Source organism: Ammospiza nelsoni, chromosome 19 (genome assembly GCF_027579445.1).
Source record: "Ammospiza nelsoni isolate bAmmNel1 chromosome 19, bAmmNel1.pri, whole genome shotgun sequence".
NCBI lineage: Eukaryota > Metazoa > Chordata > Aves > Passeriformes > Passerellidae > Ammospiza > Ammospiza nelsoni.
Genome location: NC_080651.1, coordinates 1,231,341 through 1,437,653, shown reverse-complemented (window position 1 = coordinate 1,437,653; position 206,313 = coordinate 1,231,341). Strand labels below are relative to the sequence as shown.

General features: G+C 41.1%; 2 protein-coding genes across 2 annotated transcripts; both read left to right on the top strand.

Annotated features, from left to right (window-relative positions):
- Positions 1-14,605: 14,605 nt before the first annotated feature.
- Positions 14,606-23,065, top strand: APOH (apolipoprotein H). The gene is made up of 8 exons (XM_059485761.1): positions 14,606-14,757; positions 16,131-16,307; positions 17,435-17,531; positions 18,851-18,927; positions 19,529-19,717; positions 20,324-20,503; positions 21,606-21,803; positions 22,638-23,065. Exons 1-8 carry the CDS (start codon positions 14,694-14,696, stop codon positions 22,706-22,708), a joined length of 1,053 nt encoding a protein of 350 aa, XP_059341744.1. The 5' UTR covers positions 14,606-14,693; the 3' UTR covers positions 22,709-23,065.
- A 4,311-nt stretch (positions 23,066-27,376) lies between these two features.
- On the top strand, positions 27,377-193,206 carry CEP112 (centrosomal protein 112). The gene is made up of 27 exons (XM_059485706.1): positions 27,377-27,452; positions 28,115-28,235; positions 29,144-29,334; positions 30,046-30,194; positions 35,532-35,622; positions 38,669-38,743; positions 47,000-47,047; positions 47,186-47,263; positions 58,930-59,016; positions 60,798-60,897; positions 62,049-62,167; positions 63,152-63,295; positions 65,890-66,044; positions 66,368-66,485; positions 67,440-67,532; positions 68,313-68,372; positions 71,423-71,502; positions 86,332-86,467; positions 89,600-89,707; positions 100,628-100,810; positions 129,513-129,743; positions 145,557-145,619; positions 150,010-150,159; positions 176,001-176,090; positions 189,466-189,567; positions 191,823-191,883; positions 192,805-193,206. Exons 2-27 carry the CDS (start codon positions 28,136-28,138, stop codon positions 192,810-192,812), a joined length of 2,820 nt encoding a protein of 939 aa, XP_059341689.1. The 5' UTR covers positions 27,377-27,452; positions 28,115-28,135; the 3' UTR covers positions 192,813-193,206.
- Positions 193,207-206,313: the final 13,107 nt, after the last annotated feature.

Sequence of the window (206,313 nt, the reverse complement as noted above, 5' to 3'; positions counted from 1 at the left end):
TCCCATCTCAGTTTCTCTCTCTCACACACACAGAGGTTCCCCTCACACCTCCGCACACAGACCGGCTCCTCTCACCCCCCAGCTCCCTCCATGCCCACACAGACACAGCAGCCGGTGCTCTCTCCCCCCCGCACACAGCCCCGGGCAGGTCACACACACACAGTTTGCCCCGCGTCAGCCATGGAAACCCACACACACAGTTTGCCCCGCGTCAGCCATGGAAACCCACACCTCCCCTCCCTGCAGGCAGCAGCAGGACCGTGACCTCCATCCCTGTTTCCATCCCTGCTCCCTTCGCCCGGCCCGGCACAGCCACCTCCGTGTCACAAAGCACGGGGAACCTGCCCCTCTCTGCTCCTGGCCGCCTTCACCACACGCTCTTCCTGCACCCGCCCGAGAATCGTTATTCCTGCACCACAACAAACGAAGTGCAGCCCTGTGCTCTCCCCCGCACACCTTTCCCCTTCCTGCCGCTCTCAAAGGCAGCCGCAGACATGTGAGCGCTGAACCGCCTGCATCTCTCAGCACCACAGGATGTCCTGCCGCTGTGCCATGGATCTTTATGTATCAATGTAAATATATGCAGTAGTTCTTATTTCAATAGAAAATCCTCAACAAAAAGTGTAGGAGACATCCACAAAGTCTCTTTCTCTCATTAGGGCATTCAGCACACACACAACGGACTTTTACCTTGGTTTTATGTCATCAAGTATTCCATAAAATAATAGACCCGTCCATCTTCCCTTACTCAAATTACACACAAAATATTCACAACTCCCTGGATACAGAAACATCTGCCCATGGCATCCTCTCACATTAATACACTCAGAAAAATCATGACTATACCAACATAAAACCACAATATATACATAAAGAAACCAAGTATTAACAGTATTGTTTATTCAATGTTGTTCCCGTTGTTACAAATTTACACATATGGGACATAAATGCGTGTTAAAAGTTCTACCCAGTATATCTACACACTCATCTGTGTAAGCATTTGCAAGATGTTTTATTTCACAAGAATGAAAGCCAGCTAATTAACTCAAATTAAGTGCTGATGGGAAAAGTGTGCATGGACACTTAGCACAGAACAGAAATAACTCGCTACATACTATCTTAATTTAAAAGCCTCAGTTTCTGGGTGCAACTTGGCAGAACTGGAATGTCCATGGCATTTCACCAAATAACCAATGACAGGGATGGCCCTGCTTTTCTCTAAACTTAGAGAATCACACCAGATGCCCTAGAAACTGCTGCCATATGCCCTTGCTTCATGGATTTTATTTTGTGAGCAACTACTTCCAAATTTGATCTGAAATCCAATGAAATATAAAGATTTTTAATTTGGTCTCCACCTATTCTGCACATGTTGCAAATCTCTTCTTCCTCTTCAGAGGGAATAGATTTTTCTTGCCTTAATCAATTTATGCCAAAGCATGAGGAGCACCAAGAAACATTTTGTACTCTTGTTAAGGGCTCTATCAAGAAACATGAAATGTGTTTATTTCCATTCCTTTTGTGCTGTATCACAAAAACAGCCACCAAAACTGGAGGACCTGAAGGGGTCACAACTTGGATTACATCAGGTTGGGGAAATCTGCGTATTTTGCTGTTCCTTAAAATCTCACAGACCTGCTGAATCATTTTGGATTCCAGTTTCTTTCCTGCCACTGACTCTGGACCAGATTCATTCACTGAAACACTGATGAGTGTGCCAGGCTCGTGTCAGGACCCAGGGAAGAGCCAAATGGCACCAGCCACAGCACTACAGGATCACAGTAGGATTGCTTTACTGATTCTCTCTGTGAAGCATCTATTTCACCTCAAACCTAGCAATTATTTGTACATCATGACTAGACACACTAGGCAAACAAAAGCTCCATTATATGTGCTCAGACAACCAGGTAAACCCTTAAAACATCCTTGTCCTACTGTATGTAACACACAACTGCTTTTACTGCTGCAGTTTGGACACACAGCACTTAAACAGTGCTTTTATTATATTCACCTTCAATATCAAGCTTTGTCACCCTGGCCAGGCCACTCTTACAGTGATACCACAGGGGCATGGTGTGTTCCACGCCCAGACACCTTTGGCATGAGCTGTTGTGACACCAGCTCCTCTTGCTGGGAGGTTTTTCATTGCCTGAACACTCATTTTTTCTACTCTGGGTTAAGCTCCTGTGGGTGATACAGGAACCCATCCCTCCTTTGTAAATAACTGGAGGAAAGACGTCTGCCACCTCTTCCTGAGTGAGCACATTCCCCCAGCAGCTCATGGCTTGCTCTTCTGCCCAGGGGAGTGTTTGCAATTTGCTTCTGGTTCAGGCCATCTGGACAGGGAGTCAGCATTTTCACTGTTTGTGTTCAGGCATATACATGGCCATTAAATCAGAGCACCAGCTTTTCCAATCTCCTGGCCAGCAGCTTCAGAACTCCTGACTCCAAAGTGCCATTTATGGGGTCTTCTCATAGCAAATTTACTCCTGTATGGCTGTTTGGATGATATGCTAGAGACTGTCCCTGATAGAAGTTCCTATTGGATGATTTAAGAGTTTTTTTTTCTCTATATAATTTGATTATTGCTGTAACAAGCACAACTTCTGAAGTTCTCTCTATATTTCCATCAATACCACCCTAGGTCTGTAAGTGCATCTGGGTTCGTTTTGAAAAAGGTTTCTCCTGAAATGTCTTTGCTTTTACTCATCTGCTGGAACAGCAATCCACAGTCCTCATCACTTTTTAATCAAAAAGCAATAAAAAAGGAAACATGTATCAGGCTCTGTTCTGCCTCACATCCATTCAGAGGGAGCCAAGGAGAACACCTCCATCAACTGTTTTGGCAACTGTGGCTGTTTTATTATTTCCTGCTTCTGAGAAATACTCAGCCAACAGGAATCACTTCCTGCTGGAGGCCTATAAGGAAGTTCACAAGCCAATTCCTCCTCACATTTCAAAGCAAATCACAACTGAGTCCCTCTCCAGAGAGTCAGGGGGACAAGTGTCCATTCTCCAAAGCCCTTTTAGCAAGGATGATCTGATCATTGCAACACTGCTGCCTACAAATAATCTGCTTCACCCAATCTCATCTTCCAAAGGAATTTCCACAGGGCCAGCTCATGAGACATCTCCATCAGCAGCTGTTGTGGGATAATTACTTGTCATAATTAGGTCAGAATCAGTTACCAGTTTCCATCAATTCATAGACTTCTTACTATATCCTAAAGAGCCAGGTTTTCCTAATTTATTTTTTCCATGCAGTATAAACTTTCTTTCTGTCTTTATCTGAAATCACCCATCAAGTTTAATGTTGAAACTCCCATTCTTAAGTTTGTCATGTTTTAACCAATCCTGGTTTTCTACTACAAATTCATTCACAAAAAAAAAACAAAAAACAAAAAACCCCAAACCCAAAAACCAACAACAACAACAAAAAAAGCCTGTTTATTGTTCTTACCCCTGTTTTGGCAACAATATACCTTAAATGCTTCCAAAAAAATTGAAAAAGGTAGGCTGTGGTAACATAAACAGATATATTTCTCTAAGAAGCTGTCTGTCTTTTATCCCAGTGGGGAGGAGATTGAAATAATTTTCTCTAAGCGTGGGTTTCTGCATCTTTCTGTGTCTTTTAGCATTTGTGTTTAGAGACCCCACAAGTTTATCCCTGTCTCTGCAGGTACACTGGTCCTCCTCGCTGCCCCTTTCCCCTCAGAGTTCCTCAGAGTGCAGGTTGGGAAGCCCTGGGTCACAAGACAGGTTTTATTATTAAATTATTCCATGTGACAGACAGCTTGTTTACACAGGCTGGTACTGCATTAAAACACAGTCAAAAAGAACACCAAGTACAGGGAGAAAAAAAGTCCTGTGAGAGATGAAATGTCACAGAAAGAATATTTCTGAAAAAATTCTGGGGAAAAGAAAAAGGGTATCTTATAATAATTAATAATTTCCCAGGGATGAAACTGCAGTCCATCGATATGTCCTAATCAGGAAAATCCTCCTTCCATTGTGACAGATAAATGATGCCATTATTTCAACTTGAGTTTCCTTGAAAGCCTTGCAAAACCCATTCCTCATGCAAATAGCTTGTGCATTATCCTCATAGCAGCTCTCCATAGAATTGGAAATAAATGGCTGATCATATACAGAACATTGAGTGTAAAATAGTTTTTTTTTATATCAGACTTATCAGAATACTGAGTGACAACTCATTGCTTTCTTTTCCCATATCTCAGGAGTATGAGGAGCATGGTAAAATCTTTCCTAGTTATAGAGCTTGATGCTGTTGCACACTGAAGAGTGATGGGGGTCCTTTGGGATGTTTCCTGGATTTTGCTGCTTTCCAGATTGTACAACCAAAAATTTCTGCCTCAGCTGGAGTATTTGCTGTCTTTGTTGTTTTGCTGATTTTGTCCTTCCCACCGGCAGTCACTCTGGAAAAATGTTAAATATCTCTTCCAAAAAGGAATTCACACCCTTTTGAGTGCATCAGAACAATTCTCTGGTGTAGGCAAACTTTCAGTCTTCAACTGTACACACAAAAAAGGCAGAAAGACTGAGACTCTGAAATACAAACAAAGCGCTCAAACCATGTGGAAAAAACAAACTGCTCTTGTACCAGCTAAACAAGGGAGCCTCTGTGATTGATTTAGAGAAACATGGGCACAGGTTTGTGAGGAACAGAGTAGGTAGGTTTGGCCAGGGCCAGCTGACCCTGGAATTCAATATCAAGCTTTGTCACCCTGGCCAGGCCACTCTTACAGTGATACCACTGATACCCAGAAGAACCAAACCCACGGAACCAGCGCTGGTGCAGGGTGTGAGCAGTGGGGTGGCCTGGGACACACAGAAATTCAATGTCACAGGCCAAACACAGCCCATGGCTGGCTCAGAAAGTCCCCTGAATGGAAAATGCTCAGAAAGTGAGAGATTCTCTGGAGAATGGATCAAGCTTTCCTCACTTAGGTGAGCACCTGGCAGAGACAAAGCAGTGGTGGGCCCTGACTGAGCCACCACCCCCATCACCATCTCTAGGGCCTTCTTTTTTTCTTTATTAAAAAAAAAATACTCGATCACTGCCAGCTGACCAAAATTACCCTCAAAACCCTATTCCCCCCCCCCATTTTTTGCATTAGAGTGTAATTTTGCAGATCAAGGCCCTCTGTAGGTATGTCATAGCATGAGGCCTTGACAAGCAGAATGTGTCCTGAAACCTCCTTGTAACACTCTGTTGGAATCTCTAAGGGGCTTTTCAGATGTTAAACTGCTACAAATAGTAAGTAACTTTGTACTGCTGCGTTGATGGGAAATACCAGCTCCAGAATATCAGCCTGTGGAGCAGCAGAGAGCTCCGGGCAGAGCAGGACAATGCTGTTCCTTTATGGGGTGAACACAGCATCAGGGGATCCCAGAGTCACTGAGGCTGGAAAAGCTCTCCAAGACCTCAAAGTCCAACCTGTGACCGATCCTCACCTTGCCCCCAGCACTGAGTGACACATTCAGGCCTTCCTTGGACATCTCCAAACCTCCCTTTGCAGCCCCCTCCAATTCCTAGCCACCCTCTCCATGAAGAATTGTTTCCCGATGTCCAACCTGAACTTCTCCTGCTTGAGGCTGTGCTTTGTCTTCACTGGCACTGAAGCCAAAGTGGAAATTCTCACCATTTCAATGTGAGCAGAAAGGTGTGGGCCATCTTATTTACCATATTCTCACAAATCTTCAATTGAAGGAGATGATTATTTTGCAAGAGTAGAATTTTGCCTTGTGAAGATGAATTGTAAATAGTTATTATGTGTATCATACTGCAACTCATTATTTCTGACAGGTCAATGGCATTTATCAGAGACACAAGAAATAGTAACTTTCATGTTGCATTTTGTTTATTCCAGAGAATAAATGTAAGAGAAAAACAAAATTGTATCAGCTGGAATATCCAAGATATTCTCTTTTTTTCCTGTGCTACCACTCTATTATGACATGTTGATGCAGGGAAAGCAGAATGCCATTTTCAATGGTAAGATTTCCAATTATACCATGTCCGTCTGTGCTCTGCACAAGTGTTTACACTCCTGGAAACACTAATAATTGAAATGACAAGAGTTTGGCTGGACAAACACAGCTTTGAAACATTTGTTTAATTTAGAAAGACTGAGAAGTGACAACACTGACGCACAAAACAAGCTAACATTAATTTAAAAAAAAACATTTCCAAAGCCCAGAGTGGTGAAAAATGAAGTGTGGAAAACCTCTGTGCCACAAAGAAGGAAGGAGAGGAAGGATTCTCTTTGTCAGCACTGAACATTCATTCAACTCCCCACTAGAATTTAGATTAAAAAAAAAAAAAAAAGAAGCACAAACAGTCCTTTAATGACAGTAGAGACTATTTTTGGTCTTTTAATACAGTATTGTGGATTAAAGACTGGGAAGATTAGCAGACTAATACATATCATAACAAGGAACACCTCCTCAGGTGGCTCTAAGTCAGTCTCATGTTGCCATTCAGGTTCACAAGCTATTGTGACCTCAACAGCCCAAAATTTCTACCTGGAGGTAAATAAAATTATAGACTATTTACAGATTATTTAGAGATTTCAGCATGAATTGCATTTAAGATAGTTTTCTTCCAGAAGATGTAATTTTAAAAATCAAACATCTCACCCACCATGCTTTTAAGAAAAAAGAAAGACAACTCGTGTCATTCCATGTGAAAGTGCCATCACTTTTATTCCAGATATGTTGTGCCTGTGAGACAGGAGCTGGGCATCTTGGTTTAAAAAGGTTTTGAACATATGCTATATGCTATATGGTTGAACAAACTTGTACAAAAGAATAATATTATTTAACTTGACTATAGCCTGATAACCATGAAAAAAAAATATCCTTATCATTAATGACCACATAATTAGATGACATGAGGGAGAAAAATGAGATTATTTTTTAAAAAGAAACAAAATATGCAGCGAACATACTTGTGCTTTCTGTGCATTTTCAACCTCTGTAATAAACACTTTTCACTTTGTAAAGTGCTCATGATCTGTTCTTTCCAAAACATCTGGACATCTTCTCCTTTCAAGACTTGAATTTATGAGAATGTCACTGATATCAGTCCTGGCAATGCTGGAACGATTGCAATTTTATTTCAGTCCTGTTGCCAGAATGCTGGCAGCATCATTCTGTCTTCCTGGGCAATGAAAAAAATCTCCATGTGCAATGAATAAAAGAAAAATTACCTCTGATATTTATTTTTGTTATTTTTACAGAAGATTACAAAATAAATGCAAAACTCCAAGAAGAGCCTGGCTTGCTGATGGTGCAGATTACAGCACCAGAATCAGAATTTTTAGAGATTCACACACATGTGGAAATTGTCAAAGCAGCTGAGTCAAAGATTTCCAGATTGTCAAAACCTTCTGGAAACCACAAGACAGAGATGCATCTTCTGAAGAAACCAACACACCAAAAATGTACTTTAATAAAGTGAGCACTTTTAAAAGCTCACTTTATGGCCTTCATTTCTTTGTCCAAATAGGATTTGAGCCCTTCAGAAAATCTGATTCCAGTTATTGATACCGGCCCCTCCAAAATCTGCTTCCTCTTAGGAAAGCTTCCCTTTGGATTTATTGCTGCAGATTAGAGGCTGGAACAGAGGGAAATTAGTTTATTGAGATCTTCCTAATGGTTCCCAGCACAAAAGAATCATCCCTGTGGTACAGCACAAACCTGTAACAGGATCCAGACCCAGAATTATGCCACGAGCATCGGGCACAGCCTCACCCCAGAGGTGGAGGAGCAGCTCCAACAGCAGCACAACGTTTCTAGAAAAATTCTTAGCTCACCACAAACCTTCAGCATTAGGTCTAAACTCATCCACTTGTGTTTAAATATTCAAGAGCACTCTCAAATACCAGCTCATAAAATCTATGGTCTTCCTTCTGGATCCAACATTACGTGGAGTTTGCAGTTCTGAGTGTTTTTAGATTTTTCAGGCTTGTCAGTCAGCAGTGAAATAAGGAATCTCCCCCTCCAGAGTAAGTTGCTAAGAATACAAGCGCATATATATTTTTTTAAAAAGGAACCAGATACAAATGTATAAAAATATAGAAAATACCTTCTTTCTATTTCTTTCTTTATTTAGTATATCGATATAGATATTATATATAAATATAAATATATAGATATATAATTATTAATAAATATATATGTTATATGTTTATTTTATCTGTTTATATGCTATATTTTTATATGTTGTATAAAACATACAATATGGGTTATATATTATAATATACATTAGATATTATAAAATATATTTTTAAAAAAACTCAGCCAACTGTTTGTGTAGATTAATAAAGATCTGGGGGAAAAAAACCCCTACCCTTGTAATTTTGTTAATTGTATATAATATGTATTTATATATTTATATATATATACATATATAATGTGTGTTTATAATTTGTGTTTATATATATAGAAACACACATATATATGTGTTTATATACATAAACACACACACACATATATATATATATATATATATATATATATAAACACATATATAATATGTGTTTATATATAATATGTGATTCAAATCACTGATAAAATTCCATTTTTTGAAATCCTCAAATGAAGCCAATGACAAGCCTTGGACCAGCGTGGGAAGGGTTTGGATCACCAGAAGGGAGATCAGTATCCACTTCTCATTGCAGTGCACAGGAACTGAGTCACAGAGAGGTAGATTTAATCATCCAGAGCGCTCTGGGCTCGGGCCCAGGCAGAATTTCCCAGCTGATATCTGTGCTTCACACAGATCCCAGGGTGTCTCTGGATTGATTAGAAGCCTCTGATAAGGCATTGATGCCAGACACGCCCTGTTCAGTGGGGTTTTAACGTGGATGAATATCCCAAACAGCTCCTCTGTGGCTGATCCTCTTATCCTCACTTGGGAAAGCCACAGAGCAGCAGGAAATAAATCTGGTGGTGGCCGGGCTCTGGGACAGCACCGTGGCACCGAGCCAGGGCAGGGCTGGACAGAAATCCTCCCCTGGGTCACGCCAGGGTGAGCCTGGACAGGATTCCCTGCTGGAACACGGGGTGGGAAAATGCTAATGACAGTGTGATGTACTCAGTGTAAAGTGCTTTCTGCAGCACTGAGTGCTCCTTGGAGAACCTGCAGCAGATCCTGACCACGCCTGACCTCTCTCCAGCTTGTAAACAAGATGACAACCACAGGCAATACACACATATATACATAAAATAATAATAAAAAAAATAGGTCAGATGCTGCTGATACAGAAATCTGTGGCATTTGGGGTAATAGAAAGTGGAAGAATAATGATGAAGAGAGTCTTGAAAGCTTTGTTGCCAGCTTGCTGGGAGAAGAGAAGCAGTTTGGCTTGAGTGTGGCAAGCACCCTGGCTCTGAGGATTCTCTTTTCACTCCTCCTTTTCTTTTCTCTCTGGTAGCTTCTCCCTGGAATGCACTGAGGGGAAGGCAAAAAGGTGGGACCAGCCAAAAAAAAGGAGAGCAAGTCTGTTCCTCCATGCTGTGCTTTTACACTGACATGTCAAAGTTGTCCCTTGCAGATCTGCTCCCTGCAGATTCAAACTCTCACAGAGAAAAAATTGCCCCTGAGGCTTCATAATTAGACATTCCTGAGGAAGAAATTTAACACAAGATTTTTTTAGACAGCATTTAGATAAATTTATCAGAGGAACAGACTGTTTCACAATATTTGGGTCACAGCAGAACTGTGAGAGAGATTCTCCGGTATTTCTGTGCAGGAAATGAGAAGGCGGAGAGGAGGAAGGAGCTGTAAAATGCTCTCTGGTTTTGTACACTGTGAGTTTAATGTATGTGAAAACTGGAACACCTTCCTGCCTCTGCAGGGGAACACAGGCCTGCTGTCACCTGGAGCACTTGTTAGTGCCGGCCCTCTGACACCTCAGATTCAATGGGGATTTTAATACCCACAGTGGGTGCTTAAAGTGATTTCAGATCCAGGACTAAAATCATAATTATTTTGCTAACTTCAGAAAAAAAAATTTCAGAAACATCAGTGAAAACTAGGAATGCAATTTACCCCTAAATTTTGCTACTGAGTGAAAATAGCATTTTTAAGAATTATATACGCACTGTTTACTTTTTCTGTGCCAAAAACATTCTGTTAGGTCTGTATCTGTTACTACATGTTTACCTCCAACATCAGAGAATCATAGAATGGTTTGGGTTGGAAGACACCTCAAAGATCATCCTGTTCCAACCATGGAACAACATAGGCAGGGACACCTTTCACTAGACCAGGCAATATAAAAATAGAAATAAATTTATTTATATATATATAATATATCACCAGAAAATAATACACTGCAAGTGGATCCTGGTTTCTGGCTGGCTGAACATGGAAACCCAGTCACCAACAGGTGGAACAAGAGAAACAGTGGGAAAAAAGCTGGAATGTGAGTATCTGATCCTTTTGGGAGAAGGATGAGATTGCTGGTCCCATTGCAGCCCCAAAGGCAGCTCTCCTGCCTGGCAGAAATCTGCAGCAAGCAGGGGTTGGCACAAGGGACAGCTGCACTTATCAGAGACACAAGAAATAGTAACTTTCATGTTGCAATTTATTTATTCCAGAGAATAAATGTAAGAGAAAAACAGAATTGTATCAGCTGGAATATCCAAGATATTCACTTCTTTTCCTGTGCCACCCCTCTATTATGACATGTTGATGCAGGGAAAGCAGAATGCCATTTCCAATGGTAAAATTTCCAATGATACCATGTCTGTCTGTGCTGTGCACAAGTCTTGGAAACACTAATAATTGAAATGACAAGAGTTTGGCTGTACAAACACAGCTTTGAAACATTTGTTTAATTGTAAATGCACTCAGGCCTCTCCTTAATTTTCACAGAACTCACAGAATGACCAGGTTGGAAGATACTTTCAAGCCCATCGAGCCCAGCCCAGCCCCAGCCCCTCACCCAAGCCCTGGCCCCCAGTGCCCATCCAGGCTTTGTCAAACACACCCAGGGATGGGGACTGCACCACCTCCCCGGGCAGAACATTCCAGAACTTTATCCCCCTTTCTGTCAAACACTTTTCCCTGCTCTCCAGCCTGTATTTCCCTTGGTGCAGCTGGAGCTGTGTGCTCTGGCTGTGTCAGTGCTGCTGCAGACAGAGCCCAGCCCCAGGTGAGCACGGGCACCTTGCAGGAGCTGTGAGAGTGATGGGGGCACCCCTGAGCCTCCTTTTCTCCAGGATTAACCCCCACAGCTCCCTCAGGGCTTCCTCACAGGGGTTTTGTGTTTTCCCAGCCCCTCTCCAGCCTCTCATTGCCTCCTCTGGATGGGTTTGAGCATCTCAGTGTCCTTCCCAAACCGAGAGACCAGAGCTGGACACAGCACTCCAGGTGTGCCCTCACCAGTGTCCCCAGTCAGCACATTCCTGTTGATTTGAGAAACTCCTGCATGGCTGTGTGATGCATTTGTGGTTGAAGAGAAGCCATAAAATCTCGAGAGCAGAGGGCAGTGCAGACCCAGCCCTCGCTGACCTGCAGGACAGACCCCCAGCAAGTCCATGCCAGGAGCAGAGTGCCACATCCCACAGCGCCAGGAAATGACAGCATCAACCAGAGCAGTGGAACAGCAGGTCAGAGGGAGGACACAAGGTCATTAGCTGGGAACTGTCACCTCACTGCCCCTCGGCCTGCCTGGTCCTTGAAAACTTCCTGCATAATAACTCCAGGGGAGGCCAATTCCAGTCAAAAGCCTTTGCTTATCTTATTATCTTGTGTCCCAATTATTATAATGTCTTTTCCTACTGTCCTGACAGGTCCAGTTGATCCTGCTGTCAGTGGACAATGCTGCTGCACAGATTGCTCTCATCATCAGTTTTCTTTTATTTTTCTCTATTTTTTCCTCTTTCTTTTTCATTTTCACCTTCACTTTCAAGGCCTTTTCTGGCTTATCCTCTTCCTCTGTCCTGTTCCTTGCAGAAACCCTTTTGATCACCCAGCAATGCCAGTCTCCATCATTTAATTGCTGTCTTTTCAAACATTCACTCTGGATCTCTGCTTTGCTGCCCTTCACATTTTAGCAGGGCAGCACCACTTCTGCAAAGGGAGTTTGTTCACATCCTCCTGCGTGTTCTCCCTTCAGGCTGTGTTAGCACAACCCCAGGTAACCATGAGACTGCTGGGACACTGATCTGGCTCCCACCACGCTGGCTGATATCCCCTCAGAGTGTTCCTGCACTGCTTTCTCTGCTTGCAGCTGCCATTTCTTTCCTTAGGATATTTTTTTTATTATCTGGTCAGAGACCACCACACTGCTCTGTGTTTATGAGGACTCTGATAAAACCAAATTCTGCTTCATTCTTTGGTTTGCAGGAGCTGTGATATTAAATAGCTGACATGTGAAAGGAGTGGGCTGGATTTGATGGAAGATCACCTGATGTATATAATTGCACACAAGCACAATCACAGCAAGAACTGGGTCGGTTTTGCTCAAGCTGTGCCAAGGTGAACCCGTATGATAATTGTCACATTTTCATAGAATCATAGAACCAAAAAATCATAGAATCACGGGATGGTATGGGTTGGAAGGACCTTGAGGATCATCTCATCCACCTTCCACTGTCCTGGGCTGCTCCACCCTGGCCTTGGGCACTGCCAGGGATCCAGGGGCAGTCACAACTGCTCTGGGCACCTGTGCCAGGGCCTGCCCATCCTCACAGCCAGGAATTCCTTCCCAGTCTCCCATCCAGCCCTGCCCTCTGGCAGTGGGAGCCATTCCCTGTGTCCTGTCCCTCCATCCCTGTCTCCAGTCCCTCTCCAGCTCTCCTGCAGCTCCTTAAGGCCCTGCAAGGAGCTCTGAGGTTTCTCTGGATCCTTCTCCTCTCCAGGTGAGCACCCCCAGCTCTGCCAGCCTGGCTTAGAGCAGAGGAGCTCCAGCCTCGTGATTAACTCAGCGTCCTTCTCCAATTCTGGAACACACGCAGTTATTTGTAGCATACTTTCAGATGTTTCTCATGGCAGAGAAATAAGTTTTCAACAAGAATCACAACATTGGCAGTTACTATGCACTTCTACACATAAATATTCATTCCTCTGTCCCTTTCACATGCAGTTTTAAATCTCAGTGTTGAAAGAGGTAAAGTTTTCACGCAGGAAATGGATGAGAAATGAATGTGCAGGTAATTTAACTCTTTTTTCTCTGGTTTTTAGTACAGAAAACTTTGGAATGCCCGGTCCAAGGCAGAGCGCGCTGCGCCCCCTGCTGCTCATAGCCGGAACTGCGTGGGAGCGACGCCGAAATGCCCCAAATTGTTCCCGTCCGTTCCCGGTGTTCAAACACAGAAAAGGACAAAATCCAAATATCGGGCAGATCTACAGAAGGATTTAAACCAGAGGAAATAAAGGTTATTAAAGCAGAGTGCCTTGAAGGGAAATGCTCCTTGTGAAAGAGAGGAGGAAAAAGCAGGCTGTGACAAATGGAAAAATTATCTGATGTAAATACAGAAAATGAAGTCAATCTTTTTCTGTTGGTTTAGCAGTGGTACTTTGCCCTTCGGCACTGTGTATTTGGTAAATAGTCTGAGCAGGACATTCACAGCGTTTTCTTTCTGAGAAGAATAGCATGTTCCCAATTGTTTAATGTTGTGGCTAAAATTCATGTTTCAAATGCAAACAAAGAAATTTCATAAAACATAAATAAACAAACTATTAGAGATCCCAGCAGTAAGAGCTTGACATAACCCAACTTCTCTCAGAGCTTCAAATGTCCCTCACTCCCCCTCGCAGGCTGTGAGTCAGCAGGGGAGGAGGATACTTAGATTAGAAACACCAAACTGTGGAACAATCATTACACAAATGTTATTTTGGTTGCTCTTCAGATGCTCCTGCAGTTAAAATCTGCTAAATTAGGAGAACTGCAGTGATCAGAACCTCAGCTGATACCTGTCAAGTTCTGACTTGATGCCCCAAACTTGCAGTGCCACAACAAGGCTTTATGCCACCCAGAAATCTGATTTATGACCCCCTTGTCACAAATAAGAAGAGGAATATCATTTCAGCCTTCCTGCAGAGCTGGCACTGAGCGCTGTCTCTGCTGCCTTTGGTTAACTGGTAATTGGAAGACAACAGGAATCAGATCAAAAGGGACCCTGAAGTCCCAAGTTTCAGGCCAGATCATCATCTGTGCAAACTGGCGTGAGGTTGGTACCTCACTGGGGGCACATTCCAATACCAATGCCACTCCAAAATGGATCATTTTGCCTTGGAATGATTTTGCTATAACTGTCAGGAGTCTTTGGTGCACAGAAATGTCCACGCTCCAGTGACAAACACGAGCCTCGGAGTGACAGTTCTATTATTCAACCCAATTTTGCATTCCGAATATCCTCATCCTCTACAGATGCTGAGAATACTGTTTTCCCCATCACCATGGGTCCCAGCAGGAGATGCTCTGCAGAAACAGCCAGAGAGGAGCAGAAATTGCCATCTGAATCCCTGCATTATGCCCCCGGAGCAACATGTGACGCTTGTTTCAGCCTTTATTAGCAGAGACACAAGGAAGCTTTTATCTTCTGTTTACTGGGACGGGAATAAACACAAGGAGTTAATATGTAACCATCCTTTTGTGGGTTTTTAAGGGCAGAGCCGCGGCCTGGGGGCACTCGGGACGTCGGGGACTGGCAGGATGCATCCCCTGGCACTGCTCGGGTGCCTGGTGGCTCTGAGCCACTGCGCCCTGGCGACCAAAGGTGAGTGCCTTCCACCTCCTGGACAGCCCATCCTGGGGTGGGAATGGGGGAAACTGGAGAAAACAACGGGATTTTAAAGCCTCTGATAATCCTGGTCAAGTGTTTAGAACAGGGCTTTTCCCTGAGAGGTTTTCATCTCTTTTCGCTTTCTGTTCTTCCCTCTGTCTCTTCCTGTGGTGAGTGGCTGTGTGCAAAAGCATCAAATGAAAGACAGCACAAGAAATGCAGACAGATGTTGTGGGACCCAGCTGCCTGGGTGCCAGGGGGGAACTGTGTGTGCCAGGAATTAACCTGCTCCATCCCTGCTCACCCCTCCATGCCCGCACAGCTCCTGCTTTGCTTTTCTCCTCCTATCCCCCACACCCAGAGCTCTGAGCACTGTCTCCTCTCCCTTCCCTGTGTTTGCCATTTATTTCTCCACGCTGAGCTCCCTGTCCCTCTGGCTGTCCCCTGGATGGCAGCAGGAGCCTCTGTCCATGTCCTCAGCAGGAGCTCAGGCTGCACCCTCCGTTCCTCCCTCGCTGTTCCCTCCTGTTCTCACCCTCTGGCTGATGAGCTGCTCCTGCTGTCACGGTGCTAGAGCTGTTTGCAAAGCAGAGCTGGCTCATGGAACAGAGGGTCTACCCCAGTGAACAGAAAAGTTGGGGGAAAAAAGGAATTTAATTGTAAGAAGAAATACCTGATTTCAGGCTGACTCCCTCCAAACGGATTTGGATTAAAAATGAAAGGCATTTCTTTGCTTCTAAGTTATTCTCACCCTGTTTTGTCCAAGGCAATTTACTGTAATTAAATCCACAGAATCACAGAATCCCCAGGTTGTCAGAGACCTTCAAGGTCATCGAGTCCAACCCAGCCCCAGCCCCTCACCCAAGCCCTGGCCCCCAGTGCCCATCCAGGCTTTGTCAAACACACCCAGGGATGGGGACTGCACCACCTCCCCGGGCAGAACATTCCAGAACTTTATTACTCTTTCTGTAAAAACCTTTTTCCTGATATCTAACCTGTATTTCCCTTGGTGCAGCTTGACTCAATTTGTGCACCACCTTCATAAATAAATATTTTGGAGGAAAAGTAAATTTTAGTTTAAACAGTGATACCAAATCTAACTGGGACCATTGGTAGGGCTGCTGAGGAGAAGAAGAACACCACATTTTTTTCTGGCTAATACTTATGGCAGCCATCAGCTGCCTCAGGAAGAAAAAAGCTCAGGGCAGGGAGATTCTATAACTCATAACAATAGAGAATCCTCTGCCTCAAAGTGGGAAATCAAAACAACTCCAGTTTGCTAACTGGAGAACCTGCAGCAGGTCCTGACCACGCCTGACCTCTCTCCAACTTGTAAACAAAACCTCTTGTGAATTCCTTTCCTCCAGTGTGTCCTAGGCCACCAGAAGTGTTGTTTGCCACCCTCAATGTAGACAAAAAGGTGTATGAAGTGGGTGAGGAAGTGGAGTACACCTGCCGGCCGGGGTTCATGCCCAACAGCGGGCAGAGGAAGTACACGTGCCTGCCGACGGGCAAGTGGGCCTTCAACACCCTGCTCTGCCTCCGTGAGTACCAGCACCTCCTGCCCCTGTGGGCACGGACCTGAAAGGGCATTTCACCATCCACAGGACGAATTGGATGGATTTCAGCAGGTCTCTCTCCACTGGTTCTTCCCTCTCTTGTTGGAGGACAGCAGCGTGTGGAAGAGGGGAGGTGATGGAAAGGATCTTCCCATCTGTGTCCCACCCCTGCCCTTCAGCCCCAGCTCTCAGTGTAACAGAAATTACACTAGGGCTGTGTCGCAGACATCCTTTCACTAAAAATCCTTGCTTAGGGTTTTTTTTTCTTTCTGAGGAACTGAGGCCTCAGAAACAAAATGTAAACAATGGTTATCTGCTGCTGTGGGATGCAACAAGTGGATCTGTGATCGGTCTCATGTGGATATTTGGATTTAGTGACCTGTCATGGCAGAGCTGGCTCTCACTCTCTGTCCGAGCCAGCTGCCTTTGTTATCATTCTTTTCCATTCTATTCTTAGCTTGCCTGCTGAGAGGAAACCTTTCTTTCTATTCTTTTTAGTATAGTTATAATGTAATATGTACATATCATAACATAATAAATCAAGCCTTCTGAAATATGGAGTCAAATCCACGTCTCTTCCCTCATCCAAGAACCCCTGTGACCACTATCACAGGGCTGGATTTTCACTGGAAACTTTTGACCCAACGCTTCAGGGTCTGAGTTTCTTCAGCATTTTAATACCAGCAGAAGTTCTGTCCATATGTAGGACACATTTTTCATTCCCAAATGTCACATACACAGATGGGGATGGAGACTGGAGCAGGACAGGAGGAACCTTCATCCACCCCACCCCTGCAGTGCTCATTCTCTAACAACATGTGCTGCTTCATAGCCCCTGCATTTATTGCATCCTCAGATGCATTCCCATCATTTCATTGCAGACAACTTACATTCCTCAGGCAATCGAGTGTTAAAAATATTTAATCCCAAAAACTTGTATTTTGATAGAAATGTAGAACAGCCAGACTTGTGGAATGTAATACATGGGAGTGGAGAAATGTGAAAGACACCAGGATGAACTTTTATGATCTACCTATTCCCACTATAATGAAATTATTATTATGTCATGCCTCATGAAATAACATGATCTGTTTTTAATATTTAATAAACAGCAAAGAGATGCCCCCCTCCTCCACCCCTGCAGAATGGGAAAATGGATTTTGAAGAGTTTCAGTACCAGAGCACTGTAACTTTTTCATGCGATCCAGGGTAAGTGTTCCCTTCCTCATGCTGCTAAATAAACAGCATAAATCACATTGTAGTATCACCCACTGCCATACTGTAAGACAGAGAACATTAAAAACTGCACATAAATCTCATCTACATTTCAGAAATCATTAAAAAAAAAGCTTGTCTGGTGATCTACCTCTGCTCAGTCTTGGCTATAACATTATGGAGCTTTGCTACTCCAAAGAAAAGTCTTACAAATACAGAAACCACCAAAATAGCAGAGATTTTATGCAAAAAATTTATTCTGGACTGCTTTCCCCTGCTTTTCAAATCCTCTTATTGCATCATGAGATGGAATCCTACAGCAGAGAGTAGATAATCTCCATCAAAGTTATGCTGTTGGGCTCTGAGGACTGGAAATTGTGTTTCTATGCCTTTCCAAGCTCAGTAAATGAAAACAAGAGGTAATCTTATCTTACCTTCAGTAAATTCACTTTTTCTCAGGGATATTCATTAGCTTTAGGAAAAAGAATGAATTTAAAAAGTAGTTATGGCAAATGTAGGGAAGCATTTGATAGCAGCATGTATTTAATTGTACTTGGGCAATTAATGGCAAATCAGGGCTTACCTGGAAGGGCACAGGTGAGACACAGCCTAAAGCTCACTGAAAAGTGTCAACAGCCTCAACAACCTCCTTCTGTAAAAAAGCAGCAAGATAAGGAATAAATAAATTCAACTGTGGCACCAAGTGTAGTAATGGGACTTGATTTGGTTTTGTTAATTCTAATTTACTGGTTTTCAGCTGTGTGATATTGAAATGCCAGACTCATTATGAGTATTTCTTTAAAACTCAGAGTAGATGCTATTTGTGTGAATACAGAGGACAGGAGAAAAGTGTGTAATGTGCATATGGAAATTGAAATGTCTAGGATTAAAATATAACAATGCACCTCAATGACTTTAGTTCTTAAGAGCACCGAATTCTTTCCAATATTTGGTCCTAATTGCCATAATTAACTGGGAACTGCTCCCAGGAAACCATACCATTTGCATGAGCAATCACAGATCAATATTTGCTGTTTACATCCATCCATAGCATTAATCAGTTGTAGAAATTAATATGTAAAACAATATAAAGTTGAAACAACAAAACATCTTGTTGTACCAAGCTTTCTGCCTGGGTCTTTGCAATATTTGGATATTGTCAGTTTTTCAGATCTGATTCTAAACTTCCTTTGAGATCAGGAACTGTTGAACTAGAGAAGGATTTCAGAGCTGGATTCTTCATTCTGTTTATGAGAAATGGCAGATCTTTGATTGATCCCCCTGCTCTGATAACCTGGTCTGTTTGTTTCCAGCTACAACCTTGTTGGGTCAAGAACGAGCCAGTGCATGGCAGATGGAAAGTGGACTGGAACTTTTCCCCAGTGTCAACGTATGTGTTTCAATAAAAAATAAATATCCTTATTCTTATTCCAGAAATATTCCTTTGCATTGCTCAGAATTATATATACTCTTATTCAGAAGTCTTCTCTAGTGCTGTGCAAAAGCTGGTTGGGAAAAATCAAGCAGAATGCTGCATATTTGGTTTTCTATGTGTGGGTTTTAGAGAAATACAGTTGAAAGGTCTGAACAAAAGGTCGGGATCAGGGATGCTATTTACAGCTGGAGGTAAGATGCTTATCCACTCAAATTCCTCCTCCCTGTGTATAAAAAGAGGATATTGTCACGCCTTTGTACTTATGCAGGGTTTTGCCATAACCTATCCTGCAAAAACACTTGACTGAAAAGCAGTAATATTAGCTGAAAAATCCAGCAAAAATCATGAATTCCATACTCTGAGGCCCCTCTGACACTTTTAACTTAAATTATATTTTGCCAGCTGTTATTCCACGTGGGTTCATTTAGTCATAAGAATGTTGCTCCTCTGATTCCACAATTATTTGATCGTTAAGATTTAATTTTCTGAATGATTTTTTTTCTTTTTGAATGCTTTAAACCTTTTTCTGAATTTTCTGAATTTTGTTCTTTTGTAGCTGTGACTTGTGCACCTCCCTCGCTCTCAGAATTTGGGGTCATCTCTTTCCGTCGCCTACATCCTGGAAATGTCTCTCATTTCCTGGACACAATCCAGTTTGAATGTGTCCCTCCTCTTGCCCTGATTGGGAATGAGACAGCCACCTGCATGGCCAATGGCACCTGGAGCAGCATTCCAGTGTGCAAGGGTGAGTAACTCACTTTTATCCATATTCCTGAGAATTGCAGATACAAAACTAAATGAACAACAAAATTGTAATTTATTTTTTTTTATAACTGTAATTACAAACATACAGCACAATTCCTCTGCAGCTGAATTCTGCAATCATTGAGGCTTGTGGATCAAGGAGATTGCTAACCCATGGCACGTAACATGGGATTGACAAAACATTTGGTGCAGGTGTAAAGGTTATATAAACAAACCCTGCTAAACATGGTGCAAAGTGGGCAACCTGAGCCTGGCCTCCAGTGTGCAGCCAACACTGGATTCTAAGTGCTCAGATTCACCTAAGAAACAGCCAACCTTACCCTCAGTCCTAAAGACTTCCCTGCTTTTATTTAAATTACACCACGTTTAAGTCATGTTATAACCGCAGATTGCAACGGATGTGTATTTAAAACAAGTAATGTTTATTTATTTGTTGTGGTTTTGAAGCTGTCTTTCCCCTGGCTGCGTTTCCTGTGAAAGACACTGCAATGACCCTCTGTGAAACTTTTTGTCCATTTTTCAGGTTTGTAGTTGTATTTTTGACCTGTGACACTGCTAAAGCTTTGTGTTTGGTTTTGTCCCCCAGCTGTCACCTGCCCCACTCCGATAGGAATAGAGAATGGGTTTATAGAGTTTGCAGTGCGCAGAACCTACCACTACAACGAGAGCGTCAGCTTCGGCTGCCAGCCCGGCTTCGTCATGGAGGGACCCAAACGCTCCCGCTGCGAGAGCACTGGGAACTGGTCCACAAAGCCAGTCTGCAGAGGTGAGCACCCCCGTGCCCAGAAACAGGGAACAAACTGAGCTCCTCCGCCTGACCCCTGCTCTGCCTGTGGAGCTGTCACTTCGCGGGACTTCTGCTGGTCACAGTGACCCCGAGAGGGGTTGGAAAGTCTCTTTTTCCAGCCCGGCAGTCGAAGAAGGAGAACTCTTCTATTCTCAGAACTCTTCGGTTCTCATTCTCAAGGTTGTTTATTGTTTCTTATCTATAAAATTCTTCCTCTGGCCTGCTGAGGTCTGTTCAGTAGGTCAGACAGAGGCACACTGTGTGTTATCTTTCTATACTAAAAACTACGTATATTATATATATGTATATTATTTACCATAACTTCCCAATACCTATCACCTATGTTAGAAAGTGAGCTTCTACTCTGAACCAATCCAAAAGTGCCACCATCACAGCAGGAGATGGAGGCCAAGAAGAAGAAGGAGAAAGGCTGGACACGCCCAGATCCCTCCATCTTGACTCCTGAACCCCCATTCTAAAAACCCCAAAAAATCTATTTTTCACCCCGTGACAAACTAACTATTAGTCTACTTAGACTTTTGTGGCTTGCAGATCCTCATATAAGGTTGTATTTTTTTTCATGGGTCATAATCAAAGTCACAGCAGTCTCGGGCTCTGTGCCAGGGTCTCTGAGCCCCCTGACAGGGGTTTGGGCAATCCAGGACAGCCAGAGGGATGTCCTGAATTCCAACAGTCACTCCTTTGTGCAAGAGCACGAAAGGAAGCCAAAAAAAGGAATTGCAAGGGCCTGATAATATCTCTCCCAACACTGAATGTTGTATGACATTGATGTATCTGGATTGATTTCAATAATCAGCCATGTAACTTTATTCTGTCTGAGCATTTCCTCTCCTCTTCCTATTTCATGTCATTAGAAATTACACTGAGGCTGGATTTTCACTGGAAACTTTTGACCCTATGCTTCAGGGTCTGAATTTCTTCAGCATTTTCATACCAGCAGAAGTTCTGTCCATATGTGAGACACATTTTTCATTCCCAAATGTCACATACACAGAATTCTGCTGGCATCTGATCTACCCCCTTTCCAAACCTGCTCCTTATAACTGGATTTTTTTTCCAGCACCATGTAAAATACCAGTTAAGAAAGCTGTAGTATTGTACAATGGAGAGAAGAAGAGAGTTCAGAACGACCTGAAGGATGGCATTCTGCACGGGGAAACTGTCTCCTTCTTCTGCAAGAACAAGGAAAAATCCTGTGCCTACACTGTGGATGTGGCATGTGTGGATGGCAACTTCACCCTCCCTGCCTGCTTTAAAGGTATGAGCCAGGCTGCCCACAAACCAGCTCCTGGTGGGGGAATTACAACTGCTTCATGTGGGGGACAATGTCATAATTCATCCTCAAGCCCTACTTGAGTGGCTATTTGAATTCCTGGGTGTTTGAGTTATTGGGCATTCTGGAAGAAAATGGCCTGAGGAGAGAATGCTCAGCAAGGATTTTCCTTTGGTTGTGTCAGAGACCTGCTTTCATTCCTGTCCTGTTCTAGAAAATGTTACTTGAAGATGTTACTAGCCCAAAGAAAAGGCCATATGTGAAGTATTCTGGGATTTCCCAAATCCTTGGATCAGCACCTTCTTTAGTGACAAATAGCCTCAACACTACTGCAGGTTTGAGAACCTGACATATTCCCTCTTATTCTGGTGGATTATTCCCCACCTTGTGCTGATCAGGAAAGCACTTTGCACCAAGAGTGTTGAAAAGCAGCTGAGAGCTGTGGGGAGGAGTTGATGCTGGAGGAAAAGCTTCACAGGCACTCAGGCTTTTAGAATAAATAAACAGACATTACCAACTTTGCTAGCCAGAGGAAATGTTTCACACTTGTTTTGTCAATATTCCTTGCATAGGATTTTCCTTGTAAGTTTTAGTTTCATTTCTAAGCAAAGGAAAAGCACAGCCTGTCCATGATGAAAACATCTCTCCTCACATTTGGCTTCTGATGTACGAAGCTCAGCTTTATTAAGATAGAAAATAAAAGTGCATTTCTTCCAACAGTTTCACTATGATGCAAAGATTGACTGCTCACCTCGCTGTTGTATTCAGCTGTCACATGTTGTAAGAAATTAACCCAAGTTCTTCACTTGTCTCCAACAGAACGTGGCTTTTTCTCAGCTCTGGTGAAGAAAGACCCTTCAGAGATGAAAGCCTGTGAAGATGAAGCCTGAAGCAGAGAAATAACCCAGTACTAAATTTCTGCCTTACTGAGACAGAACATTCCATATACAAGAGGAAAACTTAGGTCCTGTGAGTGTAATTTGGGTCATGTAAATGTAACTCAGGTCCTGTAAGTGTAAATTTCCAGGTGAACTCTGGAACCTGTGAATGCTTACTTCCCTCCCACCATCCCCTCCAGTCTCTTCCACAAGCTACAACACATCATTTCAGCCATTAACTTCCACTCTCCTGTCTCTGCCTTCTTCCAAATCCCTGCACTAGTGCTTCTCTCCATATTTCCAACATTTATGCAGCTGTAAATGACCTCCTCAATAGCAGTTGCTTTACAATAAAGTGATTTTCAGCCACTAGTGTGTTCTTATTTAATATTACCTAATCATCAATCAGATCCTTTAGCTCTAGACTGATTTATAGCAAGAGCCCTTAATCATTAGTAATTACTGGGTTCTGATTCCATTACCACTCCCCTGTGACAGGGAGTGGACCTTTAATTATAAACAGACAGAGGCCATGAGCCTGGGATTTTCCAGAATTTACGTAAGTAGAAAGACTGAGATTTCTAAATGAGTTTAGAAGCCAAGAATCCAACCATCATTTAAACATCAACAGCATCAGATAAAGTGTTTTTTAATATTGCTTAAAAAAAATTGCTTCAGTTAGTAAGACTATTTACGTTTTAGAGAATCTAACTTCACCTGCAACTGTTTTAAACCACTGTTAATTTTTACCTCTGTTTCAATATTACACAACATAATTGCTTCAGTTTTGGGTTTTTTTGTTGTTGTTTTTTTTTAAAGAGAACTGTACACGATTGAGCAACAGTTCTGATCTCTGATCATTAAGTAGCTCTGAAGTAAACTGTATTTTTAATTTGATTTATGATACATGCAGCTTACTGGTATGATCCAGTCTGGCAAGTTTTGTGCTTATGTCTGTATTTTCATTCAGAAAAAGTAATTATAATTTCAACATACTAGAAAGTGATACAGAAATATTTGTGGTACACTTACAATAAATTGTCATGAGTCATACAGGGTTCCCTCTGCAGTTTAAAAGCCTTTTCTTTGACAAAAAGCATGAGCTCCACAGTAAGTAATAATCCACTGCAGAACATTTAAAATGACCATTTAACATTAAGATCAAGCTACTTGTAAGATGGTAGAGCTACCATTAAAGAATTCTAAACATATTCTAATTATAATTTTTCTTTTTTTTTTTTTTTTTTTGTAAGGCTGCATATGAATATTTTAATAGCATGACTGATGTAATTCATCCTTATGCTTCCTATTTTTAAGGAGAGATTGAAGCAGCTATTATTAAGTATTTAGTACTTTGTACTCAGCAATAATTTATTTTTTTATGCAGAGACAGACAAATTCATGCTGGCAACTGAATATTGGTGCAGTGTGTGCCATATTTTGGTTGAACACATTTAGGTGGGATCCTCAAATGAAGTTTGCAGGCCAAGGTACCCATAAGTCCTTCTAACACATGCACAGCTCAGCTGGAAGGAGCCAATGAATTTGGAAATCCAGTGTAAATGTGGTGTGGATCCATCTCTGGGATCAGGATGTTCAGGACAGTTGCTGAGATACCAAACACAGTTTAATATTAACTCGTGTGTCACAGCAAACCCTGTGAAGTTGGCATGAGCAAACTGCCACCCAAATGCAGCTTGCCCCTGGAATGCCTTGTGTTTTGCACAAAAAACAGCTGCCCCAGGAAAAATGAGGTTTTTCTCAGGAAATTTTCCCAGTTCTACTTACCCATACAGCAGAATAATGACTGAACAAATCAGCTGGCCCTGCTTCCTCACTGGATGTGAAGCACTGGAATACTTGAAAGGATCACCCTTAGGAGCCGATGTTCATATGCTGAATTTATTATCTACTCTCCTGAAGCAAGAAGAGGGAGAAAAAAAGTAATCTGTGACCTGTTAACTCTTTGAAGTAGTGAGGTGTTTGTGAATCACAACTTTCCAGACATGAAAGATTTGCTCAGAAGGGCTGAAAAATAATGTCTTGCAACTCGAAGTGTTCCAGAAGCTGGTATGAGGCAGTGAGACCTGCCTTCTTTTTTTTTTTTCTGTATTTTTGAGATGTTTGAAAAAATGCCTTAAGCTGTGTTCATGTTACTTGTGGCAACCTGCTGAGACAGTTAAAGAGATAAGAGAACATGCTAAAATGTGAGGGGAAAAAAAGTATTGAATATGTTTTGCTTAAATGACCGTATTTTTACAATTCAAACTGGGAATTTGTTCTGTATTCTGGTTGAGATATCTTTGTGTTCTGTATCAGTGTGTCTACAGTGATTTCCTCAGGAGGGTCAGGGCAAATCAGTGCTCCTCATGTCCAGGCTGCAGCTTTGGATGGAGATAAGACCTCAGTAATTTCCTCAATCTTGTGATTTTCTTCCTGTTTCTCTGGACAGAAGTTTTGCAATTGTCAAATCACTTCAGGTAGGCTCCAACCTCTGTGGCCACCCTGCTCTGCCTCGGGAAGCAGACCCAGAAACTGGATCTACTCCCTCAGGAAACTTCTCTTGGAGTAGTGGTTCCAGTCATTGATTTATGATCATGTTCCAGCAAATTCAGTTTTTCAAAGTACTTTGTGATGAGTTTGACAGATACACTCAAATCTGAAGGCAATGTGCAGAAACACAGCAGCCCTGCTCTGCTGCAAGGATCTACCATGGATTTAACACAGATGAGAAGCGTCCCATGTTCCAATATACATCAAATGACAACTATTTTAAATATGAAATTCCAAGATAATAAATCATCCTTGTAATGTACTCTTGAGATTGTACCATGGTTGAAATACTCTTTGCACTGCTTCTGTGCAAATGTGGGTTTAAGGCATTCTGAGCAGGCCCCAGTGTAGCTGTCACATCTCTCACCCAATGAGCCCTAACACAGAATCATTCCTGCTGAAGATTAGCTCAGAAATCAAAGAAAACAGCCAATTTCCTCCTGTACATGTAAGGGTTTCTTGTTTGATCTCTGTGTGCATCTGAATCAAACTCAGAAGTGTTGAAGAGTTTGTTTGTTCGAGATAAAAGCGCTTTAGATGCTACAACAGAGCAAAGCCCATGACAGATTTTGGGGAAAGAGAAATGCACAAATCAAAGAGGTCAGAGGGTTTATTTGGGATTGTACATACACACAATCACTTCATTCTCTCAGGAAGAGACTGAACAGCTGAAAGATTTCTCTAATTCTTTTGGATTAATTGATGGTTTTCTAATTTTCTAACAAAACAAGTACAACTTATGTTTTTTGTGCAGAAGTGTCAGGCATGTGCTTTGAAATTCTTCTATTCCACAACACCCCCTCATGTTCTCCGTCCTTGGGACAGGACAACCCAGAAACCATCAGCAATATGGAGCATATTTAATGTTTTAAAGTGAGCTCAAAATCGCTCTATTATCTACAAGAATATACTTGAACAGATTTTACTCAGAAACTGTGAATAAAATTGGCTCTGCAATTATTGAACCTTCTCCTGAAATTTCATTCTCATTTTATCCACTCATATTTCTGGCACCCACCCCACTGATCAGAGGCTCAAAAGCTACTTCTGATTTATTGACCTTTAACTTCAGGGTGGCAAATATTTCTCACTAAGCTCTAAATAGAAACATTTTTTTCCCCCAAATGTTGATCATAATGAAGATACAAGAATAGAAACAGCCCATATCCAGCTAGCGGGAATAAAATACCACACCACAAAGAACCTGGTCATTGAGCTGGGAGCGGCCAAACCCAGGTGCAGAACTGCACTCAGCATTTTTTTCATGGAAAGATGATAAAGTTCTGGAATGGCCGCCCAGGGAGGCGGTGGAGTCACCATCCCTGGATGTGTTTAAGGAAAGCTTGATGTGGCACTCGTTGCAGTGGTTTAGTTGAGGTGTTGGGGCTGGGTGTCTTGAAGGTCTCTTCCAACCTTGTGTGATTCTGGGATTCTGCGATCTCCCGTTTCTGCCCCGCGGCTCCCCGAGGCTCTCCTGGGGACTCCTGAGGCGTTTTCCGTGCGTGTCTCAGCGGATCCGTAACTACCCACGAAGGGAATCTGGGGGAAAGCACTGGGTGTAGCCGTGACCGCACTGCTGGGCTGCGGGGACATTCATCACTTGGGGCAGGAATCACAGAATGAAATAAACACAGAATATCCTGAGCGGGAAAGACCGAGTCCATCTCCTGTCCCTGCACAAGCACCGCAACAACCCCACCCTGGGCATCCCTGGCAGCGCTGTCCAAACGCTCCTGGAGCTCCGGCAGCCTCGGGGCCGTGCCCATATCCATTCCCTGGGGAGCCTGGGCAGTGCCAGCACCCTCTGGGGGAAGAACCATTTAAAATCCAACCTAACCCTCCCTTGGCACAGCTCCAGCCGTGCCCTGGCTGCTGTCCCCGGTCACCAGAGGAGAGCCCAGCGCCTCTCAGAGCCGTGATTGCCTTTCCGCGGAGCCCCACCAGCACCTTCCTCGCACTCCTCAGTCCCGAGAGCTTTCCCCGTTCCTGGGGACGAACAACTCCCCAGCCCCCGCGGGCTGTGCCCGCCGCCTCCATCCCCCGCCCGAGGCCGCCCGGGCCGGGCCGGGCCAGCCCCGGTCACCGCGGAAACGGAAACGCGCGGGGCCGGGGCCGGGGCCGCCGGGAGCGGGGCCGGTTTGAACGTTCGGCCGCCGCCGCCGCCGCCTCCCCCCGCCGTGGCCGCGACCCGCAGCCCCCCGAGGTAACGGGGCAGGGCCCGCGGGGCCCGGCGGGGCAGGGAGGGCAGCCGGGGACACTGGAGAGCGCCCCGGGCCGGGGCACGGCCGGCGGCCGGGGCTGAGCGCCGGGAAGGGCCCCGGGGCGGGCCCGGTGTGCGGCTCCGCCGGCACGGAACGCGTTCGGTGCTGGACGTGCCAGGAAAGGCCCCGCTCCGCCGGGGAACGAGCGGCGCGGGAGCGGAGAGTTCCCGAAGAACTGTCCCGACAGCTTCTTGCTTCTGCTACTTGTAACTATCGCTCTACTTGATGGTTCCCCTCCTTCCTCCCCGCTCTTCTTAAAAAAAAAAAAAAAAAAATCCAAACCTCTAATTCTAAGGAATACCAAGTTAGGAACGCGGTATCACACAAACGCCTTGAGGCGTTTTATACAAATTGGGTGTAATGAACATATTTATTGTGTGGTTGGCTATTCAGTTTCAAATCTAAACAAGCACATTCTTGTAGATTACACTGAGAACCTGTTATTTACAAAGAATCTGTCTTAGGTTTGTGTTTGTTTGAACATAACACATCTAGTTTCACTTTCTGTATTGTTCCGAGCGCATCTTTGTGTGGCCTAAGAGGAAGAGAGACTGATGTAAAACAGAATTTGATCTTTTCTACATCAATGACATTAATTTTGCAGGTTAATTTGTGTGCATTCAACATGAGCAGTGAAGATGAAATAAAGGAAAGACTGGATGCGGAATTAGATCGCTGTATTGTGGCCATGAAACCCTATGTCCTTAACCTGCAGAATAGTTCAGGTACAGATGGTAAAATGTGCTTTTAAACACTAATAACAAAGCCCTTCGGACTGAAAATTATTATGTGTAATTAATTTAATCAGGCACTTCATCTCTGACATTTCAAGGTACAGTTTTGATGAGGGTTTGCAAAACTTTTAAAGTCGGATGTTTTAGGTACCTACTGGAATTGTTTGACCTTATCTGTCTTGTCTTCATGATGTAAATGTGCTTTTGCATAAATACATTAACATCTATCTTTAAAAACCGAGTTCAGTAGAAACTAAAAGCTTTTAAAGGGCATTGTTTCTGAGATAGCAAATATTTTAAATTATAAAGTTGTGAACATTTGTTCAGGAATGTGTACTAATAGGAACATCAATTAATAAATTATGTTGCATAAATCTAATTTTTACAACAAGCTGGTTATTATTAAAGGCACACACCCTCCAAATTGAGAGCTTTATGTATAAACGTTTAACCAAATGAATAATTTCCTTATCTGAGAGCAATCTTGTGAAAATAGAGATTTATTTTTTAAATGGATGAGGATTTATTGTGTATTTAAAGCATTAATGCTCATGCAAGCTGTAAGTTGTAGTTTATGGCAGTTCTTGCAGTGAGTGCAGAATTCCTGGGGTTTCCAATTCCATGTTGATTAAAAAATGATGTAAATTTCTGGTAAACATGAATTTATAGAAAATGTTTGTGCAATATGTAAATTTGAACCATTGTTAAAGACTTGTTTTTATTCTAAGTCTTTAACCATTTATTTTATTTAGTTTGGTCATTTGGGAGTTTGTTTTGTTTAAAACTTTGGTGTACAAGAGAGAAACATACAAAATTTGTGACACTGATGACTTCTGCTTTCTGCATGTGTTTGATTTGCTCTGAAACTGTATAGTGACCCCACAAATCTATATTTTCAGAAAGAAAAAGATGCTCACTATGGATTAAAAAACTCTGCAAACCTTCAGCAGCAGGCATAGGAATAGTGGGAAGGGAGAATCGAAACTTGTATGCAAAACTGCTGCTCCACATGCTGCAGAGAGGAGTTCTGAACGGTCCCTTCACCCAAAAACCAGAGGAAGGAATCCTGAAAACTTTGCCTGCCTACATGGTGAGTGTCACTACTTCATGACACAAACTTGTTAAAATGTATCCTGGAGTTGCTTTTCCAAATGTGACAAACGATTTCTGAATGGGTTGAGTGGAACTCTGTGATAAATAAGGGCATTTCTTGTAATTGATGCTGGGAAAACCTTTCAATGGGCAAAACTTCTTGTTTCTTCAAAATTCTGGTTAGATGGCGTATGAAAATACGTGTTTGAAGGAACAGAAAGGTAATTGCTTTCTAGTTCTTTGGAAAAATGTAATGAAAGGCCCTTGGGGCTTTCTTTAGTCCTAATCAGTAGATAGCTCTTGTGAAAGGAAAATTGTTCTTAAAGGTGGTGATTTTAGCAGCCTAAGAAGACTATAGAATTCAAATAGACATCATTAAAGTTGCAGTTTGCTTTCTGAAGAACTTAGCATGCTGTGTATTCTCTGGATGTGTACTCAATGGATGTGTACTCTTGGCATCAACTCCAGTGACACAACAATGCCAATTTTTGCTAGAATTACCCATCCTGTAAGAAGTCTTGGAAAATATTTACACTGTTACCATGAATTCCCATGGGTTGGGAGAGTGGCATTTGCACACCTGGCTGACCTCAGAGGAAAAGGAATGATTGTACAGCAGATACTCCTGCAAGAGATGACATTAAGGGTGTAAAGAATGCCTCTGTGTAAATATATTCTCCTGTTGATTTTGCATTTGTTCTCGTTCTAGTCCGTTTATTTTGATGAACCAAGTTCACCAAGAGCTCGGAGCAGGCAGGCTGGCTGCTTATCTGAGTGGGTGGTGGGAGACCTGGGCAACCAGGACAGTAATCTGTCCTCTGTGGAAGACTCATCTTCAACAACAGTTCCTGCATCTGGGTAAGGTTTCTGTCCTTGCTTCAGCAGTGTTTGATTGTATTTAATAGCTGTAAGCTGTTAAATGATGAGTTTGGATGAGTTTATGGCACTCCCTCATGGACTCGCCATCAGTGTTTGTGCTTTATAGACAGAAACTCTGGTAACAGCTTCAATGTAATAATTTCTAGACTGCTCTGTTCTTGCTTTTCTCCATTATGTTTTCTTCTCTGACTTTACATCTCCTTCCATGTCCCATCCCTCTATCCTCTTCCTCTTCTTCTCCTCCTTTCAGTTCCAAACACTTAACGTGGAAAATCAAAGCTTACATCTGTAGTCTAAGGCCATGATGCTGAAAGCAGCTGTTTTATCAAATAGTTTTAAATGTCTTTTTTCCCCTGTAGATTAGAAATATAAACAAGCACACAGATAGTAGATGTAGAGGTTGTTCTGTGACTGTTGCTCACAGGTTTTTTAGAGGAAATGGAATAGTGGCTCCATTCAGATAAGCCAGTTTTGCTGAGTGAGATTCAGGTTTTTGATTTGCAGCAGCCACTGAGCTTAAACTGCATCCTCAGTCCCAGTCAGCTGAGAATAGAGCTGTTTACAGCAGGGAAAAAGGGTGAAATGTGTTGTTGTTATTAAGGCTTGTTTTCCTGTTGGCTTAGAAAGATGTCCCTGCAGTATTGAAGGAGTGACAAGCTGGTCATTTGGACACTTGGAAAACTTCAGCTCTATTCTGTCCTAATTTGTGGGAATCTTAGGTAAATTCCAGTTTAATCTACTGTTCTTAAGTATTTATTTTCTGGATTATTTTACACAGTACAGCTTTGTGCTGATTATCAGGATCTGTGTTCCTTTTTTTTCTTTATGTATCTTCATTTCAGTCATGGATGGAATTTCCTCTTGTTTGCCCATTTTAAAGCCTCATTAATGTTTAACCTCTCTGAAATCCTTGGTGAAGGAAGCACTCTTAGACATGGAGTGAATATCAGTCAAAGCTCAGTGGGTGCTGTACAAGAGGAAGTGAGCGTTTGCTCAACTTCTGCTTTCATTTCATTGTGTTAGAAATACATTTTCAAGTTTAGTTTCAGAAGTCCAATGCTTTTTACATGTCTTCATTTACATCTTTCATAAGTGGCCACCATTAGCTGTTCTCTTGTAGGCACACTGATGTTTATGCTGTTTATCATCATTTCTCAATCGTGTTTTTATTTTTCCAGCAGTGATTTGGATAAGTGGCAGATGGAGACTTGCAAGTTAAATCACATTAATATTGAGTATCATGAAATTCTTCTGTATCCATTAACTGTGTGTAATTCTAACAATCATTTAAAAAGTTACTGTTATGTCTGAGGTCTCTGTACCTCCTTTTCTTGAGGATTAGGGGCTCTTCTGGTTGCTTGCATTCAGGCTCTGATAAGAACTTGTGGTTTTGATAACAGACTTGTGGTTTAAGAACCAGAGGCAGACAATGGAGACTTTCCAGTTGAGTTATGATGTTACTGATTTGGGCTTGGTGATACAGAGAATTCACTGGGAAAGGAATGATTCTGGTTTCGTTTAATTGTGTTAGAGACACATTTTCAAGTTTAATTTCAGACAGATACAGAAAATTGTTAGGAGGAGCTGGACAGATACCCTTAATTAAAAAAAAGAAATAGATTTGACATTATGAAAACAAGGAATGTATCATATTTTAGAAATGTTTTTTGAGACCTTGGAAGAGTTTTTGTTACTATTGTGCCATGTCAGGATCCCTGGCCTGGGTCTGACCAGGTTCTGTCAGTCCCTGGGAGCAGCATCAAGTCAAAGCATCACTCTGGGTGTGAGAAGCAATTAAACGATATCAGCACAACTCTCCCCTGTTAGGACAATTTTAGCACACTGAAATCTCTACAAGGCCCTATTTGTGGTGTAGAAATACACCTAATTAATCTGAATTCCTGACTTGTGCTGTCAGCTGGGGGGGGAATTGCATATTCCTCCCTCTTCATCCTGACGTGCAGTTCCACCTATTCCCTCCCTTCTTTGCCACAGTTTTTCTCTCTTTTCTACCTGGTTTGTAGTAGAATACTGGAATTTGATGTCTTTTCCCACTTTGTGTCTGAACCCAAGATTCAGCTTGGCCTGGCAAAGTTCCCAAAGTTATTTTAGGTGTAGTGAAACTTAATTTCACTTTCCCCTTCTATCCTGTGGGAATGAAGCAATGCCTACATTGGTGATCAGAGTGGTTCCCAAGGCTCTGCTGAATTCTCATGAGAGCTGCATTGCAAATTATTCCCTGGATTGCAAATTTTTCCATGCCAGGAGAAGCAAGTAAATGTAATTGAATGATGTTACTGGCTTAAAGGAATTAAAAATCAGGTGTATATGCACAGCTCTCCCAGTGGATGCTTGGACCAAGAGTTGGGCTGTGTCTAAGGAAATCTAAATTTGTATTGGAAAATTTTGATAGTTCTGTAGATTACATAAATTAATCTTCACTGCAATAAGAAACTTAATTTTCCTGCAAGTTTTGCAGAAAAATACTGAAGGTAAATATTTCAGCTGTTGTGTTTTGAAAAAATACAAATATTTACATATTTAATATTTTCTTAAATGTGACCATGTTAAGATATTACCTATATCCAACATATAGATCCTGGTTTTCTTTATATTTACAATTTTGGATGATCAATCAGTGCAGGTAGAACTGTAATATATTAAATATTTCTGGATGTGCAGTTTGTAGGGCGGGCCAGCAGATGGTGACCGAGTTCCACTGTATTTGTCTCTCTCCTCTGAATGTGCCCTGGGAAACTGCATCTATGAGCATGGAATTTGTGCAGTTGGATGAAAATTTTGCATTCCAGCCATGACTCAGTTCCTACAACATTTTCTCAGGGCAAAATAGATAATGTCAGTGAGACATGTTTGAGTAACTGCTTGATGTCCTTTATCTCAAGATTCTCTCCTTTCAAAGACCCAAACAAACAGAAATTCTTTTCATAGTGATTTTTATCTTGCAATACAGATAATTCTGTGTTGGACAATTTTGACTTTTCCATATGAAGTTGTTTTTCAGCCTAAATAAAAGCCTTAGATATACAAACCTTACTTGCAAACTGAGGTGTTGATGAATAAATCCAACCTGCTGGGACTGGAAAGGTGCAGCTTTATTTTGAAATGTGAGAGGGTTGGTTTGAGAAATGTTTAGGTTGGTTTGAACAGAAACCTGGGCTTTCTGACCCTGTAGGAAAATTCTACTCTATGTTTATAGAGTGTGCCTTAAAACATTGTTAAAGGTTAGTGTGTAGTCATGCTGCACCAGGAAGAATCGGTGAATTTCCCTCACTTTGTTCCTAGAAGGAATATTTACTAATCTCCTTTATTAGCAGCAAATTGCTGCCTCCTCCCATGCCCAGCTCCCTGCTTGGGCTGCAGCAGGAGGTCACAGGTTGATGTCAAAACTCTGTTCATCCTTCACTACCTGCAGTGGGAGGAAAGAGAATTAATCTTGTGCTTTTTGGAGCCTGACTTGTATTAGCAGGAGGCTGGAAAAGGTAGTGGACAGGTGGTACATACTTGATATGAGCAAAATTGTGTTCATCCTTAACATTCTTTTCAAATTCCGGTTGTACAATCAAGTAAAGGAGCTTCCTTTTCAGTTCCTCTTCAAAAGGGCAAATAAAGAACTAAGAATGCATCTAGGCTGTTGTCTTCCCTTTGGTGAATTTACAAATATTACAGGTAGCTTGGGTTGGCTTGTGTATTTGTTATTCCTGAATGATGAGGGTATGAATTCTGTTTTCTCTCGTTTTAACAATTGGAACTTCATTGCATTGTTAGGTAACCTGAGTTTACTCAGAAAGGAAATCTGATGAAAGGGCAGATTTACTCACAGGCAAAGATTTATCTCCCTTTAATTAAAGGTAATTTTGTGTCAAATGAAATCTTGGTAAGAAATGCAAGAGGCAGTCATTGTGTTATGATATTCCTTTTGATCTTTTTTACCCCTAAGACTTTGCTTATCTAAACTATTTACTGCTTTGTAATTGTTATTGTGCATCCATACATGCTGTTTATATGGGATTTATTGGTGCTGGAAGGGAAGGTAGGCTCCCAGTTGTTGTATTTCTCTGTTCCCTGCTGTTCTGATGAAAGCTGGGGCCCTGTGCTTTGTGAAAACTTTGTGTTTGTCTCCCTAGAAGTTACTGGTTTATATTGTACATCCAACAGTTGTTGTTCTGTTCATAAACACTTCATTCATCTCAGTGTCTTTTTGGCATAGCAGCCATCTCATTTGCTGCCAGATGGAAAGGCAGGGAGGTATTGAATGCTCTGATTTGACTTTAATATAATATGGCCAGTCCTAGGAAGGTGGAGGGACCAACAGCAGTTTTTGATTATCTTAATACCTGTGGATCTGACAGTGCTGAAGGGTGTTTCACTACTGTTTTGGATCTTTTGCTGTATCAATCAATCTAATAAATGCTTAGAACTTCTACTTTATTTTGTTCTTTTTCCTCCTGCTCTGTGGCTGAGAAATGTCAGTGACCAGGTGCATCAGGGACAATTCTCCTCACCTGTCTGCTGATCTGCATTTCCCTTTCTCAAGTGTTTTATTTACAACAAAAGCTTTTCCAGAAAATCCCTCTGCTGGACAGAGCACTCGGTCATGCTGTGCTTGTGTCCTGTCTTGATTTCTTTACCATCCCCCATAAATTCCACTTTAGTCCATAAAACAGAAATGAAATCAAGCCAGGACAATCTTTGGGACTTGTTCCTTTCCACCTTGGCCTTTCAAGCCACTGCCTTTGTACAGAGCTGTGTGTGTCATTCCTGCCCTCTGTGTGTTATAGGATCATTTACCTTGTTCTAACCTATGTTTTTGATCTTAAATATCTCCCCTATGGTACAACCAACTATCACCTTAAATTCTCTTTCTTCTCTGAGTCACTGGACTCCATTTTATGTTGTTTCATATTCTTAGCAATATTGCTTCAAAAAGGTTCTCTTAGATCAGCCCTCTCCTTAGCCTAGATTTATCCTAAAATCCTTTGGGAGATGTTGGGTCATGTAGCAAAGGAAAACAAAGAACACTTTTTAATGTACTGTCATGTACACAATATTTCTAGTGGGTTTTTTGGTGTGGGGTTTTATGGTGGTGTTTTTTTAATGGAGCACTCAAGGCTTTTGTTTGCCTTTAAGATGAAATTTTTCTCTTTTTTCTCCTTTTTATTTTTTCGACCTTTCCATCTCGACAGTTATTTTGTATATATTTTACCCAATTCTATTCTGTGATTAACATCCTTTGTGTGCCACAAATTGCTGAAAATGAATTCCTCTCTTTCTGCTTCCTCCTGTCATTACTAACAGGGAAAGACTCAGTGAGAAGCCATCAGTAATATCCCGGTGTCTGAGCTCTCCTCACCGCACGGATGAAGATGACCTAGGCACGTCACTGTCTGTAAGATGCTTCTCCTTTTTGTCCTAAAGCTCTGCTTTCCCTGAGTTTTATATATCCCTGTAAAGCTGTTATTTCCAGCTGTGTGGGTCATGATCCCTGTGTAAAGGTGCAGACATTTGGGAGGGAGTGATAGGGAGTGTCGAGCTTTTTTCTGATTTTTGCCAGGGTCAGGATTAAATGTGCTGGAGGGTATTTCTTGTTGGGACTCAGATGTTTATTAATTCTTATCTATGTCACAGTCTTACAAACCCTAAGTTCTACAGCACTTCACTCTAACAAAGTAGAAATGGAGCCCTGTCTCTCTTTCTATAAGGATAGACTGTCCAATTAAGAAATGACACAAATTATTTTTACTTTTAATCCAATAACCAACCACCCATGCCCTGTAATGTAGACTTTTTTATCCAATTACACAAAACCACCCAAACCCATGGAGAAGAAGGTGAAGAAGGAGCAGCCTCTGCCCTAAAACCTCCATCTTGCTTTATATATATATTACTGTATTTTAAAACCCTAAACTTTTCCACCCTGTGATATCACACACTTGTATTCAAACTGCACAGCCACAATCCCAGTTCTGCCATTCCATTTTGGAAGCATCTCCACAGCCTCAGGTCAGTGCAGTTTTCTCTTGGGGGTCAGTGCCTGGCAGCACAGAAATTCTCAAATTCTCAGTAACCAGGGTTCTAACCCAAACCCATGGAGAGGAAGGTGGAGAAGAAGGAGCAGCCTCCACCCTAAAACCTCCACCTTTCTTTATATATATTACTGTATTCTAAACCCTTTAACTCTGAGTTTCCCACCCTGTGATATCACACACTTCTATCAAACTCCACACCCACAATCCCAGTCCTGTCATTCCATTCTGGAAGCTTCTCCACAGCCTCAGGTCAGTGCAGTGTTCTCCTGGGGGTCAGTGCCTGGCAGCACAGAAAATCTCAAATTCTCAGTAACCAGGGTTCCAACAAGGGAGGACTAAAGCTCATCAAAATCTGTCCTCTGCAGTGCAGGGGAAAAGAATTTCTTGTAGGATGCTGAGTTCATCCTGATGCTTGACCTCTGTTTAGTGTTGTGTGTTCAGTGTCTGCTGCATTGTTTTCCCCAGGCTTGGCAACGTGCCTGCATTGACATCATCTTGTATTTTGCAATACCAGATTAAAGAAAGCTGCAGAGATGCCTCTGGCTCTGTTCAGTGATGGTTGACCTCTGAAAGAGTGAATTTTGGACAGTTTGTTTCATCAGACTTTCCACAAGGAGCATTTTGACTGATGAAAGGGCATTGAACAGCCTTTGTCTGAAACCCTTTTAGTCCAGCATATTCAATGATGTTGTTTATATAATTGCAAGCTTTGCACTGACAATTACTCCTGATAAATGTGTGATACCAAGAAATGTGCTGTTTACCTTCTAAAATGTGCTCTGTGGCCTTGCAGTGTCCTTCACCACACCTAGAGCAACCCTCACCCCTCTGAACACTGAATTTCCTGTTTGTTCCTCCAGCTCTGCCCACGCTTCATTTTTGATTCTATCACAGGAACAGTTTAGAAAGATTGCAGCTGGGCACAGTTGAGGATTTATGAGGACATGAAGTGCAAATAGGATAAACTGGAAGCTCCTTTCTGAGGAAATTTGTGTTCTGCTGTGCATCTGGAAGAGAGGATTAGCAAGGGGATGGTTTATCAGGGCAGGTTACAGGTGCTCAGTGGGCAGAAATCAGTGTCTGTGCTCTAGGCTCTGATTGCTGGCAATGTATTTATGTGTGTGTTGATTGTATGTATACAAATGGAATTTAAATACAGAAATGCCATCATTAAAAATAAAACCACATGCTGGCTTTACTACATGTCTCCTTATTGGTTTCCTGTTTATTTTACTTCATGAAGTATTTCTTATGGAAGAGTTATTGTAAAAAAAATTATATTCCTCAGCTTAAACCTGGTTTTGGAGCTTTAAAGTTTTTTAGGGGAGTTTTGCTGCTTTGGTTTGTTTATTTTTAATATTTTTTTTGCCGTTATTGCTGGCTCTGCTGCAGCTTCCAGGTCAGCGTTGGACAAATCCCTGCACTTCATTGATCTTCAGCTCCATATTCTGGATTCTCCTGTGATTGCAGCTCTAAAAGGGCCTTTAAGTGAACCAGTCCCCTCTTGCTTTGCCAGTTTGATAATGTTTGGCTGGTTGGAACAAACAATACCTTGTCCCATTGTCAGGGATGTTCTGGGGTTTCGCAGATGTTGTGGCATGGTTCAGGCCCAGGTAGAGGAGCAGGGAGACTTTTAAGAAACATTTAAGAAACATTAAGAGCTGCCTCAGCCTAGTGTTGATTACCAGCAGCCCAAGCTCTGCTCACTGGCTGCTTGTGACAAATGAGATTTAAAGAAAAGGCGCTGGCAGGCCCATACACAAATGAGACAAAGTAATTCAGGCTTCAGTGTTGTTTTTTAAATACCTGGGCCAAGGAAAATGTTCTGTACCAGCTTTCCCTGTTACATCCATTGAATGTTGGTAGTTGTTGTTAATCCAGAGGAAAAATTTTTCTTCTGAGGGGCAATTCCCTGGTAATTCCTGCAGCAGCAGTAACCCAGCCCTGGCTGGGTGCTGGAAATCAGAGAAGAGCCTTGAGCTGCTCTGTCCTCTGCTTTGACAACCATCCCTGCCTTGGTTTCCATCCATTTTAAATCTGCTTTTTTATTTGGAGGCCGGTCAGGTGATCCGTGAATTCTGCATTAGCCCCAGAAGGCATTTTGGAGATGAATAGATGCCTGAAAAAGGAGTATTTTGGGTCTTTTAGTAAATTCACCCTCTACAAAGGAGACTATTGCTTTGGAAACAAATAAAGAAGAACATTAAAGTGGAGAGCCAGGCTAATTTATCCTCTGAGCTGCTTGCTCAGCCCAGTATCCTCTGGAAACTGAGCTGTCAGAAGTACTGTGACACTGTTAGGAAGTGCAGTGTAGCTATGGCCAAGTCAATGAGAAGTTTAATTTTAAATTTAAAAAATTCATTGCCAACAACTCTGATATTTTCCTTGACTTTTTTTATTTTACAGGATGATCAACACAAAAGAAAGTTTTCATTTGATGATGATGACCTGGAAGCACGGCTCAATAGTTGGAATCTTGGGGTAAAATAAACTGAGTACTTTACTTATTTATTAACTTACAATGGGAACTTGTCAGTAGTGTAGTTTGCTTTCTGAGCATAGCCAGCAAAACTTTGTGGGAATCTTTTAGAAATGAGTTGCTAAGGCTTGGAAAGGCTATTTATGAATGTATGAGAAGAAAACATTGAAATTTTAAGTAATAATAATCTTTACACATTTAATATGGTTACTCATAAATCAGGCCAAATAATGGCTGCTGGTCAAAACCAAGAGTCTTACTCTGGTAGAAATTCAGAATAATTCTTGATGACTCTGCAATATTACTTTTTAATTATACTTGTATAAATGAAAGAAGAGTTTGGCTTTCTGTGCTTATTTTTTTTTAACCAAAGCAGAATTTTTAAGTCATTAGTACAATTCAGGTTTTTTTTGGTCAGTGTGCCTCCTTTTTAAAGTATTCAGGAGGCTTTTCTGTGTATTCACCTCTTTCTTTCCCTTTTAATGATTTAAATTTATTACTCTTATAAGTCTTTATTCCCTTGGTTGTATTTTCTGTGGTGTTAGTCCATGATAGTTCTAAGGAGACAATGAAGCACCTCTTCTCTATAGTTGTATTTTAATGTATTTTTTCTGTTGAGTTGTTTTGTCTTTTTTGTAACCCTTTCGCTTGTACCACCAAATCTTTAACCTATTTCATTGGAATTAATATCCATACAGCAATTTAGTTTTATTAAGATCACTTTGATTTTAAGAGGGAGGTTTCTTCTTTCTCTTCTTCCTTATTTTGGCTTATTCTCATAGGTTGAAAGCTCACAGAGTTGCAGCCAAAGTTAGGAGTGATGAGAGAGAGTTTAATGAAATAGTTCAGCCTTGTTTTTTGAAAAATAATCACATATTTTCATGTTGTCATTTTAATCACTGCCAAATCTTATTCTTCCTGCACTATTGTCAGTCTGGAGGGATATGACAGCATTTAAAAATCTTGCCTATTACACTCCAGGTTTTTCATGGATGGCCAAGTTCTCCTCAGTGCAATCAGAAATAATAACAGAGAATATTAATGGTTTTCTGTCTTTCTTGGTGTTTCTCTGGCTTTTTCCAAGCTGAGGGTGGAGATGGATGAAAGTGTCAGCATTGTGCAGGTGCCTGAAACAAAGATGCCATCACTTGCAGATTTGGAATATTTGGGCTGTATTTATCCATTGAAAATAGGAGCAGAAAGCTGTAATACCTTGAGCTTTCAAAGCTGCTTTGAGGGGGAAAACTTGCTCATGGCCATTTACAAATTACACCAACTGATGCTGACAAAGGATCTCTTTATATCCTGCATTTTTCTATCAGTGTCAATCTGCCTGCCTGCTTATCTCTTATCTCTGTCATTTTATTTGTATTTTATTTCTTTCCCTAATTGAAATTCCAGTTTGCAATCGTGTTGTGCTGATAATGGCTGGTTATTAACGTGTGATGATCCTCTGCTGATACAGGAGCTCCCTTGGATAACAAATTGGCTACCGTGGCACATAAATCAGTTTTTCAAGTCTCCTCTCCAGGGATGGTAATTAAAGAAGTCACTCATGAGAGACTTTGATTGCCTGATAAGACTTGTTGGGAGTTACCTGACAAAGGGGATTGGAGGTTGTAAAGGAGAGGTCTGTGAGGGCTTGTGCTGAGCAGCATTTCCCCGCTGTGGATCACGGCCTCCAGTGGCTTCTGAAAGGGTCAGGAAGTTTTAAGTGCAGTGTCACACTTCAAGAACATGTCAGTGCTAAAAGTAAAAAGCCCCACTAAATGATCCCTTGGAATCTGTAAGGTTTGAGTGTCAGATGTGGCTGCTGTTATTTGCAAGCATTTAAATTGCCACGGGAGCATCTTGCTGTCCTTTAATTGCTACTCCCAGCTGCAAAACGTTTGGGAAACTTAATTTACAGTGATCCCACCTGAGATACAGGAGACCCTTGACCCAAAAAATACTTCAGTAGTGGGGGAAGATGGGAAGGGAGATACAGAATGGCTTTCACTTTGAGCTGTCTGGCTAAAGAGGAGTTGTTTTGAAAAGCTTTTGAAATTTTCTTTGGGTTTCTTTGGTTATCTATTACCGCGCCTGAGTGGGCGCAGCTGGTGAGAGAGAGACGGTGAATCTTGTTTCTTGAATCAGAAGGCTTGATTTATTAATATATGATATAATACATTATAGTTATACTAAAAAGAATAAGGAGAGAGGTTTGCAGAGCAGCTAGGCTAGCTAGACATAGATAGAAAAGAATCCACAACAAAGCTGTGGCCAAGGACTCAGTCCCCTGGCTTGCACTGGTGATTGGCCCTTAATTATAAACATAAAACATGAACCAATCACCAATCAAAATAGGTGCCCCTGTTGCATTCCCCAGCAGCTGATAATAATTGTTTACCTTGTCTTCGGAGGCCTCTGGCCTCCCAAAGACACAGAAATCCGAAAGAAAGGATTTCTGTGGGGAAATGTCTGCGACAGTTATCCAAGGATTTTTGACAGTAAGAATCTGTGTCATTTTAGGAAGCTTGTGAGTATTTCAGGCAAGTTTATATAGAGACCATGCTTTTATCCAAGAATCTGCAAATAGCCAGCTAGGTGAGACAATCCTGGTGTCTTCCAGCTGTGAGGTATTGCTGAGCATTCACTGCTCCAGCTTGGGGTTGAAATGACCAGTTATAAATTGGTATAATTTATTTTTTACTGTTATCTTTCAGCCTCCTTCTTCTTTAATATATTTTAAATTTCCTCTTCTTCAAAGCTCTTGTATTTTTAACACATTCTGGATGTGTTTTCAGTTTTTATGATATACCCACATCAGTGATTGAGATTTTATTTTTTTTAATATTAAAAACACTGTGGAAAGTTTTGGGAAATGCTTTTATGACTTTTCTACTAAGCTGAGAGGTCAAATCTGGAGGCTTCAGATATTTGTTCTTAATAATAACATTTTCTACAGGAGAAGTAAATCTGTTGTGTTACTGTGCTGATATTGGTACTTTTTGTGAGTAATAAAAGAATTTTCCCCTTTTCCTTGCAGCATTCCTGATTATCCCTATCAAACATTTTATGATACAAGTTCTTTAGATTCTAATCAGGCATGAGTAAATGGTTGAAAAATATAAGTTGAGTTTTGATTGTGATAAGTTTGCCTTCCATACATGGAATACTAATTTGCACTCATTTTACATACATTATAAAATTGACTCTTATCTAAACTGGTGTGGGGACTGTTCTTTATCAGGTGCTCATGCCTTGAAGGTGCATTTGCAATGGGGAAAAGCAGAAATTCTTTTGTGTGGCTGTTTGAAGGGAAAAGTTTCAGGAGCAGGAGCTGAGACAAATAAATACCAATAATCTTTGGCCATGTTGTTACTTTGAATTTTTTGTCATTCTTCAGTCATCCTGAAATATAAAAAAGTAACCTGGGCTAAGGGAATGAGAAAAACTTTAAGGTCCTTTCCAGCCCAGACTTTTCTGTGATTCTGTGGTCTTGTTTTATCAACAGCTGTCATAATATTGCAGCTCTAGGGCACTTCATAACTGAAGGGAAGGTGACTATCTCCTGTTTATGTCTCAGAAATAATTAAATATCGTGAGAGATGTGTAGTGTCAGGGGAAAAACCTCGTTGGATAATGGAATTAAACTTCCTTTTTTCCTTTTCTTTTTTTTTCCTCTTTAGGCTGAGCTTTTTAGATTGTAGACAAACATAATTATTAGATAAAAAAAAATTAACTTACATAAAGAAATAGCAATGAATTAAACCCCTGCAAATTCTTGCCTCACCTTTCTCTCTCTTTCATGATGCCTATGGTACAGTTTCATTTGTCACCAAATTGTAGCCAGTTTTAGGGGTGACAAAGCATCTCTTTCAAACATCCCAGGAAATTCAGCACATCATTTTAGGTGGAAAGCACACAAAGAGATTGCACCCTGGGGAAACAGCAAAGGGCTTTTTAATCAGGGAGAACACAATTTTTCATCACTGGAATTCAGCCAGGACAGGAATTAATTCTGTGATGATTCACAGGGGTCTGAGGATGAGGGAAGAGACGAGGATCTGACTCCACGTTTCAGAAGGCTTGATTGATTATTTTATGATATATATTATATTAAAGCTCTACTAAAAGAATAGAAGAAAGGATTTCATCAGAAGGCCAGCTAAGAATAGAAAAAGAATTATAACAAAGGCTTGTGTCTTGGACAGAGAGTCTGAGCCAGCTGACTGTGATTGGCCATTAATTAGAAACAACCACATGAGACCAATCCCAGATGCACCTGTTGCATTCCACAGCAGCAGATAATCATTGTTTGCATTTTGTTCCTGAGGCCTCTCAGCTTCTCAGGAGGAAAAATCCTAAGGAAAGGATTTTTCATAAAATATCACGGCTACATTAACTCTTTAGCTTTTCCCAGAAGTGATGTGGGGCTGGCTGGACACTCAATCTTGCCCAGAAGAACTTGTCCTGGGAAATGTGATTGCTTAGGAAAGGTTTGAGAAGACAGACCAAAGAAAGTCTGTGGTTGGTGGCTGTGTTCTGTTCTCCTTCCTTGGAGCAAAGTGTTGTAACGCTGGGTTAAGTGATGGAGTGCAGGGAATTCCTGGGAGGCTGCAGCAGCACTGGGTGCTGTGCCTGCTCTGTGTGCTTGGCTCACATCTGCCTGGCTCTTTCCAGTCTAGTTAAGCTCAACCATTTCTGCACAAGGCATTTGATTATCTTTTGTTTGGTTTCTCAGTGTGGCTGCTTACTATAAACATGCCTACTGTATATGTTGTGGCCTTGGAGGGCAGCAGTGCTGGGAAAACTTTCCCACAGTGAGCTCCAAGTGATGTTGAGACTTCAAAAAATAAATTCGACTTCCATGCTGACAAACAGCCTTCATGTGCTTTAATGTCCTTCCACTAAGACTGCAACAGCAGCATTAAAGTGAACTTCCCTACAAATTATGATGTTAGATAAGAATGTCCTTACTCAAATTTCCTGAAGCTACTCAGCAGTTATTTCTGTAGGGAACATGCTGGCTGGCTGGGTTTGGTAGATTAAAGTAAGAATTTAGGGCAAGGTTCAGTTTAGTTGTTTACCATTTCAAAGTCTTAAGTGTTCTTAACTCTTTCATGTGTGTTTTTGCCATCCTTGTTTTGAAAACAATCCCATTTTGTCTTTGATGAAGCTTAGGGGGGAATGTGCAATGAGCCTGCAGATGCAAGTGTGGGGATTTTATTCCCTGAATATTAAAATTGACAATATTCTGTGAGTGGCTGAAGTTGGACATTATTGGAGATAGATATCCATGCCTGGAGAAACATCTTGCAAAGAGTGGAACAGGACTTTAAGGGGTAGTTTGGGACCATGACTTGAGTGTTGTCATTGTTGTGAAATATTTACTGAGCAAAAGAGCAAAGCTTTGGTGGGAATTTCTGGACTGGACCATATTTTCAGCCTGAGGGATGGAATGTAATTGATGAGGATGAGACTTGTGGAAGTAGTTAAGGCTCAAAATCATGCTTTTCCTGCACTTTCCTTGCTTTTGGGGGAAAGCATTCCAACTTTTGTCAATGCTTTGAGTGAAGGGTTTCAACTTCACTCATTACTTGCATTGATAGCTTTAAAATTGTATAACTCATAAATATTTAATTTTGACTACTTTAGGTGTTGTGAAAAAAATGGAAATTGAGAATACTGAACTTTAAAATTATGGCTAATTTTGCTGAAATGCAGTTTTGGAATTTTATTTTTATGTACGTTTCTGCAATACTTTTTTTCAATATTGAATTTAAATAAGAAAAAATTTTAAACATATTTTAATGAAGTAGATTATCTCTGTTAAGTGATGGGGATTTCTTCATGGGGATTTGATTACCCAACACCTTCACAGCTCTGGTTTAGGAGAAAGAGAAGGTGACCATTGCACTCCTCACAAATTGAAACATGATTTCTTGTCAGACTGCCTAATAGAGCAGGGGAATCCAGAATCTTTTCTACAAAGACATTCAAAATACTATTTCTGTTAAGAAGTGGTATTTACAAATTAGAGTTCAGTTCTAGTTCAAATAAAGATGTCTTTCATGATGACATTTATTTGGTTCATACTCTTAAAAAAGCATGTGATTTACTGCTCTTCTCATGGCAGTCCTTCAGTTTCATACATATGTATTTTGGCTTGTCTTTGACCTTTTGCTTATTATTTTTAAATTTGCATGTTTCTCATAAATACAGACTTTTTTTTTCTTTTTGGGGGCATTCTTTATTGTGATATTCCCTCTTTAATGTGGTTTAATTTGGAGAACAAGAAGTTTTGCAGAAGACCAGCATGAAAAGAATGAATGTTGAGGCATTAAATGTTTACAGATCAGTTTAAGTGGATATAATCCACAACAAGTAACAAAGTAGGAACATTTAACTTCAAAGCACATATGGCTGCTGTTACAAAATCAAAAAATGCAAGACTTGGGCCCTACAAAGTATTAGAGACACATTTTCCTTCTTTCCCATAAACAAGTAGGATGTACCTTAGCTTTTCAGATGGTTTTGAAGTGAAGGCTGCAAACAGCTGAATGCCATGGGCAGATAAAGGATTTTAATTAATTGTAAATATTTAAAACATTTTTTATATTACTTTGGCTTAAAAAAGCCAAAGTAAAGGGTGATTCTGCTTGAGAGACAGAGCTTTGGGAAATCATGAGGGCTTTGAAATGTGGCCCTGCAGCCTTGTCCGGGTTCCACCAGATTTTGGTCAAGGCTTCTGCTGCTGCCACTGATCCCAAACTGGGGAGTGCCTTGAGCTTCTGGTGAACACCTTCATCATTGGGCATGATCAGGAGCGTGAGCTGGATGGGGAAGTGGCCAAATTGAGGTGGGAGGAGGAATAGAATACCAGTGAAATGTAGGTAGAAAATCCTATTGCAGGTACAATTGTGTGGGACAAAGGAAATCAAGAATTCTTCCAGTTTGGAATTTCTGTACCTTTTATTTCCCTCTGTCTTGATTGGCTTTTCCTTCCCCTCCACTGGATCTCCTGTGGTTGGTGCTCCAGGCTGATCCCACTCCTGTATTCCTCTCCTCACAGTCTTTTCTGTGTCCAAAATTCCTCTTTTTTGTGGCAGTGGGTGCATCCAGGATTCTTCATTCCCTGGTGGCTGCCCATGGATTTAACTGCCAAAACAGTTGTGTGAAGGAAAATTGAGTGTAACTGTTTTAGTTACTCCCTGATAATACATAGATGATTGTTAAATTATTGGTTTCCTGATGCTTTCAGCTAATGTATTAAAATTAAAATTTTGGATAACACCATTCATTGAAATTGAATGTATGTGTTAAGTGTGAGTACCTGCAGCGACTTCTGGGTAAAGTGTGACAACTCAACGCCACACTGAAATCCTGCATCACCTTTTGGGACAGGAAATGAATAATACTGTATCAAATTGAAATTTCAGAGGGATTAAGCCTCTTTGCCACTGATAAATTCAACACACAAATTTATTTCATGCTACTGCAGAAAGTGCAAGCATTTGATATGTTTTCCATGCCTCGTAGATCAACCTAATCCTACAACTTTTTTTTTTTTTTAATGTGTATTGCAATCTCATTCATATTCCAGATCTCACTGCCACATTTTACAAGATTATACCCTTGAAAGCTTTTTTTGGGCATTCTGCTTTCTCTGTGATGTGATGTTTGAGCCTCCTTGTCTGAGAAAATGAGAAAGATAGAGTTGTCTGATAGAGGAAGTGGGTTGGGAACAATGCTTTGTCTCCAGTTCTTAAAAACAGTGATTAAGAGAGCTGTTTTAATTATATAGCCATGTTAATGAATTATTTCCTTATGTTTTGTCTCTATAACTTACATATGTGGCTATAGTTTCAATGCACCCAACTGTAATTTTTCAAAAGCACTACATTTTAATCAGTACAATCTGTAAATGTATTATAGCTTTATACTGATCTCAATGAGAATTTAGCCAACAAAGTTGGAAATCTTTTGCATAAGCCTATGTATGAAGCTGCCAAATATTTTTTATGATATGCATTGATGGAATTTTTGCAACCACAAGAGGTGGGAGGAAAAAAAGTGCAATTTTTTGATCCAAAATTGCTGAGTAGATTTCCAACCAAATGATCTCTTAGGAAGATTTCCTATTCCTATAAGATTTAAGAAATCTCATCTGCAGTTCTTTGAGTGATGCAGTTCCTGTGCTAAATATAGTTTAGTTATGATGTCTTAAATCAGACATTGTTGACCTGCTGATTTTTCTCTGCCTTGTTTTTCAGTTAGAAAACCCCAGATACCTGCGAGAAAAACGGGTGCCAATGACTGTGGTAGGTATTTATATTCCCTTGGTGTTTCAGAAGGGCAAACAAACCTTTTATGTTATTTTTAATCATTGGTCAGGATTGATTGTACTTGGATTTACTGGTTTTGACTTCATTGGTTGTTTTGATTTTTTTCTTCAATAGATGACACCAAAAATTGACTGTGGACAGTGCAGCCCCTCTCGGTACCACCAGACACTGCTTCAAATGCAGGAGAAAGAGGTAGGATGGTTTTCCTTGGAAATTGGGCATTAACAAGGAAGTTGTTGTGGCAGAAAATCTCATGGAAGAGAAATTTGCTGAAGTGACAGGGCTTGTCATTAAATACTTCATGGATTTCCCAAATATTTCAGGAGTAAAAAAGACTTTCTGAGCATATTTACTGGTCCTTTGAAAGAATTTTTAGTGGAGAGTTTGAATTCTAGGAATTTTCCAAATTACCTTTTAATAGAGGCAGTGAAACCTTTGATTTAGTGGGGACTTTTGTTTGCTTTATATATCCCTTTCAAGTTGAGGAGATTTTGACCTTATTTCTGATAGGATCTACATTATTTCTGTATTTGCTTCATTGAGCTCCAATCCTCTTTTGGTCATATGGGGTTTTATTTTACTTCTTTGTAACTTTGTGAATTCCTGAGATTGCTGCCCAAGCTTGGCTGCCTAATTCTCTCACCCCATGGTTTTTTGCTTTGAATATGTGTAAAAGTAAAATTTTGTGGTCATTTTTACCTTTTTCATGCTTTAAGGAAGTTGACTGCCTGAGATATTTTGTCACAAGCTGCTCATTTTATTTAAGACATTTCTTTTTTTGAAAGACAGTGAATTAATGGGCAGAAAAGGAAATTCAAGGTGCATTAGGAAAACAATTAATAGAATCCCAAACCCAACCAACCAATCATAAAAAAAAAACCACAATAAATAACCAAATCCAGCACTCTGCTCTGTTTGTCTTCAAAATTTCTGATTTCAGCCATATGCTTTTGGAAAATTGAGACAATGTACATAGTTCCTTACTATCCAGAAGGACCTAAACACACAAAGTACCCCAAATATATCTGAGTTGGGAGGAAAGGGCATCATCGGCAAAGCAGGAAAACATTCTTTCATTTCCTTGGTGTCTTGTAAGGAAACATGGATTGGAACTGTCCTAAAGTTACTTCCATGACGATTCAGAAAACATCTTTAGCAGAGGTACAGCGGAGGCTAAAATTGGTTGGCAGATGCTTCAGTTGTTAATAAAAGGATGTGTATGAAATGTTTTCTCGTGCTACCTGGCTGCTTCACTCAGTGCTCAAACAAGCAGCTGCACAATCCATGTGCCTTTCACTTTCTCTGCTCTGCTGTTGACTGTTCTTCTGGATTGACAATGTTCAAACCACCAGTGCCTTGGGATGAGGCAAGGTTTCATAAGATGTAAAAATAGCCCAAGAAATAAATAAATTGAAAGCACAGTGTTGTCATTTAAACAATATTTTCAAATTAAATAAACAGGAATCCATGCCAAGGAGCTACATAAAATACCCAGTTAATACTTTGCTAGTTCAGTGGAAAAATCCTCTAAGCCACACAGTAAAAAATCCAGGACTTTTTGCTAATGGTGCTCGACTGTGGGCTGGTTTGAACTGGAAAGGTTACAGACAGTGTTTCACAATCACCATGTGTGTACTATTAACGAGAAAACTTAAATGTGTTTTCATCTTATTTTGTTTGTGAAGCTCAATTAGGAATAAAGTCCTTTTCATTTATAGAATGTGAATGTATTAACAGAGAAATGGTGCTGTACAAAGGGGTCCGGGGGAACCATTAACTGTTCCCAACCCCTTTGTAGTACAAGGGGAGAACATAAAATAGGATAACTGTGGGGTTTTTTGCTTTTAACCTTTAGACCTTTGTTCATAAAGCATTCCTGCACCTGTTTAGAGTCTGTAATGCTGAACACATGGCCATGAGCAGTGATAACCACATCACAGCCCTGCGAGAACGCCGATGTCATCGGGCAGCGGCTTTTAGTCAGCTCTTCCCCAAACTCTTCTGACCTGGATTAAAACATTTGGGAAATGGTCATTACTGAAAAATTGTGGGTTTAAGCAAGGGAGATGCAACCCAACAGGAATAAATCCCTGTTCAGCAGGACAGCAAAGCACGACAGATGGGGTGGTTGGCCTGTCTTGATAGAAAGGGAAAATGTCCCTTTGAACTTCACCTCTGGCCATCCTGTGTCACCCAGAGCTCCACGGGGCAGGGGAGGGGGAAAGGAAAAGGCTGATTTGTGATTTTTTCAGAAAAACAGACTCAGTGCCATTGCTAAGATACAGGTTTGGAATTCTTCTGGAATGAGAAAATAAAATCAGCTATGTTAATAAACTGATTTCTTTTAACCTTTCTCAAACAGCTAGTTTATCTGATCTATCACTTTGAGACATTCTGGTGTTTCTTTAAAGAAGTTCTCTTTCTTAATTTTTCGTTTTGTCAGTCGTATTTATTCTTAGCATTTTTTCTCAATTTCCTTTTGTTTCATTATTTTGTAAGCAAAGATATTTATTTATCTTATCTCAACAAAGGAAGTCTAAACAAATCAGAGGCATATTGGAAATAATTTTCACTTTTCAGTTGAAGGTTATACCTGGAATAGATTTGTACTGAGTTGTATACCAGCTCTTTATTTATTTTTCAGGCAAACTGGCAAGCTCAGTGCTTTATGCAATAAATTGTGAAGCTTCGTCTGTCTGGGTTAACTGAGAACATTGAGTGTTTCCAATGTTTTTGTTGACTTTATCAGTCCTGTCACTCCTCTGTTTTGATTTTTGGGAATGCAGTGATAAAGATTTTGGACACTGGAGCCACTTTTCCAGCCTCTTGTGAACTAAAGCAGCCCAGATGAAATGATCGTGCAGCTGGGGGCAGGATTTTTGTGGGGAAGGCAGTGGCTGGGTTTGCAGGAGAAAATCCCAGTTTGTCACATGGGATAGGTGCTGTAAGATAACAGAGAACATAGAGAATGGGAAAAAAAGAGGTTTGGGGTTTTTTTTTTTCCCTGAAAATGCATCTTCAAGGATGCATTGGATGTTTGGAATTGTGGGGAAGGCAGTGGCTGGGTTTTCAGGATAACACCTGTGGGACAGCTTCCATCATTTTGTCATGTGGGCAATGAGGAAAAGGAGAGATGAGATAGGTGCTGTAAGACAACAGAGAACATAGAGAATAGGAAAAAGAAGTTTGTTTTTTTTTTCCCTGAAAATGCATCTTCATGGATCAAGGACCAGAAGTAAGATGAAAAACTAAGAGTGTTTTATGGGTTTATGATTCAAGAAGTCTTATCTTGAGGATGCAGCCTTTTTAAAAAGCTGTTTAGGACCTTCATCTTTGTAATCTTTATTTCTGTTTTTCTCCTTTTATTTTGGGAATGAGCACTCCCTTTTACTGCGTGACACAAATTTTGTTTATAAAGATCATCAAGCCATTTATATGGTTTTACTGCAGCAGAAGTGTTGGGATCTAGTGCTATATTTACATGGAGATAAAATCTGCAGTGCTGATACAGTTAAATCGTGGTCTGGCTAAAAGGGCTCTGGATTGAAGGTGTTGAAAGCAGCAGATTTACTGTGCTTCTCACTTATCTGGCAGGAGATTATAACTTGAAACAGAGCAAATTGCACGAGGGCTGTGATATGGATTTCCCCCAAGAGGGACCATACAGAGAATGTAGGGAAAGGAATGCAGGGAGGAAAGAAAGTTGTAAAACTCGGGAGGGAGAGTGAATAACACTGGCTGGTGTTAGCATGGAAAAGAGAAGGGAAAGAGCATTTGAAGATAAGAGTCCCTGCAATTAGGAGATGGTGATCAGTGGGCATTGTCCTGCTGGGTTTGACTTCTTCCTTTTAATTGTCCTGTTCCATAGTGAAGTATTTAAATACATGAAATTCATGCCAAATACGAGCAATAAATGAACCCAATATGGAGACAGTATCCTAAAAAAGAACTCTTGTAATTAAACCACTGTAAAATTAACATTATTGTGTCTTTAGCTACATCATGGATTTTATATTTTTTCCTCATTAAAAAGAAATATTTTTGTTCATATTTTCCGAGGATGGTAAAAAAAATATATCAGTACTGTTCTTTTGTGTCATATATTGAATTAAAAGTGTGTGCTCATGTCTGTGTGTGTCTCTAGAGTTTAAATCTTGGTGGGTGGATATAGAAACATCTGTGAATGGAATCAGGAGAGCTGGATGCAGCTCAAGGAACCTCCTTAGATGTGCTGGGGCTGTTTGTGCTTTTTAATAACAGGAGGAGAGAGGTTTTGATGAACTTTCTGAAAGCAGTTGAGTGGGCCCAAAAACTGAGTCTTACAATAACTGGAGCTTCGTGTGTTGGAATTTTTTTTTCTTTTTATCCCTCTGTTCTTCCTGTTCTCTTCCTTTGCTGTTCCCCTTCTTTTGTCATCCTGTTCACTGGGGACTGCCCAAGCCATACTCCTGCTGGCAAATGTCATGCTGATTTCCAAGGGTAAAGATTGTTAAGGTTTTTAATTCTGGTTTTTAATTGTCGTGAAGATGTAAGAACGTGTGTTCCTTACTGTTCACACAAGTGTGACCCTATGAGGGGGCAAGAAAAGGCAGATATGACATAATTATGCCTTTCATTGTGATTTTCACTTTTCTGTAACTTTTTTTTCTTGTGACAACTTGCTTCTGAGAACACTGTTTTATTTCTCCTTGAAAATATTCCAGGCAGTGACAGCAACTATTTTCTGGTTCATTTGAATTTTCTCCTTTTCTCCGCAACCCCTGTGTCTGCTTTGAATGCAGGGTGTGATTTATCTGGAGAATCCAGTTGTAAAGTGATTCTCACCACTGAGCAATTGTCCTGAGCAGGAATCTGCTCGTTCTTATTTAAAATCACAGCAATCCTGACTACTGCTAACATAATTCCTGCCTGATTAATGTCCTGCTCCCAAAAACATGTGCAAGTTGTCCGTTGCGTTCCTGGTGAGGAAGTCACATCCTGCCTTGCTTTGATAACTCTTCAGAATGTAATGTAATAAACCCCAAACCTTATTTTATTGCTAGACTGGTGTGAGACACACAGTGGATGTCAAGATGAGGCATGTTTTCATAAACTGGCTGCTGATTTATAATTCCTGATACCAGTCAGGCTGCTTGTGGAGATCTAGATGTACATGTACAGTTATTTATTTATTTTTTTTTTGCAATAGTTTGTGAACTATGTCTTTAATTATTGCACATATGGGCTGGAGACATTGAGAAAGATCAAAGGGGTAGGTTAGCAATTCAAACTAGTGTTTTAACCAGTAGAATGTCCAGATGGTTGCCAAGCAGCTGGGAATTAATCTTTTGCTGCATGATTAATCTCTGCCTCAAAGTGTGTCTGTCTTTAAAAAAAAAAAGGAAGAAAGTTTGATTTCTTTTCTTTTATGTATAGATTCTGATTTTTGATGGAGAAAAGACATTGATTAGAAAAAGTAGGTGCTGTGCACTGTTATTTCTACTGGTGAAAAGAAGGTGGGAGTACAGTTTGGTGACTGCTTTAGGAGATCTTGAAATGAGTATAAAAAGTTCAGTAGCTGCTAAAATGCAGCATAAAAAAGAGAGGAATAACACTGAGGAGAAGTAGTCAGTGTTGGTGACTCTGTATTCAGACTCGCTCACTGGGCTGAGCCCTGTGCAGAATTCCATGAAATTCTCATGTGCTGCCTTTCATTATATTCATATTTCCCTAAATCCCTCTGAAACCTCTGTGATTTCTGCATGCTCACAGATTCAGCTGGGTTCAGATCTCACTGCTGGCAACTGAAGATACAGCTTCTTGCATTTTTGTGCTGCCTTTTATAAAATTGCATTTTATACTGCTGTGGCTGAGCTGTCTTAATTTCCAAATATATACTGAACTGTCGTCTTAATTCCTAAACATATACTGAACTGTTTTTGGTCCTTGCTGATGTCAGTGTCTCCCACTGGTGGCAGACATTTGTTCCATGTGGAAGTGGGACCCTGCAAATAAAGCTGTTAAATAACAGGATATGTTGTAGTGCTAATATCCATGTTATGTTCATTGGCCAGAGAAAACATCCTTGAGAGCACAAATACCATTTCCACTTATTACAGTTGTTGGGATACAGAGCTGGGTGCATTTCTCCTTCTCTCTTCTTCTTCCCACCACCCCCAGCATGGAATTCCATGAAAAATACATTGTTCTCTCTTGAAAGAGCCTAATGACATTTACATATGAATAAGAACAATTGGCCATTCAATTATTTCTCTGTATCAAGCAAGTGTTTATTAATTTCAGTGTCATTTCAAAAGTCAGATTTTCCTTGATGGGGGAAGCTGGTAACATTTGATTTAGCACAAAACCTTAAATTTTAGTAGCTATAAGAATGGGGCAATGTCATATTAATTTTTTAATTAAGTGAATATCTAGTTTCCTATTAAAGAGTAATATGTAAAAATATTGCAACTGGAAATAGCAATTGTATTGTTTTTGAAGAGTAAAGATACAAAGAAGAGTGGATATGTGGTGGGAATTACAAATGTTTGTTAGGTCAAATAATGCAGTCCAGATCATAAACATGGACTTTTGTGGAGGGACCTTTGAATCTGGGCAAAATGCCATGTTTATAAAGGGCCTTTTACATTCTAATTTCTGGCTGTTCCACTTGTTTAATGCTGTTTTTATTTCAGTCCATCTCTGGTTTCCTGAGCTCTTTGCAGCAGAGACTTTCCAAGACATTTATTTCACCTCAGTCATTGCATTGGACAAAAACATTGATGATATTCAATGCTGTAACTGGAGTGGTTAATGATGTATTGTTTCAAAATGTAGCTATAAGTTTGTTTATTTTCTGAAATGGGAAGTGAACAGTATTTTTTTCACATCTTGTAAACTGAATGCAGAGTTTTCAGCTATTCTATTTAAAAATGGAAGATTAGTTCCAATATGATTAATGTTTACTATTGAAACTTCCCTTCAAATACATTGTTATGAAATATAATTTTTTTCCTGTTTTTCACACCAGTGATTTTCTTTTAAATACTCTGAGTCTTTTTTGTAAAATGTGGAAAGTATTAATATACCTAATCTTAAAAATTTTTGAGGGTACAGTGTGATACAGAAACGACACAATGAGATCAGACAGTTTGCTAATGATCAAGTGAAATACACTGTTCCAAATTACCTTAGTCTGAAGTCAGTGTGTATTTATAATAAATCTTGACTGTTTTGCAAGTCCAGTCTCTTCTGTCTTGGCCTTCCTGTATGGTTTAAAACACTGTATAAATTATCAATATTTATTATTTTAACCCCGCATGAGAATATTGAGTAAGCACAATTTGGTAGAAAGTTTGACTTGTTTGTTGATATTTTTGAAGAAACCTTTTTCTTCTGTGGAAATATCAAAGCTTTGTGTGCTGTGCACTGATTCCTTTTAGCAGCTGCAGAACACCAAGACAAATAACTTTTGTCGTGTACTGTAAGATATACAAGTCATTGTTCTGCATTGTTAGTTCTTACTTTGAAGTTCTCATTTATTGTTTACATCCTTCTCCCCCTTCCTCGCTTCCTCCCTCCCTCCCCCATTTATTCATAGGCTTGGAAAAAAAAAAAAAAAACCTGGCAAGCAACAAGTTCTGTTTTGTCAAATAGCCAAAACCCCCAATCTGATGGATGTTAAAGCTCTGAGATGTCCCGCTGGCCTGAGGGTGAGCCCTGGAATGGAGACAAGTGGGCAGCAGTTCAGTGATTCATATTGTTAGCCCACTCATTGATTTGCTTTTAAATCAGGTATTTCAATATTTCGACAAATTTCTGTAAATGGGAACAAGATAAATGTTTGTCCTCTGTCATGAAAAAAGGAGAGATCGCTTTTCCCCCATCCCCTGGAGATTTATGACAGATGAGATTGTGTCAGTTCAAGCCTGACAGTTATTAAATGTTCCTAACACCTGAGCTGTGCCGTGAGATCAGGACAGTGAAATCCCAAAACCCCATTTTCAGGTAACTATTTGCTGGTTTTGGTGGTGTTTTGTTGTTTTAAATGAGGAAGAAAGTGTGACTAGGCACATAAAAGCAGCTCTGTTGCTACCACCCTTCATGGCTTTAAATAACAGGGACAGCACAGATGTTTGACATCAGTATTGTTTACATGGCCTTAGGGTTTAATTGCCTCATTCTCTTTGTGAGGAGGATAAACAATGACAGAAATCCAAAGGAATGGTGTTCAGCCAACAGCAATGGCTGCATTTCATACATAGTTGCAAACTTCCCAACTATAGCTAAATATCTACACTTTTTTTTGTCCTTGTCTGAATGGTAACATGCCATAAATTTCATATTCTCTGCTGCCTCCTAACTGGTGATAAAAGATATTAAAACCAACGAGCACGAGCGCCGTAAATTGCGTTTAACAAAGTGAACGACTTAGAAAAGTTGGTTTTGTCTGATTCCTCCAAAACTTGTGAAGTTCTTTGGTGCTGCTGTAGGTTATTTTGTTTCTTAATACGTGTTTAATAGATAAAGCCAAGCTGAAGTGCGTGGAAGAGCAGCACATGCAGTTACCTAGAGCTGTTCCACAGGAAATTAGGACAAGCTGAGATTTGACATTTGGGATCTGCGGACAGGCTCCACCTCAGTTTGGTGTGGCTTTAATTTGAAAGATATTCCTTGACTGAAATTAGTATTTAATGATGTGCTTCAGCTTTCAAATGGAAGAGGAGGCATTTCACTCCCAGCTGGGGAGAGCTGAGCCCTTTTGCTTCCACCCCAGCCTTCATGAGATCACTGCACAAAACGTGTTTACATGACTCAATTTTTATCGACGTATGCACTGAGACTGGGAGTCTGCCTCAGAGAAAGGGTGGGTCAAAAAGCAGATTTGGAAATGAAGCCAGGCTTTGCTATAGGACACTGTGGTGTTGTCCTCATGTTTTCTGGCTTCTCCAGCAGTTTTCCGCTCAAGAAATTGAGTGTTGGATTTTTAAACCAATATATCACTGTTTTTACATCAAATGCTCAAATTAACGCTTCCAGAAGTTGTGATGAAGATACACGTGGGGTTGGAACTATGGACCATTACAAAATTTAAATGCTGTTGGAGAGTTTTAATTTTTTTTTTTACCAGTTAGTCAGTACAAACACAGCTTTTCTCTTAACACTAGCTGAGAACTTCATGTGCACATCAACTGCTGAATTTCAGACACTTTAATATGGGACTTCTCACATATCTTTATATGTAGAGATAAAATTAGAGAATTTTATCTCAGACTGTGGAGCTGAAGATGTGTGAGCAAAGCAATGATTCCCAAAAATAAGGAAAGTTTTGGATGAAGCACATGGAGCAGAAAAGTGCCTGTGGTGCTGAAACTTCATTAAGGTTATGCAAGTTGAGGAGCTTGAGTACTTTTCAAGGTGACTCCAGTTTAGCCCTCACCTGATGAGGAGTTTGACTTTGTGATTTTTCACCTATTTTTTTATTATTTTATTTCTAATATTCAGAGGAAAAGCAACTTACTTGTGTTATTGCAGTGGTTGCATTCGTTAAGGGCTGATTTCTGTATCTTGGACACATTTTTCCAGTTGTTTGGTTGCAATTAGCTCTCCTCTTTGGAAAGCAGTCCCAGAACTGTGACATTTTAAGAGATGGTTGTTCTGGTGGAAGGGGTGTAATGAATTAATGAGCTAAAATTGATGGGAACTGGTGCAAGTGTGAGGGTGGTGCTAGGGGGAGGATTAATGAGAAGTGGGAACCAGCTTCAAGTACAGGGAGTTCTGTGTCATCCTGTGGCTGAGAACAATCAGGAGCACTTGAAAATATGTATGTCCATCTTTAATCTGAGTGAAATTCTCAATTTTGATTTATTTTTCGTATTATTTCAGTGTACAGAATAATAAAACCTAGACCAGCTCTTGGCTGATAAAACCACCAAGGATTCATCTCCATAGCCAAGACATTCTGGTGTTATTAATGAGTTTTAAATGTAATTTGGGTGGATTTAGTAGCTGTGTGAGAGCAGTAGCTGTACCTCAGTCATTCATAAGCTTTTAATGTAATTCAAGTAGATTGGAGTCTCTTTCATATTTAGTTTCTGGTATTTGTGTTGTTATGAGACCTTCATATTTATTTATGGCATGTTCACAAGCTGTCTGTCTGGAAGTGGATTACTGTGCTCTTTTTATTAAATCAACACTTATTCATCACCTGGTACTAAGATTTTCTTCTGTAATGTCACTTTGTTGCAGTGATATATGCATATATTTCTTTTCATATATACATATGTGTAGATTTCATGGTTAGAAGACACACTTTTATCATAATGCTTATTTTGGGAAGATGAAAGTGTTGGCTGACAGCTGGGAATATGATTTATTTTCTTTGGGTTAATTGTCAACCTAATTTTTTTTTTCCTCCTCCATTAATTTGCATAAGTCTGTGTGCAAACAGTTGGGAGGTGGATTTCTTTATCTGTGGTGTAATAAGGGGTTGTTGGATACAACTCATCAGTTGGTGAGTTCAGAAAATTAAACAATTTTCTTCTCTTCCTTTTTCTCTTCTTGGGGAGCCTTCTGTGTTTCCTGCAGAGGGTTTTTGAGTTGAGTTGGGTTTTTTTAGCTCACGTTTTCAATTCATGATAACCTTGTGATGTTTTCAAGTCCCAACAAACCTGTAAGACAAATGAGTCATACAAAAAATGAATAATTTGTGCTGTGTTCAGTGTTGGTCTGTGTGAGATAAAGACTCATGCTTGGGTGGCAACTTTTGATTAGTCAAGGGCATGGAAAATAAAGGCAGAATGAATAATGCTGTTAATTCCTGTGGAGTTTGTGAGCTGGGATATTACAAGTCAGTCATGTTCTGAGTTGAGCTAAATAAAAATGTGAGAGCTGGAAGTGGCTGGATGGTGATGGGAGCGCAGTGTCAAGGTGGGGGGACTTCAGCACCTTTCAGAACACCCAAAAGTCAAACACAAAGTTTTCTGTTGGCCAAAGACCACTTGGAGTAATCTCCTGGAGGGCATTTGATGTTCCCTTTCTAACGTGAGGGGGACCAGAATTTGTCTTCTGGAAAAACTTTCAAGTCCACTTGGCTTTCTGAACAGTGACTGTTAATAAATGTAGGAGTGGAACAGCCTGAGTCTGAACTCAAGGTGTCACTTTTGGTTTCTAGAAAAGCCTGAGAGATTGAAATTCCTCTCATAGCTGTCCTGAAGAGCGCCTTTAACATGCAAGAGATTCAAAAATACTTGAAAGATGGAAACTTAGACTCTGAGTAAGAATTGGCAGTGTATTTTTGTATTGGAGGGGTTCAAGTACAGCTTTGAACAAACACAGGCAGAACAGGAAATGTATTTCAGTGATCCAATCCTTAATCCCATCATAAGTCACCTTTGAAAGGAAATGTGTTTATAATGTGAACTCCGTGAATAATAGAAAACAAACAAAAATAAATGTGCATCTGGGCTAAAGGACATTCTTTGTGTAAATGTAACACCTGCCTGAAGAAATGAAAATGAGTTTACCAAACTTGGTATATTAACAGAAATATTAAAGTTTTATTCCTAAGTGTTTATTTAAATTAAGGATGATAACTTGTTCTGGGCAGTAGCAGTTGTGCTTGTTGCCAACTAAAACATCCTACAGATCCATTTTTCTGAAGAAATGTTGTAGGATGACATCTTTAGTAACAATTGTATCAAATAAATATGAGAATATTGAGAAACTGAGTATAGATTTTTTTTCATAAGATTTCTTTGTTGGTGACTTCCCATTGCCTTCTGAAAGACATAAATGAATTATTAAAAAGTTGTGAAAAGGTCATTGGTGTAATTTATTCTTTATTTAAATCATGTATCTATTCTGTTTTGCTTTCAAAGCTGGAAATGAAAATGAAAATAGCAGAAGGTAAATTTCATGAAGAAAAACTGAAATTACAACAGAAGCACGATGCTGATGTTCAAAAGGTAGGAAGTGTTTGTACTTTTTTCCAAAAGCAGTGTATTAAACAATAATAGAGACTATGATTATCATAAATATTTATCAGTTGTTTAGCTCCTTCACAATTGCAATTAATGTTCAGTTGAAGTCAAATTGTAGGTAACAGTTGGCATAAACTGAGAGGAATGCAGAATATTGTACTTAGGAAGGGGAAAGCACTTGCAGAAAGGAGATGAAAATACAAGGCAATTTGTTTGTTAGAACAAGACAACCTATTTTACGAGCATAACAACTTCTGTGGGAAATCATAAATTCGTGATTTTTCTGTTAGAGAGAAAACATTTGTGTTGGAGAAAAATGTGAACAAAATTAATTTTTCATGGACAAAATGCAAAATATAACAGTAGGAAAACCCAGGGATATATCACATGTATTCAGGCTCACCCAGCAGCAGTGCTTGCTGTCCTGTCTCTGTTTTGGACAGGATTTTGCTGAACTGGGGCAGCGGCAGGTCACCAATCACCCCTTGATTTACGTTACTGCATTTTAAAGTTTGCGCGCTGAATTCTCGCAGCGCTGACACGGCGCCAGCGCTCCGGGTTTGTCTTTACTGTGTCACACCACGCCCCTCGTGGGAGGATCACACCCACTCAGAGCATGCTGTGACCTTCAATCCCACGTTTTAGGGGTGGGGTGAAGTCCTGGGAGATGCCAGGTGCCCCTGGCAGGGCTCTGATCCCAATCCTGATCCTGCTCTAAGCTCGGCATCGCTCGGTGCCTCTGCTTTGTTTCCTAAAACTGAGTCACAGCCTTGGAGGAAGTTGGTTGACACAACTCTGTGACACATCAAAGCCTCCTGAGAGGATGTTAATATTTGGTCAGGTGCATATTTGGCTCATCTGTTCTCAAGGCCTTGGAGCAGAAGGAGTGAGCAAAGCTGGGAGTCTAAAGGAAACAGCTTTGTGAGAAGAAGAAATAGTTTAAATGCTTTCTCATCCCTTGAGTTGTCATCCCTTCCTAATTGATGTTAGAATTCTGTCTTTTGAAGTCGTTTAATAACGTTGGATATTTTAGAAAAGGTTAAATAGTGTCGTATTAATCTTTAAAGACACAAAACGTTTATTGCAGATGGAGTAATATTGTTTTAAGATGAAAGCTTCTGTTTGATAAGAGATTTGGGGCACTGTTATAAAATTTCTGTGACTTTAATCTTTATCTTAAACACAAAGTTTAAATTAAAATACTATCTCAAAGTGTGCAAATATTCAAGCTTTTTTATTTCCAAACTCAGCCTGTACAGAAATGTGGGTGTAGTTACCCTCCTATACTTGCTCTGTTCCAGTCCATTGTTCCTTAGGATCCATGTGAGGAATTTCAATTGGTGAAGCACAAAAGACTGTAATGAACTTCACCAACTTATTTAAATATTTCTTGAATCTAAAGAGAATTTTAGATGCTTTAAAATATTATTAGGCAACATAAGTATGGAAGTCTTTTCTATTTGCAGCACTAGCAGCATGAAACTTCCAAACTCAACAAAAGCAGCACTGGGTTTGCCCAGGTTTAAAGGAAAACCAAAAAAACTCACCTTAAAACATGAAACTCCTTTTTTAATCTGCTTTTTCCTACATTTGTCTAAACCAGTTCTTTGTTTATGGCTTGGCAATTGCAGCTGGAAAAATGATTTAGGTTCAATCACTTAATCCTGCATGACTTGAGGACTTCTTGCAGACCAGGTATCTTATGCGCTGGTTGTAGTTTGGAATGTTTTGGACTTACATTAAAATATTCTGAGTTTTCTCTGCAGATTTTGGATAGAAAGAATGATGAAATAGATGTGCTGAAGTCCAACTACCTAAAGAAACAAAAAGAGTCTGAGGATATGATAAGAAAGCTGGAGAAAAAAGGTGATTTTTATCCTCATGGTTGTCTTCTGTGTGGTGGTATTGTGCTACATTCTCTTGTGGCTGTGGGCTTGCGTGTTCGTTCTGCAGACATCCCTTTCTTCATCATTTGTAGCTCTTGATTTATTTTTTTCCTTTGGATTCTGAGATTCTTGTCCAGTTGTCTCTGCTGTTCCAACTCAAGTGTTCCAAGAGCCTGTGATCTATTACACTGAACGCAGGTTTTATGAGCGTCACCAAAAAAAGTTTCTTTGATGCCACTGAAATATTTTGGCCACTTCTTTCCATTTTTTTTGGAATCTCTGGCTCAAAGTTCATTTTTTTTATACATTCAGTACATTTTAATCAAACCACAGCGGGTTATTTTTAAGACTATTGCGGCAGGAGATTTCAAACATTAATATTCTTGAGCGTGTCACGAGTACAAAATTCACTCTCAGAGTGGCTTGTCAGCAGTTTTCAGTGTTAGTTTCTTTCAGAATTCCTTTGAGTCCATTTTCACTATGGACTAAACCACACTGGAAAATAATACAGGAGTTTGGTAATCTATGGACAAAAAGGAAGAGTGTTCCATGTGTTTTGTTTCCTGCTCTTTGGGAAAGTTAATTTGTCCAGCAAGGGATCAGGGGCTTCTCTCTGTGGGCCGGTGGTTGCTCTTGGCTGGAACAGATTGAATTGGAGTTGCCCACAATGTTCCAGCTAATGAAAATCCTCAAAACAAAGTGGAACTGTGAATATGGACCTGCTTTTCCCACTAATGGTGATGCCATAACTTGCAATTCAAGTTAGGTAATTTCATTTTCATGTATATCTTGGGCATGCAACCTTCACAAGGACCTTTTCTCTTTAAGATGCTCATAAAATCAGGTTAAAATAACTATTTTCTTGAGGTTATGCAGAGTTTTGCTGATGTATAATTACTCCTTCAGGAAGGAAAACTCTCTCTGAAATATTCTGTAAACAAAGTAGAAAAGAGAGAACACCTTGTAATGACACAGAATTTAAGTGCTACAGCTTAAAGCAGCACATCCTTTAAGTATTTAATAGCTAAAAACCAGTTGGAAAACTGACATAAACTGGTTGTATCTACTGCCAACACTGAAAAATCCCAAATTTCTTGAATGGTTGTTTAATTTTTTCCCCATTTTTAACAGTTCAGACCCTTGTTCGTGAGTCCCAAGTCGTGAGAGAAGCCAAAGAGCAGCAGATTGCAGAGCTGAGGAAGATGTGTGAGCAGAGCAATGATTGCCTGAACAATGAGTGGGAGAAAAGGGTAATGAACAATGCTTCCCTCCTTTGACAGACTCCTGCAGTGTTTATCTGGGATAATACATTTTGTCACTCAAAAAATAAATATACAGAATATGTTTTAGGGGTGTTTTTTCTGCTGATTTTATTTTTTCCTGAAGTAATCAAGACTCTTTTTGCTGATGCTTTTGCACCCAGCTGGTCACCCTGTTCCTGGGGTTCATCTGGCCTCCTGGCAAGTCTCTGGATCTCTTGGGGAAGTGTTTATTTCTGGTTGACCTGACATGGAATTTTAATCTGGGTAAACCTGCTGCTACCTGCTGTCACGGTGATTCCTTTGAACTCTTAGTCTTGCTATGGGTCATGAATTCTTCAATGTATTTTTATTTATTGTTCAACTCAAGACAGCAGCAGAGCAAAGGGAAGAGCATGTTTATTGTGACACAGTGTCACTTTTGTCCAGATTATTGTCAGCATTTGTCTTGCTTCCCCCTCTCAGGAGAGAGAGGGTCACAGAAAGGACAAACCCACCTCCATTCATGAAGTTTGCTGTACAATTTAATTTTTTTGGGGCCCTGCATGTAGAAATGGAGTTGGATTTAATTCTTGCCTTCTTAAAGGCAAGTCATAATCATAAATGATAAATTGTCCTTTGTGATGGCGATCTTGAGGCTCCAGTGTTGGGTGGTTTTTTTGTTTGGGTTTTTTTTTCATGGACTGATTTAGGTTGGAAGGGACTTCAAAGCTCATCGAGTGCCACCCCCTGCCATGGGCAGGGACACCTTCCAATATCCCAGGGTGTCCCAAGCCCTTCCAACCTGGCCTTGAACATTTCCAGGGATGGGCAATCACAATCTTTTTTATTTTAGAGAAACAATATTTTCAGAGAGGACAGAAGTGTGAATACCTGGGCTTTTCACTGATTCTACTCACATGCTATAATAATTTAACACTTCTCAATGCTAGCTGTAGCTGCCATTTGTCACTTTGTGCCTTGTTTGTGGTGCAGCTCCACGATGCTGTGGCTGAGATGGAGAAGGAGAAGTTCAACATCCGGAAGAAGCACACGGAGGACATGCAGGAGCTGCTGGAGGAGACCAACGCCCGGCTGGCCAAGATGGAGGAGGAGTATTTGCAGCAGACACAGTCAACTGTAGGTTGTGTTGTGAGCCTCTTACAGGTGTCTCTGAAAATGTTCAATTCCATTTTGTTTGTGTTCAGGTGGACTGGAAGGGCCCAAGGTCAGGTTGGGTGGTGTTGTATGTGCAGAGATCCCTGTGGCTGGGAGGAATGATGAATCTGACTCCATGTTCTCAGAAGGCTAATTTATTATTTTATAATACTATATTGTATTAAAGAATACTATGCTAACTAAAGAATACAGAAAAGATACTTACAGAAAAGATAATAATGAAAACTTGTGACTCTCTCCAGAGCCCTGACACAGCTTGGCCCTGATTGGCCAAAGAGTGAAAACAACTCACAGCAGACTCCAATGGAACAATCACCTGTGGGTAAACAATCTCCAAACACATTCCAAAGGAGCAAAACACAGGAGAAGCAAATGAGATAAGAATTGTTTTCCTTTTCCCTGAAGCTTCTCAGTTTCCCAGGAGAAAATCCTGGGTGAAGGGATTTTTCCAGAGAATGTGAATGCAACAGGATGGGGTTTGGAGCAACCTGGGATGGTGGAAGATGTCCCTGCCCATGGCAGGGCTGGAATCAGATGGTTTTTAAGGTTCCTCTCAGCCCAAACCATTCCATGATTCTGTTATTTGTGCATGTACATCCTTCCTTTCAATACTGCAATTGTTCTCTCCTTGGAGGGGCACTGTCCTGGCAGCCAGTCCAACCAAGGATTTTATTCCCCAGATAAAATTAATCAAGGTACAGCCCTTCAATCAATGTTACACTGATGTCTTAGAATCAGTCCCTAATTACAAATATTTGATTCAAGTTAGCAGAACTTCTGTCTTTGCAGGTTTATAGATCATGTATATATTACATCTATTTTCATAGAAACATGATTTTTTACTCACCCACCTCCTCTTTGAGCAAATACTTCTGTTAGATGAAAGATGACATTAAAAGGATTTTAAAATAAGTATTGATTATTCTAATTTATTGCATTTCTTTTTTAGAGTAATTATAAGCATGTAATTAGGTATAATCTGGATTTTGTGCCTGTTATAGAAATGATGCAAAAAGCAAAAAATTAACAAGTAACCTCAAAAAAGCATCCTGTACTTTTCATCAGGATGAAGTACGAGGAAAATTGAATAAGTGAAAAGACAATGTCAAACAAAATTTATTCCTTTATTAATGAATGTTGAATTTAAAAATTAACATTCAGATCATGTCATAGGTAACAGTAAATACAGAGAAAAATGGACACAGTCTGTCAGCAAGATTGAATTTAAGAACCATCAAAACTAGACAGATCTTGCCGAGCAGCTTCTGATTTAATAATTAAACAAGGTAGAGTTCAAGGCAGGGCTTAAGATGAAAGACTAGACTGTCACTGGAAATTAGTTTTCTTTTTTTCTCTCTCCTCTTTCTCTCTCCTGATTTTTAGTTTTTTTTTCTGTTGGTATTTCAGAGTTTCCCTGTTCAGAGTTTCATGTTGTCAGGAATGCCAGTGCTGTTAGCAAGTGGAATTGGCTGAATAATTTCATTAATGCCATAGAGCTGATAAGAAGGGGTTTGTACCCTGAACAAGGATGAACTTCCTTGAGGGACATGGGGCCAGCCAGGAATTATGTTCAGTGGTATATTAAAAATTACTCCTTTTTTAATTATTAAAAAAAAAAAAAAAAGAAACGTAAAACCCCAGAAAACCACAAAACTAACAAAAAACCCAAGCCTCCAAAGCAAACAACCCAGAAAACCAAACCCATACTGAGCAGCTTGGCACAGATGGAGAATTTTGCTGTGCTGTGGCTGTGAAATCTCTGTGGGCACTGGCCAGAGCTCAGGGGACCGTTCAGGTGATGTCCCCGTGGGAGGTTCTTGCACTGGCTCAGGTTCTGTCACCTCCAGTGACAAGGCAGGGGCTGCACAGGGCACATAGTTGGGGTTTTGTTTTATTTTATTTTATGAGTGGGTGAAATTTCTGTTCCACTTCCCTCATCTTCAGGCCTTTGTTAACATGTAAATAATTCTGATACCTACTCTGGGTCTGATTTTCTGACCCCGGCCTCCTGAGGAATTCTTCCCTCATTTCCCTGCATATTACCATACATTTATGGAAGAATGGGAAGGCCTAGAGCAGTCTCATGCTATCTGCCTGTCCTTATTCTGTTCATTTTTACATTTGTTTATATCATGAGATGATGTTCCAGGAAAAAGATACAACTTCTGAGAGATGCTTGTAATTTACTGAAAGTTATTGCAATGAGATTTCTGGAAAGTCTAAAAATGCTTTGTATATATTATCATCCATTGTGGTTTTCCATTGAAATATTGTTTTCTCTCCCATTTAAAAGGATTTGTAATTTAGAAATCAGTTGCATATGCTGTTCTGTGTAAGGGAGATGTCACTTTGAGGGGGAATAAACACCCACATTTTGAAGATATATTTATTCTTATATAATGTACAAAATTTACTGTCGTGATTGATGACAGCTTTGCCATTGTAACTCTTGTGTCTCTGCATCATCAGAGAACCTCGTTGCTCAAGGCTACTGACCAACAACTGGGGTATTCCCTCATTGATTCTGGGCTTTTCTCAATGATTCTCTATTTCAGAATGAGACAGTCCAAAAGCTGGGGGCCCGTGTGCAGCAGTTGACTGTTGAGGCTGAAAATAGCAATTTACAACGTCAGAAATTATCTCAGGAGAAGACTGAGACAGAACTGCGCTACCAGGAGGTCTGCTCCCAACTTCAGGAGCTGACAGAAAGGTAATTCAATCACAATTAGCAGTTAAACTTGTAAAAATATGGAATTTCCAGAAGCAAACATTATTAATTTTGTTCCAGGAACACACTGAATGGCATTTGACATTAGAAAACTCTCATGAAAATATATTAATTGGTGTCAAACTCATTTAAAGTGACCCAAACGACCACCTTGAGGAGTGTTTTACCTTTCCATTATTTATGAGCAGCTCATTCTGTGACAAGAGCACGTGGCAGACGTGCAGGCTCCGTGGAATTGATGCTGAGCAGGTAAAATGCCAAAATCTGAAAGCAATTTCCATATTCTGTTTGCTTGCTCCGTGTAGGTACAAGTTGCTTCAGAAAGACAAGGACCAGATTATGCAGGAATACAAGGAGAACCTTCAGCAACTACAAAGTAAATTTGAGGTTGATAGAGATTTTCTGAAGCAGGAACAAGCTCAGGTATGCTGCCAGGTGTAACAGGCAGGAAAATGGGGTTTATTTCTTAAGTCTTCTCCTCACTATCAGTGTGATGCTTATGAATAAATCCAAGGAATTGCTCAGTTCCCCAAGTTAGTCATGAGCGTAAGTTTAAATGAAATTGGGATTTAATTTTTTATTCCCAAATTTGACTGAAAAATCATCTGAGGTTGGTTGGTCATTCTGGTGTGTGTATTTCTACAGCTGATTCAGATAAGGAACAATTAATATGCTGATTTTGTTTGTGCTCCTCTAAAAATTCTGGATACACCCTTGAAGACTTAATGTTTTCATAAAGCCTCTTCCATGACAGAAAATATTTTTTCCAGAGAAACATAGTCCTGCAGGTCTCATAGTATTGAACATTGTGTTAAATAATTATGTGTTTAAGGAAATAATTTTATATTTTGCAAGTGTAGGTTTCACCCAAAATGTAATAACTCTGGTTTGGTTATGGAAAAGCATCTGTCAGGTTGATATCTACCAATATGCATAGGTAGAGATGGTACATATTTAAAGTGATTTTAAAGTTAAATAATTGTAGAAAAGACTCATTTTAAATACCATTTATTAATCCATAGAGCCATAGGACAAGTGGGGTGTTTATTTCCTGAAATATTTGGTGTTTATTTCCTGAAATGCTCTGAGCTTTGATGATACTTTACTCCATTTAATTTACAAAGTATTTTTCTTTCTACCAATTTTTAGTTGATTTTAGTAGGGATTTTTTTATTATTATTTTTGTGTTGTTGTTTCCATTTCTAAGCTCACCAGAGGGCCCAAACTGATACAGAGAGCCATAAACTCATACAGGTTTTTTCTCCCAAGCTGATAATTTTCCAGTTTTTTTAAACTTTAGAGAAATAAATTGAAAAATGCAAAAGAGCTAATGAGGAGTCCAAGACAAAAACTGCTTTTTCTGTTAAATCCAAGCAGACATGTGATGTGATTGCAGAATTACGCCGTGAAACGGCTCTGCTGAAACAACAATTGCAAGATGCTGAACATCAAAGGAAGCAACAGCTGAGGGTGAGCCCTGACTTTCTTTCTCAGAAATGACCAACTCTTTTTACTTTATTTCATGATTTAAATGTTTAGATATCATCTCTAAATATACTTCTGTATAATGTGCTTACTTGTTTCTGTTTTATGAATGGAAATACATGAAATTTCACATATGGTTAAAGGTTGATTTAAAACGTGTGGCTAAAAGAGAGGTAAGAGCAGAATTTTCACAGAATTTTTCTGTAGTTCAAATATTAAATAAGAGTTTAAATCTCTATTGGTGTATTACAAAGAAGCCTGACAAAAAATGATGAATATCTTTTTTTTTCTCATAAACTATAAACATTTTTAAAGTTTCAAAATAGTTTTTAATTTGCACTGTTTAATAGTTCAGTTCAATATTCTGTCTTCCTGTAGGCATTTAAATTAATCCTTCTATCTCGGGGTAATGAGTTCCACATCTGTATCATGTAGCAGTCCTGGTTGAGTTTTGGCCTCTACTTTTCTTCCAATGTCTTTCATTTCACAGTTGATATAGTACAGAATGGCATTTTAATAGCTCAGGAGAACAAGTTGCTGTTTCTCTTTAGCAAACATGAATCATGACTTTGGAGATAGTTGTGTTATTTGGTGTTGGTTAAATTCTCTTCTATGTCAGAGAATTTTTTCATGGTGATACAAAGTGGGTTTTTATTTTGTTATGAACTGTTCTATATGATAGCTAATGTCTGTGTTTGATGAATGCTCTGAAATGGAAGAAAAATGGGATCTTTTGATTTACAATACACATCTTTTCCTCTGCAGGAACAAGAATACAAGGTTCAGCAGGACAAGCTTCGCATGCAGCGTGTGTATGAGAAACAGGTAATATTTCTAGGAAAATCTCCCATCTTATGCACAAATTTGTTCTGTGCAGGACTTAAAGGTTGAAATTTTGAAACCTCCAAATAGTAAATTTGGAAATCCAAGCACTTCACAAGGTTTGGAAAAATAAAGGCAAAAAATCAAGTAAGATTTTAAGCACGACTGTTTAAGGACAGGGATATCACCTCTGATTTTAGGAACCAGGGGATGGAGGCTGGGATGGCATTCCCAAAAAAAGCACCCCTGGAATCCTGTCCTGTGTGTGTTCACTGCTCATGGTGGCAGCTGCTGTTATTGAAAGGAAAATGAGCTGAATGAAACCTGGCCTGACCTCTGCCAGTGCTCATGTGCTCTCCCACACTCCTTTTCCCCCAGGGTATCTCCATTCCATCCTTCCCCACGTGTTCTCTAGATATTGTCAACAGGCATCGTTTTTACAGCAGAAACTTCAAGTAAAAAATGTAATTTTCATCAGAAACACTTCATCTTAAAGCACTTTGCAAATCCTGCCTGCTCTTTTAGACTCAGAACATCAATAGGCTTCAAATTAAACTTCAATTTTAGTGACATTATATGTGCAACTCATGTGCAGCCAGAGGGTGCCTTAGATGCCTGTTTAATTGAAAGGATGTGTTACTCAAACATGTCATTGCCAAATGTGGCAAATTTATAACATAAAATAATGGATTGTGATCCCAGCTACTTGTCACTTGGTAATAGCACTTGTGACATGAATTGTAGAGAGGTTTTGGTTTGAGTTAGTTCCTTCTGCTGACTTGAAGTCAAAACATTCTTTGTTCCAGGATCTGCCTTGGTTTAAACCTAGCTTACATTTGTCTTTTTAGTCAAAATCTTGGGTTTTATAAATGTTGAACTCAAGAGAAATCCAGGATTTGAGTGATTTGCAGGCCAAAATAAAAATATATTGGCACAATTTGACTGAGGTTTGAGGATCTTTTAGGAGAAAGCTCCCAAGCATGGGCTGAGAGTGTCAGCAGTGGCTCCACCAGTGAGCCCAGGGAGGGAAATTGGAATTCTGCATCAGCAAACAAGGAAGCATTGCCTTTTTTTATAGATAACTTGACAGCAGTTGGTTCATAAATTCTGCTGTAACTGTTTTCAAACTCAAATCTTTGAGAAAGGATGAGAAGAAAAACACCAGTGAATAATCTATGGGTATAAATCCATAAACCAGGATGGATTGGCCCATAAAATACTAAAACAAGTAAAGGAATCATGAAGCCTCTGCTGCAATCTGTTCACTTAAAAACCTTCCCATTATCTAATAATCTTTATGAGTCTGCAGTGGCTGCTGCCTCTGAGGAGACTTAAACATCAAACAAATCATAGGTAGGAACCTTAAATGTCACTGTTTGATTAAATGTGCTTATCTGCTGGATCAGGAACCAGTCAGGCTAAATGGCTTTACAAGCCAAGGAAACACCTGCTTTTTATAAATAATCCACTGCTTGTTTTGCAAACATTCAGCTCAGCATCAGCAGAGTGACAGATTATTCCTGACAGCCATTCCCAAGCCACCTGTTGAATATACAGAATTTCACCAGGTTTGCAGTGGCTTCTTCATTCTCTCATAGACAACTCATGGATTTGGAGGCTCTTGGAACCCAACTAAGTGTCCCTGGAGTGAACACCTCCACAAAACTTCTCACAGCAGAGAATCTTTGGATTTGTTTTTTCACTGGCCTACACACTTAGTAAAACATGTTTTTCTTTATTTTTTAAAAATATTTTATTTTATTTTATTTTATTTTTCTTGTCCTTTCATTCCTTCTCCTTTTCTCCTTTTCTCCTTTTCTCCTTTTCTCCTTTTCTCCTTTTCTCCTTTTCTCCTTCTTTCCTTCTTTCCTTCTTTCCTTTTTTCCTTTTTTCCTTCTTTCCTTCTTTCCTTTTTTCCTTCTTTCCTTCTTTCCTTCTTTCCTTTTCCTTTTCTTTTTCCTTTTCCCCTTTTCCTCTTTTCCTTTTTTCCTTTTTCCTTTTCCTTTTCCTTTTCCTTTTCCTTTTCCTTTTCCTTTTCCTTTTCCTTTTCCTTTTCCTTTTCCTTTTCCTTTTCCTTTTCCTTTTCCTTTTCTCCTTTTCCTTTTCCTTTTCTCCTTTTCCTTTTCTCCTTCTTTCCTTTTTTCCTTTTTTCCTTTTTTCCTTCTTTCCTTCTTTCCTTCTTTCCTTCTTTCCTTTTTTCATTTTTTCCTTCTTTCCTTCTTTCCTTTTTTCCTTCTTTCCTTTTTTCCTTTTCCTTTTCTTTTTCCTTTCCCTCTTTTCCTTTTCCTCTTTTCCTTTTCCTTTTTTCCCTTTTTCCTCTTTTCCTTTTTCCTTTTTCCCTTTCCCTTTCCTTTTTTTTGTATTTCTTTTCATTACAAATGACTGTAGGTGGATAAAGGATTTCCTGTATGTCCCATCCCCACATTGTTCCTTAAGCAATTCTAAATCAATACAAGTCTTGGATTATGTACAAACTCTTGGACTTAACCTGTCCTTGGCAAAAAACCTTAGAAAAACTTGTGGTTTGGACCTCACCTGGGAAGTTGCCAAATTCAAGTGGTTTTGTAACTATTTTTAGGATTATTATTGCAAATTGTTCTATTATTATTATTATTCTTTAGTAGATTTATCTATTTATGTTTGATATTTTTTATTGTAAGAACTGATCAGAAGTGATTCACTTTGGGTGGCCACAAATTTGCACCTCAGAGAATACAGGTCACTATTTTAGGCCGTTTCCTATCTGCTTTTCTGTACTTACATAAAGAAAATCTAGTTCCTTTTTTATGGAATTACTGATATTTCTTTATTCTAGACAGTAATATTCACTTTGAGAAGGAAAATAGCTCATTGGCTACATTCCATATTTCATCTCTCTGTTAATCTCTGCTTTTGCATTTCACATGATTTTAGAAATCCCTGGATGTTTGTCTGGATCAGTGGAAAAGGAACATGCAAATAAATAGTTTTTAGAATTTAAAATAACATTGAATTATTTTAACTCAGACACTGTTTTGGCTAAAATATTTGGTGTTTTTTTCTTTAAATGGCAGATTAATGGCATTAAGAATGATCTCGATAAAGAAAAGGGGAATGCTCAAAAGAAAATTTGCCACTTGGAACAGGTTCTGAGGTAAGTGCATGTGCAATAATTCTTGAACCACCCATGGTATTTTTAAATATTTATTTATTTATATTTGTTTATTAAATAAACTTATGCTTTATCTCATCTAACTGCCCTCCTATAGTTTTTTCCTGTTTTAAAGCTGCACCTTCAGAGTTCTAATCAACCAGAAAAATTAAAAAACTAAAGTAAGAACCAATTCACCCAAATTTGTTGACTTTTAAGTGGCAGGAATAAAATAGAATTAATGAGAATTAATTAAAATAAATAGAGTTAATGATGTCAGCTGGTCTTGCCCTCTCAAATAAATGGGCCCAGGTTCAATTCAGAGTTTATTCATAGGAAGCAAATAATAAAAACTAAAGTCTTGTTGCTTTGGGCTCTTCTAGAAAATGGAATAAATTTGAAAGGTGTGTTAAAATATATTAAATATATATTTAAAATATACTTTAAATATATTTTAATTTAGTAGATGATGCTTCTGATTTTATATTTTATTTTTAATATCCACAAATTGCAAGTCTAATGCAGATTTTTTTCTCTTTGGTACAACTCTTCTTTGTGGGAGTGTTTGTTCTTCATGTGGATCTAAAGCTGGGAGAAATGCTCTGCAGCAAAACCAGTTTTCCTTAACTAACTTGGAACAGGTTTTTTTGCTGACTCTGTCCATGAACAATCAGGATGCACCAAGTTTGTTGTTTTTGAGCAAGGGAGTGGTTTATGTACAGCAGATGCACATAGGACAAGATCAACTCTTGCTTGCTCCTTCCATTTTTGATTATGTAAATTATTCTTTCCATGTGTTAATCCAGTTAAAAGTCAAAGCTGTGGAAGTAATTTCTAGGGGAAACAGATTATTCTGAAACAAGCCAGAAGTTATTTGTTGAAAGTATTCAGTTTAATATCACAATGTACCTTATCTAGGCTGGGAGAGGCAAGTAAAGATACTTTCATTCCATAAAAGTGACAGGGCTGAAGTCTGTATTTCTTTATTTCTATAATCTCTGAGGTATTTGGCATAAATAGAGACTATCTTAAATCACTGCAGACATTAATAAAAACTCCAGCTTTTAATCTTTGAATTCTTTACATTGGCTATTATTTATAATTTTGGGGAGGTTGAACTGTTATCCACTGCACTTAATCTTTCCGTATTTTACCATCTGATTTGTTGATAATGAAGCCGCATTAATTTTCTTCCACATCTTTCAAATAACGTGTCAGTTTGCACTTACTTATGTTAATAAAACCAGTCTGGCTTTGCAGGGTTGGTCCCCACGTGGGTGCAGAGGGAATTCTCTCCAGGCAGGATCTGGGAGCTGCTGGGGATTTGGAGCTGAGGAGCTGAGGACATCCTCAGTTATTTCAGATATTCCTTGGCTGTGTTTAAGCTTAGGTGTAGCTTGGAGTTGGAGTCAGGATTTGGAAGATTTAATTTTAAAGTGTTGGTGATGCTCCGAGGGCCATGAATTAAAGCAGTGTTGGTAGAGCTCAGTCCCAGCCTTGTATTTCCTGAGGGTCAATCTTTGGCCAAAACTGGGCTTGGGTCAGCTCCTGGGCTTGGAGAGCCCTGGGGGCTGTTCAAAGGCTAAAAATCATCAGTTTCCCCCACAGCAAGTGGGGCAGTTAATTATAGATTAATACCTGTATGGTTCTGTATGTACATACCTATATGTGCCCATATGGTTTTCTAAGTCTCTCCTAGTACAAGCTGCTGCTGTTCCTGTGGGTCCCCTCTAAATGAAAATATTCTTTGATATTGTATTTTTCCCAGGGTCACTTCAATATCTATGGCACTTGGTTTCTCTTGAGTTTTTTCTTTTCGGTTTTTTTTTTTTTTTGAGTCAGGGTGTTGAAAATAATGTAGAGATTTCTAATATATACCTCTCCCAATTGAAATGAGAAATGTTTAATTCCGGAGATGGTTTACTCTAATAAAACTGCTCTTTTGATTGTTTTATAGCAGGGGTTTGAGGCTAATTTTAAGATTAATAATGGAATTATTAATGCTAATAAGTAATTGAATAGAAATAAAAATTAGCTTTCTACTGTGGTTTTGGCTGGCTGGAGGCAGAAGTTGGCAGATCCATGGGGATGGATTTAGGATCCTAAAATGATGATATTTGCAGAAATGCAGTGCCCAGCTCACTTTCTGCTGGGTGGGATTTCAGCTCTGGCTCTGACTGCATTTCTGACCAGGGCTGGAGCAGACTCACATGCCCAGGACAGAGGAACTGCCAGTCCTGCTGGGCTTTCTGCAGTTCAGACCATTCATTTAGCTCCACTGTGTCTTGGCAATATTGAGATTTTTCATATATGTGCTTTTATATGATATACAAGTAGGAAATAGATAAGGAGCAGTGGTATTTATTGTGGCAGAAATGGATGGCTTCCTTATGGCTTTTTTTTTTTTTTCCATTTTGAAGATTTTTTAATTCTTTTGCGAGAATTATTCTTTTTAGCAATCCTTTCCTAATAATATGAGTCCATAAAATCCAATATCTTATGTAAAAATGCTTCGGTTTGCTGAATTTCTTTAAATAATTGCAGAATGAATTTATCTAACTCCAAGCTCAGGCAGAGCCAGTAAATCTTTAGAAAACAACCTTTTCTTGCATGAGGTGGGTGAAAATACAGTTCAGCATCTTCCACAGAAATGATGCCTTGTGGAATTGTAACTCAGAACCCAGTAGGTGCATCAGTGATTCCTCATAAACGACTTTGATCTGAGTGCACTTTGATTGTGAAATGGCCACAGGATTATATCTAGAGTAGCTGCTGAGCTGCAGGCACACAGAAAGGGAAGTGGCAGGCATTTTAGGGGATTTTTGTTATTATTATCATTATTTTCCCAGTGCTGTGACAGCAAACAGTGCTGCTGCTCTTTCAAACATTTCCACACTGATGCAGAATGAAAGTGATTTGAGGCATTGTTTGGAATAGTAAAATCCACATTTCTGAAAGTGTCTTTCACTTCAAAAATAAAAAAAACCCAGTATTGCCACAGTTTCAATACAGAATAGGGGTTTATGTAGTTTACAGGAGGTTTTTTTCTTCTTCTGAAGTTCATGGTAGAAATATCTGTCAAAAGCAAACCTTTTGCAAAAGAATTGCTCCAACACTCCTGACTCGTGGTGGTGACTTGTAGATATAAAATTTATATTTACTTCTGCAGTGCATGTCACAGGCGTTGCTTAATAGCAAAAGTCCCTCTGAGAAGTGCTGCAAGGGCTTTTCTAGAATGTCCTTTAAATGGCATTTCTATGAGAACAAAGTTTTCTTGAAAAGCTTCTCTGTAATTACTTGGGGGGAAAGGTTGTTCCTCTAATCCCTGTGGTTTGGTTGCAGAAAATGTGTCATGAGAGTGGGTTGCAAATAGGCTGAATCTCTGCTGTTCTTATCTCACACAGTAAGAAGAGGAGTAGGAAATGGAGGTATATAATTTGTCACAGTACAAACCGAGTAGAATGAAACAGAAAATAAATGAGGGGAAAAAAAATCTGTGCCCAGTTGCTGCTGAAGAAATTGCATGGAAGAGAAAGAAAAGCTTTGCCTGACTTTATAGAATATTGTTAAACAGCTCTCAGCACCATCTCTTGTGTCTTGTTCTCTGGATTTTGGATGTTTATTCATTCAATATATTTATTTCCCTCTGCTTATATTTTGGTAGCAGATTGTTCAATGCTTTTAGTTTACTGTGAGAAATATCTATTTACTGTAGGGAAATATTCCCCATTTTATTGAAGATTACAACCACAACACCAGCTCGGTTTTGAGGTGGTTTGGTTTTGACAGAGTCATGAAAGAGTCCCAGAATAGTTTGGGTTGGAAGGGACCTTAAAACCCATCCCACCCCACCCCTGCCATGGCAGGGACACCTTCCAGTGTCCCAGTGCTCCAGCCTGGCCTTGGGCACTGCCAGGGACAGGGATCTCACCTTTGGGGCTGCACAGACACATAAAATTGGTCATTCTTGAAATTGAGAGATTTTGGACTAAATTATAAACATCCTGAATAGTTTGAGGCTGTGATCCTCCATCACCCTCATGGGGAGTGCAGACCACGTTGATTTCTTCAGGATAAAGGTTGTGGCAGTTCTCGTGTACTGGAGAGATTTTTGGGATCTGATTTAATGCTTTTTGCTTTGCTTGCCTCATGCACAAATAACATTTTCATATTCTCCTGAAGTACAGATTTCCTCTTCAATTATGTAGTGTGTGAAGGAAACAAATTTTAAGAAGCGACATTAGGAGAAATGAAATGAAATGAAATGAAATGAAATGAAATGAAATGAAATGAAATGAAATGAAATGAGATTCAATTCCCCTGTACAGGTGCAGATGCTGTAGTTGCACACTGCAGCTTCAAGAAATGCCTGCACATCTCCACTCCAGTGCTCCACAACCTTCTCCCTCTCACTCTTTGCCTTTTTTATTTTTCAAGTCTGTCTGTGTCTGTCTGTGGAGCCAAATCTCAGCACTTTGCAAGTGGGGATGATACAGAGCAAATGCTGAGCAGCTGCTTCATTCTGACTCACTTAATAAAATTATTTGTTTACATAAGGAGCTCCCAACACCTCTTTTTTTTCCATGGCTTTCTACCCCTTGTCTGAACTTGTTTAAAATTCTGGGGAAGAAAGAGGGGCTAAACTTTCTAGAAACCAGTAAAGCCACTCCTGTCCATTAGCAGATTTTCCCAATAGTTTTCAGAGCAGTTTTTAAAGCACACACAGACAGCTCTCACAGCATTTTGGGGTTTGTTTTAGGTGGCTAGACCAAAGGTTTCCAATCATGACGTGGTGTGGATTTTTTGCAGAAAAATTAAAAGTATTCATTTTACTGAATACCTGCTGGTGCCTGCAGGTATTCAGTAAAATGCAGAAATGGAAATGATTTGCCTTTCTTTTCTCATATATACTTGTGTACATGCACATTCTTGTGTTCATGTGGTTTTTGACATGGCAGTCAAGGAGAAGAAGTTGATTTCTCACCTCATTGGAGATGGTGCCATGGAGTTTCCTCACTGCAGACTTAAAAAAGCTTTTCCCACTGCTTTTTGTTGTTCCAGTGTGAGAGCAATGCTCTTTGCTTCCCTATGCTGGGCTGCTATTTCTGGGGATTTTCTCAGGTGTTCAGTGGTACTCACTCATATTTTAAATTTCAGGTTTTGTGTGTAGCACAGTTATTTCTGCTACAAGGTTTTGCCTCACAGAAAATTTCTGATACAGATGTGTTAGCACTCATATTTCCTAAATCAAGGTGGAAAAAAATGCTCTTTAGGGAATGAAATACTTTTTTTGTTGGTACCAGTTACTCTTCTTGAAACTTCAGTCATTTCTTTATTCAAAAAGAAATTACTTTATTCAGTCATTTCTTTATTCACTTGTCATCTCCTGGTGTGCTTTGCAGTCATTTGGTTATTCTGGGTCATTCCTTACTGACACTGAGTCAGATCCACAGAGCTGGAGCTATTCTCAGGCTTCTCCTGTGGTTCTAAACTTGGTATTGATACCTGTAAAGCCTTCAGAGGGTGGCTTTGAGCTCAGCCTTGCTAAAAGCAGAAGTTGAAATGAAATTAGCACTGTCCTGGAGCCTCAGGCTGTGACAGGGAACGCCTGGATGGCAGCAACACCGAGGGTCAGGAAATTCCCATTTCTCTCATTCTGAATTCCACAAGGCCCCATCTGTTCTGAGCTCTGGTGCAGTGGGATGATCTGAGTTTATGACATTCTGTTTTCATCCTGAGCATTTTATTGGGGTTTTTTCATGCCCTGAGTATTTTATGAAGGTTTTGCTGTTCTGATCCTGCCTGGCTCCTCCAGCAGTGCTGGTTCTGCCTGGGCTTTCCCAGTTCACCTGCACTGGTGAAATGGGGACAAGGCAAAAATGGGCAGAGGGTGAGGTTGTCCTTTACAGAATCCTTTACAGAATCTTTTCCTACAGCTGTGGCTGAATAATGACTCATTTTTCATTGTAGGGTTCTCTTTGATGCACAAAGAGAAGACTTGAGCTTGTTTGATGTGAAAAGCTCTCCTTGCTTTATCCAGAAGTACCTAAAAATGCATCAAACTTTAGGAAGTTTTATGTAAGGGTCTTCTAGTCCTTAAGATTGCTTATATCTTGCAATATTCCCATGGTGTTTATTTAATTTTTCTTCTCTCTGTAATACCACAAAAGGAACAGTGTAAAGGTGAGGGGACATAGATTTGAGAGAAATAAGTGGTGAACAATCTGCTGCTGACCCAATAAAGAGGGAAACAGAAGGAGGCAAGGAAAAATAAACAATGTGAAGAGAGCTGGCAGAAGGAGGTAGAATAAATAGCAATGGAAATAAATTCGTTTGTTTCCAATTTACATTTGCATAATTGTTAGAGCTCAACATTTTGAAAAGGAGTAAAGTTTAGGCTTTTCAAAATATACAGAAGTTATAATTTGAAAAAAAAGCTGTGATTTACAGTGGATCTTGAGAATTTGATTCTACCAAGCCCTTTGAGAACTTTATATTTAAACAGCTGCTCCTTCAAATCCTCTTGTATTGGCTTCTTGGGGTGGTGTGTGTCAGAAATGCCACTGCACACAGCAAAGCACAACAGCCTGAGAATCATCAATGCAATGATAAATAAATAAATAAAGGGAGTGATAACTTTAACCACAATTTAATTTTTCATTTCTCTTTTCCTTCCTTGCTCCTCCAAGTTGAATCCAAATTCTGAGTAATTGCTTGTTGTTTTTGTTAATATTTTCAGGGTAATTGCCTAAGTGTAGCTGTTTTCCTGCAGTTAATTCCATTTTTCCTTGAAAATGAAGTATTTGTGTGTGGAGAGGATTCTTGTCAGAATGGAAAAGCCATTGCTATTTAGAGCCGGAAATAATTAAAGGAATACGAGCAGGCATTGTCTTTAATTCCAAGTGTTGCAATAAAAGAGCATTGTTAAGGGTTTATACTCATGTTCTTTGTGTTCATCATTTTCTTTTATTAAAATGTTGAGGCCTGTCTCGTTGCAGCCATTGGCAATATGATGAAAAAAGCCACGTCTGTGATTTAGAAACAGTGGGAATGTGATGGGGCTGAGGAGCTGGGATCTAGTTTTACTCTTTAAAACTGTGTGTGTTTTTTTGGTAGGCTGGGTTTTGGTTTGGGATTTTTTTTTTTTCCTTTTTTTTTTCTCCTTTAAGAATCAGTGGAAAACCAAGCAGCTGTTCTGCACTTGGTGCTGTGCTTGAGCATCTGAAACCTTTTAGAGCAAAGCCAGTCAAAGTTTCCAGCATATTGTAAACATTCCCTAACCCTCGCTCTAGGGGCTACAACGTGGAGCATGAACAGAGGGCTCCAAAATATGGTAGCTTTGTTTAATAGTCTCACTTAAAAGCAAAAATAAAGTGTTCTATTAACTATTTACAGCCTTTCATTTTCTTTCCCCCCGTTTCTCTGGAGACCTACTGGCAATAATGAAATATGTATTGAAAGGAAGGCTCCAGTTGTGCAAAAAAAAATGTAACAGTTGATTTTTAATCCTTGGCTCTGGGACTGTTATGTCCCTCAAGATGGTTATAGAGATATCACAAGACATCTTTTTGGTGATAACAACTGTGAAACTGGTTTGATATGGCACACAGCTTATGAAATTAAAAGTATTGCCTTGTCAGGTGAAGAGCATTGCTGTGTAATGCTGTAGCACTTCATTAATTGCTGTAAATTGCTATTCTAATAATTAATGTCGTTAAGGACTATCACAATCACATTGACTAAATGAAAATACAAATAATCAACACTAATGGCAGAATTGTTCCTTTGTTACTCCAAAGGCTTCCCTCTCACATCAGTGTATTTTTCAGATTTCTTATTTCTCTTCTCATTTCAAGATTATACAATGCCCAAAATGAGAAAAGCTTTCAGTTGGCTAAAGAAAGTTGTACAGATGATTGAATTCAATTAACTTGTTGTTAAAAAGCATGAAATGTTTCAGGCTGTCACCTCCTTTGAGTCACTTAGAAACCATCTACAAAACATCACAAGGAAAAACTTTGTTGCTTATTGTTGCTTGATAGTTGTGATCTCTCTACTTCAATTACATTTGATAATCTTAATTTTGCTTTTAGTTTTTATGTACTTTGTACAACTTTCCTTCAGCTTCATCTACAGTACAACCAACCTTCATGGAGGAGTTGAAGCTGATAATTCAAACAGTACTTTAAAGGAAAAGAAATTTTGATGATCCATGTCCTCTTGGAAAGAAGAAATCAATGAGCCAAGTAGACACTCATGGTTCCCCAGAATTAAATATCTTTATTATCTACTACAACATGAATATTATTACTCTGAATCCTGAACTAACCAATTATTTTAACCATAAAATGAGTTACCTTAAGTCAGTAGAATGACAGGATGAATTCTGAGCCCTTGTACCTCCTTAACAATCTCAATCCTGGCAGTTCATCCTCAGCATCTTTGGTTTGCCAACCACTGTTGGCTCTGTCACTCTTCACCCAGCCTGGGCTGTGCTTTGTTGGTGTGAAGTGATTCTCCTTGCCTGGCTCTGTCCTGTGCCTGCTGATTTCTCACATAGTTTGTCCTGGGATGGTTTATTTTATCCACCCCCAGCTCTCAGTGCCACAGTGCCGTTCTCTGATCTCCATCTTTGCCTTCCCTGCTCCTCTTCTTTGGGTACCTCATGAATCTCTTTGCTGTCTGTTCTGGCTTTCTGGGCCACCTTTTAATGACAGACTTGTCTGCCCTTTTCTAAGGCATTATCTACACCTGTCTCTCTGATTCTCCCCTCTGTGTTGTCCTTGCTGAGGTTTAGCTGTGCTCTCAGCATGGGAAAGCCGTGACTATTTAATCTCTGTTCTAATCCTCCTCCCCTGATAACTGAGCCTCTGTGCTCTCTCATATGTGTGGTGGATCTAAATCTTGGAGACACTTTCTGCAGTCTGGAGCAAAATTATCAAGTTTTCCTTTCCAGCCACATTTACAACGCTTGCCCAGCCTTTTAACCCACATCACATTCATCATTTGGCAGTTGCTGCTTTATTCTGTTTGCACAGCACCTAGCACAACAGAGCCCTCTCATTATTGTAATGAGAAATAGTTATAATAATTATTAGTGTGTTTAACCAATGTCTGGCCAATTTGCGAGCCATTAATTTTTAGTGTAATGCATTATTCTTATTTCAGTGTGATGCTGCGCACGTGGAGTATTATTTGCTCCAAATTCATTAATGGCTTTAAGGAGTGATTTAGTTTGTTAATGTTATCTCATGATTTATTTAAAACATAAGTATATAGTTTAAAACAATAATTGTATTGTAAATATATTCCATTGTTGGAGCTTACTTGAAGGAATGCAGACCAGCTTTTTGATGTTAACATCTCAAATTATGCAAACTGTAAACAATTTATAAGTGGATTTATGCTTTTTCTCATAAAGACAAGCTCATCTTATTCTTAAAATTGGGGAACACTTTATATTTATTTCTTGCCTTTATATTTTTGGCTTTATTTCTTTGAAAAGATAAAACAAGTTAGAATGCTTCCTAACAACTCCCAAATATTAACGTGCCCAGGGACAGGATAGGGATGATGTTTTGAAGGCAATAAATATTTCAGCTTCACATTTCAGTCTTTCTTCTTGGCTCCTTTGATCTGGCTTTGGTTTAGTTATCATTCCGCTTGGATGACTTCACACTGTCTCTCTTCCTCTCCACACCAAAAAGAAGAAGTGTTCTGCACAGATTCCATGTGTTTGGGGCTGCCATGGCAGGAGAGCCTTGGTTTTGTTGCTCCTTGGCTGTGGGAATCCCAGCCCTGCTCAGGGATGCTCCAGTCAGCCCAAAGCTGTTCCTGAGCTTTCACTGTGTGTTAAAACAAAGCAGGAAAAACAAAATTGATTTTTGTGTATTTCACAGATTTGGCATTACTACTGAAGCATTTTTGTGTAATTATTAACCCATTAACCCCTTCCTTTACAGATATGTGGCATTTTAGGCCTGAATACATTATTTATGTAGTGGCATGGCTGCATGCTATTAGCTCGGAGGGGCTGCGGCAGGGAGTGGTTTTTGCTGGTTGTAGCACTAAAAAGTGGTAGCATGGGTCTTGCATTTGGCTATAAATTTAATTAATTAATTAAACTGCTGCAGTTTTGTGGAGTCGTGGCAGTACTGGAGCATCTCCATGTGAGGGACTCTCTGAGAACAGGAGCAGGATCGTGGGTCTGCTTAAATTTCCCTTTATAAAGTCAAATGTATCTGTCTGTACACTGGATGGGTCCTCAGATCTGTAGACACTGAGGATACTAAGGTGAAATTCCTGAATTTTGGTTTGCAGGGGAAATTTGGGTATGTTTTGATGCAGTTTGTGTTTTCAGCTACACAGTTTGCTGTGTATTATATAAGAAACTGTGCTTTCCTTTGGAAATGTGTTTATATAGGGTTTTTTTCGGTTTGTTTTTTTTTTTAAATCTAAATGAATTACATGAGTGGTGATAACTGATCTTTTTTTTTTCAGCATATATTAGTGAGACTCAATTTTCTGTTTCTTGTGACACTAAATAAAAAGGAAGGCTGTGTAGAAATAGCAGTATCCTTCTTCAGCTGCGTTCCAGCAAGTGAACAGTTTGCAGTTTGGTGGGGAGCAAAGCAGTTTTCCCTCAAAAGCAGCAATATTTAGGATGGAGAGGGAGGAATGGGTGAAGACCTGTGTGAATACAGCAAATCTGAGTACACAGGATTAGAGTGTGTGTAATGTGGGAATGGCAGCACAGCCTGGCCTTGCCCAGCAGCAGCAGCAATGGGGCTGCAGGCTCAGCCATGACTCTGCTTTTCCCATACCTCAGCCTTCTCTCAGTCATTTGATTTGGTTTTAAGCAGCCTTGTGATGATTTGAGTTTTGGTGGTTTAGTTTTAAGTAGTCCTGTGAGAAGCGGGGAGTTGGACTCGAAACCAACTCGAAATATTCTGGGATTCCTGTTTGTCTCCAGGCATAAACCCAGAGTCATAACAACATCAGAGAGACTTAGACAAGGCATGGAGCCTCTCCCTCTTGTGGAGTCCATCAGAATTTAAATTTCAGAAGCTTATTCAGTGCCAAAACACATCCTTATGGAAATTCCTTACTCTGCTGCTGTTCTCCAGTACAGCTGGGATTCTATGGCTGTGCTGCCAGCAGGTTTTGAAAACCTAGAGAAGAATTTGCCTATTTGTGAATTAAAACCTGGTATAATTTTATAAGAAAACAGGAGGGATTTCACAGCCTATTACTATTTTCCCCTGAAAATCTCTCTGCATGACACACAGGGAGCTTGGGTGGATTTGCTGCTGGGATGTGAAACTCTGTCCCTGTGCAGCCTTTGGGGTACATTGCTCAGTGTGTGCTGGCATTTCGTGTCTGAAGGGTTTTCATTTCTTGATGAGGCTGAGACCCAGCCAGGTGCATCTCCTGCTCCCTGTGCTGTTGTTCAGGGAATTTTGGGAGCCCTCCAGGAAGGTGTTGGTTCATCCAACATTTGTGGGACATCCCAAACTTAATTAACCTTTCCCGTTGACCCCTGAATTTCCCTGTGTTTCCTTAGTGCAGTGCTGTAAAGTCTCACTGTGTTTAGTTGTTACATCTTGGAAGACATTTTACAGAGCAAGACAAATATTTATGATTAAGCACGAAGAGGAAGCACATAAAATATTTGTATTTCTCATCAGTGCACGTCAGGGTCCTGATTTCTGAAACTGAAATTCTGGACTTCACAGTCAACTTTCCCTGAGATGATTTGTGCTGTGTAAGACTCCTCATTCCATTGCCATGTCCTTTATACACTGAAACAAAAGGAAATTGCTGCTTTTTAAATTGGGGGCAAAGAGTAAATTCACCCTGTTTTTATATTCAGGCCGGCTCAGCTTTAGGGGATTTAAGTGATGTAATTGTATTGTACTGGGCCCCACAACTAGTCCAACTGAAAAAAAATAATCTTCAAAGTGAATATTTTAGTGCTTCATGCAAGGCACATTGCTCAGTATCTTGGGAAAAAAAGTGAAGCTTTTCTTATATTTGTGAACCGAGGGCCATTGTTGTACAGGTTTTCTAAGCTTCTGTACAAATCTGAACTGCACAAAAAATAGAGACTGCTGGCTCCCACATCCTTAAAAATGAAGTTTTTTTCCTGCTTATAATGAGATGTTGCATTTATTCATGGGATTAAGTCCTTAAAAGAAAGGAAGGTGCATAAAAACCACATTCCTGGAAGTTTACATCATAATATCTCAAAATAAAAATGTCTTCCTGAGGAAGAAGATGCATAAATTTGGAGCCTCACTATGAGCACAAGGCCTGATATCTTGCCCTTTTAAGTTTAGATTTGTTGTGTTTCCATCTGACTGGACTAAAGCTGCTGTCCCAGTGTCTTGTGACACTTGGCAGTGTGGGTGGGTTTGAATAAGCTTTGAGTTTTGGGTTTGATTCCAGTGTGGAGTGGAATTATTAGATGTGTTTTGCAGGGAGAGGGATTTGTTATCCAGGGCTCATTTTTGAATTATTGGATCTTTGGGAGGAGAAGGGGGACATTTTCCCCTCCCCATGGTCTCTCCAAGGTAACAAATGTGGGCAGAGCTCTTTATATTTTTCTTTCTGAGGTAGATTTTGTTCTGGGAGAGGGGACTAATGTGCTTAATGTAGTTCAGTGTCAAACAGCTGTAAAATTAAAAATATCTGTATTCAGCAGCTCCCTGGAATGTGGGATTTGGGGGATAACTGAGCCAAACAGCAGGAGCAGATGGAAAACTGATCCATCAGACAGCTCCTATCACTCTGAGCTCTGGAGGTGTCACTGGTGTGCCCATTCTGAGGAATGGCGAGGAGTTTTGTATGTGGGATTTGGATCCTTTGGATCCTCTGTGGGAGGAATTTAAACCCTAAATGGTATTTTGCCATCTGAGTTTAGATGGGGAAAGAAATGCTGATTTTGGTAGTGATGATTTTTGCTGAATAATTGTTATTGCCTCCTAAATGTATGGGGAATATGATGGCTTAGATTGACACAGATGTGCTTCCCCCTAAAAGGAGTGTGGGAAATGGAATCGGTGAGGCTGTGGAAATAAAATATATCTGGAGGGGTGGTGGATGCTCTCTAGCAAATTTGAGGTATGCAAATGCACAGGTATTCTAAGAACACAAAACCAAAACCCCAAAATAATCATCACCAAAACTGTGGTACAGAATTTTGTTCCATTTTCTCCAGTTTCTGCTGGGGAAAAAAGGCATTTTCCTTTTTCTGTAAGGAGAGGAGCAGTCTCCCTATTCCCAATTATTCCATCAGCTGTGAGTGAGAAGCCAAAATAAATTTTTTTTTTAAATTTTTTTTTTTTAATATACATCATGAAAAGAACCTCTAGAAGTAAACAGCAACGTACTGACTCAGGGCTTGTGGCATTTCTTTGATCTCTTTGCTAATGGAATTACCCTGCTCTCCTGCACTGCAAACAGCCTCTTTGTGAAGATGTAGGATTATGTTCTTTGTCCTATTGTCAAAGTCTGGCCTGCAAACCACAGAAGAGGATGTGAATACTGTAACTTTGGGCTTGGCAGCTTCCTGACCTTTCTGAAAGGCTCTCTCAGTGCTGCAGCAGCTCCTCCAGGGCTGGCAAGGTGACAGATGAGATGAATTAGCTGGGCTTTTCCGTCTCTTACGTGTCAGATTCTTTGTTTTATATGGAAATAATTCCTGTCAAAATGGGAAATTTATCGGGAGGTACTTCCTCTGCCTGCAAAATGAAAATGTCAGCCCCAGGTCTGTGTGAATGTGTCTTCTGTTACAAGCCATGGGTGGAGCCAGCTTTGTCCCTGGATGCCACCATCGTGTTCTCCAGTGTCTGAGCACAAAGTCAGGCAGCTCTGCTGACCTGTGGGAGTTGGAACACGTCACAAAAAGTTAATAACAAAACCAGTAACAAGTTAATAAAAGTTGGTAATATTTGAGTACTCACATCTGAAATATTTATAACTTACCTGAATTTTTCTCTGTGTTGTGTCAATATAGTGAATGTCTCCATCTTTTCATGTGTATCTTTTAATATATGTGAATGTACATAAAATATTACAGAAACATTACTATTGATGTACCATCCAGTCTGAGGAAACCCAGCCTGGTTTCTATAGATGTATCAGGTTTAATATGTCAAATAGTGTAGGCTGTTGATATGAAATATCTTTGCACAGAGATTTAACATCTGTCATTACTGTAAAGGCTGAATAACATCACAGCATTATGGCTTTCTAATAGATTAAGAAGGAGCCACCTGTCAGGCATTGCCCTGCTTTGCATTTTGATTTATGACAAGCAGGGAATAATCCTGCACCTTGTCTGAGCAAAGATGGCACTGGGATAATTTTCTTGGTTTTTGTTTTGTTTTTTTTAATCTGAAAAGGCAATCATGCTAAAAAGAGTTTTGTTTAAGCATTGGGGGGCATTTAATTTAATGAAATCTAATTTGTTAATATTTATTCATTGTTACTATTATTAAATTTATTAATTAGATGAGATTAATAAAAGGGGTTCTACAGTGGGTAGAGAGCCATTGAAGGGAAAAGAAGCTTTGAAAGGTGGAGGTTTTGTTGTGAGCTGTGGACACCGTGTTTGGGCGTGTGAAATTCAATTGGAGAAAGCGAAAATAACTCCGGCCTCGCATCGCCTTCTTCAAAGCCCTGCAAAGGGAAGTTGGGCAGAAGCTGGGACAGGAAATTGAAATCTGAATACTATTTTAAACTGATCGGGTTAAAGGCCTCTCTTTTACACCAGCACACTTGTTCTTTTATTTGATACTTGAACTCTGAAAATTTTCTGTGACTTTCTAGGGAGAAGGAGGAGCAGCTGAGGCGGGTGACGGAGGTACAGAGGCTGCAGGCCCAGCAGGCAGGCGCTGCCCTGGAGGAGTTTAAGCGGCAGGTGGAGCTGAACTCAGAGAAAGACTCTGCAGAAATGAAACAGCGGGTGAGGAGGTCACAATGCCAGCCTTTCTGAAACTCTGGCGCAGTGGGATAGCGGATTCTGATCTTATAATGCCAGAAACATGCTCCACTTGAGAGTGCTACATCAAAATCTTTCACAATGTAGTGTCTTTGCGGCGAGTCAGAAAGGGATGGTGGCGGGTGTTTCATCTTTCTGACAAAGCCAGAATTGTCATTGTTATAAAGATATCTGCAGTTATGATACTGATTAGGGATTTTTCAGGAGTGAGAGTATAAAGGGTTAGTTTATACACCCTATGGAACAACGCTTGTCGTTTCCCACTTAAATGTGGCTCTTCCTACTCTTTTCCCAGCGACTCTGTCTTCCATTAATGAGCTCCTGTAATCAGTTTGAGCCCAAACAGGGGCAGAGCCATGGTGGCTGCTGGCAGTCATGTGCAGAGGATGGAAAAATCCACTTTTTTGTCCCTGAAAATCAGGGAGTTTAGTGGCTTAAATTTCTTATGGAGCAAACAGTAGTTAAACCGCTCTCCGGGGAGTTCATAAAAGCAGCCCAAGGAGTGAAAGAAAGGAGGAACAAGCAATAGGTGATCAAAAAGAAGGAGAGAAAGGTGATATTTCCTAACTCCTCATGTGGTTGAGATTACCAGACAGAACTCCAGCTTGTAATTCTGGATTACAAGTTCCAACCTCACCTGCCTTGACCAAACCTCGCTGTTGGCAGGAGGGTGCTGCAGGCTGGGACTGGAATGGGTCGCTGGAATGGACTGGAAGTGCTGCCTTAGGACTGAGGAAATTCCCTTTTTGTTGTTCTCAAAGTTTTTTTGAAAATCACTTATAAAAGCAAGATGTGTTCAGCAAACCAGACCCACGAGGGCAATACAACAAATCCCACAATTTTAATCTGACATTTTCTGTACTGTGTGGCCCTCCTGCAATTACTTCATGATGACTTAAAATAATATCCTAGTTCTGATCTAAAAGGGATGTTGTCTAATTCTAGAAAGGCTAATAATAGATTCATTCACTTAAAAAAACTTTCAGCAAAGAAAACCAATCCAAAAGAATTTGGAAAACATAGTTAACTAATTTTAAAATGTCAGTAAATTTCCTTCAGAATATTGCTGCATTCTGGGAAATTTTGAAAGTCAATTTTGCTGTACTCCATGAATCAGCCAGAGATTTACTCTTTCCCAGCTGGGGTGTTAAAATCTAGAAATACTAAATGATATTGTGCAGTTGAGTGGCTCTGTTCTACAGGAATCAAGGAAATCCAAGGAAATACATCAAAGGGACACTGCTGAAGCTCTCTCTTCATGGCTTTGGCCTTTCTCATTCCTCTGCATCCACATACTCTGAGATAAATCCCCCAGTCCATTGGAACATACTGGAAAATTCTGTGTTTTGTGCTGAGGTGGGATGTATTACTTACAAAACAACTGCAGTAGCCATAGCAACACTGTCCTTTTATCTGCATTAGGAATAACTGGGCTTTAAACCCATTTTTGGTGTGAGATAAAGTTAATTTTGGAGATAAGTAGGATGGGGTCATTTTCAGTTGTTGCAATCAATATTTGATTCTTTAGTTTGGCTCTGTGATAATATCATTTATTTTGTCATCTGCTTCCTATTTTGTCGAGCTTGTGATTATTAAGAGTCACCTGATGTCCACTGGTGGGTGGGTGGCACGTGTTTAACTGCAAGATCTGCATTTTTTCCAGTGCTAATTAAAATAATACATAGGCTATGTCATGGTACTGTAGATCTGGGGCTTCCTGGGTTTGGCAAACAATGATCAAGATTCTTTGTCGGAAATAGATGAATGTGACCTAACGAATCAATCTGCAGAGGCCAGTAGATTTAAAGCATCTTTGCATGTGTTTTTACTATTTCATTTTTTTGAACATTTTCATTCTCTCTCAAAAAAAAAAAAAAACAAAAAAAACCAGCTCTCCTTTAGTGCAGTAACAAGATCTGTTATTTTTCTGTGTTTTATTAACCTGAGTAAAATATGGCCATGGACATGCAATTTGAGTAAGTTTGGAGCCGGAAGAAAATGATTCATAAAACATTGATTGCAGTCCCTTTTCTTAATGGCAGATGATAGCAGTGAGGTTCAGGAGCTGCTTCCTCACTGCTCTCTTTTTCCACTTTCTATGTGCCCAACTGCTCCTGCTCCAGTCCCTTCCTTTCCTGCTGGAGTACTCTGCAATAAAATGCTGTTCCCACTCCAAGTGCTGCCTTTTCTCCTCCTTCCTGGCTGGGGAGAAATGTCCAGGCCAATTGGCACAGACATCTGTTGAACACTGAGCACTCCCCCAGGCCAAGCAGGATTTTGGCTTGTGGTTCAGAAATTCATGGGTTTCTTCTTTTTGTGGAGCAGATGGGCTTGTGGTCCTTCAAACCCCTCCACTTCTTTTTCCTTTTTAGGGACACGGTTTATTCACTGCTTATGTTGGGATCTAGATCTGAAAGTCATTGATGAGTGTGCACTGCAGCAGAGTTGCATATATATATTTATATATATATATATATATATTCCCTTGGAAACATGCCTGATGTACAGCTAACAGTTGTGCTTTTGATACAAAAGCCTTTGTTAATTGAGTTGTGAAATTGCTTCCTTGATGCTGCGTGCTGGAATCTGTGGGACTCATTATTCATAGGCGATGACTATCTTCAGAGGACTTCACTTGCAGCCAAATAATTCTCTTTTAAGTTATTTAAAGTTATTTTCTGATTTAATGTAAACTTGCTTTAATTGTGCAGTTTATGCTCTGACTCGCACATGATTTCCCTTGAATTTCCACAGGCTGTGTATTTTTAAGTGAAATATATTTGAGTCTTAAATGTGTCTAGAGAAAATAGTCACTTAATTTCGATGGGATATTCAGCACTGTTGAGTGAAAAACTGAGCCAGTCCTTTGTAATTAGGGAGTGGCACAACAGTGATCACTGTGTCCTTGAGTAACTAATAATCCTGTAGAGGCTGAATATTCATTTCCACCACATACAAATGGTGTTTTTATTATTCCCAACAAGCGATATTCTCCTCTTTGATGGTTTACAAACAACTGTAGAAATGTCAGAACATTTCAAGCTATGCCTTTCTTTTTAAAAAAAAATTAAATATTCCCTTTCTTTTCCCATGTAGATGGCAGAGGTTGAAGCAGATCTAAGCAGATCAAAATTGCTCCGGGAAAAGCAAGCCAGAGAATTCTCCTGGCAGTTGGATGAGATCAAGAAAGGATATGAACAACAGGTCAGTTGCTTTGCTCCTCCAGGTGGAGGGGAGAAAACACCCTTCCTGCAGCTGTAGGTCACTGTGTGTAGCTGTCCTTCCTATAAAAACACCATTTATAGATATGCAGAGTTTTGTGGTGGGGTTGGAGGGGGATGTAGTATTTTCTACACAGAAAATACTTTTTGTTTCCTCTTCACAACCCTTTGTACCTCTGACTCTTTCAAATTGTTTCCCAGGCTTACAGGTGGCAACACCTATTTTCATAATCACCAGGTTCAATTATTTAACACATTATCTGTTTCTCTTCTTGTCAAGAAACAGCAGTTTATTCTTTTTATCATGTTTGACACGGGGAGTGTTCGTATGAATGCTTGTTTTGGCCCACTGAACGTGATTTTCTTCTTTGAAATGTAATTTCAGGGTTGGGAAATACTCAGGAAACGTTTGGGTGGAGACAAGAAAGTTTTGTTCAGTACTGCTGTGAAATGTAAAGGGGGGGAAAGCAGAAGGAGAGAAATTATTGAATGGCACAGATTTGGGAGCTGAGGAGCTGCACCGGACACGGTGTGAGCTGGTTCTTGGTCATGAAATTAAAGTGGCCTTTGTTGGTAACACCTGCTGAAGGACTGAAAAGGGATTTTTAGTACTTTGTAGGAATGAGGTGGTTAATCCATAAAAGTTCTCTCTTATCACTGTTGTTGTGTGGATCTAAGCTTGCATTTCCAGCAGGGAAATGTGGTTTCATTTCTGTTTATCTTCTGTGCCGTGAGAGGATGAAACGCTGCGGTTGGCTTTGGAGCCAGGCCTGCTCTGGCCCATCTGGAAGGGGCTTTTTCAGGGAATTTAGGAGCAAGATCACTTTGGTAGGTGTTGAGAGACCCCTGCTCTGGGCTGGGGAGGAACAATGGTGTGTTTTGTGTGTGGCTCTTGGAACAGAAGGGATTTTGTTGGGTCAGATCAAAGCAACGTCACCACTTGTGCTGCCACCTGACAGAGGTGACACGCTGGCCTCTGGAAGGGTGAGGGACATCCCACAGGTGTTCAGCTTAACTGGGAGATGTTATTTATGATGATTCCTGCATTTAGTAATTCAGAAATAGTCAGAGATACTGGGGATTTGTGCAGGAAAGGTGAGGAAGTTTGGTGTGTCAAGGACTTGCTGAAAGGAGCACGATGGGAGTGTCAGGGTCAGTTGGACAATTAAAGAATTTTTTATTTAGTCATGTTTTCACATCATTTTAGGGATATGGTTGGCTCACATTTTTTCTTTACAGTTCTCATAATTTGTAGTGCATCTTTAAAGTCCCAAGTAAGCATTTATTAAAATACTTCGTTCCCATTTTCCCATCCCAGATTTTAATCTGTAGAGATAAATGCTAACCTGTAGTGTATCGGGAGTTACAATATTCCTGTTTTACCTACAAATGGTAGTTTTTTTAATGTCCCTTGTAATATCCACCAAGCCATAGATAAAATTTTCTGCCAATATTCAGCTGACTTTGCACACTAAAGGCAAATGATAATATCTCATATTGTCATGGTTTGGTTTTATGTGTCTTCTTATATTTGACTGTGTCAAAAAAACCCACAAAGCAAGAAATTAATATGAGAGTTAAAATTTTTTTGGTGAATCTATTCTGTAGCAATGTTGGTGTTGTGGTAAACATCAGTGAAAGCTTTTTTCACTGAGATGTTTACTGCTTCCCATTTATTTTATCCAGGATAGCTGCTTTTACTGTAAGAAAGAACAGCTAAGCTTTATGAGACATCACTGGAACCCGAGGGTTTCAGCCCTAAACAGCTAAACAATGAGAGCCTAAGAAGAATTTTCAGTAGAATCCTGTTTATGCCCTTTTTAAAAATTTATTTTTCTTTGTCCTTCATCTGGAATGTTCTTTGAAAGTTGGTGAGCATGAAGAATACGTGGCCCTTCCTGCAGATTGCAGGGGTTTATCAGTGGGAATGAGGTTCTTTGGGAGGCACAAAGCCCCTCCAGCCCCACCGCGGAGCAGGATGAGCTCAGTTCTTCCACTCTTAAAATTTCCTTTCAGTCCTTCCAACTTCTGTTTCTCTGCACTGCTCTCTATTTATGCTTCAGAACTTCTAAACTACTTTTTAAAGCAGACTTTTCCTTGCCTTGTTTTACTGCATATTTCTTTGGTTGTTACTTGGCAAGGAGCACTCTGATTTAAAGTGTTTAAATAGAGCAGTGAATTCAAAGTGGGGATACATTTTGACAGGGCTCCAGCAGACTTCCAGTTGGAAATAGACACCCAACCAAAAACCTGGATATTTTAGCTACCTGAGAAATGTAGTGATTGCTTTGAGATGTTTTGCCTCAAGTGTCTGAATCTAATTGAAAAAATGAAGTTTAGACATCAAAAGGGAAGGGAAATTGCCCTACAGATTTATTTTTTGTTGGCTTTCATGGTGAGTGGCAAGGGTAGCGCTGATGGCAACCTGGACAATTCAGTTGTCCATAATTTTAATCAGATTGATAATAAAGAACCAAATTAACTGATGTGTTACCCAGTTCCCCAATCTGAAAGACATTTTGGGAATGGAGGCACTTGGAGCAGTGGTTTCACTTCTCTGCTTTATCTGAATGGTTGATGTCACAGGACTCTACTAGAATCCTGATTTCAAAACAAATATTGGTGTGAACATGGACTGTTCATTGTGGGGCTGAAAGATTGCTCTGCCTGCAGATTAGACATACATTGATATTTATCTGATATTTATTACAACAAATACCCCGATACATTGATACTTATTTACCTTTATCCTTTGCTTCAAAAATAATTTGGAGAAAACCGCAGCACTTAATATCTTATTAGCTTTTCAAATGCACTCAAATCCATTAATAAAGCAAAAAGGAACTTTTGGATCTTGCAGTATTTGGTTTCAGCTGTCACATGTCCCTCCTGGTCCCAGCTCCATCTGATTTGGTGCCACTTGCTTTTGAAGTATCCACTGAGAACACTCTCAGAGAGAGAAACTGGTGGCTTTTTTTTTTTTTTTCTTCTTTAAATATACTTTAGCTCAACTTTGTTCTACTTGCAGCTGTTAGATTTGAAAGTATATTTTGAAGGAAAAAAAAAAAAATAACTCCAGCAGCACCAGAGTTGCTATCTGCTGGGAGCAGCTGCTTGCGGCACTTCAAAGCCAGTGGACAGCACAGTGAAGGCCTCAGCCTTTCCTGCCTTTGAAATGGTTGCAGTATCTGTAGTTGGGCTTTATGGCACTGTCAGCACAGGAAGAAAGGTTGTTTGGTTTTTTGCACCCCCTCCCTTTTTTCTTTTTTTTCATTTTTCCCCCCTGCTTTCTAATTACGTCCTCAATCCAGCTCAAAATACCTGGGAAGTGTTTCTGACGAGTTCATCTTCTGTGAGCCCAAATGTTTGAAAGATCATGTGCCCAGACTTTCCAGTAATGGATTTTAGTCAAATTTGACAGAAAAGTTAAGGAACTTGCTGGTTTTTTTCCCATATCCTTGTCAGTTGAGCACTTTCTGAGAGCACATCTTTCGTGGGGAGTGGTGGTTCCATGGCAGAGATGGGACAGGGCTTCATGCAGGGACATTCCCCAGCACACTCAAGTACATACACACCTTTGTTTCAAGCAGATTTTCATAAATTGTTGAGAATGGAACACTTCCAGTGAACTCAATGTGATTCTAATGCTTAAATGACATTAGCTTGTCCTTTAAAAAATCCCCAAACTATTAATAATAACTGTGATCACTGTTACACCCATTGTTTGCTGTGAACAGTTGCTGAAGTGACTGAGTGAATGTGAAATAAATGAGATGCAAGATTAGTAAGAGAGCCAAAGCCTAGGAAATTTTATTTTCCATCAGTAGCAAACCATTTGAGTTATTGTGATAGCAGGATGAGGTTACCTGATGAATTATGGCCATACTCTCTGAGATTAAATGCCAGCCTAAATATATAAATAATCCTTTTGATTTGGTTCATCTTTAACTGTGTTTATTCCCTTTAAAAATAATTATTCATGCTTCCATAGGAAAGTGGAAAGTTGTTACATGATAGCTGAAGAATCACCCTGTATCTCAGGAAATCCTTTCTTGTGACATTTATTGTTGGGATCTGACTTCTGTAAAAGTTATGAAGAAATTAGAGTTGTCATCTTGTCCTATGAATCCAAATAGGGAAGAGACACCTTCAGAAATATTTTCCTGGATATTTAATGAAATCACTTTGAAATCATGCTAAAGACAAGCCAATAGACAATGCCTTTAAGTTGGCAGCAAGACAAAGGTGTGGTTAAGTTTAAATATGCCTTTTATAATAAAAGAAGTGAAGTAAAGAAGTGCAAAATAGCTGGTTAAAAGTGAAAAAAGCATGTTTTCCCACCTGCCAGCAGCAAGGACAACATCTGAGGTGCTGCTGGGACACTGTTCTTGTTTTAGCAGTGTGCTGGAGCAGAGAAAAGTGTTATTGAGAGGAGAGGAAGAATATTCTGTAGATCTTTTTGTCTTTTATAACTTTCTAGTGAGGTTAATTTAAAGAAAAGAGTGAGGTTCTCTCAGGCAAAGGCTTCACTTAGTAATTAACACTAATGGAGATAACAAGCTCCACCTCCAGCTCGCTTTGTCCCCATACCCTTGTGCTGTTAGGAGTTCCTCCCACTGCACCTCCATTCTGGCTTCTCTTCTGCCCTCATTCTTCATTTTCTGGATTTTTAGCTTCTCTTTTACCAATCTGTTACCCGCCCAAGTGAAGGAAACACTTGCAAAGCCCAGTTTGAAATCTGCTGTTCCTTGGACAGACCCATGTCCCAAGCATTTCTTAGCTGTGCATTAACCTGGCCATTTATTTTCAGAGATCCACAATCCAATTTTACTATGCTGGTTTAGTTGTGAGGAGAGAGTCTTTGTGGAAAGCTTTGTTCCTCTCCTCTTTGTCTGTACTCGAAGATAATTGAAATACAGTCTGTTCTTGCAAGGAGGCCAAATGAGCACGTTAGTAGAAGCTCTAAATTTTTCATGTCATCGGCAACAAGCTGCATAAATTTCATTTAATAAATTAATCTAGGATGCATAAACGTTTCCTTTGAACCATCCTAAGACACAGATGAATACCATTTGTGCAGAATATCTGAGGAATAGTTTCTTCAATCAACATCAACTTTTTGCTTTATAGCTAAAACTCACAAATGGGAAAAGGAGACGAATTTAACCTCCAAGTGAAGAGTGGGTGGAAATCTTCTCATGGTGCCATTGCTGTTTACAGAATTGTTAACCAGACAGATGGGTATTTGCACGGTCTCCTTCAGGCATCTGAGTCGTGTGTGATGCAGAGTTGAAAGCCTGAGCTCCCTGTGTAGTCAAAGAATCCACTTTGAGGGGAGGAGGGAGAGGGAGGCGATTCCAGAAACACAAACGGGTGCCTGCGGTAAACAGCCAGGCTGGGAAGGCAGCTCTGTGTTCAGAGGAGGCCCTTGGATAAACTGAATCCCTGAACAAAGACTGCACACAGCAAATTCTGCTGCAGACAGGCGTTTGCAGTGGCTCAAGGTCTGTTAGTTGGAAAGGAATATTTCTCTTTGCAGCCCGCGATGGGTTTGGTGGTGTGGGTGGGCTGGGGAGGGAAGGGAAGGGGAGGAACCTCCTGATGTTCATCGTGGCACCAAGTTGGATTTAATCATGGGATGCAACTCCATTTCCAGTATAATGTTACAAGAGGGCTGGAGAGGGATTTTTCACAAGGGCATGTAGTGATGGGACAAGGAGCAATGGGCATGAGCTGATGGAAGGCAGGTTTAGATTAGATATTAAGAAGAAATTCTCTGCTATAAGAGTAGTAAGGCCCTAGCGCAGGTTGCCCAGAGACATTGTGGACTCCTCATCCCTGAAGTGCCCAATGCCAGGTTGGACAGGGCTTGGAGCAAGCTGGGACAATGAAAGGTGTCCCTGCCCATGGCAGGGGCTTGGAATCAGAAGAGCTTTAAGGGTCCATTCCAACCCAAACAATTCTGTGGTTCTGTGATTTAAAACCAAATTTACTCATGCCAGAAGCTTGGGAAGATGGAATGATTGAGGTGGAGTTTGTGCTGCTCATACTTTAAAAATATTAAAATTCTAAAAAGCCTTTATGAGTAAAAATGTATAGATCGGGAATATAATTTTATGTAGTGAGAGTGAGACCATTCAGGTGCATTATTTTAGGGGAGGATAAATCAAACTGCAGTTTGGCCAAAGACTGGCTTGTTTCTTTTAAAGAATTTCTTGCAATTCTTAGTTTGCAGTTGAAAAAGAATTATTAGTGGTTGGTGAAAAGGTGTAAGTATTACAGAAAACACAGTCATACCAATTAAATTATTGCAGCCTGCACTGAAATAGAAAGTCATGTACAGTACCCCACGTGTGGTAATGTATTTTTCACTGTCCCATTTGCCCTTGGCTCATTGCACCCCTTATATCTTGGGAGACTTTATGTTTCAACTTACAGAAAAATCTCCCTCCAAAAAAGTGTAAATTAAAATCCATTTAATTTACCTGCTGCAACAATGCTCTGTTCTGGTTTTCTCCCTTAACTTGCAGTGAAAATGTTCCTTTTCTGCCCAAAGTTATGCTGAACCAGACCCCAACATGATTAGCACTCACTCCTCCAGGCTGCTAGATCAGATTGCTTTTAGCAGCAGCATTTGCAGGGATGGGTAATCCCCATATCCTCATGGAACATGCAGGTTTATTGATAGGCTTAGGAGACACAAAATGCTCCATTTTGCTGGAGTTGTTCTTTGGGGACAGATCATGTGCTGTGCCCTGCCTGGGCAGGGTAATCGTGTAAAAACCTGATTTTCAAACTCTTAAATTATTTTAGGATGGAAATGCTTAAAGCAGACGTGCTGTAGGTGTGCTGCAGAGTGAATTAGCTCAGTGACACGTGCAATACATTGGTGGCTTCTCCAGCCCTCAGTTCAGTCATGCCAAAACAGTGCTTGTAAAATCATCCTGCCTTGCAAAACCATATTTTATATAGGTGTTACTTAAAATATTTCTGGAATTGCGGACATAAATTTACATGAATTTTCATACTTTGGTGTCAAATATTTATTGTAGCAGTTACATTTTTCAAAGAGGTAGTGAGCTAACTAATTTCCTTTCCCTCCTTTGGGGACTCTAAAAAGAATTTCAAAGGCGTGCTTGTTCTTGAGAACAAGTTGAAATTGTTCTAAAATTGAAAAGCCTAAACTTAGCATGTGATGTAAAAGCAAAAACTGGGTAGTAGAAGGCCTTGTCTAAATTAGAGACTTTCAAAAGGTATTTGCTGGTGTTGATTAAATTACAAATCTTTGGCTTCTGAAAACATCTCCTGCCATCAGTGGGCTGTTTATTGTCAATCTTTGTTCTTCAGGCGTGCTAGCAGCAGCAGGATTTCACCTTGGCTCTGTATTAGACTGTGTCTTGTTTTAACAAATTGTCCTAAAGCACCTCCCCTTGTGAGTGCAGTTCCATCTGCCTGTGTTCACCAGCTGAGTTGTCACTGGCCTGGGCACAAACCACGCTGCCAGGTTTGTTTGGCATCTTTTTGTGTGAGTGAACAACTGAGAGACTGTCACCATTCTTGCATTAATCTTTTTTAGCTCTTTGTTAAAAGTTTTGTTTTCTTCTTAACATCCTTTTCTCTGCAAGAATAAGGAAGTTTAAATTTTGGTTAAAATCTAAATTTAGAAGAAATAGTGTCATTAAAAGCAGAGTTTAAAATAAATAGTGTAGTTCTGATGACAGTTTAGTAAATCACCTGTTGGCTGTTGCCTTGAATGGTGTTCTGTCACGCTGTGTGGAAACAAAAAATGAAGAATTCAGCTAAGAAGAGATCATAATTTTAAAATATTTGTGTTATAACAGCAGTGGTAAGATAGGCTCTCTCAGGTCAGACAGACATTCCTGCTTGATTTTGTGTCCAGGCCATAACTGGAGACAGGAGCAGATGCACAGGGAAGGGAATGAGAGATTTTCATCTTTGAGAGAACAAGATGAGGAAACATCCAAGGCACAATGAATGCCCTGTGATTATGGTAATAGGGCACACACGATTATTTAATGAATGTTTCCTTTCAGCCTCGCCCCTAATGCCCATTGTGAGCGTCGTGTTGCTTGTCTGGCTGAAATGTATAGCACCTAGCAGTGCCTGTCCCTGGACATTGAAGTGCTGGAGTGGAGCAGACACTTGAATGTGATCTGATGAAGTGCTCAGCATCAAGGGGTGGATGCAGCAAGATCTCCACATGACAGAATTTTTGAAGGAGGTGGTTTTGTTATATCATTCATAAAGGCTCTCTCTACCTCAAAGAGGAGACAGAATCTGTCTGGTTTGTGAAGAATTAATACAATTTTCATGCAGTTTCCTGTGATGAAGTCCTGTTGTTGCTGAAAAGCAGCATGGATTTTCTCTTTCTGTTTTTTGGTATATGTTAATTTTTTTTTTCCTTTAATAAAACAACCCAATAAAAGTACAAGAATGAGAGAGGTAGGAGTGGAAGGGAAGCCATAGTGCTTGGCAGCAGTTCTGAGGGGAGCAGGAGCTTCAGGGAGTGCTCACCAGGGCAGGGAATAGCTGCTCAGTCACTTTGTGCTCTTTATTTGTTGGTTGGGATTGTGGAATACCTGCTAATATTCATTAGGGAAGATGGGTGTGGAGGCCTCTGAGGGATGAAAATGCTCTGGTCCTCATCCTTTCTCTCCTCTCCTGTTTCTCCGCCTCCGCTCCCTTCCAGAAACATCTTAAAGTACCAAACCAAATCCATCATGTGGAATACGTAGCTTTAAATTAATAGGGGTTTAAAATTTTTCTTCAACAAATTTTCCTCTTGTAAAGCACCTCCCCTCATGCTACCACTCTTTCTCTTCCCATGGATGAGCTGAGGGAACACCCCTCCTACTGAAGGACCTTTAGCTCATTCCACCTATTCAATTAAAATCTTTGTGTCTGTAAATGCTGGAAGTGAAGAGATTACTAAACAAAACAATTTACTTTGGTTGGTATGATAGAGGTGTAGAGTTGGAGAAGCAGGATGTGTTCCCTGCTCCCTCTGGGTCACATTCCCTGCCTGCTGCCCTGTCTTCTGGCAAAAAAGTGACATCTCCAATAACTGAAGCTTTCCACAGCAAACTGCCTTAACCCAGACCTACATGGAACAACCAGCTGAAAACCCAATAATTAAGACAGCAAAATGTTTGAAGGGAAAGGCCTCTCCTGTTGACACGATTACTTTTTAGTCAGGTCTTATTTATGAAGGAACACTGAACATTTTTTCTCCTAAATCAGGCAAAGGCTCTACAGTTATTTTAGGGAGCAACAGCTTTTTCTCTTAGGCACAGGATGGACACCGTGAGCATCCAAGAGAAGCCAGGTTTGTACAGAAACCTTGGGCAAAAACCTGGCGTAAAGAACTTGGTGTGAGGATGCCAGGCCCAGCCTGGAAAGTGTGAGGGGTTAACCCCTGCAGGGACTTGAGGCACCTCCTAATGAGCTCTTTAGTGTTATTAAATAATGTAGATACGTTAAACCGTGCAGTGTTGCATCTGCTCTTCTCCTCGCTCCGTTTGTGGAAGGATGCTCCCAACCACAGCATGGACGGCACGTTTCCCTTTTAAGCTTGCAACACGCTGATCTGCACTTTGAGAAAATGCACTTTTTTAAAAAATTTATTTTAACTTAGCTTCAAATTTTCCCCGCGGAAGCCGAACAACCAGCTGATATGATTCCAGAATTGAATGCTACAGCTTTAAGATAAGGTGCCGGGCGCTCTCAGCGCTCACACAGCGGCTCCTCCCGTCCGCTCTTTTTTTCCTTTCTCATGCTGAAAATACCCCACCATGTTCACGATAAGAGATTTCTCCTTTTTTTTTCTTTTTTTTTTCTTTTTTTTTTTTTTTTGTTATTTTTCTTCCTTCCCCCCCTTCCTCCTTCTCCGAAATCCACCAAAACTGAAGAAAAATCCAAGTGACTGTTCTTAGCAGCTGTGTGGCCCGGAGTTCAGTGGGGAAGCGGCTTCCTGCCGTCCCTATTCATCACCTGCTTCAAAGGCGGCCTGGCCGCTCCAGTGTGCAGGCCAGGTAGGGTGCCTTTGTGCGCAGGCGGGAGGATTAATATCAAAGCTGCAGCAACCAGGCCCTTGGTCTCAGGCTGCCATTCAGGCAAGCAGGGAGAGGCTAAGAGTGGCCAAGGTCACAGCATCCAGTGTGGTGCGGACTGGGAACGGCTCCTGAGAATAGAGGGCTTCTTATGAAATCATGGTGCAAGCTTGCGGCACAGCAGGTGCCCTTCTGGAACACATACATCTGTTTATGTTGGGATAGCGTAGCTGACAACGGGATAATAGAGCTTTGTTTTTTTTATAATTTTCTTGCTCTTTTTTTTTTTTTATTTAAGGGGAAAAAAAAAAAAGACAACTCTATGCGCCAGCGTTGAGGAATATCGCAGGAAGAGCGTTTGCTTTGGAAATCATAAAGAATTCTTGCAAAGCTTTAATTGCTGGGGTGGGGGGTTGTGTGTGTGTATACTTAAGCGAAGGGGCGAGCAGGCTGCCTATTAACCATTTAGGATCCTCAGTCCTGCTGAGTGAGGAGCAGCAGCGGGATACGGGGGCACCCGCCACACAATGCGACAATGCCTCCCCTTTTCTTTTTTTTTTTTTTTTTTTTAATATTATTTTTTCGTACGCTTCCGACATTTGTACCAACAAATTGGGTAAGGATGCGCTGGATTTGCTCGGTTGTCTCCATTGTTGGGATTGTCTGGAGGAATTCTGTCACGCTAACGGTGGCTTTTTAAGAGGTGAGGTAATAGTGACGTAAAAATAAAATTGCCAACTTGATGAAATTAAGGGGGAAATTAAGCTGTAGACGAGTTGTCATGACGACAAGGATGTTCTATTGATGAACTGTACTCCTCCCTGTCCAATCAGATAGTGGAGCTGAAGCTGGAGCATGAACAGGAGAAGACGCACCTATTCCAGCAGCACAACACAGCGCACGAATGCCTGGTCCGAGACCATCAACGGGAGATGGAGAAACTGGAGAAGCAGCTTCGCGCTGCCATGGCAGAGCACGAGAGCCAAACTCAGGACTGCAGGAAGCGAGACGGCCAGGTAACGATCAATAATGCTTGAAAGGCGCCCGCTTATTAGAAATTGCTGATAATGAGTGTTTCCTGTTTGCCAGCATTGTTGGTGGTGCTCGCTGGGGGAGCATTTGCGAAACTGGCACATAAACGTGATTTCGATTTTCTTTTTTTTTCTTTTTTTCTTTTTCCGCTTTCCCCCCTCCCTTCCTACTGCTGAATAGGGCTTTAACTGCAAAAACCACAGGTAGCCAGATTAAAAATCCCATGGTGCGCTATAACTCGGCCTATTTATAATCTTGTCTCATTTTCTTTCATGATGGATTTGTTTAAGAAAAAAAGGTATCTGTTCTTTTTCCCCCCCAGCCCTCACACTCACCCCTCCTTTTCTTCTTCCTGGGCAAATCCATGTGAATTATATCTGCTTCGTTCGTGTGCTTTTTTTTGTTTTAAATCTCTGCAGGTAACTCACAAATGGCTTTATTTCCTTTTGTTCATGTCTTTTTTGTTTCAGTTTTTGTATTCTAGATTTGCATTGTGCGTTTGGTTCCGTGTGTCGGATGTTTGATAAGATGATGTGGGTTTGGGGTCGCTTACCATCAGGTTTATTTTCCTACACACACGTACCCCTCCCATCCTCCATCTCTGTGGTCACTGTTGGAAGCCATTTGGCAGAATAACCCCCAGCTGAGGTAGCATTTGACTCTTCAAACTTCTGGATGAAATGCACACTGTCAGCATGGAAAATGATCTTTATGAGTTTTCACTTCAAAAACCATCTTCCTGCCTTTTTTTCAATGTATTTTGTAAGGGCGGCGTGGTATATTTTCCTAAGACCCTTTATTACAAAGGCCTGCAATGGCAATATTCTAAAAACTAAGGTGATTTTCTAGTTTAAAGAGTTTACAGAAAATAATCTTTCCTGATCAGCGTTAGAATTGCTTATTACGCACGGATTATTTTATACCCAAACTGGACATTTTGGTAAAGCATCTTTAGTGACACGTTTTCCGCGCACCATCACCTTCCCGAGGAGATGTTAGGCTCAGACTAAGAGGCATTTTCACTCTACTTTCCTGTAGACTGGTAGGCTGTGGCTCTTACTAACACCTCCAATGGAGCTAAATGAAACTGAATTGTAAACTGACTTTTGAAATCAATTCATTTTTTACTTTGTACGGCTCAGACTATCGAAATCTGGCTTAAGGAAGTCCATTAGGAAGCAAACGGCTTATTGGGGGAGGTTGAGAGGCATATTGCAAAGCCAGGACTTATTTCTCCATTTCCACCATTGTGGCTTTCCAATGAAAACGGGATATACTTTGTGAGAACACTTGGGCAGGGGATACTCAGGTGGCCTCTGAAAAAAAAATTAAACCTCGCCTTTTATTTTCCGCTGCATTGTAAGAGCGAACAAAGCCTTAAATGGTTCAAGGGATTGGTTTTTATCTTTGCATTTTTTCTTTTTGGCCCAAGATAGATTCATCTCAGCTCTGGATCTGTATGCGAGTGTCTTTTCAGAACTGTAGCCTCCTCTCACCTGCATTTCTGCCGTTGTTATATTTTTTGCGGACAAAGGCAGAGCTGTAACTCCCATGTTAAAAGAAGGCAGTTTTGGAATGAACAAAAATATAGAATTATTCTGTCTACACACCACTGCCCATCCCAGTTCCCCTGTTGCTCTGTAACACTGGATAGAAAAAGAAAGGGACTCTCTTTAGCAAATCCTGAGAATTGGGAGACGTCTCTAAGTCCAGCTCTGGTTTGTGCTCTTGGGGGTCCTTTCTGGCAAAGGTTGGAGCCCAAAGTTTCATTGTGCTTTCTGTTTGCAGGGGGATCAACAATGCTACTACAGGTGCTCTGTGGAAAGCTGGGAATTTTCACAGCTATTGGGGGAATCTGAACAGGCTGAAAAGCAGAGTTTGGCCTTTTTACAGAGCTTTTCTTTGTAGTTTGAATATCCCTGTGCAGTCATTTGAACATTGCTGCCATGAGAATGACATGTAAATCAGGGAAGAAAAGGCAGTTGCTTTGACAAGAAGAGCTGTTGTTTGTTTAAATTCTAGTGAGACTCTCCCAGCTTTCAAGGACGCAGATTTTTCCATTTGGGAAAATAAATTGCTCTTCGTTCCTTCCTCTGGTCTTTGTATTCAAATCCACCTCTGTCTTTGCACTGAGCTCAACAGACAATACTGGTGTTTCTTATGGAATTATAGCCCAGATTTTTTATATATTTTTTTTAAATCTTCGAATATGTTTACTAAAAATGCGTGTTTTGGACATCTGATGTGACTAACGGCCAATATCCTTTATGAAACATTTATCAGGCTCTGAACAAAGGTAACCCACTCATTTAATGGCTGTTTAACAACACTGCATTTTAAAAACCTGTTAAATTGGAACTGTCTTTGACAGCAGTAATTTTTAGGAGTGCTTTGTGTTGCAGCGAAGGTGAGATGAAATAGGAGCGGAGGCCATTTTGCTTGGCGAAATGAAAAGTGGATTTACTGGGTTGGTTATTTGAAAAATTTAAATAATAATTAGTGTTAATCACATATGAGTAGCTTGGTTTGAAGGACCTATCTGCTCAGTGTTGGGTGAATGATGTGAAAGCACCATTATTAAAGGTATTCACCGGAAGTCTTTCTTAAATCCTTTTCCATATGAAAGAATAGCGGATACGTATTTCTTAATATATGTGGTTAAAATATGTATTTCTCACTATATTCTTGAAGACAGCTATGACTGAGTACTGCAGATCAATTTCTGTTAATACTGTAAAGATTAATTTATTTTTTTTATTGCATATCCAAAGTCTCTACTTTCACGTAGGTGTGAAAGACACTATACAAAACAATTAGATTTTATTCAAATATAAATAAATTTATTAAGGCTTTAATCTCAACTAGAATATAAAAATTAAGATTTGAGTGCCATGCCAGATATTAATTAAATATAAAACAATATTATTTCTTGGTGAAGCGTAAGTCTAATATATTTCCAAGAAAGGAATTTGATTGAGGCGTATCACCTTTTGTGTTGATGATAAATTTCTGGGTAACGGTTGCATTCCGCCTGGATTTCTCCATTTTTAGGAGTCTTGCTCTGATTTTTTCACCTGGGGTTGTAATGCTTGGGGAGGAGTAAATTGACTTGTAGGTCAATAAAAGTCAAAGCAGTACAAAGGCTTTTATGCCATGCTGTGTTCTCGTAGGCTTTTAAATCCTGTGTGTTTTCTATGAACTGCCATCATGTTGTTATTATTTAAACAGCAGCTAATCACACAGGATTATGTTTTTTTTTTAAATGGGAAGTTTTGAATCACTTCTTCTATTTAATTTAGATATCTGGATTTTCTTTAGGAGCATTGTTAAGTTTGCTCATACATTCCGCACTTCCCTAAGTAATTTTAGTTTATCTATCAGTTCACGAAACAGGGAGCTCCTTGCATGGTGGAGACTTTTCTTTGTTTTAATAGAAGCAGTCTTGCTATGGAATCAGTGATTTTCTGAAGCAAGACTTCAGGTCACAAAATATATATCCAGTTTGCTTGGTGGAATGAAATAACAAGGTTAGGAAATTTTAATAACTGAAGCGGAGGGGCCGAGTGTCTGCGGTGCCAGATGTGCCCTCATATTTCCCCTTTGTCCTTTGAATGTCCTTCTCTCCCCAGCATCTGCCACGTGCCCTCAACCAGCTCAAAGACTTCCATGTTCCAGCTGCTGTACAGAGTTGGATCATTTTCCTGCTCCTTCTTCCACCGTTGACCTTTGGGCAAGAAGAAGAAATAAAATGTACCCCTGTAACATCAAATACAGCGCTTGGCACTGAAGGAGAGGAAAGAAAGTTTCCATGAGGAAGCTGAATCCTCTTTCCAGGTTCTGTTCTGAGATAATTGGCCAGGCCACTGTGCTCATCCAGTCGTAATTGGGTCAAGAGCAGCTGGAGCGCTCAGGCACGTTCTGCCCGCGCGTGTCACTGATGTCACGGTGTTTAATTTTAACAGGCAATGGCTGTGCTCTCAAAAATGAGGCTACTCTAAGAGATCACTGCTCTTTTGGGGTGTCTTGGGGCTCTCAAGAAACCCTTATTGGTCGGGAAAGAAAAGCCTTGAGTAGTTCTGAAGCGGTGTGGACGCAAACATTGAGAGTGGAGCTTGTTACAAAAAACCCCGACAAACAGGCTGGAGGTGCTAAGAAGAGTTAATAAGCTGTTATCCCATGGCTGAAGGATCTGTTTCCTTTTTCCTCTCTTGCTTTGTGGACTTTCCATAATCCCCTTGGCCTTTACCATGCAGGTTTGCTTTCCCTTCTCAGAAATCAGCGGCTCCTCCCCTGGTGTCCCATGTACGGCACATCCCATTCTTTTCTGGCTCCTCTTTGGAAATTTCTTTCTTTGCACTTGGGATCAACAATCTTTCTGCAGCTAGTGCTTTGTCTGAATTAATTTGAGGCTGTGGAGTTAAAATAAAAAACCAGTAGCAATCACTATTTTCATTCCAGCAATGATAGTTATTCCATTCCAGCAGGCTCTTGGTATATGTTTGTGGTTCTGTGTAGATAATTAGTGTATCAACCAAGTGGTGGAAATAGAGGACATTGATCTTGGCTCCATGAATTGTGAAGTGTGGCTGTGCTGCTGTGTGTCTGCTGCAGAGCTCTGACAACTATTGACAAGAGAAAATACAGGAAAAAACCCAGTAGAGACATTACCTACTTGTTTAGTGATAGCTAAATCCCCAACTCATGCCCAGTTTCTGCCCCTATGCAAATACTGCTGCAACAATCACTTTGCAATACTGCACTAATTAATAAGAAGGTTTTGGGGAGCATTTTTCTCAGAATGGGAGACTCTCTTCAACTTTGATTTGAAAGAACCTATTGTTACCTACAGGTAAATCACTGATCAACTCTTCTGCTTCATGTAATTGTTTGAATATCTCCAGATGCCATTTCCCACATGATTATTCTCCCAGTATCAGTGGAAGCAATTTGCTTGAGGGGATCTGGAGGGTACAGATAGAGGTAGCCTGGGAAACATTCAGATGCTGACAGTGCTACTGAAGTCACTTCTGTTTACAATTTGGAGTAAATAAATTATATTGCTCTTTTTTTTCTTTTACTTCCTTTCCTTTTCTTAGCAGAAGATGTCTTTGGCATGAGAAGAAATGCACTGCTTGCAATGCAGGCTTTCTCTGCAGCCACTCTGAATCCTGGAGTTGCAATCTAAATATTTGTTTGTTGTATTTTACTTGGAGAGGGGCTCTTGGGCTGCCAGTCAGACTCCTGTAGACAGACAGCCGTTCCCTTTTAGCCTTTCCCAAACAAAAGCTTTTGGCTATATTGCAGCATGTTTAATTTACCACCACTCAGCTCAGGATCGTGAACATGACTGTTGATGTAAAGTATTTAAAGCACCAAATATTTGTTGCAGCACTTGTGTGGTTTTCCTTGGTTGTTGTTCACAGTCTGCTGACTCAGGGCTGCCGTGGATCCCATTGATGGGGAATATCTGCTGAAATCAGGGATCTGGTGCTGCGTCCCAGGGAGATGTTCACACTGGGCTTTCACTCACAGCATTGCTGTGAAATGGTCAAATTCAAGAGTTCCTTGTGGAAATACTCAAATACTGTGAACCCACAGGGCTAGTTTTCACTTGAGTGAATGCAGGGGAGCTGTGGGAAGGGTTTGGGCTGCAGCATTGGGATAATCTTTGAGATAAGAGTTAAAAATGAGCCTTTGCTCTGTACTGGAGCAGGCAGGGCAGGCTCAGTGTTCTCTCCATCAGGGGCTGGGTCTCCTGAGCACATCCCTGTCCCTGCTCAGGTGATCCCACCCTGGCACATTTGTGTTCCTGTGTCCCACTCTGATGGAGCTGCTGGGCTGGGACTCCTCTCCAACACCTGTTGGTCCAGCTGTGAACATCTGGCACTTCCTCACCTCGTGCACCCTTCAGAGTGTCCTTGTGCCATAGTGGGAGATCACCTCTGATGTCTCCACTGTTTTTCCTTGCCTCTCACTCTCCTCATTAGAACTGAAGTTGGATTGCGAGGAATTTGGGGCGGGAGGTGTGACTTGACTCTTTCCTTTTATACTTCAGTCAGCCCAGCACTTGAAATACTTAAAAGACATTTTTGGAAGGCATACATAATAGTGCACAAATTGTCATCTGCTGATTAAAAATGTTAAGTTAACTTAGGAGACAACAGACATTTTGTGCTGTCTACAGTGTATGTAAAAGAGAAAGCAGTTGCCATAGAAACTAGCTCATCACATAATATGAGCTCTGAGTCTGAGATGGAGTTCTTTTCAGCAAAATGGACTTTCTGTTTCTACAATATGCAATTGAATATATCTGGTAATTATTATAACATTGCAACCAGTGTTTTTATATTCTTTTTTGTTTCATTTTAAATGTTGGCAGCTGAAGGTGGAGTGTATAATGTCACTCATCTAGGGGCAGGGTGTAGATCATATGACAATAATTTTATTTTATACCAGCACTCCCTGATTAGGAAGAAATTATTATTCCCTGCATAGATGTTAATAAACGTAGATTAATTTCTCTGAATAGAAGTGAGATCAGTTTTACTCGTCAGTGAGGTGTAAAGGATCTTTATGGCAGGTTTTAACACATTCACTAGGTGTGGCTTTGCAGGCAGGGTTTGTGTGTGATGGCTGCAAGGAATGATTAACACTAATAGACAATAAGCTGTGCGTGGTGTGAAATCATTTCTCACATTAAAGTTACAATAAGGAATCCTGAAATCAGAAATGATCAAGTACAAACAGGTGCATGTACAAACAGGTAGTAACTGCAGCATTTGAGGTGGTGTAATGTAATTTCTAAGCAGAGAGGCAAAAATGCTGTGTGAGTCTGCAGAAATGATTGATTTACAATAAAATCTCATTATTTTGATTTGATTCATCTCTTGATCCTTAGATTTGATTGAAGGAGCTTGTGCTTTCTATGTGAAAATTGGTGTAGAGCAAAACCAGGCTTTGAATTTGCTTCTTGATATTACTTCCAATTGTGTCCAAGTCTTCAAAGTGTAGTTTCTGTGATATTGGATTGTTCCAAATATTACAACTAAACAAATTCAGTAAATGTCTGCTGCACAGAGGAGGGAATGCTTGGTCCCAACTTTAGTAATGGTTTTTAGTTCTTTTGAAAATTGCTTTTTTTGTGTTACCTTGTAATGTGTTTGAGACAGTTGTTGAATAAAAGGAAGTTGCCTTCTCCTAGTCCATAGAACAAGTGCAGCAATTTGGAAAACAGCAGTGCCATCCACTTCAAAGGTTCCCCTGAGTGCTGAAGGGACATCCTCTAATGGGAGACCAGCATTCATTCTGGAGTTTTTTCACAGCATCATAGAATAATTTGGGTTGGAAGGACCTCTGGAGGTCACCGTGCCCAACCTCCTGCTCAAAGCAGGTCTGACTTCAAAACCACATCACGTTGCTCAGGGCCAAGTCCAGCTGAGTTTTGAAAAACCTGCTCTGGTGGAGATTTCACAGCCTTCTTGAGCCAAATGCTCCAGTGCTTTACCAATCCAGTGTGAAATCCCTTCTCCTGGATATGCAGCTGGAGTATCTGTTGTTAAAAGTTGGATCTGTAGGTTCAAGAAGAATCTGCCTCTGTCTTCTCTACAATTCCTTATGAAGACAGCAGATTGATTTCTCTTTGGTGTTCGGTTCTCCAGGCTGAGCAAACCTGGCTTGGTGAACTCCCTGCAGGTCCTGGTGGTCCATCCCTCACCTTGCAGGGTTTGAGGTCCCTGTGGATGGCAGCCTGCTCTGCACACTGGCTGCTTCCCCAGGAAAAGCCATCCACAGTGTGACAGAGTCACTGTGTCCCTCCTGCAGGGCTTTGGAGCAGGTGTTCAGCTCTGTCAGCCCCGTCTGAGCTTTGACAAGTGCCGCTTGTTGGCTGAGTCTTGGCTCCTCCTGTTCAAACCCTGTGAGTTCTCTGCTCACACTGGAGAGAGGTCTCTGCTCATCCCTCCAGTCTGTGTCCCTTCAGTTTGACTGTACAGACCCTGCAAAGTCTGTATCAAACCTTGCTAAAATCGTAAATTACTCTGACACTTCTCCCCTTCCACTGCAGGAGACAATCACTTTATTGAAGCCTGTCTTGCCCTGGTTTATCCAGCTTGCTGTTTCCCAGTGACCCTTTTGTGCTTCCTGTGCTTAGAAATTAATTTCATGGAGTTTTTACACCATCATTTTTCCAGGGATGTAGGTTAGGGTGTCCTGTCTGTGATTACCTACTAAGGTGCTATGTATTGCAAATTAAGTAGTTAAATTTCTTAGAGTGTGTTTTTTTTTTCTCTAATCCCTTCTCTAAAGGAAGATTATCCAAAATCAATTTAGTCTCTCTTCCTTAGGTCATCAGATGTTAATTCCATTCACTCACTGCCACCATAAATCAAGTTTTGAACAGTAGTCTGGCTGTTAAGTGATATATATCTTGATAGGAGAGACTCTATGATCTGCTCAGTTCCTCAATTCAAAGGTATTTTAAATACCAAGTGAAAGAATGAGACACTGGGTGAGAAATGGTGACAATCTGTAGTTTGGAATGTTAACACCACTTGTTTTGGCAGCAATACTGCTCGTAAAACAATAAGATCCATATGGATGCTAATTTTCCCAATTTTGAGTAATAAATACAACCTCTTTATGGTTTAAGTAATGATATTACTCAATACCACTGCAGGGTCCAGTAGATGGTTTCATGATGAGGTAATAAATAGCGATTTTGGAGAGCTGATTTATTTGTGTTTTTCTTTTATGTGGTTTCTGATGGGGGAAGAAGAAATCCCAGAGCCAGTGCAAAGCCTTGCCTTCTCCTGTAGCTGACATACTTTGGCTGAAGATATGTCAGCTGAGAAATATGAGCCCATCCATACAGCTCTGCACGCTCCCACATTAAAGTCTTATAAAGGAACCTTCAAGTGGAAAACCAGTAACAAATTGCAGCTGAGATGCTTATGGCAAATTGCACTGCCCTGAGTGCTCCACCACTTGTCTGCCTGTTCCTCCACATGCTGCTTTAGCCTGGAAGAGAAATGGGAGCCTCCTCTGGTTTTCCTCTGTTTCCCAGACAGGAGCTGCAAGGGGGACAAGCCCCAGGTCTCCTTGGTGGGTTCCTGCAGGGCTGGGATGATGCTGCTGGCACAGACACAGCCTCGAGTGTTTCACCACTAAAATCTCTGCAGCTGTTTCCCCACTGGCCCAACCCCGGCCTCTCCAGCACCTCCTCCAAGTCATTGCAGCCTCAGAAGTGTGGAATTTGCTGTCCCATCCCATGGAGGGGCAGCCAAATGCTGTGCACAGCTCCAGCCCTGCTCCCACCCCGGTGCCATCCCTGGTGTGTGCTCCCAGCTCCAGCCCTTGTGAGCTGCTCCAGCCCCTTTCCCACCAGAGCATGGACTCTGGGCACACCTCATCCCACACAGGGAGGGCTGGGGGTGTCCCCTGCCACTTCTGAGCCATTGGTGACAAAGATGTGCCAGCAAAGGGCTCCTGGCTGGGTTCTGTGGGATGTGCAAGCCAGGGAGATGGGACAGTGCAGTGCAGTGCCAGGAATCTGCTGGAAATATCCCTGACCTAATCCTTTCCCACCAGAGCATGGACTCTGGGCACACCTCATCCCACACAAGGTGGGCTGGGGGTGTCCCCTGCCAGTTCTGAGCCATTGGTGACAAAGAGGTGCCAGCAAAGGGCTCCTGACCGGGTTCTGTGGGATGTGCAAGCCAGGGAGATGGGACAGCGCAGTGCAGTGCCAGGAATCTGCTGGACCTGGGTGGTGCAACCCGTGGGGCACTGCCTGTGTGCTCTGGGAGCATCTCCTGCAGGGACCCAGCTCAGCAGAGCCCATTCCCATCCCCACCTCTGCAGCTGCCCTGGCACAGCCCTGCAGAGCCCATGTGAGCCTTGGTATCGCTCCACACTTCCCATCCTGATTCATTATCTCTTGTCTGTTCTGCTGCCATTTGGTGTTTCTGTTTTCCCTCACACCTAGATAAGAGCAGGGATTTTAGGTTCTGCACTTGGGGACATTCCAGATAGAGAAAACATCGTGAGTCCTCAGCTGAGGGCTGTGGGCTTGTGCTGGCCTCCGACATTTCAGCTCGCAGAACTGTGCATACCTGCTCTACAATTTTCCTTTTTCCTTTTGAAAATATTTTTCTTAAGAAACAAACTAGAAATAAACTCCATTCTTTTAAAGCACAGTGATTATTTTCAGTACGGAGCTCAGCCCAGTCACCTTTGAAGAAATGATTGTCACCTTACCTGAACAAAAACTGTTTCTTCATTTGAATGAGTGGCACAGACTGTGACAGTGATTTAAGGTCTTTAGTGTTGATTTCATGCAAGAAAATATTTTTCACAGTATGACTTTAAAGTAGACTTTTTTCCCTCAATTACTCTACATGTTGGCAGCAAATTAGCTTTGAGGGAATATCGTGCACATCATAGTTCTCTGTTGATGTATTGGGGAGTCATTTTTGGATCTTTTAGCTCAGTCACACCAATGACTGACGTTGTTCATGTCTTCCCTTTCTGTGGATTTGAAAGACTTCCTTTTGACAGGGAGGGTGAGATGGAAAAAAGGCAGCCAAAGTACAAGAAATGATTGGCAAAGTGATGATATCATCCAGTGTTCAAAGCCTCTGCAAATTGAAGCTTATTAAGGTGACATTTTGTCTTCTATTCAGCACTAATTGGAATCATGCCTGGGTGCATGATGTGGAAGGTACTTAATACCTGAGTGTTTATCATGACAAAATGACAGGAATCGATGTCAGGGGTGCTGTAGATTTCTGTTTCATGGAGAAAACAATATATTTCAAACTGCAATTACATATCTCAGAGTCATTTGTATTCATGTGTCTGAAAGTCCTCCTGAAATAACACAAATAAGAAAACTTTACTTTTGACCCCTCAAATATTGTCCTGGTCATGAATATTCCATTTTCAGGTTTTAGACTTGTTCTTCAGAGTTCATAAAATCATCACTAAGGTAGTTTAAGGGGAAAAAAAGGTTTAAAAAAGGGACAAAACCCTCTGACACAGTGTTTTCACTTGAAACAGATCTGAAAATCCCACGAAGAGTGAACTCCATCTTCCACACAGGTGATACAATTCTTCTAAAGTTACCTCTGACAGCTTGAGTCCTTTTGTAGACTGCGCTTTCTGCTGTGTTGGCATCTGTAAAATGAGTTTAGAAAAGAGAAACAGCGGAGAAAGTGATTTTTTGGAAAGGCAGCTGCTGCAAACACAGAGTACACTGGCAGATTTGAAGGAAGCTGCTGTGTTTGGTATCCTTAGGGATTTCTGGGTTGGAGGGCACCTGTGTCCTGGCTGGGGTAGCAGTGTGTTACTCTACATCTTCATCTTGGGTCTTATGAAATTCAGATCTTCAATTTAACCTCTAGTTTAATATTAAATTAATATTTATTCAGCAGCTGATGAAAACAATAAGCTGATAGATGACATTGTTACCTGAAGTGCTGTTTTTAAGGGAGTAGGGACTGCCAGTTGCAGAGTAATATGTTTTTTAAAAAACCCAAACAAAACAGAAACAAGCAAAAAGCTCACAAACAAACAGAAGGGAAAAAATGCCTCCCCAAACACAAATCAATGGAGTGTGGATGCTCACAGGAATTACTGGTCATTAAGTGACTGACGCAGCTGCCTGTGTGTCCCTGTGAACTCCAGCAGTCCTGTAACTAATGAGATGTTGACAAGCAGTAGTTTAGGGGCTGCTGGTAATTATTTGTATTGCTGGAATCCTCTCGGGGGGCTGAGTCCGTGTTGTGTTAGTGAGAACATGGAACAACAGACACTTGCTGTCCCTGAGAGCCAGTACCATAATTGTGCTTGTGGGATGCTGCAAGTGGGGGCAGCAGAAGGTTGGGGACCTGAGATAAACAAGGTTTATCAGCTGGTTTCTCTCTGGGTTGGTGTGGTTGGAGCAGGAGAGCAGAAGACACAGCACACGAGCTGCCTCCTTTGAGTGCCTCTAATAAAAATCACATCAAAACACATCCAAAAATGCCCTTGCATGATTTGTCTGTGGCTCTAAGAGACGGCTGAAGAGTGCTGGCCCCTTGCCATGCCTGCAGTGGCTGCTGCTGTCAAAGCTTCTTGTGGCACTGTAAGGAAAGGGAAAAGTGTTTGTCTGAGGTGGGAGATGAGCATGTGAAGAACATTTTTGTCTGTTCAAAGTTTGGGAGCCGTGTAATGATTGCCATGCTTCCAGACACGCTGGTTCTTCAGTTTGGTACTCAAGTTTGGTAATAACTGACTGGAAGCCTTCTGAAGCAGGGATTTCCTCATGGGAAAGCAAATTTAAAGAATAATTTGTTTTTGTTCCTTTTATCTGTTGGATGGTGTTGTTGGGGAGTGGAGGGAGGAGGACCCAAGCTGTCAATATACCATTGGTAATGTTAGACAGAAAATATTTATTTTTTCCTGCTGAAATCAGTTTGGGATACATGAGGGAGTGTGTTTGTGTGTATATATGTGTCTGAGTGTGTGTATATGTATTATTGCCCTCTAATGGATAGAGTCTGAATGGCTCAGCTTTGTCTGCTTGTATGGGGCTTGTAGCAAAACATTATTTTCATGATGTCTGATATTTCTGATATTTCGCATTTTAGAAGAACTTTATGATGTTTATTCAGAATTTTGATGCATCTTTTGTGAGTAACATTTCTTTAGTTTGTGTAATTAATTTGGAATTCTGTAGGAAGTCCCACAGCTTAGAGAAGTGCCTTTTCTTTGTTCTCTAAAGTTTCATTGCAGCTCAGCTGTAACTGCTTGAAATTCAACACTTTATTCTGCTATTTTTACCACAGTGCCAACATAATAACTGAATTTTGAACAGATTTTCTGTAGAGCAATGACACCAAGGACCTTTTGGATGTGTAGATCTTGTTCCTTTGCTTTCTTCCATCCAGAGCATGTCCCTGTCCCGCCACCAGGTATCCAGGACCTGTCCAACCCCTGAGGTGGGGATGGAAGAGGGAGGGAGTGAGCTCTGCTCTGGATTGAGGGGTGTTCCAGGGGCTGCTCCATCCCATCCTGCTCAGCAGCTTCCTGCCTGCTCCCACGTGCTGTTTGTTTTCTAGGAAAAGTGGCAGAAGTGTGTAATGTAACATTAATTAGTGAGTTTTCAAATCTACATGAGATTCATGATAAAGCCAAGTGGTCTAATGATGTGTGCTAGGTTAGGGTTTGTTTTGCTTTTTTTAAAACTGTCTTTGAAGGTAACTGTGCAATGACTCAAGGAGGAAGGCTGGAAATGGGGTTACAATTGTCTGTGCTGAGAGTTGTCCAATTCTCCGTGTTCGTCATAGTGGAATCCTAACTTCACCATTTCTTCCTATCAGGGTTCTGTTTCCATTCAATAAATTCATGTGGGGGAATTCCATTCCAGAACTATGTTTTTTCTCTCTGCAGCCATGTTCTTTTCCTTTTCCAACTTTGCAGTGCTTGCTTTTGCAGCAGGATAACTGAGCAGCGTTTGGGACAGGCAGCAGAGCAGCCCTGGCTCAGGGCTGCAGATCCATGGAGCACTGAGTGTCCAGGAGGCTCCCGAGGGCAGAGTTACACAGACATTCCTGATGGATATGGATTTCAACGAGCCAAATGCTCCTACTCATGAAATCCTGTCAATATTCAGGGCAGAACAGCAACTCATTTCGCAAAGCTCTGCTCCAGCACCTCCAATCTCTGCAGGCTTTCAGCTGAGTCCATCACATTTCTATTTATGATCCAATTACAAGCTGAATGTAGGCTGGAAGAGCAGAAGGAGCAGCACATTAATCAAATTCCCTTGTAATGACTGTGTTCTCATGTGGGTGATGCTCTGAGGTGTGATACAAGGTAGGGCACACCGTGCTGGCTTTTCCTGTACCTGTCCCTGGGCTGTACCTGCTCAGCTTGGCAGGCTTCCACAGAAAGCTGTTGTAGTGATGGGAGAGCTTTTTCCTGGCAGCAAAAGAAATTTTCCCTGTGTTTCACTCTACTACATTTTCCATTTGTGAGGAAAATACAAAAAATTTGCATATGTTAAGAGAGAGATGAAGGATGTTGCAGGAGCATCTTTTCAGCCCAAGATGGGGATTTTATCTGCATTTCTAAATATTGGTGTTTTTCTTCTGAACATGATGTTTCCTAGCAATATGCTTTTTCCCTTGGAAAAGTTATTTTCCACTTACAATGCATTGGCAGCCATTGTTTGTATTGTTCAGGATCAACCCAAGGATTTTTCTAAATGTTATTTTGATTTGATGACTTTGTTCATCAGTGAATTATGAAAGCTCTGATTGTTTAGGGCACAAGAAGGGCACAATGCATTACTGGGTCACATGCTCATTTAATGCATGCACATTGTGGTGGCAGTAGTAATAGCTCCATTAAAGAACAAAAGGTAGCAACACATAGAAGCTCTGGATCTGGCCAATCCCCTCAAATTACCATAAATATTTGAGCAATCTGAATAGTTTTAGACTCTGTAGTAAAGCTTTCCTGTTTTTATCTGGCACCGAAGGAATGTGGAATAAAGTATTCATTTAACAAAGTATAAAAATATGTGTGCTATGCAGTTATAATCATGTGTCATTAATCAGAAAATACTGCAGAAACTCTGACAAATTAAAAACACAAGGATGTGTCTGCAAGGGCTTTTTCAGTCATTAAAAAGCTGCTTCACCTCTCAGGCAAACTATTTAATGGCAACTCCTTGCTCAGTGTACTGACATCTTCAAAGGCTCTGACATCTGTCGGCCTTTGAACTACCATTAAAAAATATTATCCCATTTCCATTCTTTTATGCCCATTTTTTTAATTATAGTCCTTCTTTCAAGTTAGGAACATGGTTGGTTTAAATGATGCTGTCCTTTCGTTTTCAGCCACCCAGCTGCGGTTTGAATAAATTGATGTAGAATCAAAGGCGGGACTTTAAAGGGAAAAGGTTTGATGGACTTGGACTCGGAACCAGATGAGGTTTTATGATGAAAAGGGTTTAATCCCAGCACAGGCATCGCTTCTATCACTCCAGCAGTACAAAGCGATTCATATATATAGGTTCACCAGAAATGATCTATTTTTTTTTTTTTACTTTTTTTTTTTTTTTTTTTTAAACAGCACAGATCTCTTCAGGACTTGCAAATGTGGCATTAGCTAATATTCAGAGAGCTGATTTCCTTTCATCCACCAGAAGCTTATGATTATAGTACAGTTCTCGAATTGGAAATGAGAGCTGCAACACAGATTTAAAGCTCTGCTGTCTGATTTGTATTCAATATACATGTCACTGCGGGACAAGGCAGTCTAGGCCAAGCTGGTTCAATGAAGGGAAAAACAGTTTCAGCATCAGAAATTCTGGGGGGGTGGGTGGGAAAGGTACCAATTAATTCCTACCTGCTCTACCTGAGTATTGTGTGGGATACTTAGTGGATTACTCTGTGCAAACAAACCCTTGTGATAAGGTTTCTTTGGCATCTCTGGCATCAGAGGCTGAGGGAATACGCAGGATTAATCAGTAATGGCTCCTAAAGCAGCCATTTATATGGGAGGCAATGTTTGTTTTTCTGTGCCTGAGTTTCAAGGAGGTTTAGCAGAGACAGCCCTGCTATTCCTTTATAGCCATAGCCTTCATTAATGTGGTAATTAGGGCTGTGTGTGAGGAAAGCCAAAATCTCTGTCTCACAAGTGCATCAGAAGGCATTTGTCAAAACTACCACCTCAAGGTATCCAAGAAACAATCTCTCTGCTAGTTCCCTGATCTTTGTGTTAGTAAAAATGTGCTACAAAATCATGATTTCTTATTTATTTTCACAGAGTAAGATTGTGTCCTTCAAAACAGTGATGCTTTCCAGGGAAGGAAATCAGCAGGTTTCAAAAGTCTGCACATTCTGTCCCCTTAGAGGGCTGATGTACAGAAAGGAGCCAGCTCCCTTTGGTGCTCTGCCTCCAGTCAACATTTTCTCCTTCAAACCTGTTGTTCCCTGCCAGAATATTCAGTTTAGGAATAGTACATTTTTCCTGATTTCTTAGTGCAGTTTTGAGGTTCTGTTTTGAGGTTGTTTGTTTTTTTTGGTTTTTTTTGAGACAGTAATAAATATAAACATGGGCCTTTATAAATGGATTATTTTATTTGACTGCTGTTTCATAGTCTGCATTTTTAGTATGTATTTAGATTTTTATATTTAAACTGTGTATTAATATTTATTCAGAGTACAGTAGATCCTAAACAGTTGCATAAATAAATCTGAAGAAATTCCTGCCCCAGGTTGCAGTGGCCTATTTGTCATTCAGAAAACGAAGAGGCATCAACTGAATTCAAGGACAAACTGAGGAGGATGAAAAGGACAGAGATCAACAAAAAGGTGCCAGAGGAAGATACTGAGCCAAAAACCCTCTCGAATTGAAGAGAAGAAATGTTAGGCAGAGTTTTCATTTATTTTGAGCAGATCATCCTGTGATTGATGCCATCTTTCTGAGCTGGTAGCTGTGGAGCAGGAGGCTGCCAAAAGGGCTCTGAACTCAGGAGAGCCACTGTGGAGATGGTGGGAATTGTGCAACCAGCCCTTGGGGGTGAAGGTGCAGAGAGGGAGACTTGAGCCAGCATCAGCTGGGTGTGTGTGGCAATGGGACCATCACCCGATACCCTCAGTGCCAGCCTAAACCCTGAGCTGGTTAAACACCACCTTCTCTAGGGTTTTCCTTTTCAGATGGAGATGACACGTTTGTGTGTTTTATATCAGGATTGTCTCTAGACACAGACCACCAGAATGTGCAACAGGACCATCGCCTGATGCCCTCAATGCCAGCCTAAACACTGAGCTGGTTAAACACCACCCTCTCTGGGATTTTCCTTCTCATTTGTGTGTTTTATATCAGGATTGTCTCTAGACACAGACCACCAGAATGTGCTTCTTCCAATGAGAAATTGCTTTGAAAAAGAGAAAGCCAAAAGTTGGACCCGTGTGTGTAATTGTTCACCTGATTTGTGTGAGCAGCTAACATGAGGATGAGAATTTACCACAAGTGACTAACGGGGATGCTGCAGCTGTTGTTGCTGCCCTGCACAAATGAGGGATCCATACACTCAGAAGCTGATTATTTCTTCCAATTCTAAACCTGTGAGTGATGCAACTTTTATTTCTGGAGCTGCTGAATTTCAGGATTCCTGCCCACACATCTTGCCAGTCATGAGGCTGAGAACAAGGACTTCACATTTGGTTAAAGACTGTCACCTTTGCTGCAGCAGTGTGACATCAGGAACGAGAGAGGTTTCTGCTGCTTGGCATCCTAAACAGAGCAGAACAGGGCAGGTGCTGCTTTGAAATCCTTCTTGTTGGCCCAGACAATGACAGCATTGGGTTCCTCAGTTGACTTTCCTGTGAATTATGCTGGAGTTCTGAAAACTTTCTGGTTTTCACCTCAGTGGCAGTGAGAGGGGCTTGAACAGAGGTGTGGGCTGGGAGAGTTCCTCAGGTGCCTGTGGAGATGCTCCTGACAGAGCCATGAATGGGAGCTGCCGTCCAAAATGGGCTTTTCTACAAGTGTGAACCTCAGAAATGAAAGATGGCAGATACTTTATGCGTGGACAGCTGATTATTGAGGCTTTTTTTACTGAGGCATCTTGTCTTTGGTTTGTCCTGGCAGGTTTTGTGCCTGTTGCTATTTCTGTTACAGTCATCGTAAAACCCTTATGGAATGTGTGAGGTAAAACTTAGGCATATTCAAAAGTTGTGGATTTTGAGCAACAAATGCATCCAAAATAAAAGTGTGTGATGCTTTTCTAGGTGATTTTTTGAGGCGTGGGGTTGTTTTGGTTCTTTTGCTTACGGTGAAATATTTTCTATAGTTGACAGGCAAAGACATTTTCATAGCCAATGCAGTGTGTTCCTCTTCTGGGGACAAATTGGGAATTACAATACATTAATTTTGCTGCCTCACAGAGATGAATGTCTGTAGTAATGCTTAATTCTGCAATACATCATGTCTGCATTTAAATCAGAATTACACATTGTTCCGGAAATGTTAATGCTTTTAAATTTAATGTGTGGAAATTTTAAATGCAAATGTTTTTAAAAAGCTTTGACTTATGGGATGCTGGACACAGAATGCTCTGAGATTTTTGACAGTTCACTGCAGAGATCTTTAGGCTCCATTTCTGGATTCCCTTGCAGGAAATTCCTATCCTTCCTTAAATATCAGCAGCTTTTCCTCACTTTCAGAACAAACTTTACTCCAGTGTTATTTCAGAACTGATCACATCCATGACATTCATCTGAGAGGAATATTTGCCTTTCACATCCTGAAATGCAGAAATTAAAGCTTTAGAGTTTTTCATAAAGGAAGACAGAGAAAATGTTTGGTGTCTTTTGCATCAATCATCCTTTAGGGATGGATTGTTGTGATTTGTACAATGCAGAAAACCTGGTGTTGCATGTAGATTTTCATTAATTTTTTTAGCCACTCTTCATTTTATTTATGTTTTGCTTTCACAAGTTATTTTAGGGGACCACTGCATTAAGCAGGTATTTATGGCTATTTATTTTCTTATCTCCATCATATTTAAGTTCTATTAATGCAGTTATGTAGGTTGTTATGTGCCTATTTGAGTGTCTCCATTAAAATTCTGGGTAGAAAGACAGAAGGAAATGAGTCCTTTCCTGGCAGGTCCCTTAGCAGTTTTATTCAAATCATTTTGTTTGTACAAGGAAGAATACAAAGGTAAACATTCCTTTCATCAGATAAAAGGAGAGGAGAAGGAAGGAGGAATTTTTAATTTTTGTCTCACTAATCTGTTTCAAAGCAAATTCAGTAAATCAGGGAAGGAGGAACTGCTCTGGATCAGTCTCCAAGGCAAGAGGGCCAAGTCTGTTACAGGTTTTAGAACAGTGAAATGGAAAATGTATTTAATTTATCTCAATTTCAGCTTGGTGAGTAATCCTTTGGCTCTCCAGTTCTCTGCATTGTTTTGTTACACATGTAAGCTCAAGGTTCTCCCCTTCAACCTAAACTCATTTTGTTGGGAAGGCAGTGACAATAACCAACCTAGATGAAGTTCTGCTTTCCAGCTGCTGTTAACTAAATTGGAATCAAATGGACTTATGTAAATTAAGAAATGGAAATAAGCTCTGTTAATTTTAAGCTCTTTGTGGAGCTGTTCAAATGGGTGTCTGATTTTCTTTCTTGCCCCTCTCCTTTTTTTTTTTTTTTAAGCCCAGTTTGTAGCTTAAGTGCCATTTACATTAACTGGGATTTAGGCATCTGACTGCCTTCTGTAAAAGTCCAGATCTACTTCAGTGCACTTCTTTTGGGGAAAAAAAAAAATCATCAAAATTTGTGTTTTGCTTAATGCCATGTCACAGCAGACCTCAAAATGTGCTGCCTTTTTCTAAGATGGAGAAAACAGAGTGAGGCCAATATTTTGAGTGTAACTTTTCCCTGCTGGCTTTTTGATAGTGGTGTGTTGTTTGTTTCTTTTCATCCTTCAGAAATACCTGGCAGAGTCGGTGAACATTTGGGGGTTAAATTGCCTGTTAATTGCTGCCTAAGTGTGTTTATTTATAGGAATGGCACAGGCAGACTCATTTTTCCTTAATTTTATTTGAAGTGGAGCTGAGCAGAAGGTAACTATTGTTCTTAGTGAGTCAACACTTCCACTGTGTTTCAGGAAATGCTGGACAGGATTAGACAAGACAGAGCAAATACATTGCTAAAAAGTAGAATCTCTTCTTGAAGGGTGCTGGACCTTCCTTGGGATGATGTTCAGTGCAGGAATTGTTGGTTTGGATGCCAGAGGTGGGTGATGTTTCCCTCCAGCAGCACTGTACAGGTGGGGTGTTGTTAAACCAGTCCCCACACCACAGTGAGACCCTGGTAGATAAAAGATAAGCAGGAATAAACTAGTAGGAATAAACTTTTATTATTATTCCTACAATTAGGAGGAATAAACTTTTATCAGATTCATAAATGTTAGAGGTATTTTTCAGAGCATGAACAGTGCTGGAATAGCCCAAGAATCTTACCAAGGAGGTTTGACCTTTAAAAGCAGCTTAATGCTGTTAAAATTAATGAAATGAATATGTAAGTTAGCAGCTCAACACCTCCCTTTACAAATCCCTGGGGGTATTTTCAAGAGAGGTGTCAGAGGTGCATGTGCAAAGGTGAGAGGAGTTTAGGTTGTGTGGGGATGGAGCTGATAGACCTTTGCATAAATTCTGAAAGTGGGATTGAGATCTGACCCTGCTGAACTGCCACATTTCACCCTTAGTGTCACCTGCACTGCTCTTACTGAGGTTTATCCACTGGATATTCATCTGTCTGAGCCTCGGGAGCTTCCCCTTCCCTTGTGCTGTGCAGGTGCAGATCACTGGGTGCAGCTTTGGTTTGTGTCAGTTCTCCTCCAAAACCCAAAACTGATCATATCCAACTTTTCATTTATGAACATATTAATGACTTCACCCCATCACTGCAATGTAGTCATATATAGGATATATAGAGAGAAATATGTATAAATAGGATGAAATGGCTCCATTTTAAGCTCTGCAATAGAATATTCTGGAGATAATTTTTTACCCCTCAAGAATGAGAAAACTTCACTGTGCACAAAATACTATATAAACAAACAATAAAATGCATCTCTGAGTACTGAAGCTGATATTTTAGTGTTTCCAGGTAGTCTCAGACCACTGTCCAGGACTATTCATAATGGTGGGGGTGTGAATTTCCATCTTTTCCCCTGGAAGGGCTTGCACAGCCCCATGCTCCTGGAATGATCAGTGCTCTCAGGAACTGAGCCCAACCTGCTGGTCACTGAAGTGCTGTTCATTTTCACTTCATTTCACACCATTTCATTTATCTGCTCCCTTAAATCCCACGTTTATGGGGCTGTGTGTTCTTACCCAAAAGGCATTTAAAGTTGGCAGTGTAATAGATTGTGCTGTGAAAGCTAAATAGCTGTTTATTACTTATCCCTGCTAATTTGTGCTCTGCCACGTCATTACCCATGTGATAATGTGCCACTGGTTTTCTTTGCAAATGAAATCTCATCTTTTAAAGTATTCGTAATATATTGACAAATTGCTGATTTTAGGAGTCACGAGAGAAAAAGGTGAAGAAATTCTCTACATGTTTTAATTGAAATTGCCATGGTATAGAAAATATATTTTATATAGTTGTTTAAATGGACATGATTGAGTTCATGCAATGCAAAGGAGTCACAAATAGCTGCCAGCTGGCTGGACTGGCCACTTGGAATTCCTTTGGCATGGAGAAAAGCAGGTATAGTGGGACCAGGGAGTCAGACTCAGTAGGATGATTTGTGGACAGAAAAATCAGAAAGATTAGGACTGTGCCTGGCCCTTGGTTGACAGGGTCCAGAGGGTAAAAATAACGAAAAAAGTTCCTGCAAATCAGAATAAGATCAGTTAAGAGAAGTATTGTTGTCCCTTGCAGAAGCTGCAGTAGAAAAACTCATTAATGTAAACCAATTTTGTTCTAAACACAAAATCAACATTACACACATTTGAAGTTCTTACAGCTACACTTCTTTCTAAGCTTAGAGCTGCAAATATTTGTTTATTTTTCAGACTTCTTTTATGTTAAATGCATTGCTTGCTTTTGTGATGGTAGAGAAACTTGTATGATGTTCCCCAGCATTTGATAAAGCTTTGTTTACTCACAAGAAAGCTGAAGTGGTTCAGGTTCCCACTTTGAGCAGATAATTCCCTTTACAGTGAATGTTTTACAGTAAATGTGCATGGCTGGGACAGGACACTCCATGCCCCTCTCCTGGGACACTGCCCTGCTCATGGCTCAAAAGGGACTCATTGTCCCCACTGAATCACTGGGTGTTCCTACTTTGTTCCTTATTTTCCTTTCACTTCTTCATCATCAGAGTGAGATTTGTTTTTATTGCAGCCTGCCTTTCCCTTGACTGGGCTGATCTCCTTTCAGAAATAATCCAGTGCCCAATAACAAATGTTATGGATGCCTCATCCATCCCTGCCACCCCACAGCAGCGTGGCAAGGCACAGAGGGACAAGTGTCCCTTTCAGAAGGGCCCAGCTGACGTTCCCCAGCACACCCTGCTCACTTCACTGCTCCTCTCCGAGGAGGAAATGCTCAGAAGGTCTTGGCAGGCAGAGCAGAAGCTGCTTATCTGTGCTCAGATAGGGCTGTGACTTACAGGCTGATATTTGAGGTTATTATCCCAGAGAGGATCTTTGGGGTCACCCAGACTAGTCCATGCTACTGCTCACAGGTAGTGGGGTTTGTTGTAGGTTTTTTTAAATGTTTCATGCCAGCAAAATTAAGCACAGCAAAGTGAGCCCTGTGCAGTCATCTCTGACTGGAGCTCAGTTAACCCAGCACAGAAAACTTCTGAAACTCAGTTGTCAGGAGCCCCTTGAGAAGGGCAGGGGTGTTTAACACAGCAGCCCCAGTGCTCCCAGCAAGGCACAGCACTGAGGTTACTGCAGCTTCATCTGCTGGCCCATCTTCATCACTCCCTGTAAATCTGCTGCAGCAGCACCTCAGCGCCTCTAGCTCTGCACCACGGGCAATAAATCAGGAGTGCATCTCACCTCAGCTCTCCTCTGCCTTGTTTTGGTACTTTCAGCCACCCTGGGCACCGGTGGTGCTGGGTGGATGTGGTTTGGTGTGTAATGCAGGGCGAGGATGAGCTCTGTGTGCTCACGCCGTCAGGGTGGAGGTGCTCTCATGCTCCTGCCTCTTCCTCAGGAACTCGTCCGAGGAAATGCTTCATGGGGGTGAAGCAGCAGCTCCTGGAAAATAAAGGGAGTTTGTGTTATTATTGTTTTTAATTAGGCCGTAGTCATTCGGTCCGTTTCTCATCCCCGTTGCCTGGAAGTGGAGCAGAGTTTCAGACATCAGCAACAGATTTTAATTTAAACTTTTTGCCAACTTTATATTTTCTTATGCAATTTACTTTTGAAAATTAAGAGCACATGTTTTCCTTCCAAATAACACGCAGTACATTTATTGGCATTTTAAATAGGCCAAAGTGAGTGACCAACCTTCTTCTTTTTCTTTCAAGTCTATTTTCTCCCTGCGGGCAAATTGCTGTGGGCTTATGACCCACCCTTTTTATGACACTATTTCAGCACAGATATTCTTAGTTAGAATTCTAAGTTATTTCTTTGAAACAGAAATAGCAATCACCACCTTGGCCAGCAGTTTCTTCATCTAAGGGACATACAAACATGTAACATAAACCTTTATGAAATCTCTGTCACACCGTTTATGTATTTTTGTTCCATTTGGGAAACTGTGTAAGCTGGTGTTATCTTTCTATTTGTTGTCCTGTATGTGGATTAATGGTCATTTTACAAAATGCTTCCTTGTTTGGGGCATGTTCCTGTGGCATGGCCATCCTGGGAATTGCTACAAACTTCTGCATCCTTTCTAAAATAGATACAGATCTGTCTTATTTCATGTGCTCGTACCCACACCACCGAAATAGAGACTACAACACTTTGATCCAGAAAAGGCAGCAAGTGGCAGAAACATTTTGGCACTATTACACACTGTCAGCCCTTATTTCTTATGTTTAATCCTCATTTAGCACAATAATAATTTGCTTAGATGGGGTGTTTAAGGTGAGTTTTTCTACCAGCAGCTCTTGTACTCAAACTCTTGTTTGGACCATACAAACCGTTTGGATCCCAAACAGAGATTTGGGCAGCCAGAGGAGAATTTGAGAAACCAAGACTGAGAAAGAGGACTCAGTGTTACAAAGAAACCATCCTGCCTTTGGATCTGGAGCCTGAGAAGTGAGATTTTGTAACTGCAGCTTTTATTTTCCCACAGAATCGTTAAGAAAAGAAAGTTGCTCATAAGTTTTATATTTCACGGATTTTTCGCAACTGAGAATTAAGTCATCTTGGGGCTTTTTTTTTTTTTTTCCCTAATTTGCCTGCATTTAAGTCTAATAATAGTTTATTAAACCTGGCATGTGGAATAGCAGAGCCTTAGTGCTGGAAAGTTTGGGATTCATTTCCTGCAGCAGTGGGGACAGATCCGTGTCACACAAAGTTGTCTCAGCGCTGAGTTGGGCGTAAGCTGCTTCTGCCACTGACTTTGTTTATGGGAAAAACTAATCTGGCTGTGAGAACTGGACTTATTTGAAAGTAATTGACAAGAACTGTGTCTGTGATCCCAATATGAGCTTTTTCCAGTCACTTTGGAGAGATTAGATGTCTCTTAACATCATCTTACTGGCAGTGAAGTTGCTCCAAAGGGACTCCTTTAATCATATTAGTTTCGCTGCCATCACCCCATCTTCAGAGCCTTTCTTCTTCCCTAATAGAACCAAATCTGCTTTTGCCATCTATTAGGTCCAACATTAATGCTCCTTTGCATATTAATTACCATTGCTTTACCTATAACATTCAGCTCACTCTCAGCTGTCCCCAGTTTTGGCTCTGAAGGCTGAGAGCTGTTACTTCTTACAGAAAACACTGGGTTGTGTTTCATTTTCTAATGACTTTGTATAAGAACCATTGAATAAAGAAGGAAGTGAAGCTTAAAAGGTGTAACAGGAATTCACCCAGTCTTTATTTTGTCTTGTAGTGTCATTTGTGAATGAATTTTCCTTGTTTTATAAAAAGTTAACCCTGATTTCTTATCCTAAATATTTTAACAAACTTTTTAGGGAACTTCTGAGCAGGGTAATTTTTTTGTTTCACTTATGTGTGTGTGTTGGGGGTGTAATTAAAGGAAGTTTTTTATTTTAAAATAGCAGGGGAAAAAAAAGAAGAGTAGGGGAATGAGCTTTCAAAAAGAACTCTCACAGATGAAAAGATAATTGTGGCTATTTCAGGCTGGACTTGCACTGGGACAGCTGTTAAAAACCCCAAATTCTCAGTGTGTCAGTTTGGAACTCAGACCAAATCACCCATCAGCAATTGCAGCTCTTATCTTCATTGAGTTAGTGCTGCTTTGGTTAAGGAAAAGCCAGGCAGGCTGTCATGTTCTTGTGATCTGGAGATGAAATCATTTTCCGAAAGAATTATAAAAGTACATTGTGGATTATAATTATACACTGAACATTACTTTACGTTTTTAGTCTGTATACAGATTTAATAAGAAATTAAACATGTGTAGAGGAAAAGCCCAGGAAGGGAAGGAAAGGATCTAGCACAGATTACAGTATATGAACCATATGTTTGAGATAATGCTGATAGGGCTGAAATATGTGGCCTGTGGTGGAGTTCTGTATACAAATGACGTGCTCATTCCTTCTCCACCATACACACACTCTTACCTTTGACATAGTAGGGACTAATGCCAGTGAGTAATTAAGAAAGCATGGAAACAAAATAAGTTCCTGAGATGGTTGATATTATTTAATACATGTTACAGCTGGGATAGCTGAAGGACAAACTGAAGGTTTGAAGGGAGATGATGTCTTTTATTACACCATATAGTTCAAATAGCTTGAGAAATAGGCAAACTTTCAAGCCTTGATTTTTTTTTTCCTCTCTCTCAGATCACAGTATTTATAGGAATCTGTCTTGAGAGATTAATGTACAAGGCAATAGATCTGATAGTCATTCATGTCCCAACTTTGGTCAGAAACAAATGTTTCCTTTTCAGAGTTTTGTACTAATGTGGTTCTCAGAGGCTGCAAATAGATGGTGTAGCTGAGTACAGGCAGTGTATTAAAAATGTCTGAAGAAGAAAAATAGTAGTTGGAGAGAAACTGGCATTCCAGGACAATGGGAACTTTAAATATACACTGCTTTTCCTCAGATTTTCCTGTGAAACCTTTAATAAGCTTGAGCTGAGTCACCTGCACTCACTTGGTAGAACATCAATTTCTGCTCTCAGTATTGTTGCATCCTCTGTGAAAAAATTCCAGGCAACTGCAAAGTTTCTTGTGAAACAGGGAGGAGAAAGGGGGGAATTCTGTGGGAGTTTTGTAGTGCAAGTGCTCATTTTCAGAATTAAATTTGTGAATGAACACGTGGATGTGCTTTCAGTGCCATCCATCACACTTAGCTGTAAGCTCAGTGCTTTATGTTCCAGGTGTGATGCTCCTGTACCCCAGTGAGGAACCCACAGAGGAAATGGAGTTAGAAAAGTAACCAGTGAGAGTTAGTAAGTGTAATCTGAGGTCATAGATATGTATCTACTCCTGAGGTAAAGTAGCAGAGGGAATTCTGTGGAATTAGGAGTTGTTAGAACCCTGGATACTGAGAATTTGAGACTTTCTGTGCTGCCAGGCACCGATCCCCAAGAGAACACTGAATTGACCTGAGGCTGTGGAGAAGCTTCCAAAATGGAATGATAGAACCAAGATTAGAGGTGTGTAGTTTAAATAAAAGTGTATAATATCACATAGTAGAAAACTTAGAGTTTAAGGGTTTAGAATATAGTATTATATATAAAGTGAGATAAAAATTTTAGGACAGAAGGTAGTCCTCCTTTACCTTCTTCTTCACCTTCTTCTCCATAACTTCAAGTAGTATTGTGCAATTAGATTAAAAAGTCCACATTGCAGAGCACAAGTAGTTTGTTATTAGATTAAAAATAAAAATAATTTGTGTCATTTCTTAATTAGACAGTTTATCCTTTAAAAGCCTTATAGAAAGAGAAATATGTCTCCATTTTTAACTTGTTAAAGTACTGTAAAACTCACACCTTGTGAGACTATAATATAAATAAAAACTAATAAACATCTAAATCCAAACAAGCAATACCATCTTGCACATTTAATCCTGATCCTGACCTTAGAAGAAAAACCCAATAAAACTCAACAAGGAGTGTCACAGCTTTATTCCTGTCACTTCCATCCCTCCCCCTTGTGTTCCCATCGGGGGCAGGCAGTGATTGATAAATGATTGATGATGCTCTGATAGCTCATTAGAAGGATGCAGGTAATTCCCTAAGGATAAAAAAAGAAGGCATGGGTAGGATGTGTAGATTATATGCCACAAGCTCATTTCTCCTCCAAAAGGGTCCATCTCACCAGTGCAGTGGGCAGGGGGAGCTGTATTTATCTGTGTGCAGGAAGAGAAAGGGAAGAGCAAGAAGAGAGGCCAAGAAAAGGGACAGAGCATCCTCTGGGTCTGCCCCTAGCCCAGGTGTTGGAGGACACCTGTGCTATTCACATCCCTCTGAACAGAGAAGCTGTGAGAGAAGCAGAGAAAAGAATGATACAAACAATTCTTATCTCATGTGCTGCTCCTGTGTTTGTGCACACGTGGAATGTGTTGGAAGATCATTTACCTGAAGGAATTTTGGTAATTGGATTCAATTTAGTAATTGAATTTGATGTTATCTCTCTGTTCCAGAGCAGTAATATTTTTATTGGTTTTGTTTTGTAGAGCCTGTGTACATTAAATTACATTTGGTTCTTGAATGTTTCTTACACAGGGATAGTGATTCACCAACTAATATTAATAAAAATGAGTGTAGTACATTTGGCTTTGTTGGAGAAAATCTAGCAAAACCAGAAATGTGGTGCCAAAAGATCAAGTAAAAGCAAAACATGATGCCAAAAGATCAAGAAGAAATGTATTTCACAAAGAGGAAATATTTTTAATGTATATTAGCACAAAGAATGAGGATTATTTAATCTGTTTTGATAGTGCCTTTCCACAAATGCTTTTAAAAGCAGTTTCCTCTGTAGTGTGTCCCTTTTTGCACTGCTCCTTCTCATTCCTCCAAAGAAAAGGCAGGATGGTGGCGGACCAGGAACTTGGTCACAGGAATTGCATCATCCCTCAGGGGAGCCATTTGGAAGAGTCTTCAATCAACAGAGCCAAACATGAAGAAAAGGATGGTGGAGTCATGGCTTTCATGTTTCCTTGGCCAGTCAGTCAAAGCTGTGTCCTGACTGTCAGGAGACAACCAGGAGTTTCTTTAGAAGCTTATACTATTCTTTAGTATTCATTGTAATATAGTCTTGGGATCCCTGCCAGTCAGAGATGCCTTAGAAAGTCTCTTTTCCCAGCCCAGCAGTCGAAGAAGGAGTCAGAACTGTTCTATTCTTGTTCTCAAGGTTGTTCATTGTTTCTTATCTATAGAAATCTTTCTCTGACCCGCCGAGGTCCGTCTGGCAGGTTTGGTTGAGGCACACTGGTGTTATCTTTTTATACTAAAAACCACGTGTACACTATTTACAATAACTTCCCAATACCTATCACCTATGTTAGACAGTGAGCTTCTACTCTAAACCGACCCAAAAATGCCAACATCACCCAGAACATGGAGGCCAAGAAGAAGAAGGAAAAAGGACAAGGCACACCCAAATTCCTCCATCTTGGGACCCTGAGCCCTCATTCCAAAAACCTCAAAAATCTATTTTTCACCCTGTGATGAATTCACTATCATTCTACTTAAATTTTTGTGGCTTGTAAATCCTCATATACAGTTGGTAATTTTTTCCATGGGTCAAGATCAAAGGCTCAGGGGTCTTGGGCTTTGTGCCAAGGTCTCTGAGGCCCCTGGGCAGGGACTCGAGTCCTCCAGGGCAGCCAGAGGAATTTCCTGGGTTCTGACAATACGGTTATAGTATAATATAGTATAATAAAGTAATTAATTAGCCTTCTGATATCATGGAGTTCTGCCATCATTCTTCCTGCCCATTGGGCATTCCTATCACCAACCAAGTGGGTTTTGTGCTGTGGGTTTGGGGTTTGTCACTCTGTTTGCTCTTTCTCTCAGGTGATCTCTGGCTTGGAGAGCCAAATCCGCAAGCTGAGGGAGGAGCTGATCCAGGCCAACGCCCTGAGGAACCATCAGCTGCTGGACCTGAGCCTGCAGAGGGACGAGGAGAAGCTGAGGGCAACGCGAGAGAAGGAGGAAGCACTGAACAGCGTGAAGATGGAGATGGAGAAAGTGATAGCGGAGCTGAAGAGGAGGCACACGGCGGAGACAGAGGCGGCTTTGAGGAAGGTAAGGGACGGACAAAGAGCAGCTCCACGGGGCACAAGGGGAGGGATCACCCCAAAGTCACCTGAGCAAAGTTTCCCTGAGGAAAAAATCACCTGGGGATCACTTGAGTTGAAGAAACAGATGCAGACCATGGGATGGCAGAGTCACTGCAGGAGCGTGGGGTGTTTTGGGGTTCTTTGGTGGAAAGTTTTGCTCTGGGCATGCTGGGGCTGGGCAGCACCTCCAGCAGGGATGGAAGGTGCCATGAGGATCCAACAGCACTTTAAAAACACAGGTGATTTTATAGGTAAAGCCAACCAGGCTGATTTTCCTCTGCTGCAATAGAGACTCTGGAAAGGATGGTTCTGCCTGGCCAAGCTTTTTATCCCTTAAAAAGAGGGTGAGCTCTTAAGGAGGGAAATACTCAGGCTCAGGGTGCAAGGAAATTGTGTCTGGTTGCTCACAGTGGCTTGTCTGATTTTGCCTGTGGTGTACATCAGGTGAGAAAGGTCTCTGGTAAGATTTGAAAACAGAAATTAATGTTTCAGATTGATCAAGGCTTCCCTCCATTCTGTTCTGTGGGGTCACTGCCCACATTCCTGTTTGCTGAGCATCCCTTGGACCCTGTCTTGAATTCAAGTATTCCCCCCCCTCCATTAGGGAGCTAAAACATGCAAGTTTTATTTCAAAAACCAAACTAAAAAAACCCTACTTAATATTTATGGTAGACTCTGTGTGTGTGTAAGCAGATAGTTGTTGAAGTCTCTTTTGTACGTTGCATTAAGGCACTAAATCACACATTTGCTTGCAAGGGGATGTGCAGTGGCACAAATTAACAATCTGCATGGAGTGTTTGAGCAGCCTTTGTGCAAGTGACATTTCATTTACCTGCGTCAGGTTCTTGGTCTGTAATTTTAAAGAGCATTCGGGGGATTATGTTGGAAATCAGCCAGCCTGAAGCCATTAAAATGGCTGTGATCAACAATTCAGAATCTATTCTGAATGTAAGGAAAGCTCTGCTTGGCATAATTATTTAAAGCCAAGGTCACAGAAAGTATTTAAACCTTTGAAATTCATCATTAAAGGATTAATTTTAACTCAGGAAGACATTGTCATTTTTGCTTAAAAATGGAATTTGAATCTCAATTCTTTTCTTTCTTTGATCTTTTTTTACATGTGTAGTATAGCAAAAGAAAAGTTAACTTCTTTACATCCTCAAATTAAAGTTACAAATAATCCTTCATAGGCCAATATCTCTAATAGTCTTGAATTGTCATTTCTGTCAGAAATACTGGTTTTCTTTAATTTGTTGGATTTTTTCTATTTTTCAAAAATTTTGCTAATTTTAAGCTATATTAACTGCTATTGTATTTTTTTTCTTTAACCTGCTTCCCTATTTTTACCCTAATCTGAAGAGCACATGTTGAGTAAAAGATAGGAGGGGAAAAGAAAAAAGTATCTCTGTTGAAAAGTCTTTCACAGACATGTGAAAATACCTGGCATTACCTTCAAATCTCCATTCCCCATTCTGTTTCATTCCTGTCTTGCAATTGTAGAACTGTGGAAATTGGCCACAAAATCCAAAACTTGAAGCAGCTTTGAGGACAAACTCCATTTAAAACTCAAAAGCAGCAGTTTCAGCTAATTTAGTTCAAATCTTGGTCCTAGTCCACAGAACCTTGCTGAAGATGATCTTATCCAAGAGGGGGAAAAAACCATCTTAATTGCATCATGAGCCTGGAAATTTGTTTTTGAAGATGTTTTCTACCAGTTGTTGTTACCTGGAAATTTAGGGCAATATGAGGGAAAAATTGTTCTCTAAATGTGCTTTTTTTTGGTGCCAGTTTTGTGAAGATTGCTTAAAAATCCAGTGGGAAGCTGAAATTCACAGTTTAGGCATGGAACATCTGACTGGCCAGATTTTCTGAAGGTCACTCCATTCTCAAGTGAGGGATCTTATTCCTCTGTGATCTGCTCTGGGAATAATGTTAATTTCTGCGTGGATTGCTTTGTGTCATTGTGGACTGTTGTTAACGCGAACATGAGGAAATAGAAATGATTCATACTTCAGTGACAAGAAAAACAGAACTGTAAATGGGTGAAGATCCAGGATTCCTCAGGCATTGCCCTCCTGCTGCTGTGGGGATGAGAAGGAGAAGAGTGAGGAGCAGAGACAGGGGAAGGAAGAGTCTTCATTACGGGCACTCTGAATATTTAAATATTTGTTGGTGGTTGTAGACATCTTTTTTACATTTAGGGACACATGATTTATTGAGCTCTTTAATTTTCTGTTGCTTCAAAATCCCGTCTGTAAGGCTGGGACATTTATTGTGGTGTCAATTCCTGAGCACTCCCTTAGCACTTTGGGGTTGGTGTCTGCTGGAGGTTCCTGGGACACTGTGAGAATTGTGCAATCTTTTTCTTGCTTTGCCTCTGTAAGATACTGATGTGTTTTCAGCATTTTTTGTACTTAACTGGTTGAGCTGACAAGTTTTAGGATCATTTTCCTGCAAGCTGTTTTGCCCCATTAGGAGGGTGGTGAGAGAGCTGTGGCTGCCCCTGGATCCTGGCAGTGCCCAAGGCCAGGTTGGACAGGGTTGGAGCGCCCTGGGACAGTGGAAGGTGTCCCTGCACATGGCAGGGGTGACACTGGATGATCTTTAAGGTCCCTCCCAACCTAAACCATGCCGTGATTGTGGGGTGTTTGGAGCACACAGCCCTGCTTTGGCAGCTTTGGGCAGGGCCAGGTGAGCTCCAGGCTGCACCAGCAGCACTTGGGGCACCCTGAGCCAGGTGCAGTGGAGTGCACAAAGCGTGGAGCAGTTCCAGCTTTTCTAGGAACGGGACATTGTTATTGTGGTGTCAGTTCCTGAGCACTCCCTTAGCACTTTGGGGTTTGTCAGGGTTGGTGTCTGCTGGAGATTGCTGGGACGCTGTGAGGATTGTGCGCCTTTTTTCCTGCTTTGCCCTTGTAAGATACTGAGGTGTTTTCAGCATTTTTGTACATACCTGGTTGAGCTGACAGAGGTTTTAGGATCATTTTTCTGCAAGGAGGGTGCCCAGGGAAGCTGTGGCTGCCCCCAGATCCCTGGCAGTGCCCAAGGCCAGGCTGGACAGGGTTGGAGCTCCCTGGGACAGTGGAAGGCGTCCCTGCACATGGCAGGGGTGACACTGGATGATCTTTAAGGTCTCTCCCAACCTAAACCATGCCGTGATTGTGGGGTGTTTGGAGCTCACAGCCCTGCTTTGGCTGCTTTGGGCAGGGCCAGGTGTGCTCCAGCCGCACTTGGGGCTCTCCTGAGCCAGGTGCACAAAGCTTGGAGCAGCTCCAGCTTTGCCAGCAATGACTGAGAGCAGGAGACAAAGTCTGAGTGTGTGCAGATGTGGGGCTTGGCACTGTTTGCAAGGTTCTGTGGGATTTTCTTGGCAGAGGAAATGAACATTCAGCAAGCACGGCCCGAGCAGAGCAGTGGACAGGCTAACAATGCTCAAAGGAAGCAACCTTGGAACACTGAAAATATCTCATAAAAAAGCTCCCTTTGAGCAGCACACATGAGTAAACTGGAGTGGGAGAAGATGATGATGGGCTTTTTTTCTCTCTCTCTAAATAATTTTCACTATTTAGCTTTTTATTGACTTCTTTTCAATATTTAAATAGATATTTTGACTCATTCTGTTCAAGGTTTATGCAGGTTCCAGGAACATCTAATTCTCTGTCAGTACCGCTTTTCTTGTGGAGAAGTAATTTACATTTTTGTGTATTGACTGTACTGAACACACATGAAATTTGATTGTAGGACAAATCTGTAGTCAAAAAAACCCCAAAACTGAGTTAAACACTTTATTTTTGGGGCTGCTTCTGATGGAAGGGAGCTGTGAAGTGATTCCCTCTGAAAAGATGGGACACCAAAGTGACATAAAACCTGGCCAGAGCCCTGCAGATCCTGCTTGTAGACTTTAATGATGTTTATGTTAGTTATACTCCGAGATTTCTGTGATTTTAAATCAAACCTGATGTTTACAGTTTTTACCTGGTACAATCACTCCACCTGTATCTTGTATCAAATCTTGGTCCTCGTCCACAGTACCTTGATGAAGATGATTTTATTCAAGTGGGGGGAAAAAGCATTTTAATTGCATCATGAGCCTTAAAATCTGTTTATGAAAGTATTCTCTATCAGATCTTGTTACCTGGAAATGTAGGGCAATATGGGAGAATAATTAGTTCTCTAAATTTACTTTTTTTTTGGTGCAAATTCTGTGAAGATTGCTTAAAAATCCAATGGGAAGCTGAATTTCACAGTTTAGGCATATCTGTGTGTGTGTCTGGTGTGAAGTCCACATAAAACTCAGATACTTGGGGACCTTAAATTCAGATCACTCTGTAAGTGACCACTTGCTTAATTAGGAATAATTATTCTATATAACAATTTAGTTGCAATATAATGTTTTTGTAATGGGGCAAAACACTTCAGACAGTGTCCTATAGATGGGTACTTATTTTCTGAGCAACTTCTTGCTTATAATTTGCAAATAAGGTACTGATAATGTGCCCTGGGGAACATTTCAGTCCCTGCTTTAGCATCAGGCTCAGTTAATTCCTCACCCAGCACAGCCCTAGGGCAGCCCAGTTGGATGGAACTCCCTGGGCATATTTTCATGCTGCATATGCAGGAATATCTGTGATTCACAGTATCTGTTCTGGCACTGTTGCAGATGATGGCACACTGTTCAGCACTGGCAAAGAGAGATAGAAGATGAAGGGAAGGAATGTGACATCTTCTGAGATGAAAGATGCTCCAAGAGATACTTGATTAAAAGTATTGAGTTACCCCTAAGCAGTTAATTCTCCTCCTAAAGTAAAATCATCTTGTGCCTTCCATGAGTTCCCATTTCTGAGTCCTGTCTCGCCAGCTCTGCTTCTTCTCTGCCACCTCCACATTTCATTAGCACCAAAAGTGGTTCCATCTTTGTCCCTAAGACCTTCTGAGAACTGGCTGTGGTGGGACCTTTGATCTGACACCTTTCACTTCATTAACTCGGAGACTGAAGCCACACTTGCTGCAGATAACTTTGTTTGTGATGAGTTTTCACACTCACTGCAGCGATTCCCGGGTTATTTACATGGGGGCAAATAGGTCAGCCATAAATGTGAATGTGTATTCCTCCCGAGTGTAATGGTCTCATTAAATTGTGTCTAATTGTAATGCAGACCTGTTTGTGTCCTTGCTGAATGCAAGCAGGACCCCCACCAGTTGAAGATGTGCCTTTTTTAAAACTTGTTTTGAGTCTATTACATCAATTATTTAGCTTAGGCCCCAGCTATGAATAATTTAAAGAGCCTACAATTCTTACCAAGAAGAGTTGGATGTTTCCCAAGTCTCTGAATTTTTTTCATTATAATCCAAGAGCTATTGTCTCTGATATTATCTCTCTGTTCCAGAGCAGTAATATTTTTATTGGTTTTGTTTTGTAGAGCCTGTGTACATTAAATTACATTTGGTTCTTGAATGTTTCTTACACAGGGATAGTGATTCACCAACTAATATTAATAAAAATGAGTGTAGTACATTTGGCTTTGTTGGAGAAAATCTAGCAAAACCAGAAATGTGGTGCCAAAAGATCAAGTAAAAGCAAAACATGATGCCAAAAGATCAAGAAGAAATGTATTTCACAAAGAGGAAATATTTTTAATGTATATTAGCACAAAGAATGAGGATTATTTAATCTGTTTTGATAGTGCCTTTCCACAAATGCTTTTAAAAGCAGTTTCCTCTGTAGTGTGTCCCTTTTTGCACTGCTCCTTCTCATTCCTCCAAAGAAAAAGTGGAATGATGGTGGACCAGGAACATGGTCACAGGAATTGCATCATCCCTCAGGGGAGCCATTTGGAAGAGTCTTCAATCAACAGAGCCAAACATGAAGAAGAAGAAGATGGTAGAATCATCTCAGGGATATTTCACTCAAATAGGACTAAACAGAATTTATGGCACTCTCCCTACTGGAGATGTTTCAAAGCAAGAGCTGCAGTTATTCACAGAGTTACACTGCTCCTATCTCCTTTAAATAAAAATAAAAACTCTGAAAAAACAATCCAGAAAACAACAAATCAGATTTCTGCTCATCAGCTGTATTCATAAATCTGGTTCCAGAGTTAGGAGCCAGGAGAAGTTGGTATAACTGTCACTGTGGGGAAAAAAATGTGCACCCATGAGGAACAGGCTCACTTTTTAATATCTTCATTAATGTCTGCAGGGAGGTCAAGCACCTTTATTTGCATTCACAAACAGCACCACAGGCTCAAAAATGAAAATGATTGAAGCAATGCTGTTAGGAAATGAGAACCAGACAAGAGCTAAATGATAAATTATGACAAAATATGGAATTAAAAAGATGGCTTTCATCAGGGCAAGGACTGATGTGATTAAAATTAAAGCTCAGTCATGTGGCCCATCTTTCAGCACACTCCACTCATGCCCTGTCATATCAATGATAGCTGGGTAGTTGTTGTTGAAGTTTGCCTGGGTTTTTTAGGGGTTTAGTGGGTTTTTAACCAACTGGAATTCATCTGAAACGTCTGTTGAAGGACATTCACAGGTGGGGTTTTTTGTTGTCTCTGTCTCCTCTTTCTTTTTCAAGAGTGTGCCCAAGCACCGCTCCCCATTCTGCAGCACCTGGGCACACGCTGCCTCTTCTCCATCCCAGAACTTCCAGGTTTTATCCTCCAGATCAAGACTCACAAAGTCCTGGGCATGGTGGATAAGGTGAATGCTGAGGTTTTGCCAGTGGCAGAACAACCGTTTTAATTATTTTTTCAATCGTTTCCCGAGCCTTTCTTCACTCTCCAAACAACCTGTAACACACCAGCTTTATCTTGTAATACACAATTGCTTATTATTTCAGCTTTATTAAATAGTTTTAAAAGCCCAATTGAATCATTACCTCATGCTCTCTCTTTTTTGCCCAATACCTTGTGTCTTGGAAAAGGCTGATTGCTTGTAGGTCCAGTTTTATCTAATTTATTTATCTAATTTTATTTATCCTGGCATTCCTGGGTACTTGATAATATTTGGAAAACATTGGCTGTTTTCCAGTGTGGTGCTGACTGTAACATGAGATTACTGGTGTTTTTTTTGTTTTTGTTTTTGTTTTTTTGTTGTTGTTGGTTTTTTTCCTTTGTTTTTTTGGTGTTTTTTTTTTTTTTTTTTTTTTTTGGGTTTGGTTTTTTGGTTTTTTTTTTTTTTTTTTTTTTTTTGTTTTTTTTTTTGGTTTTTTTTTTCCAATTCATTGTTAGATTTGTTGAGGATTCCGGAGTGAGGTTCCTGGTCAGGTGTGACAGGAAGGATTCCCTGCTCCTGGATCCCATCCCTGCTGGTTTCACTGGGGCTCCTCTGTGGTTTTGGTTGTGCAAACAGCAGGAACTGGAGTTTGTTCCTTGGAATAAGAAGTAGAAAATCCTCCTGTATCCATCAGCTCCACATTCTTACTTTGTTTGGAAGTTTCTGGGGTGATCTTTGCGCATCCTTTGCACAAAAACTTTCTCAAGTCCCCCAAACCCCAGAGTCAGCACAAAGTTCCCCATGGAATGTGGGCATCACATCCCTGCTTAGGTCAGCACAACAAAAAAAAAAAAAAAAAACAACCAGATTTCAAAATAGCTTTGTTTAGGAAAAATGCTCAGTGATCAAAACCAAATTAATGTAAAATGTAATAATTGTGTTTTTAAATATGGTGCATTTTGAAGACATTGTTTACACTCATTTGCTCTTTCTTCATATCATTATAATAGAGAAAAGCTGCAGGTGGCTTTTTTCTTCTTCTTTTTGGAGAAGGAGTGTTTGGGAAATAGGGAAGGGGTAAAGCAATGTTATTAGTCCTTCAGAGTCATTAATATGAAGAAAGAAAAGTGCTCCAAAATGACTTGCTTACAGCTGCAGAACATGTCATGGAGTAAAACCCACCTTCTTTAAATGGGTGAGAAAGAATTCTAATTGTTTTGAAGTTCTTATGATCAGTCTGTATGTGCTTCATTGTAACATGATACTAAAGTGCCTCAATTATGATTTGTATATTTTGGTGCCAGAAGGGTTTTTTTCTTATGCTGAATTATTAAGTTCTGTCAGCTGCTGGGCTGTCATATAGAGATACAGTAAATCACATTATATTTTGTCATGGATTACACAGAGCAATAAATTTGGGAAGAGAGATCAAAGTAGTTTCACAATCACATCTGAGTGTAGGAGGGGTGTTTAACTTGTAGAAAATCTGATTTAGGTGAAACTGTTGCAGTTCTTGTGTGAATTTGAAATGAATTTAAATGTTTGCTTGAAAATGAATGAGGTACAAATCCCCAAAAGAGTTCTCCTGTATTTAGTTCAGAGGAGTTAATTCTGACCTATAGCTGCAGGACAGAGAACAGATAAATAATTAAACATTGGGAATGTTAAGAGTCTTGCAATGCCTTATTTATGTTTTTAATTGCTTTGATGATGGAGCAATATATTCCATTTTCTTTTTAATTGGCCTTTGCTGGACTTGGGAAGTTTCTCCTCGGCTCGGTGACGCGCTCTGGCTCCGGGAAGTTGTCTCTCTTTTGGGGAAGCTTTGTCATATTTAAAATACAAAAATTAATCCAACATAATCTTGCTAAGGAGCACTGATGGCCTCAGATCACGGATTTGTTGGGGGATATGGTTGTGTTTTCAGTGTCTGTCGTTCCAACTGTAGAAGCTTAACTTTTGTCTAATGATGTAACTTCAAAGCACTGAGTTAACTTTGTGATACCGAGTTAATTCAGGGGTACAGTTTGTCCTTTGTTCCCACTTTTTCTTCTATTTAATAGCAAAGATTCTGTCTTAAAATGATACATACATAGAATGTTTTTCTACTCATTGTCTTCTTAATAAATGCTTGTTCTTGCCACAAAATTCAACTTTAGACAATGCAAAATCTAAAGACTTCATTCTTATCCCTTTATAATTCTTTCAGGAGCCTTAAAGTCTCTCCTTGGCAAAAGTCAAGGTGTGTGAATTTAGCAGATGAATAATGATAAAGTGCCTGGGTCTCAGAAATCTCCAATTTCAGAAAGAATCAAGTTTTGTAAAGCTCAGATTAAATAGTCTTTAACTGAGTCAAGTCATGGATCAGTGTCACATCTTGGGGCTGTTGCTTTCTATGCATGGAGGAAGCTTTAGCTTTGATTTGATGTGTAACATCCTCAAAGGTGTTTCCCAGCCTGTCCCCTCGTGGTTTGGCTGGGGGTACCAGAAATGGCTTTGCCTGAGTGATTCTGGAAACTTCTTCATGTCAGAGTTTTCTTTGTTCAAACTCTGAAAAAGAACATGCCAGCACTTTTTATGTAGCATCTTAAACTCAGTTTAAATAACCATCTTTGTTTGGTTGGATGGAACGGGAGAAAAGAGGAAATATTAAAATGGTAATCCAGGAATGTGATTTAGGGACTCTGAAGTGGAGAGGGTTGCAGTCTCCCCATCTTCACCAGGTTTACCCAATCTTGTTTGAATGTGAAGCTGTGGGAAGAATTGTGCCATAAACATAAAACCTTGACCCCAAAGTTGGTGAAATGGGAAGATGACGAGAAATCTCAACGCCAGCTGCCCAGTGTGATGGATGGCAGATGAGAACAGTGACGTCTGTGATGATCATTTGAATCCCTTCATTTGCAGGAATCTCTGGCACCACAAAACACCACACTGATTTCACCAAGAGATGATTGATGAGTGTAAATCACACAAAAATCAGCCATCTTTGCCTGTGCTGTCCATGACCCCAGCCCAGAGCTTATCACACCCAGCAATCTTTTGGTAAAATGCCCCAGAACCTCAGATTAAACCCTGTCCCAGCCTCAGATTAAACCACAATTCTCTGCCAGCCCTCTGAGTGCCTGATGCACTCACCAGTGTTGTCCTCTGTAAAAGGTAGTTCAAGCATTAAACAATTGCATGTGGCAAACCCAGGCTGTTAATCTGATTTTAAATCCTTGTCTTGTATGCAAGGCTGGTATTTCAGACCAGTTTGTGTGAAATAATGTGCCTGGCTGACAGCAATATTGACTGAAATCAGCATTAGTGATGCTGGAGAATATTTAGATGCCTATTAATTCCATTTAGATGAAGGTAATAATTAGTTGTGTCCTGGTGCAAGGCTGGTGTAACCTGGGCATCAGCTGGAGTCCCACAGAAGAATTTCTGGGTGAGTTCAAAATGCCTGTATTTAATTCCTCTGCATAATTTCAGAATTACTAGAAATGCTCTGTTGGTTTAAATGAGAAATCTGGAATTTGGAGGTTTCCTAAGGCACAGTTTGCAGAAGCAGCTTTTCAGTGGGCCCCCATTGAGCCCAGAACTGCAATGTGCTGCAGAAAGGCAAATTCTCTGTGCAGGTACTGTCAAAGGCATTTCTATTCATTCTTGGGTTTTTCCCAATGAAAAGTACTTCACACATGAATGAGAGAGATTTTTTTTCTCCTAAAGATGTATGTTTAATGAATAAAAAAATAAAAAGGAAAAGATTTGTAGACCTCCAAAAGTGAAAATGTAAAATAGAATATTAATAGGATTTTGGGATTTCTATCATTCATTTTCAAAACCCTTGAAGTCATTTGGTACTTGACTAATTATTCTGTTAACATCATTTTGGGTATTCAACTATTTTTAATGGTCTTTTGGGTGGTTCAGATTACATATTTGAGCTGTGTGTGCTATTTTCACTGCTGAGCAGAGATCCAGCTTTCATTTCTGTCTGATTGGTGGGGAGAGCAGGAGAAAGAGCAGGAGTTTGGTGTAGGAAGTCACCCCCTGTCAGTGTTAGAGGCACATAAGGAAAATGCATGTTTGAGGCTTTGAGTCAAAATGGAATTTTTATGTACAATCAGATGAACTTTAAAGGTGATCTGCTGATCTCTGAAGTTTAAACAGATATTGTACAGAGAGTTTTAACATACTTAATAACAAAGATTGCCACCATTAGCCATTCTGAAGGTCATTTTCTCCTGACATCTATCAAATTACACAATCTTGAATTTTGGTACAAAGCATAATGCTGTCAAACTTAAAATAGAAATATTCCAGAATGTGGAGTGGTGTGTTGTTTTTTGAGGTAAATGGGCCCCATTTACATTAGTTCTTTGATGTTAAATTCCTTGCTGCACATCAGAGAACAGTTGCTTCTTCCCTGGAGCAAGTTTTCTTTCTTCTTCTTCCCCCACCCTTTGATTTTTTTTTCCTCCTTTTTTTTTTTCTTTTTTTTTTTTTTTTTTTTAAGTTTGCTTACACTTTTATCTAACTAATTATGGAGGATCAGCTTATGGATGGCCACTTTTAGCTAGTTGCAGGCATTTTGAAAAATGATTCTTTCATAGCTGCTGCCCTAAACAGAAAAAGTTCTTTAATCTGCTGCTTCTCTATCACTGATTATGGTGTTGTGTGTGTGTATATATATATATATATATAAAAATCTAGTTATGAGAGTTCTTTCCAAAGCTGGAAGATAGAGAAATATGGAATTATTCAGGTTGGAAAAGACTTCTAAGGTCATGGAGTCCAACCATAAACCCAACACTGACAAACTCATTATTAAATTCTGATTGTTGGGGTTGGAAGGGACCTTAAAGCTCACCCAGTGCCACCCCACAGGGAAGGATTTTCCCCCAATATCTTACCCAATGCACAGATTTAGGGTAGGACACAGTGTGCTTTTGTGATGTGGTCCTGTCATAGATCCTGGGCTCTTTTACTGATGCTGTTCTGTTCCATGAGAGGAGAAAGTGAAAATGGGAAGAGCATCCATTAATTCAGACACCACATCTGGATGTAATTTAAATAATAATTTAATAATTTAAATTTTTTGTTTTAATTTTTAATTTGTTTTAATTTTTGATTTTTTTTTTGTTTTAATTTTTACATGAAATGTTTTGTTGAAGTCCATGCAGTTTTGCTCAGCAACCACAATATGATGCTTTAAGTCTTGTTAAAGAATTACAGTTGGTTTTTAAAACCAATTAACTGCAGCAAGGGCATAATCTTTTTAATGCAGAAGTCCTCTGTAATATAAAATAACTGCATGTAAAATCACCATAATCAGCTAATTTTAGCTAAAATATGTATTAACTGTGTGAAACTAAACAGGAGTTCGTTTTTGAATCAGTGGAATTCCTCTGCTGCTTATCCAATTTAAATCTTTTTCATTACAAAAATGGACATTCCAATTGATATTTCTGACAAGCTTCTGCCAAGAGGGAATTTCAGCAGCCACCTCTCACACACGGAAAACTGGTTTCAGACCATTAACTCTATTTGCAGTGCTGCCCATTGCTATAAAAAAGAGCTTGACTTTAATGAACACTGGCTGACCCTCCAAACGTTCACCTTCCACTTGGATTCTTATTCATTATGTTTCTGAAATAGCAGCTAACCTGAAAGGGAGGGAATGCCCTTAAAATAATTCAGAAACAGCTCGTGCTTGCTCCAGCACGTGCACCCAGCAGCCAGCTGGAACAGAAGGAGCCCAGGAAACTTCTGTGTGTGTGCACCAGGCCAGTGTGAACCTTCTCATTTATCAAGATAAATTTGGTATAAATCCCTCCTGATGTTCCCTGTACACAGCTCTGTGTGTATTTACTCATTCCTTAAAACAAAAAAGAGTAAAAAGGCATTTTCTGTGCGTAGCAGTGCCCCAGGGAAGGTGGTTTGTGTCTCCCTTGGTTGCAAAGCAACAGCCTGTAAAAAGAGGTACTAAATTAGTTTTAGTTGCAGGTTTTGAGAAAGGAGAAGCTTCATGTTTCTGCAGTTAAAATATGGCAGTGGAAAAGAGAGTGCCCAGGCAGCCCCACGAGTTGGACCTTTTCAGTGCTGTAAATTGTGGTCTGTGCCTTCATCACAGCTGCTGGTGTGGTTGGTGATGCTGCAAGAGCTGCTGGGTGTTACAGACCTCAGGGGAAAGCTGAAGTCGGCAGGAGCCACAGGATTATGGAATGGTTTGGGTTGGAGGGGACCTTAAAGCCCATCCCATTCCACCCCTGCCATGTTCAGGGACACTTCCACTGTCCCAGGTGCTCCCAGCCCCAATGTCCAGCCTGGCCCTGGGCACTGCCAGGGACCCAGGGGCAGCCACAGCTGCTCTGGGCACCTGTGCCAGGGAAAAATTCCTTCCCAATGTCCCATCTAACCCTGCCCTCCATCAGTGGGGAGCCATTCCCCTGTTCCTGTCACTGCATGCCCTTGTGAGAAGTCCCTTTCCAGAAATCCTGTGAGACCCTTTGGGGTACTGGCAGGGACTGTCCATAGTGCCACATACTGTGTTTTGTGCCACAGGGCCAATATAACCAGTTTTAGTCAACCAGAGCCCACAGAGCTGTGCTTGTGCTGTCTCCAGGGGAAGCTTTGGGAACTCAGTACCTCTGAAATTCAGACGCCTCAAATGTTTGGGACTGGAAGAAAATGCAAGAATTTATGGTTTGTTGGCGACTGGGAGACAAAACTTATAAATATTTTGCTAACTGGAAGTTGTTAAAGGCATTATAAAATAAAATGTTGCAATTCCTTTTTAGTAAACTGGTAGGATATCCATTCTTTGCCTTTAGTTAGGAACAAAAGAATAAAACAATAATGAAATTCAGAGTATCTTTCTTTTGGATCACCTCTGTCCTGCCTCTCAGAGGTCAGCCTGATTCTACTCAGTGTGAACAAACAAATTCTAATTTGTTTGTGGAACTCATGAGTGGTTCTTTATTATTTATTGGGATTTCATCTGTGGGTTCAGGAGGTTATAAAGCTGCTTCTATGAAAGATGAGGACTTTTACCCCAGGCAAGTTGAGCGAGAGCAGCTGTAACGGGATCTGTGCAGGGCCTTGCTGATGAGTCCCTCTCCCTTTCTGGGACTAACAGTAATTTATGCTATTGCTGTAATTTATTTTTTTACTTTTTTTCTCTAAAGATAAACTGGCAGTTTCAGTCACTTTATGACATGCAGTGGTGGTAAAACATCATCTGAAACTAGGCTGCAGTACAATGGAACGGGTGTTAACGTGGGTCAGCCTGAGTACAAGGAGAAACAGAGCATGGACAGATCTCCCTGGAATAGCTGGGGCTGTGTCACCACTCCTTTTATTTATGCACCCCCACCATGGGCCCTTACAGTGTTTGTGGTTCACTTTTGAGTGATAAATGGAGAAAAAGTGAAATTTAATTTGTCTGGTGCTCCGGAATTCTTCTAGATGCTGGTTCAAGCCAATGTGTATTGCCATTATCTCTGTTTATAACAAAACCAAGCCATAATGTCATCTCAAAAAGTATGCACAAATTTGATAATTGGTTTTGCCAACTTTTTTAGTAGATTCCTTAGTGCCAACAAACAGATGGAGACATCCATATGTTTCATAATTTTGGAATTTGAAGGGATTGAGGATCTGAAATATTGCAATTTCATGTAAAGTTTGGGATTACTTTGAACTGGCTGTAATATTCTTAGGCTGAGCTGCACCTTACAGAGCTGCCCGGATTGCCGAGGATGATTCCAGCCCTACCATGACGATCCGCGGCTCTAAGCTCCTCGATTTATAGCCCAGCAAAATCAATAAGGCTCTTTGCCTGCCTGAAATCCCTGCGGTCTGCAGAAATGGAGCCTGAGCTGGATCCATGCAGGGTTCAGAGGCTTTGGGGGCCCCTGTGGGGATTTTTGGTCCCCCCAAAGAGGGGCTGGCGGGAGCCGGCGTTTGGCGCTGGATGCGGTGCCGTAAAACCAAGGACGACAGATCAAAGGTTTGAGCAGGAGGTCAGATAGGTTTTGAAAACTTAATCAGCTTAAATTTGCTTCAGAACTCAGCTGTGTGATGTTCTGTCCCCCCTAAGAAAATATTTGTCTTAGACACCTGTCCTCAAGTTTGAGAGCCAAGGAGGCGAGAGCGCCGAGCAGTTCACCTGAGGACAGCGTGGTCGGGCTGGACAGGGCTGGTTTCTGCAAGAAAAACACAAATCAGGTTCCTCTCCTGAAATGAAATTGCATTTATTTTTTATTATCAAATTATTTCTGAAATTAAATTATTTAAGGGGGAAAAAACCCTTAAGGGGTATTTTTCCTGAAGTTATAGAAATATTTGCTGGTTTGATTGTGATTTGACCAAGCAGCCTTGTTTTATTCTTTGTTCTTGTTTATTCTTATTCTTCTTTTTTCTTATTATTATTTATTCCTTATCCTTGTTTTATTCTTTATTCCTTATTTATATAAGCCAGTTTGGTTTATTATTTAGCTTTGAGTTGTGAAAAAAAAAAGCTGGGGTAAGGAAAGAGCTGTGTGTCCACGCTGCATCTTGGGTGGATTTTCAGTGTAATTCTCACCTTTCAGTGTAATTCCCTAGGAAGGGATGAGCAATGGGACAAAGGACAGTTGCAGACACAGAACTAGAGCTGAAGCTGTGTCCCCCATGTCACATTGCCTGGGATTTTCTCTTCATTTTCCCCCCTCTGCTCAGAAAGAAATTCATCCTGATAAACTCGTTTACGTGTGTTGCCTCCTTCCCCTGCCCCACGCGCACGCTCTCATTCTCTCCTTTTTTTTTAATCCTCAGAACCCTTTATGTTTTCCTAATAATTGGCAGCAGAGGTACAATTTCTCCCCTCTTTCAAGCGGTGAATTGTTGGCCTGAGATCAGAGGCCAGCGCTGGCGGTTTGCTGGCTGCCACAGAAGGGCGTTGGGGCTGGCGCGGGGCCGGCGCTCGGTGATGGGCACGAGGAGGAGGAGGAGGTGCCAGGGTGGCAAAGTGTCCGTGCACGTCCTGTGTGTGAGCTAACGGGGCTCTCCTCTGTGTGTGTTCCAGGCCAACAGGCGGCTGAAGCAGGCGGAGGAGGAGTTCACCCTCAAACTGGCCAGGTCCACGCAGGTAGGTGGCTGGGAGCTCAGGTGAAACCTGCTCCACCTGGGAGCTCGGTGAAAAGTTGAGTTGACAGCCAAGAGAAGTCATATCCTGTTGCTAAATCAAACATCCAGTGTCTTCTTGTGGATTTTAACTGAAAAACTGTGGCAGACATCTTTTTATGAAAATCCTTTCTTAGGATTTTTTTCCCTCCTGAGAAGCTGAGAGGCCTCAGAGACAAAATGTAAACAATGGTTATCTGTCACAGCGGGAAGCAAGGGTTGCAGGATGAAGAAAGAGACAAAAATGTTGACCTCATGTTCAGAAGGCTTGATTTATTATTTTATGATATATATTACATTATTACTATACTACAAAGAATAGAAGGAAAAGTTCTCAGAAGGCTAGCTAAGCTAAGAATAGAAAAGGAATGAATAACAAAGGTCTGTGTCTCAGCAGAGAGTGAGACCCAGCTCTGCTGTGGGTGGTCAGTAAATCCAAACATCCACCCGAGACCAATCATGGATCCACCTGTTGCATTCCACAGCAGCATACAACCATTGTTTACATTTTGTTGCTGAGGCCACGGCTGCTCAGAAGGGAGAAAAATCCTAAAGAAAGGATTTTTATGAAAAGATGTCGGTGACAATTATCTGTGGCCATGGAATGCAACAGGTGGATCCGTGATTGGCCTCATGTGGATGTTTAGAATTAGTGACCACTCATGGCAGAGCTGGCTCTTTCTCTGTGGTCTGTCCGAGCCACAGACCTTTGTTAATATTCTTTTCTATTCTTAGCTACCCTTCTGAAATGAAACTTTTCCTTCTATTCTTTAGGATAGTTATAATGTAATATATATCATAGAATAATAAATCAAGCCTTCTGAACATAGAGTCAACATTTTCATCTCTTCCCTCATCCTGAAAACCCCTGTGACCACTGTCACAAAAAATACAGAACATTAAGCTGGGAAATAGAGGTGGGGTTTTTGAGTTCTGAATTTTATCTTTTTTGTCTTCATTGTCATTTCCTAAGGACCCCAGAGGACCAAATCCTCCTTCAGCCAGTGGGAAGGAAAGTGAGGTGCTCCATCACATCTCATAGAATCATTGCACAGCCAGCACTTGAATTTCTGTTAAAGGTGGTGTCACCCAAGGTTTCTTCATCTTTATCATTGATCCCCACCAGTTCTGCATTTCTGCCCAAAACAGCACCTTGAGGAATATCAGTGTCCTGGAAGCAGACTGGTTTTGACTTGAGTTTTTGCTCTTCAGAGAACTCAAAAGATGAAATGAGTGTTGAATTTACATATATGCTTAAAAATGGTAAGGCTGGATGGTTTTTACATACTTCAGCTTTCAGTTTGACTGACAGGTAGTACTGAATTGTGAAAAATGATGGAGATGCAACCAGAAGTTAAGCTTTTAATAAGAAAAAAATTGCCACAAGGATTTGCGTGGAGGTGTCATTCTCCTCATTGCTCTCAGCCATAGCAGAGTGCTTGCCTTGCACTGCAAAGTGTGTTTGCAGCCAGCAGTCCAATAATAGCATTTTAAAATCAATAAAAACACTACAAGGAAGGGTTTAGCAGCCTCTAATCTAGACAGAAATGAGACAATTACAAGAAACTACAAACTTTACTGTTTTACCAACACTTCAAAATATTTAAAACTCTTGATTTCAGCTTTTCATCTCCTTTGAGTCTTATTCTCTGTAACACTTGTCCAAAATTTTGACTCGGTTGTGACATTTATTGGCTGTCACTTTTTCACACTGCTTTATCCGAATCTTTGGTAAATATGTCTCATATTCTATTTCTAAAATCTAACCTGTATTTTTACACATTCATTTGCATACAGAGAGGTTGCAGAGTCTCCATCCTTGGAGATACTTAAAACCTGATTGGACTGATCCTGAACAACCAGCTCTGGGTGATAATTCCTTAAACTGGTCCATTCCACCCTCACCAATTCCACAATTCTGCGGTAAACCAGAGATATTGTTCTCTGTCCTAAATGCCCTGCCAGTGATTTTATATTAGTAACTTTTGGGAGCCTTATTTATAAAGAAAGAAAGAAAGACACAACAAAAAAGGCTTCTTTTTTTTTATCTTTCCATCTGAACCTGAAAAGCAGGAAATGGTTAAAGCTCAAAAAGTAACATTTAATCCACATCAGACCTGCAGGAAGAGATCCCTTCCATTGCTGCCTCTATTTTACCTTTTGTCATTGTCACCCACATGTGAGTGGAATCAAGGCAGCCTCTCCATGCCAGACACAATCCAATGTCAACACAAAAATGGTTCTTGGTCCATTTGTTAAAGACAGTTAGAATAATTGAAGCATTTCTGAATTTTTAACTGAGGGATGAGGGAAATTGCTTTAATTGTTGCACAGGAACGTGTAGGTAGTGTAGGGCAAGGTAAGAACTTTTTAACCTAAATGTCATAATAAATTTTGTCAGACTGACCAAATTTATTATGTCATATATATAATATTTACTGGCCTGCAGAGCAGTCTCAAGGTTTGGGGACATGTTTTGTATTAAGGTGGCTTTGCTGTAGCTGGGGCATTTCACTGGCAAGAGCTGGGCCCAGCTCCTCGGCACTTTCTGGGGCAGACACAACACATCCATCGTCTGTCAGGGCTGTTTGGCTCAATAAAACCATTTCACCCTGATGTCTGAATTTCTTTACTTGTGTGGGTTTAAATCAAATCCCCCAAGTTCCTTGGACACTCTTGGCTTTGGGGTTGTTTTTTTTTTTGTAGCTCACTGTTAATAATTGGTGGATTGCAACTTTTCTTGTGGTCGCCTTGCTGACAACATCTGTCCAATCTTTCTCTCTGTGGCCTCTTGGAACATTCACTTTTAACACCCACACAGAGAAGATATTTCAAGAAATTTCCTCTGAAGTTTATACAAAGTAAATAGAAATTTTTGCTCTGAAAAGTACTGCACAAAGCAGATCTTTCTTCATCAATTTCTGCTGAAATTTCCTTGCTTGGATTTCAGAACTCCTGTGCTAGACCAGGCTCTCAACCCAGTAAAAGCTTTAAATCTCAGGTTTGTGTTATACTGAGGAGTTGGCTGCTTTGTTTTCTTTTTAAAATGACAAAATGAGACATACTCAAAATGCTGTAGTTTTGCATGAGGTCAAGTTGTTATCTTAATAATTTACATAATCCATTGCTTTCTTCTGCTTTCTCCTGTGCATTACACACCTGGTAAAACCACATTTCTGCAAATTGTCTGTCTTCTAAACAATTACCTGAACTGCAAACCCAGAGACACTGCTTAATCCTGGCTAAAGAGTTGCACCCTATCAGATAATCTCTAAACTTTGTCATATTGGTCTCAAAACCCCTTCTTTTTGATGGGTATTATCTTTTGAAATATGTATTTCAAATACAAAGGTAGGTTTTACACATAATCTGGGTTACTTCCTGGGCTTTTCAAGTAGGCAAAGAGAAATAAATTTACTACAAAGTTTTAATCAGGCTTTTCCAGTGATTTCAGTGCCTTCATTTGTAGCACAGTTCTTCTTATACTAGTCCTGGCCTATTATTAGGTTTTTAAACTTATTCTTTTCCTAAATAACAATGTAATTAACATAGATAAATTTTTCTTTGCCAATGAGGAAGTCTAGCAAAGTCTAAGCACTCTGGTAGTCTCTCCCTGAACTGCCTGTGTGCTAAAGTGCTGTTAGAATTATTCTATAATATGCTGCTAGAGCAGCTTAACCTTGAGCTTGAATATATACATTAAAGTCAGTGACTCTCCCACATGTCTGAGTGCTTTGCTGGGTGATGACATGTCAGTTTAAAATTCTGTAAATATGCCTAAAGGATCAGGGTTAGTTATGACTTTCCCCAGTGATGGAAAAGGTAAAACAAATACAATTCAACAGATGACGAGTGAATCACCTAAAAGGTCTGGATGTGGAGTCAGGTCCTCACTGTATTGCTCAGCAAAATCTGCTCCTTTCAGCAGCTCAGAAATGTCACTGTCAGGTTTACATTTCAGCCCAGTGTGTGAACGTGGGTGTTTTTGTTCTCAGCAGTATCAAGGTGTGAAATACCCCCCTGGAAAAGGAGCAGCAGCCCCCCAGTGTAAACTCACAGGCATGGAAGACATGGGACAGGCTCCACAGATGTGCCTTGTTCTCATGAGTAAATATTTTGGAATGTCACAGTGGAAAACACTTCCAAATATTTTGTGTCCAGCGATTCTTGTCATTTCCAGCCTTGCTCTGCTCCTTTTCTCTGCCCGGAGCTCCGTGCCCTGCTAGAGTGCAGCGTGCTTATTTCAAACACCCAGCTCGCACAGCAGAGCTTCCCATTGCCATGTTTATATTTAAAAAAATGCACAATATGTGTATTTTATTGAGGAGAGCTTTAACACGCTGCTTTCCTTTCAGGAGATAGCTGAGCTGAAGGCCACCATTTCCGTGCTGACCGAGGAGAGCAGCCAGCAGCAGCTCGCGGTGGAGCAGCGGCTCCAGGAAGCTGCACAGAAGTTGGAGGATGAGAAGCAGCAGCTGATGACAGATAATGACAGAGCAATCAAGGTAACGTGGGCATTGCAGTGCTGCTGCTGCTGCCTGGCTGAGGGTAATTAAAAGTTCTGAATGCAGGGCTGGTTCCTGTCCACACAGAGCTCACCCAGGCATCCCCAAAGCTTTGATGGAGCTGGTGACTCAGGCTCCCTCTCCTCTGGCTGATCCCATGCCTGCATTTGGCAAATCTAATCCATCCATGTCCGTCAAATACTTGAATCTTTCCTGTTCTCTTTCTTTTTGGACTGGCCCTGATGTTGTAGTGTGTTTCCAGCAGCTTTATGCTGTGTTTTCAGGGCTTGAGAGAGAGGAAAGGTGAAAAATAGGAGAGTGTGTTCACAAACCTTCCCAACTTTCATGTTTAAAGCTGCATTGAAGGAAAACTTGTCCTTGGTCTCCACTGAAAAATGTGCTGAATGTTAAAGGATTAAAGTATTTATCTGTAGTTTTATACATATTTTACTGTAATTTTTCATACATATTTTGCTTCAGAATTCCATTCTTTGGCCTTTCTCATTGTTTTAAGGGACTGAATAGCCACGCTGTGTTCTTGCTGCTTTGACACCTTGACTCAAAGTGTCTGCAGAGAATTCCACCTGTAGAAGTGAGCAGAATTGGCTTTTAAACATTTTTTCTTCTCAGAGTAGTAAAGAGCAATGGGAAAATTTTGAAATTGTCATCTGGTCTTTTGACAACAAAAACAACTCATGAGAAGTTGGATAGAAAAAATTCCTTTTCCATTGTAAAGACATTCAATCATACCAAAGAATTACATTATTAAATGTAAAACCTCATGGAAAAATCAACTCCTACAGTTCACTTTTTTTTTTTTGTGCCTAAAAGATACCATGGAAGTTTTTAAATGTTGGAAATCCATTGGATTATGGTGCAGTTAATACTGTCCTCTATATTGGAATGACTTGCACTAGGTTGTCATTACTGTCTCAACATCTGCAGAATGTTTTTCCTTTCTTTCATGGATTTTTAATTATCATTATTTTTTCTTAAGCAAAATGTCTGCCTTTATTTGTGTGCTTATTGAGGAAAAAAAAATTCTTTCTGATCACTCTGTGAGAGGTGTAACTATAAAAATGTTGGCTCTAACCTCTTATGCAGGTAGAATCACCACAGGTAGGTTATTTTATCACCAGGCTCTGCAGAGGGAACACAGGTAAATCCCATTATTTTCAGGTACAGGTGAATTTTTACCACTCAGGAACATGAATTGTTTGTAGTTCACTTTTCCAGTGGCCCCCAAGATCTGCAGAAGCCCCGTGACAGTGGAATCATCTTCCACAGAGTCAGAAATGCACAATAATTCAAGTTATCACGGTGCCTGCTTGAGTTACATGTTGGAAAAACACGGTTCAGACTCTTAAGCAGCATTTTTCTTCTGGTGCAAACTCTACCCTTGAATTTCTGGATTCTCTTAAGTTCCAGGCAGTGGAATAATTCAGCTGTTGGCAACGCCAGTTTTTGAGCAGTAATGATTATAGGTGGCATGAAACCCTTCTGCGTGTAAATCTATTATAAACTTCATTTTGATGTTATTACTTCACAATGTAATGAAATCCATAAAAACCACAGGGAAATTGTGCACAGCATTTCTGAGCAGTGTCCCAGGGAGTTTTTAGTTTTTAGCACTGGTGCTGGGAGAAAGTTTTAAAAGATTTTGTCAACTTGGAGAAGAAATTGGAGGAGCTGTTTTGCTTGGAGTTCTTGATTTTTGTTTAGTATCATTAATACTGTACTTTAAAAAAAAAATCTTCCTTTGAAACCACTGATTTAATGGAAATTTACTGAAGTCCAGATACTCAGGCAGAAAATTCCTAGGAAGCTAAAATGCTGTGTGTACTTTTGGAAACAGAAAAAGGTGGTTTTAATATTTGATCACTATGTATTTTTAAGAACCACACATATTTCTAGGCAAGCATATGCAGAAATACTTTGCTTTTTATTAGCCTGGGGCAAAAAAAAAAAAGGATTTTTGGTGAAAATGTAATCTTGGATGTCCTGGAGATGGGGAACAACATCCAACCTAGGGTAAGCTGAAGACCTTGAGGGATGATTAAAGAAACTTTCTACAAACAAAGCAATTCTTAATGTAATGCAAGCCTTTGAGGAGACTCAGTGTAGTAAAATCTACTGAAAATACTATCATTAAAAAGCAGCCTTTGCTAAATATAACATTGATTTAAACTAACATTGAGGAACAGATTGCAATTTCCTCTCTTGGTATTGGGTGGCTTCCTGTAAGACCTTCCAATTATTATTTCCTTTCAAAGAGAGAAATACATTTTTACAGAAACCAACTGGCTCTCAGAGAAGTTTTGGATGTAGGCAGTAAAGTGATATCCAGATGTGGATGCCATAATACATGATTTTGATGTTAATTCAAATTCCTGACTCTCTTTGCTGGTAAAAGATTTCTGATTTGTTATTATTGCACAATTGCATCCATCTCCTTCCACTCAGTATTTCTTAAGGTAGTATCTTAAATATTAGTCAAAAATATATTTGGATCTTTTAAGATCCAGTATATCTAAATATATAATAGATATATTGGAAATATAATAATGAATCTTTTAGATATATATCAATATGATCTATTGGATCAATATATCAATTGGATATATTTGATATATAATAATGGATGCAATATAATGGATATATTGGATATATAATAATGGATCTATTGCATATATATCAATATGATCTATTGGATCAATATATCAATTGGATATATTGGATATATAATAATGGATGCAATATAATGGATATATATTGGATATATAATAATGGATCCAATATAATTGATATATTGGATATATAATAATGGATCTTTTAAGAACCTCCTGTTTCTTTTGACAGCCAAAAAACCCAATTTGAACAAGGCTTTTTGCCTTCAGGTGGCCTCAGTTTGGGGCAGTTTGAGACAAATGCTTGGAGGCCTTGGTGCTCTGTGTTAGGTCTGGCTAAGGGCAGGATGGACTTGTCACCACACATAAAATCAGGATAAACCTTTGGCTCACATTCCCCTCTTGTGGCTCAGGGTGATAACAAAAACTTGTTGGACAAAGAGTCCGAGCCAGCTGACTGTGATTGGCCATTAATTACAAACAACCACATGAGACCAATCACAGATGCACCTGTTGCATTCCACAGCAGCAGATAATCATTGTTTACATTTTGTTCCTGAGGCTTCTCAGCTTCTCAGGAGAAAAAAATCTTAAAGAAAAGATTTGTCATAAAATATCATAGCTACAGAAGGACACTGGGCTGGGACAGGGGGGACAAAGGGCAGAGCTCACCTGGTCACTGAGCTGTGCCCAGCTGTGCTCAGCCCAGAGATCAGGAACCCAATTTTTAAATTATTTTTATTAATTTTAATTATTTATTTTATTGCTTTTAATTTTATTCTAAATTTTTGACATTATGTTTCTTACATCTTCGTAGCGATCCAGCCACAGCAGCCTGGAGCTTGATAATTCCAACAGTCAGAGCATTTACCAAACTCCTCTGCTGCTTTTCTTGTTCTGGGCAGAACAAGAACTTGGTGGCATCATAAAGATACCTTGAGGTTATTTATGAAATCCCAGCATTGGCTGTTTAGGCTTAGTTGTTCAGTTTTTTATGAAATCCTTTTGGATCTGGGATTGGAAGTACAAAACATTTCCTGGGATTGGAGCTGCAAAACATGTTCAGAGCATTTTAATGCTGAAGTTGATGGCCAAGTGGGGACTCCACATCAAAAAGTAGATTCTGGAAAGAAATGGATGATGGAGAGCATACAGTGACAAACCCACAACAGAAAAGGGGGAAAATGCTGCTTTTTCTGCCAGATGAACCACAATTGTTGTTTGATTCCTGTTACAGATTCTAGGATTCTGCTAAATCCCTGAATTAACACCAAGATTTCATTAGCAAAGCATGGTTGGAAGATGACACATTTCAACACTTTGTATGTTAGCCAGCTTACGATCAGATTGATTCTGCTAATAAATAAGACTTAAAAGATTTCTAGGAAAGAATGGCCTATAATAATGTTCCCCTTCATGTGAAAAATTTTGAAACAGTTGTTTTTCTTTGTTATGTTTAAAAATGTTGAGAGGGGGGGAAAAAAAGTCAAAGTGTTTTATAACCATAGCAGAACAAAGGGAAAAATTTTGGGGTTTAAGTTGTCTGGGCCTTTGTGGGCATTGAGTATTCCTGACATCTATATTTGTTAAGTATGCTGTTTAACAAATTTGCTATATTTGTTAAATGCTGCTGTATCTTGGAGCCAAGGGATCTTTTCCTCTGGAAAGAACTGAGAGTTTTATCAACACAGTGAATTTCCTCCATGCAACTGTAAAAATTACCAAATTTCTCTATCAAAAACCTATATTTTAAAAAATTCGATGCACAAGCTAATTTTGCTTGTAGTTCTGTTTCATCATCAGGCATGTCTATTAGCAAATTCCGCTGGTAACTACAAATAATATTCCTTATTAAAAGGACAAGCACATTAGGTCTCTGGGAACATTGGAGTGACTGCAGCCCTGCAGAGGTATTTAGTTTTTTGTCCTTAAAACACCTTTTGGAACACCAGCATTGCACTCTGGGTTGGAGTTGGTAATAAATAAATAATTCTAGTTTATTGGTTTAAAAGTCCCAAGCAAAGGTAAATCTAAGTGGTTTAAATGCCCTTAATTAGTGCTTATTAAGGGAGGAGAGGCATCTGAGAGAACCCAGCCTAAGCTGCCCTGATCTGGAGAAGAAACAATTTTAGTTTTGAAAGGGAGAGAGGAGGGCAGAGCCTTGACTTCACCCAGGGTTTGTGGCAAAGGTGGAAATTAAGGCTGGAATGAGTGGTGGTTCAGGAGGCTGTGATCCTGTGTGGCAGCACTGAGGACATGAATTAGGGAAAAAAAACCCTGAAAGTTTAGTATAAACTCTAAATGAACATCTAAAACTTAGGGTAAAGGCATAGATTGTGTCAAGGACTTTTTGGAAGGGGAGTCTTGACTTGCTTTATTCCCCAGGATACACTGAGGGAGCAGAATTAACCAGAATTAACTGCTACAACCTCACTACTAGCTCAGGATAAATTTTGGATTTAGACCAGACCCACATTATGGATAAAATTTTAAAGATATTTTGTTGTATTTTCTGTTTCAACTTGGATGAAGGGGTTTTTTTGGTTGTTTGGTTTCTTTTGTTGTTCGGTTTTTTGGGGTTTTTTGTTGTTTTGGTTCGGGTAAAGAGGTCTTTTTTGGTTGGTTGTTCTTTGAGATTTTTTGATGTTTTGGATGAAGGGGGTTTTTTGGTTATTCGGGTTTTTTGGTTGTTTGGGTTTTTTGGTTTTTTTGTTCAGGTTTTTTTGTTGTTTGGGTTTTTTGGGTCTTTTTCTTTTGGTTTAGATGGAAGGGGGTTTTTTTGGTTGTTTGGTTTTTTGGGGGTTTTTTTGTTGTTTGGCTTTTTGGTTTGGTTTTGCTTTGTTTTATTGTTGGGTTGGAGTTTTTGGGTTTTTGGAGTTTTTGGGGTTTTGGGTTTTTTGGGGGGGTTTGTTGTTTTTTTTTTTTTTTGTTTCTTTTTTTAGCCAGCAGTGCCTGTAGAAGGGAGGTCAGCATTTCAGTGTTGGCTCTGGCTCATGTCTTGTAGGACACAATGGTGAGAACATGTCCCACTGCTGGTGGTGCCAGACACTGTCACTCACCTGGAGATGTCACAGAGTTCTCCAGAGGCATTTCTAATCCCTCTAATTGCCTTTGTGCCCAAACATTGCCATGATAAACCATTTGGCATGGTGAAAGAAAGACTTGCAAGGGACCAACTTGATGTTAAATACATAAAATGCTTTTTTCATGGATCTTTATTTCTTTGTCACTGACTTTAGCCTGTAATAACACTCATAACTCTGCAGTGTCTTTTATTAGCAGGGAATTGCAAGGCACCAGCACTGGTGCTTTAGCATGGGAAAGCAGACCTTAAAATTTACCAGGCAAATGATTTTATCTTGCTCATAACTTCCTATATTCTGTTTGATCAGCAGAGGAAGTCACATCTTCCAAAAGAATAGGTAAATTAGATCTGCAGGTCTTTCATGGCTTTGCTTTCTCTGTTTCATGGGGTGCAAACCCTGAGGCACCTGTTTCTCACAGCCTTTGTTGATGTAAATTGTAGTTTCACCCAAATTCTCTCTGTTAGAGGTTTAGCCTTGAGGTTTTCAGCTCTGTCTCTTGATTCCATTACCTGGTTATCTTTAAAAGCCTGTATTGACACATTCCTTATAAATGATAATTAAAACAGGCTGACTTTCGTGTTAAGCTTAGATAGTTATTGATCGCAACTGAAATTCTGATTTTAAAAACTCTTCCTTTCAAAACCATCTCTCTTTTTCTGCTGCCACAGAAATTATTTCATTGTCTGAAGCATAGCACCTTCTCTTCAAAATTACAGGCTTTCAGATGTTTGGCCAGCCAGGCAATCCGAGTGGCTGAGCATCTGTAAGTACTTTATAATATCTTTGACATGCTTTGTGAGGCAAAGAATTGAGTCATCTTTTTTTTTCCTGCAGCAAACTTTGCACTCTGGCATTTTTCTTGACTTTTCATGTCTCAACACATTGAAGAACTTACCATGGCCAACAGCAAAATCAGACTTACAAGTTTTATAAAAGACTAGAGCTGGTGTCTGCCTTTTCCTCTGAACTGCAGTCCAGATTTATCTGACAGGTTTAAAAGTTGGTATTTTTACTTTTTCCTACATTATCATTGTTGCCCTCAACGTTTTATTTTCCCTCCAGAAGGCACTTTGCTGCATGAAGTCCTTTTTATTCCTTGTTAGCCCCAGAAGGGATGCTGCATGTCTGTCTCCAGATTAGGGAGTTAAAGATTCTATAAATGCAGAATAAAATGTAAAGTCATATACAGACAAACTGTCTTGCTTTTAATAATGTGGACTAGGCTAATTTTGCACTGGAAAAATAGGGGAAAAAAATCAAAACCAGCCATAAAATTCACTGCTTTTAATTGAAGGGATGCCACCTGTCTCCAGGTTATGGAGTTAAAGATTCTATAAATGCAGAATAAAATATAAAGTCATATACAGCTAAACTGTTTAATGTGGACTAATTTTGCACTGGAAAAACAGGAAAAAAATTCAAACCCAGCCATAAAATTCACTGCTTTTAATTGACAAAACAGGAGTAATAACACTGAGAGGGGTCCTGGGTAATTAAAAAGGTGCAGACAAAACATTCTTATTAGAAAGTGTTAAGTAATACTGATATAAGCCCACACAGTTTGTAAAGAAGGACAGACAAGGTTTAGAATTTGTTATGGGAAAATGGAAATCAGCTTTTTTAAGGCTGCTGTGATGCTCAGAGTTTACTGCTGCATTTCAAAGGCGTTTTTCTCTCCAAAGAGCAGAAAGACTTTTCTGTAGAGGAGAAAGTGGTGCTTAAAAAAGACAGAGCTGGGGAGATACCCAGGAGTTAGGAGGCAGAATGCCCAGGAGGAAGAGCCTGTGCTCCAAGGTCTGGGACTTTACTGGAGAGAGGGGGAGGAAAAAAATTATAAAGATAAAAACAAGCGTGTAATGCCGTCCAAAGCCGGGGCATCTGTAAAACAGTCAGTGCACAGGGCTGTGCGGGCTTTCCAAGGGCTGCGCTTTGTTCCAGTTCCAGTGAGTTCCTGGAACACAGCCTCCTTCCCTGCTCCTGGAACAGCCCTGGCTGCAGGGCTCCTCCAGCCGTGGAGGTGGAAGCAGAACCTGCGTGAACCGCGGCTTGCACCAGCAAAGGGCGCTGGGCAGAGCAGCGCCTTCAAAGCCAGCCTTCCACGGGCCACAGACATCTCCAGCTCTGCTCTGAGGGCTTCCAAAGCCTGGCACAGCCAGGGCAGTTGCAGGGTTTGGCAAGCAGGGCTTTGGGGATGTGGACCTGCTTTGTTATCAGCATCTCTTTTCCCTGAGAGATCTCTCTTAGAGCCTGGCTCATCCCAGGGGAGCTGGAACAGCACCAGGGTGCCCTGGTTGGTGCCATTGCGCCTGCACCACTCGCAGAATTTGTGTCCACATCCCTTTTTTTTTGCAGAGCTGTATGTTGCTTTTGATTTTGTGCTAATCGTGGTGCTGGCTGCTCCAGGGATATCAGCAGGAGAGAGTCACTGAGGATTTCAGCTTTGTGCATTAAAATGCTCCTGCCAAAATGAGTGTTGACTTAAGAAATCTTCAGATTCCACTTAGAATTTTCTGCTGGCTCTCCAGCTTTATATGTAACTGAAACTCAAGAAGATCAAATATCAAGAGTGTTTTTTAAAAAAACGACTGGCTAACACTTTTGAATGGCACATCACAGGGAAATAGAAATATCTTTGTTAAACTTCACCATTTTCATAATAGTTGGGCCTTTCTTAAGTGTAACAAGAGAAACCTGGAGAATCTGATACCTGTGCCTGGTAACTATTTACCAATATTTAAAGGCAGGGTAGGAGAAGAATCAAGTGGTCAGTAGCACTCTTAGACTTTTTGAAAGGCATTGCCTTAATTTTCTATTACTGGAATGTTTTTTTCCATCCAAAATGAAAATACCTATTGTTTTGTTAGCATTAAAAGATTACTTACAAAGAGCTACAAAAGGAAAGCAGCCAGAGCTGCCATATTCCTGCCACTTTCTTGCGTCAGCAGAGTGGAGAATAAAAGAACTTTCCAAGTTACAGTGCTGCACTTGAAAAGGGAGAAAAGTCTGCGGTGACTTTTATCTGTGTGTTCAGCAGATCAGATGGCAAACTCACCCCCAGAGCCGAGCAGGGGAGCAGCTCCTGCCTCTCTCTGGAGCCCCAGTGTGTGAAACAGCACCAGCTACGACATCAAAAGGTCCAAATAAAAGTGTAAAGTTTGGGGTTTTTCAAAACACCTGTCTAATTAGCCCGGCTCGGTGTTTGCCAGCTCTAGCTCTGGCTTTCTCACAGTTGTGTGCTCAGCAGAAGTGGCTTTTTCATCTCGGAGGTTTGGGTAAGAGGTTAAACCTACAAACACTGTCACCAAACCTGACCCGTCGGCTCCTCGGTGCAAACCTATCCCATTTCCTCACAGCATCAATCACCCCATTGTGCCCAGCTAGGAAAGGTGAGGTGGAGCTGTTTGCCAGCTTTTTCTAGAGGGACGAGATCATGTTAATTGAGTGTTATTATCAGCCAGTCCTTGTGGTTTGACATGGATTCAAAGTGAAGCTGCTCATCCGCTCGGAGAATGCGTAGGCACGGATGGAATAACCTCAGCGAGTTTTCTGATGCCTCCATCCTCAGGGAAATTGGTTTGATTTGCCCTTCAGTGGAAATTTTGTGTACTGTTGGCAGCCAAAACAGCTCTGGAGTCCAGAAGCAAGGGAAAGTCTATTCTGTGTCTTGCACTCTGCAGCTTTTCCCACTAAAATTTCTACAGTGAATATTTTCTGTGTGTTCACCTCATTGCCTTCCAGCCCAAGGAACTTGCCTCTGTGTGTTCATACAGCACATGTGTGTATAATAAGATGGAAAACTAGATAAAAGTACACTTTATTCTTTGAGGCTGTTGCATGTGGATATGCATTTCATGTCCATCCTCCATCCTGCACTGGATGGAGGAGCAGTTTTTCCTGGGAGCAGTTCATTGTCGCTGATTCTTGCACCATCAAGTCTTGATTCACTGATGGACAGGATCTGAGACAGTAAATATTTATTTGTTGACCCTTGAAAATATGCATGAGGAAGACTGAGGGCTTGAGGCTTATGGAGAAGACTGTGAACTCAAGGTTGAAGCTTTTTGTGAAGTGTTTCTGTGCAAGTATCTCTAGTTTTGTATCCTTGGCCTCTTCAGGCCTCTTGACTGATTTATGGGGCAAAGAGAGTTCACCTGTTTTCTTCTTCAGGGGTCTGTCTATGAAATTTATTCTCAGGAAACTGAAATAGGTTGCCTACATGATAAAATTTAGGACTTTAAATTAATTTCTTGGCAGCATCTCCCCCAAAACTGCCAGATAACAGAGGAGTGGAAGAGCAGTAAGGCAGGGATGAGTCAAGCACAACCAAAACCTTACTACTCCGAGTAAGGAGGAGGACACAACTACTTTTTAACTTCTTCTGTTACTAAAACTGTCTCTGCTTATTTTTATTTTAAGCCTTCACCACATTGAAGTCAATGACTTCAATTAAATCAACATGTTTTAGTAATTATGAAACCAAATTCTTCAGCACTAATGGACCTTCATATACAAATCTAATTCCTGATACAACTCAGAGAGTGACCTGCAGTGGTGTTGGAACTGCTTCACCAGCATGGACAACCAACTCTGAGACAGAAATTTGTATTTCCAATGTTGAATTTGTCTCCTGTATTTGGCACCTCCAGAAAATAAATCATCGGTGAAAACCCCAGATTGCCAATTATGAAGAGTTCATTAAGATGTGCTGAAGTTCAAAGCAAAAACACCAGTTCCTCACAGGTCAGGGCAGCTCTTCTAATGGTTCCTGCTTTGCCTCCAGCAGCAGCTCATCCCCAGAACCTGTTTATTTTTCTGCCAGGGCTGTTGGCAGGTGAATAGAGTCACATCAGATCACCTCACTTGTATTTTATGCTGGAAACCCATGCCCTGGATATGCCATTTTCCTGGCCCAGTGTGGCATGAGATCATGGATTTCAAACCAGGCCACGTTGGCCATAGAAGACAAAACATGCAATGCCCTGTTCACTTCCCTCTTGAGATTTGCCAGGAAGTCCCAGCTCAGTTTTGCCCTGGGGTTTGCTGTCTCTCAGTTCAGATCATCCCAAAGGAACAAAGCCTGGTGTGGGGAGGAATGAGAGCATCACTCATGGTGTCCTGAAAACAGATCAGCTCATTTGTAATGCAAAAAGGAGTGGATGCAAGTTCTTCTAGAACCAGATCAGGGGAAAACGAACCAGTCGCTTTTCCAGGGAAATGATTAGTTAGGAACATGACAGCACTAAAATCCATGCAGATATCCTGTGGTTTAGGCAAACACATCATTTGTGCCCTTGCCAGGTGGGCAGTGGTGCTGGTCCAGACTCACAGAATTATTAAAGTTGGAAAAACCCTCTGAGATCACTGAGTCCATCCAGGCTCCTGAGAGTCCCTGTCTGAGCAGCACAACAGTTTCATTCCAATGGAAGGTTGTGCTATCTCTCTTTTCAGCTAAAACTGTTGAAAATATGTTAAACCTGAAGTGCTGTAATGTTTTCCTTCCCATTTTTCCACGTGAGTGCCCAGGGACTGCCATGAGCTCCCACCTGTGGCACCATGGACCTCTTTGGCTTTTTCATTCCCTTGCCACCCTGCACCCACCTTTCCACAGCAAGATTGTCGCACACATCTTTTATGGGAAATCCTTTCTTTAGGATTTTTCCTCCTGAGAAGCTGAGAGGCCTCAGGAACAAAATGTAAACAGTGATTATCTGCTGCTGTGGGATGCAACAGGTGCATCTGGGATTGGTCTCATGTGGGTGTTTCTAATAAATGGCCAATCACAGTCAGCTGGCTCAGACTCTCTGTCCAAGACAGAAGCTTTTGTTATCATTCTTTGCTATTCTATTCTTAGCCAGCCTTCTGCTGAAATCCTTTCTTCTATTCTTTTAGTATAGTTTTAATGTAATATATATCATAAAATAATAAATCAAGCCTTCTGAAACATGGAGTCAGATCCTCGTCTCTTCCCTCATCCTCAGACCCCTGTGAGCACGGTCACACAAGATCTCACCTGGAGGAGACCCAAGAAGGGGATGTGCTCACTCAGGGAGGGATGATGCCCACCAGGAGTGTCCAACCCCTGCGCCCACAGCAGAGCCCCAGGTGCTCTCCCTGCTCTGCTCCCTGCCAGCTTTGTTATGTAAGAAAGGGTAAAAGTACAAACAAGAACACTGAACATGAAAAGTGAGTTTGTTTGCTCACTGAGAAGCCTGGCAGGGGCAGAACGGAATTGTATAAATAAAAAATCCAGGCTGACAAATGTTGGGTACCTGCAGGAACACCTGCAGCACTGAACCAAGCCAGGACTCTGCAGGCAGCTGGGAGGAGAATGCAGGGTGGGTATTGACACTCTCTGGCTCCAGAAAACAACTCTACGTGCTGTATTTAAATTCCCCTTGCTTTTGTTTCTACTGTCAATATCATTCATGTCCTGTCCAGTCTTGCACTTGTAATTCAGCGAGGTAGAGCAGCAATTACTGAAGACTATTTAACAATTTGGATATTATCAGTGGATTTTAATTGTGTGCCTGGAAGCACCTCTGACCACAGCCATGCTCTGGACTCCAAGGAGGGACTCCTGCCTCATGCATTGTTTTCTTCCTGCTCCCAGAATAACACATCACTTTTACTCAGTGTTTGTGTCCATTCATAACCATTGTGTGGAAATGTGTGTTTGCCGATGGAGTTTGGTGTTGCTGGGCTCTCATTTGTGTTTCTAACTCGGCCTTGTGGTGGGTGAAGAGCTGATGTCCCTTCTCCATCTCAGCACAGCCCAAGCTCATTTGTGCTTCCTTATCAGATCCTGAACTAGACTGAGCTTTATGAACTTAACCAGTACTGGAATTCTCAGATCTTTCACATTTTTCCTTATTTCTTCTTGTTTTTCCTGCAGTTTTTGTCTCAGTTGTGCTACGGGGAAGGTTTGGGGATGCATGAAGTAACTGCAGTTTAAATGAGAGAAGTTTAAATGAGAAACTCATGGTGCTCCAGAACCTGATCTGTTTTCTGTTATTTTTAGTCCTGTTGCATTTTAAAAATGTTGTCTGTATAGAATGCTTGGAACTATTTACATATATTTTTTTAAAAGCTTTTTGTGCCTTTTGGGGGTATCTCAGCTGCCCTGTCAGGACCCTGTGGGTGCCCCTGGGAAGCAAAAGCAGGGGAATATCTTGGGGATGCCTTAAAGTCACAAGAAACTCAACAGGACTCGTGCTGGGTGGGACTGAGCCCCTCTCTGCCTGCGCATTTTCATTTTCTGCCACAGCAGAAAGATCTTCACACTGAAACAGCAGAGTTCCAGCTCAAAACTGGGCTGAAACAGACTTATCAAAAAACCCCACAAAAACAAACAAACAAACAAAGCCCAAAAGCTCTCAATGGAAATCAATCTGCTTTGTCACAACTGTGATAAGAGCTCTTGACACCCCACTAAAATTGTATCTGAGGCACTGCAATAACTTTGCTGAGTGTTTTTCCCCTCTTATCCTCTTCCTAGCTTGCCTGTATATAAATTACACCTTATTCTTACCTCTGCTGGAGAAACTGTTAGCACCAAAAAATGCAGCATGGGCTTGAATGTTTAAGTAATTGCTTTTAAGGGAAACAAACCAAATAAATTTAAACTAGATAAATTCTGATTTTTTTTTTAATCAATGATTCCACTTCAGCTGTAAAAAATACAACAGAGTTAAGGAAATACAGTGATGAGGACTATGCAGGAATTAGAGTAAAATATTTTGTATAAAAGCTATCAGAAATATTTAAATAGGTCATGGAGCCTGACATTGTTCCTTGCTATGTGTGTATGTGTCTGTCTGAAATATCCTGCACCATTTTTGTGGAGCTCTAAAATGGACGGAAAAACTTCTGAAGAAACCGAAATAGATCTTCCCCATGTCTAATTTGGAGGAAAAAAAAAAAAGAACTTAAAGGATTTTAGAAATGTTTAGAAACATTGGCATTATGACAGCAAGAATCTCTGTCATAACGTCATATGATTAACTAGATCAGAAACATTCTGGGATGTTCTGATCAGTTATGTTAATGCCTCTTTTAAAAAGTATAAAGCTAATGCTCTATAAAATAGAAACAGTTTTGGTTTTCCTCAGGCTACTGAGATTTGAGTTTCGTAATCTGTTTGACCAGCTGCAGAGGACGTTCTGTTTCATTTTTTTCTTTTTAAGTAAATGAGCTTCATCTCAACATGATTAAAAAGTAAAAAAAAAAAAAAGAACCAGCCTTCAAAAATACTCCGTTTTCACTCATACTTTTAAATAGGAGCAACTGCATTGTCATGTCTTGTTGCAAATGTAATTGGGTTGGAGGTCATTAAAGACTTTGAATAAAAGAATTTCCAAGTTTCCAAGTGTGCATCCTCCCCTGTCAAGAATCGCCCCATTTTTGGCTTCCAGACATAATTTTAGCAGATATTACTTTGCTGCCTCTCACATCTCACATGTGTTGAGTCAAGCTCGCTCTTGTTCAGTTCAAAAAGCAGTGGTTTGCCTTGCAAGTTAATTTTGTTGATTAAGGTTACTTTGAAAGGTAAAAAGGCATTATTAGATTTCTTTGTGTGTGCCTGTGTGCAAGAAAATGTGTGTTATTTTATGTAATGGGAGAATTGCAGCAATACTGAGCACTTGATTGCACAAAATAAATAGCTTTTCTTTCATTCCTACTGGGAATCAGATTGGCCTATTGATTAGAAATATTTCATATTTCTGTCTTAAAAGAACATAACAAAATAAGAGGCTTTGTAAGGCTTGTTAGAAATGTTTATATTTCCAGGTTTTTGTGTATCCCTGAGGAGCAATGCATTTAAAAGAGACATTTGTAGAGCACCAGGGGTCTGCTGGAGCCTCTGGGCTGGCTCCAGGTGTGAAGTATCTGAACACCCACCCAAAGTGGCAGTTTGGTGATAAAGCTGGTTGGGAATGAAGATTGCCCTGTTCAGCCAGTGATTGATAAATCTGCTTTATCACACTCAGGCCTTCTCCAAGTCATTGCAGGAAATTCTGCCCCAACCCCTGACGGTTGTTTTTTGCAGAAGTGTTGTTAAGAGCACAGCAAGCAGCAGAACCAGGTGTTTTTCTGGTTAATTTGTGTTCACAACAGCAGTTTTGCAGTAGCACGGTGTTGACACAACGTTTTAGACGTTCTTGCGACAGAGCATCAAAAATTCAAAAAGTTGCCTGAAAACGTTGAAGCTGACATCAGGTCTTCACAGGAAACCTGCTCAGAGAATGGCAGACTCCTCGCTGTTGCCTTTGATTGCAAAGTGTTTAATAAAAAGCAAATTAGGAAATGAAAATTGTCTCGCGGATCAATCGGGCGCAGCGGTTCCGCCTGCTCAGCATTATCTGTCAGACATTACCTGATGGGGAGTGTTGTATTTTGGATAATAGTCTCCAAATCAGACTGAAAGGTTGACTGAAAAAATACCTGATGTATTTTGTGTGTGCTCTGAGGCTGATAACAAACTCTGCAGTTCAAGTTTTAATAACTTGGGGGGAGCTAAGGAACTTCAAAAGCTTCGTGATAAATGTTTTTGACAAAGCGTCAGCTGAACATTAGGCAGAATCTTGGTAAATCCTCTCATAAGTGGTTTAAAATGGAGTTCTGAACTTTTCCTTTATAAGTTTATGCTTAAGATGTCATGGTATCTTTGGGTTTAAAAGATTCATTTTATCTGGTAAATGTGCACCACTTGGTGTTCCTGCCTAAACCTGGGTGAGTGCAAGCGGGGAGACAGTTCAGGGCTTTTCTCCTTTTGGCAGCCTCTGCTCTGCTCTTGACCATGACACGTGTGCAGGCTCAGAAAAAGGGGAAGGAGTGTGAAAGCAAAGTGCAAAATACTCCAGGGAGATATTACAGTAGATCTTGCAGCTGTCGGGCTTGTGATTGACTTCATCACAACAGCCCCAAAGTGTGCTGCTCTCAGACAAAGCAGGGCTTGGACATGGCAAGTGCTTGTTGGCTTTTGTGGCCCGTTGAGAAAAGCAGATGAAAGCCAGTTTATTACAGCCTTTGAACCTTGCCTGCCTTTCCCTCCTGTCACCTGAGCCACTAAAACAAAGCAAAAACAATTCCCTCCTTGGCTCCCCCTGACAAAAACGCCCGACTTTACAATTTATGCTGCTGTTTGCTTTGAACTGTTATCTCTGCAGGACCTTATGGCATCCTTTGCCTTTCAAAAGAATTGAGTTTATAATGTCCTGCAGTGAAGCCCTGACTCAGCAAAATGCTTAAGCCCCTGCCTAATTTTATGTCTCCAAATAGCCCTGCTGGTGCCATCAAGTATTTTAGGGATGTATCTTAGAATTATGGAGTCTTGAAAAGATTTGGGTTGGAAGAGACCTTAAAGCTCATCTCATCCCACCCCCTGCCATGGGCAGGGACACCTTCCACTGTCCCAGGCTGCTCCAAGCCCTGTCCAGCCTGGCCTTGGACAATTCCAGGGATCCAGGGGCAGCCACAGCTGCTCTGGTCCCCTGTGCCAGGGCCTGCCCACCTTCTATTGGAATTCCTTCTAATAGACCTAATTTTTGCAGGAAAATTATTTTAAAACTTTGGTCAGCTCAACTAGGTGTGTGTAGAAAACGCTGAAAACATTCAGCAAAATATCTTACAGGAGCAAAGCTGGAAAAGATTGGCATATTGAGAATCCTTACAGTGCTCAGGTGATCTCCAAAAGACGCCAGATGAAGTCTGATGTGGAAGTGTTATGGGACTGCTCAGAAGCTAATGCTGATGATCCCAACTTTATAATGTGCTGCCAGTGAATTGTCAAAAATGAAAATAGCTTATATTAGAGCCTGCCACACTGCAAAGTGTTTGCATGTATTTTTCTTTTATGTTAAATGACCTACTTTAAATTTTTTTCCTCTGCTGCTGGAGAGACTTGATTCTGTTCCTTGAGTCAAAATATTCCCTTTTTTTTTATTTTCTTTCTTTCTTTCTTTCTTTTTTTCTTTCTTTCTTTCTTTCTTTCTTTCTTTCTTTCTTTCTTTCTTTCTTTCTTTCTTTCTTTCTTTCTTTCTTTCTTTCTTTCTTTCTTTCTTTCTTTCTTTCTTTCTTCTTTCTTTCTTTCTTTCTTTCTTTCTTTCTTTCTTTCTTCTCTTCTTTCTTTCTTTCTTTCTTTCTTCCTTCCTTCCTTCCTTCCTTCCTTCCTTCCTTCCTTCCTTCCTTCCTTCCTTCCTTCCTTCCTTCCTTCCTTCCTTCCTTCCTTCCTTCCTTCCTTCCTTCCTTCCTTCCTTCCTTCCTTCCTTCCTTCCTTCCTTCCTTCCTTCCTTCCTTCCTTCCTTCCTTCCTTCCTTCCGACACTTCCTTCCGACACTTCCTTCCGACACTTCCTTCCGACACTTCCTTCCGACACTTCCTTCCGACACTTCCTTCCGACACTTCCTTCCGACACTTCCTTCCTTCCTTCCTTCCTTCCCTCCTTTCCCTCCTTTCCTTCCTTTCCTTCCTTTCCTTCCTTTCCTTTCTTTTCTTTTTTTCCCATAGCCTGGTGCAGCAGGAGCTGCCTGACTGGTGGGGATGAGCACAGCCCCCAGCTTGGAGAATTTTTTAAGTTCTCCATTCCCATTTTGAAACATCAGCAAAGTGAGCCAAACTTCCCAATGTGCCCTGGTCTATGTGGGAGCTCATATTATTCATGATGAATTCTGTGCCTTTGGAAATTACACCTTGTATCTCATTCCTGACCAAGGAAACCTTTTTTTTTTTACTTTTCTTTTTCATAATGGCAGCAGAAAATGGGCAGCCAGCTCTTGTAGGGACACGTTCACAAAGGTATTACCGATTTGCATTTTCATTCTGTGTTGTAATTCATGTTCACTCTTCATGAAATAGTGTTTAGTGGTTAAAATTAAATATTAGGCATGAGGAATCATGACAGATTTGCTGTCAGTGCATGGTAGGACACTGTGAGGAGCAGCCTTTGCAGGTTTTCCTCTTTCCCCCACCCATCCAAAGCTGTTCCCAGCCTCGCCAGATCCTGAATTGGACTGACGGTAACAGGCTGGGAGGTCAGTGAAACTAAAATAGGAAAGAGAGATGTCAAATATTGCTCAAGGCATTTTAATTTCTGTTCCTGAGGAGCAATAAAGCCTAAATTTTCTGTACAGTCATAACAGCAATTGTAATGTACCTATAGGATAGAGAAATAATTCGTGTTATTAAACACCATGACTGTTTTCTCTGTAAAATAAGAGATTTTCTTTTCTCTTGCAGTAATGTTGGCCCCTGCATATAGGTTGTAGAAAACCTTGTTTGCAAAAACAAAGCCATTGTTTTAACAGAAACAGCAGAAATTTTGCCTTTCGTTTTGAATCAGTAGCATAATGAGTGGTGGAGCAATAGTTCAACATCAAAGGAGACTTTTTGGATATATTGTGTGTTGCAACAACAGCGAAAAAGTTCCCACCAGAAAGGAATTTTGCCATATGTGAGCAGCAGACATATGTATTAGGTTAAAACCAGAAGATTTCCTTTGCTTTGCACCAAAACCAAGAGAGAACTCCAAGTACAGGGATTTTTTTGTTTTTGTTTGCAGTGTCATGGGCAGGAGCTCAGTGAAAACCCAAAAAGTGCTGAGGATGCCCCAGAAATTTGGCTCAAATATAATTATTTCACTTTTAGAACACCCTTGTTTTGCTCAGACTCATGGCATTGCATCAATGCTCTTCACAGATATATTTGCCCAATTTATTTGGAGTAGTCATGAACCCAGATAAATCTATTTATCTCCATGAAATGTTTTAGCAAAATTAATGATTGCTTTTAAAAATCTGGATGGGATTCTTGGCTGCTTCCTTTGGACAGAGTTGTATTTGACTCTAAATTTTGGACTCTAAATATTTGACTCTAATTTTGCCCAGACAGCATATAATTCTGGCTTCATGGAGAGATAAAGATTTTGAAAATCAAATATTTTAATGACAAAATTTTAAATCATCTCCATCTGTATTTCTGGAAGAAAATTCTCTTTAATTTTTATTAACATTCACATGTGGCTTTTTTTTTTTCTCAAAGTTCCAGAGATTTTCTTCTCATGAACGAGGAGAGAAAACACATCAATGGATGTAAATTGAATTTAGAAGGCACTTGAAGAGAGGCCTGTATTCAGAATTATTGTTGGCACATGTTTTGAGGATGTAAAGTGGAAGCCTTCTTCTGTGGGCATTAGTAAGGAGATAATTAAGACTACAGTAGGTAATTAGAGTAGCTTTTATTACTGCATCTTTCATTAACTAATTATATTAATTTGGTAACATTTGAAAAATTCTTTGAAGATGAAAAGTGCTAACTCTCACTACCTTTAGTGGTAACTTTACTCTGCACTGGTCATAAATTTCCAGGGCTTTTCTTGGTAGAGATGCACATCCATATGTGCAGAGTTGCTAATAAAAATTTCATATTTCTAATAAAAAAAGACTGACATTATCTTGCTTCATCTGGTCAGGATGAGCAGCAACTTTTCTGCTGTTTTCTGTTTCAAAGTGAAAATACGTTGATATTTAATATTTTTTGGAATTTTTTTTTAAATGTCACTTATTTATTCAACCCTAAGAGCAGACAGATAAATGGTTGTAATCCATGAGTTCCCATTGATGTGATGGGATCAGGAATTAAGCCTTGTCTGCTCTCAGGAAAATACAAAAACCAGAAAATTATTTCAGGTTAAAGAAAGAAAACATATCACATTTGTAAACAGTTTCCTCACAAATGTAATCAATACACAGAAATTAAGAATTGTTATTGTTTCTGTTTATGTAATTCTTCAGAACTGAACTTTCTTTCAGGTAATCCAACACTTTTGATAAATGCCCTGTGGTTAAAGGATAATCAAATTAGGTTTCATATATTGGAGACCAAATCCTTCCTACATTCCTGTTCCATGCTTGTTCCTGGGATTCTTCAAACTCTTACCAGCTTTTAGTTGATTTAGATCCAGCCCTGTAACCAACATCAGAAATTAATTTCTGCCTTGACAGGGATTTTGGAGTGCTGGCACTGCACCTTTTTGTCTCTCTAGGGCTCCTTGTCAAAGCTCTGTGCTTGACAATTTGGGTTTTTTTAAAAACCACCTTTTTTCCCAGCCTCACTCTGCCCCTGGGTATCCCACAGAATTCTCTGATCCTGTGCATCCTCATCCCAGCTTTGCTGAGCCACAGCCCAGCTCCACAGGCAGCAACCCACGTGTGCTCTCCCTTGGGGCTGAAATAAAAACTCCATTTGGGGCTGAAATAAACTCTCTTTGGGGCTGAAATAAATTCTATTTTGGACTGAAATAAACTCCATTTGGGGCTGAGATAATCTCCATTTAAGGCTGAAATAAACTCCATTTAAGGCTGAAATAAAACTCCATTTTAGGCTGAAATAAACTCCATTTGGGGCTGAAATAAACTAAATTTTGGGCTGAAATAACCTCAGTTTGGGGCTGAAATAAACTCCATTTGGAAATTAAATAAACTCCGTTTGGGTCAGAAATAAACTCAATTTTGGGATGAAATAAATTCCATTTGGGGCTGAAATAAATTCCATTTGGGCTGAAATAAGTTCAGTTTTGGGGCTGAAATAACCTCCATTTGGGTCTGAAATAATGTCCATTTGGGGCTAAAATAAATTCCATTTGGGCTGAAATAAACTCCATTTGGGGCTGAAAAAAAGTCCATTTAGGTCAGAAATAAACTCTATTTTGGACTGAAATAAGCTCAGTTTGAGGCTGAAATAAACTCTATTTGGGAATGAAATAAACTCCATTTGCAGTTGAAATAAATTCCATTTGGGGCTTGAATAAACTCTCTTTGGGGGTGAAATAACCTCCAATTTGGGCTGAAATAAACTCCATTTGGGGCTGAAATAGACTCTATTTTGAGCTGAAATAAACTCCATTTTGGGCTGAAATACATTGTATTTAGGGCTGAAATAAACTCCATTAAGCATTTTGCAGGAGATAACCCATCCCCAGTGGGATAGTAGGGGGAATAGAAGGTGCCTACCCAGAAATGCAGCTCAGAGGTTCCTTTCTCCTTCCCCATCTCTGGGTCCCAGGGGCCGGGATGGGCTCGTGCACAAACTCCGCTCCAGGTGCCAAAATCTGCCCAAATATTCCAGCGTTGCCTTCCCAAAGCCGTCCCTTCTCCCTTCCCTCCTTCCCCTGCCTCCCAATGCTCCGTGAGACCCAAACAATGTGATTTTATTTCAGGATCCTTTCCATTTTTAGAAGTAAATCAAATGAGTTTTCCCTTTCTCCGGCTGTAATTCACCCACATTGTTGCATCGGGGCTTATTCTCTCATTTACATTTTTAAGAGCTTTTCAAAGTGTAGGATATCTGGGCTGGAAAGGAAAACATTTGATTTCTTTGTTCTCCGGCCAACACAAAGCACTTCCAAGGTCAGGTATGGTGTAGACATTCAACAGCAAACATGTTTACATGGCATTTGAAATCCCGTTTAACTGGAAAAAAAAAATAATATTGTCTTTATAAGAGTGATGCAAGTCAGCTCAGCACAGCTGAGGGACGGGAATCCATCCGAACCTGGAAAAATTTAACTAAATAAGTTCAGTTTTGTTTTTTGTTCAGGGGAAAAATGCCTCTGACGCTTAAAAATTGGCCTGGACTTTTGTTTTTAATCCCTTTTTCTTCATCTTGGCAGTTTTAAATCATAGGCTCTGCTGCTCTTTGGGCAGAATGTGACACTTTGAAGCAGAATTAAAGCTGCATTTCTAAACAAAACAAAACATTGTTTAATTTTATGAAAGAGATGTTCTGGGGTGTACCTGGGGTAAATCCTCTGCTGTTTTTTAAGAGTGTTCTACATGGCAAAAGCTTCCCTGTGTGATTCAGAGAAAGATCTGAGGTTCTGGTGGCTTCAGGCTCTGGCCACTGCACGTGAGGCTTTTTGACTACAGAGAGAATTTCAGTGTGATCTTCAAAAAGGTGCATTATTCATGACATCCCTCATGATCCCTCCTAGAAAATTAAAATCACGAGCAACAAACTTCTAATTGCTATTTTCAGAGTTAATCACCTGCAGGAATCTACAGCAACCATGAGATTTTGATGCTACTTTTCCATTTTGGCACAGCTTTGATCAAATGCTGAACTTTTGGTTTTACTTTTTTTTGCCATTGTGCTGATAGAATATCTGGAGTACTCAAATGAACATTAATTACTCCTGGAATTTATGCAGCACAGGAATAGTCCAAAAAGGGTCCAGTGAAGGTATTTGTGATTGATCCAAGGAATTAGCTGTTTTTTTGCCATCCCAATACAAAACCTGTCAACAGCCAGTTATGATGTGATTGGAAAAGTTTGGGAGTTCATACAGCAAATTCTGGTTTGGACAAATGGTGAATGGATAACTGGAAGAGTTGTTAGTTTGCTGTACTTACATGCTACAGTAAAAATACCTTCTTTCTAAATTTAAATTTAAGACATTTTCTGCTCTCCTAATGAAATAAAACATGTGTGCTCTGTGCTGGCAAACACTATCTAGAGTAGGTGAACCTCACAAAGGCTGTGTTATCTGAATTTCCCAAATTAAATGACTTTCAGATGCATTGCAAGCCCTCACGTTTAAAGGAACCTCTTGTTTTAACCTCTGCAGAAGAAGTTTATTGTAAATAAGAGATGTTATAAAAAGGGAGAAGAGAAGGAAGGAAGGAAGGAAGGAAGGAAGGAAGGAAGGAAGGAAGGAAGGAAGGAAGGAAGGAAGGAAGGAAGGAAGGAAGGAAGGAAGGAAGGAAGGAAGGAAGGAAGGAAGGAAGGAAGGAAGGAAGGAAGGAAGGAAGGAAGGAAGGAAGGAAGGAAGGAAGGAAGGAAGGAAGGAAGGAAGGAAGGAAGGAAGGAAGGAAGGAAGGAAGGAAGGAAGGAAGGAAGGAAGGAAGGAAGGAAGGAAGGAAGGAAGGAAGGAAGGAAGGAAGGAAGGAAGGAAGGAAGGAAGGAAGGAAGGAAGGAAGGAAGGAAGGAAGGAAGGAAGGAAGGAAGGAAGGAAGGAAGGAAGGAAGGAAGGAAGGAAGGAAGGAAGGAAGGAAGGAAGGAAGGAAGGAAGGAAGGAAGGAAGGAAGGAAGGAAGGAAGGAAGGAAGGAAGGAAGGAAGGAAGGAAGGAAGGAAGGAAGGAAGGAAGGAAGGAAGGAAGGAAGGAAGGAAGGAAGGAAGGAAGGAAGGAAGGAAGGAAGGAAGGAAGGAAGGAAGGAAGGAAGGAAGGAAGGAAGGAAGGAAGGAAGGAAGGAAGGAAGGAAGGAAGGAAGGAAGGAAGGAAGGAAGGAAGGAAGGAAGGAAGGAAGGAAGGAAGGAAGGAAGGAAGGAAGGAAGGAAGGAAGGAAGGAAGGAAGGAAGGAAGGAAGGAAGGAAGGAAGGAAGGAAGGAAGGAAGGAAGGAAGGAAGGAAGGAAGGAAGGAAGGAAGGAAGGAAGGAAGGAAGGAAGGAAGGAAGGAAGGAAGGAAGGAAGGAAGGAAGGAAGGAAGGAAGGAAGGAAGGAAGGAAGGAAGGAAGGAAGGAAGGAAGGAAGGAAGGAAGGAAGGAAGGAAGGAAGGAAGGAAGGAAGGAAGGAGCAGGGCACCAGTTTTCTTTGCCACCATGGGGCTGTTCTCCTGTGCAGAAAAGTTTGAGATCCAATTTTGTACTCAGGACGTGCAGATGGGGGTGATAAAAATCTGTTTTCTGGCACAAACACATAAATATAGACTCACATGTATTTAAAAATTTAAATGCTATCTCTTGGCCAGCTTCAAAGTCCTGTGAAAGGGTCAGACTTTCTCTGGAGCACAAGGGAAGGATGAGTGATGTGTGATGAGGTTTCTTCCCTCCTTATTTTTCACCCTTTGGGCTGGAAAAGCTGACCCTGAAAGAGCAGGAGAAGATGGGTCATGCTTTGTAGTTTATCCAAAATGTGCTCCAGGAATGTTCCTGAGATTCATCCTGGACTGGTTATGAATGGACATTTTGGGGTTATGGCAGGTTTTTTATCTAATTAATTGGGTTTTTGGTGATTTTCCTGGGATGTGGAATGACCCTGCTCCTTATTGCATGTTCGAACTGCTCATTTTAGCTTTCATGTTTGTTTGTGTTTTACCTCACAAGATAGATGTACAAAAAGCAAACAAAAAGCCAACAGTTCACAAATAATTCCCACATATATTTCATTATATTAATGCAAATTGCTGGTAATGCAAGACTTGTTGAGTATTGAAGACAAGTTATGTATTCAAAGCCTGGATTTCAGCATTTCTCAGAAGCTCTGATAGCATAAAAGTCCCTGGGCAGATTTGAAGTTCATGCTTGGGTCTGGTTACAATTTTTGGCATCAGAACATGTAACAGTCTTACAGCTATAAGACTTTAAAGTTAATGCCTGGCATCACTTCAAAACAGCGTTCAAGATCTATCATAAGTAGTCCTCTTATCTTATCTCAATAGCAATTTTATCCTGTAAATTATTGGAGAGCGCAGGATTTCAGTGCTGTGGAAAAGAGCAAGGCATTTTTGCTGTTAAATCTTTGCACCACGAGGACTTTTGATGATCCTGAGTTGTGCACAGGTACCCTGGGCTGCTGGAAGCAAACACGAACCATATGGCAGGTCCTGCAAAGCTCCCTCAGTCCGTGGGGTTGTTGGTCTGTCCTCTCAGGGGAAAGGCAGGGGCAGCAAGGGAGGTTTAGGTTGGATATTGAGAAATTTCTTCACTGAAAGGATGGTCAAGAACTGGATTTTCCCAGGGAAGTGGTGGAGTCACCACCCCTGAAGTGTTCAAAAACCAGTGAACGTGGCATTTCGTGATAGGATTAATGACCATTGTAGGGTTGGTCAGAGGCTGGACTCGGTGATCTGGGTGATCTTTTCCAGCCTCGATGATTCTGTAATTCCAGAGTGCTCTGCAGAAGGCCTCTGTGCAGCTCAGCTTCTTTCAAAGCATCACTGGAGGCTCCTTCAGGGGCATTTGCAGCTCGAGCCCCTTCCCGGGTGCAGCCCCGTGCTGCTTCTCCGATGGGTATCAATGCCCCAGTTTCCTGCCATACAAAAGATAACTCAAAATATTCCCTTTCTGCAGCCACAGCCGCCTCTGTGTTGGTGTCAATCCCCCATCCACATTGTGCACTTTGCATGGAGTCAGCACTTGCAGTTAACAATGCCTTTATTCAAGCTGACAACATCGCTAAGCTTTTAGTAAATGTGTAAGTGAATGTTAAGCGTGTATTCAAACATCCAACAATGAGGAGGAAACTTTCAAAACAAACAAAAAAAAAAAATCTTTGAAACTTGGTATTGTTTGTTTGGTGTGTATCTGTTAGAAATAACAGAGACTATCAGTTCCTTGGGGCACGCTGTTCCTTTGTTAAGCATGTAACAAAAAAGATCAAGGCTCTGAGTGACTGCTGGAATAAAAATAAATGTATAAGGAGAACAATCATGACAAAATAAATTTTTCCATGCATTTTATGAGCTTGGTTTAGGAGTGATTACTTCTGAACTAAATAAGGATTGGGTAGTTGTGGTGAAGTGACACGATCACATTATTCCTTTTATTTATTGCCATTTATATTTCATTTGTAGATCACATGCTAGATTTGACTACAGGGCAGGAGGGGAGCCCCTCATCTCGGCCAGCATCCCACTTCAGTAATCTGGAATACATTTCCACTCCAAATTCCAGACATTGTTTTCCAGAGAGAGGATTATTCTGGCTTAGAGGGAAAAAAAACTCTTGGTACACTGCAAAACTGCACATAAGAAGCTCAGGTTGTGCAGAGAGGATGACAACAAAAACCTGGGACATTTGCAAATGCAAATGTTGCAATATTTCCAGTAGCCTTCCAACCTTTTAGAGTATTTCTTACATTTTTAGGATGGATGGTCTATAACAAGACATAAAAATAATATATTTTTAGGATGAGTAGCCTACAATAAGACTTTTGAGATGTAGCTACTCTTGTTCAGTCCCACCTGTGCAGAGTAACTTTTTGAGTGGCCAAAGTGCCTCTGTCGCGCCTCAGCCCCGAGTCCAGCTGGACTCACAGTGCTCCACGTCCTTCCCCAGCTCGTTGAAGACGTGACCTGGAAGTTTTGCTGCCACCCCAAGTTTCTCACGTGTGTTTTGCCTCCTTTGCTGTTGTTGCAGGCCCTGCAGGACGAGGTGGAGAATTACCGTGGGCAGGTTTATGATGCCCAGAGGAGGCTGCAGCAGAACGAGCTCAAGGCCCAGGAGCAGGTACAACTACTGGGTGCTGCCCTCACCCTCTGAGCAAGGAGGTGCAAGGGTTAAAAACAATCCCCTCCTTCAAAGCAAAAGCACATATTTTCCTGCAAAATTCTCAGCTAGCTTGCTTTTCTGTTTTGTTGGTAATAAAAGAGAATTAAACTGTCTGAACCCTTCAGGCAAATACTTATCTGCTGCTCTCTGTTGCAAGTTGGTATTTCAGCTATTCTAGCTGCTAAATGATGCATTTATTTTGAACTGTAGAGTTTTTAATAAAGGTTTCTGAGACTATTCGAACCTGTTTTTTAATGGTTTGTATGAAGAGAAGTAAAATTGGACAATAACAGCTAAAATTAATCTTTAGTCCTGATCTTCTGCATTCATTGTCCAAACATGTCTGTAAACATGTTTCAGATGATGAATAGTGCTAAATTTTTTCTGGACACTTACAGTGAAGTCAGAGATTATTTAGTGTGCTTTGAGCAAAATAGAGAGTGGTGTTTACAGGCAGTGTTGGAACAGAAAATCAATGATCTGCATTCAAACCAGATTAAATTGAAATATTCAGGAGAATATGCAGGTGATGAATGCCTGAATCAGAGAGGAATTTATGTATTCCTAATACAAATAAGGTTTTGAAGCATTTGAGAACTTTATTTGGTGCTGAGTAAACAGTATCAACAGCATCTGTCCTACATAAAGCATTTCTAACTCTATATCTGCAGGAATAATCACTTGGGGTGGGTATAGGAGATTAATAATCCTTAATTTCAAGTGTTTTTTCCTCAGTTTTGTCATGCTACTGGCACATGGAATTCTCTGTCGCCCTTGGTGTTTAATTGATGTATTTCCTCGCTGTTCCTTCCTGTCCCCCCTCTGCCTCCCAGATAACCTTAAAGATTACCCAGTCCCAGTCCTGCCAGGCTCATCCTGAGCTGCAGTTCTGCAGCACTGGAGAGTTTGGTGCAGTGAGAGAGCTGGCCTGCAAGCATTGCATTTTGGCTTCAGAGTCTCCTGGAAAAGAAGGAGGAAAATCAGCTCTTTAAAGCAAGGTTGTCCCTCCCAGGGAACAGCACTGGCTGCATGCTGTGAGGGATGTCCTCTTCCAATTTTTTTTCTTTTTTTAATGTTTTTCTTTAGTCTCTGCCATTTTGCTTTTTTTTATTTTTTTCTGACCTGTTTTGAGAAGGATCCAGAAGAAGAAATAAAAAGTGACTCATGAAATACAGAGTAGAAGGCTGCACATGCAGATTCACAGGGTGCCTTCAAGGTTTTCTCCTACATCTGCTCCAAACCAACCTACAGAATTCTCCTGTCCAGACTTAATTAATGAAGGAATAGTTCAGATGGTAACATCCTGTTCCCCAGTATAATGGAGCAGGAATGTTATTTAAATCACACTGTGCTGTCCATCTTTGAGCTTGATGTGCTGGCAGGTTTGGTGGAGCTCATATCCAAGTTCCTCAATGGTCTTGTCTCTGCCTTTCATCCACTGGGACTTTCTGAAGCAGCTGGAGCCACTGAAAGCTGCTTTGGTTTAGGTGGCTTCAGTCTATTTTGCAGACAAACATTTTGGAAGTTGTTACTTGTCTCCTCTGTGAGTGGTTAATTCATTAGTTCTGCTTATCTCTCCAGGAGAAAAAATGCAAAAGTGACAGGTCTGACGTGTTTCCAGTTACTGGGTTTGGCCAGGCTACCTGTAAACATGTTCATCAAGTGTTAACAGTGGTTAACAACTCATCAGCCGATCAGGGACTTGAAATGTTCAGGGCAGTAACTTCATTTCTGCTTTTACCAAATACTGTGTGAATCAAAATTGCATAAAACGTGGAGCTTTGTGCTGGTGCCATTACAAAAGCCACTTTTCCAAGCTTTTACATATCTATAAATAAGGAGGAGCGAGGGTTAAAGAGCTTCTGTTTCTCATTAAAAGGAAAAATCTTGTGTTTTGATTCTATAACAACAACAAACAAATGAATGAGACATGAAAAAACATTTTGTTGTGCTTTTAATTAAAACTAAAAAGCTGTTTCTCGTTATGGCTTGTTGGGTGGTATCTCAGTGCTCCATGCTGGCCGTTTTTCCAGAGCAACGTCCTCATAACTCTTCAGCCTTTAGGAGTGACTGACAGAGCCACAAAGTTTAACTCTTTGTCACAGTGACCCTCTGCTGATCACACACGCTTAACCTTTCGTTATTATAATCATCCAGAGAGACAAACTGTCCTATAAATAAAGGGGACAAAATACTTTGGGCTGTCAGCAGGCCCTGAGCTGCTCTGGAGAGGAGCCTGGTGCTGCACTGGGAGAGGAGCTGTTGTTTTCATGGAGCTTTTCCATTGCCATACTTTGTGTTCTTGGATGAACTCGTGTTTACTCCTGTTTGGTTTTTCTCTCCCATTTTACAGCGTGGGTCGGTGCAATCACTTTGTGTCTGTGTTCTCTCACCATGGTGCCATATGGCAACCATCTCTGGATGATGGGTTCCAATCACACTTCTCAAAAGTGCTGGCTTATATAATTTTAGCTTTCCCAGAAAGGTTGTCCTGTCTCTGTCCTGGTTTTCCAGTGTAATGCTGCACTTCGAGAGTGGAGTCCCAGAGCTGAATCATCTTTCTTCAGGTCAAAGTGTTGGATGTTTCCTTTAAAAATTACATGTCCAGCATCTTGAGACGTAAATAACTGTATTCATGGAAAGTGATAAACTGGTAGCAAATGTGAAAACTGTAATATATAGTTTTATATATATTGTTATTGTTGAATGCATATAGTTATACTCTGGGAAGGTTTCTGGCAAATTTGGGTGTGTCCAAACCATTTCCTTGCAAAGCAGCAGTGAAGTTTCTTGTATCTCAGTCCTACATAACTGTGGGATCAGCTTCCTGTCCAGTGATCCCATTGTGTTCCCATGTCTTGCACTTCTGGAGTGAATGTATCCCTTGGTTGTCTCTGATGTGTGCCTGGATCTAATGTGAGACAAAATTTCCTACTAAACATTATTTCTTAAGTCCTGTGGCTTTGTGCGTTTGTCAGTCATCGTTTAAAAAATCCCCATTGTTCATACAGGAGGCTCTACATCCTGTGAGTGTGTAATTAAAAATGACACACATCACTGGGAGCTTAATGAATCCAGGAATTTAGGCATGTGCAACAAGTTTTGCTGAACTGGGATCTGTATAAAAATTCATGGTAGTGATCTTTTTTGTTTCTTTACTACCTAGATTTCTTTAGCATTCATTTAATTTCAGATTCTTCTTAGAAGGGTAATCACCCCAACTCAGTTTACTAAAAAGCTCCAAGAATCTCTTTTGGGAATTACACACAATAATTTTCTCAGAAAAAATCCTAATCTTTTCATTCCTTGTTCTAATGTTTCTAGCCAGAGATTTGGGTTGAGTGTGATGTAAAATTTGGGATAACAGAGGAGAAAAAAGTTCCTCATGTTTGCAAACAACTGATGTAGCAACACTATAGATACTCAAACCATAGAGATACCTCCAAACAGTCAAGTCATAAATAGAGTTTTAAAGGAGATTCTGAGACAGAAAATCAATTATGTTCGATTCATTAATATTGCTGAGGAAATGAAGGAGAATAGCAATGGAGGTTTTCAGCCCTTTAATTTCTTTTTCCTGAAACAGATTATAAAAAAAGGAGAAAGGAGTTATCTGAATGAGGATGTTATAGAAGTATTTGGCATAAAATGGAGCAGCTTAGTTTAAGTGGATTTCACTCATGTTCAAATGAAAACAGGAGTGATAATTGTAAAAGAGCCATGATTCAAAAGCATTCAGCCAGTTTTCATTTCTAATGTTTATTATCCTGACTTGCTCGATTTTTTTATGGCTGCTGGATATTTACCACATTCAGCCCAACTTGCTGTTTCCATGCCAACTAAATATGTTTGTTCTCAGATGAATGCTGTGATGCATCCTTCTGAAATTTCAGTTGCTGTGTAGCACAGAGGAACTTCTAAGGTTTGCCACACCTTCTCCTTGGTGGGAATAGTGGTGCTGGGAGCAGGGAATCAGTGAGGCACAGATGAGCAAGAGACATTGATGTCCACAGTGTGAGTCCCAGGTAGTTCTTAATCTGATGGCTGGAGCTCTTGAGTAATATTAGCTCTTTGGTTTGGGGCTTTTGGGCCATATTTCTTCATGGAAATTATCTAGTGGAAGTTGTCCTTGCCCATGGGAATGGGATTGAAATGAGATGATCTTTAAGGTCTCTTCCAACCCCAACCATTCCATGATTCTGTGATTTCTGAAGGTATCTGGGAGTTCTAAATGCCATCAGATGGCAGCCTGGGGTGCCTGCCTCAAATTTTCAGACTTTCTCCAACTAGTGTCATTCTCAGAACATGACTGTAACATACAAGCTCTTATTTGCTCTAGAGCTTATCTAGAGCAAATAAGCTCTAGATTAGGATATTGAAAAGCCCAGGTTGGCTTTGTGGCCAGCTGCAGGTGAGGAGGGTGGAGGGAGCAGTGTGCCACCAAGCCAAGGGACACTTTGGGAGCTGAGACCCAGCCAGTCAGCACAGGCTGGAGGTGGTGATGAAATTCTGCTGTTTGCTCCACGTGCTTGAACCCACGGAGCTGAAACACTTCCAGAATTTCTCCCCCAGAGACCCATTTGTGCTCCCACAGAAATGGGAAGCCCAGCCTGGATGTGGAGGATCCTAAACCACAGCAGTGATTCACCAAGAGCAGCCCTTACTGGGGCTCTGGAGCCGTGGGGAAAAGAGTGAGAACCTGAAAGAAATTTCCACTGTGACTTTCAGGAACTGCACCACCAAGTATTGTCACATTAAAGTAATTCCTGTGGTTTCTGCCCCTGACCAGCAGGATGGATGGATGGATGGATTGGGAGAGTGTTTTTGTGCAGTTCTCTGTGGCTGAGGAGGGACCTTCTGTCATCTCCTCCATCCACTGCTCTGCTGACCCCCCCAGCACTGGGGGCAGGGGGGACCTGTGTGTTTCAGCTGTTTTCCTACCATAAACCCTTGTGAAAAACTCAGAGGACAAACAGGCAGAGGGACAGAGCTCCCCACAGGCTGAAAACCTGATGGTTCCACAGCTGCACAATAGAGGATTTCTTTTCTAACTACTTATAGTGCAAAAAAAAATCAAATTTAAAGTATTTTTATTGAAAAGAAGATGTTGGAGAGGCACAGAGAAGCAGTGAAGAATCCCGTGGGAGTGGGAGCACTGCTCAGGCTGTTTGGCACTCACAGACCACAGCATCCAGTTCTGGAAGATTCTTCAGCCTTCCCAGCAGAGACTGGTGGGCAGGAATCTGATCCTGGTTCTGTCTCTGTAAGGAACCTTTCATGGATATAGAGGCCCCATAGGTGTATGATAATGTTGATTTCATAGAATTTTGTTTGGGTTGGAAGGGATCTTAAAGATTACCCAGTCCCACCTCCTTCCATAGACCAGGCTCCTCCAAGCCCAATTTTGAACACATCCAGCATTGTGGACTTTAGGTACCATAAATGACCACAGACATTTTTGGAGCCCAATTCTACCACTTTTTACCTTAGTAGGTGTCTCAAATGCATTGATATATTCATTAATCACTTTGATACAACAGCACCCCTCAGTTTTTAATTAAGAATGAGATTGCTGGGATAAAGCAGGATTTTGCAATTGCCACAAATATATTTGTGTATTATATTTGTTTTCTGTGTTTTATATTTGTGTATAATTTCCTTTAATGGCAAGCTATGAAAGGAAAGAGAATTGTAACAAATATAGTAAATTATTCTGTATGCCATGAGGTTTCAGATTAGCAGGAGGAGATGGAAGCTGAGATTCAAGCACAGCAAAACAGCTTTGCAGGTGGGATTTGAAAGGAGCTGGAAATCAATGGAGTTAGAAGTTCCCAGGAGCTCCATATGGCAGGAGCTGCAGGAGAGGAGGCTCTCACCAACTGTGCAACTGTCAGGGGGAAAGGAGTTGGGGATAGTGGTGCGTGTGTGGAAGCCAGTGATCGAATCTTAGCTTTGGTAATCAGACACAACTGGAAAACACACAAATACACACCTCCTGAGCAGAACACAATGAATTGTTGGAGCTTGGTGGCCAGCTGGAGAAAGACAGCAAACAGAAAGTACAGGAGAAATAGTTAAAAGGGAAAAAGGGAATTGTTACCAGAAGAGAATAGAAGCAGATGGCAGCATGCAGGAATTAGAGATTGTTTTAAAATGTCACTTTTCTTGCTCTTTGTCTTAAATAATAGTGAATGGGAGAGTTTGTCCTTTTAAGAGGGCAGTACCTCCTATTAGAGCATCTGTGGTTTGCTTGCATACTATCCATGAAGGGAACTTTGTTCTTTCAGAAGCTGTTGAAGTAGGACTACAAGGAACAGTGATACTGGTGCTTAATGCAGGGAATGAAAAGAAAAAGGAAATGGGGATGTCCAGAGTGGATGACACAAGAACAGAGCAGCAAAACCTCATCTCCAGTCATGCTCCCAGCAATGCGTGTTCACTTAGGAAACTGTCCCAGTCTCTTTTTCTAGGATATGGAGCTAAAAAAGACTGGGAAATACCAACTTTATGGTGATCTTCACCTTCATGTAAATTCTAAGGCACTATTTTGCTGTCAGTTTAATCAGGACCAAATGCCATCCATGGCAATTCCATCCAGGCCTGTTCCTGCTGCCCTGCCCATCCTTCCCAGCCCTGAGGCTCTGCAAGCCTGGCAGCTGCTTCTCCACTGGAGACACTGCTTGGATTTTTGTTCTTGGAAATGGTGGTCGTAAAAGTAGCTTCTGATTATTATCTACAGAGCTTTGCTTGTTCACAGGGTCGGTGTGAGAGGGCAGATCCTGATCCTGCTGCTGCTGAGCTCTGTGAGCCCTCCCTGGCCTTGGGGAGCACTCGGCACCTCCTGGATCAGGCTCTGGAACCTCTCCCTGCTGAGCCACCCCAATGGGAGGGAGTGTGGGGAAGGTGGCACGTGCTGGAATGTGAAACTGAAAGGCATAAATGTGTTCCAGCAGTGGTGTTAGAGATGCTCAGAGCTTCATTTCAAGCTTAATTATCCTGATGGTGCACGAGGAATGGCCAGAGGCAGGAATGAACCCCATGTGTTGGACCTGGTGATCCTTGTGGGGCTTTTCCAGCCCAGAATATTCTGTGTTTTCTGTGTTCTCAGCGCTGGGGAGCAGCTGGGCTGGTTTGGGGCTCGTTCCTCTGGATCAGGGGGTGTCAGTGGGGTGTCCCTCCATGTCCCCATCACCCTGTGGAGGGGACAGCCCTCCTGCTGCCATCCCAACCTCCTGGGCCAGCAAAGTGACAGGAGCTGAGGGGAAGAGAGCTGGGGGAACAAAGATGGCATCTGCCATGAGTCATCTGGAAGGAGAAGAAAATAAGTCCAGGATCCTGCAAATCCCAGCTGGAACAATAGCAGAGCCCTGGAGAGGGGGAGGCTGAGGGAACAGCATGAATTTTCTAGCCACAACATTCCTGGTTGTTCCGTGGTGTTGACAGTGAAAGCTTTTATTCCTCTCCAAGTCGTGTAGTCCCAGGAATGCTGTTCTTGCCATATGCAGCCCACTGGTGGGTTTTTTTTTCAAAAAGCTTCTTTTGCAGCTATGAATTATACGGACTCAGACTGCTCAACTACAATCAGAGGATTTTCCAGGTGGGAGATCTTGTTCAAGAAAAGAGAGATGGAAACACAAGCCACTGAAGTAACAAGGCCACTTGGATGCAGATTGGGAAAAGAAAATTAAATGACCTGGAGCAGCAAACTCAGTGCCCAGCGAGGAGCTCAGCAGGGCTGGAGGTCCCCATGGGTCAGCAAAACAACAATGCAAAAATGTCTTGGATGCTGGGATGGTTTACTGGCTACAGACAGACACACAAAGGGGATGGCTATGCCACCAATTTATCTTTTATTGGAACTGTCAGGACAGGGGAGGTGCTCCAGCAGGATTTTCTCAGTGGAGAGCAACATGGTGTTCACTGGACAGAATAACTCCCTCAGCTGATCTCGCCCGGTCGCCGTTTTCAGCTGAGCCAAATCCGTGGGATTTATGGCATTCATTACTTTTCTTAAGAACTCGAGAACATTTGTATCGAGTTGCACGCTGTTCCTGCAGATCTGGGAGAGCCATATTTCAACAGCCCTTGCACAGCGAGAGTCAGAATTCCCTCTGCCTGGAACCAGGCTGGAAAGCGGCGGATATTCGTGTTTGGTGATTTTCTGCAAAGACAAATGTGCAGACCTTGGTCTTCTCTGAAACAATTGATCCATCACTGGGTTCTTCCTCAGGAAAAATAATTTCAGAAGATTTCAAGCTTCAGTTCAATGTTCTCTTACAAGAGAGGCCGGAGGGGTCTGAAACTGAAGGAAATTGCCAGTTTTGGTTGGTTTGTTCCTGGGTTGGGGACATTGTTCAGCGTCCCCCAGGCCAGCTGAGGGAGGAAGGGGCACATCTGGACCCACAGAGGTTTTGTAGGAGTGAAGCTGGGCTCACTTAGACTTCAGGAGTGCTGAAAAGCAAAGGAGGAGTCCCTGCAATTAGGGAGGACACAAATAAGTGATTAATCATTCCTTGTTGGATTGGTTTTTATTTTTGGTGGGTTCTTTTCGTTGGTTTTTTCTGTTGATTAGGATTTTTTTTAATTGGGATGGCATTGTAATATTTTGTCCTTCACTTGCCCTTTTCACAGTGCCTTCAGAAAATTTCTTCACCTGAATGAAGCTGACCTATGCATTATTATTATTATTATTATTATTATTATTATTATTATTATTACTACTACTACTACTACTACTACTACTACCACTACCACCTTCATTTAGAAGGAGGAGATTTTATTCTGAGATTAAATTATCTCAATTATCTCCCTAAGACTGAAGGGGTTATTTTTACCTGTTTGGAACCCTCACCTGTATTCAGATTTATTGCAGCAGATCTTTCCTGTCTCGATTCAGAGATGTTGCAGAACAGATCCATAACTTTTTTAAAGAGTTTTTTTTTTCTCTTAAACAGCATTATAGCGCACAAATGTTGATATAGAAAGGGATTTAGGAAAGACAAGAAATAACTTTTCTCATCTTATGGAAACATGGAGAAAATTTGATAACAACTAAAAGATTCTAATTATGCCTTTTGGTCACTATCCTAGTATTCCCTGGCACACATTATGCTGCATAAATATTATAGACAGGCAGAAATTAAAATACTAAAAAAGCCACAACACCCTGGTTCAGGCAACTATCTTTTGATTCTTATCTGACATAAACACAAAATTAACTTCATGCCCTTCAAGACAAAATTCTTTTCTTAAAGGAACTTGAACAACTTTCTTTGGTCCCTTCATTTACTTCAGAGTTTCTTTTGCAGTTTCCTTATGCTCCCCTGGTTCAGATAAAGCCATTTACAGCTGGAAGGTCTGGAGAAGATCGCATTTGTTTGGGGCTTTTGAATTTTGGATTTTTTGCTTTTTATGAGATGGATATTTTGCAGCAGGGATGAACTCAGCATCACAGAGCCGTGGGATGTCAGAAAGGAAGAGTTGGGTGTTGGGAACCTGAGCAGGATCTGGTGGAGGGCATGGAAGAGACACAGAACACCCTGTGCTTTGCACATGGCTGAAATTCATCTGCTCACCTTGAAGATGCTGCAGTTTCCTGGATGTGCTTGGGTTGTTTCTTTCAGAAAGGAAGGAGAGAGACTGGAGCACAGTGAGGAGCCAATGGAGCCAATGTTCCTGTGCTCCCACCCGCTCCTAACCCAGCCCCAAACATCCCTCTGGGGTTTGTAGAGAAGATGGGTGGCTGCAGAACTGAGCTGTGCCAGCAGAAGACTGAGGAGCAGTAAAAAATTGAAGCTGATTTCAGAGAATCACAGAATTCACAGAATCACAGAATCCCCAGGTTGTCAGAGCCCTCCAAGCCCATCGAGCCCAGCCCAGCCCCAGCCCCTCACCCAAGCCCTGGCCCCCAGTGCCCATCCAGGCTTTGTCAAACACACCCAGGGATGGGGACTGCACCACCTCCCCGGGCAGAACATTCCAGAACTTTATCCCCCTTTCTGTCAAACACTTTTCCCTGCTCTCCAGCCTGTATTTCCCTTGGTGCAGCTGGAGCTGTGTGCTCTGGCTGTGTCAGTGCTGCTGCAGACAGAGCCCAGCCCCAGCTGAGCACAGGAAGAAAGGAGATTCTGCAGCAGAGCCCAAGGAAATGGTCACCACCATCCCCAGAGGGATTGCAGAGATGTGGACGTGGTGCTGAGGGACCCTGGCAGTGCTGCTTCATGGTTGGACTTGACCTTGAAGGCTTTTTCCAACCTAAACAATTCTGAGATTGTGCTGATAAGCACGGGGTTGGTTGGTTGGTTGGTTGGTTGGTTGGTTGGTTGGTTGGTTGGTTGGAAAGCTCAGGTTTGTATATTTCTCTTCTGGGCATCAAACTCAGCTTTTCTCTCTTTGAGAAATGGTCAGTGCCTGACACAATTTCAGTGTAGTCTGTGAAACTCCAAGTCCCATTTTTGCATCACTTTATATAATTGTGTCACTATTTATCTCTTCTTTTTTTACTGATTTACCAGGTGACCAAGCACACGTGAGCTACGTGTGGCAACTTCAGCTTTCTGCTGACACCAAAGATGATTGATGGGCAAACTCCAAACCTCATATATTAGCCACCAACCTGAATAAACAAAGACCAGTGTGACAGCTTAATATTAAAAGCTATAAAACCTTCCTGGGGGTTCATGGATTAAATCAGCTCACCAAAATGAATTTTCAAAGAAAAAAAAACCAACAAACTTTCTCAGGACTGAAGAAAAATGCACACAATTAAATGAAATAGAGCCATCCTCATCCAGCTGACTAAAGCCCTCCTGAGGGATGAAGAATTGCAATTTTAAACGTCCCTCAAGTGTGCAAGAGGAGACACAGTATTTGTGGATCCTAGGGAGGCAGCTTGAGGCTATAAAAGAACAAAAAAGCCTTTAAGGCACAAAAAAAACCCTATCCCTGCAGACATAGCTTTCGTTGGTGAAAAATAAGTGTTAAAAAATAAAAACTTTCTGCCATTCAAATGAATACCCATTAGCTCACTGGATGTTATTTTTCAGTTGTAAGAAGTGATTTAGATTTTTGCCATGCACTATTTTAATCTCTTGGGTCAATAAACCTTGATAGTGACTTGAGCCAAAAATACCAGCAGGTTGTTTACCATAACACGGCAGGAAACAGCTGGGCACTCATTTTCATCTTATTGTGATGCAATTAGCAGTGAGCAGAGCTGAAAGTAGCATGTTTTGTCTGCTCAAACAAATTGGAATTGTATCCAAAAGAACAGGTTTCACTGCATAAAAAGGTGCATGTGTTGTCTCTGAAACAGAGTAAGGGCTCAGTCCCAAGGCAAACTGCAGCTACCCGGGCTTGGTTCTCATTTTCTCTCTCCATTCTCAGCTGACCCTGTTAGATAACTCCATCCTTCAAAGCACAATGCAATATTTCTTCCTGGCTTTCCAAGAAACACCTTTGTCAAAAGGGAATGATCCAAAGTTAATAACAAATATTCCCAGTATTGTGAAAGCACTTATTTAGAGGACAACTGCAGTTTAAACTGTTAAAACAAATGACCTGGTTGCAAGAAAACTCTTGCACAATTAGAAAATTATTATTTCCCTCACAGAGCTGTATTAAAACTTCTGTTACAGCTGCATATTGGCCAGGTGATCATCCAGGCCCTCTTACCCATTAAATAGATTGTTATTAATCAAAATTGAGGAAATAAAAGCAATTTGCTGCTCTGGCTGCCTGTTTGTGGTCTCGTCTCACCAAGAATAAATGGAACATGTTGAATCAACTGAAATATATGTTTCTGCTCTATCAAGGTCCCCACCCAAATGAGCTGTTGGCTCAGAAAATATTTATCCTGGCAGACCACGTATGCATAACTTTGGAAGCCTTGATAGAAATAGTAGCCTGAATTTATTGGTGTAGCTCTCAAAAACATAAATTTTGATCGCTGGCTTTTACTCAAGCAGAGTTCAAACGAGGTTTCCTGTCTCACCTCTTTTTTTCTTCTTTTTTTTTCCCTTCAGATTTGCATAGTGGCATCACTTCCTTGCAGTTCCCAAGGAAAGCCTCTAATTGCCCATTTGCATAGAGATTTGGCAATTCCTCCTGCCTGTCGGGGTGACTCAGAGGGAGAATTTTCCTAACGTTTCATCAGATTGTTCTATTCCTTTTGTATTGATAATTGCACGCTGCATAATGCAGGTTCTGGCGGGAGCTGCTTTTCCCATGGGATGGTGCTGGGGTGAACTCAGCCTCGGGTTCTCACCTCTGGCAGCTCTGGGAGTTGGGATTTGGAACTCGTGGCTTCCTCAGGTGTGAGGCTGAGGGTTGGATTTGTGGTTGTGGCCATTTGGGAACAAAAAACCAATAAAAAAGAGAGTTTCCGCTTGAAAGTTTCAAGATATTTTATGAGTTAATCTGATATGGAAGCCCTTTGATCCTTTATTTACATATTCAGCTGCTAATCCAGAAAAACACCCAAGTCCTTGCTTAATTTGAGTTAAGCAGTTAATCCTATTGGGAGTTAAGTACAGATGTGAGGCCCTGATTCAGCCAAGTGGGAACGTGATGGGTTGGCCTGAACCACACTCCCCAAATTATCCCAGGTCACAACTCACCAAATCCAACCATTCTGGAGAGATAAGAAGCACAACACTTCCATCTGATCCCTCTCATGTAGCTCTGTAACTCCTGTTTACTCAGCATCTGTTAAATAAAGTTGCAGATAAAAATTTCCCCCTATTCAAACTTCCTTATTTTGAGGTCTAAAATGCTCAAATCTGCTCAATGTAAGTTCTGTAGTCTCCGTGAAGCTGGGGACGACACAAAGTGCAATGAAAAATATTTGCAGGATGAAGAGTAATAATAAAAAGTCCACAAAAGCACCTAGAAGTTGAGAAATTTTGTAAAATTTATGGAAAGCAGTAACTCACCTTGTCTAAGGGAGCAAGGGACAAATGTCACCCCCCTGACCTGGTTCAGATGCCACCAAAGACAAACAGAAAACTTCTGACTGTCAATTTGCAAAGTGTGTCTATAAATGCTCAGTTCAGATGGATTTAAAAATTATTATTGCTTCTTCAGACCATGTTATTTTCTCATTTTTCCCCCTCTCCATATATATTTTTATTCTTATGTTTTCTTTTGCCTTTCTTTGTCTCTTTTACCTCTTTTGTTCTTTACAGGTCTTTGCTGATCTTTCTTCTCTCTCCCTTTTGATAGCACAATTAATTCTGTGTTTATTTGACCTCCAGTTTGGGCAAAAGAAGCAAAAAAAATTTACAGCACCTAAGAGCAGCCATCTCTATATAAATTTCTCTTTATTCTGTTGCAGTTGGTTACTATACGAGAAGAATATCAAAAAATACTCAAAGGGCTGCTGCCAGCATCTACCAGAAAGGAATTTGAAGACACCATTTCATCTTTAAAATCTCAGGTAAATTCTTATTCTTCAGCATTTTAGGCTGGATAAAACCCATCTCTTCTAGACAGGAGGTTATGACCATCTGAAATTTGGCCAAAAATACTGAATAAATGTCAGAACCAAATTATGGCAGCGCTCACATGCTTCTCACTCAGTGTCATATTTCACAAAACTTTTCTCCTCCAGTTTGACAGCTACCATATTGTATTTTTTGATCCCAGGCTTTTCTTCCTGGAAAAGCTGGGCTTTATTCAGTATTAGGGGTTTTTCCTCAGCCTTTCAGATGCAGTTCCCAGTTATCTTTCATGTTCCTTATGCTGTTTCTCCTGAAGAAATCATTTAAAGGCTGCCTATAAAGGGCAAAAAAGAGGATTAGAAATAATTTTATTTTCTTTCCAGCCTATGTAATAAATCAAATTGGATATTTTTGAAGATATTTGTCTAAATGATCATTGTGATATTTTTACATTTTCCCATATAAAGAGGCTCTGTAATATTTTGTCTGGAAACTTGCTGACCACCAGTTTTTCTGCAGAATCAGTATGATTTCTATGAACTAGACTATTGAATTTCCTAATAGGAATATCCACATGTCATTGGAAATAGGGAACTGCTGATTAATTGGGCGTGTTCCTCACACATGGTTCCCACACAAGTTATTTGGGGCTTTTCTATTCAGAGTATTGGGAGCTGGAAGAAAACAAAATGTCATCATTGCAGAGAACTGCAGAGAGGAAGGATAAATAGCCATAAAGAAGGGTGATCATAGCTGTGGAATAATGGGAATGCAAGGAAAATGCCACCTGTGTTTGCAGGACTGTGCATGTAACTGAGCTGGGAAGGACTGGGGTCTGGGATGTGGGATGTGGGATTTGGGATCTGTCCTGGCTGAAGGGAAGAACTGGGACAAGGACAGTGCCAAGCTGAGCTCTGGGAAGAGCAGAAACCTGAGGACACAGAGTACAAGCTATCATCACATTATCATCACATCCTTATGCCAATTTTCAGGATCATTTTTCAAGAAATTATTGATCTACACCATCTCATTTCTCTTTCCTGCACAACCTTCTCTATGGAGATGATTGGTAATTTCATGTATTTGGGGGATTTTTCCCCTTTTTTGTCTTTGCAATGCATAAGAGTTATTCCATAGCATATTTTTCTCTGCATGAGGGCCTTCCCCTGGCAGAGGAACCTTCAATGGAAGTAGGAAATTTTGAAAATGGAAACTCAACATTTCTATGTGCAAGGAGTGACACAACTCCAACATTCTGGTTGTAAACATTCTGTTTCCATCTCAGGAGATCCCTAATGGAAGTGATGCTCTTTCTTGTTTAAATAGTTGTGGGAAATAAAGAGTTAAGGGTCTATTGGGGAGATCTATTTCCAGTTGATAGTAAAAAGCTATTTTTAAAGACTCCTAAAAGGAGTGTGGTAGGAAGCATCACTCTAAGCTAACACCACACCTTTTAATGAGTTAAAAAAATAAAAAAAGCAGAATCTGATATCCACCTGCAGAGCTTCTGTAAGCAGCAGCAGCATTTCAAAGGAGCAGAAGTAACTGCACACATGAAAACCTGGGTGCTCTCCCAGAAATCCATGGCTGCTGGCGTCGGATGCCGCGCGGGGAGCTGGGCTCTCTCTGAAGCACAGGTGTCCTGCTCTTTGAAAATTGTTGAAATTCCTGTTTGAAAACATCAGACGAGAAGGGCACTGGAATCCCTGCACCTGTCAGGATTATTTATTTGTTGGAGGGGGATGAAGAGGATAGGCTGGGTAAAAGCACCTCGCGGGGATAAAAATAAACAGCAGAAAATGAAAATAGTCGAGGCTTGGGTGAAGTTTTGTAAATGTCTTGCTAAATATAAAGGATTTGCTGCCTGGTTGTCTGCTCCTGGAGAGATGTAGTGTGTTAATAAGCATTAATTCTCATACACTTGGGGAACAGGTGAGTGCCTCCATCACAAAGTGCAGGGATCAGAGCACAGGAATCCCATGGGAGCTCCCAAGGCCTTGCACAACCCAGATGGTGCCACCAGCTGGGTTTAACAACTGGTTTGACTCTGTTCCTGAAGGAGTGAAAAGTGCACAGCCAGAGCAGAGCCAGGGAAGCCAAGAGAGCAGTCTTCTATTAAATATTAATTCAGCTAAAGTGTTACTGCATGTTATTTAGGCAGGAGAGGCCACAAAAATTCCTTTTATGAAATGAGCACAAATATATTGATTGGAATTTTGTACCCTGTTTTCATGTGGGATGTATTTTACAGGTAAGTTTTCTGCAGAAAAGAGTCCTCCAGGAAGACCCGAACGCCAGCAACGCCAAAAAAAGTACGGGCTTATATTCGATCAATTTGTACCATTCACACCCTGATCAATTTGTACCATTCACACCTCTGGGTCCCAGTGCTTGAAGTTTTACAGCTTAACTCAAACCCTCCAACATGGGTGCAGTTTGAAAAGCTCCTTGTTTTCGGTAAACAAGCTCTGAGAAGTTCTCCCCAGTGCTTAGTCAGAAGTGCTAGGGCAGGATTAGAGGAGCTGCAGGTGCTCTGCAAGTCTGGGCTTTGCCTGCGTGTCGAGGGTGAGGCTCCTGCACAGCTGCGGTGATGCCACCTCCTTTAAAGATGGAAAACAATGATGCAAGGCAGAATATTACAGATCACATCTTCAAAGCACCGGATCTCCACGAGCCTGAGCTTCTTTTTTCTTTTTTTTTCTTTTTTTTTTTTTTTTTTTTTTTTTTTTTTTTTTTTTGAGAGGTTTACACCCTCCAATATAAATTATGGCAAGTGCTGCAGCCATAAAAAGCCTGGCTGTGCCTTTAGAGTAAGTGATTCGCGTGGAGAGGTGAGTACAAGGAACCTTCCTAGGAAAAACCACTCCATCTTTACTGTATTTATAGACATTGATGGTGTTTCATATCTCACATGAGGGTTTCTGCAGCTAAGAATGTGTGCTCGTAAAAATAGTGTCAGCATTTGAGAAATTTAAGTAACTGTGAGAAGGTTAGCAGTGTGAGAGTTGGTGAAAATATTAATCCTGAATTATTTGTTAACAGGAATTAGCTAAAGCTAACTGGAAACTGAAAATGTCATAGATCCTTGGTAATAAGTCCAGCATAGGTAACTTTGTTAGATAAATAGAAAGCTCCAGACCCACTGCCCACTGGACCCAGCCCTGCTTTCAGCCTGTTGTGTTTTTATAATAAAAATAATGAGGTATAACTGACAAAAATCTCTTCCTTTTCAGGTAGCTGATGGACCCGTGGAGTCTCTGTGATTGCCAAATGGACTGCTTTGAATAGGTTTGAAGATTTGGCTCTTGTAAATTATAAAGATTAGTGGTTCTTTTGTTAGCACAAAAAAAAATGAACTTCATGAAAACATATTCATAGCTCATGCCAGCATGGATTTTGTTGTATCTTCCTTCCATTATTTTTTTATCATTATTTTGTTACAGATTTATGCTTTTGATACACAGTTTGATGCCACACTGAGCTTGCTTACCAAGCAAGTAGGCTTTGCTCTACTAATATTTTTGTTACTCCTTCCCAATACCATTTTTTTCACTTTTAAACATGAAGGAAACCCCATTTTCTATTATTAGTAATATTGTCCAATATATTTTAACATATTTTGACATTCTTCTGTGTCCATGTGTTTACATAATATTAAAAATATTATTATTTTCTTATCTTTTTGTTTTGACATTATTGTCCTGCTTGAGCATCTCACTCACCTCAGTAGCCAGGGGGGTTTTGTGTGGCTTTGTAAAGTGGGAATTTGTGCTGTGTTTGAAGGGATTCTTTGGCACAAGGATTAGAGCAGCACTGCAGGCAGCTCTGGCTCTTGGTGGGGTTGGATGCTCTGGGCACAGGGAATTCCTTCCTCATGGGCTGATAACACAGCCAGGGTGATGTGGCCTTGGTGCCATGTGGGCATGTGACAATCCCAGGAAGTCTGAGCAGATTCCAGAGGGTTTTCTGGGGTGAGCTTTGAGGGGCAGCGTGGGCAGCCCTCAGAGCTGGCTCTGTTTCCAACCATGGGACAGTGCTGATACCTCCATGGCCTTCCCTTGAACATTTGGAATGTGTGCATTTAGGTCTGGCTTTGTTGTTCCTGCTGGTGCTGTTGGGATCAAGGCCCAATGCTTGAGAAAGGGCCAGAAATTCGTGTTCCAAGTCCAGCTGTAGGGGCCCTGCTGGTGGGGATGGCCCCCTCTCCTGCCTCACCACAGTGTCACCAGTGCTCCTGTGCCACAGCCTGGGTGGAATTTGGAGGTTTCCTCTCCCCTGAGTGCCATGGTGGAGGTAGCTGTGTTTTCTGGGGTGAGCTTTGAGGGGCAGTGTGGGCAGCCCTCAGAGCTGGCTCTGTCTCCAGCCATGGGACAGTGCTGGTACCTCCATGGCCTTCCATTGAACATTTAGGTCTGGCTTTGTTGTTGCTGCTGGTGCTGTTGGGATCAAGGCCCAGTGCTTGAGAAGGAGCCAGAAATTCCCGTTCCAAGTCCAGCTGTGGCCCTGGCAGCACCAGGGGGACCCTGCTAGTGGGTATGGCCCCCTCTCCTCCCTCACCATGGTGTCACCATTTCTCCTGTGCCACAGCCTGGGTGGAATTTGGAGGTTTCCTCTCCTCTGAGTGCCGTGGTGGAGGCGGCTGTGCTGCCAAGTCCCAGCTCACCAGCTGGGCTCTTATCTGCTCCTGGCACCAAGATCAAGGAGGAGAGGCTTTGGCAGGCTGGCTCCATCCACCCCTCCTCCTGGCAGCTCCGTGCCAAACCCCAGCTCTGGCTGCTTTGCTGGTTGTCAGGGCCTGGGCAGGTTTTACACCTTCCTTGAATCAACAAGTGATTCTTCTAATTACAGATAAGGCTCCTCTGATAAAGGAGGAGGTGCTGCTGTGGCAGGTGCCACAGAGCCTGGCCTGGGGGAATGGGGAGATGGAGGAGCAGGAATTGTTGGGATGCATTGAGCTAATTGAGGGCAGTGAAATGTTTTTACCCTGTGACTGTGTTCACAGGGGTCTTAGGATGAGGGAAGAAATGAGGATGTGACTCCATGTTTCAGAACATGATTTATTATTTTATGATATATATTATATTAAAACTATACTAAAAGAATAGAAGAAAGGATTTCATCAGAAGGCTGGCTAAGAATAGAAAAGAAGGAATGATAACAAAGTTTTGTGTCTTGGACAGAGAGTCTGAGCCAGCTGACTGTGATTGGCCATGAATTACAAACATCTAACATGGGCCAATCACAGATCCACCTATTGCATTCCACAGTAGCAGATAATCATTGTTTACATTTTGTTCCTGAGGCCTCAGGAGAAAAAACCCTAAGGAAAGGATTTTTCAGAAAATATCATTACCCCAAAAGGTGCAGGGCAGCAGAGGCTGGGCCCTGCAGGAGGAACAGGCTGTGGGCACTGGGATGTACCCTCTGGGCATGGCCCCGTGTCCAAATGGCAGAGCTGGGGACAGTGACAGCTCCTCTCGTGCCTGAGGGAAATGAACATCTTTGATTCTGCTTCTCTGCTTGTGTTTTTCCCTTAAATCTGTGTGGGTTTGGTGCTTTTGACAGCAGGAAAAGTGTACATCCATAAAGAAACACATGGACACTCTTCTTGCTACTTGAATTCCTGAATTTCCTTCTTTTTGGTGGAACTGGGTTGCTGATGTCACTGATGGCCGTACAGCAGTTTGAGAAAAGTAGATGTTGCTCAGTCAGGTCAATTAGGACTCAATGTGAGTCGTGATTCTCTTGTTACCTCAAGCTTACACTGAAGTTAACTTTGTCCAGTTTTGCCCAAATAAAGGATCCAAGGAATTCATTAAAACTCTAACCCTGGAATCCATCAGGTTTCAAAACTCTTGTGGAACTCTCTCCAGCATCAACTACAGCTTGAGGACCACTTTGAACCTTGTAAATACTGAAATGTAAGTTTGGGTGGAATTCTCTTGTAGCTCTGATTATTTAACATTGCTCTGATCATTTTTGTGGCAAGAATTAGAGTCCAAACTGAAGGATCAGAAAGATTTCCACAGTTACTTCTTGCTCTCTGCCTCTCTTTCCCCCACTTGGTAAAGAATTGCCAGCAGCCAGGAGTTGGCTTCGTTGTCCCTAAACCAGCTTCAGTGTGGTTGCAACCTTGTTTCTATTTTATATTTATTTAATTCATTGATTTTGCTCCGTGAGAGAAGATTGTTTCACCCTCTATAAAACCCAAAAATCACTGTAACATTTTTCACCAGTGCCCAGGGAGGTGACCTTTATCAAGGTGACACTTTATTTCAGTGCCACTCACAGTTCTTGTGTTACATGGAACAAAAATGCTCCTCTTTGGCCCAGCTGTAAGGAAAGGGATACAAGGTCCCTCCTTCTGCTTGTGTCTGCAACAGAGCTTTAATTGTGCTGGGGACAGCAGGTACTCCTGGTGCTTGCCCAAATCTCTCCTGACTGTGGTGGTTTCAAACTGAGAAATGATTTTGCTGCACAGAAAAAAAAAAATATTTTATAGTGCTTAGAAAAAAAAAATGTATTGAATTTTCTGGAAAACAGGCACAGCTTTGATCCTGGTGCTGAGGGGTCTTGATAGAGAATCTCTATAGGATCTGATTTTTTAAAAATTCTCTTAATACACTGAAAGTCCTCCCCAAATCAAAGAATGGACTGGAGGCACCACACTGCTAAATTATACTTGGTCCCATTTGGAGGGTACAAAGGCAAAGTAAGACGTCAGATATTGTATGAAGAAGTTTCAGAACACAAGGTCATTTTAATTCAGCCTTTTTTTTTTTTTTCCAAGGAACTATCTTTTCCAAGCTTTGATATTTTCTTCAGAAAGGTCATTTCCTTTAAGCCTTTGTCATTAAAGACTTGTTCTTTAAAGTGCTCTATCAAAGCGTGCAGAAATTGCAAGTTACTGAAACTAAAATGCATGATCAATTTTAAGTCTGCCTACTAAAGCCCTCTTAAAATTAGATGTGCTCTGGTACTGGTGGCTTCTTTGATAAAGCCAGGGGAAGATCCGCAGTTGGTCAATTCAAACCACAAAAAAAAAAAAAAAAAAAAAAAAAAAAGATGATAATTAAATAAAACTTTTCCTCCCTAAATTGGAAAAAAAAAAGTGAAAAAGCATTGAAAGAACTGAATGAGGGCCTGATCCTGCAAAAATGTGTCTTGTGTAGAGAAGGAGGGAGTGTGCTGCGTGTGGGAGCAGTTTGTAGCACTTACACAAAGTGATTGAGCAGCTCTGTGGTCTTATCTGGCATTTGTCATAATGTAAATAAGGCAAACCCCTGGATAAAATATCATTTATTTACCATTTGCTGCCACAGTTGGTCTCTCCTTCACTGGCAGAGAACCAGAGAACAAAAGGAGTGGAGATTGTGTCGTGCCCTTGTTCTGCCATCCCTAATCCCAATCTCTTTTCATCCCTTTATCCCATGAACTGTGGGATAGTTGGCTACAGGTCATCAGAGCTTTGCTTTAGGAGATTTAAATTTATGGCTACAGGTCATAAGAGCTTTGCTTCCTTTCAGGCATCCTTTGGAGAAGAAATGTTTTCTTTTCTGGTAGTGCTCTGTCTTCTAATAGCAAACTTTAATTTTCCTTTCAACCCAGGTATGTCCAAAACTCTTGGAAAGGTGGACATGGAGCTCACCTTCCCACAAGGAGGATTTAGAGCTGAGACCTCCTTTGGGCAGCTCTCTAAAGCAATTTTATCCGCAGAGCTGGGTCCCAAAGCTGTTTGTTTCAAATACTCCATGGACACATAGCTTAGTGGGAATGGAGATGGGCTTTAAATGTGGCAACACATGATTCAGACTCAGTATCAGGGCTGGAAACAAGGAAATGTGTGTTGGTAGAATGAGCAAAGTAAAGGAACACCTTTATCTCAGCTGGGCAGTGGAGTTGTAACAATAGTTCCACCTTTATAAAATCTATTCAACAGATTAATACTTTAGGAATCTTGTTCTTCTCCCATTGAAACCTCATATCAAAGTTTAATACCAGGCAGAGCTGACCATCTCTTCAAAAGAAGGTTGTGAGTCCTAATTCTCTTGTTATCTCAAGCTTACACTGAAGTTAACTTTGTCCAGTTTTGCCCAAATAAAGGATTCAAGGAATTCATTAAAGCTCTAGCCCTGGAATCCATCAGAAACCTGCTGGTGGAAGTGGTCCTGGGCTGAAATGAAGGATGTAGGACCACCCTTGGCTCTTCACTGAGGAGTGCTGGGGGCTGCAGGATTTGTTCAGTGAGATTTAGCTGCCACAGGCTCAGGTGTGTCACCTGGCACTGCAGATGTGGCAGTCAGTCTCAGGACCACAGCTGAATCTCTGGTGGATGCAGGAAGGGCTGTAAATGATTTCCTTTCACATATTTCTCGTGGGGGTGGCTGATCCTTTCTCTCCAGGCAGTGCAAACCCATGTTGTAGGGTAGCTGCAGGAGCTCTGCTCTCAGGAGCTGCTGTGATGTGCTCAGCAGGGCTGTGATGCTGCTCCTTGTGCAGGATCCAGCCCCTGGGTGACCTGGTGTGGTGCCACCTCTGCAGGTGTCCCCTCGGGGTGTCACCTGGAGGCAGGTGAGCACTGCTGCCCTCAGGGAGCCCTCCCTCCCTCCCCAGCACTTTGATCCTCACAGAGGAAGAGCAGGGCTTTGCTGGGCTTGAGCTTTCTAATATCTATATGTTTTTTGGTGTCACTTTGGAAAATAAATGCTGTTTTAAACCTGTAGGAGAATGGATGGGAAGTGCTTGGTGGTCCCTCTGTGCAGAAGATGCTGAGTTTGGCCCATGGGGTTGTTTCCAGGAGCATGGTCAGTGTAAGCTACAGGGTTGTGAGCAAGAGAGGGAGAAATGCCAAGTGTAAACTGAAATAATATTTTAAAATTTGTGCAACTGCCAGAAGCTTTCTCACTGATGTGAGAAAAATCTCTCTGGATCTTTATTTTTCTTTTTTTCATATAACAGCCATTTCCAAGTAAATGTACATGTACCCATCTGAGTGCAAAGCTGTGAAATAGCTGCATGGATGCTTAGAAACTTCTATTTAGAGATCTGAAGACTAAAAGGGACTTGGAAGTGGCCTAGGGACACTGTTCTTAAAACTTCCCTGAATTAATTTTCTGCTTCAAATCCAGTGGGTTTGGCTGAAAAAGACCATCTCTATTAGAAAAAGAACTACTACTCAAATATCACTGAAGTCCTCTTTTACATTGTTCCTGACTGTGATCAGAAATTCCTCCCCTGAATTTGATGCTATTGATTACCTTCTCTTTTTAATTTGTGATTATTACTTTTTGATGTCACTTTTTTGCTGTTTTCACTCCCTCTTTGCACACCTCACCTGCAATAGTGTTCCATCATTATAAAAGCATAGTTAGATATTAGTAGTTATATATTATACGTAGTATAATATTATATATATAGTTATGTATATATATAATATATATAATACTATATATATAATATATATAATACTATATATATACACTATATATAGTATATAATATATATTTTATATAGTATTATATATAATACTATAATATCACTATAATATATTAATATATATTCTATTATATATAGTATATGTAATAATACTATAATATATAGAAAAATATGTATAATATAATATATATTATAGTGTATATGAAATATATATTATATCATATTATATATATTAAAATTATAATATATATTAAATATATAGTTATATATCATACATAGGTTGGTGTAGCTAAAAATATTCTGTTAACCAGAGGTTGCAGTTATTGGTCACTTTTTGGGGGGATTTTTTTTGGTGGGTTTTTGTTTTGTTTTGTTTTTGTTTTTGTTTTTTCTCCCTTAGCTCATTCTGCTCCTAATTATTCCCACGCTGGTGGAAATCAGTTCTGTGCAGGGGCAAACTCAGAGCTGCCCTGCTTGGCCACAAAAGTTTGGGCTTGGGAGAACAGGAGGGAAAATGCAGTGGGGCAAACACCTCCCTGAGTGCCTGCGGTCAAAGCCTGGCTGGAATCACCCTGGGAGCAGTGCGGGGTGTCCCCAGAGGCTGCTGCAGATGTTGTAGCCCCAGGTCAGGTTCCTGCAGATGTTGTAGCCCCAGGTCAGGTTCCTGCAGATGTTGTACCCCCAGGTCAGGTTCCTGCAGATGTTGTAGCCCCAGGTCAGGCTCCTGCAGATGTTGTACCCCCAGGTCAGGCTCCTGCAGATGTTGTACCCCCAGCTCACAGCCTTTGCCCTTGCCTGGGGGCAGGGGGAAGCCTTTGCTCCCTGCTCAGAGCATTTGAAGCTGTGTTTTCAAAAGAGCGCTTGGGGTTTGATGCTTTGCCTTGATTTGGATGCCCCAAGGGTTCTTTGATTGAGCGTCTTGGCAAGCTAATGTTCTCCGAGAAACCCAAACACCCTCGGTAATTAACGATGTGCAATTATGGGTGGGTTTATTTGTGTCCCGAGCTGTCATCTGGGCTGGGATGGGGATGGGGGTGGGACTTTGGGGGGCTCGGCTCACAGCTGAGCTTCGGGAGAAGGTGTGAACCCCAGTCTAATTCACACTTTGCATCTGCAGGCACCTCTGGGTTTAACCTTTTCTTGCCCGTGCTGAGGTGGTTGGTCCCTCTTTAAGCACTCGGTTCTGTTTTCCCTGCAGGCAAAACAGCTCCAGGGAAAGCAGTGACAAGACAAAGCATCACAGGGGGGACAGAGGAGTTTATTATTAGGTATTTACAGCAGTGTTGCCTCCTGCATGTGTTGGAATTCTAAATGCTAAAAATTTTAAACTTTCTGTACCAACAGACACTAACCCCCAAAAGAACACTACACTTGACGTAAAACCATAGAGAAGGCTTCCAAAATTGAGTAATAACACTAAAATTACAAGTGTGTAGTTTAATTAGACATGTATAATATCACAAGGTAGAAAAACTTAGAGTTGGAAGTTTTAGAATATAGTAATATATATATAGAACAAGATAGAATTTTTAAAATAGAAGCCAGTTCTTCTTAATGAGTTTAGGTAGTATTTTGTAATTAAACAAAAAAACCTGCATTGTGGACTTCAAATAATTAGTTATTAAGTTAAAAGTAAAAATTTAAGTGTCATTTCTTAATTAAATAGTTTAACCTTAAAAGACCTTATGAAGAAAAATAGTTAACCATTTTGTAGCTTGTTAGCAAAATACGACAAAACTCACTACCTGTGAGACTATAACATAGATAGAAAAAAATAAACATTTAAATCTAAACACAAAATACCATCTTAAATATCTTCAAACCCAGCCTCAACAGGAAAAATAAAGAACCCAAAAGCTGACAGGCAGCAGGGATGTTGCTGAGCACAGATGAAGGGCGCGCTGGCAGCCCCTGCTCTCAGTGCCCGGCCGTGTTTAGCGCGGTTTCGCGAGCGAGGCGCCGCTGCCAAGCCCCGCTTTCCTCCGAGTGTGGCTTGACAGAACATCGTGTTTAACCTCAGAGTAGAGGGGATAAAACAAGGTTCTCTGTCAGGACTATGGATTCGTGGTTCTGTCTGCTCCTAAGCTCTGTGTTCCACTCCCAGTTGTGGCTGCTTCCATTGTGTGGGTACGTGGGATGTTTCTGAGCGGACACAGCAGCCTAAAACCTTCATCTTTTTAATCTTAATTAGCTGCCCTTCCAATTTATGCACCTAAACCACTTAACCCCATGGAAAAATGCCTTCAGTCCCTAAAGAAAAGCTGTTGCAGTGATTTGCTCAGCAGCTTGGCCCACATCTGCTCGTACCCAGATGTTGCCCCTGCTAAAAGCAGCCTCCGTTTAGTCCCAAGTGTTGCATACGTGTTCGAAACATCTTGTAGAGCCCTGCATGGGAGTTAATGTGTAGCAGGGCTCCCAGCTCAGCATCTCTGAAAGCTGTCCAAGGCAAACCCATCCCCAGCACGTGGCATTCCCATCTGGAGAAGGAGAACAGGGACCCAGCTCCATCCTGCACGGGCCATGTATGGAAAAGCTCGAGTGCTGATGGTCTCTAGCACAGCTCCCCAATATAATGGTGTAATAATTAACAACAGCATCTGAGCCTCACAGCTCCTCACAGCCTGTTCCCCCCAGAGCTGATGCTGGGCCCAAGAGCCCCATCTTGACTGTTGATCTCCTTGGGGTGGATTTGAGGCATGGGAGGTTTGTTGCTCGTGCTTTGGCACTTCTGTTTGAGAAATCAGATTGGCATTTCTGCTGGGAGTTGTGGAAGGGGTTGCTGCAGATCCCCCTGCATGGACCAAGGCTTGAGGGATGATTTGTCAGCATCTCTTTGTTGTTGGCTCAAAATCTTGCCCCACTCAGTGGTGTGGGAGAGAGCCCATCATGGATAACGGGATCTCCCTGCTGCCAGTCTGATGGATGGGAACTGTTCATACATGGAGCCTTCTCCTGGGAGTGGTGTGATTCCAGGGCTCTTCCAGGACAGCTCAGAGCACCCCCTGAGTGTCCTAACGAGCCCCCTAATGAGCTTTGTTCGGGGGCTGCAAGCACAGCTGCCGTGGGGACAGCTGGGAGATGCACAGAGCTTCTGGGCCCTCCATATGGATGCTCTTGACCTCTGAGGCCTCTGAAACTCCATGTGGCTGCTGAGGACACTGCAAAGGGTCAACCCCCTCTCCACACCCCCAACAAAAGGAGGGTTTGGCAGACACTGCCAGGACCAAGCCGTGAAAAGGTCCTGGAGGGAGGTGGGGGAAGCGCTGGTTTTCCAGGGACGCGGATTTGCAGCGCAGCAGAATTCCCTTGTAAACACGGCCTGGAAAAGCAGCTCCCACATGCACAAACCTCACTGGGTGCCCAGTAACTGGGGCCACAGGGGTCTAACAGGGCTGGGATCCAGCCACTGCCATCGAGAGGCTGCTGCAGCTCAGCCAGGGTGACTTTGAACCCCCTCCCCGTCCCCCCAGCTTTGTTTTCGGGGCTATTGTGGGGCTGCCGGAGCCAATCCGCGGCAGCCCCGATTCAAAGTCCAGGTGCCAACCAACTTGAACTCTCCAGCATCCCTGCCGTGAAGCAATTATTCCCTCAGACACATTCATTGTTCTCATTACACCATAAATTGTGAATGAATTAAACATGCACTTACCACTATTGCACCACAGCTGTCAAGGAAAATAACACACCAATATCGAGCAGGGCTGGATCCCGCTCCTCTCCCAGGAAGGTTTGCTGCTCACAGGGAAGGAGGCAGCAGCCAAGCTCGCTGGGGCTGATATTTTCTTTATGGAGAGGCCAAATCTCTGTTCCCACTTACAGCAGCTCTGGGCAGGACTGTCTCCCTTGGATTTGATGTTTTAATTATGGTTTTTCTCCCTCTTCTGTCCACATCGCAGGGGGAAGGCTGGTCCTGAGCTTCCAGCCATCCCATGTCTTGCTTGTGGCACAAAATCCTGCTGTGGGTGTGAGAGGAGAAATCCAGCCTTGCTTTGGGCTGGTGGGATAAAGGCCCAGTGAGTGCTGGGCTCACTCCCACGAGCATCCCAGTCCACACTGGGAATTTCACTGTAGGTGCCTGAGAGCTGGCAAGGGAAGCTGCAAAGAAAAGGTGATTGAGAGGGAAGTTGTGAAAAGGTGATTCAGCTGCCTGACTTTAGGGTGCTGGATGCACTCACACACACAGACACTTTCCCAAGGAGCAACATGGGCGTTTATTTATTTTCTAATCTCTGCTCCACATCCTTGGAGTTTATAGAGTTGGAGCAATGTCCTGGCATGTCCAGATAAATTCCCTGATTGTTCCTGCTCCACAGAGAGGACCTGGAGCTGGCAGTTACCTTGGGGTACAATGTTGGGATTCACCAGACAGCATTACAGAGGGGGCTTTTCTTCTGAGTACGGGAGCTGGAAGTTTGTCTGCATTTCTCTCCTTGCATCGCATCTCCAAGGAGGTTTTCACTTTCTAAAAAGGATGTTACCCACTGAGCTATTCATAGCAGTTAAATGAGAAAAGGGGTTAATAAAATACATGCTAGAAAAAAGAAAATAAGATTAGAAGGACTGATGTTTTGGCTGTGAGGCCTTCAGTGGGCTGCAGAGAGACGGAGAAAAAAGGAACAAGATTATTATTTCTTTTCTCTAGCTCAAAGAACTTCATGGCCAGAATGGCACCACTAATCCAATTTTCTTTCTAACAAGTATTTTATCAACACCTCTTTCTTTTTTCTCCCCTCTATTCTCCTTCCTTCAGTCTCTATGCTGACATCTGATTAGCTGCATTAAAACCAGTTCCAGCTCCAGGCTGGCTCTGCTCTGTTCGTGGGGCTCTTAGGAGCTGGGCACCCCCAGGATTGTGCCCATCCTTCCCTGCTCACGTGTGCCTGTGCACACACAGTCCCTGCACTTTCTGGGCACCTGGTTTTCCCTGGCTGACCACAGCAAAATCTCTTTTCCAGGCGCTCAGCCCCGCTTGGCAGAGGATCAGATGCAGCTCCACTGAAAGCAAACAGCCGCCTTTCCGAGGGAGTCAATATTTCGCAACGTGTTACTTCAGTCTTATTTATTATGAACATATTTTTTCCCTTTTATCCGGGCATTTGCCAGCTCTCTGCAGTCACAAAACCTCGTGAAGGGCGGCGTGCCTCTCCTCCCCCCCTGCCATTCCAGGGGGATCCAGAGATCTGGATTGCACCCAGCCCTGGCTCCCCTCGGGGACAGGGGGATGTGTGCAGGAGCCTGGCACCATCCCCTGCTCCTTCCATGGACACCTGAGCCTGGCACCATCCCCTGCTCCTTCCATGGACACCTGAGCCTGGCACCATCCCCTGCTCCTTCCATGGACACCTGAGCCTGGCACCATCCCCTGCTCCTTCCATGGACACCTGAGCCTGGCACCATCCCCTGCTCCTTCCTAGGGTCACCTGAGCCTGGCACCATCCCCTGCTCCTTGCTAGGGTCACCTGAGCCTGGCACCATCCCCTGCTCCTTGCTAGGGTCACCTGAGCCTGGCACCATCCCCTGCTCCTTCCAGGGACACCTGAGCCTGGCACCATCCCCTGCTCCTTCCATGGACACCTGAGCCTGGCACCATCCCCTGCTCCTTCCATGGACACCTGAGCCTGGCACCATGCCCTGCTCCTTCCAGGGACTCCTGAGCCTGGCACCATCCCCTGCTCCTTCCATGGACACCTGAGCCTGGCACCATCCCCTGCTCCTTCCATGGACACCTGAGCCTGGCACCATGCCCTGCTCCTTCCAGGGACTCCTGAGCCTGGCACCATCCCCTGCTCCTTCCATGGACACCTGAGCCTGGCACCATCCCCTGCTCCTTCCATGGACACCTGAGCCTGGCACCATCCCCTGCTCCTTCCAGGGACACCTGAGCCTGGCATTGCCCCCTGCTCCTTCCAGGGACCCCTGAGGTGGGGATTTGCTGTGAGCAGTGGTGTTGGGTCGTGGATCAGAGTGGGGAGAAGTTCCCATTAGGACCAGTCTGCCCCAGGGTGTCCTGGAGGGGTTTTGGGGCAATGCATTCCTGTAATGTATTCCTGTAATGTATTGCCCCAAAACCCCTCCAGGAGGAGAGGAGTTGCTCTCCTGTTATCTGCCTTCTCTCCTAAACCTGCTGGAGGGATAAAAAGGTGTGAGGGATGGTGCTGGAGGAGACCATCAAGAGGAGACCCTGGAGAGGACTCTTAATCTTGGGCAAAGGAGAAAATGAATTTTAGCCTTAAAAGAACCTGATTATTCTTCATCAGCCCGTGACTCCTGTCTGGCTGGGGGAAACTGCTGACCTCCCTTCCTGGAGGTGTGATGGGGCTGGGAGGGTCCTGTGGCTCCAGGAGTGCTCCCCCGGGCATGTGGGCTTTTGGCAGTGCTGTGCTCTCCTTCCCTCAAGGGCTGAGAAAGCAGATCCCTCCCTGCAAGGTTTGCCTGGTCTGGGGAGCTTCTGAGGAGGTGTTTGTGCACTTTGAGCCCAGCAGCAGCTCTGGGGCTGCCACACCGTAAGGGTGCAGCCTTTGCCTGGGTCACTCCTGGGAGATAAAACTCCCCCTGTGTGTGTCAGGAGGTCACAGGGGAGGCTGCTTGGCCACCCTGCTGCTGTCAGGGGGATCATGCAGAGCCAAGGGATTTTCTCTGCTGTGTTTCACTCCGTTCTTCCATACAATGAGCTGGGAAAAAAAGGCTGAGTAACAATCACAGTGCAAGAGGGGGTGTCCCTGCATCCAGCCCCTCCTGTGGGATGGGGCCAGCCCTCCATGGGCTGGGGTTCCAGCAGCTGAGGAGGCTCCCCAGGAGCTGGGCTGTGCCCTGACCCAGCCCTGTCCAGCTTTTCTACAGGAACAAGGAGAACTCTATTCCTTTGTTACCTCCTTGGATCACCTCCCTGTTCCCTGAGCATCCAGGTGCTGATAACTGGCCAAAGATCAGAGCAGCTGGAGCAGGAGTGAGTGGCTGAGCCCGGCTTTGCTGCCACAGTTTGGGATGACTGTTTAGGCAGGAATTAGCTGGCACAGGGGCCCCTCCTGGTGCTCTGGAGGGCTCTGAGGTGGAGGAGCAATGACCCACCATGGTTCAGGGTGTGAGGAAGCATCTTGGGCTGTTCCCATTTGTTCCTAATCCTTCTTGGCTTTTTTCTTCACTGGAAAATGAGACCGTGTTGGAACACGACCTTGGTTCAGCATATTAATTAGTGGGATGTTGAAGATAGGTCAGCAGTTAAGTGCAGACAGGCACGGTCATGCTCAGGGGCTGGGAGTTAATCCTGCCATTCCAGTGGGGTTCACTCAGCACCAGCTGGGGGAATG

What these genes read in the sequence shown, in the direction of transcription:
- APOH (XM_059485761.1), top strand. Translation starts at nt 14,694, where the DNA reads ATGCATCCCCTGGCACTGCTCGGGTGCCTGGTGGCTCTGAGCCACTGC. An exon ending in CAACACCCTGCTCTGCCTCC is followed by an intron (nt 16,308 to 17,434) that starts GTGAGTACCAGC and finishes TTTAATAAACAG; the next exon opens with CAAAGAGATGCCCCCCTCCT. An exon ending in ACTTTTTCATGCGATCCAGG is followed by an intron (nt 17,532 to 18,850) that starts GTAAGTGTTCCC and finishes GTTTGTTTCCAG; the next exon opens with CTACAACCTTGTTGGGTCAA.
- CEP112 (XM_059485706.1), top strand. Translation starts at nt 28,136, where the DNA reads ATGAGCAGTGAAGATGAAATAAAGGAAAGACTGGATGCGGAATTAGAT. An exon ending in TTCAAATGCAGGAGAAAGAG is followed by an intron (nt 47,264 to 58,929) that starts GTAGGATGGTTT and finishes TTGCTTTCAAAG; the next exon opens with CTGGAAATGAAAATGAAAAT. An exon ending in GCAGGAAGCGAGACGGCCAG is followed by an intron (nt 100,811 to 129,512) that starts GTAACGATCAAT and finishes TCTTTCTCTCAG; the next exon opens with GTGATCTCTGGCTTGGAGAG.